Raw genomic sequence first — 288,358 nt, forward strand, 5'->3', positions numbered from 1 at the left:
AGGTGGGGCGGGTGGGCTCTAACTAACCTGCAACCCTGGCATGCCGGGAGGACGCTCTAACCAAGACCGGCATTTATTTCTAATTTAATAAACACATAGCCTTTCTTTTTACCAGGCGCTGTTCTAAGCGCTTTTCACATACTGTATGTATTGACTTTTAAATGGGAAAGCTCAGTAATTGGTCTTTATCTCCCAAAACAAAACAGATATATAACACTACATGATTTTATCATAAGCTCTGCTGCAGCGATGTTCTCCTTCGGTGGAAGAACATGAGACTACAATTACTGAATGGTTTTCGTAAAAACAAGGGCAGCTCTCCTTTGCGATACCAAACGTTGAGTTTCATTTGAAAAACCTGATTCTCTGTAAAAAGCCTTAAAAGCACAGAGGGCCGCTTACGTATGTTTTTGGGGTGCAGACACTCACGTTATCCATTCCTTTAAGGGTGAATCCCACAGCATGACACTTTCTTGGCTGAAGTTGGAGTTCTAAGTAACTTCCCCACTCTAGGAACCAGTTCCGGGTTAAGTTTGTTGCTCAATCAGCGGGTTAATGGCGCAATGGAGTCTGGGAGACAAGTCGTCCGCAGAGACATGCCGACCGGTGCGACGCTGGACTTCAATTCCCACAATGCCCAGCGCGAGCCCGCGACTTCTTCTGGGTCACTGTGAGGTGGCCGCCATTTGTGCGCTGACGGGAGTGGCTCGTAGTTCTGGCCGGGGCTTTCCGTCCCCCAGGTTTTGCTCTAGGGCCGTGTTCCCGCGTCTTTCAGCGTCTCAGAGGCCTGTCTTTCCCGAAGACGGTTTTACTGCCAGGCGGAGGTCGATGCGGAGCGGTCCGGTAAGGTGAGTCAACAGCCAGGGTCTAGTGTGTGTGTTGGGGGGGGCGGGGGAGGGGTAGTGGTGGTGACTTTTTCCGTTTTTTCCTTCTAATGTCGGCGATGCGGATCCTCGCCGGCACTTGGTCAGCCGCTCCCGTTAGCTGTGCGCGGGTTCCCGGCAGAACCTGAACTTGTTTCTGTTGGGACCGAGAAAGCAGTGACGCACTTTGGCCCGCCTCCCGGGGAGGCTGTGGGGCGCAGGTTGTGTGCCGGGCTGCGCTCCGTTACCGCTGCCCCCCTCTCTGCCTGGGACTTGCCCGACCTTTCTGGTGAGGAAACGAGAGGCCGAGCGGTGGCCGAGCTAGGGCTGTGCTGTTCGGCGTGCTTTCATTTGTGTCTTTCTCTGGCCTCGGTCCTATGGGTCCTGTTCCCGGTTCGCCTTTCTGCCTTTTCCTTCGTGTTGGAGGAACCCCAGAGTGGGCAGAACGAAGAACTGCGCAAAGCGAGCTTCCGGATTGTATTATTGAGGCCCCTCGGAATGTCACAGGAAGCAGTTTACCTTCGAGATGGACCGAGGAGCGCTTTGATCTGGGGAGTTGCCAGAAGTTCTTTGCTAAACAAAAATGAAGTTTGTATTTGTCTCATTTTCAGCGCAGCTAAAGTAGTTTTTTCTTTTAAACGATAGCATATCATCAAAATGTATGTTATTTATTCAACTTTACAGAGTTATAAAGTTTTTTAACTTCTCTAAGTTCAGAAATGTGTCATTTAGATTAAAGGAGAGGTATATCTTTTTTTAAAAAATGACATACGCTTACCTTCAATGAGATCCCTCTCAAATTATAACAATACTTAAATAGTAACTGACTATAAAATTACAAATTTATAATTTTTGTATTTTGGGAAAATGTTACCATTTACTATCACAAACTTAAGTGCCTTTTTCTATTTTCTTGTTTCCAAAGAAACTTGTTTAGAATTTTTAAAATATTAGCTATTAATTGTATGATTTGTGTGCTCCTCAGATGCCTTATGGTGAAATTGAAGCTAAATCCTTGGGATATGGGGAAGATCTAACAAGTGAACCATGCCATAAAAAATTGAAGTTAACCAAAGAGTCTTTTGTTTCCCCCCATCATGGTAGTTCTAATTTTCACAGAGTCCAAGAGAAAGTTGGAAATGATTGGATCCCTTTGACCATCCTTGATGTCAGAGGACATAGTTCTCTTCAGGAGGACAATGCCAAAACCACAGATTTGCTGAAACCTATGCATGATGAGATGCCTGCTGATAGACCAACTGTTATTGATTCACAAGTTTTACAGGCAACAAGTCCTCCATTGGTATCCACAGATGATGAGATATATAGCACAAGTAAAGCATTTATAGGACCCATTTACAAACCCACTCAGGAAAAGAAATGTAATGAAAGGAAGAATCAAGCAGACACTATCAATGGTATAGATGGCAAAAGAGGACAAGAAGAGAAACATAAATTTAACTGCAAAAAATCAGAGATTGATAATGAGTTATTCCAGTTTTACAAAGAAATTGAAGAGCTTGAAAATGAAAAAGATGATTTAGAAGGCAGTAGTAAGGAAACTGAACCCTCTGAGGAACAATGTATTTCGTATTATCAAGGCCATAATAATGATCTGATCAAATATGAAGAAGAAAAGAAAAGAGATCTTACTAATGTTCTTCAGTCACATTGTGGTTATCAGCAGAACGTGGGGAATGAGCCAGGCAAATATTCTTGTCATGGACAAGGAATACCTACATTTTGTGACGTGTCCTTTACTTCCTTCAGGCCTGAATGGCAATCAGTGCATTCTTTTATAGTACCCCGAGGTCCTCCTCTTCCCAGTTTTAACTATTTAAATATTCAAAGATTAAATGCTCCACCAAGTCTACCAAATATTTTCCATGGCCCTCAGATTCGAAATGGATGTTATGTAAATAATTGTCACATTAATTGGAATTGCTTGACTTTTGATCAAAACAATGAATATACTGACTATGAGAATATCATTAGTGATCTTCCCTATGGAAATGACTACACTGTACAAGATGGGTATGTGAATAATGGTTTCTGTGAAACCAGTGAAGGATGCTGGAAAGATCCTTCTATGGGCAAGTATAATAGAACAGACAGGTTTATGAACCAGCAGTTTCAAGAGGAAAAATTAAATAAATTACAGAAGTTACTTATTCTTTTAAGAGGCTTGCCTGGTTCTGGGAAAACAACATTATCTCGGTAAGTAAAGGATACCAAGTGAATACTTGGTAATTCATTACTTTGAAATCATAAATGATAGTTGTGATAGTGACAAATGCTTTCATGTTTCTAGTAGAAAATTTTTATTCTTGAAAATGGCATCTGACAGTGTAAATATTTTTAAAAGATGTTTTCTGATAGAGGAAGGGCGAATTGGCATATCTATATTAATAATTTGCAAAGGTCTTTAATAATAAATACACCATTATTATATTTTAATAATAAAAAATCCATGTGTAATTATGACTGGTGAAAGCAAATGCTATTTGAGAACTGTGCTGGCTTTCACTTTTAAGTCAGCTATTTAAGAAGAGTTGGGCTTTGACTCAGCTATTTCACTTTATGACCATGGACAGGTTTTGCTGTCTGTTAATAGAATGAGTAATACTTGAGAAGCAAATGAGATAACCCAAGGAAAGTAATTTTGAGCATGTTTATTTATTTATTATTTTTTTTTATTATTTTTTTTTTAAATTTCTTTATTGATTAAGGTGTCACATATTTGTCCTCATCCCCCCACTCCCATCCCACACCCCTCCCCATGGATGCCCCAACCCCCTGTTGAACTCAACCATTGGTTAGGCTCATATGCATGCACACAAGTCCTTTGGTTGATCTCTCCCCCCTCCCCCCACCCTCCCCTATCCTCCCTCTGAGGCCCGATAGGCCAATCGATGCCTCCTTGTTTCCGGTTCTGTTCTTGTTCATCAGTCTATGTTGTTCATCATTTCCCCTAGATGAGCGGGATCATGTGTCACTAGAGATATACTTATATGAACTGAATGTGAGATGAGCAATAATAGTTATGCTGACAGGCAAATGAATCAGTCTGTAGTGAGTTTCTTTCTGGACCAATAGTTCTTTTGAGACCCAATATCAATGTCCACCAGTTCCTTATGTGTACATGTCGGCACTGACCCCTCTGCTCTGGATGGTGGACAAATGGTGGTAATGCAGGTTCGATTCCCTCTGGTTGGGTCTCGGTCGGACCCAGAGGCACGGCTTCATCTGGACCCAGGGGCACGTGGCCTCACCCGGACACAGGGGGTGCGTTGCCTCACTTGAACCCAGGTGTGCGCGGCTTCCCCCGGACCCGGGACCCAGCCTCACCCGGATCCAGGGGCACATGGCCTCACCTGGACCCGGGATCCAGCTTCACCCGGATCCAGGGGCGCATGGCCTCACCCGGACCCAGAGGCGCGTGGCCTCACCCGAACCCAGGGGCGTGTGGCCTCACCCGGGCCTGGGACCCAGCCTCACCCAGATCCAGGGGCACACGGCGTCACCCGGACCCGGGATCTAGCTTCCCCCGGACCCAGGGGCGCATGGCCTCACCCGGACCCAGGGTCGCGTGGCCCCACCCGGGCCCGGGACCCAGCCTCACCCGGATCCAGGGGCACATGGCCTCACCCGGACCCGGGATCCAGCTTCATCCGGACCCAGGGCGCGTGGCCTTTCCCGGACCCAGGGGCGCGTGGCCCCACCCGGGCCCGGGACCCAGCCTCACCCGGATCCAGGGGCACACGGCCTCACCCGGACCATTTTGAGCATGTTTAAAAAGCACTGTGCTCTGTTCATACCATTGACTGACAGAGGGAACCCTTGTTTTTGGTTTCTTTGAATTTAAAGGAGTTTGACATGAGCAATATATAGGAGGTTTACAATTGTTTGTATGGAAAAATAATACAACAATCCTATATAATAAAAGCCTAATATGCAAAACATCCCCTCAACTGGGAGTTTGACCAGGGGGCAGGGCCAGCCAGCCAACCGCCCACGGCCCCTCCCCCTGGCCGGCCCCTCCCCCTGGCCAGCCCCTCCCCGGCCGGCTGCAGCGGCAGGCAGCCCAGGGAAAGGGGGCCCCAGCTGGCCGTGGAGGGAGGCAGCCAGGGGAAGGGAGGCACCAGCTGGCAGCCGGCAGCCGCTAGGGACCCTACCCGTGCACAGATTCTGTGCACTGGGCCTCTAGTTAATAAATAATAATACAAGAGTAAACTATCACACTCACAGCTGTAAATCTACTTTTGCCCACCCCTCTATGAATTAGTGGAGTTAGAACTGGTGATGTTTTATCTGACAAAAATATTTCAAATTCATGTTTTTGTTTACATTTTTTAAAAAGAATATTGTTGCACACTAATACATTTTTTGCAGTTGTGAAAAATAATACAAAGAAATACAATACAAATTCTTTACAATTCATGTAGGATGATGGAAGCTTTGTGCCAGAGAAGGAGAAAAAGAAAATTTATGTGGTATTTTCGGGGGGAGGATAAAGAATTCCAAGGAACCATTTTGTAAATGTTTTATATTTACTTGCAAGACAAACCTGAGCAATCTAAACAAAAGTTTCTTTAGAAGCAAGAAATTAGAGTAAGATTAAATTTATGACATAGACATTTCAAACTAGATTGTAAGCTGTGATCATTGTGAAATTTTAAGTTTATTTTAGGGGCACACGGCGTCACCCGGACCCGGGATCTAGCTTCCCCCGGACCCAGGGGCGCATGGCCTCACCCGGACACAGGTGGTCCAGAAAGAAACTCACTACAGACTGATTCATTTGCCTGTCAGCATAACTATTATTGCTCATCTCACATTCAGTTCATATAAGTATATCTCACAGCAAAGCTGTGAAATTTTAAGTTTATTTTAGGTCTTTACCTTTTGATTCCTCTTTAGGGAAGATTTTGTAATGATGAAATTTCAGTTCTTTGAAAGGATAGAAATTAGAAGTGAAGTTATCACAAACATGGGCACTTTTCTAGATTCAGAATATAATATCGGAAAAAGGTATTAGTTGGAATTTGGAAATTTGACCAAGGGATCTTCTAGCTAGAGACAGCTGACTAAGTTTTAGAATAAACATAAGAAAGAGAGTAGGTTTGGGACAACATATTGGAGTATGTTGAAATTGAAGATGAATAAAATAGTGGTAATTCAGTATAATTTCAGGGAGATAGTTATAGTGGGAGATGATAAAATTGATTATATGTAGTATGTATATTTTATTAAGGGTTTAGGTACATATGTTATAAGAATGGAAGTTATAGTAGAAATTACCATTTGTGTTGCAGAGTACTTTGATATATAAAAATCTTGAGATGGGTTGTGTTCTTTTCATTTTATAGAATAAGCAGAGGCTAAAGAGAATAAATTCAACTTAAGGGACTTGGGAGAATTTTCTAAAACTGGTAAAAGAACAAACTAGTGATATCAATGATAGTGTTTCTTCCCTACTCCTTTACTTTAGTATCTGATGCATGAATAGCTCTGTGTGTGACTCCTGACTTGGAGTAGCTTGGTTAAAGAATATCTCTTTGGTCAACAATCTATACTAATAAAAGGGTAATAGTCAAATTGGTCAGGACGCCCTTATAGTAACGACCCAACAGCAGGCTGCGTGGGGTGACGAGGCCGGCAGGGGGGTTAGTGAGGGATGACCAAACAACTGAACAGCAGGCTGCGTGGGGCAACCAGGCTGGCAGGGGGTGGGCACAGTGAGGGGCAACCAGGCCAGCAGGGGGGGCAGTTGGAGGTGACCAGGTTGGCAGGAGGGGCAGTTGGGGGCGACCAGGCCGGCGTGGGGGGGGAGCTGTTGGGGGCGATCAGGCCAGCAGGCAGAGACGGTTAGGGGTGATCAGGCTGGTGGGGGGGGGGCAGTTAGGGGTGATCAGGCAGGCAGGCAGGTGAGTAGTTAGGAGCCAGCGGTCCCGGATTGTGAGAGGGATGTCCCAGATTGGAGAGGGTGCAGGCTGGGCTGAGGGGACCACCTCCCCCAATGCACAAATTTCATGCACCGGGCCTTTAGTTTTTTAATAAAGCAGGTTTGTTTGTTTGGAATTGGATATAAAGACACATACTCTCTGGTGAGGAATCTATATATATAAAAGCCTAAGCAACCGAACACCTGAACAACCAGCCAACCATCACTGTGACGCGCACTGACCACCAGGGGGCAGACACTCAACACACACACACACACACACACACACACACTCTCTCTCACACACTGAGTGGCCAGATTATTATGTGTTCAGAGATCATAATAATCTGGACACTCAATGTATATCTGTCTGCATTGAATTGGTACCTGCCCTCCACTGCAAGAGACATAATACTTCTCCATTCATGAACAAGGACTTTCCTTGTTCAAAGGTTCTCTTTAAATGTTCACTTTTCAAAGTTTTGGCTTAGCTCAACCCTCAGTAATTCTTTTCTGGACTCAATATTTGCCATTACCACTCTTTGCATTTAATGTCAGCTGCACAATACCTTTCTATTTGTTGATAATTGACCTAAGCCACTTGGTTAAAAGTGGCTGAGGCTTAGTTGTTTATCCACAACTTTAGTAATACTTTTTTTTTTAATATATTTTATTGATTTTCTTTTACAGAGAGGAAGGGAGAGGGATAGAGAGTTAGAAACATTGATGAGAGAGAAACATCAATCAGCTGCCTCCTGCACACCTCCTACTGGGGATATGCCCGCAACCAAGGTACATGCCCTTGACCGGAATCAAACCTGGGACCTTTCAGTCTGCAGGCCGACGCTGTATCCACTGAGCCAAACCAGTTTCGGCAGGGCTACTAATACATTTTAATGAAATCAGTCTTGGGTTAAATTCTGACAAGTACAGACTTTAAATATTTATGAGTAAGCTAAAGTGCCAGCTCTTCGTCCATTTAGGCAAACAGCATTTTGATGAAAGGTTCATTTGAGGCAATTTCAACAATATTCTAGAGGTATAATTTTATTACTTCTATAGTTGGCAACAGCCAAACAGAATCCTGACTCAGTGGATGGACAAAGGACGGGTTAGGGATCAACCATTGAGTGCCATTCCCAGGGTGTGGACTATAGATTTTTTTTTATTTTTTTTTAAATATATTTTATTGATTTTAGAGAGGAAGGGAGAAGGAGAGAGATAGAAACATCAATAATGAGAGAATCATTGATTGGCTGCCTCCTGCACGCCCCTTACCGGGGATCAAGCCCACAACCCAGGCATGTGCCCTTGACTGGAATCGAACCTGGGACCCCTCAGTCCGCAGGCTGATGCTCTATCCATTGAGCCAAACCAGCCAGGGCGGACTATAGATTTTGCAAGCTTCTTATACTCTGTTCATGCAAGGATGAGGGGTAAATCTAAAATATTTTAGCTAACCCACATTTTTTTTAAAAAAATTATTTTATTGATTTTTAGAGAAGAAGGGAGAGGGATAGAGAGGAACATCAATGATAAGGGAGAATCATTGATTAGCTGTTTCCTGCACACCCCCCTGTTGGGGTTGGAGCCTGCAACCTGGGTATGTACCCTGACCGGGAATTGAACCAGTGACCTCTTGGGTCATGTGTCAACACTCAACCACTGAGCCACACCAGCTGGGTTAATCCACACTTTTTACACTCTACTGATTTCACCAATGAGAGAGTGTATTTTCATAAATAGGCCATTAATTTCATTATTAGCAAAATGTCTGGAGTTGATCAGAGAGAAAAGATAATTGAAGCACTTGGCCGAGAGGAGAGAAGATGCTATACTGCTGGCTTTGAAGATGAAAGAAGGGACTGTGATCCAAGATACGTAAGGTGTTCTTTAGAAGCTGGGAAGGGCAAGGAAACAGATTCTCTTTTAGGGCCTCAGTGAGGAACAACAGCCTGCCACCCCTTTATTTTAGCCAGTGAAAGTGATTTTAGACTTCCAGCCTTCAGAATTGTAAGATAATAATAAATCTGTATTGTTTTAAGCCACTAAGTATGCGGTGTTTTGTTACAGTAGCATGGGAAACTACTATATGGTAGTTTAAAGAGAGATGGGAAGATATTCCCCCCCAACCCCCCTGCTTTTGAGGGAGAGCTTGGTTTAAACTCCAGAGAAAAGATTTATCTTGCCTTATGTAGGTTTCTATTCTTAAGTCAAGGAGTGTGCAGAGAGTGAACTGCCCAAGTAAAGTAGTCTTGGGCTATGGGTATGCAAGGCCACTCAGTACATAAGGAGGTAAAGGGTTCATGAAGTGTCAGTTTTTACTCAGATTTTTCTGGGAAAATCACTTCTAGTTTTAAATGCACGTGGATGTATTTAAGAAAATAATATACAGTTCTTAGAAATTTCATAAATAAACCATGAAAATTAACTATCCTAGTAGGCCATTTGGGGAATAAGGTTCCCAAAACAGGGTTTAAGGAACCCTGTTCCTTAAGTGAAAAAGTATAAGCACATAGTGCATTAGTTATCCATGGTTGTGTAACAGATTATCCTAAAACTGAGTTGTTAAAGCAACAAACATGTATTGTCCCTCAGTTTCTAAAGAACAGGAATCTGGGTGCCTCTGGTTCAAGGTCTCTAACATGCTGTGATCAAGATGTTGGCTAGGGCTGTGTTCTGATCTGAAGGGCTTGTCTTGGGGAGGATCTGCTGGGAAGGTTTCTCAGAAGTTGTTGACAAGACTCGTTTTTTTGTGAGCTTTTGGATTGTGGACCTAAGTTCTTTGCTACTTGGACCGATTCACAACTTGATGGGGGAAACTGAGCCATCCCTGAGCCCAAGACAGAAGCTACTTTTTCCCAGTAATCTAAACTCAGAAGCAAAATTTCATCACCTCTGCCATATTCTTTTTTTTTTTAATTAAATCTTTATTGTTGAAAGTATTACTGTGTCCCCCTTTCTTCCCCTAGTAACACCTTCTATCCCGCTCTCATCCCCACCCCAGGCCTTCAGCACCCTATTGTCTGTGTCCGTGGATTATGCATATATGCATACAAGTTTTTTGGTTGATCTCTTCCTACCCACCCCCACCCCATCTTCCCTCTGAGATTCCACAGTCTGTTCAATGCTTCTATGTATCTGGATCTATTTTGTTCATTAGATTACACATATAAGTGAAATCATATGTCTCTTGGCTATCTTTGGAGAAGTATCTATTTAGGTCCTTTGCCCATTTTTTATTTGGGTTGTCTTCCTTTTGTTAAGTTGTATGAGTTCCTTATATATTTTGGATATTAACCCTTTATCAGCTGTATCATTGCCAAATATGTTCTCCCATACAGTGGTCTCCCTTTTCATTTTGTTGATGGTTTCTTTTTTTTGCTGTGAAGAAGCTTTTTATTTTTATGTAGTTCCATTTGTTTATTTTCTCCTTAATTTCCTTTGCCCTAGGAGATGTATCTGTAAACATATTGCTACGCAAGATGTCTGAGATTTTTCTGCCTGTGGTTTCTTCTAGGATTTTTATGGTTTCGTGCCTTACATTTAAGGCTTATATACATTTTGAGTTTACTCTTATGTATGGTGTAAGTTGGTGGTCTAGTTTCATTTTTTTTTTTTTGCGTGTATCTGTCTAATGTTCCCAACAACATTTTATTGAAGAGACTGTCTCTGCTCCAATGTATGCTCTTGCCTCCTTTGTCAAATATTAATTGAACGTAAATGCTTGGGTCAGTTTCTGCGTTCTCTGTTCTATTCCATTGATCTATATGCCTGTTCTTGTGACAGTACCAGGCTGTTTTGATAACAGTACCTTTGTAGTATAACTTGAAATCTGGTATTGTGATTCCTCCAACTTTGTTCTCTTTCTCAAGATTGCTGCAGTTATTTAGAGTCTTTTTTGGTTCCATATACATTTTTGGAGTATTGGTTCTAGATCTGTGAAATATGCTGTTGGTATTTTATAGGGATTGCATTGAGTCTATAGATTGCCTTGGGTTGTTTGGACATTTTAATTATATTAATTCTCCCAATCCATGAACATGGTATATTCTTCCACTTGTTTATATCTTCCTCTATCTCTTTTCTCAATGTCCTGTAGTTTCTGAATACAAATCTTTTACCTCTTCGGTAAAAGTATATTCCTAAGTATCTTAATTTTTTGTTGAAATGGTAATTGGGGTTGTTTGTTTACCTTCTCTTTCAGAGAATTAATTATTGGTGTATAAAAAAGCCATTGTTTTTGGATATTGATTTGGTATCCATATACTTTGCCAAATTCATTTATTAAATCTAGTAGTTTTTTAGTGGAGTCTTTAGGGATTTCTATGTACAATATCATGTCATCTGTGAATAATGAGAGTTTTACTTCCTCCTTTCCAATTTGGGTGCCTTTTATTTCCTCTTATTTTTTGTTTGCTGTGGCTAGGACTTCCAGTACTATGTTGAATAAGCATGACGAAAGCAGACATCCCTTTTTTGTTCCTGTTCTTCGGGGAAATGGTTTTATTTTTTTTAAAATATATTTTATTGATTTTTTTACAGAGAGGAAGGGAGAGGGATAGAGAGAGAAACATCGATCAGCTGCCTCCTGCACACTCCCCACTGGGGATGTGCCCGCAACCAAGGTACATGCCCTTGACCGGAATCGAACCTGGGACCTTTCAGTCCGCAGGCCGACGCTCTATCCACTGAGCCAAACCGGTCAGGGCTGGTTTTATTTTTTTGCCCATTGAGTATGATGTTCTCTGTAGGTTGTCATATATGGCCTTTATCATATTGAAATATGATCCCTCTATTCCACTTTGCTGAGAGTTTCTAAAAGGAGGTGTTGGAGTTTGTTGAATGCTTTTTCTGCATCTATTGATAAGAGGTCTTTTAATTTGTTTATGTGATGTATCACATTTATTGATTTGCGAATATTGTGCCAGTCTTGTATCCCTGCAACAACTTACACTTATTAATGGTGTATGATCTTCCTCTCTAATAAAAGAGTAATGTGCAAATTGGCCGTACTTCTGCTACACCCACAAGCCACGCCCAGCAGCCAATCAGGAGTGAGTATGCAAATTAACCGTACCAAGATGGCTGCGGCCACGGAGCGATCAGGAGGGTTGGGTTTCCCCGGCAATGGAGGAAGCCAAGCTTCCTGCACACCCTGGCCGGCCCAGGCCTCAGCTCAAGGCTACAAAGTTTCAATTATAGAAGATAAATAAATCCCAGATACCAGGGCCTCTGCTTGGGTCGCTGGGGGGCGTGGCCGGCCTGCAAACCACCACAGGCCCCTACCCAGGCCACCCCACACCCCAAGGGAACCCCCACCCTGATCCGGGACACCCTTCAGGGCAAACCAGCTGGCCCCCACCCATGCACCAGGCCTCTATCCTATCTAATAAAAGAGTAATATGCAAGTTGACCATCACTCCAACACACAAGATGGCTGCCCCATGTGGTCAAAGATGGCTGCCCCCAAGGGGACACAAGATGGCCGCCACAAGATGGCCAGCAGGGTAGGGCAGTTGGGAGGGATCAGGCCAGCAGGGGAGGGCAGTTGTGGGCGATCAGGCCAGCAGGGGAGGGCAGTTGGGGGCGATCAAGCCTGCAGGGGAGGGCAGTTACGGGTGACCAGGCTAGCAGAGGAGGGAAGTTGGGGGCGACCGGGCCTGCAGGGGAGGACATTTGGGGGGGGGGACCCAGGCCTGCAGGGGAGAGCAGTTGTGGGGGGGGACCAGGCCTGCAGGGGAGGGCAGTTAGGGGCAGTCAGGCTGGCAGGGGAACAGTTAGGCATCAATTAGGCTGGCAGGCAGAAGCTGTTAAGGGCAATCAGGAAGGCAGGCAGGTGAGCAGTTGGGAACCAGCAGTCCTGGATTGTGAGAGGGATGTCCGACTGCCCGTTTAGACCCAATCCTACCGGGATCAAGTCTAAATGTGCAGTTGGACATCCCTCGAGGAGTCCCAGATTGGAGAGGGTGCAGGCTGGGCTGAGGGACAACCCTCCCCCCCCCCACCCTGTGCACGAATTTCGTGCACCAGGCCTCTAGTTTTAATATATTGATGGATCTGTTTTGCTAATATTTTGTTGAGGATTTTAGTATCTAGGTTCATCAGGGATATTAGCCTGTAATTCTCTTTCTTTGTAGTGTCTTTATCTAGTTTTGGAATTAGGGTAATGCTGGCCTCATTAAAGCAGCTTGGAAATGTTCCTTTTTCTTGTGGTTTTTAGAATACTTTGAGGAGGATAGGTGTTAGTTGTTTTTTGAAGGGTTGGTAAAACCTCCCTCTGAATCCTTTCAGACTTGGGCTTCTGTTTGCTGGTTTTTGTTTTTTTTTTATTACTACTTCTATTTCATCAGCTGTTATTGAACTATTCTGGTTTTCTGATTCTTCCTGATTCAGTTTTGGGAGATTGTATTTTTCTAGGAATTTTTCCATTTCATCTACATTGTCCAGCTTATCTATACTAATAAAAGGGTCATATGCTAATTAGAGTGAATGTCCTTCCAGACAAAGCTGCAACGGCTGTGAGGTCTGAGGCTCAGGCAGCCGTGGGCATCTGCCGAAGGGCTGAGGCTCAGGCCTGATCCACCAGGTTGCCTCCTGCAGAGGGAAACCATACTGGGGGCCGAGGCAGAGGCAGTTAGGGGGGATCAACCCAACAGGGGGCCAAGTTAGGGTCGATCAGGCCGGGAGGGGGCCAAGCTAGGGGCGATCAGGCTGGCAGGTAGAGGGGTTATGGGCAATCAGGCAGACAGGCAGGCGAGCGGTTAGGAGCCAGCGGTCCCAGATTGTGAGAGGGAAACTCTTTGTATTTCTGTGTTGTCAGTTGTTACTTCACCATTTTGTTTCTGATTTTATTAATTTGGGTCCTCTCTCTTTGTTTCTTGATGAGTCTGTCTAATGGGTCATCAATCTTATTTATCTTTTTAAAGAACCAGCTCTTGGTTTCATTGATTTTTTTTGTGTTGTTCTTTTAGTCTCTATGTCATTTATTTCTGCTCTAATCTTTATTATTTCCTTCCTTCTACTTACTCTGGGCTTTTCTTGTTCTTTTTCTAATTCTTTAAATTGTAGGGTTAAATAGTTTATTATTCGTTTTTCTTGTGTGTGTGTTTTTTGTTGTTGTTGTTGTGTTTTTGAGGTAGGCCTGTAGTGCTACAAACTTCCCTCTCAGGACTCCTTTTGCTGTGTCCCATAGGTTTTGGGTAGTTGCATGTTTATTTTCATTTGTTTCCAGGAAGTTTTTTATTTCTTTCTTGATCTCATTGGTAACCCATTCATTGTTTAATAACATGCCACTTAGCCTCCAGGTGTTTGAATGTTTTTGAGTGTTTTTACTGTAGTTGATTTATTTTTTAATTCCATTTTGATCTGAGAAGATGCTTGATATGATTTCAATTTTTGAACTTGCAGAGACTTGTTTTGTGTCCTAACATGTGGTCTATCTTTGAGAATGACCCATGTGCACTTGAGAAGGATGTATAATCTGCAGCTTTGGAGTGAAATGTTCTATAAATGTCAATTAAGTCCATCTGATCCAGTGTGTCCTTTAGAGGTACTGTTTCTTTGTTAATTTTTGTCTGGAAGATCTATCCAGTGAAGTCAGCAGGATATTAAAGGCCCCTACTACGACTGTATTGCTGTCAGTGTCTCCCTTAAAGTCCTGTAGAGCAGAGGTCGCCAACCTTTCGGATCTCACGGACTATTGTTTGGTGACCGCTGCTGTAGAGGTTTTTTTTTCATGTATTTACTAGAGGCTCAGTGCACGAAATTCATACACTGGGGGCAGGGAGGGCATCTTCAGCCCGGCTTGTACCCTCTCACAGTCCAGGACCCCTTGGGGAATGTAGCCGTGTGCCAAGCTGCAGGCAGCCAGGGAGGAGCCCAAATCGGGGCTGGGCACCGCTCATACTCATCCTGACCCACTGCACCTGCTGCTGTGGAGTCGAGAGAGGCTCCCACCGTGGCAGCTGTGCTCACCAGCCATGAGCTCAAGCTTCTAGCTGAGTGGTGCTCCCCCTTTGGGAGCTCACTGACCACCAGGGGACAGCTCCTGCATTGAGTGTCTGCCCCCTGGTGGTCAGTGACACATCATAGAGACCAGTCATTCTGGTCTTTCCACCATAACGTTCGCTTAGGCTTTTATTATGTAGGCTAGAGGCCTGGTGCACGAATTCGTGCACCAGTGGGTTCCCTCGGCCTAGTCTGCAGGATCAGGCTGAAACCGGCTCTCCCAGCATCCCCCAAGGGGTCCCGGATTGTGAACGGGCAAAGGCTAGGCCGAGGGACCCCACCAGTGCATAATCAGGGCCAGGGAGGGATGCAGGAGGTTGGCCACCCATGGGAGGGCTCCAGGGTGTGTCCAGCCCATCTCGCTCAGTCCTGATCGGCGGACCCCAGCAGCAAGCTAACCTACTGGTCAGAGCGTCTACCCCCTGGTGGTCAATGCACATCATAGCGACCGGTTGACTGTCTGCCCACTGGTGGTCAGTGCACATCATAGCAACTGGTTGACTGGTTGACTGTCTACCCCTGGTGGTCAGTGTACATTATAGCAAGCAATTCAGTGGCCTTAGCATATCATTAGCATATTATGCTTTGATTGGTTGAACAGACAACTGGACGACCGGACACTTAGCATGTTAGGCTTTTATTATATAGGATGTGCTCTTATATTGGGTGCAAATATGTTTACCAGGATTATATTCTCTTCTTGGATCGATCCTTCTAGTATTATATAGTGACCTTTTGTCTCTTGTGATAGCCTTCATTATGAAGTCTATTTTGTCAGTCAGATATGAGTATTGCTAACCCAGGTGTGTGTGTGTGTTTTTTTGTTTTTGGGTTTTTTTTCATTTCCATCTCCATGAAACATTTTTCTCATCTCTTCACTGTCATCCTGTGTGAGTTTTTGTTCTGAGGTGGGTCTCTTGTAGACAACATATTTATTTGGGTCATGTTTTTTTGTCCGGTCAGCTCCCCTATGTCTTTTGATTGGAGTATTTAATCTATTTATGTTTATGGTTATTGTTGATAGGTACTTATTTATTACCATTTTAATTTTTTATGCCTATTCTTATCTCTCTTCTCATTAGAGCAGTCCCTTTAGCATATCTTGCAGTGCTGGTTTGGTGGTGAAAAACTCCTTAGGCCTTTTTTTTTGTCTGGGAAGCTCTTTTTTTTTCTTCACTATTTTGAATGGTAGCCTTGCTGGATATAGTAATCTGGTTTCAGATCCTTGCTTTCCATTACCTTGAGTACTTCATGCCATTCCCTTCTGGCCTTTAGTTTCTGATGAGAAATCAGGTGTCAGCCTTATCGGAGCGCCTTTGTAGGTAACAGTTTGCTTTTCTCTTGCTTTAAGCTTCTCTCTTTGTCTTGAAATTTTGGCATTTTAATTATGATGTGTCTGGGAGTGGGCATGTTTGGGTTTTTCTTGCTTGGGACTTTCTGTACCTCATCAATTTGTGTGGCTTTTTTCCTTTATCAGGTTAAGGAAATTTTCTGCCATTATTTCTTCAAACATGTTTTCTATCCTTTGCTCACTTTTTTCCCCTTCTGGTATTCCTATTTTGCGAATATTGTTTCATGTTATCCCACATTTCCCTTAAGCTGTCCTCTTGTTTTTTAATTGTTTTTTCTTTTTGGTTCTCTGATTTATTTCTTTCTACCGTATCTTCTAATTCACTGATCCAATCCTCATCTTCCCCTAATCTGCTGTGTATTCCTTCCACCATGTTCTTTATTAGTGCTGTACTATTCTTCATGCTGTAGAGCATCTTTGCTATCATCATTCTGAACTCTGTCTGATAAATTTCTTATTTCCATTTCTTTTAGCTTTTCTTTTGGAGAATTCTCTTGTTCTTTTGTTTCAGGTGTTTTTGCTTATTTCCCCATTTGGGCTGTCTGTTTGGGTTCATGTCTGTGTATTAGGTAGATCTGATATTACTTCCAATCTCTAGTGCAGGACAATGTCAGACACTGTTTGAGGCTGTTCCTGAGTACTGTTTGGAGCTATCAGTAATCCATAGCTGTGGCTCCCTCTGCTGTGGCTGGGTGCCTTTAAAAAGGACCACGATGTGTACCATGGTCTGTTTGTCCTAGCCCTGGGCCCAGAAGGAGAACAGGCAAAGACTCAAAGCCTCCAGAGATTCTTCTCTGCCAACAGTCTGATTGTTATCAGCCTTGGTTAGCCTGAGGCTACCAACCACTAGGTGGGGCAAGAAGTCTTCCAAGGGCTGGGGCAACTGCCTTCCTTCCCAGTAAAAACCATGTGGATAGCAGATGTCCCTTGGAGAAATATGTCCTCTGCAGTGTGAGAGCATGACTCAGCACAAGAAACCTGGGTGGCTGCCTTCAGAGCTCCAACCCCAGAGCCCCCAACCCTGGACTCTACTGACACAGCTCCAGTCCACTCTATCCTCTCTCAGCCATAGCCCAGGGTGAGTGGCTGCACACGAAATTTTGTGCGTTGACCCTTTAAGAGGATGTCTGCATTTACAGCTGTCTCTTCTTGGCCGACATCAACCCTGTTGCTTTTCATAGCCAGATGTTATGTGGGCACCTTCCTCAGTTCTGGTGCTCAGGGATGGGGAGCCCAGCTTGGGGTTTAGACCCCAGAGTTCTCAGTGGGAACCCTCCACAGCTGAGATATCCCTCCAGGACTTCAGCTGCTGTCTGTGGGAGCCCAGCAGCCCTTTTGCACCTCCCACTTCCTACCAGTCTCTATGAGGTCTCCACTTTAATCATGCTTGATTATCAGGGTTCTCTCCAGCTAGTCCTCAGTTGATTTTTCAGGTTGGTTCTTCTGTGTTTTAGTTGTATTTCCAGCTTGGTCGTGGGAGAGTGTCAGTGTAGCTTCCACTTACTCTGCCATTTTGGAATCATTTCTGCCATATTCTGTAAGAAACTCTAGTCCCTGACTGCAACCCGTACTGGAGGAGGGGATTATACAAGGGTATGACTATCAGGAGCCAGGGATCATTGTGAGCCAAATGGTTTTGGCGCTTCCACCTCTATTTATGTAACTCTGGTGGCCTGATTTCTGAAATTATTTTCGTTTCTGATTTAATATAAAATTACCAAGGTTGTTGTGAGAATTAGATTAGGTCATAGATATATATAAAATGCTTGGCCCGTAATAGATTCTCAAAACAACAGCTGTTTAGAAAATATACACAGCAGGTGGCCAGCAGGCCTATGTCTGAGTTTTGTGTTTTTTAAAAATTTTATTGGATACTTGATTTTTCCAGAATGTTGACATTCTGAGAATCCATTTTGGTATCTGACTTAACTTGTAAGAATTCTGATGGAATCTGACTATAATGATTTTGAAAATACTCGTATTCTTTAATAATTTGTTTTTGTTAAAGTGGTTGGTATGACATCAGGTATATTTGGATTGATACAGGCATTTTAAAATATATATATTTTTTTGTGATTTCAGAGAGGAAGGGAGAGGGTGAGAGAGATAGAAACATCAATGATGAGGGAGAATCATTGATCGGCTGCCTCCTGCATGTCCCCTACTGATTTAATGTCTTAAAAAACTGAAGTTTGATCATACTGTGGAGGATCACTGGTTGTTTCACAATATTAAGCCTCAAGCTATTTCTGACTCCTACTTGTCGGTTTTACATTTGTGCTTCATGGAAATTAGTTTATCAGCGCTATCCTGGTTTAAATACAGTTTTCCACAGGTGAATTGCTTGCTTATACTTACTTGCCCTTTAGGTTATCTGCTGCACTATATTTAGGCAATTTTAGACACCAAATACACATTCACTAAAGAAAAACATGGACAGTAGTTGACATAATTTTGTGATTGGTTGAAAGACTTTTTAAAAAAAGTTTTTGAAACTGGCTATAACTGTACATTTAAGTGTGAAGTGATACTTGAAATCTGCAAGGTTTTTAAGGTTCAGCTCCTGTGCTGTTATATTCTGTTTGCAATATATTTACAGGTATGTACCTAAAATTCATTTACTAAGTTTTGCTAATGGCTATACACTTTATAAATGGCACTTTATGATTTCTTTTATTAACAGAATTCTGCTTGGGCAGAGTCGTGATGGCATTGTGTTCAGCACTGATGACTATTTTCACCATCAAGATGGGTACAGGTATAATGTTAATCAACTTGATGATGCCCATGACTGGAACCAGAACAGAGGTTTGTTTTAGGCCAAGTCTCCTGGGATAGAATATTTGACTAGGAGTCAGAGGACCTGGATTTTTTTTTTTTTAATATATTTTTATTGATTTCAGAGAGGAAAGGAGAGGGAGAGAGAGATAGAAACATCAATGATGAGAGAGAATCATTGATTGGCTGCTCCCTGCATTCCCCGTACTGGGGATCAAGCCCACAACCCAGGCATGTGCCCTTGACTGGAATTGAACCTAGGACCCTTCAGTCCACAGGCTGATGCTCTTTATCCACTGAGCCAAACCAGCCGGGGCTGGATTTATATTCCTGACTTGACTTCTACCAGCTGAATGACTTTCATAAGCCATTTGAACAGCTTTGAGACCCAATTTTTTTCATTTACTAGAACCAGTGATACTTGCAAGATTGTTGTGAAAATCAGAGACTTTAGATAAAATACTTTGTAAACTGTAAATAGTGTACCAGTATAAACTGGTAAAATAGAGGGTGGGATATTTTGGTAGGCTTTATTTTATATCTCTTGAATAAATTCAGAGAACTGATACTATAGTTATGTATTCCAAAAAGTTATTTCCCTAAGAGTAATGTTAATGTTTTTTAAGGCTTAATATAAATGCTGTGAATATTAAAAGTTTTTTTCATTGATATGACTCCATGAAAAATCTGTTTAATACATTTTTTAGAAACATAGGGGTCAATTTCTTTTCACCATGGAATAGTGGTTCTTAATCTTGGCTGCACATTTTAATTACTTGGGGACCTTTTTAAAAAAAATATATGCCTGATCCAGACCAGGTCACTCAGTTGGTTAGAGTGTCATCTTGTACACCAGAAAGTTGCAGGTTCGATTCCTGATCAGGGCCATGTACCTAGGTTGTGGGTTAGATCCCCTGTGAGGGTGCATACAGTAGGCAACTGATTGGTCTGTCTCTCTCTCTTTCATTTCTCCCTCCTTCCCCGCCTTTCCCTACAAAAAAACAAAACACCTAAGCCTGAGTTAGACCCAGAGATTCTGGTTTAATTTGTCTGGAGTGGATCTAAGCATTGGTTTGTGTGGGTTTTTTTTAAGTTACCCAGACATTCTCATGTTGCAGTCAGATTGAAAACTTGGTCTAGAATTATGTTGCTAAATGTATATAGTGTAAGTTAATTTATTTTCTAATAGATGAAGAATGCATTGATGCTAGCCCTAGCTGGTTTGGCTCAGTGGATAGAGCGTCAGCCTGAGGACCGAAGGGTCCCAGGTTCGATTCCGGTCAAGGACACATACTCTGATTATGGGCTTGATCCCCAGTAGAGGGCATGCAGGATGTTTCTCTCTCTCCTTCTCCCTTCCTCTCTGAAATAAATAAATATATATATATATATATATATATATATATATATATATATATATATATATATATAAAGAATGCATTGATGATTAAACAAATTGATTTTATTAAGAGGAAATATAAACCTAGAGTCAGGAGATTACACTAAACCCCATATACTTATCACTCAGAATTATCAGTTACCATACCAGTTTCCATATTGAATTTATTTTTGTTTTCACTCCTCACCTTTTCTAATTACTAAAGCATTTTGAAACAGTTCTAGACATTATACTTTATGCATTTCAAATTAACCACCTTCTTAATGTTATTTAAATATAGTACCATCATCACACCTAAAAAAAAACCCATACAATTCCTTGACATCATGTAATATCCAGTCTGTAATCGAATTTCCCCTATTGTCTTAACTGTTTACTTACAGTTGTTTTGTGTGAATCAGGATCCAAACAAGGTCCTTATATAGTACATTTGATTTTGTTTTTTTAATTGTTAATGTGTAGCAGTTTCTCCTCTTTTCACCCTTATACCATTAATTTGTTGATGAAATTTGGTTGTTTGTCTTGTAGAATATCCCATATCCTGTAGTTGTCTATTTGCTTCCTTGTGTCGATGTAAGAAATGTCCAAACTTATAAGAATTTTTATGAGTTTATTTGAGCCAAAGTGACTACAATTGCCGGGAAGCAAAATCTCAACAGGTTGAGAAAATGCTCCAGAAAAATAGCATATTTACTACTTATTTTATACATCAGCATCAAAGGGGAAGATGTATGGGGTTACAAGAAATCCACTCTTCATAGATTAGGGAGTTGAGATAAAGCAAAGTGGGGAAATCTCTGAAATTGGATAAACAGTAAAACAGACACCCACACTGCTTTTACATTGGTGGGTATAGGATGGTTAACAATTAACATTTACAGCACATAGAGATGGTATAACAAAGAGGGGTTCTGTGATCTGGTGGGAGATTGTGCCATGAGGGGTCTGGGAAAAGGGATTATTCTGACTTTCCAAAGGCATGTTATTATAGGTGCAAAGAGACAATAGACTGGCTCAATTAAGGTATAGATTGACCTTTGTCAAGGAAGATACCATCCTAGGATATGACTACCTACTATGACTTGCTTTTAGTTAGGAAGTTTTAATTTCAGACCATCCTATATGGTTGCTTTAGGTCTCTTGTGTTTGTAAGGCTGCCATGCAGGCCTCCCCTGACCTTGTCAGGTTTAGTTTGTGGCCCCTTTTTCAGCCACACATAGGGTAACCATTTAACTTGTTTCTCTTTCCCCTATATTGCTTTAAATAGAAGTTAAGTGTACAGGAAGCAATCGATCGATATGTCTCTCTCACATAGGTGTTTCTCTCTGTCTCTCCCTCTCCCTTCTACTCTCTAAAAACCAATGGAAAAATATCCTTGGGTGAGGATTAACAAAACACAAAGAAGAGGATTAATTATGTTCAACTTTTTTTGCAGGGGGTAAGCAAAGTCTGATTATCTCATTTTTAGTGATGCTAAGAATGACCAGTGTTAGGGTTTTGGCAGGTGATGTGGGCTGTGAAAGAATTCACTACTAAAAGAAGAGATAGATGCAGGAAGTTTATTTTTACTTAACCAGAAGGGAAGGGCCAGTGCAGTGCTAACCAATACAAGGGCAAGTAAAAAAACCGGCTGCCTACTCTTTTAAAGAGTAATGGCTGCTGTTGCTAGGTGACAAGGAAGGGAGGGGAATTTGGGGCTGAGACAGTTGGCAGATATCTAGGGAGGTGTCTTTTCAATATTTTTCCCAAGCCTGTAAAACATGCTTAGAGTTAAAGTTATGAAGAGTTCAAAAGAGGCTTGTTTGAAGAGGAGGGGGAAGGGAACTTTCTACTAACGAGAGAATTTTCAGTGCAAATTATCCCTGAGTTGTAAAAATAGCAGGGAAGAGGGGTATGCAAGAATGTAGCCTTGAAAGTAACTTGTCTTGCAGTTTGAACAGAGCGGCTATTTGAATCAGAGGAGCTAACAATCTTGGGGTCTACCAGGTGCTTCTCATAAATTATGGAAGGCTAAAACAAGGAAAAAGAAAAGCTTTTTTTCTGTCTTTACAAGTAGCTTCAAAGGGACAGCTTGTTCCCTCCTTTACCAAGTTCTCTTGTCAACCTTGTATCTAATGGGTTATCCAACAATGAAATGTTTCCTGAATTAGTTCTTTCATTAAGGGTTGTAAAATGGCAATTTTTTCTAGGTCTGTTGTTCCTTTCCTGTTTAGTAGCTAGAATTCTTATGTAATGAGAGCTTCCTCTCAACTAGAAGTAGCATCTAGGGTCACCCTAAAGTACAGTATGTACAGGAAAACAAGATAAATGCTTTTAAATTATTATTGATTTCAGAGAGGAAGGGAAAGGGAGAGATGAGATAGAAGCATCACTGATGAAAGAGAATCATTGATCAACTGCCTTCTGCACGCCTATTGGGGATCAAACCTGCAATCCAGGCATGTACCCTTGACTAGAATTGAACCCGGGACCCTTCAGACCACAGCCTGACACTCTATTCACTGAGCAAAACCAGTTAGGGCAGGATAAATGCTTTTTTTCTCTCTCTTAATTTTCAATTTTCAGAGTAAGAAATTTCAGAGAGGATATTTTTGAGTAAAATGTTTCACTCTGTTGCAGTCCATGGTTTCATAGAAAAGTTTAAATGTCAGAGAAGTTTGATTTTAAGACTATTTCCTACTATTGGTTTTATGACATTGTAGGATATTTCCAAATATATTCGTGGCATAAAAATCTCAAAAAATATTAATATTTTTAATTTCTAAAAAATTGCCATAGGATATTATTGCCCAAATAAAATAATGTTGATATTGCAATTCCCAAAAATGTGTGGTGTTATTGGCCTAAAGTTAGGGGAATAAGAATAGGCGATAAGTAGAATGAATAAAGGCAGTGGGCAAAGCCAGATACCTTTGGTAGACTGGGAAGCTTGTTTGTGTGGGACATTTTTTCTGTTTGCAGAACTAGTCTAAAATTTTCATTATATGGTTCATGCCACGTGAATTATACTGCTGAACAAAACAGTGATTTTTAGGTAAACTACTGGTTTTATTAGTATAATAAACACTGACTTTTAAAAAGTAATTTCTACCTTTTTCAGGTAGAAAATTGAGAACTAGCAACTAGACATTTTGAAATTAAACCATGATTTATTTTATTTAGGGCAGAATTTCTCTTTTCAACAAATATTTATTGCATACTTTAGAGGCTAGGCCATATTCTGAGAATGTCTGTCTGTCTCATCTTTATTAGAAGAAGAATCTAAATTCATTTAGACTGCTTATAAATTGAAAACATCTCCAAGGTATCAATATTCTCTTTCTTAGAATATGGTAGTTAATTCATTGAGGTATTCAAACATTGTTTCTTTAGGAGCTCTATTTTCCTGGGGTGTAGTGCCCTGCAATGTGATATTGGATGATGGTGATTTAGGAAAGAGGATGATCTTCCCATTAATTTGTTGATAGACTCTTCTTCTGGAACATAACCCCTTGGAAGAGTAGGCCTAACTATCAGACATTAGGAGAGTTACTTTAAATTTTTATTTGTTTGTTTTTTATTTTTCATCTAATCCACCTCCCTTGCTTTGCAGAGCCTAGAGAGAGGTGTGACCAACTAGGGCACCAACAGCTAATTTGAAGCACATCCTGGATTTGTCATCACAGATTGTTCTCCCTGCAGAGGACCTTAGAGCCCATGTAGCTCAAAAATTTAATTTCATGGATTGTGGATTGAGGCCCATGGTTTTGGTTTTTGTTTTCTTGTTGTTGGTTTGTTTTTGTTTTTTATGAAAGATTTGGTCACTTTATGATTGGGGATAGAGCAGTGGGGAGGTGGATAGCATCTTGGTGTCCTATTTAATATGACTCAAATTCTAAATTTCTATTGGTATTTAGAGATACCTTCTTCCAAATATGTACTCAACCATAGTCATTACTACTTAACTAACTAACCTTTAGAATTCTGTCTGCCCTGGACCTCTGTATAAATGTTTTCATTATGTAGAACTTACTAAATCCCAGGAAAACTTCTCTATCATTGCATTTTGCCTCAACCTTTTAAATTTTATTATCAGCTCTTTTTTTTTTTTAATGAGCTCTTAATTATATTTGTCTGTTTACACTTAAGAGTTAAATACTTTTGTCTTAACAGTGGTTCACTGTGGCAGTGATTTTCACCTCATGGGAGAAGAGATGGTGTAGGGATAGGGAGACATACTTTTTAAAAGTTCCTTCTATTTCAGCTCCCAGTTTGAGTCATAGTCCTAATAAATATTGCTGGGTAGGATAATCTTGGTTGTAGGTCCTTTTATTACTGTGAAACTTTATTGCCACTCCCTTCTGGCCTGCAAAGTTTCTGTTGAGAAATCAGTTGACAGTCTTATGGGAACTCCCTTGTAGGTAACTAACTTCTCTTGCTGCTTTTAAGAATCTCACTTTGTCTTTTATCTTTTGCATTTTATGTGTCTTGGTGTGGGCATCATTTTTTGTTTGTTTCTTTTGTTGTGTGTGCCTCTTTGGGTTCCTCTTATTTGGAACTCTCTGCGCTTCCTGAACTTGACTCAAAAAAATAATAAACGAACAAGCAGAACAGAAATTGACTCATAGATAGAACATTTTGAATGGTTGCCAGATGGGAAGTGTGTTGGGATGGGTGAAAAGGTGAAGGTAAGAAGTACAAATTGGTTGTTAGAGAATAGTCATGGGGATGTAAAGTACAGCATGAAGGTTATAGTAAATAATATTATAATAACTATATCTGGTGTCAGATGGATACGAGATTTATTGAGATGATCACTTAGAAAGTTCTGTAATGTCTATTTCTAATCACTGGGGTATATACATGAAACTAATATAATATTGTATGTCAACTGTAATTGAAAAATAAAAAAATGATTTAAAAAAATAACCACAAAGTCAGTTGAACTGTTAGTATATATACCAACTATTAGTTGGTATATAAAGTTTTGCTGGTAAGGAATGATAAATCCATAGCATTTTTTTAAAAGCATTATTTGTACCCTGGCTGGGTAGCTCAGTTAAGAGTGTCATCCCGACAGTCCAAAAGCATCATTTGTAATTGTAAAACATTGGAAAATACAGATAAGTATAAAATGGCAAATATTCTTACCACCTATAGAATACTACTTTTGATATATTAGCAACTCTTCTTATATCTTTATATCTTGACCAAAGTAAGATCATACTTGCATATTATCTTGCAACTTGCCATTTTCAGTTAACAAATCTCCATCTTTCCATGTCAATAAATGTTCACCTCTTTCCATATTCAGACAATATTCAGATGTAACTTACTCCTATATTTCCTATAATGAAAGTTAGCTCTAGACTAAACTCTTCACTAGGTATAAGCACAAAGTTTCCCCAAAATGTCCTTTACAATTAATCAAAACCAGTATCTGGTCTGGAGAATACACAGGGCATGTGATTGTGTCTCATAATTCCCTTTTAATCTAGCAGAGTCCTTTTTTCCATGGCACTAACTCAAGAGATTACATAGGTTTGGTTTTCAGTATAGAGATGTAGAAAATTTCTTAGTAATGAAAATTTGAGTTTTATTTCTGTATTTTAACCTAATAGTTCTTTGTTTTTATTTTTGTTTTTTAAATTCATTTTTTATTTCAGCTAAACAAGCTATCAATCAGGGGAGATCTCCAGTTATAATAGACAACACTAATACACAGGCTTGGGAAATGAAACCATATGTGGAAATGGTAAATATGAAATATGAGAGCATTTTTATATTTTATCCTTATTAATTTTTTTATATGCTGGAATTTTAGTTACTTTGATCTTTATTATTAAAACATTGTCCTTGTTTTCTAAAGAGGTATGATTGTTTACTTAATTTAAAAAATATGGGAATGTTGCTTATTAAGGAATATGCTTATCTTGTTAGTTTTGCCTGGACTTGATAGTAATTGGAATTTTACCAGTTAAGTGGTATTAAAATTTTTGTAAACCATATTATTTTAAAAGTGAAATTTTTCTTGGTGGAGCAAATTTAGAAGTATTACCTAAATGAAATTTATATCTGCCTTCTTCTTACTTTATAAGAAGTATTCTCTGGGTTTGTGTTTTCTTCCTTTCCTCTGCATAGGCCATAGGAAAAGGATACAGAGTAGAGTTTCATGAACCTGAAACTTGGTGGAAATTTGATCCTGAAGAATTAGAAAAGTAAGACACTCAAATTTATTTTGAATATTTTTCTTTTTTCTTTCTTTTCTCCTTTACATGATCAATGTCCACTAGCTTTGCTTATCATGTCTTTACTGCTTATGATTAGGAACCACTACTTCTTACTTTCTGTTAAGAGGAACATTGACTTTAATTCAGTGTTTTTGAGACACCTTGCTTGTTAAATTTTATTAATATTTTGTTGTAGTTAAGTATATTTGAGGAAAAATTAGAACTTTTCCCTCTGGTTGTGAGCTAGGCCACTTCTCTGCATATTCCTTCCAACTTCATCGCCTTCCTATTTTAGGTCTCATAACCTTTTTACCTGGTATTTTCATCTTGCTCCCTCTTTTCATCTTTACTACTACAGCTCTATAATCCCATAACCAAGATCCTTGGAATCAATGTGTTTTGGAAATCATATTTGGGGGGTGTTAGAAAGGTAATATAGTGATGTCAAAACACCCCCTAGCAGAGTTTGGGCAGCTTGTCATAATCCAGTATCTTACTATATCTGTGGCAAATCATGACTAAACAGTCTAAATAGTTAAAAAACACTGCATAATCTATTGTCAGTTCAAGAAGATCAGGCTGCCAAATGAATACAGGTCTGGTTATGTTTTGCTGCTATATGAGTCAACAAAAACCTGAGTTTTCAGAGCATTTTATGTTTCAGAATTTGTGTTAAGGAATTGTGGACTTATATATCTTTCAACCCTGCTCTTCTGTTTGTGTTGACCTTTATCCCTTTCTCCTCACAGTGCTGGTTTTCCTGACTATGACTTTTTTTCCTTCACTTTCATACCCCTCCATCCCTTTTGATAAGAACTTTGAGATAAAATTCACATAGTTTACAATTTACCCATTAAAGGTGTATAGTTCAGTGGTTTGCAGTATATTCACAGAGTTGTGCAACCATCACCTCCCCTTTTAAAAAAAAAATATATTGATTTTTTTACAGAGAGGAAGGGAGAGGAAGAGAGAGTTAGAAACATCAATGAGAGAGAAACATCGATCAGCTGCCTCCTGCACACCCCCAACTGGGGATGTACCCGCAACCAAGGTACATGCCCTTGACCAGAATCAAACCTGTGACCCTTCAGTCCAAAGGCCGATGCTCTATCCCCTGAGCCAAACTGGTTAGGGCACACCTCCCTTTTTTTAAATCATTTTTATTTTTCACACCTCAGTTTGCCCTCTTCCAGCTTAAAGTGCTATTCTATGTGGTATCCAACTAATTTAATTATTTCTCCCTTGTCTTTTATTCCTTTGATTACCTTACTTTCCCTTTCTGACTTATATGCCATGTGTTCATATATGAATAAATAAACAGATGGATTTACTAATATATGGTATTATTTATCTGCTCTGAGTATATTGCCCCTCAGGTAAAAGAGAAGTTTAAATAAGAAAGATATTTAGGTTATGATGAACAAATGAGTTGATGAAATACAATTAGAATTTGTTTACATTTAAGGGACTGTTGAAATTTATTAAAGGTCTTAATATAAATTGATTTTACAAACTAAAATCAGTTTGATGTCTGGTATAGTTTACTTTTTTGTATAAAATTGATTGAATCATCAAATTGGTTATCTTGCCAATTTTCAACCTGAGGTCTCTTTTTTAGTCTTCTATCTTCTCTTTTGCTTTCTCTTCTTATCTTTAACACTAGAGTCCTGGTGCACGAAATTCGTGCACGGGGGGTAGGGTGTTGTGTCCCTCAGCCCAGCCTGCACCCTCTCCAATATGGGATCCCTCTCACAATCCAGGACTGCTGGCTCCCAACTGCTCAGCTGCTTCTGCCTGCCAGCCTGATCACCCCTAACTGTTCTCCCCTGCTGGCCTGGTTGCCCCCTACTGCCCTCCCCTGCAGGCCTGGTCCCCCCTCAACTGCCCTCCCCTGCCAGCCTGGTCGCCCCAACTGCCCTCCCCTGCAGGCCTGGTCGCCCCCAACTGCCCTTTCCTGCAGGCCTGGTTCCCCCCCAACTGCCCTCCCCTGCAGGTCTGGTCTTTCCCAACTGCCCTCCCTTGCAGACATTGTTCCTCCCAACTGTACTCCCCTGCAGGCCTTGTGTCCCCCCCCCCCTCAAATGCCCTCCCTTGCAGGCCTGGTCCCCCCCAACTGCCCTCCCCTGCTGGCCTGATCGCCCACAACTGCCCTCCCCTGCTGGCCATCTTGTGGCGGCCTTCTTGTGTCCACATGGGGTGGCCATCTTGTGTGTTCGAGTGATAGTCAATTTGCATATTACCTTTTTATTATATAGGATGAGCACCAATAGTTTTGAAAAGTAAACATTCCTTCTGTGTCCTTTTTCTGGGAAAAATGAATTAGTAAATCTAGAACTATAATATTAAATGTGTAATACATTCCTGTGTGTTTTGCCATGTCCAAGTCAAGTTATGGAAAACTACAAGGATAAAATAAGTTGTAAAAAGTTCTTTGAGGGTCAAGTATAATTTTTAAACTGCTGCTTCTTTTCATAAATAAATTCACAGAAAAAAGTACATAAAATACAAACACAGGACATGTCCTAAAATAAGTTTTAAAAAGTGACAAATATTTGATATGGATTTTTGTAAGTCCTACAAGTTCACTCAATTCTTTAATTCTCAAAACTGACTCTCTTGCCTGGCCGGTGTCCCTCATTGGTTGAGCGTCAATCTATGAGCCAGGAGGTAATGGTTCGATTCCCAGTTGGGGCACATGCCCAGTTTGTGGTCTTGATCCCCAGTGTGGAACGTGCAGGAGGTAGCTGATCAATAGTTCTATATCATTGTTGATATTTCTCTCTCTCTCCCTCTCCCTTCCTCTCTGAAATCAATTAAAAATATATATTAAAAAGAAAACTGACTCATAATCTTTCATTTTTTAAAAGAAGGGAGATTAATTCAGTGGTTCAGTGAATCAGTAGTTAGTTATGTGTGATGAAGATTTAACTATTTAACATTTTGCTCTGATTTATGGTATCTTTAAACCTTTTAAAATTACTGTTAAAGTTTTTGAGAGAGCCATTATAAAATTTTTGGTATAGAATGCAGGTAAATGAGATGTATCTTCTAGTATTTATTTGCTAAAAATAATTTAGAGTTGGTACTCTTACTCTGAAACAACTTACTCTCTAAGCCTATAAATTCTTTAAAAAGAATTAAAATCTTTTTCTTTTTTGTTAGGAGGAATAAACACGGTGTGTCTCGAAAGAAGATTGCTCAGATGTTGGATCGTTATGAATATCAAATGTCCATCTCTATTGTAATGAATTCAGTGGAACCGGTGCACAGAAGTACACAAAGACTTCCTCCCTCAGAGGAGAAACAGAGGTGGGGAGGCTCTCTAGGCTCACACAATCAAGTATGTGTCACATTCAATCAATAAGGTGGCTGTTTTCAGCTAACACATTTGTTGCTTGCCCTTAAAAAACATTAATGAGCCTTTTTTGAAGTTTAAAGTTTTAGATTTTAAAAAAAGACTACATTGCACCACAGAGGATGTTCCCTAAATTTTAAAGTGTAAATAAAAATTATGTAAAATTGTATTTTAAATGTTTTTATAATCTTTTGTTGTGATACCTTCGGTTATAATGAAGACACATGAGTGAGTAGGAACTAGAATGTTTTCTACAATTGAATTTAAACTAATTTTATCTATTTTGTAAATAGTGTTGAACAGTTTTATAGTTCAGACTCCAAACTGACTTTTCATAAAATTTTAGTATTTTTCCTTAAGCACCTTAAATATATAAGAAATACTTCCTTAACTGGTTTGGCTCAGTGGATAGAACATTGGCCTGCAGACTAAAGGGTCCCGGGTTTGATTCTGGTCAGGGGCATGTACCTTGGTTGCAGTCTCGATCCTTGGCTCTGGTCAGGGTGCATGTAGGAGATAACCAATTCATGTGTCTCTCTCACATTGATGTTTTTTCTCTTTGTGTGTCTTTCCCTCTCCTTTCCACTCTCTAAAAATCAGTGGAAAAATATCTTCAGGTGAGGATTAACAACAAAAAAAAATAATAAAATAAAAAGAAATACTTTTTTTTTCCTTATTCATAGTATATTCTTTTGACCTTTTTTAAATTATTGTTTTGTTTTGTTAATCCTCATCCAAAGATATTTTTTCCATTGATTTTTTTTTCTCTATTGACTTTTAGAGAGTGTGGAAGGGATGGAGGGGGAGAGAAAGAGAGAGCAATTTGGAATATAAGGAAGCAGACAGAAAACACCCAATTAGAACAGAAAAAAAATGATAGTATTAGTAGCCTCTGGGACAACTTCGAGTGTATCAACAGTCGCATCATGGAAGTGCCAGAAGAAGACAGAAATTGAAAACCTTTAAAAAAAGAAAATAAGAGAAACTTCCCCAACCTGGTGAAGAAAGTAAATATACAACTCCAGTTAATGCGGAATATCCCAAACAAGATGAACCCAAAGAGGCCTACACTAAGACACGTCATAAATAAAATGCCAAAGGTTAATCCTGGCTGGTGTGACTCGGTTGGTCATTGTCCTGTGCACCAGAAGATTTGTCAAGGGCATATGCCCGGGTTGCAGACTCGATCCTTGGTGGGGGAATGCAGGAGGCAGCCCATATATGTTCCACTCTCACATTGATACTGTTCTCTCCTTCTCCTTTCCTCTCTCTAAAAATCAAGCTATTTTTTTTAAATGCCAAAGGTTAAATCTAAAGAAACTCAAAAAAGGGGACATCTATAATACTTTCAACAATAAAGATAAATTTTAAAAAGTGGGAGAATCTCGAAAGCAGCAAGAGAAAAGCAGTTAATAACCTACTTAGGGAGCTCCCAGAAGACTGTCAGCTGATTTCTTAACAGAAACTTTGCATGCTAGAAGGGATTTACAGGAAGTTTTCAGAGTGATAAAAAGCAGGGCCCTACAATCAAGATTATCCAGAAAAGCTATCATTTAGAATAGAAAAACTGATAAGAGCTTCCCAGACAAGAAAAAGCTACAGGAGTTCATTGCCACCAAACCAGCGTTACAAGAAATGTTAAAGGGTCTTTAAGAAGTAGAAGAAAATGATTTTAAAATATGAATAATAAAGTCATAAAAAATGAAATCTTACTGTTTATGACAACATTGATGGAGCTGGAAGGTATTATGCTAAGTGAACTAAGTCATTCAGAGAAAAATACCATATGATTTCACTTATATGTGAATCTAAAGAACAATATAAATGAACAAACAAAATAGGCTCCTAGGTACAGGGAAAAGATTAAGGATTGGCAGAGGGGAGGAGTGTTGGGATGGGTGAAAAAGGTGAAGGGATTGAGAAGTACACATTGGTAGTTACAAAATAATTTATGGGAATGTAAAGTACACTGTAGGAAATATACTGGAATAACTATGTATGGTGCCACTTGATACTGAAAATATCAAAAGGGAACACTTTGTAAAGTATGTGATTATCTAACAACTATGTTGTATTACTGATACTAACATAATATTGAATGTAAACTGTAATTGAAAAAGTTTTTAAAAAATAAATAAGTTAGAATATATACTGTAGGAACTCATTAAATACTAGCTGAAGGATTTTTATACTCATTCTATTATTAACAATATTGACCCCAAGTGTATTTTCTTCTTAGACCTGTCCTCTGAACTCCAGTCTTTATAATTTAATTGACTACCTGACATTTCCACTTTCAAGCCTGAAAAATCGAACTGTGATCTGTCTTATTCCTGGATCTCCAGGATTTCCTTGCACAGCAATTGGATCTACCATCCATTTATTTATTTTTTTTTAATCTTTACTGTTGAAAGTAATATGTCCCCTTTTTCCCCCCATCGACCCCCTCCAGTGCACCCCCACCCCAGGCCCTCACCACTCCACTGTCTGTGTCCATGGGCTTATGCATATATGTATACAAGGTCTTTGGTTGATTACCTCCCACCTTCCTTTGCCTTCCCTCCAAGATTCCATTCTCTGTTCCATGCTTCCATGTGTCTGGACCCACTCCGCTCATCAGTTTTATTTTGTTAATTAGATTCCATATGAGTGAAATCATGCGATACCTGTCTTTGACTGACTTATTTTAATGAGCATGATGCTCTCCAGGTCCCTCTGTGTTGTCTGAAAGAGTAAAAGATCCTTCCTTTTTATAGCTGCACTAGAGGCCTGGTGCACAAATTCGGCCTGGCTTGCGGGATCGGTCTGAAACCAGCTCTCCAACATTTCCAGAGAGGTCCTGGATTGCGAGAGGGCACAGGCCAGGCCAAGGGAACCCACCAGTGCATGATTGGGGCCGGGGAAGGACCACAGGAGGGCTCCAGGGCATGTCCGTCCTGTCTTGCTCAGTCCTGATCGGCCGGACCCCAGCAGCAAGCTAACCTACTGGTCAGAGCGTCTACCCCCTGGTGGTCAGTGTACATCATAGCGACTGGTCAACTGTCTGCCACCTGGTTGTCAGTGCACGTCATAGGGAGCGGTTGAACAGCCTTAGCTTATCATTAGTATATTAAGCTTTGATTGGTTGAACGGCTGACCAGACACTTAGCATATTAGGCTTTTATTATATAGGACTAGAGTCCCGGTGCACGAAATTCATGCACTCGGTAGGGGGGTCCCCCAGCCTGGCCTGTGCCCTGTCACAGTGCGGGAGCCCCGCGATCAATCACCCCAAAGAGGTAGGACCCACCCACCCATCCGGGGCTCCTCGATGGATTGCCCCAAAGAGATAGGCCAGAGCCGGGAGGAGGCAGGACCCCCAGGCCTCCCCGCGTGGAGGTGGGACCACCAGGCAGGCCTCACCACGTGGAGCCAAGGGACCCCCAGGCAGGCCTCACTGGACCCCCAAGCAAGCCTCGCCTCGAGGAGCCGGGGGACCCCCAGGCAAGCCTTGACTCATGGAGCCGGGGGACTCCCAAACAGGTTTCACCACATGCAGCCAGGGGACCCCCAGGCAGGCCTCGCCGGTCCCCCAGGCAGGCCTCGCCGCGTGGAGCGGGGGGACCCCCAGGCAGGTCTCATCGAACCCCAGGCAGGCCTCGCCATGTGGAGCCGGCGGACCCCCAGGTAGGCCTCACCAAACTGAGCCAGGGGACCCCCCCCAGGCAGGCCTCGCTGGACCTCCAGGCAGGCCTTGCTTCGCGGAGCCGGGGCAACCGGGAAGAGGCGGGACTCCCAGGCAGGCTCTGTGCCACACACGCAGTGTCAAGTCCAGCCCCGCCCACCTGTGTGCATGCTGTGTGCGCAGCCATCTCGTGACGGCGTGAGTGCATCACGGCATGACGACCACTTAGGCTTTTATTAGTAAGGATAGTATTCCATGGTATACATGTCCCACAGCTTTTTTATCCACTCATCTACTGATGGGCAATTGGGCTGTTTGCAGATCTTAGCTATTGTAAATTGAGCTGCTAAGAACACAAGGGTGCATACATTCTTTCTGATTGGTGTTTTGGGTTTCTTAGTATATATTCCTAGAAGTGGGATCACTAGGTCAAATGGCAGTTCCATACTTAATTTTTTGAGGAAGCTCCATACTGTTTTACATAATGGCTGCACCAGTCTGCATTCCCACCAGCAGTGTACTGGGATTCCCTTTTCTCCACACCCTTGACAGCACTTGTCATTTGTTGATTTGTTGATGGTAGCCACTCTGACAGGTGTGAGGTGATACCTCATTGTCGTTTTGCATCTCTCTGATGATCAGTGACTTTGAGCATTTTTGCATATGTCTCTTGGCCTTCTTTGGGAAAGTGTCTATTTAAGTCCTTAGCCCATTTTTTATTTGGGTTGTTGTATGAGTTCCTTATATATTTTGGATATTAACCCTTTATCAGATGTATCATTGCCAAATATGTTCTCCCATACAGTGGGCTCCCTTTTTGTTTTGTTGATGGTTTCCTTTGCTGTGCAGAAGCTTTTATTTTTATGTAGTCCCATTTGTTTATTTTCTCCTTAATTTCCTTTGCCCTAGGAGATGTATCTGTAAACATACTGCTACGCGAGATGTCTGAGATTTTGCTGCCTATGGATTCTTTTAGGATTTTTATGGTTTCACACCTTACATTTAAGTCTTTTATCTGAGTGTATTTTTGTGTGTGGTGTAAGTTGGTGGTCTAGTTTCTTTCTTTCTTTCTTTCTTTCTTTCTTTCTTTCTTTCTTTCTTTCTTTCTTTCTTTCTTTCTTTCTTTTCTTTCTTTCTTTCTCTTTCTTTCTTTCTTTTTTTGCGTGTATCTGTCTAATGTTCCCAACACCATTTATTGAAGAGATTGTCTTGCATCCTTTGTCAAATATTAATTGAGCGTAATGGCTTGGGTCAATTTCTGGATTCTCTGTTCTGTTCCATTGATCTATATGACTGTTCTTATGCCAGTACCAGGCTGTTTTGAGTACAGTGGTTTTATATTATAATTTGGTATCTGGTATTGTGATTCCCTCCAACTTTGTTCTTCTTTCTCAATATTGCTGCAGCTATTCAGGGTCTTTTTTTGTTCCATATGCATTTTTGGAGTATTGGTTCTAGATCTGTGAAATAGCTGTCAAGTTTTGGGTGTTGATTTTGTATCCTGCGACATTACCAAATTCATTTATTAAATCTAGTAGTTTTTTGGTGGACTCTTTAGCGTTTTCTATGTACAATATGTCATCTGCGAATAATGAGAGTTTTACTTCCTCCTTCCCAATTTGGATGCCTTTTATTTCTTCTTCTTGTCTGATCACTGTGGCTAGGACTTCCAGTACTATTTATATATATAAAAGGCTAAGCGACCATCTGACTGGTAGCTGTGATGCGCAGTGACCACCAGGGAGCAGACACTCAATGCAGAAGTTGCCAAGCTGTAGTGACTTGGCAGCCGTTGTTCTTGAGTGACCCATCCTGGAACCAGAGAGGAGGGAGCCCTCTGGGGTGTGTCACCCGAGAACCGCCCTCTTGCAATCTGGGACCCCTCGGGGGATGTCGGAGAGCCAGTTTTGGACTGATCCCTGCAGGCCAGGCCGAGGGACCCCACTCACTCTGCAGACGCCCTTCGAGTCGCGGCACCGCCCCAGGTGCGGCCAGCTGGGGAGGGACTACGGGAGGTTGGCTTCAGGGCGTATCTAGCCCATCTCGCCCAGTCCTACCCCACCATCCACCTTCCAATTAATTTCCTTTCCGTGTGTACGAATCTGTGCACTGGGCCCCTAGTGTTGAATAAGAGTGGTGAAAGTGGACATCCTTGTCTTGTTGCTGTTCTTAGGGGAAATGATTTTAGTTTTTGCCCATTGAGTATGATGTTCACTGTATGTTTGTCATATATGGCCTTTATCATGTTGATATGCTCACTTTATTCCCACTTTGCTGAGAGTTTTTATCAGAAATTGGTATTGGATTTTGTTGAATGCTTTATCTGCATCTATTGATATGATCATGTGATTTCTGTCTTTCAATTTGTTTATGTGCTGTATCCCGTTTATCGATTTGTGAATATTGTACCAGTCTTGCATCCCTGGAATAAATCCCACTTGGTCATGGTGTATGATCTTTTTAATATATTGCTGGATCCGATTTGCTAAAATTTTATTGAGGATATTAGCATCTATGTTCATCAGGGATATTGACCTGTAATTCTCTTTCTAGTGACTTTATCTGGTTTTGGATTTAGGGTAATGCTGGCCTCATAAAAAGAACTTGGAAGTGTTCCGTAATCTTGGGTTTTTGGAGTAGTTTGAGGAATATAGGTATTAGTTCCTTGAATGTTTGGTAAAATTTCCCTGTGAAGCCATCTGGACCCAGGCTTTTGTTTGCTGGGGGTTTTTTTGATTACTGCTTCTATTTAATTAGTTGTTATTGGCCTATTCAGGTTTTCTGATTCTTCCTGATTCAGTTTTGGGAGATTGTATTTTTCTAGGAATTTTTCCATTTCATCCACATTGTCGGCATGTAGTTGTTCATAGTATTTTCTTACAACCCTTTGTATTTCTGTGTTGTCAGTTGTTACCACAGCTTTCATTTCTGATTTTATTTATTTGGGTCCTCTCTCTTTGTTTCTTGATGAGTTTGTTTAACAGTTCATCCTTTTAAAGAATCAACTTTTGGTTTCATTGATTTTGGGGGGCAGGGTTTGTTTGTTTGTTTTGTTTTTTTAGTCTCTATGTCATTTATTTCTGCTCTAATCTTTATTATTTCCTTCCTTCTACTTACTTTGGGCTTTGTTATTGTTCCCTTTCTAGTTATTTAAGTTGTAGGGTTACATAGTGTATTATTAACTTTTCTTGTTTTCTTGTTTTTCTGTAGTGCTATGAACTTCCCTCTCTGGACTGCTTTTTCTGTGTCCCAGATTTTGGGGTGTTATGTGATCATTTTTATTTGTTTCCAAGAAGTTTTCTATTTCTTTCTTGATTTCTTTATTAAGCCCATTCATTGTTTATTTAGTCTCTATGTGTTTGAATGTTTTGGGGTGTTTTTACTGTAGTTGATTTCTCATTTCATTCCACTGTGAAGATGCTTAATATCATTTCAATCTTCTTGAACTTGTAGAGACTTGTTTTGTGTCCTAACATGTGGTCTATCTGTGAATGATCCATGTGCACTTGAGAAGAATGTATATTCTGTTGCTTTGGGTTAAAATGTTCTATAAACGTCAATTAAAACCATCTGATCTAGTATGTTTTTTAGAGTCAATGTTTCTTTGTTAAATTTTTGTCTGGAAGATCTATCCAGTGAAGTCAGCGGATGTTTAAATCCCCTACTATGACTGTGTTGTTGTCATTCTCTCCCTTAAAGTCCTATAGAAGTTTACATATACACACACACACACACACACACACACACACGCACATATATATTTAGGTGCTCCTATATTGGGTGCATATATGTTTACCAGAGTTATATCCTCTTGTTGGGTCAATCCCTTTAGTATTATGTAGTGACCTTTGTTGTCTCTTGTGATGGCCTTCATTTTGAAGTCTGTTTTGTCAAATAAGACTATTGCTACTCCAGCTTTTTTTTCTTTTCCATTTGCATGGAAAAATTTTTCCCAGCCCTTCACTTCCATCCTGTGTGAGTGTTTTGTTGTTCTGAGGTGGGTCTCTTGTAGACAGCATATAGTTGGGTGATGTTTTTGTATCCATTCAGCTACCCTATGTCTTTTGATTGGATCATTTAATCCATTTACATTTAAGGTTATTATTGATAGGTACTTATATATTGCCATTTTAAATCTGTATGCCTAGGTTTCTCTCTCTGTTTCTTCTTCTCATATAACAGTCCCTTTAGTATTTCTTATAATGCTGGCTTGGTGGTGATGAACTCCGTTAGCCTTTTTTTGTCTGGGAATCTCTTTATTTGACGGTCTATTTTGAATGATAGCCTTGCTGGATATAGTAATCTTGGTTTCAGATCTTTGTTGTTCATTATCTTGAGTACTTCATGCCATCCCCTTCTGGCCTGTAGAGTTTCTGATGAGAAATCAGGTGTCAGCCTTATGGGAACTCCTTTGTAAGTAACAATTTGCTTTTCTCTTGCTGCCTTTAAGATTCTCTCTTTGTCTTTAATTTTTGGCATTTTAATTATGATGTGTCTGGGCATGGGTGTGTTTGGGTTCTTCTTGTTTGGGGTTCTCTGTGCCTCCTGAATTGTGTGACTTTTTCCTTTATCAGGTTAGGGAATATTTCTGTCATTATTTTTCAAACACATTCTCTGTCCCTTTCTGCCTCTTCTGGCACACCTGGTATGCTAATATTGGTACGTTTCATGTTGTCCCACAGCTCCCTTAAGCTGTCTTCCTGTTTTTTTAGTTGTCTTTTTCTTTTTGGTTCTCTGATTGAGTGATTTTTTTCAACCCTGTCTTCTAATTCATTGATTCAATCCTCAGCTTCCCCTAATCTGTTGTGTATCCTTTCCAGTGTGTTCTTCATTTGTGCTATGTCATTCTTTATTTCTCTTTTCATAGTTACTACATCTCATGAAGTTGAGCATCTTTACCATCATTATTCTTAACTCTATATCAGATAAATTTCTTAATTTAATTTATCTCTTCTTTTGGAGAATTCTTTTGTTCTTTATTTGGGGGTTGTGTCTTTGTCTCCTCATTTTGGCTGCCTGTTTGGGTTTGTGACTATGTACTAGATAGATCTGCCTTGCCTCTTAATCTCTAGTGCAGGTCAGTGCCAAGCGCTATTACTGATTTACTAGATCAGGCAGAGCCAAAGCCTCTAGAGACTGCATCTGCCTAGAGACTGATAGGATTTTGTCTTGAATTACCCTCAGGCAATCATCCACAGGTATGGTTAGAGGGTTTCAACAGGTGGTACAATTGCTTCTGCCTGGAAGCTAATTGTTATTCTCAGATACTCAGCACAATGTGGCAAGGTGTTTTCCAATAGGATGGTTCAGCTTTCTCCCCCCACCTCCTCCCCCTCCACCCCACCGCCCCCCCTCCCCTGGCAAAACCGCCTAGATAGCAGTTGCCTGCATGAGAAAGATGACCTCCACACCAGAAAGAATGTCTCAGCATAGGAAACCTGGGTGTCTGCATTCTGAGTTCTAACCCTAGAGCCCCCTATCCTAGCTTCTGCATAGCTCCAATCCACTCTGCCCTCCCTCTGCCAAAGCACCAGGTTAGGAAAGTGAGTGGCACCACAGGAAATTTTGTGCGTTGGCCTTTTAAGTGGGTGTCTGCATTTCCAGCCATCTCTCTCTGGTAGACAGCAACCTTGCTGCTTTTCCCAGCCAGATGTTGTGTAGGTACCCTTCTTAGTTCTGGTGCTCTCTGCTGGGGTGCCAGCTTGGGGATTAGACTCCAGAGTTCTCAGTGGCAGCCCCCCACAGCTGAGATATCTCTTCAGAATTTCAGTTGTTGTCTATGGGAGCCCGGCCAGCTTTTTCACCCTTCCGCTCCTCTTACCAGTCTCTATGTGGTTGCCACTTTCTGTCCTCGGTTATCAGGGTTCTCTCTAGCGAGTCTTCCACTGATTATTTAGGAAGTTTTTCTGTGTTTTAGTTGTGATTCCAGTTTGGTCCTGGGATCCTGTCTGTGGAGCATGCACTTACTCTGCCACCATGTTCAGTCTCTCTCATCCATCTATTTCTGCAAGCCAGAATCTTGTGTGTCATCTTCAATGCCTCCTTTCCCCCTTCATATTTAATCCATCAACTGGGGTCTGTTGATTTTGCTACTTAAATATCTTTTGAGTCTATCTCTATTTTTGACTGCCATTTTTCTAGTTTGAATTATCTTTTACTGAGACTGGGGTTCCCACATCAATACTGGCTCTGTTCTAGCCCTTTATCTCCACATTCTAACAAGACTGAGTATAAAGTACACATAGGAAAGTGCTTAAAGAGCGCAACAGATTTTCACAATGTGAACATATCTATGTAACCAGAACCCTGGTCAAGAAATAGAACATTATCAGCACCTTAGAAGCCCTTATTGGCTCCGTCATGCGTAAAACCTTCCACAAGCTTCCCATTGCTGTCAGGATAAAGACCAAAAACCATAACATGATATTTAAGGCCCTGGTTGATGGTAACTTCTATGTTTTGATTCAACCTCATGTTTATTACTGTTCTTACTTTCTGTGTTCCAGCCCTAATGGGCACTTCTCATTCCTTCAGTGTGCTATCTGTTTTCTCTTGCTGGAAAATTTAATGTGCACACATCCCTTCCATACTCATTCTTCAGTTTTGAGCTCTTAAAGGAAGCCTTTTTGGATATACCTGGTTTGATGAGGTCCAAATTACATGTTATATGTGCTCATGTACTTTTCTGTTATTAATTTGTATAAATAAAGGCATAAACCTTGTTTTATTGTGGTTTGCTTTATTGGTCTCTGCAGATACTGTGGTTTTTTGTTTGTTTTTTTACAAATTAAAAGTTTGTAGAAACCCTGCATTGAGCAAATATACCAGTGCCTTTTTCCCAGCAGCATTTGCTGACCTAGTATGTCTGTGTCATATTTTAGTAAATCTTGCAGTATTTCAAACTTTTTCATTATTTTTGTTATGATGATCTGTTATCAGTTATCTCCAGTATTAATATTGTTATTGTTTGGGGCCACCACAAATCACACCCATATAGGAACACAAAACAACTGATAAATATGTGTGTTCTGGCTGCCCCCACCAACCAACCATTCCTCTGTCTCTCTCCTTTCTTTAGGCCTTCAACAGTATTGAAATTAGGCCAATTGATAACCCTGTAATGGCCTGTAAGTCTTCAAGTTAAAGGAAGAGTTGGGTATCTCTAACTTTAAATAAAAGCTATAAATTGTTAAGCTTTGTGAGGAATGCATGTTGAAAGCCAAGGTAGTCTGAAAGGTAGGCCTTTCACACCAAACAGCCAAGTTGTAAATGCAAAGGAAAAGTTATTAAAGGAAATTAAAAAGTGCTACTCCATTGAACACATGAATGATAAAGCAAAAAGGCCTTATTGCTGATTTGGTGAAAGTTTTAGTGGTGTGGATAGACGCTATCCACACCATTCTCTTCAGACAAAACCCTAAGTCTTAAATTCTTCAAAGATTGAGAGAGGTGAGGAAGCTGCACAAGAAAAGCTTGAAGCCATCAGAGATTGATTCATGAGGTTGCAGAAAGACACAGTCTCCATAACAGAAAAGTTCAAGATGAAGCAGCCAGTGCATATGTAGGAGCTGCCGCTAGTTGCCCAGAAATCCTATCTAATAAAAGAGTAATATGCAAATTAACCATCACGCTGCTACACCCACCAGCCAATCAGGAGCGAGTATACAAATTAAACCAACCAAGATGGCTATGGCCATGGAAAGAGCAGGAGGGAGGCTTGGGTTTCCCCGGCGATGGAGGAAGCCAAGCTTTCCACACTCCCTGACCGGCCCAGGCCTCTGCTTAAGGCTACAAAGTCTCAATTATAGAAAATAAATAAACCCCAACAGAAATGGCTGCCCCCACGGAGTGAGCAGAAGGCTTGGCTCCCCTCCAGGCTACAAAGATTCAATTGTGGAAGATAAATAAATCCCAGATACCAGGGCCTCCGCTTCGGTCGCCTGGGGGTGTGGCTGGCCTGAAAGCCACCGCAGGCCCCTCGCCCAGGCCGTCCCAAGCCCCAAGGGAACCCCCACCCTGATCCAGGACACCCTTCAGGGCAAACCAGCTGGCCCCCACCCATGCACCAGGCCTCTATCCTATCTAATAAAAGAGTAATATGCAAGTTGACCATCACTCCAACACACAAGATGGCTGCACCTATGTGGTCAAAGATCCTGCCCCCATGTGGACACAAGATGGCCGCCACAAGATGGCCAGCAGGAGAGGGCAGTTGGGAGGGACCAGGCCTGCAAGGGAGGGCAGTTGGGGGCAATCAAGCCTGCAGGAGAGAGCAGTTAGGGGTGACCAGGCCGGCAGAGGAGGGAAGTTGGGGGCAAACAGGCTGGCAGGGGAGCAGTTAGACATCAATCAGGCTGGCAGGGAAGTGGTTAGGGGGTGATCAGGCTGGCAGGCAGAAGTGGTTAGGGGCAATCAGGAAGGCAGGCAGGCGAGCAGTTGGGAGCCAGCAGTCCTGGATTGTGAGAGGGATCCCAGATTGGAGAGGGTGCAGGCTGGGCTGAGGGACAACACCCCCCCCCCCCCCGTGCACAAATTTTGTGCACCGGGCCTCTAGTAATGAAGATAATTAAGGAAGGTGGTTACACTCAACAACAGATTTTCAATGTAGCTAAAATAATTAATGAAGGTGGTTACAGTTCCAGCAGATTTCCTTATATTGTGAGAAGATGCCATCTAGGACATTGACAGCTAAAGAGGTGAAATCAATGTTTGGCTTCAAAGGTCAAAGTGCAGGCTAACTCTCCTGCCAGGGGCTAATGCAGATGGTGACTTTTAAATGGAATTCAGTGCTTCCATTCTGACCATCTTAGGGCCCCTAAGAATTGTGCAAAATCTTCTCTGCCTGTGCTCTCTATATTTTTTAAAAGCCTGGATAACAACACATTGTTTACAATATGGCTTACTGAATATTTTAAGCAGACTATTGAGATCTCAGGGAAAAAAATAAGACTTCAAAAATATTATATCATTGACAAGGGACCTGATCACTCAAGAGCTTTGATAGAGATGTGCAATGAGACTAATGTTTTCATGCCTGCTAGCATAATATTCATTATGCAGCCCCTGGATCAAGGAATGGTTTTGACTTTAAATTAGTCTTACAATTTAAGGAATATAGGAGGTAAGGTGGAGGTGATGAGAAGTAGTTGAAGCCAGAACTGACAGGATTTGCTAGATAGGTATTAAAAAATGGCTATGAAAGGGGAAGATAGAGTTGCCAAGATGTATTGTGGGAGGTTAATAAGTGTTCAGTTTTAGATATTTTAAGTGTGAGATGCCTTCTAGATATCCAAATGGATATGTCGAATATGTATTGTGTTTAGAGTTCAGGGGAGATGTCTGGGTAGGAAATACAAATTTGGGTATGGGTGGGAAAGCACGCTTTTCACTGTCATTGAAACATAAAATTTTGTATATATGTAGTGGGAGATAGCTTTAGACCTCAGAGCTTCTCAATCTTGCCCATATTATGACACAGAAAACAAAATGTATAGAATTTGCTGGATTAGATGGACTAGGCTACTTGTCCAAGGCTATTGGTTGTTAAACAGAAACAATAGACCCAAAATGGTCACTATGCTAAGCCCCACCGAGACGCAATATTTAACCTGATTGCAGTTTCAGCCCTTCACAGGAGTGGAATTTTAAACCAATGAGTCTGGAATTCCCTGGTCAGTGCTTGATTATCTGTTCCATAAAACCTGCTGTCCCTTTGCTAAAATAATCCATAATACACATTATTAACTTCTTAGTCCCACCCTCTTTAGACCTATAAAAACTTTCCATTTTGTACAATTTATCAAAGTGTCCTTCTAGCTGCTAGATGGGATGCTACCTGATTAATGAAATGTTTCATAAAACCAGTTAGATCTTCAAATGAACTTGGTTGAATATTGTTCTGTTACATGATTCTGAGGCTTAGAAACTCTACCTGCTACAGGCTCCAGTCAATGGTCTTATTATCTGTAACCATTTGAAGCATTGCCAAGCACAGTAGTTGGGAAGCTCTGCTCTAGAGGACAAGTTAGGGTCGAGATCAAGGAGCCTGAATACACAATGTTAATGAACTATGATCTGTCTTGCAGATACTGGGGATCACCAAAGAGTCAGCAAAAATCTGTCATAGTCACATTCATTTTTTATAGGCACTTTTTAAACTGTTTGTGATGAAATAAGTTTAATTTTTTTTTTATTCCATCACAGCCTGATGCCTTAGTAAAGTATAAAAAAGTTAATTCCTAGAAAAAAAATTTTAAATACAAGTAAAATATTTTATCATTAAATTCAACAGATATAAAAATTACTCTGTCAGATTACTATAAAAGTTTTTAAAAACTTACCCTCAATTTCTGTACTTCTGTTGTAGACTAGCAGCAAACTGCATGGATAACACTTTTAGTAGCACTGTTTGGAGTGGGACATATTGACAACAAGGATAGTGATAGAAAATCTTAGGACAACTTACCAGTTAGTTGGAGGGCCACCCAACATTTTGCCATGTTTATTGAATACCTTGAGCAGCCTGAGGCAGCCTGTCCGTCAGTGGTTTGACAGAGGCACAAAGCATGTGTGGGGCTTACTGTACTGATAAGGGCCTGACCACTCTGATAGTGTCTCCTTCTCCTCCAGCATTTTGTTCTTTGGGAGCCACCTCAAGGTGGCTCTGACCTTGGTCAAATGTAAATTATGTTTAACCATCTCTTGGTTGATCAAATTTGATTATTTGTTTATCAATGATGACCAGCAGGTTACAAAGGGCTTGGGGTGAACATCTCTCAGAATAGAGTGACCTTTGTTTTTGCCTGGTTTTCCAGATTGTGTGACAGAGAATCAGCTGGGTCATTTTAGCCAATACATAGGCTATAAGAAACAAAAAATTTTGGAGCACAGGGCTTGTATGAATTTACTAAAATTAAAGACAAGTACAGTGATTAGCGCTCTACACATTAGTGCATAAGGCCACCTTTGTCCTGGCAGAACCAGTATTCCCTTTTTCCTTGTCCTTTTGTTCCCAAACTAAAAGCCGCAGCATTTATCAGGAGAAGATGGGCTTCTCCTGAACTCACGTTATGGTCTTCTCTCTGAATTCTGGAGGACCTGAACTGCACCCATTTGTCATGGGTGCACGGTCACCAAGTATGTTATTTGATCAAGCTCCCCTTTTTCTTGATTAAAAAGGGCCTTATTTGTCTATGATTAGCAGAAGTCCACTTCCATTTATATGGACTTATTACCTCACCCTACTATACTAACATAGGCTGGCCTATCAAATCTTGGGCAATAAGAGTTTAAAGGCTCTATTAGAGCCCATATTCTTAAGGTAGCTGAAAAAATCAAGAGTTCTTATCATAGGAAATATACTCTGAGTGAAGGGTCATTGCAAGATGGCTCTTGAATATGCAGTTGAAATTTGAGGGCATGTCTTTTGGCACAATCAACCGTTTTCTTTACTAGGGCTAAAAGTCAGATATGTCAGGAGGGTGGTGAAAACCCAGAGGCTGCTTGGCTGCATGGGCCTGTTTGCAGAGGTAAGCTGATACGGTGGGCCAGTCGGCCAGCTGGCACATCTCTCTTTCTGGCTGTCTAGGTCAAAATCCCAGGGAAGCTGCAATTCCCACAAAAGACCACATGAAGTCAACTCTGGTACAATCATTGGTGAGTAGTCAACACCTTTGTTCAGGCATCAAACTAGGCATGCTGGTATGCCGGTGACACTACCACTGGCATCTTGTCTCCCACTGTGTGCCAGGCCAGCTCTGCCAGAGAAGACATGAAGAACTGGAGCTGGCAGGCTGATTGCTGTGGTGTCGAGTGCCAGCCCTGTTCCTTACCAAGACTCACTTTTGTTTTTCCAGGGCCAGTGGGAAAGGCAGGAAGAGCACAGACTAGCCCGGAGTGTGGTGGGGGTGTAGTGGGGGGTAGGAGAAAGGAGTCCCTGAAGGGGATGCAATGGCAATGTCTAGGAGGCATGATGTTTGGGGCGTTGATTGCATGGCCACTGACCAGTCAAAACTGAGGCTGGGTTACTATGCTACAGATAAAACCTATAGGCCCTTTTGTTTTGTTTTGTTTTTTTTAATCTTTATTGTTCAGATTATTACATATGTTCCTCTTTTTTCCCCCACAGCTCCCCTCCACCCGGTTCCCATCCCACCCCATGCCCTTACCTCCCCCCCACACACTGTCCTCATCCATAGGTGTATGATTTTTGTCCAGTCTCTTCCCCAAACCCCGCAACCCCTTCCCCCCTGAGGATTGTCAGTCCACTCCCTTTCTATGCCCCTGATTCTATTATATTCACCAGATTATTCTGTTCATCAGATTTTTTATTCACTTGATTTTTAGATTCACTTGTTGATAGGTATGTATTTGTTGTTCATAATTTTTATCTTTACCTTTTTCTTCTTCTTCCTCTTCTTAAAGAATACCTTTCAGCATTTCATATAATACTGGTTTGGCGGTGATGAACTCCTTTAGCTTTTTCTTATCTGTGAAGCTCTTTATCTGACCTTCAATTCTAAATGATAGCTTTGCTGGGTAGAGTAATCTTGGTTGTAGGTTCTTGCTATTCATCACTTTGACTATTTCTTGCAACTCCCGTCTGGCCTGCATAATTTCTGTTGAGAAATCAGCTGACAATCATATGGGTTCTCCCTTGTAGGTAACTAACTGTTTTTTCTCATGCTGCTTTTCATATTCTCTCTTTGTCTTTTGCTCTTGGCATTTTAACTATGATGTGTCTTGGTGTGGTCCTCTTTGGATGCCTTTTGCTTAGGGTTCTCTGTGCTTCCTGAACTTGTAAGTCTATTTCTTTCACCAGGTGGGGGAAGTTTTCTGTCATTATTTCTTCAAATAGGTTTTCAGTATCTTGCTCTCTCTTCTTCTTCTGGCACCCCCATAATTCGGATGTTGGTATTCTTGAAGTTGTCCCAGAGGTTCCTTACACTATCTTCATATTTTTGGATTCTTTTTTCTTTTTGCTTTCTGGTTGGGTGTTTTTTGCTTCTTTGTCTTGATTCTTGCGATCCTCTAGTCTGCTGTTGGATCTCTGTATATTATTTTTTATTTAATTCAGTGTATGCTTAATTTCTAGTTGGTCCTTTTCATATCCTCGAGGTTTCACTAAATTTATGGGCGGTTTCTAGAAAATTCTTGAAAAACCGTGGTTTTGAACTCTATATCCAGTCATTTGCTTTCCTCCATTTCTTTCATTTGTGACCTGTTTCTTTGTCTCCGCATTTTGGTTGATTCCCTGAGATGATAGAGTGGCTTTGTGTGCTAGGTGTCCTATAGGGCCCAGTGGTTCGGCCTCCCCAGTTACCTGATGCGGACACTCTTGGTGCACCCATTTGTGGGCTGTGTGCACAGTTTTGTTGTAGTTAAGCCTTGATTGTTGTTGGTATCACTGGGAGGAATTGACCTCCAGGCCAATTGGCTGTGAGGAGCAGCTGTGTCTACGATGGGAGAACTTCTGTGCTGGAGGCACCCTTATGAGGCAAGACTTGCTTCAGTGGGGCGTTGATGCTCACTGAGTCTGCCCCCTGAGTGTGTCCCTTATGGATCTCAGGAGTTGTAATCTGGATGGTCCCACTCTGACCACTGGGTACACTGGCTCTTGGATCTCCAAGGAGGTGCTAATTTAGCCTCTGTGTGAGGCCACCCAGCAGGAGCTACGGAGAGATCTGCAGATTCCTCTTCTTTGTTTGGGTTTTGGAGGTGCCCTGATGAGGCCCAGCTGTGAAGCAATGCAAGCTGCTGTGGGGCCTTGGGCCTTCTTTTGGATGTTCTGGGTCTCTCTGACTCAGCTGCAGTTTGTTAGGTAAGTTTAAATTTCAAAGGACCAGGCCATTCATATGCAAAAGCCTCTGCACACAGCTTGGATGGGGCGGAGTCTCAGGGCAGAGCAAACAGCAATGGCTTCCTGTCAGCCCTGCCCTAAGAGGCCCTCAGGTCTCAGTGTCCCTTGGTATTTGCTGCAAGCACCTCTGAGAGAAAGCTGCCCTCGAGTTTCGTCCGCTTTCAGACAGTCCAATTTCTCCCCGTATGAGTCTGGGTCCCCAGCGTCTCACCCGGAACTGGAGTTCAGAGCAGTCAGGAGCTTTTGTCTCTCTCCAGCTTGAAAAAGTCAGCCGCGTTCTCAGTTGCCAGCCTTCTCTGCGTGTGCGCCTCCGTACCTCTGCACTTTACTTCCGCAGCTCCTCTGAGTCTCAGTGTGCTTTTCTCTTCCCTTCTATTGTAGAATTTCCAATTATCCAGCTTTCTTGTGGTTCTGGATGATGTCTGTGTTGTCTTTTAGTTGTAGTTTTGAAGTGGTTGTGCGAGGCGGCAAGTTCAGGTGTTTACCTATGCCACCATCTTGGTTTCTCCTATAGGCCCTTTTGGATACCAGTCATTTCATTAGCTGATATGTCAGTATGGGTCCTGGAGAAGGGACTGGGCTGTGAATTAGGAAGGGGTTTGGGGTGCCAAATGGTACAGAAAAATTTAACTGTTTTAACTAACTGAGTGGCTACAAAAGTATACTGACCGATTATTTTAGCCCTTTTACTTTTGAGAGTCATGCATGGCAGTTTTTACATGCATAGGAAACCATGAGGCTTCTCCAGTTTTCTCCTGATTCTTTTCTGGGATAGGTAGAGTCCCAGAAAGACTGTGAGATAAAAGTGTCTGGTAGGTGATAGTGCCTCCCTCACCTTTACTATTGGCAGGAACTGATTGGAGGTTGAATTTACCCTTCTCCCCGTCTTTCCTGGATACAGGAAGTAGAGTGTGGCCTCTGACTTGTACGTGTTGAATTAACAGTACATGTGTCTCTGTGTCTGATGATTTAAAGAACAAGTCATAACTTAAGCAAGTGTACTTGGTTGAGGTTCTGGTTAGACAGGTTAGTGATAAGGCTCAGGTCTAGGTGACCACAGTGAGGGCAAGATGTTTTGCTCAGGGAAGGAAGGAAGGAAGGAAAGGGAGGGAGGGAGGGAGGGAGGGAGGGAGGGAGGGAGGGAGGGAAGGAAGGAAGGAAGGAAGGAAGGAAGGAAGGAAGGAAGGAAGGAAGGAAGGAAGGAAGGAAGGAAGGAAGGAATTGAGCAGGGGAGCTGTGAGTACATTCACAAGCAAATTGGCTGATAGGGGATGAGATGGATTAAAACACATTGCTTTTTTAAATTTCTTTATTGATTAAGGTATTACATATTTGTCCTCATCCCCTCATTACCTTCCCAACCCGCCCCCACTCATGCCCCCACCCCGCTGTTGTCTGTGTCCATTGGTTAGGCTTATGTGCATGCATACAAGTCCTTTGCTTGATCTCTCCCCTTTACCCCCACCCTCCCCTAACTTCCCTCTGAGGTTTGACAGTCTGATCGATGATTCCTGTCTCTGGATCTGTTTTTGTTCATCAGTTTATGTTGTTCATTATTTTCCATAGATGAGTGAGATCATGTGATATTTATATTTCTCTGACTGACTTATTTCACTTAGCATAATGCTCTCCAGTTCCATCCATGTTGTTGCAAATGGTAGAAATTCCTTCTTTTTAAGTGCAGCATAGTATTCCACTGTATAGATGTACCACAGTTTTTTAATCCACTCATCTGCTGATGGGCACTTAGGCTGTTTCCAAATCTTAGCTATGGTGAATTGTGCTGCTATGAACATAGGGGTGCATATATCCTTTCTGATTGATGTTTCTAGCTTCTTGGGATACATTCCTATAAGTGGGATCACTGGGTCAAATGGGAGTTCCATTTTAGTTTTTTGAGGAAACTCCATACTGTTCTCCACAGTGGCTGCACCAGTCTGCATTCCCACCAGCAGTGCACAAGGGTTCCTTTTTCTCCGCATCCTCGCCAACACTTGTCGTTTGTTGATTTGTTGATGATAGCCATTCTAACAGGTGTGAGATGGTACCACATTGTGGTTTTGATTTGCATCTCTCGAATAATTAGTGACTTTGAGCATGTTTTCATGTTTCTTGGCCTTCCTTCTGTCTTCTTTTGAAAAGTTTCTATTTAGGTCCGTTGCCCATTTTTTGATTGGATCATTTATCTTCCTTTTGTTAAGCTGTATGAGTTCCCTGTAAATGTTGCAGATTAAACCCTTATCAGTGATAACATTGGCAAATATGTTCTACCATGTAGTGGGCTTTCTTGTTGTTTTGTTGATGGTTTCTTTTGCTGTGCAAAAGCTTTTTATTTTGATGTAGTCCATTTGTTTATTTTCTCTTTATTTTCCATTGCCTTGGGAACACATTGCTTTTTGAGTACAACAAAAGTAGCAACTAAGTACTAGTATAGTGGAATAGAATACTGCAACAACTGTCAAAAATTAGTCATTGTTCTCATTAGGCCAGTTTTGTGAACTTTTCCAAGTTGCTGTCCCAGTTTATGGCTCAAATATTACATATAAAGAGAATACCTTTTTTTATTACTATGAATGTTAACAAGTTGCTATTGTTGGAGAGTGGGAATTTTTGAGCATGCTTCCAGAGAGGCCGTGGACTATGCCCCAGATAGAATTGTCAGTGCTGACACCAGGCCAGGCCTTGAGATAGGATCTCATGGCCCCTTCCCAGCACGTAGGCCTTCTTTCACAGAACGCTGTCAGCTTTCTGAAGAACAGGATGATCCTGTGAATAACATGGTCGTCATTGGCATGATCCTGACGTTGCTTGGGAAAAACTGTTTTGTCTTGGGTTACTTGTTCTGCAAAAACCGGATGTGGTTAATGTGCTTAAAAGCGGTCCTACACAAAGGGTGGCTGCTGCTCTCTGGTCTCCCTGCGTGGAGAATGGCAGAGCAGTCGCCGGTCGTCCGGCCGCCCGGCTAATAAAGGCTCCCTAAATTTTAATTTGGTCTGGGCTCCAGTGGTCATTCACTCGCATCCGCTCCACAACACTATTTATGATATACTCTGGATTCTGCAAAAAACATACTAAGTGTATACTGGTTTCTGTTTGGCAGAATATTTAATATGTTACCAGGTGTACCGGGTAATAATGCGGATTTTGTAATCAAGACAACATGATAATTTCAAGAGAAACATCAAAAGTGCTTTATTCAAAGTAATGTCCATCACTAGCTACACATTTCCCCCATCGTTCAGGTAATTTGTGGATACCATCCCAATAGAACTTTTCTTGTTTTGAGGCAAACCATTCAGAGACCCAATTTTCCACTTCTTCGTACGTTTTGAAGTGCTGCTCAGAAAGTGCGTGTGCCATCGATCTGAAGGAGCAAGGTCTGGAGAATACAGCGGGTGGGTTAATACTTCCCAGGCTAGACCTTTTAATGTGTCTTTAACTGGTATTTAATTTTTTAAATATATATATATATATATATATATATATATATATATATATATATATATATATATATTATTGATTTTTTTCAGAGAGGAAGAGAGAGGGATAGAGAAATGAGAGAGAAACATCAGTCAGCTGCCTCCTGCACACTCCCTACTGGGTATGTGCCCATAACCAAGGTACATGCCCTTGACCCGAATCAAACCTAGGACCCTTGAGTTCACAGGCCAGCGCTCTATCCACTGAGCCAAACTGGTTAGGGCTTAACTGGTTTTGAAGTGTGTGATGGGGCGTTATCATGAAGCACAATTACTTTGCCGTGTCTTCTGGCCCATTCTGGTCATTTCATGATCAAAGCATGGTTCAAATTGATTATTTGTTGTCGGTAGTGATCAGTATTAATGGTTTCACCTGGTTTTAGAAGCTCATAATACACCACACCTTCCTGGTCCCACCAAACGCAGAGCATTGTCTTCTTTCCGAAGCGATTTGGCCTTGCAGTTGATGTTGATGGTTGACCTGGATCAACCCATGATTTTGTGCTTTTGGGATTCTCTAAATAAATCCACTTTTCATCGCCAGTCACAATTTGATGCAAAAAAGACTTTCTTTTGTGCCGTTGAAGCAACATTTTACTGATGACTTTTCGGTTTTCCATTTGTCTTTTGTTCAGTTGATGTGGCACCCATTTTCCTTCCTTTAAAATCTTTCCCATTGCTTGTAAACGATTGGAAATTGTTTGCTGAGCAACATTTAATCTTTCTGCAAGTTGTTTTTGAGTTTGACACCCAACTTCATCCAATAATGCTTGTAATTGTTGGTCTTCAAACTTTTTCAGTTGACCTGGACGTTCTTTGTCTTTCACATCGAAATCATCACTTTTAAAGCATTTAAACCCGCGTTCACAAGTATCTTGAGATGGAGCATGTTCACCATAAGCTTCCTGAAATATACGATAATTTTCAGCAGCACTTTTCTTCAAAATAAAGTAATGAATTAAAACTTCCCGCAAATGCTCTTTTTTTTTTTTTTGGCACGAAATTTGACACTTTTAAGCATAAAAATATCTATGATGTTAACACCTTCAGAAAATTTGACATATGAAGTTTTGAAGCTTGATGTCAATACAACAAAATAGCATACATATCAAATCGCATATATATCAACATATGTGTAACTCCATCTATTGAAAAAAATCCGCATTATTAACTGGTACACCTGGTTAAAAAAAAAGGAGTGTTAGGGCTAAAAGGGATTTATAGGGCATCTAGCTCAAATCTTACATTTCATAGATGATAAACTGAGGCCCGAAGAGTTTAAATAATTTACCACCTAAATTCAATGGAAGAACCAGGACTAGCATACAGTACTCAGGATTCATCTTCCTAGTATGCATATATGGTGAATAGTATTAGTCTGAATCCCTGGCAGTTGCCAAGAGAAATTCATGGATAGTCATATGAAAGTTGATTTCCTTCTTAATTTATAAACTAAAAGTAGCATAAAGCATGATTGAAAATAGGCTCAGTTTAAGTCACTTATTTGACTATATTTAACTTTTAATAAGAAACTTGGACAAGAGACTTACCCAACTCAGCAATGCTCAGCATCCTGAGTTCTTCAGATAGTCACACAGAATGACAAGTTATGTGATATTTTGTAAACTGTTTTGGTGAACGATGGTGGGGTTATTGGCTGATGCTACAAGCCTAAGGAGGACCAAGGTCATGTACCAGTTTAAAACATGAATGTTATGTACTTACACAACTTAAATTTAGCACAGTTCTACATGTACAACAAAATGATGCACAGAATAGATAGACAAGTAAAAACTGAGTCAAAGAAGTCAAGCTGTAGGCTGCCTAGAAGACAGAAAATGTGTTGTGAACCATCTCTTTAAAAAAAAACAAATAGCCAAACAATAGCCTTGTCTGACCTTTATGACCATAGATTTGGACCCACAAGAGATTCCATTTTTTCCTGTTTCTCCTTTGGAAGATAATACTGAAGGAACAAATAAAGGCACTGGTGAGGTCCAGGAATGCAGCCAGCACATCACAAAAGGAATAGAGTCTGGATCACAACTGCACTACTGGTATATGCGTCAGGGTCCTCTTAAGAGGTGGTTAATGTGCTGTGTGCAGCTTTTACAATTGGCAAGAAAACAACTCAATCAAGTGTGACTGATAGGTACACAATATGGAGATGATCTGTTGTGTTTGCATTGCACTGACTTTGGATACCCAAACCTGGATATAAAATATACATATAAATAATTCAAGCATAACCTAAAATATTTATACAGAAGGAGGTGAAACAAAAGTAACAGTTCTTTTTATTCCCAGTCCCCTTCACACTCCACTTTCCAGACAGGGTTAGCAATTTGGTGTGCATCCTTTAGCCCCTTTTGTGTCTGTGTGGAAAAAAACATGTATACACATGTATACACATGAGATGCATAGGATTTTCAAAAATTTTTATTAATGAGAGTATTACAGATGTCCCTTTTCCCCCTATAGCTCTCCTCCACCTGCCTCTTGCCCCACCTCAGCCCTTCACAGAACTATTGTCTGTCCATGGGCTATGAATATATGCATATAAAGTCTGTGGTTCATATCTTCCCGCCCCCCGCCCTCACCCCCCTGCCCTATTCATCCTTCCCTCTGAGATCTGTCAATCTGTTCCATGCTTCCATGTCTCTGGACCTATTTTGTTAGTTTATTTTCTTTAGATTCCACATATGAGTGAGATCATGTGATACTTGTCTTTCTCTGACTGGCTTATTTCACTTAGCATAATAATCTCCAAGTCCATCCATGCTGTCTCAAAGGATAAGAGATCCTTCTTTTTTATAGCTTTATAGTATTCCACTGTGTAAATATACCACAGCTTTTTTATCTACTCATCTACAGATGTGCACTTGGGCTGTTTCCAGATCTTGGCTATCCTATCTAATAACGAGGGAATATGCTAATTGACCCTCACACCATCGCAAAGAATGCAGCGCCCACACCCAATAAGGAGAGAATATGCTAATTGCTTGCCCACATATGGTGATGCCCGCAGCCAATAAGGAGGAAATATGCTAATTAACTGCCACTCCCTCAAAGATGGCAGCACACACAGCCACAAGATGGCGGCGTCCAGTCCCCTTAGCCCACCTCCGGAGTCCCCCAGTCCCCTCAGCCCCCCAGACACCCAGGGCCGACCTGAGGTGCAGGCAAGCCTCAGATGGTGGCTCCCAGCCACCCAGGCCCACCTGAGGCTCAGGTAACCAGAGCCAGCCAAGGCTTGCACTGCCAGCAGTGGCAGCAGCAGAGGTGTGATGGGGCATCACCTTCCCCTGATCGCTGGGTCACCTCCTGCCCCTGAGGGCTCCTGGACTATGAGAGGGGGCAGGCTGGGCTGAGGGACACCCCTTCCAGTGCATGAATTTTCATGCACCGGGCCTCTAGTTGTAAATAACACTGCTATGAACATAGTGGTGCATACATTCTTTCTGATTGGTGCTTCAAGATTCTTAAGATATATTCCCAGAAGTGGGACTGCTGGGCCAAAAAGCAGTTCCATTTTTAATTTTTTGAGCAAACTCCATACTCTTTTCCTTAGTGGCTGTACCAGTCTGATTTCCCACCAACAGTATACTAGGGTTCCCTAGTCTCCACATCCTCACCAGCACTTGTCATTTATTAGTTTGTTGATAGTAGCCATTCTGGCAAGCGTAAGGTGATGTCTCACTGTAGTTTTAATTTGCATCTCTCATGATTAGTGATGTTAAGCATTTTTTCATGTGCCTCTTGGCCATCTATCTGTCCTCTTTGGAGAAGTGTCTATTCAGGTCCGTTGCCCATTTTTAAATTGGATTGTCTTCATTTTATTGAGGTGTATGAGTTCTTTATATATTTTGGAAATGAACTCCTTATCAAATGTATCATTAGTGAATATGTTTCCCCATACAGTGGGCTGCTAAAATATTTGTGGAAGGAAACCATTAAAATGGCCTTATTAGAAGTTTGTACAAAAAATTAATTGCCTCAGAGACAGAGGATTTGAAAGGTACAGAGCCTGTGACATCTACTTTAGCAAATCAGAAAACTCTTACTTTTGAGATATTAGTCATATTCCAAAGTTTGTAAGGAAATTACTATTAAGTGAACTATTCCTGTATTTGTGTCTGGAGGGAAAGAGCATCCAGCAGAGGATTTGGAACAGTCAACCTTTCTATTAAAGCACATGGATCTCACAGAGATTGGAAGATGGCAGTGAATCTCCCACCTAACTCCTTCCATAATCTAACGAATTAAAACTAAGATGGGGGCTGGCCAGTGTTGCTCAGTGGTTGAGCATTGATCCATGCACCAAGAGATCACCGGTTTGATTCCAGATCAGGATACTTACCTAGGTTACAGGCTTGATTCCCAATAGGGCTGTGCAAGAGGCAGCCAATCAATGTTTTCCTTTCTCTCCCTCTTCCTCTTTCTCTAAAATCAATAAAACCATATTAAAAAAAAAAACTAAGATGGGGAATATTCACCCTGAAGCACCAGCTGAAGACTGGCTGAAGAGGAGACTTTTAAGCAGGGAAGGGCAGAGGCCACCTCCGGTCTGGTAGGAGAGGCAGGGATGTGGGAGGCCCTGACCCAACTCCCAAGAGCAGCGGGACAAGGGTAAGGAGGGTTCTCCCAGAGAGGAGAGAGGCCTGGACCCTAGGCCAGGCTCCCCAGCCCAGTCAGCCAGGAGTGGAACAGCCACCACACAGCAACCAGCAGCAGAGCTTCTATCAGGCAAGGAGCTGAGCCACTTGGAGACGAAGCAACTTTTTGTAAAGGGCTGGCATACAGGATTTTCTTTCCCAGACACTCACCCTGGGTTTGATGGAGGGAGCATGGTGAAGACTGGAGTCCCCTGAGGGAAGACACGGGTGGGAGGAATTGGGAGGAATCGCAGGGAGGGCTGCTGCCAGGATACCTATGATGAGTCATACCTCTGATATCACAGCAGCCATTTTTCCTAAGAGGCACAAGCCCCTCCCAACAGCAGAAGCCTGGGGAAAGGCAGATACCCTGCCCCCTGAGATATAGCTCACCCCATCCTCTGGAATCCAGCATGCCCCACCTTGCATTTTGACCCTTTCCAAGGAAGCAGCAATCTCAAGGACATCAGTCTTGGGGAGGGAGCATTAGTGGCTGGCTTTGGGGTAGGGTCATTCCTCCCACATTCCCAGGAACCTGGCTGGTGCTCCCCTCCCATGGGAGAGCTGAAGGAAACTCTTGGTTTCTGATAGACCCCACTGGTCTACCTAAGGTCCTCCCAGCTGACGCCAGGGGTATAGTCCCGGAACACATCCACCATTGTCCCTGATATTTGAATGTTTTCTGAATCACCTTGGGTCCCAGGCTTGTAAAAATCAGCATAGGCCCAGGCTGGTGTGGCTCAGTTGGTTGAGCACTGTCCCATGCAACAAGAGGTCGCCAGTTCAATTCTCAGGGAGTATGCCCAGGGTTGCAGGCTTATACCTCAGTAGAGGATGTGCAAGAAGCAGCCAATCGATGTTTCCCTCTCATCAATATTTCTATCTCTCACTCTCCCTTCTCTCTCTAAAATCAATAAACTATTCTGTAAAATAAATGTTTTTAAAATGGCATAGGAGCTCAGCTTGGCCCCTCCCATTAGCAGGCAAGTGCAGTGGAGGCAGCTACAAGCTGTGGACTGCTTGAAGCTTTCCAAAGGGTGCCGAGAGCCAAGCGTGGACAGTTACTGACATTGGCTAGCACAAAAGTACCTCCAGGTAGGCTGGAAATCAGAATACAAAACAGTTAGCCTCAGGCAACATAAGAACTAAAATCTGCCAAGAAAACTTTCGCTTGTTTTCTATTTTTTTTCTCATTATATTCTTTATTTTTTATTGCTTTGGTATTGTTATTATTTTGTCCTCTTTTCTCTCTTGTTTCACATCTCTTATTTTCCTCTTTCCTTCTCTTACTCTGTTTTTTCTTTCTTTTGCTTTACTATTCTTTCTCTTCTTTCTACCTTTTCATAATTTTTTCTTTTCTTTTTTACCATTTTTCTTTCTCTATTTTTTATCCTTATTTTTTTTCCTCTTCTCTACCTACTTTCCTGTCAGAGTCTTTTTTTTCTCCTTTTCTCTTCTAGTATTATTTTCATTTTATTATTATTTTTCTGTTTTCATTTATTATTCTTGTTCTCTTTTCTCTTTCCTAATTCTTCTTTTGTGGTTGTTTATGCTGTTGTTGTCAGGTTCTTTTGTATGGTTTTGTTTATTTCCTGTTTTGTTTTGTTTTTTTCCTGTACAACAGCTGGGATTGAGCCTCACAGTCAGCCAGCCTGAGAGGAGATCCCACCCAAGAACAGAACAATCAAGATCCAATTACAACAGGAGAGCCAAAATAAGCTACAAAGAGTCACTCCTAGAGCATCCAGCTCAGAAGTTCAAGGAGACTGCACCACTGGGTTCCATAGGAGATATACTACAAAAGTTTACCCCACAATGACTGGAAGTCATAGTAGGTATATCTAATACATAGAAACAAACACAAAGAGACAACTAAAATGGGCAGACAAATAAAAGAAAAGGAAGAAACTCCAGAAAAAGAGCTAAATGAGATGGAGGCAAACAATTTATCAGACATAGAGTTCAGAGTAATCATTATAAGGATGCTCAAGGAACTTAGTGGGAACTACATCAGCATGAAAAAGGACATATAAACTATGAATAAGAAACAGTCACAAATGAACAATACTGTATCTGACATAAAGAATACACTGGAAGGCCATGGTGGGTGTGGCTAATTGGTTAGAGCATTGGCCTGCGCACTAAAGGGTCATGGGTTTGATTCATAGTCAAGAGCATGTACCTGAGTTGCAGGTTCCTTCCCCGGCCCCAGTCGGGGTACATGCAGGAGGCAATCAATCAGTGTTTCTCACATTGATGTTTCTCTCCCCTACCCACTCCTTCTACTCTGAAAAATCAATGGAAAAAATATCCTCAAGTAAAGATTAAAAAAAAAAAGGAAAAAAAAAGGCATACGGTGGCTGAATGGATAAGAAAAAATGACCCACATATATACTCTACAGGAGACCCACCTCAGAACAAAAGACTCACACAGGATGAGAGTGAAGGGACGGAAAAAATGTTTCCATGCAAATGAAAAAGAAAAAAAGCTGGAATAGCAATACTCATATATGACAAAACAGACTTCAAAACAGGCTATAACAAGAGACATAGAAAGTCACTGTATAATACTAAAGGGATCAATCCAACAAGAGGATATAACCCTGGTATACATACATGCACCCAATAGGGGAGTACCTAAGTATATTTAATAAACTCCTGGAGATCTTAAAGGGAGAGATAGGTAGCAATACAGTCATATAAGGGGACTATAACACATCACTGACATCACTGGATAGGTATTCCAGACAAAAAATCAACAGGGAGGAGAAACCAAGGTGGCGGCAAAGGTAAACAACTAAACTGCCACCTCGCACAACAATTTCCAAACTACAATTAAAAGATAAAACTTCTATCACCCAGAACCACGGGAAATCTGGCTGAGTGGAAATTTTACAACTAGAAGGAAAGAGAAAGGAGCACAAACACTGAAAAGCTGAGGTACGGAGGCACAGGAATCAGGCTGGTGGCAGGCGACTGGGCACGCGGCATTTTTTCAACCCGCAGGGAGACAAGCTCCCGATCACTCTGAAATCCAGTTTCTGGGGACACACGGGGGACCCAGACGCCTACGGAGAGAAGCTGGACTGTCGGCCTTCGGGTCGGAAAGTGAGGGTGACTTTTTTGCAAAGGTGCGCCCAGCAATCATTGTTTACTGCGCTGGAGCGCGGGACACGGGGACTTGGAAACGTGGAAAGACAGAGAAGGCAGACTAGCAGCCATCGCTGTCTGCCACACCCTAGCCAGGTGACGCCGTGAGACCCCGCCCTGCACAATCTACAAACCTGCCCAGGCTCCACACAGCGGCTTTTGCATATAAATGGCCTGCCCTGTGGCAGCTTAACCAAATAAACTGCAGCTCCAGACAGACTGCTCCAAAACCACCAAATCCCAAGAAAAGAGGAGAAAACTGTAGTTCTTGCTGTAGCTCCTGTTGGGTGGCCTCAGACAGTAGCTGACCTGCACCCATTGGAGATCAAGAAACTAGGGTATCTAGTGGTCGGTGTGAGACGACACCAGATTTCACCCACTCTCATAAGGGACACATTCAAGAGGCAGACTCAGTGAACACCAAAGCCCTACTGGAACAAGTCCTGCCCCATAAACGTGTCTCCAGCACCGCAATTCTTCCGTTATAGACACAGCGGATCCTCACAGCCAATTGGCCTGGAGGTCAATTCCTCCCAGTGACACCAACAACAATCAAGACTTAACTACAACAAGGCTGTACACACAGTCCACTAACGGGTGCACCAAGAGTGTCCACCTCAGGTAACTGGGAGGCTGACCCATTGAACCATATAGGACACCTAACACACAAAGCTACCCTACCAACTCAGGGAAGCAACGAAAATGAGGACACAAGGAAACAGGTCACAAACGAAAGAAATGGAGGAGAACAAATGAATGGACATAGAGTTCAAAACCACGGTTATAAGGTTTTTCAAGAATTTCCGAGAAAAGGCCGATAAATTTAATGAGACCCTCAAGGATATGAAAAAGGACCAACTAGAAATTAACTATACACTGACTGAAATAAAAAATATTATACAGAGACCCAACAGCAGACTAGAAGAACACAAGAATCAAGTCAAAGATTTGGAATACAAAGAGGCAAAGGACACTCCTCCGGAGAAGCAAGAAGAGAAGAGAATCCAGAAAGTTGAAGATAGTGTAAGAAGCCTCTGGGACAACTTCAAGCGTACCAACATCAGAATTATGGGGGTGCCAGAAGAAGAAAGAAAGCAAGACACTGAAAACCTATTTGAAGAAATAATGACAGAAAACTTCCCCCACCTGGTGAAAGAAATAGACTTACAAGTCCAGGAAGCGCACAGAACCCCAAACAAAAGGAATCCAAAGAGGACCACACCAAGACACATCATAATTAAAATGCCAAGGGCAAAAGACAAAGAGAGAATCTTACAAGCAGCAAGAGAAAAACAGTTAGTTACTGTAAGGTTTGAGGTGCAGGAAACTGGAGTCGGAGGTCACCAAGGCATATTAAAGGAAGGTTTATTCCCCAGGAGGGAAAGGAGCAGGGACCCAACCGGACTGCCTCCGCAGATGGAGGGGGATAGAGAGAGAGAGGAGAGCAGCACACGTGGGAGTGTGGAGCAGCCTTTTAAGGGAACAGGAAGTGGTTGGGTCCAGGGTGGAACTGGAAGGGGTGGGCCCCAGGGCGGAACTGGAGGGGTGGGCCCCAGGGCACTCAACACGTGTTGATTGGTGGTTCAATGTCTTGGGGATGTCTCGGCGGCAGATGCCAGTAACGTCTTAACTCCGCCTTGCAGATGCTTGCATCTGCTCTGGACTTCCCCTCTGCCTCAACCTAACAGTTACCTACAAGGGAGCACCCATACAATTATCAGCTGATTTCTCAACAGAAACTATGCAGGCCAGACGGGAGTGGCAAGAAATAGTCAAAGTGATGAATAGCAAGAACATTCAACCAAGAGTACTCTACCCAGCAAAGTTATCATTCAAAATTGAAGGGCAGATAAAAAGCTTCACAGATAAGAAAAAGCTAAAGGAGTTCATCACCACCAAACCAGTATTATATGAAATGCTGAAAGGTATTCTTTAAAAAGAGGAAAAAGAAGAAAAAAGTAAAGATAAAAATTATGAACAACAAATACATATCTATCAACAAGTGAATCTAAAAGTCAAGTGAATTAAAAATCTGAGGAACAGAATAAACTGGTGAACATAATAGAATCAGAGGCATCGAATGGGAGTGGATTGATAATTCTCAGGGGGAAAGGGGTGTCTGTGTGGGGGGTATGGGAAGAGACTGGACAAAAATCATACACCTATGGATAAGGACAACGGGGGTGGGGGGGGTGGGGAGGGAACCGGGTGATGGGGAGATATGGGGGGAAAAAGGAGAAACAATTGTAATAATCTGAACAATAAAGATTTATTAAATTTAAAAAAAATCAACAGGGAAACATCAACTTGAAATGACACACTAGATCAGATGGATTTAATTGATATTTACAGAACATTTCATCCCAAAGCTTCAGAATATACATTCTTCTCAAGTGCACATGGGTCATTCTCAAAGATAGCCCACATTTTAGGACACAAATCAAGTCTTTATAATTTCAAGAAGATTGAAATCATGTCAAGTATCTTCTTGGTTCATAAGAGCATAAAACTAGAAATAAACTATACAAAAAAACTCAAAAACATTCAAACACATGTAGGCTAAGTAGTATGTTATTAAAAATTAATGGATTCCCAATGAAATCGAAGAAGAAATAAAAAACTTCCTGGAAACAAATGAAAATGAGCACATAACAATACAAAATCTATGGGACACAGCGAAGTCAGTCTTGAGAGGGAAGTTCATAGAATTACAAGCCTTCCTTAAAAAAAAAACACACAAGAAAAATCTTAAGTAAACAATCTAGTCCTACAACTAAAAGAATATTAGAAAAAGAACAATAAGAAAAGCCCACAGGAAATAGAAGGAAGTAAATAATAAAGATAAGAGCAGAAATAAATAACAGGGATTTGGAAAAATACAAAAGATCAATGAAATCAAGAGCTGGTTTTTTGAAAAGATAAACAAGATTGATTAACCTTTAGCCAGACTCATCAAGAAACAAAGGAGAGGGCCCAAACAAATCTACACTAATAAAAGAGAAACATGCAAATTGACCACAACTCCACGACACCCGTCAGCCAATCAGGAGTGGGTATGCAAATTAACCCAAACAAAGATGTCGGGTTAATTTGCATACACAGGCATGGAGGGGCCAGGTGGGGCGGGATGCCTGCTATGAGGGGGAGGGTGGGGGGTGGTGGGAGCTACAGGAGCGGCACTCCACTGGGAGCAAGGACTTGCACGCTCCCGGGCGGCCAGCAGCGAGGACTCACAGGCTCCCGGGCAGCCAGGAGCGAAGCCAGGGGAAGGAAGGCCTATTCTTGCACGAATCTTTGTGCAACGGGCCTCTAGTAAAATCATAAATGAAAGAATTGAAGTAACAACTGAAACCACAGAATTACAAAGAATTATAAGAAAATAACTTTGAACAACTATATGCCAACAACCTGGGAGAAATGGAAAAGTCCCAGGAAACATGTAATCTTCCCAAATTCAATCAAGATGAATCAGAAAACCTGAACAGGTTAATAAAGATGTATTAAAATGAAGCACTAATTTAAAAACTCCCAGCAAACAAAAGTCCTGGATCAATGAATTTACAGGCAAGTTTTACCAACCATTCAAAGAACTAACACCTATTCTCCTTAAACTATTTCAAAAAATTAAAGAGGACAGAAGACTTCCAAGCTCTTCTTTTTTTTTTTTACTCTTTTTTTTTATTTAACTGTTTTATTTTTTTTAATAAATCATTATTGTTCAGATTATTACAATTGTTTCTCCTTTTTTCCCCCTTATCTCCCCATCACCCGGTTCCCTCCCCCCCATTGTCCTTATCCATAGGTGTATGATTTTTGTCCAGTCTCTTCCCATAACCCCCACACAGACACCCCTTTCCCCCTGGGAATTATCAATCCACTCCCATTCTATGCCTCTGATTCTATTATGTTCACCAGTTTATTCTGTTCCTTAGATTTTGAATTCACTTGATTTTTAGAATCACTTGTTGATAGATATGTATTTGTTGTTCATAATTTTTATCTTTACTTTTTTCTTCTTTTTCCTCTTTTTAAAGAATACCTTTCAGCATTTCATGTAATACTGGTTTGGTGGTGATGAACTCCTTTAGCTTTTTCTTATCTGTGAAGCTCTTTATCTGCCCTTCAATTCTGAATGATAACTTTGCTGGGTAGAGTAGTCTTGGTTGTAGGTTCTTGCTATTCATCACTTTGAATATTTCTTGCCATTCCCGTCTGGCCTGCATAGTTTCTGTTGAGAAATCAGCTGACAGTCGTATGGGTGCTCCCTTGTAGGTAACTAACTGTTTTTCTCTTGCTGCTTGTAAGATTCTCTCTTTGTCTTTTGCCCTTGGCATTTTAATTATGATGTGTCTTGGTGTGGTCCTCTTTGGATTCCTCTTGCCTGGGGTTCTGTGAGCTTCCTGAACCTGCAAGTCCATTTCTTTCATCAGGTGGGGGAAGTTTTCTGTCATTATTTCTTCAAATAGGTTTTCAGTATCTTGCTCTCTCTCTTCTGGCACCCCAAAAATTCGGATATTGGTACGCTTAAAGCCATCCCGGAGGCTCCTTATGCTATCCTCACACTTTTGGATTCTTCTTTCTTTCCGCCTCTCTGGTTGGGTGTTTTTTTCTTCCTCATATTCCAGATCTTTGGTTTGACTCTTCGGGTGCGGTGGTCTACTCTGTATAGTCTTTATTTCAGACAGTGTATGCATAATTTCTGACTGGTCCTTTTCCATTTTTTTGGTATTCTCATTTAGGTCCTTGAAGGTCTCTTCAAGTTTATCAGCGGTTTTTAGAAGATTCTTGAGTAACCTTATAAATATGGTTCTGAACACTGTGTCGTCCATTAGTTGGCTTTCATCTATCTCTCCTACTTGTGACATACTTCGATGTCTCCACATTTTGCTGCCTCCCTGTGTTGATGGAGTGGCTTTGTGTGGTCGGTGACCTATAGGGGCCAGTAGCTCAGCTTCCCCAATCACCCTAGGTGGTCGCCCTTTGTGGGCTGAGTGGGAAGTCTTGGTGTAGTTAAAAGCCCTGATTGCTGTTGGTACACTGGGAGGAATTGGCCTCCGGTCCAATTGGTTGTGAGGGCCTGCTGTGTCTATAACGGAAGAATTGCTGTGCTGGAGACACAGTAGGGCTTTGGTGCTCACTGAGTCTGCCTCTTGAATGTGTCCCTTATGAGAGTGGTTGAAATCTGGTGTCGTCCACACCGACAGAAAAGTCACTCTCACTCTCCGACTGATGGCCGAGAGTCCTGTAGGCGTCTGGGTCCCCCGCGTGTCCCCAGAAACTGGAGTTCAGAGTGTTTGGGATTGTTGGTATCACTGGCGGGAATTGATCTCCAAGCCAGTTGGCTGTGAGGATCAGCAGTGTCTCCGCTGGGAGAGCTTCTGTGCTCAGTTTGGATGGGGCGGAGTCTCAGGGTGGCGCAGACAAGCTTTGGTTTCCTGTCTGCTCCGCCCTAAGAGGGGCGGGTTCTCCGTGCCGAATTAATGGCTGCGCGCCTCTGAGAGAAGGCAGCTTTCGAGCCTCTCCCGCTGCCTAACAGACCAGTTTCTCCCCAGCTGGGGCTGGGTTTCAGGGCAGACCAGAGGTTTTGTTTTACTCCCGAATGAGAAATCCAGTCACTGGGAGGGCTGTGCTCAGCTCGGATAGGGCGGAGTCTCAGAATGGCGCAGACAAACTTGGTTTCCGTCCACGCCGCCCTAAGAGGGTCGGTTTCTCCGTGCCCTAATGGCTGTGCGCCTCTGAGAGAAGGCAGCTTTCGAGCCTCATCCACTGCCAAACAGCCCAGTTTCTCCCAGACCGCAGCTGGATTTCAGTGCAGACCGGAGATTCTGTTTTTCTCCCAAATGAGAAAGCTAGCCACGCAGCGTCTGCTGCCCTCCCTCTCCGCACGCTGCGAGCAAGCCTGCCGCGTATTCCGCTGCCCGCCCTTTCCGCGCTCACGGATCTCCGCACCTCCACAGCTCCTGAGGCTCAGCGTCCCCCTCTCCTCTCCTCTCCAGTTGCAGGTTTTCCACTCTGCCAGCTTTCTGGTGGTTCTGGATGGTGTGCGCTCTGTTTTCCAGTTGCTGTTTCAAAATTGTTGTGGTAGGCAACAGTTAGGTGTTTACCCTATGCCGCCATCTTGGTTCTCCTCCAAGCTCTTCTTATGAGGCCAGTATTATCCCAGTTCCAAAACCAGATAAGGACACTACAAAGAAAGAAAATTACAGGCCAATATTCCTGGTGAACATAGATGCTAAAATCTTCAACAATATATTAGCAAGTCAGACCCAGCAATGCATTAAAAAGATCATACACCACGACCAAGTTGGATTTATTCCAGGATTGCAAGTGTAGTATAATACTCGCAAAATTATTTTCCATCTCTTCACTTTCATCCTGTGTGATTCTTTTAATTTGAGGTGAGTCTCTTGCAAACAGCATATATATGGGTAATGTTTTATTATCCATTCAACTATCCTATGTATTTTTATTGGAGCATTTAAGCCATTTACGTTTAAGGTTATTATTGATAGATACTTATTTGTTCACATTTTTATTTTTATGCCTGTGTTCCTCTCTCTGTGTCTCTATTTCTTCTTACCACAGTCCCTTTAACATTTCTTGCAATGGTTGTTTGGTAATAAACTCTTTTAGCCTTTTTTGGTCTGCAAAGCTCTTTATTTAACCTTCAATTTTGAATGATACCCTTGCAGTTAGAATAGTCCTGTATTCAGTCCCTTGCTTTTCATTACTTTGTATACTTCATGCCACTCCCTTATGGCTTGAGTGTTCCTATTGAGAAATCAGCTTACAATCTAATAGGAGATCCATTGTAGATAAGTTTCTGTCTCTCTCTTGCAGTCTTTGAGATTTTTTCTATGTCTTCAATGTTTGCCAGTTTAATTACGTGTTGTTTAATTACGTGTCTAGGTGTGTGTCTTTTGGAGTTCATCTTCATTGGGACTCTATGTTTCCTGAACTTCAGTTGCTTTTTCCTTGCTTTAGGTAAATTTTCTGTCATCATTTCTTCAAACAGATTCTCCATTCCTTGCACAGCTTCTTCTCCTTATTGTACTCCTATGGTGCATTTCATGTTGTCCCAAAGCCCCCTTAAACTCTCCTTCTGCGTTTTATTTTTTCCCCAATAGCTACTATGAATGGGTGTTTTTTTCTACCTTCTCTCTTTTAAAAAAATATATTTTTATTGATTTTATAGAGGAAGGGAAAGGAAGAGAGAGATAGAAACATCAACGATGAGAGAGAATCATTGATCAGCTGCCTCCTGCACTATCAGGGATCGAGCCCACACCCAGTCTGGGAATCAAACTGTGACCTCCTAGTTTGGGGGTCTCAACCACTAAGCCACAGTGGCCAGGCCGTACCTTCTCTTTTAACTTGTTGATTTGCTCCTCTGCTTCTTCTACTTGACTCCTTCCAGGGTATTTTTTATTTCAGCTATTTCTTCTTCATTTCCCCTCAGTTCATATTCATTGTTTCTATCTTTTTTTGTTGTTGTTATGCTGGTGTAGTTCTCATTAAGTTACATAAAGTTCTCCTTAAGTTACTTGTAGTTCTCATGTATTTGAGCACCCTTAACCATTACTTGGAATTCTTTATCTAACAAATTGTTTGCCTCCATTTCATTTTGTTCCTTTTCTGATGAAGTCTCCTTTTCTGTCATTTAGGGGTTGTTTATTTGTCTCCCCAATTTTGCTGTCCCTTTGTATTTGCTTGTATGCATTAGATCAAACTACTATGGCTCCCAGTCTTCTTGGGGTGGTTTTATGTAGTAGGTGTTTTGTGGGACCCAGTGGTGCAGTCTCTTAGACCTCCTGAGCTGGGTGCTCTAGGAATGCCCCTTATTTGAGTTATTTGAGTTCTCCTGTTGTAATTGGGTCTTGAGTGTTGTCCCATTCATGATTGGAATCCCCTCTCAGGGTGGCTTACTGTGAGGCTCACCCTTGCACACGTCGTGCAAGCTGTTGTGGAGGTGCTGACTGAATAGAACAAAATACAACAAAACAAGAAACAAATGGAACAAAACAAAAACATACACAATACCCCTACAACAACCACAAAGGAAGAGAGAAGAAAGAGAAAAGAGCCAAAACCGGTTTGGCTCAGTGGATAGAGCGTCAGCCTGCGGACTCAAGGGTCCCGGGTTTGATTCCGGTCAAGGGCATGTGCCTTGGTTGCGGGCACATCCCCAGTGGGGGTTGTGCAGGAGGCGGCTGATCGATGTTTCTCTCTCATCGATGTTTCTGACTCTCTATCCGTCTCTCTTCCTCTCTGTAAAAAATCAATAAAATATATTTAAAAATATATATATATTTAAAAAAAAAGAAAGAGAAAAGAGATCAAGAATTATAGAAGCAAAGTCGAATAAGGCTGTCTCCTGGCGTAGACACAGCTGATCCTCACAGCCATTTGGCCTGGAGGTCAACCCCTCCCACTGATACCAACAACAATCAAGACTTAACTACAACAAGGCTGTACACACAGTCCACAAATGGGTGCACCAAGATTGTCCACCTCAGGTAACTGGGGAGGCCGAACCACTGGCCCATATAGAACAACTAGCACACAAAGCTACCCTACCAACTCAGGGAAGCAGCAAAAATGGGGAGACAAAGAAACAGATCAAAAACCAAAGAAATGGAGGAAAACAAACAACTGGAGATAGAGTTCAAAACCATGGTTATAAGGTTTTTTAAGAATTTCCTAGAAAAGACTGATAAATTTAGTGAGACCCTTGAGGATATGAGAGAGATCCTTGAGGATATGGAAAAGGACCAACTAGAAATTAAACATACACTGACTGAAATAAAAGATATTATACAGACACCCAACAGCAAACTAGAGAATTGCAAGAATCAAGTCAAAGATTTGAAATACAAAGAAGCAAAAATCACTCAACTGGAAAAGCTAAAAGAAAAAAGAATCCAAAAATTTGAAGATAGTGTAAGAAGCCTCTGGGACAACTTCAAGCGTACCAACATCAGAATTATGGGATGCCAGAAGAAGAGAGTGAGCAAGATACTGAAAACCTATTTGAAGAAATAATGACTGAAAACTTCCCCCCACCTGGTGAAAGAAATAGACTTACAAGTTCAGGAAGCTCACAGAACCCCAAACAAAAGGAATCCAAAGAGGACCACACCAAGACACATCATAATTAAAATGCCAAGAGCAAAAGACAAAGAGAGAATATTAAAAGCATCAAGAGAAAAGCAGTTAGTTACCTACAAGGGAACACCCATACAATTGTCAGCTGATTTCTCAACAGAAACTATGCAGGCCAGACGGGAGTGGCAAGAAATAGTCAAAGTGATGAATAGCAAGAACCTACAACCAAGAGTACTCTACCCAGCCAAGCTGACATTCAGAATTGAAGGTCAGATAAAGAGCTTCACAGATAAGAAAAAGCTAAAAGAGTTCATCACTGAACCAGTATTATATGAAATGCTGAAAGGTATTCTTTAAGAAGAGGAAGAAGAAGAAAAAGGTAAAGATAAAAACTATGAACAAATACATATCTATCAACAAGTGAATCTGAAAATCAAGTGAATTAAAAATTTGAGGTACAGAATAAACTGGTGAATATAATAGAATCAGGGGCATAGAAAGGGAGTGGACTGACAAACTCTCAGGGGTAAAGGGGTGTGGGGGTGCGGGAAGAGACTAGACAAAAAATCGTTCACCTATGGATGAGGACAGTGGGGGGGAAGGTAAGGGAAGAGGGTGGGATGGGAACCAGGTGGAGGGGAGCTATGGGGGGAAAAAAGAGGAACAACTGTAATTGAACAATAAAGATTTATTAAATTTAAAAAAAAAGAATTATAGAAGCAGATGTGAGAGTGATCTGGTTGCAGCATCTGTCACCTCATTGATCACCAGGGTTGATTCGGCTGATCTGGCTGGCTAGGCGGGTGTTCCCTCCTCCCTCACCAATCCATGAGTACGCAGAACAAAAAAGGCCACATGCTAACCTGACAAGCTCAGGGAAGGCCTTGCATGTCACTCTTTCAAACTTAAAGACCTAAAGTAACCACAAAGGATGATGTGAAATAAAAACTTTAACTAAAAGCAGTTATGGTTGGTAGTCATGTCCTAGGCCGGTATTTCCCCTGACAAGGTCAATTTTTACCTTAACTGAGCCTGTTGTATTTTTGCAACTAAGATAATATACCTATGAAATGTCAGAGTAACTTGTAATTTCCTTTTCCCCTGACCCCTGGGGCACAATCAAATGTGCCTGGGCATCAGGACGGAGACCATAAATTCCTTCATTGTTATTGTTATCATGTTAATTATTGACTATTAACTATTCTGTACCCATCTAAGTAATGAGTCTATCATTTTACTTTTTATCCAATCCCTGAGGTACCCCCCCCCCTGCTTTGCTTTCTCCTGCCTCCCTAATCTATCACCAATGGATTTCATGTAACTCATTTACATCTCTTCTTTTGATGTAAGGTATAAAACAAGGTGAAAAACCACCATTCTCTGGAGCATTATCCCAATCCGTTGAGATTCTGCTTCCTCCCTTCTTCTAGAACCCCCATGATGCAAATGTTGGTAAGCTTGAAATTGTCCCAGAGGCTCCTTATACTATCTTCATATTTTTGGATTCTTTTTTCTTTTTGCTCTTATGACTGGGTGTTTTTTGCTTCCTCATATTCTAAATCACCAATTTGATTCTCTCTACTGTTGATTCTCTATAAATTATTCTTCATTTCAGTTAATATATCCTTCATTTCTGATTGGTTCTTTTCATGTCTTTGATGTTCTCACTAAGATCCTTGAAATTCTCACTAAGGTCTTTGAACGTCTCCTTAACTTTCTTGAGCATCTTTACAACCATTGTTTTGAACTTTGTATTTAGTAGTTTGCTTGCTTCCATTTTATTTAGTTCTTTTTCTGGAGACTCTTCTGTTCTTTCATTGGTGACACATTTCTTTGTATCCACATATTGGATGCTTTCCTGTGTTTGTTTCTATGTATTAGGTAGAACTGCTATGTCTCCTGTAATTGGTAGAGTGGCCTTGTGTAGTAGGTGTCCTGCAGGGCCCAGTGGCCCAGCCTCACCAGTCACCTGAGCTGGACTCTCTAGGTGTGCACCTGTGTAGGCTGTGTGCACTGTGTTTTTGTAGTTGAGCCTTGATTGCTGTTGGCATCCTTGGAAGGAATTGACCCCTCAGGCCAATTGTCTATGAGGACCAGCTGCGACTACAGTGGAAGAGCTACTGTGCAGGAGACACCCCTATGGAGCAGAACTTGCTTCAGTGGGGCTTTGGTGCTCTCTGAGGCCACTCCTTGAGTGTGTGTCACTCATGGATGTGATAGAGTTGTAATCTGGCATGATCCAAAGCTGTTCACTGGGTGCACTGTGTCTGGGGCTACCCGGCACAAGCTATAGAGCAATCTGCAGATGGCTGATACTTGTGCTGGTCTTGGAGGTGCCTAGAAGAGGCCAAGCTGTGGAACTTGGCAAGCTGCTGCTACTATCAGGCTTGGGGCCACTTATCAAGAGGTATGGGGCATGTGGAGTCCAGTTGCTACTTGTTTGAGAGGAGAGTCTGAATCCTGAGCCAGGACAGATCATTCATAAGGGAAAGCTACTTCAGAAAGAATGGATGGAACTGCAAACTGTGTGGACCATATCTTAGGGAATCACCAGGGCAGGGTGAACAGTGTGGGCCAGGTTGATGGATACTCAGATTTGGCATCTGCTAGTCAGCTCTGTGAGAGGGGAGGTCTCAGCAAAGGAACAATGACGTCTGCCAGCACTTTTGTCCCCCAGTTCTTGCCCTGATGCCAGACAATTTAGTTCCTCATGTATGTCTCTGGACCCTTTCAAGCTGTTGTCCCAGTTCTGTAGCTCAGAGGGAGTGAGTCCAAGTAAGTCTGTGCATGGTCCTTTAAGAGGAACTACCTGGGTTTCCAGCTGCCTCCATGTCACTCAGCCACAATCCCTGCTGTTTTTTTTTTTAATTTCTTTATTGATTAAGGTATTACATATGTGTCTTCATCCCTCCATTATCCCTGCTGGTTTTTACAGCCTGAAGTTACTGGGACATCTCTTCCTGGCACTGGAACCCTGGGCTGATGGTTCTGGTGTAGAACTGGACCCCTTTTTCCTCATAAGAGGCCTCCTCAGCAAGGTGTCTCCCCTGATTTTAAACCACCACATGTGGGTGAGGGACCAGCCTGTTCTGCGCCTCCACCCCTCCTACCAGTTTCAATGTGCTTTCTTCTTCTCTAGTTGTAGGACTTCCATTTAGTCTCAGGTGGTTCTGAATGATGGTTGTTCTGTATTTTTGTTGTAATTTTGATGTGGTTGTGGGAAGATGCAAGTACAGCTTTACCTATGCTACCATCTTGGTTCCTCTGTTCTACTTTTAAAATTTCAAATTAATCTTACATAAACTTTAGTTGTAACTATAATAACTACTCATTGCATTTATAAACAGGTTTATATTTGCCTGACAGGCATGGCTCAGTGGTTGAGCATCAACCTATGAACCAGGAGGTCACGGTTCGATTCCCAGTCAGGGCACATGCCCAGATTGCAGGCTTGGTTCCAAGTAGGGAGCATACCATAATAATCTTAAGGTCCATCCATGCTGTCACAAAGGATAAGAGATCCTTCTTTTTTACAGACATGTAGTATTCCACTGCACAAATGTACCTCAGCTTTTTTATCCACTCATCTCTTATGGGCACTTGGGCTGTTTCCAGATATTGGTTTTTGTATATAATGCTGCTATGAACATAGGGTTGCACATAATTGCTGGAAGCCAATTCTAGCATGTCATAACTGCAAGAGTTTCATCAAAAGGTTGCTGGAACTTGGGGACACAACAAGGGATGAGTCACATATGTTATGGCCTGCTGGAATGGTTAAAGGCATTTCCCCAAACCTAAAAAGGATGCATTAAATTGTTTGCTGCCCGAGGAGAGAAACCAAGATGGCGGCATAGGTAAACACCTGAACTGCTGCCTTGCGCAACAACTTCAAAACTACAACTAAGAGACAAAACGGACATCATCCAGAAGTACAGGAAAGCTGGCTGAGTGGAAATTCTAAAACTAGAAGGAAAGAGGAAAGCACACTGAGACTCAGAGGAGCTGCGGAAGTAAAGTGCAGAGGTACAGAGGCGCTTGCGCAGAGAGGGCTAGCAACTGAGAACGCGGCTGACTTTTTCAAGCTGGAGAGAAACAAAAGCTCCCGACTGCTCTGAACTCCAGTTCTGGGCGAGACTCTGGGGACCCAGACTCATATGGGGAGAAACTGGACTGTCTGGCAGCAGGCGAAACTCGAGGGCAGCTTTCTCTCAGAGGTGCTTGCAGCAATTACCAAGGGACACTGAGACCTGAGGGCCTCTTAGGGCAGGGCTGACAGGAAGCCATTGCTGTTTGCTCTGCCCTGAGACTCCACCCCATCCAAGCTGTGTGCAGAGGCTTTTGCATATAATGGTCACGTCCTTTGAAAACTAAACTTACCTAACAAATGGTAACTGAGTCAGAGAGACCCAGAACACCCAAAAGAAGGCCCAAGGCCCACAGCAGCTTGCATTGCTTCACAGCTGGGCCTCATCTGGGCACCTCCAAAACTCAAACAAAGAAGAGGAATCTGCAGATCTCTCCGTAGCTCCTGCTGGGTGGCCCCAGGCAGAGGCTAAATTAGCACCTCCTTGGAGATCCAAGAGCCAGTGTACCCAGTGGTCAGAGTGGGACCATCCAGATTACAACTCCTGAGATCCATAAGGGACACACTCAGGGGGCAGACTCAGTGAGTACCAAAGCCCCACTGAAGCAAGTCTTGCCTCATAAGGGTGCTTCCAGCACAGAAGTTCTCCCATTATAGACACAACTGCTCCTCACAGCCAATTGGCCTGGAGGTCAATTCCTCCCAGTGATACCAACAACAATCAAGGCTTAACTACAACAAAACTGTGCACACAGCCCACAAAGGGGTGCACCAAGAGTGTCCACCTCAGGTAACTGGGGAGGCTGAGCCACTGGGCCCTATAGGACACCTAACACACAAAGCCACTCTATCAACTCAGGGAATCAACCAAAATGCGGAGACAAAGAAACAGGTCACAAATGAAAGAAATGGAGGAAAGCAAATGACTGGATATAGAGTTCAAAACCACGGTTATAAGGTTTTTAAAGAATTTTCTAGAAACTGCCGATAAATTTAGTGAGACCCTCGAGGATATGAAAAAGGACCAACTAGGAATTAAGCATACAATGACTGAAATAAAGAATAATATACAAAGATCCAACAGCAGACTAGAGGATTGCAAGAATCAAGTCAAAGATTTGAAATACAAAGAAGCAAAAAACACACAACCGGAAAAGAAAAAAGAATCCAAAAAATATGAAGATAGTGTAAGGAACCTCTGGGACAACTTCAAGCATACCAACATCTGAATTATGGGGGTGCCAGAAGAAGAGAGAGAGCAAGATACTGAAACCTATTTGAAGAAATAATGACAGAAAACTTCCCCCACCTGGTGAAAGAAATAGACTTACAAGTCCAGGAAGCGCATAGAACCCCAAACAAGAGGAATCCAAAGAGGACCACACCAAGACACATCATAATTAAAATGCCAAGAGCAAAAGACAAAGAGAGAATATTAAAAGCATCAAGAGAAAAGCAGTTAGTTACCTACAAGGGAACACCCATACGACTGTCAGCTGATTTCTCAACAGAAACTATGCAGGCCAGACGGGAGTGGCAAGAAATAGTCAAAGTGATGAATAGCAAGAACCTACAACCAAGAGTACTCTACCCAGCCAAGCTGACATTCAGAATTGAAGGTCAGATAAAGAGCTTCACAGATAAGAAAAAGCTAAAGGAGTTCATCACTGAACCAGTATTATATGAAATGCTGAAAGGTATTCTTTAAGAAGAGGAAGAAGAAGAAAAAGGTAAAGATAAAAATTATGAACAACAAATACATACCTATCAACAAGTGAATCTAAAAATCAAGTGAATAAAAAATCTGATGAACAGAATAGACTGGTGAATATAATAGAATCGGGCATAGAAAGGGAGTGGGCTGACAATTCTTAGGGGGAAAGAGGTGTGGGTATTGGATTTTGTCAAATGCTTTTTCTGCACCTATTGATATGATCCTGTGATTTTTGTCTTTCTATTTATTTATGTGATGTATTGTGTTTATTGATTTGTGAATGTTGTACCAGCCTTGCTTGCATCCCTGGAATAAATTCCACTTGGTCATGGTGTATGATCTTTTTAATATATTGCTGGATACTATTTGCTAATATTTTGTTGAGGATTTTAGCATCTATGTTCATCAAGGATACTGGCTTTTAATTCTCTTTCTTTGTAGTGCCTTTGGTTTTAGAACTAGAATAATGCTGGCCTCATAAAAAGAGCTCGGAAGTGTTTGTTCCTCTTAGATTTTTTTGGAATAGTTTGAGTGTAGGTGTTCTTATTTGAATGTTTGGTAAAACTCCCCTGTGAAGCCATCTGGACCCAGGCTTTTGTTTGCTTGGAGATTTTTTATTACTGCTTCTATTTCATCAGTTGTTATTGGCCTATTCAGGGTTTCTGAATCTTCCTGATTCAATTTTGGGAGATAGTATTTTTCTAGGAATTTTTCCATTTCATCCACATAGTCCAGCTTGTTGGCATGTAATTGTTCATAGTATTTTCTTACAATTCTTTGTATTTCTGTGGTGTCAGTGGTTCCTTCTCCACTTTCATTTCTGATTTTATCTATTTGGGTCCTCTTTCTTTGTTTCTTGATGAGTCTGGCTAACAGTTCATCAAGCTTGTTTATCCTTTCAAAGAACCAGCTCTTGGTTTCATTTATTTTTTTTTTCTGTCTCTATGTCATTTATTTCTGCTCTATTTTTTATTATTTCCTTCCTTCTACATATTCTGGGTGTTTCTTGTTCTCTTTCTAGTTCTTTAAGTTGTAGGGTTAAATAGTTTATTGTTATTTTTTGTTTTGTTTTTTTGAGGTAGGCCTGTAGTGCTATGAAATTCCCTCTCAGGACTGCTTTTGTGGTGTCCCAGAGATTTGGGTTGTTGTGTGGTCATTTTCATTTTTGTCCTGGAAGTGCTTTTTTTTCTTTCTTTCTTTCTTGATCTCATTGGTAACCCATTCATTGTTTAATAACATGCTATTTAGCCTCCATGTGTTTGAATGTTTTGGGGTGTTATTACTGTAGTTGATTTCTAATTTCATTTCACAGTGATCTGAGAAGATGCTTGATGAGTTCAATCTTCTTGAACTTGCAGAAACTTGTTTTGTGTCCTAACATGTGGTCTATTTTTGAGAATGACCCATGTGCAATTGAGAAGAATGTATATTCTGTTGCTTTGGGGTGAAATGCCAATTTAATCCATTTGATCGTGTGTGCTTTAGAGTCACTGTTTCTTTGTTAATTTCTTGTCTGGAAGATCTATCCAGTGAAGTCAATGGGGTGTTATAGTCCCCTACTATGAGTGTATTGTTCTTGACCTCTCCCTTAAAGTTCTCTAGAAGTTTTTTTTATACATTTAGGTGCGCCTATATTGGGTGCATATATGTTTACCAGGGTTATATCTTCTTGTTGGGTCAATCCCTTTAGTATTATGTAGTGACCTTTGTTGTCTCTTGTGATGGCCTTCATTTTGAAGTCTATTTTGTTGGATATGAATATTGCTACCCCAGCTTTTTTTTTTTTCTTTTCCATTTGCATAGAAAAATTTTTCCCATCCCTTCACTCTCATCCTGTGTGTATCTGTTGTTCTGAGGTGGGTCTCTTGTAGACAGCATATAGTTAGGTCATGTTTTTGTATCCATTCAGCTACCCTATGTCTTTTGATTGGGACATTTAATCCATTTACATTTAAGATTATTATTGATAGGTACTTATTTCTTGCAATTTTAATTCTGTATGCTTATGTTTCTCTATTTCTTCTTCTCATTACAGCAGTCTCTTTAGCACTTTTTATAATGCTGGCTTGGTGGTGATGTACTCCTTTAGACTTTTTTTCTTTATTTTGTCCGGGAAACTCTTTATTTGACCAGCTATTTTGAATGATAGCTTTGCTGGATACAATAATTTTGGTTCCAGATCCTTGCTTTCCATTACCTAGAGTACTTCATGCCATTTCCTTCTGGCCTGTAGAGTTTCTGATGAGAAATCTGTTGTCAGCCTTATGGGAGTTCCTTTGTAGGTAATAGTTTGCTTTCCTCTTGCTCCCTTTAAGATTCTTTGTCTTTAATTTTTGGCATTTTAATTATGATGTGTCTGGGTGTGGGCCTGTTTGGGATCTTCTTTTTTTTTATTTTTATTTTTATTTACACCCATTTATTCAGCTAGAAACACCAACTTGAAAAGGTACTGGTATATTTCATTTGTAATAATTTGTTTACAGCAAACAACTATCGTATAATGGAACATGTTGAAGAAAATATTGTCTCATAAGTCTTTTTTGTTCTTTTGAGTCTTAATCACTACAAGTTCAAGGTACTTTGACAGAATCCCAGTGACCTGAAGGGCCTGATGAATGCATTAAATCAAACAGTGTGTATTCAGAAAATACTCTTAGATCCATTCAAATGTCGCTTGGGTTGTGGATTTCACATTTCTCCACTGGCACTAGGACATTTGAAGAACATTTGTTATGAAAGTTTCACACCAACTTTGTTTGCTCCTTTTTCATTAGCCACTGTGCCTCCATTTCCATTTTCTTTCTCTGCTGTTCCGCTGCTCTCTTTTCTCTGTCTATCTTCTGCGGCCTCAGAACCTCTGCAGGCTGCGTCTTCCTCTTCTTCCCAGGCATTGGTATTTTCCTGCCAGGTATCCAAGTCACCTAATTCAGGTGATTGATGAATAAATGGCATATCTTGTGTAGCTGCTAATCTACTCGAGAAACCTGTGCTACCATCTGGGATGCCAAAATTTAATGGTTCTCTCCTCTTCATAATGATTTTCTGAGTTTTCCTTATAGTTTGGTGTCATGTCCTTAAAATAGTCAGGTTCCAGTTGTTCCAAAGCATTTTGTTATGTTGCCACATTCACATTCCCGCCTTCAATCTTTGTACTTGTGGGAGCATCTTCATCCCAGGAAGTCCACTCTTCACCATTTGTCTGTTTGGGAACTGATGAATAACCAACTGTAGTTGGCAAAGTTATTTGGTCTCCACTTAATTTCCGTCCTCTGCCAGATCTGCATATTAATCTCTTTAGGAATGAGAATAATGTCGCTAAGCAGGTACAAATTTTAAATAACCGAAACTGATAGCCATGATGGGAATCAAAACCTGCCCCTCCCCCTCCCGCCCGCCAGGCGGCGGAGACTCCGAGCTGCCTAGGGCCGCCCGCGCGCACACAGCTCCGCTGGTTCAGTCCCAGGCCGCTCATGCAAAGGCGGCGCGCTCTGTCACAGGCGCTGTTGCAGCTGCCACGGCCGCCGCCGCCTCCTCCTCCTCGGGAATCCCTCTGTTTGGGATCTTCTTGCTTGGGACTCTGTGCTTCCTGAACTTGTGCAACTTTTTCCTTTACCAGGTTAGGGCATTTTTCTGCCATTATTTGTTCAAACACATTCTCTATCCCTTTCTCCCTTTCTGCCTCTTCTGGCACACCTGCTATTCAAATATTGTTATGTTTAATGTTGTCCCACAGCTCCCATAAGCTGTCCTCCTTTTTTAAAAATTGTTTTTTCTTTATGGTTCTCTGATTGAGTGATTTTTTTCAACCCTGTCTTCAATTCTCTGATTCGATCCAAATGAGGCATTATTTTAAAATAATGCATACTTAAAACATTTTATTTGAACTTAAATGCATACTTATATGTTCATTCATTAACCAATCTTTATGTATATTTCTGTTTAGTGGAATGTTATCCTTTTTTGTGCATAAGCCACACCAGTGATGCATTGTCAAGAATGTCTAGTTTTATCCTAGCCGGTTTAGTTCAGTGGATAAAGTGTTGGCCTGCGGACAGAAGGGTCCTCGTTTCTATACTGGCCAAGGGCATGTACCTCCGTTGCAGGCTCCTCCCTGCAACGATGTGTTTCTCTCACATTGATATCTCTCTCCATCTTTCCCTCTCTCTAAAAATCAATGGAAAAATATCTCGGGTGAGGATTAAAAAAAATAAATTCAGTCTTTAAAAAAAAAAAAAGAATGTCTAGTTTCTGTTAATGTAAATTGAAGAGAGAACCCAAAGAAATCTTCAAAACAACGAGAGTGCAGAACTGTGGTTTTTATTATTTTAAACCAAACTATAGTTATTCTGACCACCCCTAATTTAATAACAATTGTTTAGTACTATATGGACAGAAAATGGCCTCTCCTTTTCTTTGCTATGGCCTTCCACAATTAATTAGAAGCACCTGGTAATCAAACCTTGAGATTGCTGGCTCCTGTATTCAAACAGCAGGATTGAGATAAGACTATACTCTCAAGATTGCATTTTTGCATCCCCCTCCTCCCAGCTATTTTAACAACTCTGGGATAATTTGCATCAAGGATTCTCTAGTTAGTAGAAAGTCCCAAAAAAAAAAAAAAAAAAAGAAAGTCCCTCCCACCTCCCTTTTAGACACACCTCTTTTGAACGCTTCATAACTTTTGTTCTAAGCTGTTTTACAGGCTTGGGAAAAATATAAGACATCCTTATTACATCTGCTGGACTGTCTCCTGGAAAGCAAACAAACTATAACTTTTCCAGACAGCCCCCACTACTGCCTCCAGGTATCTGCTCAACTTCAACATAATCCCCCTCCATTCCTTGTTACTTAGCAATAGCAACAGCTTGCTCTTTAAAAGTGCAAGCCACTCTTTTTCCCCCCACCCTGTATTGACTAGCAATACACTTGGAAAGTAAAATAAATTTCCTCACTGCATCTTTTCTCTCAGTTATGAATTCTTTCACAGCCCACATCACTGGCCAAACCCTAACATGCAACTCATCTTTATTGAGTAATTTACTTCAATTTAACTTTTTACAGAAACTTTCTTTCCTGTACTCATATTCCACTGGTTGAGGTCATGTTCACATATCATTTACTCAAACTACATAATTATAGTAACAATTGTGCTAGTATAAAGAGACTTGGAAATAAACTCATCTGACTCTTTGTGAATATACAGCCCTAAACAATGGAGCAGAGGATATGGCTGTACTAGAGAACAGCCATCTAGCCAGGGGCATTTTGTATGCATTGTGCTAATGATTTGTAAACCTGCACACTAAAAGTAATATTTTAGTTTGTTAATGTTATACAAATAATCCTAGCTAATAAAAGGGTAATATGCAAATTAACCGTCACTCTGTCACAAAGACGGCAGCACCCATAGCCACAAGATGGCGGCACCCAGTCCTCTCAGCCCCGCCGGAGTCCCCCAGTCGCGGGGGCAGAGGGCGGCCGCTGAGAATGGGCAGTGTGAGCAGCCTGGTGGAATGCTTGCTTCGTCGCCGCGGCAAAGAGGCAAGTGTTCTGCGCCCAGCCAAGGATGGGCCTCTGGCCATGCCGGGCCGTGGATGGGCCTGTGGGCAGTGGAGAGCCTCTGGGCAGCAGGCGCGGAGCGGCCAGGCCCTGCAGAGAGCTACTGGTGCATGAATTCATGCGCAGGGCTACTAGTTGTTATATATTTTCTTAATTCTTTTATATTTCAGAGAAGAAGATTTGAAGAAAACTGGTCACAGGCTCAGCAAAACAGAAGAGAAACAGAAAAAGAAATTAAAAGCAGAAAGGTCATATGCCTCAACCTTTTGCAGCAAGGATTCAGAATCTGGAGAAGGGGCCACGCGCAAATGGATATACTAGACAAGAAATGTAAACTTGGAAGTCAGTGGGGGAACCAGGCGGAGGCCCTTCTCTAGTGGAATGGGTCCCCGAATATCTGGACCCATCGCTTTTTATTTACTAGAATATACATTTGCTCTTTAGCAGAGCAAACAGACATATCAAAGGTAAGGTTTGGTAAACAGTAAAAGATTATCAGGTTAGGAGATTGCCTTCAGCCACCATTGTCTTGACAAATCAATCAGTGCATAGCTTTTAGCCCTTGCTAAAGCCCAAAGTCCATCAGCCTTCTGAAGGACCTCTCTCATTTATTATGCTAACTACTTGTTGGACTTTGCCTCCAGAATATCCCCCTTTTTTGTTTTAATAATAAATTTAGAAAGGTGTATGCCATTCACAGAACTCTGGTCCTTTTAAGATTTTTAAATTCAATGAAAAGGATTGACTTCTTTCGTGTCCTTTTAAAATTGCTGCCAGGCATCTAAGGAACTAGTTTGCAGTAAGCTCCTTTCTGGGTCATCAGTTCTTTGAGTCCCTTCCCAATCACTGTCCCCTGTGACATGACAGCAATGGTATTCGAATTATGAATGGTGGACAAATGGTGGGCAATGACAATGCAGGTCTGACCTTCTTTGGCTTTGTCCAGGGCAACCTGCACTGATGCACAGCTGATGACTGCTAGCATGGCAAAGCGTCTTTACCATCCCCCATCTCTGGACTGTTTCTCCTATGTCTCATCAGCGTGTTGCTTGGGGCCACTGCTATCTGGGGCTGGAGTACTTGGTCAGTTCCTCTCTTGGATCCATTGTTGAAGTTTCTACACGGGCTAAGAGGAGTTTTCTGGAAATACACAAGCATATCCTCAACCAAAGGTAAATAAAGGGATCCTTCCATAAACCAGACTCGGGATCTTTCCATTTAGCCAAACCATTTTCCTTTGGCTTATTCTGACACCAGTATAATTCCATAGGTGTCTTGCCATCAGCATTAGAAGTGAAAAATTTTAAAGTGATTAAGGCTTGATGTAGTTTACTTACAGGAGATTACTCTACTATCCCCCCCTTTTTTTTGTTTTAAATTGGGAACATGCAAGTGGGACATTCCTTGAACTTATTGTATGATAAAAAGCTTTACTATGAGATGAACCATCAGTAAAAAATAGTTAATGCTCCAGGAATAGGTTCCTGCCTAGTACAACTAAGTTTCCCTGAATATTCACTTATTTCAAGTTGCCAATTTAAATCAGTCTGAAATAAGGCTTATTTTCTAACTTTATTTGTCCTTGGGTGTGGACAGTAAATGACAGTAATTGGATTTCTGCTATCAGTCTTTGAGTATATTGACATAAGCTTTGTTTAGGGAGGCAAAATGTAAATTATTTCTTTTTCTTTTTGAGGCCTAATACATTGATTTTTTAATTACAGTATTCTAGACGTTTGAAGGGAATTTCCTTCTGTTTTTTTTTCTCCCAGAGTAATTTCTAGGCCTCATTTAGGGTGTTTCTTATAAAAACTTTTTTCTTTCTTTTAAAAAGAGAAACAAACTTGGTTGCTTTTCAGATGTTGGTCCATACTGCCATGCATACATATTAAGTAAAAGTAACTCTCTTTTTAGTTATGGTGACTTATTAATGATGAGATTTAATGCTTGAATAATAACTTTTAGTTTACTTTGTAAACTAAAAGAGATTTTAAATTTTGTAAATAGAAGAGATTTTAAATTTTCTCCTTTTTATTAAGCTTAAAATTTACTTTTAGCCGAAACCGGTTTGGCTCAGTGGATAGAGCGTCGGCCTGTGGACTCAAGGGTCCCAGGTTCGATTCCAGTCAAGGGCATGTACCTTGGTTGCGGGCACATCCCCAGTAGGTGGAGTGCAAGAGGCAGCTGATCGATGTTTCTCTCTCATCAATGTTTCTAACTCTCTATCCCTCTCTCTACCTCTCTGTAAAAAATCAATAAAATATATTTAAAAAAATTTACTTTTAGACAGCATTCTTTTTGGCTAGTGCTCATTTGCATACATATGCAAATTTTTACTTTGACCTTTACTAGAACCAATTGTTTATAAAAATATTGGATTCTCATATAACTGAATTTATATGAGACCTTGATAATATTGTAAAAAGCGAATTTATTAAGTAACTAAAGTAGGCATCTTTATTGAAAATGTAAAGTAAGCAAACTTAGACATTTGACCTATGAAGTACAAATGCCGTCCCCTCCCCCAGCCTATCTAAAAAGCAGGCTGCTTAAGGCTTCTCATCTTAAAATTCCGTTGCTGAATAATTTGGTTTTGCTTAAAAGTATTCGGCAACTTTGTCTTACCCTCCCTTAGAGGTTGAAACCTTTATAACATTTAAAATATATGTATATAAATAAAATATAGTTATTAATTTTTGTTTGATAAAGCTTCCCATGTGATTTCAAGTATATTATATCAGCCTAATTTGGCTTAAAAATATTTCTTTTAAGAAGAGAGTAAATCCTTGAATCATTCCTGGGCCCTTGAAGTGTCCCAAGGCTATCTCTTGGTTAAAGTCTTGAAATTTAACTTGGAAAGACTATTAAATGTACATAACCCAAATATTATATTATATATACTTTGTAATTATTCTAAAAGATATTAATTAAATTTAAACTGGTTTTTATATTAAAAATTTGGTTCAGACTATAGAATTAATCCTTCTTTTTGTAATTAAACCATATAAAATATTATATCTTAGGTTGAAATTTTACTGCATATAGCACACATAAGGACTAAAATATATTTTGAACTACTAATTTCTCCAAAGAAAATGCAAGAATTATTTTTCTCAAAAATAAATTTCTAAACTTTATGCATTTTATTATCACAACCATATAATTTCTCCTAACTTAATTTGAACTTTAAACTTTTAGAAGCCTTAAATTTTAGGCAGCAAGTTAAATACTTAGCATCTCTTAGATTAGTAATACCTTCACATTTTTAAGGATATATTTCAAATAAAATACAAGATATATTTAATTAATAGATTCAATTTTGCCCTCTAGATTTTTCATATGAGGCAAGCTCAGATTAATATTCAGTATTTTGTTATTTTAAAATACCTATATATTTAATAATTTTTATTATTTAATTCAGCAAACTCCAAAGTTTTAAGTTGCCAAAGACTTTGGAAGTAGGCCTAGTAGCTATTTGAATTTTAAAACCACCACATTCTTCCTTAGAGATACCACCTAAGGTTACTGCTATGGGAAACTCAGCTGGCTCCCTCCTTCAACAAAGAATGAAGCCAGTCTCCCCCTGGGCTACTGGACCCCCACTATCATTATACCTATACTTACCACTGAAAAGCTCCACCACAAATCTTTCATTTTAGTTACATCTATTTATTTGTGTTTTAACAATTTTGAGATTTTAAAGCCAAATATTATTATCCAAAGCATTTTCTTCGGTAAATTCTGTAACAGAGATAACTTACTGACTTTCAATGGCCTTAATGTTAACCTTGGAATGAGGTCCATTATTATTTAAGAACAACCCTTTATTATGGAAACACTAATCTTATTGCCCAAATCCAGCCTGTATATTTTCCTTGTGTCATTTTCACTATCTTTTAGAGAAAAAACAGTCTTGGGTTTATTCTATAGCATCTGTAAAGAAAATGAGCTCAGTTTAAGAAGCCATCCAAAATCGGATGGGGTGTGCATTTTCTTAATCTAGCCTTTTTCTCTTCACGAGTACAGAAATCCCAGATGTATCCCTAAATTCTGCCAAATTTTAAATGACGGACTGGGAAATAGAAACATGGCGAAATGAGACTTTTTTTTTTAATATATTTTATTGATTTTTCACAGAGAGGAAGGGAGAGGGACAGAGAGCCAGAAACATCGATGAGAGAGAAACATCGACCAGCCGCCTCCTGCACCTCCCCCACTGGGGACGCGCCCGCAACCAATGCACGTGCCCTTAACCGGAATCAAACCTGGGACCCCCCAGTCCGCAGATCGACGCTCCATCCACTGAGCCAAACCGGTCTCGGCTGAAATGAGACTTTTAATAGCACTCTCAAGAGTGGCGTTCATGGATACCGGCCCATAGGCACCCCAATTACCCGGCTACACTGCCAGGGCCCTTCAGAGCCCTTCAGTGTGCCTCACTGGCAAAAGTACCGAGGGTGCTCCTGTAAAACACCGCTGGGAGTAAGAACCTATCCACCACAGGTGCAACAGAAAAAGCTGGGTCTACTCACCCCCCGACTGCAGATCTCAGGGCACCACAGCAACGCCTTTCAAAGACCAGATCCCCTGAGCCCCAACATCCCAACAGAAGGTACCTGGGGGCCACTGTGAGTCCCTGCTAGGCAGGTATGATTACAATTAAGGGTGCAAGACAGCAAAAATTGAGACACTCCCACCCACAGCTGCTGACATCTAGACGCCGCAGTTGTGCCTCTCAAGCTCGCAGGCCTACATCAAGAGAACCCAAATAGCTCAAGTAGGAGCTACACTAGATTAACAAACCCAGGAAAACTGAGATTAATCCAGTAGCACCATCCCCAAAAGAACCTGGGCAGCAAAGCAACTGGATCTACAGTTAAAACATTACAGGAAAACATGGGGAGACAAAAAGGAAATCCCCAAAGGAAAGAAAAAGAAGAATCACCAGAAAGGGAGTTAAATGAACTTGAGGCTAGCAGCCTAACAGAGAAAGAATTCAGAGTATTCGTTATAAGGATGTTTAAGCGGATGGATGACAAATACAACTCAATGAGAACTATAAGGAGCTGAATGAAAATGTCACCAACATGAAAAGAAACCAAGAGGAGATGAAGAATGACATAGCTGCAATAAAGAACACAATGGAAAGCCTAAAGAGTAGAGTAGAAGAGGCTGAGGACCGCATCAGTGAATCAGAAGACAAGGTAGGAAAAAACACACAAACACAGCAGCAATTGGAAAGAAGACTTAAAAAGCAAGAGGAGAGCCTAAGGGAGCTATGTGACTACACAAAACGAAACAACATTCGAATAATAGGGATAAAAGAAGGAGAGGAAGAGAAACAAGGAATAGAAAACCTGTTTGAAGAAATAATGACAGAAAACTTTCCTGATATTGGCAAGAAAAAAACTATCCAAGTCCAAGAAGTACACAGAGTCCCAAACAAATTTAACCCCAAAAGACCGACACCAAGACACATCATAATTAAATTGACGAACACCAACGACAAAGCAAGAATCTTAAAGGCTGCAAGAGAGAGACAGAAAGTATCAAGAGTGGCGTTCATTTTACAGGATCACCAAAAGACCTAGTAATTAATGGGCTGGGGCTTTATTTTCTTTTTGTTATCTCTACCTCCCTTTGTCTCCTAGAACAGGTACCCTCAGCCACATGTCTCCCCACCCCCACATCCTGTTTGCTCTGGGGAAATTCAGTAAATGGCCTGGCCACCTAGGTTTCTTTTCTTATTAAATTAAATTAAAGGCATGCTTAATAGACTAACAATAAATAACAAAGACAGATAAAACAATAATCAATAGAACATATAGAGAAGACTTAATAAATCAAAGTTCTTTTCCTGGATCTTTCTCTCCATAGCAGTGACTAGTTTTTAAAGTTATTTTAGCTGAAATCTGCCTGTCCCAAGTCATTTTATGGTAATTTTCAGACAAAGCATCAAAGAGTCCTTTTGTGAGAGGACTGGCAGCTCCACCCTCTCCACACCAGAGGTGGAGGATCTGGCGGGGCCTTTTTAGTTATTACAGACTTTTGATCCCCAATACGAATTAGACATAATGCAATTTGAACAAGAACCCACGTGGTTAAAGATGACAAGGGTGCTCATTTTTCTGGAGCCTGATTTAAGAGAGTACCTTTTGACATTTTAATTTCTTTATTCTTGAGCATACAAGCTAAAACTTTACAATGATATTTTTGCCTTTTAATCGAATTCTTCCCCATTATAGCCTTGCTTGAAACAAAAGATGTTCCCACCCACTTCAGATCACAACTTCCAAAGCTTGGTGCAAGTTTTGCGCACAGTGAATCTCCCCACCTTTTCGGTGATCCTCACCTCTCCAGGTGAATTTCTTTTTTTCGCTCCAGCGAATCTTCTTCTTCAGTCCCTGTTTCGAGGTGCCAGAAATGCTGCAACCTTTTGCAGCAAGGATTCAGAATCTGGAGAAGGCCGAAACCGGTTTGGTTCAGTGGATAGAGCGTCGGTCTGCGGACTGAAGGGTCCCAGGTTTGATTCCGGTCAAGGGCATGTGCATTGGTTGCGGGCACATCCCTGGTGGGGGGTGTGCAGGAGGCAGCTGGTCGATGTTTCTCTGTCATCGATGTTTCTGGCTCTCTGTCCCTCTCCTTTCCTCTCTGTAAAAAATCAATAAAATATATTTTAAAAAAACAAACAGAATCTGGAGAAGGGGCCATGTGCAAATGGATATACTAGACAAGAAATATAAATTTGGAAGGCAGTGGGGGAAACCAGGTGGAGTCCCTTCTATAGTGGAATGGCTCCCCGAATGTCCAGACCCATCGATTTTTATTTACTAGAATATACATTTGCTCTTTAGCAAAGCAAACAGTCATTTTAATGGTAAGGTTTGGTAAACAATAAAGGATTATCAGGTTAGGAGATTGCCTTCAGCCACCATTGTCTTGACAAATCAATCAGTGCATAGCTTTTAGCCCTTGCTAAAGCCCAAAGTCCATCAGCCTTCTGATGGACCTCTCACATTTATTATGCTAACTACTTGCAGGTCTTTGCCTCCAGCAGCCATAGTAAATTCATTTGAAACCCTAGGTTATCTTATGCCAGTAAATCAGGTCCGATCACAGAGTGAAGGGGAAGACTTGGAAGTGACGAAAAGAGAATCAGGATGTACTTTCACTGGTGGTCTGGGAAACAAACTGGGAGATTCAGGGAATGGCAATAAAGATGAAAGATGGGAAAGCATAAATGCCTATGACAGTTTCCCAAATAGTATGTCTGTAATTGAGTTGGCCAATACACCAAAGAATTACCTCTCTAAGGGTGATGACTTGTTTCTAAGTTTGTCATTGAGGCCAAAGAAGAACTCTGCTCCTTGTCTGACAGTTACTCAGACCTTTCCTGTGTAGCTAGTGATGGCTACTCTAGCACAAAGGTAGAAAAGCAAATTGGAAATGTGCATTCCATGGTATGAGACATCCAGGACCAATCTGATGAAACTCCAGGCTCATCTATGCAAAAGAGATGGTAGGTAAAATTCTTCTGAAAGACACAATTCTGTGCTGTCAGTATGGATCCAGAACTTCAGATAAAGTTTTAGGAAAGGAACAAGAAGTAAATACAACTAAAAACAATTGGGCTTTTTTTCCCCCTCAAATAATTTATCTGTTGAAGAATTACAGCTGAGCTCTGATGGATAACCCTATTCTGGTAGCCGGCCTGAGGGACCTCATAAGTTTACCTGTGAACAGAGACCAAAGAAAGATAGATGGCAAAAGCTGGCAGGGGCCAGTTGGTTCAACTGATCTCCATTCCTGAAGCAGCATGGGGACCAGAAAGCAGTCCAGAAACATTAACAGAGGAGAAGCTATTGATAGAAAATGAAGGCTTGTCACCTCCAGCTGAGAACACAGATTCAATCATAGAAACAGAAACAAGTATCTCTGGAGGCTGCTTGCTTAAACTGGGCATATCCCAAAGAGTGTCTTACAGTAGAGGAGGCCAAAAAAGGACTTTCAATTTGGTACCAAACTTTAATTTACTGAGACAAAGTCATATCAATGTAAAAGAAAGGGATAAATGCGACTTAACATTTAGCCATGGGCTAAAATTTATTTTGGAAGAAGAAATAGAATTTCAGAAATAAATAATGAAGAGAAGAATGAATAATACCATATGACCTCTGATCATCATCTATCCTGGTTTTACTCTGAAATTATCAAAGATCCACCTCTAAATGTTGGTGGAAAATTTGACTCTCATTACCCGCCATTTAACAGACTAAAGCACTATGTATATTTTTACAAAAACCCTGCTCCTTCTCCTATGCTACAATCTACATCCAGCTTTTGGAAGATATCTTTTACAAGGAAGATACCATTTTTAACTTTCAAATCTAGACAAGAGTAGATAATAAGCTAAATGACACAGGCTTTACTTCTCCAGAAATGTTAAACGGCCCATCTGATACTTTGTAATCTTTTAGGAACACTTCTGATCTTCACTTTTTAAATAAAAGGTTTGGTGGAAAAACTGAACCCATGGGAAGAACCTAAGCTATTACAGTTCTTACAAACTGAGGAAAACCAAGATTCAACAAACACTGACCTTGATTCACTTGAGCTGCCTTTCAACTAGTAAGGCTTTGTGGATCCCTTGGAGTTCTAGCAGGAAAATTGCGCTTATTTGCTACAGATAAAAAGTCCAGTTTAACATATACGAATAATTTTTCAGGTGTTCTACTTTGAGTTAGTGATCTCATTTGGTTAATTGATCTTGTGATGCTTTTCAGGAGTGGAAGTGGAAGACCACAGCAAATGGTGTTTGACCTTCAGAACTGTGTCCCCTGTCCCACCTCTGTGACCAGTAGTCTTGAATGTCTCTGAGCATGTAGAATACTTGGACCCTCAATTTAAATAGAAACTAGGACGTGTGAAGGAAAAGGTGGGAAAACAGTGATTATGTAACAAATAAAGGCAGATTGCTTTTTGTTGTTTTTTAACTCTTTCTACTTTCTACATGTCCCTTGTTTGGTACATGCCCTTTTCTTTCTTAGTCATAATATGGCATGTAGTCATGAGAATAGTAAAGAAGAGCATGGTAAAGATCAAATGATGAAAAAATATCATCTGCAATAGTTAAATTTAATATTTAAAGACTATCTGAGAAGGGCATTGAAAAGTTGATTAAAAAGCGTTCTGACTGATGATTTGAAAGGTTCCTTCAGGCTCTCAAGATTGTTTTTTGGAAATAAAAAATCCACCTGTAAATAAAAGAAGTTAAAATATGATTTTTTAATATTCTAAGTAAAACTAGAGGTAAATTTATCCTAAATAATAAGCATATTTAAGACATATGCTAAATGTCTTAAGAAATGGAGCACATGGTGGGGGGAGGGAATAGGGCAGTGGAGGTGGAAAAGGGTATAGAAGGAATAAATGATGATGGAAAAAATGAAATAAACTTTTTAAAAAAGAAGAAGAAATGGAGCACATATGCCAACATTGCCTTAGCTGTAAGTCAATTGCAGGTGTTAGTGATTTTATGCAATTGCACGTGTCTCCTTCCTTGAGAATAAAAGTTGTAAGAGGTGAGAGGTCAAAATTCCAAGCCCTGCAGTTCTTCTGTGTCTTCCAGATATTCTTTCTCTTCTGCTCCCACCAGGGTGCATGGGCCATGTGTCTGCATCAACTTGTCTTCCAGAGTTTATTACTTTGCCCCTAAACTTCTGCTGTTCTGGACAAAGGTGGTCTTCACAGCTCAGACCCATGATGGACTAAGTCTCAGGGCCAGGTGTTCCCCATTATCAGCCTGCCCTTGAGTTCTAGCACCACATTTATAGTTTTTGTAAACTTTGTGGATAATCACATCTTAACTGTTGGCTGCAATTGTCTGTCCTCCAAGATGTACCAAAGAACCACACCAGTTGAAAAAAATAAAATGCATTTGTTGCTTTGGGGAATTTTAAAAGATAACATTTTAGGTAAGGGATCCTAGTCCAAGGCTCATACTAGAAATTGTGTGCAACAATTTTTGTGTAATTTTGTGCCATTTTTCTGGGAGAAAGTCCACAGATTCTATCAGCTTCTCAGCAGGGTCCATGACCCCCCAAAAAATTAAAAATCACTGCCTTAGATCAGTACCAGAAAGCATACAGATGCTAAAGTTTCTCCTTTCTTGAATGTACAATACCATTATAATTAACATAATGATCAAGCATCCATTAATTAAGCTTTGGAAAGCTTTTTTGAAGAAATAGACCTCATTCATCAAATAGGTTACCTTCTAAATGAGGAGACAAGACTAATACAAAACAAAATTATTGCACATAGAAAATATAAATGACAGGCTTATGAATATTGTATGAGTGAGGTTAGCAGTGCTAAAGGGATGTGGAAGAGAATATGGAGTTATGGTTTTGTCTGGGATGGCTTATTTGTACAAGTGAATTATAAGCAGTGTTTATACAAATGTGGCTTAAAAGAAAAATGAAAGAAATTTCACATTTAGAAATGGCATGTTCTTTAAAAAGGAGAGGAGAAAACTAAGTGCAGACTGTAAAATGATATGTGTGGCTAGGTTGGGCAATCTAAGCACTGGTCTCTCTATGACCAGTGGCCTTGTGAATAAGGCAGGGAACTCAAACAAATCAAGTATTAGGAGTTCTGTAGACACAATAGGATTATATAGTAGAGCCATATACCAGTATAAACCCGAGGAAACCAAATTACCAATGTGTAGTTAGAGATATGTGAGTATAGGAAAAATATTTTGTGTGCTTTGGTGTGGACTTGTTTATGAGTATCTTAATTGTTTGTGAGGATTTTCCCCTAGACACTCTCATGTGGAAGGAGCAATTTGCAAGACAACTTGCTATAGTTACAATGGTTTATACATGTCACAGGAAAGGACAACTACTGAAAATTTATGCCCTGTGACAGTACCGGTTTTTATATAGTTAGTTATACTAGTAGCCCGGTGCACGAAATTCATACACATTAAATGGGAATTAATTAGAGGAAATATTTTAATATTGCTATTTGCCCTTTCTCTATAATAGAAGTGTCAGAGATGAAAGAAAATTAGTAAAATGTATATGAAAATCTTCCTCCTGTCAGGATCTGGGGCGCACTGCGGGACGCAGAGTCAAGTCCCCACCCACCCATGTGCGCCTCAAAATCACGTGAGACTCTGACCCGGCTGGCCCCATCCCCACTGGGTGAGATCCAGACCTGGCCATTCTCACCTCTGTCTAGCCCTGCCAGGAGGGGGGCACAGCCTCAGGTCCCCTGGCCCAGTGCCAGGGCAGGAGGCACAGTCTGAGTTCCTCTGGGCTGGCACCGGGGCAGGGGGCGCAGCCTCAGGTCCCTGGCGCACCTTCAGGTCCCCTGGCCCCGGGCAAAGGGTGTGGCCTGAGGTCCCCTGGCCCAGCACCGGGGTGGGGGGTGCACCTTGAAGTCCTGTCAAGCCCCGCGAGGCTGGGGGTGCAGCCTGAGGTCCCCCGTCAAGCCCCGCTGGGCGGGGGGCACAGCCTCAGGTCCCTGCTGGTCGCTCATTAAGGGAACCCCGCCTCCTTTGTGGGTGCAGCCATCTTGTGTTATGGGAACCCCGCCTCCGCTGTGGGCACAACCATCTTGTGACAGTGTGAGGGTTAATTTGCATATTACCTCTTTATTATATAGGATATTTATAGTTCTATTTAATGAGAACATGAACTATGATACACATTGTTTTACATATAGATTCACATAAACATTTTCATTGAGTCTGGATAGTATTTAGTAATAGAGGATAGAGGTCTGAGACAAACTAATTTCTGCTTTACCTAAAATATCTTCAAAACTAGGCTTTTACCATTATGGTGGTCCAGATATCATGTTTGTAAACTTTCACATTTAAGGTAAAAATCTGTATGACTGTAGAGATAAAATTTGTTCCCCCCCCCTTTTTTTTCTTTCACATAATCTTCGTTGCCTGATGACTGTGTGGTTCCCCTTGACTGGAAGACACTGACAATGAACAATTTGCAATGGAAGACGTAGTAAAGGTATAATTTTATGGCTTTTAAAGAATAACTTCTCTAACTGGTTTCTTCAAAAATTTGCAGAAAACCTGTTTATCAAATGTAACATGAAGGGCCACATCTCTTATATTAAACTAGAGGCCCAGTGCATGAAATTCGTGCACAGGGGGGGTGTCCCTCAGCCCAGCCTGCACCCTCTCCAATCTGGGACTCCTCGAGGGATGTCCGACTGTCCCCTACCGGGATCGGGCCTAAATGGGCAGTCGGACATCCCTCTAACAATCCAGGACTGCTGGATCCCAGCTGCTCACCTGCCTGCCTTCCTGATTGCCCCTAACTGCTTCTGCCTGCCAGCCTGATCACTCCCTAACCACTCCCCTGCCAGCCTGATTGATGCCTAACTGCTCCCCTACCAGCCTGTTTGCCCCTAACTTCCCTCCCCTGCAGGCCTGGTCCCCCACAACTGCTCTCCCCTGCAGGCCTGGGTCCCCCGCAACTGCCTTTCCCTGCAGACCCAGTCGCCCCCAACTTCCCTCCTCTGCTGGCCTGGTCACCCCTAATTGCCCTCCCCTGCAGGCTTGATCGCCTCCAACTGCCCTCCCTTGCAGGCCTGGTCCCTCCCAAATGCCCTCCCCTGCTGGCCTGATCACCCACAGCTGTCCTCCCTTGCAGGCCTGGTCCCTCCCAACTGCCCTCCCCTGCTGGCCATTTTGTGGTGGCCATCTTGTGTCCACATAGGGGCAGGATCTTTGACCACATAGGTGCAGCCATCTTGTGTGTTGGAGTGATAGTCAATTTGCATATTACTCTTTGATTAGATAGGATTAGATAGGATAGAGGCCTGGTTCATGGGTGGGGGCCAGCTGGTTTGCCCTGAAGGGTGTCCCAGATCAGGGTCTGGGTTCCCTTGGGGCATGGGGCGGCCTGGGCGAGGGGCCTGTGGTGGTTTGCAGGCCGGCCATGCCCCCCGGTGATGCAAGTGGAGGCCCTGGTATCTGGGATTTATTTGTCTTTTATAATTGAAACTTTGTCGCCTTGAGTGGAGGCCAAGGCAGGCCAGCGCTGCGGGAGCTTGGCTTCCTCCATCGCCAGGGGCAACTCAAGCCTCCTGCTCTCTCCAGCTCCGTGGCTGCCACCATTTTTGTTGGGATTTATTTATCTTCTATAATTGAAACTTTGAAGCCTTGAATGGAGGCCTGGGCCCGCCAGGGTGTGCGGAAAGCTTGGTTTCCTCCATTGCTGGGGAAACCCAAGCCTCCTGCTCCCTCCATGGCCACAGCCATCTTGGTTGGGGTTAATTTGCATACTTGCTCCTGATTGGCTGGTGGGCGTGGCTTATCGGTGTAGCAGAGTGATGGTTAATTTGCATATTACTCTTTTATTAGATAGGATTAGACAAAGAATATATGTGCATGGGTGGGTAATAGATGCATGGTTAGTTAGTTAGTTAGTTAGCATCTATCTCTCAGTTAGTCCCAAAGAGAAAGTTGCATTTAATTCCCTAACTTTGTGTGGTGTAGGTTAGCATAAGAGCCCACTGAGTGACCAAGGTGGCCATTTAGGAGAAACTTTTTCTCCTGTCCAGCCTGCAGTCTTATCCTGATATGACAGAGGTACAACCACAAATTAGATTCCTGTTTACTTGATTTGTGCCGGGGCTGACCAGCAGACTCTGAGTGATGGATGAATGGATTAGTCTGACACAAAGTTTGCTGTGAAAGAGAGGGCAAAGGGACTGCCTGGCTAAAGGAAGTAGATAGCCTCGATCGTCTGCCTCATTAGGCTTTTATTGTAACAGCAATTTGAGATAAAGTTTAGCCTTTAGATACAATTAGTGCCGAAACCGGTTTGGCTCAGTGGATAGAGCATCGGCCTGCGGACTAAAAGGTCCCAGGTTCGATTCCGGTCAAGGGCATGTACCTTGGTTGCGGGCACATTCCCAGTAGGGGGTGTGCAAGAGGCAGCTAATCGATGTTTCTCTCTCATCAATGTTTCTAACTCTCTATCCCTCTCTCTTCCTCTCTGTAAAAAATCGATAAAATAATTAGATACAATTAGTAGGGTAAGTAATCTTAGAAGGACACATGTGTCTTCAGTGTCCTTTAAGCAAGGGCACCCAAAGATTAAGCATAAGGATTCCAATAAATACCTGGGGGTCTGCATGTGCACAGAGTTATTTGGAAAGGTCCAGGAATAATTAGGGGTGCCGCCTTCAGCATCCCCTAAGTCAGAATTCCGATAAACAGGGTGGGCAGCCTTCTGCACACTTCCCTTTTCTCAGAATGTCCTCCTTACAAACTTTCCAACCAAGTCTCGTGTGCTCCCCAGTAAATTTGGAAGTGCCTCATTATTGGTGCTCTGTTGGTCCATAGTGAGAGACATGACTATTCTGACAGGCTGTTAATTTTCCAAGTGGCTGGAGGAGGACAGGCTGGAAAAGCCAGTCCTCTATATAACGGAATAGGGAGAGGGTGGCTGGGGTAATGATGGTGATTTAAATGTGCTCAGAGGCAATGCTAGGGATATATTTTGAGATAAATAGTAAAATTAAGATTTAGTGAAATATTATAGAATTATATAGTTCAGGATAGTATTTTTAAACTGTTCATATATAAATACTGCTGTGGAAAAAGTAGATTGTTTTAAATATATATTTTTATTAATTTCAAAGAGGAAAGGAGAGGGAGAGAGAGATAGAAACATCAGTAGAGATTGAGAATTATTGATTGGCTGCCTTCTGCACACCTCACACTAGGGATCAAGCCTACAACCCACATGTGCCCTGCTGGGGAATAGAACCCGTGACCTCCTGGTTCATAGGTCGGCATTCAACCACTGAGCCACGCCAACTGGGCAGATTGTTTTATATGCCCAGTTAGTATAACCAAATATATTTTTTCTCAACTTCTTATTTGTCCTCACTCCCCATGGCAATCTATTGCTACCTAAACACACACACACACACACACACACACACACACACACACACACACATCCCAATACTTTAAATGTTTAAATTGACACTTGTGGTTATGTTTCTTTTGTCATCCTGGAAGTATCTCTATATGAGTTAAACGATGGTGCAAACTTCACCCCAATGCCAAATATTAATCATTTTACATGTTTTTAAATTATAATTTCTAGAAAAGACAAGAAGATTGGTTAAGAAATGAGAATTCCTTGAACTTTAAGTACTGTACAATTTATTCCAGAGATCTCTATATGATCAGAAGGAAGTGGGTTTTGCCATTATTTGGTTGTAATAGTTCATTGAACCACAATTAGAGAATAAATACAAAACATGTAGTGCCCTGGCCAGCTTGGCTCGGTGGATAGAGTGTCAGCCTGCGGACTGAAGGGTCAAAGGTTTGATTCTGGCCAAAGGGCACATACCTGGGTTGCGGGCTTGATCCCCAGTGAGGGGTATGCAGGAGGCAGCCGGTCAATGATTCTCTCTCATCATAATGTTTCTATCTCTCTCCTTCTCCCTTCCTCTCTGAAATCAATAAAGAAACATATTTTTAAAAAGATGTAGTATTTAACCATAGCAACTCTAATATGATGTGTTTATTTCCTTTAAGTGTAAATCTTCTTATGGAATACAACGAAGCTTAGAGTGTTGCTACCAAGTTTATTTTCCAACTTCATTGGTTAGAACATATATGAGGAGTTCACCACTGCTCTGACTGACATGCGATGAGGGCTAACAATTAAGGAAGTGGATTATATTTAAGTGTTAAAGGAATTGCTAGGAAAAGAGGTAAAACATGTAGACAAACTCATGTTATATTTTAAATTTGACATCAAGCTGACATGAAAATAAACACACTGCACATTTTGTCAATGTGTAAATCATGAAAGAAACAGCTGCTATGTATGTGTCTGCATTTAACAAGAATTGAATGCATTTACCATATGTTTTCTCTCTTCATTTTAACTCATTTCTAAGAGTAGTCTGTTTCCCTTTCAGAATGAGAAATACAAATATACCCAGTAAAAATATTTTGTTTGTTTTAAACCTGTTCTGCCTAAAGAAAAAGGAGACAGAGTAAAGATTTGAGGAAAGTGTTTAGAGATTTGAAGAACCACTAGAAAATGGGGAATAAATATCATATGGGAAGAGATAAGAGGCTTTGAGGAACTAGATCTAGTGGTGAAAACACTCCTGCCCTCATGAGGTTTACGTTAGGACCCAAGTTAGGCAGGGAGAGTTTTCCCTCTCCCCACCGGAGGTGGCCCAGTATAGCAACAAGCATTTGGCTGTGGCCATTCAGGAGACTGGAGACTGTCCTATAAGCCAAATTTGGATGTTTTGTGTCAAGGACACTCTCTGGACCATACTTGTGATTTTTATGTTCATTTTCCACATTCCTGCTAAACTGTTCTCTGTAAACCTGGTCTCTTCACAGAGCAGTCATCCCATATTATTAATATTGTCATGTTGGGGAAATTTATGAGTGTTGTGCTATGTACAGGTTTTTTTACAATTACTAGTATAATGAGAACAGACCTCCCTGTTTAGTGTTTGGCATAATGTACTCATCAGTGGGCTTCAAGGGGCAAATAGAAAGTTAGAAAGGGAAACAGCAGGAGAAAGTAGTTGGCTCTGGGAGCCACATTCTTGTATATTTCAAAATCCTCACTCCTTTTAAAGAGGCTGGGTTCCAATCTTGAAGCTATTAAATTACCCTCTCACAGCCTCGATTTCTTCACCTGTAAAAAAAATAGGTTTATTAAAAAAAATAGGTTTATAATGCCAACCTGTCATAGGGATGAAATGAAATAACTTGTGCAAAGTACTTAGCACAGTGCCTGAGAAATAATAGGTTCTTAGGTTTAATTCCCTTCCCCTAAATATCTCCTTGGGTTTAAGCATTGTTGTTGTTTTTTAATCCTCACCCAAGAATATTTTTTCCATTGGTTTTTAGAGACAGTAAAAGAGAAGGAGGAGGTGGGGTGAACAGATATACTATATATATATTAGAGGCCCAGTGCACGAAATTCGTACACAGGGGTGTGTGTGTGTTCCTCAGCCCAGCCTGCACCCTCTCTAATCTGGGACCCCTCGAGGGATGTCCGATTGCCCGTTTAGACTGGATCCCGGTGGGATCAGGCCTAAATGGGCAGTCGGACATCCCTCTCACAATCCAGGACTACTGGCACCCAACCACTAACCTGCCTGCCTGCCTGATTGCCCCTAACCGCTTCTGTCTGCCAGCCTAATCACCCCCTAACCACTCCCCTGCCAGCCTGATCGATGCCTAACTGTTCCCTGCCAGTCTGATTGCCCCTAACTGCCCTCCCCTGACAGCCTGGTCACCCCTAACTGCCCGCCCCTGCCAGTCTGGTCACCCCCACCTGCCCTCCCCTGCTGGCCAGGTAACCCCTAACTGCCCTCCCTTGCCAGCCTGGTCATCCCCAACTTCCCTCCCCTGCAGGCCTAGTCGCCCCTAACTGTCCTCCCCTACAGGCCTGGTCACCCCCATCTGCCCTCTCCTGCAGGCCTGTCACCCCCAACTGCCCTTCCCTGCTGGCCAGGTCACCCCTAACTTCCCTCCCCTACAGGCCTGGTACCCCCCAACTGCCCACCCCTGCAAGCCAGGTCAACCCTAACTGCCCTCCCCTGTCGGCCTGGTCGCCCCTAACTGCTCTCCCTTGCAGGCCTGGTCCCCCCCCCCCAACTGCCCTCTCCTGCAGGCCTGGTTCCCCCCAACTGCCCTCCCCTATTGGCCTGGTCTCCCCCAACTGCCCTCCTCTGCCAGCGTAGTAGCCCCTAACTGTCCTCTCCTGCAGGCCTGGTCGCCCCCAACTGCCCTCCCCTGACAGCCTTGTCCCCCCCAACTGCCCTCCCCTGCCGGCCTGGTCCCCCTCAACTGCCCTCGCCTGCCAGCCTGGTCACTCCTAACTGTCCTCCCCTGCAGGCCTGGTCGCCCCTAACTGTCCTCCCCTGCAGGCCTGGTCACCCCTAACTGCCCTCCCCTGCTGGCCTGGTTGCCCCTAACTGCCCTCCCCTGCAGGACTGGTCCCCCCAAACTTCCCTCCCCTGCAGGCCTGGTCGCCCCCACCTGGCCTCCCCTGCTGGCCCGGTAACCCCTAATTGCCCTCCCTTACCAGCCTGGTCACCCCCAACTTCCCTCCCCTGAAGGCCTGGTTGCCCCTAACTGTCCTCCCCTGCAGGCCTGGTCGCCCCCAACTGCCCTCCCCTGATAGCCTGGTCCCCCCCAACTTCCCTCCCCTGCAGGCCTGGTCGCCCCTAACTGTCCTCCCCTACAGGCCTGGTCACCCCCATCTGCCCTCCCCTGCAGGCCTGGTCCCCCCACACTGCACTCTCCTGCAGGCCTGGTTCCCCCCAACTGCCCTCCCCTGCAGGCCTGGTTCCCCCCAACTACCCTCCCCTATTGGCCTGGTCTCCCCCAACTGCCCTGCACTGCCAGCGTGGTAGCCCCTAACTGTCCTCTCCTGCAGGCCTGGTCGCCCCCAACTGCCCTCCCCTGACAGCCTGGTCCCCCTCAACTGCCCTCACCTGCCAGCCTGGTCACCCCTAACTGTCCTCCCCTGCAGGCCTGGTACCCCCCAACTGCCCTCCCCTGCAGGCCAGGTCACCCCTAACTGCCCTCCCCTGCTGGCCTGGTCGCCCCTAACTGCTCTCCCCTGCAGACCTGGTCCCCCCCCACTGCCCTCCCCTGCTGGCCTGGTTGCCCCCAACTGCCCTCTCCTGCAGGACTGGTCCCCCCAAACTTCCCTCCCCTGCAGGCCTGGTTCCCCCCCCCCCAACTGCCCTCTCCTGCCAGCCAGGTCACCCCTAACTGCCTCCCCCTGCCAGCCTGGTCGCCCCTAACTGCCCTCCCCTGCAACTCTGGTTGCCCCCAACTGCCCTCCCCTGCAGACCTTGTCCCCCCCCGCCACCGAAATTCCCTGCCCTTCTGGCCTGATCGCCCACAACTGCCCTCCCCTGCTGTCCATTTTGTGGCGGCCATCTTGTGTCCACATGGGGGCAGCCATCTTTGACGACATTGGGGCGGCCATCTTGTGTGTTGGAGTGATGGTCAATTTGCATATTACTCTTTTATTATATAGGGGAGAGAGAGAGAGAGAATGAGAGAGAAACATCGATGTGAGAGAGACACATCAACTAGTTGCCTCGTCTGGGGAATAGAACCTGCAACCAAGATACATGCCCTTGACCAGAATCAAACCTGCAACCTTTTGGTCCTCTGGCCCGAGGCTCCAACCACTGAGCAAACCAGTCAGGGCAAGCATTGTTTTTAAATGCCCCTGGCAAAATAGAAGTTGTTTTATCATGGAGAGCAAGTTTAATGACTCAATAAGCTTGTTAATACATTTACATGAATTAGTGTATTGATTATTGACTTTATCATATAAATATCTGATCCACAGGTTTGATTTAGAGACAGGAAGTTGGGCAACATCAGGGAGACAGGCTCTTGAATGAGGCAGGACCAAGCAGGATGTGGGGATTGTGGGGACACTGTGAAGCCCTAGATACCAGCAGAGTGGTGTAAATAAGGAAACCGTCTGGAAAACTGACAAAAAAACCATCACCATTTTGTCTGGGCTTGTGTTTGTTTGCTGTTGAAGATCCTAATCAAGAAAGAGTGCTCAGTGTGTGAGAAATTGCTCACCCGTACAATTTCACATGATGGACTGGGAAACAGAATCATGGTGAAAATGAGACTTTCAATAACACTGGAGAGTGGGCATCCATTGTACAGGATCACGAGTAGGGCAAGAAACACAGCCTATTTATTTAGACCCTCCTCCAGTTCCTCATTGGCTGAGTACTATTTGATCACCTATTTCCTAATAGGTCGCCAAGGCCTTGCTGTCTCCCATTTGGTTATTTTAAAAAATGGGCTGGGGGAGAACACAAGATGGCAGTGTAGGTAAACACCTAAACTGTGGCCGTGCACAACAATTTCAAAACTACAACTAAAAGACAAAACGTCTATCACCCAGAGCCACGGGAGGGCTGGCTCAGTGGAAGTTCTACAACTAGACGGAAAGAGAAAAGAGCATTCAGTGCACAGATGCTGAAAAGCTGAGGTACGGGGGCTCGCGCAATATGGGCTGGCGGCGGATCCTGGCTGGCGGCGGGCGTTGATTTCTTCAACCCGAAGGGGAGACGCGCGGGACCCAAACTCCTATGGGGAGAAGCTGGACTGTCTGTCATCGGGTCAGAAAGTGAGGGTGGCTTGCTTGCAGAGCTGCGCAGAGGAATAATTGTTTGCTGCGCTGGGACGCGAGATGCGGGGACGCTGTCAGAGGCGCGGGATGGCTGTCAGCCAGCCATTGCTGTTTGCCACGCCCTAGCCTAGTGACACCCTGAGACCCCGCCCCGCACAACCTACAAACTCACCCAAGCTCCAAGCAGCGGCTTTTGCATATGAATGGCCTTCACTATTGCCACTTAACCTAGCAAACTTGCAAACCGATTCAGACAGCTCCATAATCTACAAATCCCAAGCAGGGAGGAGAGGACTGTAGTTTTCACTGTAGCTCCTGCAGGGTGACCTCAGACAGTAGCTGACCTGCACCCCATTGGAGATCTAGAAGCCAGTGTACCTAGTGGTCAGTGTGAGACACAGATTTCAACTCCTCACATCCATAAGTGACACATTCAAGAGGCAGACTCAGTGAGCACCAAAGCCCCACTGAAACAAGTCCTGCACCATAAGCGTGTCTCCAGCGCAGCAGTTCTTCCATTATAAACACAGCGGGTCCCCACAGCCAGTTGGCCTGGAGGACAATTCCTTCCAGTGTACCAACAGCAATCAAGGCTTAACTACACCAAGACTTTGCACTCAGCTCACAAAGGGGTGTACCAAGACTGTCCACCTCAGGTGATTGGGGAGACTGAGCTACTGGCCCCTATAGGTCACCTACCACACAAAGCCGCTCCATCAACACAGGGAAGCAGCCAAAATGCGGAGACACAGAAACATGTCACGAATGAAAGAAATGGAGGAAAGCAAACTACGGGACAACATAGAGTTCAAAACCACATTTATAAGGTTACTCAAGAATCTTCTAAAAACTGCTGAGAAACTTGATGAGACCTTCAAGGACCTTAATGAGAATGCAAAAAAAAAATAAATAAATGGAAAAGGACCAGTCATAAATTAAGCATACACTGTCTGAAATAAAGAATATACAGAAACTCAACTGTAGATCAACATACCCCAAGAATCAAACCAAAGATCTGAAATATGAGGAAACAAAAAACACCCAACCAAAAAAACAAAAAGAAAAAAGGATCCAAAAATATGAAGATAATGTAAGAAGCCTCAGGGACAACTTTAAGCGTACCAACATCCGAATTTTTGGGGTGCCAGAAGAAGAGAGAGAGCAAAATATTGAAAACCTATTAGAAGAAATAATGACAGAAAACTTTCCCCACCTGATGAAAGAAATAGACTTACAAGTTCAGGAAGCTCACAGAACCCCAAACAAAAGGAATCCAAAGAGGACCACACCAAGACACATCATAACTAAAATGCCAAGGGCAAAAGACAAAGAGAGAATCTTGAAAGCAGCAAGAGAAAAATAGTTAGTTACCTACAAGGGAGTACCCATACGACTGTCAGCTGATTTCTCAACAGAAACTATGCAGGCCAGAAGGGAGTGGCAAGAAATATTCAAAGTGATGAACAGCAAGAACCTACAACCAAGATTACTCTACCCAGCAAAGCTATCATTCAGAATTGAAGGTCAGATAAAGAGCTTCACAGATAAGAAAAAGCTAAAGGAGTTCATCACCACCAAACCAGGATTACATGAAATGCTGAAGGTTATTCTTTAAGAAGAGGAAGAAGAAGAAAAAGGTAAAGATAAAAATTATGAGCAACAAAAAGACATTAAATACATACCTACCAACAAGTGAATCTAAAAATCAAGTGAATAAAAAGTCTGAAGAACAGAATGGATGGTGAATATAATGGAATCAGGGACATAGAAAGGGAGTAGACTGACAATTCTCAGGGGGAAGGGGGTCTGAGGGGTGTGGGAAGAGATTGGACAAAAGTCTTACACCTATGGATGAGGACAGTGGCGGGCGGGTAAGGGCATGGGGTGGGGTGGGGAATCAGGTGGAGGGGAGCTATGGGGGGGGGGGAAAGAGGAACATCTGTAATAATCTGAACAATAAAGATTTATTTTAAAAAATAAAAATAAAAATAAAAAATGGGCTGGGCCTTCTCTAGTTGCCTCCACCCCCTTTGTCTAGGGCCGTGGTTGGCAAACTGCGGCTCCCGAGCCACATGCGGCTCTTTGGCCCCTTGAGTGTGGCTCTTCCACAAAATACCACGGCCTGGGCGAGTCTATTTTGAAGAAATGGCGTTAGAAGAAGTTTAAAAAAATTGGCTCTCAAAAGAAATTTCAATCGTTGTACTGTTGATATTTGGCTCTGTTGACTAATGAGTTTGCCGACCACTGGGGGGAATCTTCTTAGGACGATTAGAATCTCCTTGTGTACAGCTCTCATCCTCTCTCCCCACCCCCACATCCTGTTTGCTCTGGGGAATTTCAGCAGCAGCCTCCTGGCCACATGCTGTTTCTTTTCTATGAAGATAAATCAGAGGCATGTTTCTTACAAGTTCCAACCCAGAGGATTATTTCCAGCAATTAGTTATCTTAATAATAAAATACTGAACAAAAGAGGTAACATTTTATTACCTAATTTTGAAGATGTTTGCATACTCTTATTTTTTTTATAGAAGAAAATAAGGCACAGAAAACTTGAGTATCACATTTTAAAAATTTTATTATGATAGAATGCTAGGCCCTATATCCAAGTATGGGTCCATGATTCCATTTCTAGATTTCTGAAATCCAAAAAGCTCTGAAAACCAAAAGTTGATTTTATTTTGTTTCCTTTCATAAATGTTTGTCATTAAAACTAAATTGTTAGCAAAACTTGATTCAACAGACAGGTTAATTTTACTCATTTATCCCACTTTGTATGACTATGAATAGATTTCACTGCAGAAATATTAATGTTTAATTACTGGGAGTGGCCCCAACCCCCACTGAGTTTAAGGTTATACAAACAAATAAACACACTTTATGAATTCTGAAACACATCTGACCTCAAGGATTTTGGTTAGGGATCGTGGGACTTGCACTATACAACAGACTCCTTTTTAAAATTACGTTTTAGTTTAGTTTGTACATAAAAAACTTCAAATATGAGAATTCTGATACAGGATTTTTGGACTGGAACACGCAGTGTTCCCTTGGGCAGGATGGTTCCCCGGATTCTTTGCCCATCGGAGTTGAAGAATGAATCCACGGATAAAAGATGGTATAGCAAAGGTGGACATTTATTGAAGAACAAGTACAGACCCACATGTGGGGAGGGGGGAAGAGTCCCGCCAACTACCTGTTTCCACTGTTTATAAAGGCTGCAAGTCCCTGTGTCCTGATATCCCTTCTGATTGGTCAGTATTCCCTTTTTAATTGGTTACTATAGTAACTCCTGAGCTCATAGGTCAAACATCACACAGTACGTGTGGTACTCCTCCCTCATTGTTCTCCCATGCCCTCTGGGCTTTCTTCTTCCTTCTTTATTTTCTAAATATAGACCTTTTTGCTACTCCCAGTTTCCTTGTCTTATGGAAATGTAACTGCTGCCTCTCCCTTGTATTATGGAAATGTAACTGTTGCTGCTCCCTTGTCTTATGGAAATGTAATTTCTCCCAGTCTTCCTTGTCTTATGGAAATGTACCCTTTTGCAACTCTATAGCCCTGTATTTTTTCTTCATGGACCCCCAATTCTAAAAATTCTCTAAACCTGCCTATTTCACTCCTAAAAATTCCTATTTCAATTCCTATCTGATAAATATAAGGCTGTTTTCAGACAGGGAGCCTCACCCATCTTATCCCACTCTATCCCACTCCTCCCCACCCTGTCTCATCTTCTCCAGGGAGTACACCTCTAGGCTTCCCTGAAGGGCAGCTGCCTGATTCTGTGCATGTTTGTTTCTTTTCTTTAACCTTTGGGTCTTTGAGGGTTTTTTTGTTGTTGTTGTTTTTGTTTTTGTTTGTGGTGGTTTAAAAAAAATTCTTTGGCCGAAACCGGTTTGGCTCGGTGGATAGAGCGTCGGTCTGCAGACTGAAAGGTCCCAGGTTCGATTCCGGTCAAGGGCATGTACATTGGTTGCGGGCACATCCCCAGTAGGGGGTGTGCAGGAGGCAGCTGGTCGATGTTTCTCTCTCATCATCGATGTTTCTAGCTCTCTATCCCTCTCCCTTCCTCTCTGTAAAGAATCAATAATATATATATATATATATATATATATATATATATATATATATATATATATATATATATAATTCTTTGTTGTTGAAAGTACTACATATGTCTCCCTTTCCCCCGCCCCCATTAACCGTCTCTAGCCCTCCTCCACCCCCACCCCAGGCCTTCATCACCCAATTGTCTGTGTCCATGGGATATGCATATATGCATACAGTTCTTTGGTTGATCTCATCCCAAACACACCCTCCTCCCCGATATTCCGCAGTCTGTTCTAGATTTCTGGATCTATTTTGTTCATTAGATTCCACATATGAGTGAGTTCATGTGATACTTGTCTTTCTCTGACTGGCTTACTTTGCTTAGCATCATACTCTCTAGGTCCCTTCATGCTGTCTCAAAGAGTAAGAGATCTTTCTTTTTTACTGTTGCATAGCATTCCATGGTGTAAATGTACCACAGCTTTTTTATCTGCTCATCCGCTGATGGGCACTTGGGCTGTTTCCAGATCTTAGCTATTGTAAATTGTGCTGCTATGAGCATAGTGGGGCAAACATTCTTTATGATTGGTTTTCAGGTTTCTTAGGATGTATTCCTAGAAGTGGGATTGAAACCGGACAACCAATGGGTCCGGGTTGCCTGTCACTACTTGAGCCAATTAGGCAAAGACAGGTTTGAATCATACATGAGCGTACAATCATACAATAATGGTGACAGTATGGGAGAACAGCAGGTCATCCACAAAAATCTGCTCTGCAGCCTCCCCCTCCTCCCATAAGCCAGCTGCTTATATAGGGTAGGACGAGGATTACATGGGGAAGAAGAGATTACAGGCTTGGGGAAGCAAGCTAATCAGACTGGGGTGGGACTCCATTGTTTGGGCAACAAGGTTGTTAATCTTTCCATGATAATAGGCAGGTCTTGAATGAGAATGAACCACATTCCAAGATTGACTGCCAGGTCCCAGGGGCTTACAACTCTCAGCCAGGTTAGAATGTCCTTTCTTTAACCAGCATAAGGTAATCGTGGTTTACAGGGCATGATTAATATTTCCCATAACCATAGCTAGTCCCCAATATTCTATTTCTGCCCCTAACAGTATGGCACATGTTATAGGGTAAGCTTTTTGTACAGGCTTCAAATTTAGCTCTCTTTGAATATTCACTGGTTCAAGAAAAGTAATTTGGAACGCCTTCAAAGGTTCATTTCACTACAAAAAGGAATAGACTTTCTGGGGTCTGAAGGGATTGATACTTAAAGACATTCCAGTCAGCACGGGGTCTTGTTGAGCATTTTACAGACAGAATTGTTTCAAATCTGCAGTAGCCTGGGAAACCTTCACGAGTTGAGTCCCACCTCCAGCTGGAGCTGTTGAAGCACTTTCTTCAAAGTGGTGATGCTGGAGGAACCAGACATGGTGCTTTCGAGAGCCGGGCAGATTTGTTGGTAGTGGGTCAGCCTGTCATGGGTCCGATGGGCCAGACAGTGGGGCAGCAAAGCAAGGGCCAAAATTTAGTGTGTATTTTAATCTCAATTTGCACTAGCCACATTTCAAGTGGGTCCTGTCCTAGACAGTGAAAGTCTAGAATGAAAAAGGTAGTATTTGATTGAGGCGGGGCAAAAGCACTCTGGTAAGAAGTATGATAGGATACATATATTATGAGTGTCACTGTTTTTATGATTCATGTAACAGGGTGGAGCATAAGTTTACAGTTGTTTGTTTAGAAAATACAGTTGTCAATGTAAGAAACATTCAAACCTGTAGAGAATTTTTGTGAATTTACTTGAGCCAAACTGTCCACAATTTCAGAAAGCAAAAGCTCAACAGATTGAGAAAATGTTCCAGAGAATGGAAGTTTTGCATCTTATTTTATACACTAGAGGCCTGGTGCATGAAAATTCATGCACTGGAGGGGGGGTCCCTCAGCCCAGCCTGCCCCCTCTCACAGTCCGGGAGCCCTCAGGGGCAGGAGGCGACCCAGCGATCAGGGGAAGGCAATGCCCCATCACACCTCTGCTGCTGCCACTTCCGGCAGCGCAAGCCTCGGCCGGCCCTGGTTACCTGAGCCTCAGGTGGCCCTGGGCGGCTGGGCAGCTGACATCTGAGGCTTGCCTGCACCTCGGGCCGGCCTTGGGCGGCTGGGGGGCTGAGGGGACTGGGGGACTCCGGAGGCAGGCGCGCGGAGTGGCCGGACCTGCCTGGGGGCGGGCCCAGCCTTGCAGCGTGCCTGCTGCCCAGCAGGGCTGAGAGGACTGGGTGTCACCATCTTGTGGCTGTGGGTGCTGCCATATTTGAGGGCAGGGCATTCAATTAGCATATTCCCTCCTTATTGGCTGTGGGCGCCATCAGCTTTGAGGGCGGGGCAGTCAGTTAGCATATTCCCTCCTTATTGGCTGTGGGCACCATCATCTTTGAGGGCAGGGCAGTCAGTTAGCATATTCCCTCCTTATTGGCTGTGGGCGCCGCCATCTTTGCGACAGCATGAGGGGCAATTAGCATATTTCCTCTTTATTAGATAGGATTATTAGAGGCCTGGTACACGAAATTCATGCATGGGAAGGGGGATGTCCCTCAGCCCAGCCTGTACCCTCTCCAATCTGGGACCCCTCAGGGGATGTCCAACTGCCAGTTTAGGCCCGATCCCAGCAGTCGGACACCCTCTCACAATCCGAGACTGCTGGCTCCTAACTGCTCGCCTGCCTGATCACCTCTAACCACCTCTGCCTGCTGGCCTGATGGCTGCTTAACTGCTCCCCTGCCAACCTGATCACCCCAACTGCCCTCTCCTGCCGGCCTGATTGCCCCCTACCTGCTTGCTCCCCCGCACCAGCCTGATCTTGCCCCTAACTACTTGCTCCCCCTTGCCGGCCTGATCACCTATAACTGCTTGCTCCCCTGATGGCCTGATCACCCCTAACCGCCTCTGCCTCAGCCTCCGCCACTGTGGCTTTGTCTGGAAGGAAGTTGGATGTCCAGAAGATGTCCGGTCGACCGGTCTAATTGCATATTACCCTTTTATTAGTATAGATGTTGTGGCAGAATGCACAGGAGAAGGATCAGCCAGCACTCTGAGGGAGGAAAGTTTAACCTTTATTTCGCAGATCTGCTAGTCCAGGGGAATTTGGAATCCAAAGCCTGAACTGAACTTGTGGGGAGGCTCTGACATATATCTCCTCCTGTGGTGGGCCCCTGAGGGTCCCCAAATCAGCTGTGGTGGGGCCCTGGGGTTATGCTCTGCAGCTCTGCCCAATGGGGAAGTAAGACTACAGTTTTAACCAGATACTGAACTAGGTTGCAACCCCTCCCCCCCCCCCCATTTTCCTTTTCAAATACAATCAAAAGAGAAGCCTGACCAGTGTTGCTCAATGGCTGAGCATCGACCTATGAACCAGGAGGTCATGGTTCACTGCCTCTCTCTTCCCACTCTGATACCTCTCCACGGTGCCATGGTTCGATTCCAGGTCAGGGCACATACTGTGGTGCATGCAGGAGACAGCTGATCAACGATTCTCTTTCATCATCAACGTTTCTATATCTCTCCCTCCCTGAAATAAAAAAAAAAAATAGATTTTTTTTTTTAAAGAGGACGTAACTGGGTTGGTGATAGATTAGGGAAGTGGGAGAAAGAAAAGTAGGGAGGGGGACCTCTGGGACTAGATAAAAAGTAAAATGATAGACACATACATCTTTTACATAGGTGAGTGCGGGATAGTTAACCGTCAACCATTAACACGGTGACTATAACAGGATTTGTGGTCTCTGCTCTGGTGTACTGGCTGTGCCCTGAGAGATCTTAAAAAGGGGAGTTCCTCTGATATTCCAAAGGTATGTTATGTTAGATTAAAAAAGACAATAAACAGCTTTAATTAAGATTGACTTTTACGAGGGAAGATTCTACCCTAGGATATGACTACCTGTTATAAACTGCTTTTAGTTAAAAAGTTTTAATTTCAGACCATTCTATGTGATACTTTAGGTGTCTGAGTTTTTTGTTTTTTTCTTTATTGATTAAGGTATTACATATGTGTCCTTACCCCCCCCCCCCCCCCAGGTGTCTGAGTGTTTAAGGCCGCCATGCCGGCCTCCCCTGAGCTTGTCAGGTCTAGTGTGTGGCCACACAATCTATAATAATAAAAGCCCAAGCGACCATCGCAACCGAACGGACGACCAAACAGGCTGCGTGGGGCAACTAGGCCGGCAGGGGGGTTAGTGAGGGACAACCAAACGACCAAGCAGCAGGCTGCATGGGGCGACCAGGTCCGCAGGGAGGGCAGTTGAGGGCAACCAGGCTGGCGGGGGGGGGGGGGGGGGGGCGGGGGGCAGTGAGGGGCAACCAGGCTGGTGGGGGGCAGTTGGGGGCAACCAGGCCAGCAGAGGGGGCAGTAAGGGGCGACCAGGCTGGCGGGGGGCGGGGGGCAGTAAGGGGTGATCTGGCAGGCAGGTGAGCAGTTAGGAGCCAGTAGTCCTGGGTTGTGAGAGGGATGTCCGACTGCCGGGATCGGGCCTAAACTGGCAGTCAGACATCCCCTGAGGGGTCCTGGATTGGAGAGGGTGCAGGCTGGGCTGAAGGCCCCCTCATGCACGAATTTCATGCACTGGGCCTCTAGTAATTAATAATAACACAAGAATAAAGCCTGTGTCTCAGCATTCACAACTGTAAGCATGCTTTTGCACCACGCTGTATATTCTGTTCCTTATGGCTTCCCCTATATTTAGAGGAGCTTTTGAAATTCCGCAGTGCTAAGAAGAATCACAAAGTATCCTTCCTCCAATGCTGGGAAGGGATTTTCAAGTGAGAGCACCCCTCCTCCCAGGGAAACCCGAAAGGGAAGGGGAAATTCTCAACACAGTGCTCTCTCCCTCCTTGCAGATTCCTTCCAAAGCTCACTGTGAATCTCTGGGGTTTGTTCCAGAAGGAAATTGCTTTTCTTCATAATTCCTCGTGAAAAGTTTCATACCTTAGCTGCCAGAGATAGAATGTATTTATGATAATTATTACAGCCAACGCCGGATGGTACTAATATTTAATATCATCTTTCAGTCTGTCCATCTTGAAATTTGGTTCAAAGATAGAATCACTGTCATTTGTTTTTTTTTTTAAATATATATTTTTATTGATTTCAGAGAGGAAGAGAGAGGGAGAGAGATCGAAACATCAATGATGAGAGATAATCATTGTTCAGCTGCCTCCTGCATGCCCCCTACTGGGGATTGAGCCCACAACCTGGGCATGTGCCCTTGACCAGAATAGAACCCGGGACCCTTCAGTCCACAGGCCGATGCTCTATCCACGGAGCCAAACCGGCTAGGGCCACTGTCATTTTTTAGTGTGCAATACTGGAGAGTACTAAGGTGTTAACGTAAAAAGCAAATAAACAAAAAAACAACATTCAAATCTGTAAAGAATTTTTGTGAGTTTATTTGAGCCAAACTGTCAACAATTGCCAGAGAGCAGAATCTCAAAGTATTGTGATAACGTTCAGGAGAATAGCAGTTTTACACCTTGTTTTATACATTACAATCAAAGGAGGAGACTTAAGTGGGTTACATGAAATCCATTGATGATAGATTAGGGAGGCAGGAGAAAGTAAATCGGGGAAACATCTGGGATTGGATAAAAAGTAAAATGATAAGACACATACTTCTTTTACTTAGGTGGGAACAGGATAGTTAGCAGTCAGCAATAACATAGCAATAACAGTGAAGGAATTCGTGGTTTCTGCCCTGGTGCCCTAGCATATTTGGTTGTGCCCTGAGGGGTCGGGGTAAAAAGGAAGTTACAAGTTACCCCGACATTTCACAGGTATGTTATCTTAGATGCAAAAAGATAATAGGCTCAGTCAAGATCAAAGTTCATCTTTGTCAAGGAAGATACTGGCCTGGGACATGACTACCCACTATAAACTGCTTTTTAATTAGAGTTTTAATTTCACACCATCCTTTGTGGTGTTAACGTAAAAACATTCAAACCTGTAAAGAATTTTTGTGAGTTTATTTGAGCTAAATTGTCGACAATTGCCGGAAGCAGAATCTCAACGGATTGGGATAATGCTCTGGAAAATGGCAGTTTTTCACCTTGTTTTATAATCACAATCAAAGAAGGAGACGTGTGTTACAGAAATCCATTGGTGGTAGATTAGGATTGTGGGAGAAAGCAAAAGGTGGGTGGGGGTGGAGGGATGGGGTAATCTCTGGGATTGGATAAAAAGTAAAATGATAGACACACACTTCTTTTACTGAGGTGGGTGCAGGATAGTTAGCAGTCAACAATTAACATGATAATAACAATGAAGGAATCAGTGGTGTCTGTCCTGGAGCCTAGGGCAACTGGTTGTGCCCTGAGGGTCCAGAAAAAAGGGAAGTTGCATATTACTCTGACATTTTGAGGATATGTTATGGTAGCTACAAAGGGATAACAGGCTCAGTTAAGGTAAAGACTGACCTTGTCCGGGAAGATATCGGCCTAGGAGGTGACTAACCACCGTACTACTTTTAGTTAGTTTTAATTTCAGACCATCCTTTGTGGTTACTTTAGGTCTTAGAGTTTGCTAGGCCACCACGTAGGCCTTCCCTGAGTTAGTCAAGTTTGCATGTGGCCTTTTAATCCACAGTGGTGACCAACCAACTGGCTCTCAGCAGTTCCTTGAACTAGAATTTAATTCTTGGTACTTCTCTATGAATAGTTTCAGTTAGAGCGCTCCTTCCCTGGGGGCGGGGAGCTGTCTGAAATGGGTCCCAGAGAGGCCACACCTGTTCAGGGGCAGCAATGCATGTACCTGCCGGTAGCCCTTCCTTCTCGGGAGGCCTAGGTTATGCTGCTGTGCACAGATCAGCCTGGGTTTTAAGGTGTCCTCTTTATAAGGACATCTTATTAAAGTTATGTAGAGACAATACAGCTTTCTAAGAATACTGTTGGCGAGGTGATAAAGGGTAAAAAATACAGGTCTGGGAGGGTGGTGTTAGCCTTTGGGATGCCGTTGGTGTTCACAATTGGGGGGACAATGCCTTTTACTATTCAAAGCGCTGTCCACGTTCAACAACAAATGATTTCACTTTCAAAGTCCAGGCCGTCGTGGGTGGGGGGGGGGGGGGGGGGGGCCTGGCTTCCCGGCGGCCCAGCGGGGCCCGGCGTCCCGGGCGGCGCTCTCCCCGCGCGGGGCAGAGGCGGCTCCGGGCCGGAGGGCGGGCGGCTCCCAGGTGCGGACGCCCCCTCCCCGGCGGCGGCGGGAGGAGGGGCCGGGCCGGCGCCGCCCCTCGTCTATCACATGGCCGCAGCGCCACAAAAACAACCGCCGGGCCGGGGCCGGGGCTTCCGCACGGGGGACCCGGGGTCCCAGCCGCAGCCCCCGCCCCATGGAGGACAGTTTCCTCGAGTCCTTCGGGCGGCTGAGCCTCCAGCACTCGCAGCCCCGGGCGCCGGCCCCGCCGCCCCCGCGCGGGACAGCCCCGCGCCGCCACAGCTTTCGGAAACACCTCTACCTCCTGCGCGGCCTCCCGGGCTCGGGGAAGACCACGCTGGCCAGGTAACGCCACCTGCCGGCCCGCGGGCACCGGCTGGGCGCCGCGCCCCGGCCCTGCCGCCGCCGGAGGCCGAGACCCGCGCCGCCCTGGCCCCGGGCGGGGGGCCCGCCGGTCCGTGGTCGGCAAACCTGGAGCCACTGCCGGCCCCGCTACCGCGTCCTCGGGCGCCTTCGGCCGGCGGGCGGCGGGCGGGGGGCGGGGGTAGGGCCCGGGCCCGGGGGCGGCCGCGGGGGCGCCCAGGTGCGCGGGGGGCGGCGGCGCCGCGCTGGGCGCCCGGAGGAGCTCCCCCGCCGACTGCGCAGGAGGCCCAGCCGGGTCGGCGCGGACCCCGCGGGCTGGTCGCCTGCCGCCAGCTTGCTGGCCCCCGGCCGGCCGCAGCCCCCACCCCGGCCTGCACCCCAGGTTCCTGCCTGGTCGCGGGCTCTCCCTGCCGCGCTGACACCGGTGCCCGCCGCTCCCTCGGCCCCGCGATCCCACGAGCAGCCCTCCGGACCCGGCACCCCCCGCCGGCGGACGCTCCTCTCTGGGCGCCAGGCCTCCTGTCACCGCTGCGGCGGCGCTGGGTTCGCACTGGGCTGTTTACCGTGTGGGAGCCTTTGGAAGGCAGGGCCACGTCCTGCTCTGCAGGCGCAGAGTCCGTGTTCAGAGGAAGAAGTGGCCCCTGTCCTCAGCTTTCCGTGTCCTTAGAGAGGAGGCCGGAGGAGCGGGCCCACACTCAGCATTCAGGAGAGGAGGAGGTCAGGGCAGGGTGACAGCCCTGGAGATGCGTTGCCAGTTGTAGTTAGGATTCCCAGCTCCTTTGTGAGCAGAAGCCTTCAGCAGAACAATATTGCTACATTTTCACAGATTAATGGGATGGGTGACTTCCAAAGGCTGTTAGTACCCTTAACTAAGAAACCCATTTCAATAGGTTTCTGTTTGGATGGCGAGATGGAGGGTGCAGAGTGGGGTTATTTTGTGATCCATTCTAAGGGGGGCGGGGGCGGGGGCGGCAGGGGGATGGACCTCAGTTAACAAGGAAGTAACTTCTGGATTCAAATCCTGTTTAGTTTCACTTTGGCTTTGCTGATTTGTGGGCTACCACACACTGAGTTTTAAAGAAGGAAGTAATGTCTTTGTCCATATCCTACCTAATAATCCTACCTAATAAAATAGTAATATGCAAATTGAGCGCACCTTCGCTATGCCCAAACCATGCTCACCAGCCAATCAGGGTGAGTATGCAAATTACTCAACAAAGATGGCGGTTAATTTGCATACGCTGAGGGAGGGAGGAGTGAAGACTGAAGACAACTTAGAAGGAAGAGGGAGGAAAAGCGGAAAGCAAAGTGGCTGCCAGAGGGAAAGCCCGGGCGGGGCGGGGCGGGGCGGGGCGGGGTGGGCGGCAGTGGCGAGCGGGTGCAGGCGCGGTGGCTGCAACAGCTGCTTGCAGGATTTTCCTGCAAATGGGCTACTAGTTGTGTTTATAATTGCTCAGAAGGGAAGTCATGATGTGTGGAGGTATATAGATTTGACCCTCAGAAACTGAGTTTTGGGCTTCACCTTCCTCATCTGTAAAGTGAGTGACTTGGCCTCAGTGGCCTTTAAGGTCCCTTCTGGCTCTAACATTCTACACTTTGGGGATTTAAATTCCTGGGTGAAGTCTGGCTAAGCAGAAGACACTGGATGAGACACCAGCTTATTAAAGAACATTTCTCTAGGGACGGCTGGTGGGAGCGCTGGTCTGGGAGTCTGCCTTTACATCCAGTTCATTAGGAAATAGCTGGTGACTTTGGGCAATCCCTAACCTCTCTGGGACTTACTTTCCTTACATGTGAATACGAAGAGAGGATTAGGTTAGATCCGTGGTCGGCAAACTGCGGCTTGAGAGCCACATGCAGCTCTTTGGCCCCTTGAGTGTGGCTCTTCCACAAAATACCACGGCCTGGGCGAGTCTATTTTTGAAGAAGTGGCGTTAGAAGAAGTTTAAGTTTAAAAAATTTGGCTCTCAAAAGAAATTTCAATCGTTGTACTGTTGCTATTTGGCTCTGTTGACTAAGGAGTTTGCCGACCACTGGGTTAGATGATTTATTGAAGATCTTTCTGACCAGTTCTAGTTGCCAGAATTCGTTTGTTAATAATTGCTAGGTGAAGAGCTCTGACTTTGGAGTCCATTTATGGCTTCAAATCTAAGCCTTGCCATTCACTATCTGTGATCTTTACTCAACTGCTCTGTACCCCGGTTTCCTTTCCTGTTAAGGGAGGGTATCTGCTCTGCCTACTTCAGAGGGCTCCTGTGAACATTAAATGTGTGTGAGAACTTGTTAAACTTTAAAGTGAAGATGGAAGCGGCTCTGCGAGTCCTCCTGTTCCTCTGGGTGTTGGTGGTTCTGGGGGCGGAGGTGGTTTGGCACAGCCCTGGGTTGGGTTGTGCATTTATACAGAAATCTGGTAAGTAAACAAGGAAGTAGGTGACAGCTCAGTACTGGGGAGGCGTGCAATGAGATGAAATGGTGTGCTGGATGTCACAGGCTGCCGCCCTTAGGGGGTTGCCTTGCCTCCTTTTTTTTTTTTGAGGCGGGGAGCAGTGGGGGAGAGAAGGAGAATACCAAATTGTTAAAAAAATACACGTATAGAGAATGGTAAAACTGAGGCTATCTTATGTATAGTTGGATTCTGGAATTTCATTATTTCTTTATTCTATGTATTTTCTATAATAAACATGTATTTCTTGAATCAGAAGAATAAAAAGACAGGTCCATCTTTTTCTGCTTAACTTTTAATTTTCATTTGATTAAAGAAACAATAAAAATGTTTTTGAAATTAGGATACGTCTTGTCTTCCAAATCAATGTTGGATTTCTGTGCTTTTCACCTATTTGTTTTGAAGGGAATGTGGAAACCATCTATTTAAATTATTTGGCGACATTTAAAAAAAGTTGGAGTTTTATGTGGTTTAAAATTTTTTTCATTACATCGGAGTGCTAACAAATTAGGATGTCCTCTAAGTTTGTTCTATCATCTCTCTTTCATTTAAAAAGCGTTTCAGCCCAGCTGGTGTGGCTTAATGGTTGAGCATTGACCCATGAACCCAGAGGTTGCTGGTTCGATTCCTGGTCAGGGCACATGCCCGGGTTGCGGGCTTGATCCCCAGTTGGGGGACTACACCAGGCAGCCAATCAGTGATGTTTCTATCTATCCTTTTCCTTCCTCTCTATAAAATCAATAAAAACATATTTAAAAGGAAACATTTCAGAAATAGGTTCTTATCATTGACCTGTAAGTCCTACTTCCAGGAATTCATCTGAAGGCAACAACTGGACAAGCACAGGAAGACAGGAATGTACCTTACAGAGTTTTTTATATAATAGGAAAAATGTGAGCCAGTGCAGTCATACAAAAATTAATGGCAGCATGGCTTGTAAATCATGCTGTCATTAATGGGAGCATAGATGTGTATATTAAAAAAGCCTATAACAAAGCTATCTATATATTTTTCATATATATGTTTGTATATATATATATATATATATATATATATATATATATATATATTATAAATACATACACACACAAATCCCATATTTGGTTCAAAGAAAGGGGTGCACATATCCTCATAGACTAATGTGTGAAAGAGACATCTGTCGCTCGATAGTTGTTGACTTTAGAGAGGGGGATTATGAACTTTCGCACTTGACTTATTTTCTCATGTTTCTACAACAAATTGTTAACTTTTTAAATATGAAAATAACTTTTTACAGTTGAAAATAGTTTTGTTCAATAACTATGCAGGTTATGGACAAAGCATTTATTAAACAATAAAATAAATGTCATTTGCTATACAAAAAGGCTTTCCTAGTTTCATTATCAGTTGGACATAAACTAGGAGACTTTAAATCCATAAGCAGATTGATTTTGAATATTGTTATTTTATCTTAATTATTTATTAAATATTATTTTATTATTGATTTTATTGATTAGCATATGAACTAGCCTTGGTCTCTTGATTCTTCAACACCTCAGGCTCTTTTTCTTTCTTTCTTGTTAATGTTCTACTCTACTGTTGAATTCCTGTAAATTTTTCTTTATTTCAGTTAGTGTATGCTTAATTTCTGACTGGTCCTTTTTTATGTCTTTGAAATTCTCACTAAGATACCGTATTTTCCGGCGTATAAGATGACTGGGCGTATAAGATTTTCCTGGGTTAAAAAGTCGTTTTATACGCCGGAAAATACAGTAGTCCAATATATCTAATCCATTATATCTAATCCCATCAATATAGTCCAATATACTGTATTTTCCAGCGTCTGAAACGACTTTTTAACCCAGGAAAATCTTATACACCCAATTGTCTTATATGCCGGAAAGTACGGTACCTGTAAATCTCACTAAGTCCCTTAAAGCTCTCATTAAGATCCTTTAGCAACCTTATAACCATCGTTTTGAACTATGTATCTAGTAGTTTGTTTGCTTCCATTTCTTTCATTTGTGACATGTTTCTTTGTCTCTGCATTTTGGCTGCTTCCCTGTGTTTGTTTCTATGTACTAGTCTTAGGTAGAGCTGCTATTCTCTTGGAATTGGTATAGTGGCCTTCTATAGTAGGTGTCCTGTAGGGTCCAGTGGCTCAGCCTCTTCAGTTACCTGAGGTGGACCCTCTAGGTGTACCCCTGTGTGGGCTGTGTGTACAGTCTTCTTATAGTTGAGACTTGATTGTTATTGGCATCACTGGAAGGAATTGACCTCCAGGTCAATTGGTCTACAGCGACTACCGTGGAAGAGCTGCTGTGCAGGAGACACCCCTATGGAGCAGGACTTACTTCAGTGGGGCTTTGGTGTTCACTGAGTCTGCCTCTTGGGAGTGTTGCTTGTGGATGTGTAGACTTGTAATCTGGTATGGTCTGAAGCTGTCCACCAGGTGGACTGGCTCTGTGGCTTCCTGGGAGGTGCAAAGTCAGCCACTGCCTGGGACCAGCCAGCAGGAGCTACAGAGAGATCTGCAGATGGCTGCTACTTGTATTAGGCTTTGAAGTGCCCAGGCAAGGCCCAGCTGTGAAGCAAGGCAGGCGGGTGCTAGTGCTGGGTCTTGGATCTTTTATTAATAGGTTTGGGGCATCCTGAAGCCAGCTATTGCTTGTTTTGAAAAGTCTGAAGCCTGAGCCAGGACAGGCCATTCATATGCAAAAACCACTGCAGACAGCTTGGGTGGGGCTGCAAACTGGATGGGGCGGGGTCTCAGGGAATCACCTGGGCAGAGCAAACAGTGTGGGCCAGGCTGGTGGAAACACAGAAATGGCTGCCAGTTAGTCCTGGAGTGGGGGAGGTCCCAGCACAGGAATAATGACCCCTATGCGCACACTTGTCTGGGAGAAAGCTGCCCCAGAGTTCCAGCCCTGATGCCAGACAATCCAGTTCCTCCCTGTATGTCCCTGGGTCCCCCAAAGCCGCCGTCCCAGCGCTGGAGCCCAGAGGGATCAAATCCGAGTAAATCAATGCACCAGCCCTTTAAGAGGAACTGCTGGGTCTCCAGCAGCCTCCATCACTCAGCCACAATCCCTGCTGGTCTTTACAGCCCAAAATTATGTGAACGCCTCTTCCCAGCTCTGGAGCTCTGGGCTAAGGGTCTGGTGTGGGACTGGAGCCCCTTGCTTCTCATAGGGAGCTTCCACAGTGGAAATATCCCCCTAGATTAAAAAAATGCCAAAGTGGCTGTAGGACCAGCCTGCCCCATGCCTCCACCCCTCCATGTAGGAGAATGTTCTTATTCTTAGGAGACACTAACAAAGAATTTAGGAACCAAGTGTCATGATGTCTGCAACTTACTTTCAAATGGTTCATCAAAAGTACCTGTGAGCCCTGGCTGGTTTTCACAGTGGTTAGAGCATTGGCCTACAGACTGAAGGGTCTCAGGTTTGATTCTGGTCAAGGGCACGTACCTGGGTTATAGGTTTGATCCCCGGTCAGGGCAGACAATCGATGTGTCTCTCTCACATAGATGTGTCTCTCCTTCTGTCTCTCCCCCTCCCTTCCACTCTCTCTAAAAGAAAAAAAAAAATCAATGGAAAAAGTATCCGCAGGTGAGGATTAACAACAACAAAAATACATGAGAAGCCCTGGCTGGTGTGGCTCAGTGGATAGAGCATTGGCCTGCAGACCAAAGGCTCCCAGGCTCGAGTCCAGGCAAGGCCACATACTCAGGTTGGGGGCTCGATCCCCGGGGGGAGAGAGGAGAGCGCAGGAGGAGGCAGCCGATCAGTGATCGTCATCATTGACTAGAGGCCCAGTGCACTAAATTCGTGCATGGGTAGGGTCCCTAGCAGCTGCTGGCTGCTGGCCAGGGCACCTCCCTTTCCCTGGCTGCCTGCTACTGCCACTGCAGCTGGGGGGTGGGGAAGCTCCCTTCCTCTGGCCGCCTGTTGCTCCTTCTGGCCGGGGTAGGGGGGGTCCTCCCTTCTCCAGGCTGCCTGCCACCGCTGGCCCCGCCCCCTGGTCGAACTCCTGGTTGAATCCCATTTGAGGGGACAATTTGCATATTAGGCTTTTATTATATAGGATGTTTCTATCTTTCTCTCCCTCTCCCTTCCTCTCTGAAACCAATAAAAATATATTTAAAAAAATATATGGGAGAATTAGAATAAATAATCCACAAATTTGTATGGAACTACAGAAGACCCTGAATAGCCACAGCAATCTTGAGAAAGAAAAACAAAGTTGGAGGAATCATGCTACCTGATATCAAACTACACTACAAGGCTAAAGTAATCAGAACAGCATGGTACTGGCATAAAAACCAACTGTAGATCAATGGAATAGAATAGAGAGCCCAAAAATAAACCCATGCCTATATGATCAACTAATATTTGACAAAGGAGTCGAGAACATACAATGGGGGAAAAGATAGTCCATTCAATAAATGGTGTTGGGAAAACTGGACAGATACAGGCAAAAAATTGAAACTAGATCACCAACTTCCACCATACAAAGAATAAACTCAAACTGGATTAAAGACTTAAATGTTAGATTTGATACCATAAATATCAAATCCAGATATATTTTCTGATATATCTCCTTGGGCATGGGAAACAAAAGAAAAAATAAACAAATGGGATTATGTCAGAATAAAAAGTCTTCGCACAGTAGAGAAAACCATCAACAAAATGAAAAGACAGCCTGATGAATGGGTGAACATATTCACCAATGATATATCTGATAAGGGGTTAATATCCAAAATTTATGAAGAACTTATACAACTCAACACCAAAAACCCCCCCAAATAATTCAATTAAAAGTGGATAAAGGATCCAAATAGGTAGTTTTTCAAAGAGGACACACAGATGGCCAATAGACATATGAAAAGATCCTCAATGCCACTAATCATGAAAGAAATGATAATTGTGAAATCACGGTTTGTACCTGAGTTTCTCCCATAGTAGCGATTTTAAGTAAATTTGGTGGGGAACTGGGGAGGTGAAGGTTCTATGGAAATAATTTCCTTTCCTTTTTCTCCCTTTTATTGTATTTTTATTTTCTCAATTTCCCCTCATGCATGAGGCTCCTGACCTACCACAACAAAAAGCTAGACCAGGGCACTGTCCTTACCACTTCTGAAGTGGATGGAATAGTGTTACTTCCACTCAAGTCTGAGAATCTCAAGATTGTCTATTTAATAAGGTCTTTATTTAATTAGGAGAGCTTCTATTGTCCTGCACATTCAAGATGCTATGGTGGCTATCAATGCTAATGGATAATTCAGTTAAAGATAGGACACGTTTTTGAAGGAATAAACATTCAGGAAGATCTCTGCACCCCCAATCCCATTAGCGCTGTAAAGGAGCTGCTTGTTAGGTGGACTGTAGGCTACAGTCAGACATGTCTTAGGAAATGGGGAGACGTGGTCTTGAGCAATTTTACTTTCACTCTAAGGTAAAGCTTTGCAATCTAGGAGGAGAGTAGTTTCTCTGTTGTGATTTTTTTTTTTCTAGAAGGGAATAGAATTCAAATAAGATGTGGATTATGTCTTAAAGCTTTTTTTTTAAAGGAAACACCAGAATATTTACCTCTAATAGATTTCATAAGCCATAAAGAAAGAGGAAAACAAGAGTCAATATGACTGCATAGGAAAAGAAGTATTCAAATCTGAAAATGATGAAAAACCAAAACAAACTCTGTGAGTGGCAGATTTAGGAAAACAAATGAAACCAAATTTAGAAGGGATTAAATCTGGGACCAAATAGATAAATAAAAACCTTGGAACTTATATCCACAGTTGCTTAATTATCACACAAAAGTAAGGAAAATAAGTTATACACTATTATTTAACCTCTGAATGTAGCTCTCATTAATAGGCTAGATAATATTGATAAAATACAAAATACACACACCTGAACATGCGTTCACTGCTGTCCTTAGATTGTTTCTGTGGCGTCTTTATAACAGTTGCATGCATTAGAGGTTCAAGTTAGGACTTATGATTTGGGGTTTTTATTTTGAATATCTTTAAAGCAAAATAAAAAAAATTATATGGAAAAGTGTGAATTTCTTTCATCAAACCCTCTTTGTGCCTCTCCTTGATGTCACTTTCAGTATCTGGTAGGTTTGAAATGGCTGCCTCTTTTGCTGCCTTTCCCTCTCTCTGTGCCCTGTCCTTTAGTGGGGTCGGCAGTGACTTGCTTTGGAGGGTAGCATGTGGTGGATGCTTGGCAGCTTCCCCTTTTCCCCTCTTGGAATGAAGGAGGAGGCCTGGGTGAAGCTGGGCGAGGATGAGAGGCCATGTGGATGACAGGCAGCGAGCAGCCAGCACCCCACATTGTGTGAGGTCTGCGCTGCAGGAGTGGTCCCAGGCAAGACCAGCAAAACTGCCCAGCGAAGCCCGACCCAAACGCTGACCCACAGAACAAGTTCATCCCCTTTCCTCACACAGACTTCCCAGGATCTGGGGATGACCATTATGTTCTACTTAGATCATCTGTTTTCAGCTTCAACACCCCAACACTCCTTTGCGATTTTTGCTCATCTGACAGTTTCCATGGTTTTCAGGCCTCACATTGACGTGGATACTCCTCTCTTGACATACTCCAGCTTGCTGACTCCCTCTTTAAATTGTGTAGTACTCAGAATTGAAAAGTGTTTCAAATACGATTTCCACTTTTTAAAAATGTTATTATTTTAAAAAAGATTTGCACTTTTAACCACAGTATCTTTGTTCTCATTTTTCTCTGTCTCTTGCTCATAACACGCCCTCTATCAGGAGCTTCCTCTTCTTAGTTCCTTCCCCGAGAGGCAGCAGTGTCCTTGACAGTGCGTTCTTGTCAGAACTGGCTCCCGACCCTACGTGCTTGTGGGATTCAGGTGTCCAGCTCATTGCACTGCGTCAGGCCAGTAGGCAGGGTCTGGCTCCTTGGCTGGGCTGTGAACTCATTAAAAGCAATTACTTTATTTTACTTTCGTACCTTAACACTTTACATAGTACATGGCATATACCAAGTGCTCAATAAATGTTTAATGAGTTGGATAATTATCTAATACTAGAAGCCCAGTGCACGAAATTCGTGCACGGCGGGGGGTTGTCCCTCAGCCCAGCCTGTACCCTCTCCAATCTGGGACTCCTGGAGGGATGTCGGACATCCCTCTCACAATCCAGGACTGCTGGCTCCCAACTGCTTGCCTGCCTGCCTTCCTGATTGCCCCTAACCACTTCTGCCTGCCAGCCTGATCACCCCCTAACCACTCCGCTGCCAGCCTGGTTGATGCTTAAATGCTCCCCTGCCAGCCTGTTTGCCCCCAGCTTCTCTCCTCTGCTGGCCTGGTCACCCCTAACTGCCCTCTCCTGCAGGGTTGATCACCTCCAACTGCCCTCCCTTGCAGTCTTGGTCCCTCTCAACTGCCCTCCCTTGCAGGCCGGGTGCCTCCCAACTGCCCTCTCCTGCTGGCCATCTTGTGGTGGCCATCTTGTGTCCACATGGGGGCAGGATGTTTGACCACATGGGGGCAGCTATATTGTGTGTTGCAGTGATGATCAATCTGCATATTACTCTTTTATTAGATAGGATAGAGGCCTGGTGCACGGGTGGGGGCCAGCTGGTTTGCCCTGAAGGGTGTCCTGGATCAGGGTGGGGTTCCCTTGGGGCATGGGGCGGCCTGAGCGAGGGGCCTGTGGTGGTTTGCAGGCCGGCCACGCCCCCTGGCAACCCAAGCGGAGGCCCTGGTATCTGGAATTTATTTTCCTTCTACAATTGAAACTTTGTAGCCTGGAGCGGAGCCAAGCCTGGGGCTCCCTCCGGGGTGGCAGCCATTTCTGTGGCAGTTAATTCACCTTCTACAATTGAAACTTTGTAGCCTTAAGCGGGTGAGCCCTGCCAGGGTGTGCGGAAAGCTTTGCTTCCCCTGTTGCCGCCGGCAACCCTGGCCTGCTCTCACAAGCTCCATTCTGCCGCCATTTGTTTGAATTTGTTTACCTTCTATAATTGAAACTTTGTAGCTTGAGTGGAGGCTTAGGCCTGCAACGGCTATGGAAAGCTTGGCTTGCTCTGTTACCTGGGAAACCTTGCTCTCTGTGGCTGTAGCCATCTTGGATGGGGGTTAATTTGCATACTCGCCCTGATTGGCTGGTGGGCGTGGCTCGGCTGGTGGGCGTGGCTTATGTAGCTGAGTGATGGTTAATTTGCATATTACCATTTTATTAGGATTCTTTGGGAGAAGTCACTGCCTTTCCCACTCTCTGTGCCCTATCCTTTAGTGGGGTCGGCAGTGACTTGCTTTGGAGGGTAGCATGTGGTGGATGCTTGGCAGCTTCCACTTTTGCCCTCTTGGAATGAAGGAAGAGGCCTGGCTGAAGCTGGGTGAGGATGAGAGACCATGTGGATGACAGGCAGTGAGCAGCCAGCACCCCACATTGTATGAGGTCTGCGCTGCAGGAGACCACGGGCGGGCAGCGTTATTATCTTATAATATGTTATCTTCTGGTCCATCTTTCCCCACAAGGCTATTAAGAGAGACAAGTCAGATTCCTGTTTCTTTTTTTTTTTAATAGATTTTTAAAAAAAATATTATTTTATTGATTTCAGAGAGGAAGGGAGAGGGAGAGACAGATCGAAACATCAATGATGAGAGAGAATCATTGATCAGCTGCCTCCTGCACACCCCCTACTGGGGATCGAGCCCACAAACTGGGCATGTGCCCTTGACCGGAATCAAACCCAGGACCCTTCAGTCCACAGGCCAACGCTCAAACCAGCTAGGGCTAAATTCCTGTTTCAATGGAATTTTGAGATCATGTCCATTGAATCTCCCTGTTTACCCCATCAAGAAAGAAAATATAGCCCTAACCGGTTTGGCTCGGTGGATAGAGCATTGGCCTGTGGACTGAAAGGTCCCAGGTTCGATTCCGGTCAAGGGCATGTACCTTGGTTGCGGGCACATCCCCATTAGGGGATGTGCAAGAGGTAGCTGATCGATGTTGCTCTCTCATCGATGTTTCTAACTATCCCTCTCCCTTCCTCTCTGTAAAAAAGCAATAAAATATATTTTTTTTAAAAAGAAAGAATATATTTCGTTTGAAATTACTTTTGCAGCTATCACTGCTGCCTTTTTAAAAAACACTATCAAGCCCTCCAAAAAAATTTTTTTTATTGAGGTATTATATGTGTACATATCTTACCATTACCCCCCCCACCCCAAAATTTTTGATAGAGATGTTTATTTAATATGTCTGGAATGTGTTTATTCATTTTATTTTGGTCTTCCATCTCTCTTGTATTCACTTGAGTAATTGAAAGATTGTGCACACCCCAATGTGTTTTACTACTACTGCATGTGAACAGTGTGGGTTGGTAACTTGACCTCATTTGTTATTATGCTATATAATAAAGAGCTAATATGCAAATGGTTATCACGCTCTCACGCCGTCACGCTGTAACGGCTCAGACACTCAACACTGGGGAGAGAGGAATGGGGACGAGCCAGGCGCAAATGAGCTTGCGAGAGAGGAATGGGAACCAGCCAGGCACAGATGAGCTTGAGAGAGAGGGATGGGGATTAGCCAGGTTGCGGCCCGGGAGAGGGACAAGCTGCCCGCCCCGAGGTCCCAGGTGCCTGCAGCTGCGGTCCAGGTGAAGCCGTCTGCCCATAGTCCCCTGCAGCTGCGGCCGGCCCGGGCGAAGCTGGCCCGGGTCCTGGGTGCCTGTGGCCGGCCAGAGGGAGGGAACCCCGGATCCCATGTGCCTGCGACTGGCTGGAGGAGGGAATCCTGGGTCCTAGGTGCGGGGAAAGGCAGAGGTGGTTAGGGGCAATCAGGCCAGCAGGGGAGCAGTTAGGGCCAATCAGGCAGGCAGGCAGAGGTGGTTAGGGGTGATCAGGCAGGCAGGCAGAGGGGTTGGGGTGATCAGGCAGGCAGGCAGGTGAGCGGTTAGGAGCCAGCAGTCCCAGATTGCGAGAGGCAGTTGGACATCCCCCAAGGGGTCCAGGATTGGAGAGGGTGCAGGGTGGACTGAGGGACCCCCCTCCCCATGCACGAATTTTATGCACCAGGCCTCTAGTCTACACTAATAAAAGAAAGATGCAAATTGACCGTACCTTCACGACACCCACCAGCCAATCAGGAGTGAGTATGCAAATTAACCCAACAAAGATGGCAAGTTAATTTGCATACACAGGTGCGAGCAGCCGGGGGCGGGGCGGGACGTCGCCATGGTGACGAGGCAGGCATTCCGCACCGCCCCAGCTGCTCCAGGCCTCTGGTGGGCAGCATGGGAAGGCAGAAAGGCGGCTCCGGGCTGGAGCGCAGGCAGTGCTGGCAGCCAGGGAAAGGAAGGCCCATTCTTGTACTAACATTCATGCATCGGGCCTCTAGTCGATACTAATAAAAGAGTAATATGCTAATTAGACCGGGAGACCTTCTGGACAAAGCCATGGTGGTGGGGCTGAGGCAGAGGCTGTTAGGGGCAATCAGGCCAGGAGGGGAGGGCAGTTGGGGCTGATCAGGCTGACGTGGGGGGCAGTTGGGGGCGAGCAGGCCGGCAGGGGGTCCAGTTGGGGGTGAGCAGGCCGGCGGGGGGGGCAGTTGGTGGTGAGCAGGCCGGCAGAGGGGGGCAGTTGGGGGCGATCAGGCCAGCAGGGGGTGCAGTTGGGGCGATCAGGCCAGCGGGGGGGGGCAGTTGGGGGCAAGCAGGCCGGCATGGGGGGCAGTTGGTGGCGAGAAGGCCGGTGGGGGGAGCAGTTGGGGGCGAGCAGTTCAGCAGGCAGAGGTGGTTATGGGTGATCAGGCAGGCAGGTAGGCGAGCGGTTAGGAGCCAGCAGTCCCGGATTGTGAGAGGGGTTTCTCACTGCTGGGATCAGGCCTAAACTGGCAGTTGGACATCCCCTGAGGGGTCCCAGATTGGAGAGATTGCAGGCCAGGCTGAGGGACACCCCCCCCCCCCCCGGTGCACGAATTTTGTGTACCGGGCCATTAGTCTATAATAATAAAAGCATAATATGCAAATTGACCAAATGGCTGAACAGCAGAACGACCATCTGGACGACCTTCTGGATGAAGCCAGGGCTACGGCTGCGAAGGAGGGATCGAGGCAGCTGCAGTGGCTGCGAAGGCCTACTCTTGCATGAATTTTGTGCATCAGGCCTCTAGTTATTAATAAAATATCAGTACTTTGTAGTTGTAAAGTGCCTTACCATTTGCAAAGTGTTTTCCCTTACCTCATTTTAGCCTTGCTAGCAGCTCCGTTTATTTTAATTTTATTTATTTTAAAAAATATATATTTTATTGATTTTTTTTACAGAGAGGAAGGGAGAGGGATAGAGAGTTAGAAACGTTGATGAGAGAGAAACATCGATCAGCTGCCTCTTGCACACCCCTTACTGGGGATGTGCCTACAACCAAGGTACGTGCCCTTGACCAGAATAGAACCTGGGACCCTTCAGTCTGCAGGCCGATTCTCTATCCACTGAGCCAAACCGGTTAGGGCAGCTCTGTTTATTTTTATTAGTTTTATTGATTTCACAGAGGAAGAGAGAAGGAGAGAGATACAAACATCAGCGATGAGAGAGAATCATTGATTGGCTGCCTCCTGCACACCCCACACTGGGGATCAAGCCTGCAACCTGGGCATGTGCCCTGACTGGGAATCCAACCGTGACCTCATGTTTCATAGGTCGCCGCTCAACCACTGAGCCATGCCGGCTGGGTTAGCAGCTCTGTTTAATTTGTATTTTTCAGTTAAGAAAACAGAAGCTTAGAGAGATAGGTCACATGACCAGAAGGGGCAGAGGCAACACCTGAACCCAAGTCTTTCCCAGTGATGTAGGTGTTCACTCCCACCTGCGGCCCCAGTGCCTCACATTCATTCTGTTCTTTCCTGACCAGAGAAGGGTTTTTTTTTGATGAGATGAACAAACAAGAAGAAGAGTTCATAACTCGACACTCAACCACTGAGCCACACCAGCCAGGCGGAATTTGTCTTGAAGTTAGAATTAGGCTGGTGAGTGCTGTAGGGATAAAGGAAAGAAACACACTCACTGTTGTCGGGTGGCCCTAGGTGCTTTCCCATGTTATTAGATTACCCGAGGCCCGATGCACAAAATTCGTGCGGGGGAGGAGGGTCCTTCAGCCTGGCCTGCGCCCTCTCGCGATCTGGGACCCCTCGGGGGATGTCTGCCTGACAGCTTAGGCCCGCTCCCCCTGGCAGTCAACATCCCTCTCGCAGTCCAGGACCCCTCCCTCCTTACTGCCCGCCTAACTCACTGCTCCTTACCACTTGGCTCGCTGCTCCTTAACGCTGCTGTGGAGGTGGAAGAGGCTCCCGCCACTGCTGCTGAGCTCGCCAGCCATGAGCCCGGCTTCTGGCTGAGCGGCACTCCCCTGTGGGAGTGCACTGACAACTAGGGGGTAGCTCTTGTGTTGAGCGTCTGCCCCTTGGTGGTCAGTGTGCGTCATAGCGACTGGTAGTTCTGCCGTAATGGTCGCTTAGGCTTTTATTATATAGATTGTCACCACTGAGCAAGATAGGTATCATTACCCTCGATTTTTACAGGTGAGGAAGCTCAGGGATTTACCCACTTACTACCTAGTATAATGTCCGTCTGAATAAGTATTTTAAGTGAAAACATCTTGTTATTTTGTGCATAACTTAATGTGCTGCTTTTTTTTTTTCTTTAAAGGGGGGACTCATGGTAGTTTTTATTTATTTTTTTCTCATATTTTCATATTTAGAGTTAGTGACAGAGATTTAGGAAGATGTGGGGAATGTTGGGCCTACCTCTTTCCTTCTCCTATTGTGTTTTCATTTGGTTTGGGTCACTATTAAAATGTAAATATGGCCCAGCCAGCATGGCTCAGTGGTTGAGTGTCATCCTATGAACCAGAAGGTCACAGTTGGATTCCCAGTCAGGTACATGCCCAGATTGTGGGCTTGATCCCGTGTGGGGTGGGCAGGAGGTAGCTAATCAATGATTCTCTTTCATCATTGATGTTTCTATCTATCTCCCCCTTTCCCTTTCTCTCTGAAATCAATCCTATCTAATAAAGAGGGAATATGCTAATTGACCCTTATGCCATCGCAAAGATGGCAGTGCCCACAGCCAATAAGGAGGGAGTATGCTAACTGACTGCCCTGCCCTCAAATATGGCGGCACCCACAGCCAAGAAGGAGGGAATATGCTAATTGACTGCCACGCCCCCGAAGATGATGGCACCCACAGCCACAAGATGGCGGCGCTCAGTCCCCTCAGCCCCCCAGCCGCCCAGGGCCGGCCTGAGGCTCAGGCAAGCCTTGGATGGCAGCTGCCCAACCGCCCAGGGCCGCCCGAGGCTCAGGTAACCAGGGCCGGCCTAGGCTTGCGTGCCGACAGTGGCAGCAGCAGCGGTGTGATGGGCACGTCGCCTTCCCCTGATCGCCAGGTCGCCTCCCGCCCCTGAGGGCTCCCGGACTGTGAGAGGGGGCAGGCCGGGCTGAGGGACCCCCCTCTCCAGTGCATGAATTTTCTAGTAACAATATGTTTTCAAAAATGTAAAAATGCTACCTAGTAGGGATAGTACACACCCATCACTTTTATCTACATTTCATACTTGAGCAAGAATTAGTTTCTGAGATGGGTCCTTAGAGAGAACAGAGTTCCAGGAGATGGGACCCAGGACAGGTGAGAGTTTAAGGGAGAAGAAAAGGGCACTGGTACATCCCAGAAGAACAGCAGAAGGACCTGGGGCCCATAAGGAAAGAGTGTCATCCCACTGTCAGCTTCCAGTTTTCTCTCGTCAGTCCTGGTTGCTGCAGGAGTCAGTGGCAGTGACAGCACTTCTTAGTGTCAAGAGTTAGGCAACTCACACAGTTGCCTCTTAGCCCACTGCTGCTTCTTTGATAGGAGCAGGGCCTTCTAAAGATAATAAGCATCTCTGTTTTTTAATTAAATTTCAACAACTCAAAACCTGGTGGTCTCACAATTACAAATTGCTAAATGTTAGAAACAGAAGATGATTTTCTATTACAACAATGCACGGTCATCAAACAATCTCTTCTTTCTCACTTTCCAGACAATTGCAACACGACTTTCCCAGGGCCCTGATTTTCAGCACGGATGACTTTTTCTTCAGGGAAGATGGTACCTATGAGTTCAATCCAGACTTCCTAGAGGAGGCTCATGAATGGAACCAGAAAAGAGGTGACAAATTCTTTTTCAGACTCCTGAGAAATCCTGTTGTGCACTTAGATTGTAGCTGCTGCAGAATGATACATTTAATTGCCGTTCTCCCCTCCCCCCGAACAGAATGCCAAACCTTCCTAGATTCCAGGAAAATGATTGATAATGGGTCCTGAAATAGGCGGCATTAACTTTGTGTGATGAGGACATGCTGTAATAAAATGACAAGCTATGGGTATGCTCACCCTCTCTGTCTGACTGTTGCATGTTGTTCACTGTTGTATAACATTGTGTTGCAGCAAGAAAAGCAATGAGGAATGGCATATCCCCCATTATTATTGATAATACCAACCTCCACGCCTGGGAAATGAAGCCCTATGCAGTCATGGTAGGAAGAAGTATCATTCTGAATTTTCAGTTATGGACATTTTGTGAGAAAGTTGAAACTTTTGTTCTTTCCTCATTTTCTGATCTTCCACGATCTCACATGCATTAACAGTGTCTCACAGAGCAGGTAAAGCAGTTATTTTTGTGTTCCTCTGCTGTTCAATGGCTCAAATTGGCTGACATGCTATTATCACCTGAAGGGTACAAGTTGTAAATAGTCCTGGATCGGAATTTTTGATAGCTTTTCTGTCTTGTTTGTTTTCCTAAGGGAAGGTCCACGTGGAGGACCCATGGAAACTTGCAGAGAAATTGGACGAACAGAGTTATAGATTTTATTAGAGGACAGTCTGCTTTTCACTAGCCGGAGAGTTCAGTACTAGATATTGTTGCTGCAAGGGAGTTTCAGGGCAATAGAGTTTTTAGTTTAAAAACAGATTTAAGATTAATACTGTAATCCTATTAAGACACTAGCATGCAAATATAACCATTCAGCTAATTGTCAGAATAGGAAAAAACAGTAAGATGAATACAGTGTGCACATTTTTTCTTTAATTTTAAAGGGTCTGACCTGTTTTCAGACATGTTTCATCTGTTATACTAGTGAATTTTCATTCCCTATTGGGTGTAGGAAGGAGAAAAGATCCAGACACAATCAGGGGGCAGGAAGAAGACAGCTGAATGTTCTGCTTTTGTCACACGAATAGCTCCCAAACTGGGCTCATGGCAGTCTATTTTTAGGCCTCTTGCACATTTTGGGCAAAATAACTTATATACAGGTGTGCTTTTCTCTAACTATATTCTCATCAACTTCATGTAGGCCCCAAGGGTGGGACTTCGGTGAAAGCAGGAGGGAATGAACATTACCATTGTAGTCACTTCAGTTCATGGATCAAGAGTCCACTTGGGAGAGAAATGAACAGGGATATGTAGAGTGAAGTTAATTAAGGCACAACTCAAAACCACGAGTTAGGGGGACCTGAAAGTCACTTAAGGGAAGTCATGTTACTTTTTTTAAAAAATATATATTTTTATTGATTTCAGAGAGGAAGGAAGAGGAAGAGGAGATAGAAACATCAAGGATGAGAGAGAACCATTGATTGGCTGCCTCCTGAAAGCCCCCCCACTGGGGATCAAGCCCACAACCCGGGCATGTGCCCTTGACTGGAATCGAACCTGGGACCTTTTAGTTTGCTGGCTGACGCTCTATCTACTGAGCCAAACCGGCTAGGGCTCATGTTACTTTTTATTTTTTGGATATATACAATCTTTTTCAGCCACCCATAGCTATTAATAAGACCCAGAAATTAGATATTTTCCATATATGATGCTTGACTCCTTTCCTAATTAGAAGTGTTCATCTCAAGAATGAAGAGGAAATCTTTTTACTTAGCTCTTTTCATTGAACTTTTATTATTGAGAGTTCAGTTTGAGATAAAAACATAGTAGTGAATTTATGAATTCAAAGGATATTTGGGTGTTTATATGTAAACTGTAAGTTTTCCCTTTTTTTGGTAAACTAAAGTTTTCTAACAAGGAAATTGCACAGTGTACTGAGCCACACTGAGCTACTTTTGGAAGGAAGAGTATGTAAAGGATGGGGAAATCACTTTTATTTGATAAGCTCTGCTTCTATGGCACCACCATTTTCTAACCAAGTCATGAGGAGTAGGAAAAGGCATTTGACAGACATAAATCTATGATAATCCTATAAGGGACTCTGAGAAGCCATTGAGGTCATTGCTCATGGACAGGAAGTTTAAGCTAGTTCAGCTATTTTTAAAAATGTCTAAAATAAATAACCTTTACAATTTTCCTATGTAGTAGATAAAATGGACCAAAATTTATCACTGGGAATTAATCTGAGAGTGGCTAAGTATGGCCATGAACCAACTATATTTATTAAGATAAACTAAGGCACTGGCTTACTGGTAAAACAAAAGAAATTTTATAAAAGATATGCAGTGAATGTTTAATGCCAGTATGAACATTCCCATGCATACATACCGTGTGTTCAATGTTTTATGTACTTTTGAAAAATTAGGCACTTGAAAATAACTATGAAGTTATATTCCGAGAACCCGAGACTCGCTGGAAATTCAACGTTCAAGAGTTAGCCAGGTACTTCTGTGTTTTCCTAGCTCCTCATTATATGTCCTGCTGTTTTCAGGTATTTCAGACCGAACAAAAGAATCTTTTCAGGCTGGAAATGGACATGGTAGTTTTCAGGCCAGAAATGGTAATTCTTAGAAACTGATAACTTGGGAGTTATTAATGTGAAGACTTTAGTTTTGGGTCAGTTTTCTAATATAACGCTAAATGCTAAAATCTTGGCTTGAACTCGGTCCTTCAAAAGAATACATTTAACATTTGGCTAAAATGCTTCTTCATTAATGCACATTTAAAAGCACTTCCTTCTGCATGGGATTATACATGTCAGTGGTGTTTTTGCATTTAGGCTAAATTAATATCTTTAGATGCTGCAAAGTCTGTGGTTCATTTGTGGTCCAGATGCTGCTTCTAATTTATAAGCAATAAATGTCCAAATAACACTAACTTGTTGATTGAATGCATGGGTTGTGATATTATCTGTGTTATTTGATGTCAGTGATTTCAGTTACCAGTGAAAACAGAATTTCCTTTTTAGGAATAAGGCTAGTTCATCTTATGGTTAAAAGGAGATACAGGGTTTCCAAAGTGGGTTTGTGAACCACAACCACCTGAGCTGGATGTTAAAAATCCTAGTTTGTGGCTCCCTTCCCATAGTTGGAATCTCTGGGAATTACATTGTGACTTATATCCCCAGTTGATTCTCACGCCCACTAGGATTTAAGATTGTTTTAATAATCATCTAGAAGTGTCGAGGATGGACCCACGTAAATTGATATATTCATGCTTAACAGGCAAATATACCATAAAAAGATCTCCTGGTGTTCTTTTGTGTCTTGAAGCACAGAATCGAGATTTCCAGAAACAAAGCATTTCTGCTGCATTAGCTCTCTACAAGCCTCAGGGTGGTTTAGGGGTGTGCAGGGCAGCATGGAAAACAGGAGTGGAACCTGAAAGAGTTAAACCCTGAGGATAGAGTGCATACGTATGTAATTCTACAGGACTTGTAAATTACAAGTAATTCATTTTGATATATGGCCTTTACTAAATGTTTGCATGTTTTTCCATGTAGAAGAAACATTCATGGAGTCCCAAGAGAAAAAATACACCGAATGAAAGAACGGTATGAGCACGGTGTTACCTTTCATAGTGTGCTTCGCGCAGAAAAACCAAGCAGAGCGAACAGAAGCCAGGACAGGAGCGGAGCATCGCCTTCCAGTGGGGCAGGATACTGGAACACCTGCACAGAGTTTCCACACCGGAGGGCCCCTGCGGGCTTGACACAGGAGAGCTCCTTTAACAGGAGGGGGGGCTGTCACCATGGATATTAGAGGCTGATCTTACAGGCAGAGTTTTCCTAAATCAGTTTTTACTTCGATTTTTGGTATTTATTCTTTGTTCCGTTTTAGTCAGAGCTCTAATTCCAGTGTAAATAGTCGAACCTGAACGTTTTTGAGCAGAAGTCATCATACTCATCTTCATCAGGTACTTGTTAGTGATGCTCTGTGCATGGCCTGATGCTGGAGTTCTGCAGGCTTGGTTAGACCAAGTCACTCCCTCCAGGGAAACAATTAATTTGAAGATGAAACCTGAGAAACATACCCAAGAATGTAATCAATTAGTCACATAAGTAGTGTTTACAGTAAATATAAGCTTCAATACCACTTTCTCTGAAGTAATCTATTTTTTCAGGAATTCATCTCCATCAGGAAAGTTGAAAAGATGAGAGGCAGGAAAAATTTTAGTACCATTGCTACTTTTTAAATCTGTGTATCCAAAAATGTGAAATATATGGCTGTAATGATGATATTGATTTTCCTTTAAAATGAATATACTAAAAAGTATACATCTAAAGGAATACTGTCCTTCAAAGTAGACACTTTGGGAAATTATTCCTTTATTCTAATGACGTGTCATTGTTAAAAATGCCAAATCCTTCTTAATAGCTATACCAGCTACTGAGGAAAATCAGTGTCATTATTTGAAGTCACTATTTATAGTTTTGTGTTTTAACTACCACTCTATTGAACAGTATTAAACCTGAATAGCTTTTGGCTGTTGTGCTAATAGTATAAATAAAACAAGCCTCCTTTATAAAACATCAATTTTTAAGATGAATCACTAAGCAACTTTTAAAATTTTGCTTATACGTGTAATTAGTGGGCAGCACCAATGTTTGGGAGTACAAGGAATTAAGCATCCCAGGATATAGGTCACAGAGGGATAAGATGAGCAATGTTGGTGTTTTATATGACATCAAGACAATGAAGTTCTACCACAACTCTGGAGTATCCCTCAAACCAATACTGCATTTGTGAATCCAAATTAAATCTGAATAGAGGAAATCAGATTTTGTGTGAGACCCAAAATAGATAAGAACATGTAGGATGTGTGCTTTATTTCTTGTTGACTAACAGCTTCTTGCTAATGTTCTGTGAAGTATTATTTTAAATGTCTTATATAATGGTGCTTTTATGGTTATTAAAAATTATAGTATATGGTATTGCTTTATATGGATTTGTCATTGAATCTAAGCCTTTTTTGTTCAACAATATAAAAAATTTAATTACCTAAATCCCACAGAATTTTACCGTATTAAGACACAATTTTTCACTCTGGCCAGTTTTGCTCAGTAGTTAGAGCGTCAACCGAAGAGTCTTGGGTTTGATTCCTGATCAAGAGCATGTACCTCGGTTGCAGGTTTAATCCTCAACCCCAGTTGGGGCATGTGCAGGAGGCAACCAATCAACGTCTCTCACATCATTGCCTCTCTCTCTCCCCCTCTCTCTTCCCCCCCCTTCCTGCTCTGCCTCCCTTTTTCTCTCTCTAAAAATCAATGGAGGAAAAAAATCCTCAGGTGAGGGTTAAAAGAAAAGAAAAGAAAAACCAATTTGTCTATATCATAAACTTATTTACCAATCTTCTTTAATAAATAGGATATAAAAGACAAAATTAACCTTATTTTTTACTTGCTTACATAAATTATTTTACCTATGCACTTTAGAAAGACTATTTTACTTTGACATTCCATTATCTGACTCTATTGAAATCTCAACATCTTGATGACGACCAGCAATGCATTTGTAATTGTTCATTAACATTTAAAAAATTGGCATCTCCTTTGAGTAACCCAAGTTTGACTGATGGAACTAAAATTTAGTGAATTTGAATAGATCTAAGATATTTTATAGTTTTACAAGTTCTATGTGTCCAAGCAAACATGTTCCACAATAATCCTCTAATAACCATGATAATTCACATAATACTGCTTTCCAGGCCAAGGTAATCCAGAGTGTCCAGTCAACGTGATTATTGCTGAATTCACTCAATCAGGAGGGCTTGACTCATTTAGGTTAGTAGAAGGAAGGAGTGAGTGTCAGAGAACCCAAACTGGAATTACCTTCCTTTGATTACAAAGAATCCAAAAGGGTCAGAATTCAAGCCCTGCCAATTTGGCCCTCTGTTTAGGACTTTTGGGCTGCTAGATCTAAGTGACCACTACGGAGAAGTGGCCCCAGGTTATAGATCCAGAGCTTTTACAGAGTTCAGAAGAATAGTTTCCTGGTCTATTTGCCTCTTTTACCTCCCCCCTCTCCCAAATCCCCCATATAATGCCTAAAACATTTGGTAAGGAAACATAAAAATAATTACTTAAATGCCATCAACTTTACATATCCCAGCTAGAAGTGATCTATTTCTCTGATTTATATACTTTTTCAAACCCTCAACGTTGACATGTATTATTTCGTGTGTTAATGTTTACATCATTCATTGAACAGGAGTAGGACTTTATGTGCACAAGAGGCTCTCACTAAGTGTTGAATAGGTAACACAAATTGCTTTTACTATTTATCCCTTATGCAGTGTACACTGTTGACTTTGTCATCATCAAGTTGTCACTTTTGAGGGGATAATATCCACATATTCTCAAGCTTCTTATTTTTTCTCGTATAGCTTAGCTACATTATTTACAATTTATGAAAAGGAGGATGCGCATTAAATCGCTCTCTGACAAGTAGTCTACGTGGTAATGAATAACGGAGGCGGTAACAGCAGTTAAATTTTTCGAGGCTAAAAAAAAAGGTTAAATTATTATAATTCTGTCTGTTCCTGAGACTTAAGTTTTATTCCCTGTTCTAGAATGGATCACCAGGAAAATGATTACACCAAATTATTTTATGAACAAAACTTAAATCACATTAATAAGATGGGCAGAGCACAAGTTAAAAAGACTAGTGGAATGGACTACTTGTCATGTTAATAATTTTTAGAGGAGAGAAAAGCATGGATCATAGTTATAGAAAGAAACTGCTTCATAAAAGAATTTATCTTTGGCTTTCAAATATGTTTATATAGATTTGAAAACATTACCCACTATGCTGTACACCTGGAACTAATAAAGAATAATGCTGAGCCCTAACCGGTTTGGCTCAGCGGATAGAGCATCGGCCTGCGGACTGAAGGGTACCAGGTTCAATTCCGGTCAAGGGCATGTACCTTGGTTGCGGGCACATCCCCAGTAGGGGGTGTGCAGGAGGCAGCTGATCAATGTTTCTAACTTTCTATCCCTCTCCCTTCCTCTCTGTAAAAAATCAATAAAATATATTAAGAAAATACTGAATGTAAACTGTAATTAAAAAAAATATATGTGTGTATGTATATACATATATATGCATATACATACACATATCTATATATATATAAGCCTAAGTGACCGTCACAAGCGAAACAACCAGACGACTGAACAGGCTGCGTGGGGCGACCAGGCCAGAAGGGGGGTTAGTGAGGAGCGACCAAATGATGAACAGCAGGCTGCATGGGGCAACCAGGCCATCAGGGGGGGAAGTTAGTAGGCTGGCAGGTGAGCAGTGAGGAGCCAGTGGTCCCGGATTATGAGAGGGTGCAGCCTGGGCTGAGGGAGGACCCCTTGCCCCGTGCATGTATTTCATGCACTGGGCCTCTAGTTTATATATGTTAGATATACATTTTAAGACATCGAAAGACCCTAGTAGAGAGCTGCTCCATACTATACTAGTAAGTTTGTAGTTAGAACTGCTTTTTCTCCTTTCTATTCAACACAAGAAAGTAAAAAATGAGAATATCATCTTGAATTGAACTGTGACCTTCTGCGCAGAGGGTGTGCTGAGAGAAAACAAGGGGTAAAGGGAGCATTAGCACTTCCTGGAAGGCAGGTAGAATCAGGGTTGATTTAAAAGACAAAATTAACACTATGACATGTACTTCTGAATTAAAGTATTTGAATTTTTAATTGAAGTAATTTAATTTCAGAGATTACATTGGGATCATATAAAGGAATTAATTATACTAAGGATTCTATTTTTCTTGTAGTTACACACTTAAGAATAAACAATTTGATCAAAAGCAAGCACCAGTCATATCTTAGTCCGATTTTTGATCAGGACAGAACTATAGTACAACTAACACGTGCATTAAGGAAAAGTGGTTCATAGTGGGTTACCTCTAAAAACACACATACACAGAAAGAAACTAAAGTAGGAACTAAAAGGTATTATGTGAGTCAAAATAACTCTACTGAGAAACTAGTTTTATTTAATTAAGGACACAATCTAAACAAAAAGGGTATGTATAGTTCATTTGTAAAATACTTGTAGTGAGTAAATCCCATCATAAAGATTTTTTCCTTGATTAGTTAATAAATATATAAACAGTTTTAAGGTCTATAACTGAAATAAAAGTATACCGATATAGAAGCAGGCAAAGAGCATTCCTGTGACACATGAGTCCTGAGGTAGATTTGGAACCATTTCTCTTCTCATTTTGCAGATACGGGTGTGTGCTTTGAAACCGCATGTGTGTTACAAACTGGAAAGGTTAAGCGTCAGTAACTAATTTTTGTCGTTTTCGGTTCTGTTGCCTTTGCAGTCTCTTAGATGTATCTTGTATTGTACTTGTGTCCTGAATAGAGTCTCCTGTTTCTCCAGTACTGACGTGGGAATTCTCCTGCTTTGTGACCATAGGGGTAGAATGGTGCCTTTTCTGTTCGAGATCGTATCTTGAACAGGTGGGAGCAGTCTTAGTGGACTCACCCATGGATACAAGTTGTTTTTTTCCTGCCGAACAAGACAAAAGGGCCTGGGTATTGATCAATGCAAGTTCTTCGTCAGCTATTGAATCGCTTTCCAAAACAGAAATGTCATTAAAGTTTTTAAGTGGAGTTAACTGAGGAGAACTCAATTCCTTTTTCTTTATAGGTGTTTCATATTTGGTGCCACAACTTCGTGGTGGCTGAAATGCCTTCTGTGCAGCTGGAGAAACAAATGTACAAATGGGACTAACAGGTGGAGGTAAAGGCAGTCTGCTCAAGAAGTCCAAGGCTCGTCTCCTTTTGCAGTTTTTTTGGTCATCAACCTCTTTCTCCCCTTTACAAGACTTTGAAGTCATTTGGGCTGATACCGGTGTGGGAACAGACTTCCCTTTTGGCTTACAAAGTGATAAAGAACTTGGATAGTTCATCTCACTACTGGGAGAAGACATCTAATAAAAAACAAATGAAAAAGAGGCATATATAATTATGTGCTCATATATAAAGCAAAATCAAATTAGCTCTTCATTAAAAATATTTAAACACAAATAACACATACTTTCTCACTCTTGTAATGTCTAATAAGGCAGATGATTTCATGAGTCATTCTTACTCCCTCAGAAGGAAATAATTTCACAGAAGAGAATATAAAAAACGACATGAAAAGATGAAGACTAAAGATAATGAAAGACAAAAAGGCAGCAGGGGACATAACTTCTGCTTTAATCTTTTTAGTATTAACGGGTTAAACAAAGACAAGCATTTCAAAACCATTTTACGAACACAGACTGCCTGGGTTCTCATACCTACTTTTTCTGGCTTTGTGATTCAGGCAAGTGCTTAACCTCTCTATGTCATAGTTCCCTCATCTGTAAAATGGTGACCATAATAATTTGTATCTCAGAGGATTGTTGTGAAGGTAATGAGTTAATATAAATACACTTACCAAGTGTTAGCTACTTAAGAATTAGTCATTTACTGTGATTTAAAGAGTTAAATAAAACTGAGCTTAAAAACAACCCTAATTATATAGAACTAGAGGCCCAGTGCACGAAATTTGTGCACTCGTAGGGTCCCTAGAGGCTGCCGGCTGGGTACTTCCTCCCTTCCCCCAGTCGCCTGCTGCTGCCTGCTGCCAGCCAAGGCCTCCCTCCCTTCCCCCAGCTGGCCTTGCCCCCTGGTCAAACTCCTGGATGAACTCCCAGTGGAGGGGACAATTTGCATACTACGCTTTTACTATATAGGATAGTCCTCCTGGCACAAAGGTACTGGCAAAAGAAGTCTTTTCTACCACATGTACCTGAAATACTAAAATAAAGAAACTGTAAAATTTTTCCCCAAAGTGTGTTACATTGTCTTCAATAAATAAAATATAATTTGCCCTGGCTGTTTTGGCTCGGTGGATAGAGCGTATGCCTGCGGACTGAAGGGTCTCGGGTTCAATTCCAGTCAAGGGCACATGCCTGGGTTGCGGGCTCCATCCCCAGTGGGGGACGTGCAGGAGGCAGCTGATCAATTATTCTCTCTCATCATTGATGCTTCTATCTCTCTCTCTCCCTCTCCCTTCCTCTCTGAAATAAATAAAAATATATTTAAAAAAATATAATTTCCAGAGAAGCTATACCTATAAAAGTCACATAACAATTAATCACACTTTCTAATTAAATTCAATTCAATTTTTCCATGTTTACTAGATGTATACCTGAATATCTTTATATATTTACAAAATTCCTTAAATTTACATTAACTTACCAGAAACGTATTTCCTCTACCAAGGACTGTCTGAACAGTGTGTGGCTCTGAAGTATAGTCTTTGGTTGGGGTGGAACACTTGGGATCATTTGCATTAAGCATATGCATAAGCTTGTTTTCTGCATCGTTGCAAAATCTATCAATATTCTAAGAAAATAAATTGAAAAAGCTGTTTTATAAAATGCAAACCCACCTATTCATGTTTTTAGAAACTGTTACCTTTTAAAGCCAGAACTAAAATATTCAGACAGAAAGAATGAGACATCCCAAATTTGATAGCAACTGTCAAACTATGCTAATGAAAAAATGCAGATCCAACATCAGTGCTTCAGCAGAGCTCAATTGTTGGAGGAAGAGGGAGAGTGTCTATATGCATCAGGGAAAGAGAGATAAGAACCATTCCCAGCCATCTAGTTTAATTAGCAAGGTATACTATGATTCAGGAATTGGAAGACTGGGACTCAAGTTCTACCTCTATTTACTACTAATAGCTGTAAATCATCCAACATCTACAGAGCAGTCCTCAGGTTAACAGTAAAATGAGAGAATGGCTTCACGTCTGTTCCAAGGATTAACTGAAATAACGTGTTGTTTCAGAAGTCACAAATGGTGAAGTATCAGCAAGTTCATATGGTTTAACCTAATTCATTAAAGTATTTTGTAAAACTTTCAAATAAAAGTAAATAAAAGGTGTCTCTGAACTGCCCTTGGATGGTCTCAGAGAAAGCTGGGATGTAAATAGTAGGTTCTCTGTATGAGAGCCAAGTAATGAAGTAATTTTCCTCCTCAACTCTACCCTCCACCCCCCAATTTAGAAACCAGATATATCAGATGTTATCTTCACTGTATATATTAACCGTTTGCACTCGGATGTCGAGTGTGACTCGACACGGTTAGCATTAGAATGAAGGAATCGAGAAAAAAGCAAGCGAGTGCAAAGGGTTAAGTTTTTAGGTAAATATTACACAAACTTACTATACACAGCTAGCTACTCTATTGCTTTTAAAATGTGATTTATATAAATTTTGAATAACACACATTTCAAACATTAAACTATAGAACTAAGAAGAGGCTTATCTTTTGTATATTATTTAATAGGAATTTATAAAATCCAAAATTTTATTGGGAGGCAGCACTGCATAGTAGTTAATAGTTGTGTTCTGTATTCAGGTGGCTTAAGTATGAATCCTGGTTCTACCAACTTGGCTATGTGACTTAACCTCTGTTTCTCATAAGAAAAATGGAAAAAAGTTCCCTACCTCATCACGTTAGGCTTAGAACAAGGCCTGAGAAACAGTGAGCACTCCAATAAACTAGCTAATATTATTATGTGATGTATAAATAGATCTCAGCAAAAATGCATATGATCCAAGGAAAATAATTTTAGTATTCTCCTACTTGGGCTTATTTCATCATAAAAGACAGATACAAATTGTATAAAATACTAGGTATGGAATTTAAAATGTAAATTTGAAACCTACATATTATTGACTAATTATACTACCAGCTACATATTATTCTCACCAATTTCCAGTTTGCCTACACATGGTCTGTAGTTTGAACATCCTTCTTACCATCTCCTCAGTTCCTCAGGTTCTGAGCAATTAACGTATGCTAAAAACCTCACCTGATATATCTCAACATCCAATTTTTATAAAGGCTGCTACTCCTTTGATATTTGACTTTCAAACTATTTGGAAAATGCCAAAAAGTGTGGTAATGTTCAAAACGAATTTACCTCAATAGTATTTTTCATTTTGTGAAATGTCTCTTGAAAATGGCTCTCCTTTGGATTGGCAGAAAACATGGAAAAATCTCCAGCAAATAAAGTAGGAATTCCTAATTTGGATTCTGGTCGCCATTGGAGATTGCTCGCAGCAATTAACATGTGAGGTTTAATTAGGTCTTCATTAAGATCTATCCAAAACTTGACTGCCAGTAAGTTATGGCATTCATCAGACAAATAGACCAAAGGAGCAAGACCTAGAATGAGAACAAACAAAAAAACCCCATTTCATTATACATGTGTGAGATTAAAAAATGCAAGGAACCACTAATATGGCCATTTATTTTGGTATGCTAATGGTAAAAACAACTAAATACATTTAGAGAAAGCTCAGGATTTCCAAAATGACCTATTTATAGTGTTAAAATTTCAATGCCAGAGTGACAACACATTCTGTTCCTGTAGGAAGCAGGCATACTTGTACACAGCTGATGGGAATACCAATTTCTGCAACCCTCTGGAGAAAAACTGGTTAATACCTAGCAAAGCGACATATGCACACCTTTCCCCCGGCAATACCACTTTTAGTTCTCTACTTCCAATGATAGTAAAATACACATGAAAAAGGTTGATGAAAACGCATGTATGAGGTTACTCATTGAAGCACTGTTTGTAACTGTAAAGTACTAATAGCAACCTATCTTAGCTCATGCCCAGAGAATGGCTGGGTAAACCATGGCACATCCTTAAAATGGAGTACTATGCAGCTGACAACAGGATGGGGAAGATCTCTATCAGTGATTTCCAAACATACTGTCAGGTGAAAAAGAAAAGCACAAAAGAAAGACTAGACTATAAAGAAAGGCTAGAGATATCTCCTAAGAGAAAGAATAAAATATAAGCAAATATACAGGTATCTGACCATTTGTACAAAACGCACAGGAAGATAAACCAGAAACTACAGGGACTGGGTACAGGTGGGGGGAAGGACCAACACCAGGTCAGCAAAGATGAGGGGGCGAGACACTTCCCTGAGTTTGTCTTTCTGTGAAGTCTGACTCTGAGGAGGACAATGATATCCCACATATATCCCCAGACAGACAGAACGAACCAGTTACAAGGAAATCCAAGTCGGAACATACACATATTTCTTAGCTCTTTATGCTTGAAAGGGCCTACAAGCAATGATGCCACTGTAGTAAGGAGCACATCTAGCAATCAGATCTTGGTTCTAAATACCATTTTCTCCAAAAAAAAAAAGAAAAAAAAAAGGATCCAAAGTTCTCTTGGAGAGCTGCAACATGTCCTCGAATAAGGTCATTTTGTTCAACATTGTTTGTTATAACGTTGATGAGATGCTATAGGAACTTAACTCTTGTTTGTATCAACAGGCTTGTGGTAAAACTGGTTTTGCTATGTTTTTTGCTTAAATTTGCCGAACCTACTGACATTAAATGAGGACTCACTTTAGTTGATTCCAAAACTGGGGCAGGGAACTTATAAGGGGAGCCTGGAACATCTTATGATGCCAAAAAAAAGGAAGAAAGTGCTCAAAAAATACAGGATTTAACCTGAAAAAAACTCCTAATGGCCAAACTGAAACAATAGGAGTAATAAATAAAGGTACTGAATTTTAACCCATAAGAATAAAATAACTGTTCATAAGTCCATACTGATAGAAATGAAAGAGATAAATGACGGGGGAGGGGGCAGCTCTTCCTCACAGTAGAATTCCAATGAATGTAGAAGGAAAAAAACCACCACCATTAGGTAAATACCACAGTAATAACTGCTGCAAACAAAACCAACTGATGGATGCTAAATGAATGGGTGAAAGTTTGTGGTAAAGTAGGATGTGAATCTCCTCCAAGATATTTATTAATTACTAGAGGCTCATGCATGAAATTCGTGTCATAGTAGGCCTTCCTTCCCCTAGCACCCAGGACCTGGGCTTCCCTCTGGCACCCGGGACCCGGGCTTCCCTCGCAGGCCCGGCTTCGTCCAGAAGGTTGTTTGGAAGGATGTCCGGTCTAATGAGCATATTACGCTTTTATTATTATAGACAAAGGGAAAGCCAGTTATTTACAAGTAAGAAACCCAGCAGACACCATCTGAACCAAGTGACTAAGGTTGTTGCTATTACCAGCAAAAAAAAATACCAATATCACTGACCCCTTGATACGATATGGAGAAGAAAAAAATATGATTTCCATGGTAACTCTGCCCAAAATGTGTAACTTCAACCATGAGAAGACATCAGACAAATCCAAATTGAGGGAAATGCTAAAAAATAATTGATCAGTCCATTCAAAAGTGTCAAGATCATGAGGAAGTGTTAAAGACTAGAGAAAACTAAAGAGAAATAATGATTAAATAAAAGTGGGATCTGGAATAGAAAATGGAAAGTAGAGTAAAACACTTCAAATAAATCTAAAGTTTAGGCAATAATATTGTACCAATGTTTACTTCCTGATTCTAATAATTGTGCTATGTTTATGCAAGATGTTAACATTACGGGAAGCTGGCTGAGGGATTTTTGGAAACTATTATTTTTGCAACTTTTCTGAAGGTCTAAAATTAGTTCAAAATAAAAAGTTAAAAAATTTTCAGTGTTGCCCAGCGGTGTGGCTAGTGGTTGAGCATCAACTGATGAACCAGGAGGTCACAGTTCATTCCTGGGTGGGAGCACATGCCAGGGTTTCGGGCTTGATCCCCAGCAGGGCGTGTGCAAGAGGCAGCTGGTAGATGATGTTTTTATTTTTATCATCCTTCCTCTCTGAAATAAATAAAAAAATATACTTAAAATTTTTTTTCAGTGCCCAAAACGTAAAGGGACAACTAGATAAGCCAGGATGGGATTGAGGCTAGGAAAGTCTAGGTACTAAACATTCAGTCTTACTCCTATTTACAGTGTCTTGTTCCTGCTGCTTTGAGAATTACGTTTCCCTTATAAATAACAGGAATGAAAAAAACTGCCATTCTCAGATAATGATTCATTTATCCTGTTGCAAATGACAGTTATCCTTTTCACTTTTCAAATTTATCAGATTGGTTTAATATATTTTAATCTTAAATATTGTTTTTAGAGAAATTATAAGTTTCCCAAGCGTGTTCAACTTTCTAATTTTAGAATTTGCCTCTAATTACGTTCAAAACCTGATTACAGTACTGCCCTTCTCCCAAATGTCCTTCTTTAAAATATCATGTTTCCCCCAATTACAAAAGTAATACATGCTTATTAAAAAATATTTAGAAATGTAAAATATAAAAATAAACTTACTTAGTGTAGTTTGCTCATTTAATTTTTTTCTCCACAAGCAGAGGTTTCATATCTAGATCACCCTGTCCCTCTTACCTCTGTGTCATTCTTAAAGTCCAGGGTCAATTACTTAAAACTCCACCCTGTGCATACACCCAAAAATTCTTTTCCCTCTTGCTTTGTAGTATTCACCTGCCATAACCTACAAGTTTGGTTAAATCTCACTTTCTACCTACTTCATGCCTACACCGTAACAGCCAACATGGTTGAAAAATACCACACCAACCGTGATGAACAGTTCCATTTCATATTCATGAACATGGACTCCTGTGGGCTCTGGCAGCCCAAGTGTCCACCCAGTATGTCCCCTCTTCCATTTTCTTGAAGGAGGACTTCACACCGTTTCCTCCATTCTGACGGCCAGTGGTGGCTTTGTTCCCTCCTTCAGGGAGGACAGAGGCGATCGGAGGAGAGCTGCCACAAGTTCCCACGTACACATCAGCTCTTCCACTTCATCTGTCAGCACTTTCCTTCACCCCTTTCCTCCAACTATGGAGAGGTGTCTACCACCAGCTGAGGCCTGTCTCCCCTTAGTGCCCCTAGGTACCATCCCGACGTGGCAACTAAAGGACTGTGCTCCACAACTGGCCCCTCTTTATGGGGCCTCTCATACACAGTATCTCATCAGTATGCTCTCTGCTTTCATCTGCAAACATAAATACTCGCTTGTTCCTAATTGTCCTTCCGGCTATTGCAATATATGTCTTCTTCGCTTTAAGCATGGTGTCCCTGAAATGCCCACATTCACTTTTGCTATTGCTCTCCTGTCTTCTTGCCCCACTTCATTCAGTCTTTTCCACCACTCACCAAAAGACTCCTTCGTGTTAAAGCCAATAATCAATGCTCAGCCCTAACCTCACTATCTATGCTACCAAATGCCAGCAGACAGATTCACTCATGCTCACCTGTCAGAAATCCTCCTTCTCTCTGGGCTTCCACATAGCTTACTCTGAGGACCCCTCACATTCCTCTTGTCTCTCTTACTGGCCCCTTTCCATGTCCTCTGCTTCAAGGCATCAGAGTGCCATCTCCTCTCACAACTCGGCCAGTTTCACAGCATTAAATGCCACCTAGACGTTGACTTCCCAATTTATACCTTCAGCCAAGATCATTGCCCTGAACAGACTCCTGTATCCAACTGTCAAGTAGAACTCTCTACCGAGATTAAGCACCTAAAACTTAACTGTCCAAACTGAGCTCTGCCCTTCCCTCAGACCTGTTTTTCCTTGCAGTTTTCCCCTCTCAGTGAAAGGCAACTCCATTTTTCCAGGTGCTTAGACCAAAAATCTTGGCACTGACTCCCCTCTTCAACCCCATAGTGTCCCTCTACTTTCAAAATACAACCAGGCCCAGCCGGTGTGGTTCAGTGGTTAAATGCCATCCCATGCACCAAAAGGTCACTTGTTTGATTCCTGATCAGGGCACGTGCCTGGGTTGTGGGCTCGATCCCAGGTAGTGATGGGGGGATCGTGCAGGAGGCGGCAGATCGATGTTTCTATCTCTCGCCCTTCTCCCTCTCCCTTATTCCCTAAAATTCAATAAAAACATATTAAAAAAATATATAACCAGAATCTACTTCTGACCACTCCCATTGCTTTTGTCTAGCCCAAACTGTTAACATCATCTCTTGCCTAATTCTTCAATAGCTTCCAGCTGTTTCCCCTGTTTGCACCCTCATGTACCCTAGAGTCTATTCTCAATACAGCCGGCCAAGCAATCCCCTGACAACCTAGTCACGTGGTGTCACTCCTCCCTTCACTTCCAGAAACAGAGCTGAGTTCCATACAAGGACCACCACGTAGTCTGGTCCTTCAATGCCTCGATCCCAGTTGTGAGTACTCATTCCCTGGCCTCTGCCAATGCTTCAAGGCACCAGACTTTATCATGACCATTTCTTATGCTTGGACTGTTTCTACCCCAGATTCCACATGCCTCCCTCCCTCTGTTTCTTCAAGTCTCACTCAAATGTTAACTTTGCAGTGAATTCTTTCCTCACCTCCCTCTCTAAAGCCACATTTCTCTTTCCTGCCCCCTGATACTACCCCAGTAAGAGCTTAGCACTTACTAAGAAAAGTAGAAATGCTACTTATTTATTTTACTAGAGGCCCGGTGCATGAAATTCGTGCACTGGAGGGGGGTCCCTCAGCCCAGCCTGCCCCCTCTCACAGACTGGGAGCCCGCAGGGGATGTCCTACTGGTGGCTTAGGCCCGCTCCTGTGGGGAGCGGGCCTAAGCCACAGTCTGGCCTCCCTTTGTGGTAGACAACTGGGCTGATCAAGGGAAGGCACCAACCCATCACTCCGCTGCTGCAACCACTGCCAGCCACCGCAGCCGCCAAGGTGTTTTCATCAACATTGACTCCAGACGCTTTACCATGAAAAAATGACAACTTTCTTTAGGCATTTTCAAGATGTGTCTTTCATAGGATATGATATTTCTTTCTCTTTTCTTTTTTTTTTAATCCTCACCTGAGGATATGTTTCCATTGATTTTTAGAGTGTGGAAGAGAGAAGGAAAGACAGAGAGAAACATCAATGTGAGAGGGACACTTTGATTGGTTGCCTCCTGCATGAGCCCTGACCTGGGCCCTGGCTAGGAAGAAGCCTGCAACCTTGATCAGAATCGAACCCAGACCCTGCAGTCAGCAGGCCAAGGCATTATCCACTGAGCCAAACCAGCTAGGGCAGGATATGACATTTCTTAGCCCTCCAGCAGCGGACCTTCGTTTTTTCCTCCATGAGTGTGGTGGAAAAACCCTAGATCACCTTTTTGGATTCTTATTACCCAAGTTACCAAGAACATTACCAGTGGTGTACAGGGAGCTTAGCCAATGAGCGGTCAGAAAAGGTGTTTCCTCTGCAGCTCATGTGCAGAGGAGGGACTGCTGGCAAGCCGAGGCTGGCGCACCCCTCCCCCCACGACCGCCCCCATCTCCCGGCCTGCTCAAGCCTCTACCGTGGCTTGGGCAGGGCCCCTCAGGCTTGGGCAGGGACCCCCAGCTCTGCTCAAGCCTCTACTGCGGCTTGGGCAGAGCCCCCCGGCTCCGATCAAGCCTCTGCTGCAGCTTGGGCAGAGCCCCCTGGCTCCGATCAAGCCTCTGCCACGGCTGGGGCAGGGCCTCCCCCAGCTCTGCTCAGGCCCTGCTCAAGCCTCTGCCGCTTTGCCCCCGGCTGATCTGTGCCAAGGCCCGTAGGCTAGGAGTGGCCTGGGGCATTCTGGGACCCCGGCAGCTCAGGGTCTACCCGTGGGCCTACAGGCTTGGAGCGGCCTGGGTTCTGAGGATGTTCCCAGGACCCAGGCCACTGGGTGCCTGCATATGCAAATCAACCTGCCATCTTTGTCGGGTTAATCTGCATACTCACTCCTGATAGGCTGGTGGGCGTAGCGGAGGCACGGTCAATTTGCATATTTCTCTTTTATTAGTGTAGACTTGTGATCTCCCTCCCCAACCCCCTGTAACATAAATTCCACAAAGGCAGGGATTTTTGCCTGTTTTGTTCATTGCTATTCACCCAATATTTACAACAAACATGTGAAATGTGTGGCAAGTCACCAAGTCTGATCAAGATGAAATAAAATGCTATGAAAACAATGTAGCATATTAACATACTATAGGCAAAGAAAACCCACAAAGCACCAAAACACAATTAACCGAACAAAACCAATTTTAAAAAAGGAAAAAAGAACCCTAGCCAGTTTGGCTCAGTGGATAGAGCACTGGCCTGTGGACTGAAGGGTCCCGGGCTTGATTCCCGGTCAGGACACATGCCTAGGTTGTGGGCTCGATCCCCAATGTGGTGTGTGCAGGAGGCAGCCAATCAATGATTCTCTCTCATCATTGATGCTTCTATCTCCCTCTCTCTTTCCTTTCCTCTCTGAAATCCATAAAGATATATTAAAAAAGAAGAAGAAGAAAAAAAGAACGGAGAACATAGCAAAGAGTGTGGCCGATAAGAAAATAAAACTGAAATAAAAGAAGACAGTTTCTAAATTCTTCAAAACTGATTCATGCTATTGAACTTAATAAGAACATATATTCAATAAAATAAAAACTTGAATATGGGATGATAAGTAGCCTTATAAGATGATAAGGAGAGTGCAGGACCAAATAAATAAATTAAGGACACCAATATATATATGGTCATTATGGGTCAGTACATGCATCAAAAACAGCAAGAAATAAAACACATTGCAGAAAATAAAATTACAAACATCAAGTCTGGATATAATGGTGAACGTAGATAAAAAAGACACACAAAAAATCGAAGCAATCAAAGAACAGATAAAAATAAGAACAAGAAGAAAAAAATACAACATAAGGCTAACCGATTTCCTCGAAGTAGAAATCCTAATCAATGGAACAGCAGATATGTTCAAACAAATTACAGAATTCCCATGAAATAAAGAAAGCACTGAGTTTGTAGATCAAAGAGCACCCTGTGTCCCAGTAGAACTGTATATAGAATGCTTTCACTAAGACACAGTCAAACTTTTGGAGTACAACACAAAACATTCTTCAGATATCCAACATAAAAAGAAAATCACCTAAATGGGGGGGTGGGGGGGGGGGGCGCGAAGAAGAGAGAATTATGCCAGTCCCAAACTGTTCAATGCCTAAAGAGTAATTTCTACAAAGCTCTTGGGGAAGGAAAGAAAGAATGATCCCCTAATATTATGCCTAGCCAAGATATAGTTTCAGAAGTAAGGCATAAGTACACTTAGCAAAATACGAAGAACTCATGGAATATAGAGGCCTTCTCGAAAAGGAGATGGACAATAAACCTTAGTCAAAGAGCAGAGGAAGGGAGAATCCATGACAGGGCAGTTGAAAAACAAGGAATCCACCAAATAACTGAGACCATACCCAGTACCAGGCACTGCTTTAGGAGTTGAGGATACAGCAGTAACAAAGTCTCTGCCCTTATAGAGCTAATATTCTGGAGGAGGGAGACAAAAAAGCATAAATATATGTTGTTGAGTGCTATGGACAATTTAAAACTAGGTTGGGGAGTGAAGAGAGTACTGCTTTTTTACAAATGGTGGTCAGAGAAAGGCCTCTTAGGAGGCTGCATTTGACCAGACATTGGAGGAGACAAAGGAGCCAGCCAAGTGGCTGTTGGGGGTAAGCTTCTGGGAAAAGCAACAATGAGTGTGAAGGCTCTGTGATGAAAGTGAGCTCCGTGGGCTCCAGAACAGCAAGGAAGACGTCAACAAAGCTGAAGTGGAATGGGGACAGACTGCTAGGGGAGGAGACTGGGGCACTTGGCACATTATCATTAATAAACAGAAGACTCTGTGCATCAACTCAGAGCTTAGCTGGTCCCTGACACTTCAAGACCAATGCTGAATGACCTCATTTATACGTGGAATCTCAAAAGCAAAAAACAGAAACAGAAACAAAAACTCATAGGAAAAGAGATCAGACTTCCTGTGCAGGAAGGAAATCTGCCCTCTGTCCTTCCAGGCCTCTTTGCTCTGCATTCTTGAAAAGATAGTCTGAGACAATGCTACCACACATATAAAAATACCATGAGAATTGCCCTCCAACATGAGAACTGATGGGACAAACAGAAAACAGCCAGCAAGATGGTAAATTTTAACCTAACCTTACCAATAATCACATTAAAGATGACCAGATTAAACAAAGATAGAGACTGTCAGACCAGCTAAGAAAGCAAGACCCAACCATACCATTTATCAGAAACACACTTTAAATATAAAGACATCAATAGGTTAAAAATAAAGGAATGGGAAAAGATATATACCATGCAAACCAACACTAACAGTAAAAAAGTTGGAATAGCTCTATTAAAAAAAGTAATTTTTAGAACAATGGATATCATTAGGGATAATAAGAGATACTGCAAAGGAAAAAACACACATCCAAAACCAAAGCTGGAGACAGAGGCTTGAAAGCTCAGTTAACCGCACAGGGAAATTATAATTTACTAGGGGCCCAGTGCATGAATTCGTGCTCCTTGAAAGAAACTGTGGGGTGAGAGGCTGCGGTAGGCACAGGAGCAGGTCTCGGCCCATCCTCCGTGCCCCTACCCGGCCCTCCTGCCACAGCCCCCGGTCCCGTGTCTGCCGGCAGCCCCGCTCCTGCCGCTGCCGCTCCCATGCGTTCACGGCACCGGCCCTGCTCATACCCACTGATGGCGTGGAGCGATTGGGGCCAGCGCCAGTAACGGGTGCAAGCAGCGGCTCTGGTGCCGGCTGCGGGTGCGAGCGCCGGGCAGGACTGCAGCACGCAGGAGCAAAGAATTTTTAGTAACCACCAGAGGCTTGCCCCGATGACAGCGAACAGTGCCCCACCTTGGTCTGGCACCCCTGCTCACCTGCTCCACCATCCCACCACGACCAGCGCCCGCCATGTTCCGCACTCGCCCCCTGGGTCAGAGCACATCATAGCGACCAGTTGTTCGGTTGTTCCACTGTTCGGTCTATTTGCATATCAGCCTTTTATTATATAGGATTTGTCTAATAGTAATCACTAAAATGCTGCAGAAAATTTTCTAGCAATTTCTTTAAAATTAAGTAGCTCAGAATGGGATGTAAGTTCTTTCCTTGTAATACTGTAGAATTGCTTTTCATTAAGAATTGAGGTTAAGCCCTAGCTGGTTTGGCTCAATGGATAGAGTGTCAGCCTGCCAACTGAGGGCTCCGGTTTGATTCTGATCAAGGGCACATGCTCAGGATGCAGGCTCCATCCCTAGTAGGGGGCATGCAGGAGGCAGTCAATCAATGATTCTCTCTCACCATTGATGTTTCTCTCTCTCCCTCTCCCTTCCTCTCTGAAATCAATAAAAAAAAAAGAACTGAGGTTAAAACAGGCCTAACTCTCAAGTCACTAGTTATCAAATTTGCTGATTTGTAGCTCCAATTAATCCTAAGACAAATTTTAAAAGGTAATTTTTTTCAAAAGCATCAATAAAAAGCTACAACTGAAAACACTGTACATTACCTATTTTTTTCACAACAGAAACTACCAATCCTATTAAGTCCACCTCAGAACAATGTGGCTGGAAGTCTGGATTTAGTAATTGGCTGAAGGGAAGGGGATCCCTCGGCTGATAAACTTTGAACAGGATTTCATCTGAAGCCTACAAGAAAAAAAAGAAATCAGCATGTGTAGATTCTATAAACTCATATGCATTTATCAAAATTGAAAAATTACAATGAGAAGTACTTACTGGTATTTCCTGAAATTGAGTGTTTTTGGTTGCTGTTAACTGTATATTAGCTCTTCCAGATTTAGCTTTAGATTTTGATGTTGCAAGATGATAGATTCTGTATCTCTTTCCCTCTGTTAGCAGGGAATATAAATCTGATGATGGACGCCAGATACTTAATATAACTATTCAGATAAAGAGGAAAAAGACACAATGGAAAAACTGATAATCATTAAATTCTTGCTTAAAAATGAATACTGAAGGGGAATAAAATCAGAGTCAAGCATGAGAAGGACACAATGCACTGTTACTGGTCTGACAAAGAAGGCCACCACGTGAGGAAGAATGCAGGAGGCCGCTAAAGCAGAGTGGCCTCTGGTGACAGGCAGCACAAGAAACGGAATGCATTCTGCTAAGAACTGTGGTGAGCTTGGAAGAGGAACCTGAACATGAGATAATGCAGCCAGCTGACACCTGGATTTCAGCCTCATGAGACACTGAGCAGAGAACCCAGCCAGTTCCTTCTAGACTTCTGATCTACAGAACTGTGAGATAAGAAATGAATTTTACACAGGACAGAAAAAGCCAGTGATCCAAGCAGGTGGATTGGAAGGCCTAAAAGCCCTTCCCTGACACTGATTCCCCAAAAGGATTTGGTCTTTTCCCAATGGACCAGCCAGAACATTTTATTTAGAATGGGATGCTAAAGCAACTGTCACACTAAGTTTGGTAACTTGACTCCAGGAAATCTCCTTTTTTGTTCCCAAGCTCAGCCTGAAAGAGGGACCCAGGCCAATTCAGCATCTGTGGAGACCAGGGGGGCCGGGGTCCTCTGGGAGTGAAGGTGAGACCTGCAGTGCCCGCTTTGTCCTGCCCGACTCTGCTCTAACCCAGAGGCCGCCTTAGGACTGGACCCAGTGGATGCAGGCTCCTTCTCTTCTGCTTGGTAGAAAAATTTGGTCACGAGTTATGAAGGACCATAAAGCTAGTGAAAACATTCACCTCTGCTTGCTAAGGAGCATCTCTTTGATTTTGATATTTTGGAACTTAGCGTTACAAAAGGACTGAAAACCACAACTGTTTTTTGGGGGCCACTTTGGAGGGTGTGAAAACAGAGATGTGAGGCTGGAGGAAATAGCCAAAAAGACAGAGAGACAGGAACGAGCAGAGAATGACAAAGAAAAAGGGAGAAAGTAGGGGATGGAAGGGAGAGGAGCTGGGTTTCAGTCTATGGGCCTGGGGACCACAGCTTCTCACTCTGACTGCTCCCACCCTTTACTGATCTGCCCCCAGAATCCAGTTCCACTAGGAATTATAAAGCTGCTGGCCAGGCACTTGTTTCCTCCTGGTTTGCAGGGAGGGATAAGGTGGGTCATGTTGGTTTCCATGTGAGTGGAAGCCAAGGCTGGAGTCCCATTGGTTCCCGTAGAGATCACTGTCAAGTAGCGAAACACAGAAAAGCCTTGGGGCATATGTAACTTTGTTAAAATTTTATACTAAATTCAAAATAAAATTTTCTGCCTTAAAAAAAAAAAAGGATACTGATAACAACTAATATCTAAGGATTCCATTATCATTTTGTGGGCACCGATAGACAATTTTTGCTCCACTATGCACTAACTTTACACTTTATCTAGCACTTGAAATCACTTTATTAACATAATACTTTAACTTAAAACTAATAAAACAAGTAATTTACATACTGACCAGAATCTTTTTCTTTTTTCTCATAGCTTATGATACGCAGCTTCCACACAGTTGTAACATCCCTTGATAACATTTGCTCCCCTTTCTCAGCAGATTCCACAGCCTTCCGGAATTCCAACTGGATCTGTGCTTGCTTCTTATCATTCAACATCTGTCTGTGATTATTCAAGGCTCTTAACTGCTCATCACTAATATAACCCTGTGATTATTTAATATATGAAGGCAGATAAGGTTGGAATAAAAAGCAAACAAAACATCTCATCTATTGTAAATGAATCCCTTTAAATGGGGGTAAAATACAACAGTTGAGTTCACTTTAAGAGTGTGACAATATAAAAATTGGGATTAATATACTCATCACATAACAAATATGTTCTGGTGTCTTAAACTGTTTACTAACCTTTGTTACAAATTTCCCCTCTTTATAAATGTACTCTAATAATCATATCTATCAATATGGGTGACATTATAAATGGCTAACATGTAAAGGCTCACTCTACTTGAGAAATGGATCTATGTGTGATAAGCGTATTAATTTATTTAATCTGTATAATAACCCTATGAGGTAGATACTGTTCTTGTTTCCATGTTGTAGATGAGGAAACTGAGGTGCAGAGAATAAATAACTGCAGAGGCACACAGGCAGGGTTAGCTCAAGAACCTTCATTCTTAGCCCCCATAGTATAATTTCACGAACTCCCTGGAACAGTAGTACAACTTAAACAGACATGTCCCAGCCCTGGCCAGCTCAGGTGGTTACAGTATGGTCACAAGGTGCCAAGGTTGCAGGATCAATCTCTGGTCTGGGCACATACAAGAATAAACCAACAAATGCATAAATAGGTGGAACAACAAATCAATGTCTCTCTCTCTCTCAAAGTCAGTTAAAAAACAAAGCAAAACAAAACAGACACGTGCTCCAAGCACTTCTCGCTGCCTCCACACTTTTCTTCAATCACTTCACCGAACTGCTGTACTTCTTGGGAATCTCACCCAGTGTAACAAGAATGAATAGAAGAACAAAAAATAAAATCAAATAAAACAGGAAATGGAATTCAACACACAACGCACTAGACTACCACTGCCTTATAAATGTTAATCTGATCTACATGGGGAAGGGACACTTGAACTCTCTGTACCCTGCAAAGGGCTAAAAATGAAGACAATGTTTAAAACATGAATTAAAAATAAATCTGTGATTTCCAAAGTCCCACAACATTAGCATTGTCACAGAAAACAAATCCTTTTGACAGGGTATTTTGTAAATTGATGCCTATTTTTCCCTCTAAGAATTATAGTGATCAGTTGATCTGAGTGAAACCTCAGAATTATAAAATCAGAACCTTATAGATAAGCTCCTCTCAGGCATCCCTCTGATAGAAGGTAGAAAGGAAGCCTAAGAGATACAATACTTGTCCAGTTACAAAGATGAGGACTAGGTCCAGAACTTAGTCTTCCAACTCATATTCTGCTCATTACTTCCTCCTTATAAATAAATTCTATAAAATGATACCAGCCTAATAAATATTTCATTAAAATTTGTGGATGAAATTAAAACTATCTTCATGATAACTCAGAGAAAGCACAAGCTTCAACATATATAATAATATAAGTGATAGACACAAAAAATGTTTCAGGAAAGCAAAATAAAGCCTTAATTTATAGACTTGCAGCAAGTACACTCACAGGTTTTCAAACTGAACTCACTTTTTACCGGGAGAATTTGAGTACCCTTTGGGAATTCTACTCAGAATAGCACTGCTTACTCTCCTAGTGGAGTATTGTTTATTTTGTAGTCCCGTTGTTTAAGAAACTTAAAGCTACATACAAGATTTATTGTCATCAAATAAATGAGATTAATCAATAAACAAAAATAGTTTTCCTAAAATTTCTCACCTCCTTCCTATCTAGCAAACTAATCCTTGCATTAATTAGATACCTGGTGTCTAAAAATTTAGGAGGTATCTTATCTTAATATATGAAATGATGTTCTAACAGCAACTAACATTTATAAGAAACTTTAATAACAATACACTTTTACATATATTACCTAGTTTAATCCTAAAACAAATTATTTTACGACCATTTTATAGCTATTTTATGCCTAATTTGCTTGGCTAATAAATGGCAGAGCCATGATTCTAAAGCCTATGATATTTCTAACACAGTTCAGTACTTCTGCACTTGTCCATTTAAGTACCCTTGAAATAGCAAATTATAAAACAGACTCTGGGAAGGATCTGAGAAGAGCTGAGAACATGAAAACTAAGATACCTGTTTCATCTTAAAAGTAAACAAGTTTTGCCTGCATTTTAAGCCACATTTATCCTATAAAATAAAAGGCTAATATGCAAATTGACCAAACAGTGGAACAACCGGTCGCTATGATGCGCACTGACCATCAGGGGGCAGATGCTCAACACAGGAGCTGCCCTGTGGCGGTCAGCGAACTCCTACAGGGGGAGCGCCACTCAGCCAGAAGCTGGGTTCACAGCTGGTGAGTGCAGCTGCGGTGGTGGGAACCTCTCCTGCCTCTGCTGCAGGTGGGCAGTAAGGAGCCCCAGACTGCGAGAGGGATGTCTGGGGGACTGGGCCTAAGCCAGCAGGTGGACATCCCTCAAGGGGTCCCAGACTGCGGATCCCCCATAGTGCACGAATGTTGTGCACTGGGCCTCTAATTTAATATATAATATTATTTAACACTCCTATCTTCTATTTGATACAGAATCGAAAATATACCACTGTGGTTTGGCTCCTCACTGCAAACCCCGAATATGCACATGTCCCCTTTGAGAAACAGCATTTCAACACCCTGCTTCCCATGATGGCCAGAGTGCCCACACCTTTCACCTTAAAGCTTACTATTATGCCCTCTTCCTCTCTCACCTCAAGGTAACTGGGGTCTGGCACAGTCTTTACTGCTTCATAGAGCTCCGCACCATCCTGCAGAGCACAGACTTGTTGTCTGGTTAGTGCACGTGATGGTGTACATTGTTTTGTTACATTTTCTAGAAAAAAAAGTATCACTAATTAGCTAAACCACAAACTTAACAGTGCTGAAAACAAGACAACCAAGCAAAAAACACATAAAGAAGAGAGATTAAAAAATAAGAAACCATTTATCTGCTAAAAGTTTTCTAGGAAAATGTGAAGCTACTGTATTCATGGTGTAAAAAATTATCAAAGAGTTTACTTGATTAGAGTAATTTGTAAATTATAAATAATTTCATGATTTACTTAATCATGAAAACAGCATGAGCTAGTAATATGTTAAGCACATCAAATTTTGAGTCTACTTTTTTTTGAGATTTATATATAATATGACATTAAATAATATAGAAAATCATGAAGAAAAGCAGAACATAAAGTTACAGCAATAAAAAAGATAGTAAAAAAGTAAATTTCATGTCTTGTAAGCAAAAAACACTCTGATTTTTACAATTAAAATTGATGCCACAGGGAAAATAAGTTCTAGCTCCAAGTATAATAATGTAAAGCCCAACAACTACAATAACAAGAAATGCAAAAGTTATATCCTACCTAATAAAGAGTTAATATGCAAATTGACCATCACTCCAACACATAAGATGGCCACCCCCATGTGGCCAAAGATGCCCGCCCCCATGTGGACACAAGATGGCCACCACAAGATGGCCGGCAGGGGAGGGCTGTTGTTAGGGACCAGGCCTGCAAGGGAGAGCAGTTGGGGGGTACCAGGCCTGAAAAGGAGGGCAGTTGAAGGGAACCAGGCCTGCAGGGGAGAGCAGTTGGGGGCGACTAGGCCAGCAGGGAAGGGCAGCTGTGGGGGGGGACCAGGCCTGCAGGGGAGGGAAGTTGGGGGCAAACAGGCCTGTAGGGGAGGACAGTTAGGGGTGACAAGGCTGGCAGCGGAGGGCAGTTGATGGTGACCAGGCCAGCAGGGAAGGGCAGTTAAGGGCAATCAGGCCGGCAGGGGAGGGCAGTTAGGGGTTACCAGGCTGGCAAGGGAGGGAAGTTAGGTGTGACCGGGCCAGCAGGGGAGGGCAGTTGGGGGCGACCAGGCCTGCAGGGGAGGATAGTTAGGGGTGACCAGGCTGGCAGGGGAGGGCAGTTGGGGGCGACCAGGCTGGCAAGGGAGGACAATTAAGGGCGACCAGGCCTGCAGGGGAGCAGTTAGGCACTGATCAGGCTGGCAGGGGAGGGGTTAGGGGGTGATCAGGCTGGCAGGCAGAAGCAGTTAGGGGCAATCAGGCAGGCAGGCAGGCGAGCAGTTGGGAGTGGGGGGGAGGGGAAAAGGAGTTGCAGGAGGTTGGCTGTGGGAGCACACTGACCACCAGCAGGCAGCGATCCCACTGGGATTGGGCCTAAACGAGCAGTCAGACATCCCTCAAGGGGTCCCAGATTGGTGAGGGTGCAGGCTGGGCTGAGGGACAACCCCTTCCCCCTGTGCATGAATTTCGTGCACCGGGCCTCGAGTAGTAAACATAAGGACACTGGAAAAAGAGAATGACAATGGCTTAGGGGAAAATAATTTTTTGAGTGTTTTTCTTTTTTTATATTGAATGTATTTGACATGTAACACTGTGGTAATTTAAGGTATACAACATGTTACTTGGACACACACACTGCAATATGATAGCCTTTGTACGAATATTTATCACACTAGATAACTGTTGTAAAATATCGTTCTTTATATTCACTATTAGAGGCCTGATGCACAAAATTCGTGCAAGAGTAGGCCTTCCTTCCCCAGCTTCCCTCTGGCACCTGGACCCGGGCTTCCCTCACAGCCCCGGCTTTGACCAGAAGGTCGTCCGAAAGGACATCCGGTCTAATTACCATATTACGCTTTTATCAGTTTAGATACTGTGCACTAGATCTCTGGCTTATTTACTCCTTATTGCAAGTTTGTACCTTAAACACCATCAGTATTATTGCCCCACCCATCTCCTGGTAACAACCATTATGCTCTCTTTTTTTTACGAGTTTGCCTTTTTTATACTTCACACATAAGTGATATCATACAGGATTTATCTAGAGAAAAATAATTTGATAGTTCTTTCCCTTGCTGCTATTTTTTCCTCTAATGCCAAAAAAGGGACTATAAATGCTTTAGTACTGAAGCTTAAGAGGGAGTTTAAGACTTCTGAATAGTGCTATGGATATGTCATGCATTATTGTCTAATAACAATTACAAGTATCTAAAAGCTCGGTGTGTTGAATAAAAATGTAATAATTTGGGGTCAGTTCAATGCTTATCTATACATCTATGTAACAATATTTTTTTAAAACAGAAAAAAACTGATTCAGAATTAAAAAGAAACTATTACTTAAAATAAAGACAATTCACCTAATTATAAAATTTAAATTAGAAGCCTCCAAAAATTCTAAAAACACTTTTCATATAAATAAACTTGTAATATACAACTCACTTTACCTTCATGCTCTTCAAATTCTGCTTGAATTTTAGTGAATAAGGCTTCTAGTTTCCTTTGTTGAGCCGCTGCATATTTTGCTGCTTCCTTTTCCTCTTCTCTTTCATTGCGAAATATGTATAATCCAGACGACGTCTTCTCCATCCACTGTAATAATACATAAAACAGAAATACACAGTAAGGAGGAATCATTCAAATTAACTGTCTCAAAAGAGTAATATAGAGTAAGTTTCAAGAATATGTCATACCTGCATAGGGTATGTTCTTTGAATAACTACATCAACACAGCCAACATTTCCTCCATCACTGAAAAGTGATGACAAGGGGAGAGGGAAAGGTCTAGGGTCTGGAGAGAATCCAAGCTTGGCATACCAGCAAGCAGGCCGGGTACTGTTTGCAGAAATCTGGACAAATTAAGGAATATATAGATTTATAAGTTAAGTAAATAATATCCCATTCTATTTCAGGTTTCATAATATTTTCATTTTTTTAGGATTGCTTTAAAAATATCCTATATAATAAAAGCCTAATATGTATGCTAAGTGTCCAACTGTTCGTTCGACCGTTTGACCAGTTGCTATGAGGTGCACTGACCACCAGGGTACAGATGCTCCGACGGGTAGGTTAGCTTGCTGCTAGGGTCCAGCTGATCGGGACTGGGCGAGACAGGCTGGACATACCCTGGAGCCCTCCCACAGTCCCTCCCTGGCCCTGATCAGCTCCGATCGGGACTGGGTGAGACAGGCTGGACACGCCCTGGAGCCCTCCTGCGGTCCCTCCCTGGCTGGCCAAACCACCTGTGGTCCCTCCCTAGCTGGCCAGCCCCAACTGGCCCCGACTGAGACTGGACAAGATGGGCCGAACACGTCTGGAGCCCTCCTTCGGTCCCTCCCCGGCCAATTGGCTCCTATCGGGACTGGGAGAGATGGGCCAGACACACCCTGGAGCCCTCCTGTGGTCCCTCCCCAGCTGGCTGGCTGGCCCCGATTGGCCCCAATGGGGACTGGGAGAGACGGGTTGGACATGCTCTGGAGCCAATCTCCCATGGTCCCTCTCCAGCCTCTAAAATATTTCTTCGAATTAAATTTATTTCAATGTGCACGAATCCGTGCACCAGGCCTCTAGTACTTTTTAAAGTGTCATGAAAGTAAATAAGAAAGTGAATAAATGAAAAATTGTATGAAAGTAAAAATACTTTCAAAATATAGTATCTTAAAAAATTGTTCAGAAAACAGACTCATAGAAACAGAGAACAAATTGATGGTCACCAGAGGGGAGGGAAGTTGGATGAAAAAAAGGAAGGGATTAAGAGGTACAAATTGGTAGTGACTAAATAGTTACGGTGGTATAAAATACAGCATAGGGAATACAGTCAATAATAACCTAATAACTGTGTATGGTGCCAGGTGGGTACTGGAAATATTGGGGGGAACACTTGGTGAAGTTTATGATTGTCTGACCACTGTTCTGTACACCTAACAACAACATAACATTGAATGTCAACTATAATTGTAAAGTTAAAAAAAATATTTTTAAAGAGAGGGATTTAGTCATGGAAAGAGGGAAACCTATTGCACAATGTCCAGAGAATGCATAGCAGAGTTAAGGGAGGCTTTTTTTTTTCTTTTTAGGTTGAGGAAGACCTGTGGGTGTTGATAGCTGAGGAGGATGGGCACTGCCAACTGATGAGTGGGCTGGTGATGAAAATGCTCAAAAACTGATTGTGGTGATGGTTGCACAACTCTGTGATTAGAGTTAAATCACAGAATTGTCACTTTCAGTGGGTAAATTGCATGGTGTGTGAATTATACTTCAATAAAACTGTTTTGTGTTTTTTTTCCCCCAAAATTGTTCATACTGCCATGGAGTCTTAATGTTATGTAAATATGACTACAGGCATATCTTGTTTCATTGCACTATGATTTATTACACTTCACAGATACTGTGTATTTTACAAACTGAGGATTGGTGGCAATCCTGCATCGAGCAAGTGTGTCAGGGCCAAGAGGGTACCAGTTCTATTCCTGGTCAGGGTACATGCCCGGGATGTGGACTCGATCCCCAGGAGTGGGCATGCAGAAGGAAGCGGATTGATATTTCTCATTGATGTTTCAATCTTTCTCTCCCTCTCTCTTCCTCGCTCTCTAAAATCAACAAAAACATATTTTAAAAGAAGAACTAATTCAAGAAAATTTCTCAGAACTCAATGAAGGACATATGTTTATAGACTGATTGCCACTGTGTACCCAGGACAATAATTACAAAGTATGGCTGATACCAAAGTACATTATTATGAAATTTCAGAATACTGGAGACAAATGATGTTGAAAATGTCTTAGAAACAGATCCCATAGTGAAGGACTGGGAATAAGAATAGCACTGAACATAGTAGAAGCTTTACTAGAAGCAAGAAGGTAATAGAGAAAATGTCTTCAAAATTCTGAAGAAATTATTTCAACTGCAAATTCTATATTTGGCCAACCTTACAATATGATCAAAAGAGCTGCATTCTCCCTTTATCAAAAAGGCTCTGGAACTAAAGAATAAACATAGGAAGATATAAAATCCAGAAAACAGGGCTACTGACACAGAAAGAGGTGAAAATACTGTCTAGGATGATACCTGTGCAGCATATCCTACATAATAAAAGGGTAATATGTAAATTACCATCACTCCGCTACGCCCACGATTGGGCCAGCGGGAGGCGCAGGGGGCGGGACTCGGGGTGGCCGGAGTGGCTGATTGGGCCGTCAGGACGCTGAGCTCGTGTCTGCGCCATGGCTGTGCTGCGGAACAGAAGGGGCCTCTGGGGCAGCGAGCCCACGTCCTGCTGCGGACCATCAAAAGCGGGGAGCGAAAGTGGGGGAGCTGGCTGTCTGTCCGCTCCAGCACCAGGCCTTTCGAAAGCCTCTGCCGTGCCGGAGGCTTTCAAAAGGCCTGGTGCACCAGTGGACAGACAGCCAGCTCCCCCGCGATCGAAAGCAGGGAGCTGTGTGTCCGCTCCAGCACCAGCGGACCCCCTGCCATCAAAAGCGGGGAGCAGGCTGCTAGCAGTGTCTGTGGAGCGTGCTAGGCTTTGTGGGGCAGTGGATATGGCCTGGATGGCAGGTTAGGCCTAGGGGACCCTACACGTGCATGATTTAATCATGCACTGGGCCTCTAGTATAGAAAATAACCACTTAAGGATAAAGAAGGAATATGGAGAAGTTCAAGAATCATCAAGAAAAATAAATGGAACCAATAAAGGTATTGTAACACATTGAGATGAGTTTTACATAGCTCCTGTGTGGGAATGAATTGGTAGTTAAGGACACAGAAAATTAGAAAAACAAAAACAAAACGAAAAAGCAAGATAGTCAGTAACTCCAGGGAAAGCAGTAAGTTGTAAAGAAAGTAAGTGTAACCTGGCCTGCGTGGTTCAGTGGTTGAGCATTGACCTATGAACTAGGAGGTCACAGTTTGAATCCCAGTCAAAGCACATGCCCGGGTTGTGAGCTCGATCCCCTGTGAGGGCATGCAGGAGGCAGTCAATCAATGATTCTCTCTCATCATTGATGTTTCTCTCTCTCTCCCCCACCCGCTCTCTTCCTTTCTGAAATCAATAAAAATATATTTTAAAAAAGAAATGAAATGTAATCATAGTATATTTCTGAGTTGCAAAAAATATTTTTCATAGTCATTATAATGTAAACATTGAATAAAGATTTCACCCTCCTTTCACAGCAAGAAGCTAATAAAGGTCTAAACTGAAGGAGAGAAGAAAACACAGCATATAAGCAAAGGAACAGCCAAAGGGATTTGCAGTGGTTGCCTCTGTGGGGCATGAATAGGGGGTCAGGCAGGGTTGTATCAGTGAATGTTTTTTGGGGTCATGAGCCTTATAAAGTCACGTGCCACTTAATGACGGGGATACGTTATGAGAAGTATGTCTGAGGAATCTGCCATTTTATACTGAGATTATCAGTATATTTTCAAGAAACAGAATAGCCTTAACAGGTATAAGTATATTTAACATTCCAAATGTAAAAACCTTTTCAGAATTTAACTGAATCAGTGACTGATTTTTATTAAGAAAGTGCATTAATTTAGCTTACCTTTAGCATAAGAGATTCTGGAGCTTCAAGAGGCGCACAGGCATCAGGAGAGCCCACCAGTTCTGCTCCGTGAGTGATGATCTTCTGACCGACAGCCAGTCTACCTTTCTGTACAAGAGCTGAGAGGGGAGGGTCCAGCTGGGCCTTCACAGCATACCATCCATCAGTCAGTTCCACAATAGCTGCTTTGCTGGTATCCACACCACTAGTTTTACTGTTAGAAGTTTCAGTTAGACTTGTGCTTGGTGAAAGGATTTCAGAAACACAGAGAACAAGTGTTTTTGCAGCTGTGTCATCCCTTTCCATTATCTTTTTTATAGCCGATCTTCGACTTCTATCAATTTCCATATCATATCTAAAAATAAAATGCATTATTTTAGGAATTGTGAGTACAATTTCAATGTAAAAACAGTCAGTGAATAATCTATATATATATAAAAGCCTAAGCAACCAAACGACCAGTTGACTGGTCGCCATGATGTGCACTGACCACCAGGGGGCACACGCTCAACGTAGGAGCTGCCCCCTGGTGGTCAGTGCGCTCCCACAGCGGGAGTGCCACTCAGTGATGGGCGCCAGACGCTGGGCTCACGGATGCCGAGCGCAGCTGCGGCAGCGTGAGCCTCTCCCACCTCCCCGGTAGCGCTACTGAGCGGCAGGCACAGTGGGGCTGGGATGAGCAGGAGCCACCTGCTGCTTCGTGCACTACTACATCTCCCGAGGGGTCCTGGATTGCGAGAGGGTGCAGGCCAGCCTGAGAGACCCCACAGGTCCATGCACCGGGCCTCTAGTTGAAAATAAAACTTTAGTAACTTTATTGAAGAAATACTGAGACAAAAGAGAATTTAAAATTCGGTAGCTAGCAATATATTACTTTTTATGCCATTAAAATATGAATTAAATATTAAAACCTCCCAAATGCAAAGATGCTTTATTAATTAGCAATCCCCGAAAAGTGGATCAAATTGGTAATTCATATTCTAAGAAGTTATGGAGGGGGTGTGTGATTTCTCTTAAGTGGGGCCTGGGGGATGACAAGAGAACTAATTACTCCATACAACTGACCATATTTTATGGGATAGCAACTGTCACTGTCAGCTGGCTTGTGTTCCTCTACCACATGAGTAGGGAATGTCCAGCCCGCAGGCCATATAAGGCCCTTGAAATCATTTGGTCTGGCCCTGCCAAGGCATTAGGGGTGAGTTAATTCAATGTTTGACCAAAATATAGCAGGCTAATTTTTAAGTTGATAATTTTGTATGGCCTGCAAGTGATGTTATATCAAAATGGCCCTTGGCAGAAAAAGGGTTCCCCAACCCTGCACTATGACATGAATCACAGACTGCACAGAAGTCTGAACTGTACCCAAGATATGATTACATAATGTAATGCTTTAAACTTGCCTGTATTTTAGTTGAAGAAGCACCCTTTCTGGATTTAGGCATCTATTAGCAAATTCCTTAGGAAAGGCAAATTCCATAGCTGCCAGTTTCCATATAATCCATCTATAGTGATTATAGACCCAACCTCTAGAAATAAGCTTTGGATCCACACCCGGGGTGTCACACAGAGCCCTGAACAAAGGAAGGTAGAATAAAATAGCAAAAAACAAACAAACAAACAAAAAAACTCCACATAAGATAATATTAAATTCAGTAACCATGACTATTCTTGGCAAAAATCTATACTTTATAAGATCATTTAACAAATTTTTATGAGTTAATGTATAATCAATAGCAATATAATTTTAGAAAACGATTTGATATGTATCAAAATATACTTATAAAAAGTCACTAAACATATTAGTCAATACAATTATTTCAACTGGAAAATGAAATCCTTAATTTAAAATAATTATATTTGAGATTACTTTTCTTATTAAAGAGACTGTTTTTAGAAATCACTTAAGAACTTCCTTCTCTAGTCCTGGTGCTCCTCTCTGCTCAAATCTCAAACTCTTCTTCTTTACCCATTCTCACTTAGTACTAAGGAAGCAGAAATAATCAAGAGAGAACTTCCATAAGCTTCCACCCTTCCATATACCAACCCACCAACATCTGTACCCTTCACTTTGCCTTCTCCTACCTTTTGTACACAAGCTTCCAACCTTTCTTGCCTAGTCAAGGATACTGACCTAAAAAATGCCTTCTCTCTCTCCTGCATCATCAATTTTATTCCAGTGGCATAAAAAACAGTTGTTCTACCTTAAAACAAATAAATAAACACAATGAAACTAACACCCCCTACTTCCTTCTCTAGCTACTGCCCTTTACTTCTCTTTTTGGCAATGACTGAAAGAACGACTACAGTCTCTCTCTCCAATTCCTCTTCTTCCACTGCCCTATTATTGCATCCTGATCAGGCTTTTGCCCTACCAAATTACTGAATTATTTTATTAAGATCAGTGATGACCTCCATGTTGCTAAACCCAGCCATCAATCTCAGTTCCCATCTTACTTTACCTATTAACAGCACCGACATAGCTGGTCATTCTCTATTTCCTGAAGCACCATCATCACTTGGCTTGCAACACACCACACTCTTTAGCATTTATTTCTAACTTGAGATTGCTCTTTCCCAGTCTCTTATTCATGGCTTTAAATTCCATCTATATCCTAACAATTCTCAAATTCATTTCTTTGGCCTACACTTTACCTATGAACTCCAAATGCCTATTCAACATCTCCACCTACATGTCTACTGATATCCTGAACTTCAAATGCCCCAAATTGAACTCTCAATTTCCATTCCATCCTTGGTCTTCTCAATTTTCTGTACACGGTAATTATCCTTCCAACTGCTGCCAAAATTTTGGGAGCCACCCTCACTCTCTTCATCCATCCTTGAATATATTTTGAAGATACTATCTTCAAAATATACCCAGAATCCAACTGCTTTTCACCAACTCAACTGTACCTCCTTGGTCCAATCAACTATTTTTCACCTGGATTACTAGCTTCCTAAGTGGTTTCTCTGCTTTTACCCTTGCCCCTCCCTACAGTCTGATTCCAACAAGTAGCCAGAGTGTTCTTTCAAAAATAAGCCAGATCATGTCACCTTCTGCTTTAAACATTCTAATATGAAACACTAGAGGCCTGGTGCACAAAATTCGTGCATGGATAGGGTCCCTAGGCCTGGCCGGCGATCAGAGCCGATCTGTGGGGCGACTGGCGGGGCGATCGGGTGGGGGGCCCATGCTGGCACCTGCCTTGGCCAGCCTGGGGCCTGCGGGCTGGAGGCAGCTCGGGCGTTGAGCATCTGCCCCCTGGTGGTCAGTGCACATCAAAGTGACCAGTCGTTCCACAGGTCATTCTGCCGCTTGGTCAATTTACATATTAGACTTTTATGATATAAGATTATAAGTGAAAATGATTATTCAGAGTAAAAGCCAACATTCTTACAACTGTCTATAAGGTCCTACCTCTCTACCTGCTCCTGCTACCCAGTCTACTCCAGCTACCTAAACTTCTTCCCGTTCCTCAAATAACCATGCTCCCCTATTAGAGCCTGGGATGTAGTCCCCACTTCCTCGACCTCCTTTAGGTCACTGATTAAATGTCACAGATGCAGTGAAGCCTCCCTGACACTTGATTTAAAAAACTGCACCTTCCCCATCCCTCCCTAAGCCACCTTTCCAGCTTTGCTATCATAGTATTTATCACCGTCTAATATACTATACAATTTACTTAATTAAAAAAAATTATTTCCCCACTCCAGAACAAGCCACTGCAATGTAAGACTTTTAGGGCAAAGATTTTCTTTTTACTAACAGTCAGAATAGTATCTGGCACATAGTAGGTTCTCAATAAATATTTGTTGAATGATCCAAAAAAACTACTTGAGCTTCAACACTCAAACATTCTGAACATGTCCACCTGATTACAGGGTCATCCTTTTTTTTAAATCCTCACCCGAGGATATGTTTTTATTGATGTTAGAGAGAGAGAGAGGAAGGGATAGAGAGAGGGAGGGAGAGAGACAGAGAGAGAGAAAGATCGATGTGAGAGAGAAACATCAATTGGTTCATCGGTTGCCTCTCATACATGTCCTGCCAGGGGACTGAACCCACAACCCAGGTATGTGCCCTGACCAGGAATCAACCTTTTGGTGTGTGGAAAGATGCTTCAACCAACTGAGGAACCCGCTAGGGTGAGAGGATCATCACTCTTAACCTCTACATAATAGAGTCTATTTTATACAACAAAATAATACAACTATTTACCATACTTTTCCAACTAGAATTGATTATTTGTTATGGGAGACAAGTAAAGTTGTAATTAACATTTGTTTTAAAATAACATAACGTAGAACTCCACACTAGGATGTCAGAGGAATGGCAGTGTAAGCACACCTTGTCCTCTACCCCTGAAATTTCAATGAGTTAACCAACTATAATTCAACAAAGAAATCCCTGCTCAACACAGATGCACGCCTGAGAGACCCATGCATTGAAACATCTAAAGGTGTGCAACCAGGAATAAACAGGGAGACAAGAAGGGAGGACAGCGCAGATGGCCCACAGACGCAGCCCTGCAGACAGGAGCAGGCTCTTCCTTCGGCTGGGAGGAACAGAACGTTGCAGGGCAAGAGGCAAGGGAGCTAACGGTGTCTGAATCAGACAGGACTGACAGAGCATGGAACTCTCCACTGTCAGGCTGGCAGTGGTGTTTCAGACAAAGAAACAGAACCACAGAGCCCTGCTGCCACTTGGACTCCCAAAACTCACCTCCATTGCCCTTGGAGTCAGGTATAGAAGTATATTATCTACAAAACAAGATTAGCTATAAACAGTGTTACAGTAGAACCACCGTTTCCCTCTGTGACTGATCCGCAGGTGGAGTGCTTGGGAGGGGACTCCATGGGACATCAGGGGTCGCCATCATGGAAGCCTTGGAGGTTAAATCTGGGAGATCACAGAGGTAAAAAAATCTTGTGAATCTGTGTCATCTACTAGAAAATAGTAGAAAGACCTCTTCAGAGAAAGCTACGTGCCTAGAAAAAGGAGAATAGCAAATAGCATGAATAACCACGGTAACAAGGATGATCAGAAAGAAAATGAAAAATCCCCAGAAAATAAGCTGGAACATATGGAAAAATGTGATGTAAATGACAGAGATTTCAAGATTGCAGTTCTTAAAATATTCAACAGGCAATTCAATGCACTCAGAAAACAAGTCAACAAACAAAATGAATACATTACCAAAGAGACTGAAACATTAAAAAAACAAAAACAAAACACCAATCAGCAATCCTGTACATGAAGCATGCAATTAAGGAAATTAAGAGTAAACTACTGAGGATAGAAACAGAGCTAACCAGATGGAGGAAAGAATTAGTGATATCGAAAATAGGAATCAAGAAATGACACAGAGGCTAAGAGAGAGACATGAGCATAAATAAATATGAAAGAGCACTATGATAATTATCTGACTCCACCGGAAAAAGCAATGAATCCAAAGAGGTCCTCTTCAAGGCACTTGGTAATAAAACTGTCAAAAATCAATGACAAAGAAAACATTCTCAAAGCAACCAGGGAAAAGAAGGAAGTGACCTACAAAGGAAAACCCATCAGAATTTCATCTGACTTCTCAGCAGAAACTCTACAGCCAGAGGAGAGTGGAACCAAATATTCAAACATCTGAAAGAGAGAAATTACCAGCCATGAATAATATATTCAGAAAAATTATCCTTTAAATATGAAGGAGAAATAAAGACGTTCCTAGACATATAGAAGCTGAGGGATTTTATCACCAGAAAAACATCCACTGCAAGAAATTCTCAAGGGAGTTCTTCTACCTGAAACAAAGAACATAAGGTCACAACACTAAGAGTAAGAGCACCAAAAAAAAACTTACAGCATAAACAGGTATAATCTGTGACAACAAAAACATAAAAGGGGAGAAATCTGAACTAGCAAAGGAAAATGAAGATCAGATGCACTCAAAAGAAAAAACACACAAAACTATGGTATACGTGCAACTTCATTTTTTATAAACCTAATGGTAACCATACATAAAAATCCCCAAATCAGGACACATAGCTTAAAAAGAGAGAAAACAAAGGAAAGAAGTATGGAATACCACCAAAGAAAAATGACAGAAACACAAAGGAAAAGAACCAATGGAAGCATAAAGCTACCAGAAAACAAAAGATTAAATGTCTATAGGAAATCCTCAAACATAAATAATTATCCTAAATGTAAAAGGTCTGAATTCACCAATAAAGAGTGCAGAGTGGATAAAAAACAAAACCCAACCATATGCTGCCTAGAAGACACACATCTAAGCTGCCAAGACAAAGGTAGATTCAAAGTAAAACAGTGGAAAATGATTCTCCAAGCAAATAACACCATTAGAAAAGCAGGTATAGCCATACTTATATCTGACAAAATAGAGTTAAAGATAATAAGAGACAAATATGGACACTTTATAATGAAAAAGGGAACACTACCTCAAGAAAACATAACACTTCTTAATATATCTGCACCCAACCAAGGAGCACTGAAATATATAAAACAACTACTCACAGAACTAAAGGAAGAAACAGACCAAAATACAATCATAGCTGGGGACCTTAATACTCCATCGACAGCTCTATACAGATCAACCAAACAGAAAATCAATAAAGAAATATCAGCCTTATACATTCTAGTGCACATGAAACATTCTCAAGGATAGACCATATGTTGGGTCACAAAACTAGCATCAACAAATTCAAGAAGATTGAAATTATACCAAGCATATTCTCTGACCACAATTCCTTGAAATTAGAATTCAACTGCAAAAGGTAAGTAAATAAACCCACAAATACATGGAGATTAAACAACATACTACTAAAAAATGAGTGGATCAAAGAAGAAGTAAAAGATGAAATAAAAATATATAGAGAGACAAATGAGAATGACAATGCAACCTACCAAAACTTCTGGAATGTAGTAAAAGCAATATTAAGAGGGAAGTTTATATCATTCCAGGCCTATCTTAAGAAACAAGAGAAATCCCAAGGAAACAACCTAACATCACATCTTAAATAACTAGAAAAAGAAGAACAAAAGCAACCCAATGTCAGCAGAAAGAAAGTAAATAATAAAAATTAGAGCAAAACTGAATGAAATAGATAACAAAAAGATTATACAAAAAATTAATAAAACAGCCGAAACCTGTTTGGCTCAGTGGATAGAGCGTCGGCCTGCGGACTGGAAGGTCCCAGGTTCGATTCCGGTCAAGGGCATATACCTTGGTTGCGGGCACATCCCCAGTGGGGGGTGTGCAGGAGGCAGCTGGTCGATGTTTCTCTCTCATCGACGTTTCTGGCTCTCTGTCCCTCTCCTTCCTCCCTGTAAAAATCAATAAAATATATTAAAAAAAATTAATAAAACAAAGAGCTGGTTCTTTGAAAAGATTAATAAAATGGACAAAACCCTGGCTAGACTCACTAAGGAGAAAAGAGAAAAGACCCATATAAATAAAATCAGAAATGAGAGAGAAGTCACCACAGACATCACAGATATACAAAGGATCATACTAGAATATTATGAAAGACTGTCACCAAATTCAATAACCTAGAAGAAATGGATAAGTTCCAATTCTTAGACAAAATCATGAAGAATTGGAAAATCTAAATAAACTGATCAGTAGTGAGGAAACTGAAATTTCCCAACAAATAAAAGTCCAGACCAGATGACTTCCCCAGTGAATTCTACCAACATTCAAATAAGATTTAAAACCTAACCTTCTCAAACTCTCCCAAAAAATTGAAGAGCCAATACTTCCTATCACATTCTATGAGGTCAATAAAAACCTGATACCAAAACCTGGCAAAGAATTCACAAAAAAAGAAAACTATAGACCAACATCTCTGATGAATACAGATGCAAAAATCCTAGCAAATTAAATACAACAGTACATCAAAAAAAAACAATACATCATGATCAAGTGGGGTTCATTCCAGGGACACAAGGAATGGTTCAACAAATCAATCAATGTAATACATCACATTAACAAAAGGATAAACATCATATGATCTTATCAATAGATGCAGAAGAAGCGTTTGATAAGCTGTAACATCCATTTATGATTAAAACACTCAATAAAATAGGAATAGAAGGAAAGTACCTCAACATAATAAAGGTCATATATGATACTCAGCTAATACCATACTCAATGGTGAAAAATGGAAAGCTTTTCCTCAGGAACAAGACAAGGAGGTCCACTCTCACCACTCCTATTCAACAGTGCTGGAAGTCCTAGCCAGAACAATAAGGTAAGAGAAAGAAATAAAAAGCACCCAAATAGGGAAGGAAAAAGTCAAACTATCACTTGTTGTGAACAACATGATTCTGTATATAGAAAACCCTAAAGACTCCACCAAAAAGCTATTAGAAACAATAAACAAATACAATCAAGTTGCAGGATACAAAATCAATATGCAAAAACCCATTACCTTCCTGTATACTAACAAAATATCAGAAAAAGAAATGAAAACACACACACACACACACACACACACACACACACACACACCAAAACAATCTCTTTTGCAATTGCAACCAAAAGAATAAAATACCTAGGAAAATTACAAAGCATTATTAGAAGAGTTTGAAAAAGACACAACAAAACGAAAAAATATTCTGTGCTCGTGGATTAGAAGAATCAACATAGTTAAAATGGCCATATTACCCAAAGTAATACACAGATTTAATGCAATCCCCATCAAAATCCCAACGTCATTTTTAAAAGAAATAGAATGAGGAATCATCAGATTTGTATGGAACCACAAAAGAACCCAACTAGCCAAAGCAATCCTGAGAAAAAAGAACAAAGCTGGAAAATAAATGGTGCTGGAAAAACTGGAAAGTCATGCAAAACAATGAAACTGGATTAGTTTGTCCCCATGTACAAAAATTAACTCAAAATGGATCAAAGACCTAAATATAAGACCCCAAACTGTAAGTTACATAGAAGAAAATATAGGTACCAAACTTAAGGACCTTGGTCGGAGAGAACATTTTATAAACTTCACCCCAAAGGTGAGGGAAATAAAGGTAAAAAGAAATGAACGAGTCTATATCAAACTAAAAAGCTTCTGCATAGCAAAAGAAACTGACAACAAAACAAAGAGGTAGCCAACCAGATGGGAGATGGTATTTCAAACAGTGGCTCTGACAAAGGTTTAATTTCCAAAATGCATAAAGAACTCAGAAAAATCAACATCAAACAAACAACCCAATCAAAAACTGGGCAGAGAACCTGAAAATACACCTCTTCCAAGAAGACATACGAACAGCCAATAGACATATGAAAAGATGTTCAACCTAACTGGCCATTAGGGAAATGCAAATCAAAACTACAATGAGATACCACCTCACACCTGTTAGAGTGGCTATTAACAACAAGACAGCAATAACAAGTGTTGGAGAGGTTGTGGAAAAAAGGGAACCCTCATTCACTGCTGGTGGGAACGTAGACTGATACAACTACTATGGAAAGCAGTTTGGTGATTCCTCAAAAAATTAAGAATAGAGCTACCAATCCTTCTGGGTATATATCCAAAAAACTCCAAATCATGTACAAAGATATATATATACCCCTATGATCACTGCAGCATTATTCACGGTGGCCAAGACATGGAAACAACCAAACTGTCCTGTGATAGAGGACTGGATAAAGAGGATGTGGTACATTTACACAATGGAATACTACTCAGCCCTAAGAAAGGATGTAATAGTGCCATTTGCAACAACATGGATGGACCTTGAGAACATTATACGAATGTGATATGTGGGACATAAACCTGAAACTTGTGAACACGAACAGCAGTGTGGTGGCTGCCAGAGGGAAGAGAGTACGGGGAAAAGGGAGTCCTCATATATGGTGACAGAAGATTTGACTCTGGGTGGTGGCCACATGGTGCAATATACAGATCTTGTAACATAGAAACCCACACCTGAAACCTATATGTTTATGGTGACCAATGTCACACCAATCAATTTAATTAATAAATAAAATAACACAACAGTAACAAAATAACAAAATATTCCAATTACCTAACAAAATACATAACAAAAATTTAAGAAAAATGTTTTATTACTTCCCCCAAAGCACAAATTTTAGAAAGATTTATAGAGATATTAAAGAACAAGGGGCTCTGGCCAGTGTGGCTCAATCGGTTGGAGCATTGTTCTGTGAACCAAAAGCTGTGAGTTTGATTCTTAGTCAGGGCACATACCTTGGTTGCGGGTTCAATCCTTCATCCAGACACGTATAAAAGGCAACAAATCAATCTTCTTTCTCACATCGATGGTTCTCTCTCTTTCTCTCTCTCTCTCCCCCTCCACCTCTCTCTAAAATCAATAAACATATCCTCGACTGAGGATTAAAATTTTTTTTAAATAATAAAGGCACTACAGAAAGGTTTTTCATCTCTTTCCATTGGCTTAAGCCTTAAGGTAACACATCTCTGATAGCAAAATGTTTAAATTATGTTTATATAAACATTAGAATCATAAGAAGTTATATAGTTTCTAAATTGTTGTGTTAGGGCAGTAATGTTTACTAATTTTTGGCATTACTGATATTTAAGTACTTATGTTTAATTTTTAGCAATCTATTTCATATTTATTGAAATACACAGTGAAAGAAAGAGAGTATGACACAAGTGTACTTGTGTGGAGGTCTATAATAAGGCCAATTCAAATTTAACTTTTCTTATCAGTCTTTATTTTGTAAATGTATAAGGAAAATGTCCCAATTTAAGAAAACCAATTCATTAAATGCTAAGACAAACCATAATTCACTTTTTAAAAGATTTCAGCAAAATGTCAATTGAACCATAATGCGTTTAAAATGATTTGATGTAACTCTAGCTGGTTTGGCTCAGTGGACAGAGCATCAGCCTGCAGACCAAAGGGTCCCGGGTTCGATTCTGGTCAAGGGCATGTACCTCGGTTGCATACTCCTCCCCAGCCTCGGCACTGGTCAGGGTATGTGCAGGAGGCAACCAATCGATGTGTTTCTCTCACATTGATATTTCTCTGTCTTTCCCTCTCTCTTCTACTCTCTCTAAAAATCAATGGAAAAATATCCTCAGGTGAGGATTAAAAAATAATAATAAAAAATGATTTGATGTAAAAATTTGATTCCTAGCCAACTTTTTAAGTTCAAGAGAGATAAGAGAAAAAAGAGCTTGTGAGGAAGAATGATTACAGAATATATAAAAGTTAACACCTCTTTTTGCACAGAGTACCTATAAAATTCTTCTTTTCCAGCCTTCCCATCATTGGAGGGTACAAGCCATCCACCGTCAGCCAGCTGTGTTCCTTTTCCAGCCCATGAGCCTTCCTTACCAAAATAATCCTGAGTGTGAAACTGAAAAGACTCTGCATTTTTGCTGTTAATTGTTAGGCAATGTTTAGAGACGCCATACATATACAGCTGCCCAAAAGAAATAGAAAAATTTGATAATGAATGAAAAACAAAATCAAACAAAAAAGCATGTTTCACAGAATAGAAACAATTGTAACAAACTGAAACTGAATTTACTCAAAATTTTCATTTAAATATTAAAATATTCACTATAAAAACATTTATCTTATTTACTAGAAGCTAAAATGCTGATGTACTAGAAATGACCCCCGACCCCCCAATTCGAGAGTCTGTTGCTCCTTTTTCATTCCCCTGTGTATATGCCTCCTGCTATATCTGCCACTGGAAGTCATTGTGGGGGTAAAAAAGTAACAAGGTTTTACAAAATCTCTTAAGTTAAAAAATTTAGAAGGGAGAGAATAGTAAAAAGTGTATTTCAGGGAGTCTGATCTCAGGAGGTCAGATTTCTACATAGGCCTGGCCTATTTCAAGGTGCTCACTTTCACCCCAGAGGCCTGATCCCAGAGTATCTTTTCCTTCATTCAGACTTCACTCTGGAGTCAGACTCCTTGCTTTGGAATTATGGCTCTTCTACTTGCTTAGTTAAGTGACTTTGGGGGCAGTTACTTAACCTTCTCTGTGCTTCAGTTCTTTCATCCATAAAATGAACAAAATAATGGTGCCTTTCTTTTAGGTGCTTGTGAAGGTTAAATAAGATATAACCAGCAGGCACAGAGCTTAGAAGAGTGCCTAGCACATAGAAAATGCTCAATAAATGTTACCTATGAATATTACCAATATCCTTTTCACTTTTCCAGTGCCTAAAATGCTACCTAGATAGTAATCCTATCTAATAAAGAGGGAATATGCTAATTGACCCTCACGCCGTCACAAAGATGGTGGCACCCACAGCCAATAAGGAGGGAATATGCTAATTGACTGCCATGCCCTCAAAGATGGCGGTGCCCACAGCCACAAGATGGCGGCGCCTAGTCCCCTCAGCCCCACTGGGGCGCCTGCCTCCGGAGTCCCCCAGTTCCCTCAGCCCCCAGCTGCCCAGGGCTGGCCCGAGGTGCAGGCAAGTCTCAGATAGTGGCTGCCCAAGGCTCAGGTAACCAGGGCGGGCAGAGGTTTGCACTGCCGGCAGTGGCAGCAGCAGAGGTGTGATGGGGCGTCGCCTTCCCCTGATTGCCGGGTTGCCTCCCCCCCTGAGGGCTCCCGGACTGTGAGAGGGGGCAGGCCGGGCTGAGCGACCCCGCTTCCAGTGCATGAACTTTCATGTACCGGGCCTCTAGTCTATGATAATATAAGCGTAATATGCTAATCAGACCAGATATCCTTCTGGATGAAGCCGGGGCTATGAGGGAAGCCCGGGTTTTAGTGCCTGTCGGTGGCCGGAGGGAAGCCAGTGCCAGCAGCTGGGGAAAGGAAGGCACTCTTGCATGAATTTCATGCATTGGGCCTCTAGTAGCTTAATAAGAATCCTCTTTTAAAACTCTGAATAACTCTTAGTGAGTTCAGGACTATGATTTATTCACAATTTAAATTCAATGAGACTACTTTCCTCTAAACACCTAGCCAAGAGCACTTATAGTAATAAAATACATTTTGAAAGGGGAAGAGAAATACTACTAGTAATTCTGAAGTATAGATCACTCTGTAGGATTAAGGCAGTAGAGGAGGAGAAGGCTGCCCCTGTAGGTGGATTAGGAACATGATGATTTCATTCATCCATTCATTGCTGCCTCAATTGGTTCTTTGTTTAAAAAGGACAATTTGGAGATACCAGTTAATAAAATAAAATTACAAGTTGCTATAAAAGCTATTAGCATTGTCAACAAAAGCATACCTGTTTATGGGAACATGCAGAGGGAACTTGGCCTTCTACTGCTACTTTCAGAGAGATTCTAGGCACAGTGGATGTTTTTGCAAGATACAGACTTCCTGGTTGTGGAAAAATTTGTTGGCTATGTTTCTTTTTAATACGCATATCCTGTATATCTCTGGCATTCTGAAGATTTGCATTGAAATCTATTAAGAAATAAGTAGCAAAAAATAATACTTGAGTATTAAATTTAAAAAGCACAACCCTTGCTTTATAAAATTATACATTATCAATTAGCTCTCATTTTAAATCTTCAGGCATGAAAAAAGTTTCAACTTCTAAAGAACAGAAATATGTCTATTATTTTCATTTCAGATTTAGAAGAAAATAAGTAGTAGCCTAGGAAAAAATATATTCCAGTAATAGCAATCCTAGGTGTGTGTCTAATTACATTTTTTTAGAACAAGAAAGTCCACAAATAGTTACCTTTGAAAGACAGTATTAGAGTAATTTAAACCTAATCTCTGGACTTGGAAAAATCTAAGGCATTAAAGGTTTTGAAATTATTAATCATTACAAAGGGGGGAAATCCTCAAAGCATTATTTAATATAAGAAATATCTAACTGAAAGGCAAAATTATGTCAACACAAATTTTCACAAAATACCGAAAGGTTTTTCTTCACACTTTGTAGAGATTATAGTTGCTACTTGATTGGAGTTATCTTTGTTGGGCTGATGAATTTTACTGCCATTAATATTATTTTTACTACCACCAGAGCCATGTTCATCTATGTTTTCTTGTTTTTGTTTGTTTTCTTCCAAATCATTATTGCTGCCAAGACACTGATTATCTCTGTGAAAATGTGATTTAGTTTTAAAAGGTGGGACAAAAACTTTCATTGGTTTGCCTGTAGTAATTGAGTATCTCCTTTTTTTATTTTGTGTGGCAGGAACCTTATAAAATGGCTGTCCCGAAATTGATAAATCGCTTGAAGATTTTTCCAAAGTCGGCTGTTCATAAAAATGAGATTTGGACAGAAATTCTTGACCAGGTTCAGTAAAACTTGGAGTCTGTATTTTTTGCCTTTCCTTAGTTGTGCTACAATGGGAAGAAAACATTTGTTTGATTAGTTACCAATAAATATATATACACACACACATAAAAATTATGGAATATGCATTTTTGGCGAGACCCTTATTGCTACATGGTGATACTATTCTGCTGTTTTACATTTCATCATGGTTACCACCCAAAACAATACCACCGTCAAGTCCATTACAACTTCTCATACAAGGACACCATTCTTTGACTTTACGTACTTCCCATAATAGGAAGAGTCTGTCAAACACAGACCCTTGTGCCTCTCCAGGTTTATCTCCTCACTCACCTCTTTAACCAGAGAAAGAGCTATCTGTCTTCTCGTGGCTAACACCTTCACCTGTACTCCTAACCCCAACTAATAACTCTGTCTTTTCAAGAGTCCCAATCTTTCAGTTATTATTCCATCTACTTTTTTTCTTTCTCTATCACCTGTTGATATCTTTTTTTTAGTGCTCCTTTCATTTAGCCAGAAAACCTTGCCCACTTTCCCCAAGACATTTTTTCCTCAACCTTGTCTCCCCTTCAATTTCATACTCACTGTTACTTACCCCTCGTGGCCAAACCTTCCTAAATAGATAACCCTCGATTTCTATTAATTGAATTCTCATTTTTCCCATTACTCTATAAAAATTGTTCTTGATAAAGTTATTCATAACCTCCCAAATGCCAAAAAATATATTGCTTCATATGTACACTCATTCTACTAGACTTTTGGCAGCTGTGACAGTTGACTTTTTCCCTCTTAAAATTCTTACCATTAATATCTACCCCATTGTTGTCCCTTTATTTGTTTGTTTCTCTCTCTCCCTTTTTTTTTCCCCCCTGTGTTTTTCTTCTTTCAGACTCTTAAAAATATTCCTGTCTCCAAAACTGGATTTCTTTCCTAGACCCTTCCTGGGCAAGGTAAGTTATATCGATTGCTTAAATTAACATCTACCTAAAATACAAATATTAACCTGTAACTCATGCCCGACTTTCTCCTAGATGCTATTCCCACACTTTGAACTGTATAGGACACAAGGCCCAAACTAAATTTATCATCTTCCCTAGCATATACATTCTTCCTAATATTTGATATCTTGTTGAAAACACCATACTTCCTTTTACCCAACCCTAAACCCCTGGAACTAATTTAGCTACCCATTCATCTATCCATCAAATATTTAATGGGGTCCTAATATGTGCCAGGCACTGTCTGGCTGGAGGACAGAGTGACGAACAAAACAAAATTATAGAGTTTACATTCTAGTGGAGGGAAAGAGACAATATGTCACATGGTAGTAAATGCTATGGAGATAAACTTTCTGGTAATTAGCATCTGAAAAAGTCTATGCTCACACTTATTTGATATTTTATTTATTTATTCCCCTCTCCCCCAGATACAACAGATAGGAGGGAAGACAACATTGCTCATCACTGTTAGTCTGCTGAACGTTATCTTCATTGTACTGAGGACCCTTTTAATCAAGGAAACTCGTCCTTCAGTACTGATAAACTTTTTCTTTGAAATTACTCTCTTAATTTTTCCTATTCTTTCTTTTTCAAACTCCAAATTTTCAGACTTTTCTGATTATCTTTTCAGTCCCCTTTTCATCTCTTTCTCTTTTTGTCTACGTGCTGGTAGTGTTCATAACTTTGATCTTCTATTACTTCTACTGAGTTAACTTATTTGTGCTATCATATTTTTAATTTCTAAGAGCTCTTTTGTACACATTTTAAGGATACAATATGTTCTCTTTCCTAATAATATTAGTTTTTTAAAGTTTTCTTCTCCTTGCACAATCTATATCCTCTAAGTTCCTTCCTTTCTCTTTTTTTTTCTTTTGCTTTGTTTATTTTTGTACTTTGGACACTATCTTTCATAGAGGCTTTCTTCCAATGACAGGTGCTCCTTGAGTAGCTATTCTTATTTCAGAGTGAGGCACTGAAAAGTCAACAGGAAGCTGTGTGGTATGGGTTTGCCCATTGTTGACTTCACTGTCTGGTGATCTGGCTATGCTGTTTCACATGAGTACCCACAACTGTCAGTATTTTGGGTTTTTCTACTGAGCTGGTCATATTCCCCAGAAAAAAATCTTCCAGTCTTCTAACTGGAGGCCTGGCTGCCAGCAATGGAAGCCAAGTATGGGAAGGAGGCTATCTCTCTCATCATTGATGTTTCTCTCTCTCTCTCTCTCTCTCTCTCTCTCTCTCTCTCTCTCTCTCTCTCTCTCTCTCCCTCTCCCTTGCTCTCTGAAATCAATAAAAATATATATTTTTTAAAATCTTAGTAATTTTAGAAGGATTTTAAGGAGATAAAATATTTTCCATATATTCCTTTCTTTTTTTTATAATGAATGTTGAGTAATTTCCTTAACTCCATTCAACCTCAGTACCTTATCCATAAAATGGGAATAAAATTTGTTTGACTACTTTATAAAGTTATGACTAAAAAATGAGCTCGTATATGGATAGCACTATAAAGTATGACCCAAGTACACAATGATTTAACCCTTATGCAGGCTTCAAAAGGGAAGGATTAACTTCTATATGCATGTTAGTGCCATTAATTTAAAAAATATTTATGAAAAAAAATACCCATACTTTCCCTACACTGTATTAGAACTTAAAAAAATTTAAACATGTCTTACCATAAGGGTCCACAAGTAACTGGCTCTAAAGAAATGTGATGCATAAACAATCTTCTATCTTTTATTGTGCCTAGAAAAATATTATTTTACATTATGTTTCAATGAAAATGCATTTTATATTAGTTATTAATGAAAGTCTCATAGGATATTTTATTTACTATGTCTATTTATTACACATTCTTTTAAATATTTACACATAAAATTTGATATAATTATAGATTTTAACTTTTTCAATGCATATAATGTATGCTCAGTAAATAACTACCAAAAGAAATGTTTGATTCACACTGATGACTGTATTCCAAATAACTCACAGTAGAAACATATAAAATAAATCAGTATAAATTCAGTCAGCCAATGTTAATTGTAACTCAAAGGTATTAGCCAATGAAAATATCTAATTTAAGATTTAGTCTTGTAAAGGTTTAGAAGCTAAACTTTAGGTATTATTCTCAGTATGTAACTTGTACTTCTTATATCTCTAAGTAGTCCTTTGGAAAGGGAGCAGTTGAGAAAACTAGAATTTGTAGATAGAGCCACTTGATCACAACTATTACATAATCATGAAAAGAATGAGGAAGATCTCTACATACTCATTAGGAATGATGTTCTAGAGTAAACAACACTGACAAACAAAGAAGGTATTAAACAGTGTATAATATACTGATACCTTGCCCTAGCCGGTTTGGCTCAGTTGACAGAGTGTCAGTGTGTGGACTGAAGAGTCCCTGGTTCGAATTCCGGTCAAGGGTACATGCCCGGGTTATTGGCTCAATCCCCAGTATGGGGCATGCAGGAGGCAGCCAATCAATGATTCTCATCATTGATGTTTCTATCTCTCTCTCCCTCTCCCTTCCTTTCTGAAATCAATAAAATATATTAAAAAAATATATATATATATATATACTGATACCTTGTAAGAAAGAATAATGAGTGTATGTGTGTGTGTTGTGGGTATGTATGGTAAATTTGAAACTATTATGTAAGACAGTGAATCTCAAAGGGTGATTACTAGGGGAGGGATACCCACAACTCTATTAGGGAATCCAAGCTGTCAAAGCTATCTTGGTAATAATAATAATAATAATAATAATAATAATAATAATGTCATATATGTTTTTTTGTTTAAAGTATTACATATGTGTCCTTTTCCCCCGATTGACCCCCCGCCACTCCCACCCCCGTCTTTCACTGTGTTGACATTTTGAGTAATTATGACATCTGCATTGCTCATGTGTCCTGTTGCAGACTTTAGTGTAATGACTGTCTCAAAGAAATGTATTTATGTAAACTTTTCACACACTTCCGTTGTTACTTAAAAGAATAACCAAAACAATTAGTTATCCAGACTTGGATATTCAGGAGATATTTTCTGAAATGAATAAAATGAACTTGTCACTACAAGGAAAACAAGTGACAGTATTTGTTTCCAGTGGTAAAATGTAAGCTTTTAAACAAAATTAGAATTTTAGAAGGCTTTTATCTGGCTCTGTTAGCCTGACAGCTTCCAAATACTTAAAAAACTTTTCACATTATATCAGTGATGACAAAAAGCAATTGTTTAATATTGTGTAAATATATGTGCCAATATTTGGAAGAACCGCATAACTGAGTGAACTAATATTTTCAAAAATGACCAATGCACAATGTACAAAAATTTAAAATTTTCAGTTTTAATTTCTAATATGATAAATACAAATAAACGTAATCCACATGCACAGACCTTCTTTGGGATCCTTAATAATTTTTAAGAGTATAAAAAGGTCTCCAGACCAAAAAGTTTGAGAACCACCAGTGAAGGATAAATAACTATGGTAGTTATTATGAACCAAGAATTATAACATGAAAAAACAATGACACCAGCAGCGAGAATAGTTAGAACCCCAATCTTGTTTTTTAAAAACAATTAACCACTGAAAGGATCATTGGAAAACAGTGATTCTAGGAGTAGGGCAGGGAATTACAAGGACACCCTAGGAAATCTTTTTATGGTAATAAAAAGCACGAAAGTGCTCAAAGGTTAATCAAGGCATGTTAAAAAAATTAAAAAAAAACCTTGTGAAATACTGTAAAAAGGTTTCCACTTTTAAATTTAGGATGATTTAAATAAAAAAGAATGTTTTCTTTTTGTGAAAATGTACATTATGTATATTTTACTTTTAGACTTTACACATGCATTATAAATAAAAATCAATTTTATTCAACAGAGGAAAAAATTCATTTTCTACCACTAGCAAAATTATACTACTACTCCCTACTCTGAAAAGATGATAATTAAAAGGAAAGAATTAAGCTTTTACCCAGCCTTTTTAGGAAGAACTATAGTTTCTCCCCAGTTGTTAAGGAAAAGCTCTTCCTTGCTGAAGAATCCCAGCTACTGAATGTATAAGGAATAACATAAATTGAAAAACACTATTTACTAACCTCTAATTAAATAATTGATTCAAGTAAATATCAATTGATGTTAAAATTGTTAGTGAAAGACTGGTAAACTGGATATTTTCACAGCCCACAAGACTGTCCCACAGATTACCTGCTAATTGCAAATGGGAAAACAGACCATTTTAATGAAGTGATCTGGTGGTTAGCACCTTAACCAAGTGATCAAATCATCTGACACAGTGTGCCCCTAATCCAAACATGTACACAGAATTTCTATGAGGCATTCTTGCCAAAAATGCATAACCCAATTCTAATTAAGTCTTTGATCCAAATAGGGAATAGAACAAAAAGTTAAATGATACTACAAGCAAACAAACAAATCCAGAATGTAGGACAGTCTACAAAACAACTGGCTTGGTAATTTAAAAGTGCTACTGTATAAAAAATAAAGTAACTATAAAAAAGCTAAGAAGACCACTGTAGATTAGATTATATCAGATATTAGGCAACTTTCTTTGGTGATGATGGCTCTGTGGTTATACAATTATGAAATGTCAGATCTAAAACTAACACTCAAATGTTTTTTTGTGTGTGTTTTTTAAAAAATATTTTTATTGATTTCAGAGAGGAAGGGAGAGGGAGAAATAGAAACATCAACAATGAGAGAGAATCATTGATCAGCTGCCTCCTGCATGCCCCATAATGGGATCGAGTCCACAACCCAGGCATGTGTCCCAACTGGGAACCGTGACTTCCTGGTTCATAGGTTGACACTCAACCACTGAGCCACTGCAGCTGGACAACGCTCAAATGTTTTAACACAAACATATCCCAATAGATCTATTACTATATATGTCCACATATTATATATAATTAGATAAAACAAACATAGCAAAAATACTAATACTGTTGAATATAGGTGCTGGCTAAATAGGTATACCCTCAAATTTTTTGCATGTAAAAATGTTCATAATAAAAAATTAGAAGGAAAAGAATCATTCACTAGCAAATTGTGAATGATTATCATGCTGAGAAAAAAAATCATTAAAAAAATAAAAAATAAGATATGATGGTCAAATAAATACTGAGTATATACTGGCTTAAGATAATCCCCCAAAAGGTTATAATAACATTTTATGTAATAGTATCACTGTTACAATTACATGCATTTTTTTTCCATTCACTTCTTGTAGGACAATGTCAAAAACAATGGTTTTAGAAGGACAAGATTTTCCTATATGCATACTACCTAACACCATTCTTTTAATACCTAGAAAGAAGTCACATCTTACACAGGTTCTAAAGACAATTTATAATGTAACTAGAGGCCCGTTGCATGAAATTCATGCATGGAGGGGGGGGGGGGTCCCTCAGCCCAGCCTGCACCCTCTCCAATTGGGGACCCCTTGGAGGATGTCTGACGGCCGGTTTAGGCCTGATCCCACAATTGGGCCTAAACCGGCAGTCGGTCATCCCTCTTGCAATCTGGGACCGCAATCTGGGACTGCAATCTGGGACTGCTGGCTCCTAACTGCTCACCTGCCTGCCTGCCCGATCGTCCCTAACTGCCTCTGCCTGCCTGCCTGCCTGATCGTCCCCAACTGCCCTCCCCTGCCAGCCTGATCTCGCCCCCAATGGCCTTCCCCTGGAGGCCTGATCTTGCCCCCAACTGCCCTGCTCAGCTGGCCAATTTGGTTCTGATTGGTCGGTTTCTATGCCAGTCAGCATCAAAAGCTCCGCCTCCTACGCAGCCATTGGTTCTTCACAACACCCACATTTGGTTCTGATTGGTTGGTTCCTATGCCAATCAACGTCAAAAGCTCCGCCTCCTAGGCAGCCATTGGTTCTTCACAGCACCCACATTTGGTTCTGATTGGTCGGTTCCTATGCCAGTCAGCGTCTCTGTGCCTACCAATGGGGCCTGATCAGAAAGGCGGGGCTGATCAGCAGCCCCAGTGGAGGCCTGGAGAGAAATGGAGGCACAGCTGCTGGCCAGACTGGGAGAGAAAGAGAGAGGCAAGTGCTGATCAAAATCTGCCTCAGAGGCAACGGATCAGTCCCTGCTTCTCTCTTCAGGCCTCTCTCTGGCCCTGATTCACAACCCCCTCAGCAGTCAGTGCTGGGGCACCACGTGGCAACCCAGAGCTGACTGCAGGACTGACTTCCAGGTTGGTTGAGCCTCAGTCGTTACTGGTCATTATGACCCAGGGCAGTGATGGGCAACCTTTTGAGCTAGGTGTTTCAAACTTCGCCAAAAAACGGAGCATAACCCGGGTAGTGTATCCCTTTGAGGAAAAAACAGTATTTCCCGATATTTATAGTTTAAATAACATAAATGTTTCATCCTCGGCATGCGGCCGCCTCAGCGGCCGCATGTCATCAGAAATGGCACTGACACGCGTGTCAGAGGTTTGCCATCACTGACCTAGGGTTTTTATATATTAGGATAATTCAGTATGATAAAAACTATCCTAGAAATTATTTCTATTTCTCATAAAGAATAGTAATCACAGTTTTTGTTTTCAACTCTGTTCAGAATTCTTGTAGACTAAAGTTTGAGAACCATTAAGTAAGGAGAAAGAAAAGAACAACAGAAGTAATATAGTTTTATGGACATTTAAAACACTCTGTTTTAATGCTAACTTTCACATCTCTATCATGATTTAGAATATTCCAAAGTGTTCCTGCCTCTTGTGGGATTTATCCCATGTGTTTCAGAACCAAGCCTCCAGACAGTAATATATTTCTCCCTCATGATCTCAGTTCTTCCTTTCTAAACCAGGGACCAAGTATATAGTGAGCAATAGTTACATGTTTTATTTATTTTCAAGCATTTCATGGTAAGAACTTTGAATTTCCATCTAAATGAGATAGGAAGCCACAAATAGTTTTAAGCGGTCAAGTGACAGAGTTTGACCTCTGTGTTACAAGAGTGATTCTGGCTGTTGTGATGCAAATAGGCTAGAGGAAGGGAAATGGCAAAAACAAAGAGAAGGGTTAGAAGCTATGACAGTGGCTTGGTTAAAGGTTGCAGGAGTAGAGAAGTGAAGAAATGATCAGATTCTTATTATATTTTGAAGGTAGAACCTATAGGACTTGTTAATGGGCTGGGTATGAAGTATGAGGAAACAAGGGTAAAAGATGACATGAGGCTTTTATGTGATCAGCTGGAAGAATGGCAGTAAGAAAGGAAGAGCAGGTCTGGGGCAGGGGTGGAATCAGGGGTTTATTAGCAATGATCATATTCACTGAGATGCATATTAGCAATGCCAGCAGAAAAGTGATAAATCAACAAATGAATCACTAAGTCTGTAGTCCAGGACAGGCTAAAGACTGCAGATATAATTTGCATAGTCACTGAAGTTTAGAGTAAATTCTTACTAAATTTGTATAGCTTTTTTAAATTTAAAAAGTCATTATTTTATAATAATTGCACATTTCCCAATTACGAAGAACCTCTGCATTATACCAGGTATTATGAAGGAAAAGCTCACATAAGTAAGGCAAGATATAAGTTTAACAAACAAACTGTAAGGTCTTGTCCAATTATCTATATAATCAAAAGAGCTGAAAAAATAACTATAAGAATATTATGGATAGTACCTATAGAGAGGGAAAATATGGATAAAAAGCAAATTTTACCATCTGGAGTGCTTTTTGAAGCCTTTAAGGATTTTTCTTGATTTTCTATTATCCCGTCAAATTCATTTAACAAGTTCCTTTTGACTGGGGGTTCTCCTAAAAAAAATTTCCATACAGGTTTTCAAAAGCAAATAATAAAAAAGCCTATAGTCCATTTTTTTTTAAAGCCTATAGTCCATTTTTAAAAACTAAAGTACTGACTCTTACAATATATTCAGCAAAAAATACATAATTATAATTTAAATAGCAACCATTCTATTTTGAAAGAGAATATTCATTTTTCAATATCAATTTCATTTCTATTATTTTTTGACCATTTAAAATACCACTATTTAATTGGGTCTAGGGATAAACAGACATTACCCAATACCACAGATAAACTACTTTTTAATAAACTAGAACTGAATGTAATTCTAGGTTCACTGGCAATAAAGACAAACAAAATCTCTTCAAATAAATGTTTTTTCCCTACATTAAACTCAAGAGGAATTTATTACATAGGTCATTGTATTAGAGTCAGTGAATAGGAGAAAAGATTTTTTAAATTACCAAAATTATGTTAAAATATTAGAAGTAATACCTCTTATTAAAAATTCTAACAAGCATAAACAATGAACGCAAAACTCTGGGGGGTGAGGGCATGTATGGGTGTGGGGGGGGGGAATGGTAAGATATGTACACATATAATACCTCAATAAAAAAAAAAATTCTACAAGGCTGAAAGTAAAATTAAACCATGATCCTAGATATGCATTTCCATGCCATATGGATAATATGTGGTAACAGATGTTTTTGTTTTTCAGTCCGCAGACCGACGCTCTATGCACTGAGCCAAACCGGTTTCGGCTTGATGCTTTGGTTTTTGATGCTTTATTAAAGGGAATGAGTTTGTAGTATTTAATAAGTAACAATGTCCATTCAGGGCTTTGCCAAATGTTAGATTATAATGTGATTTAATTGTTTAACCGGGACCTGTGTTAGTCAAATAACCAGAAGCTGATTAAGCTGTATATATTTGCATATCCTATATAATAAAGAGGTAATATGCAAATTGACCATCACACCCTCACAAGATGGCTGCCTACAACAAGGCTAGCAGGGGGGTTAGTGAGGGACGACCAAACGACTGAACAAGCAGGCTATGTGGGGCAACCAGGCCGTCATGGGGGTTAGTGAGGGACGACCAAACGACTGAACAAGCAGGCTGCATGGGGCAACCAGGCCGGCGGGGGGGCCGTGAGGGGTGACCAGGCTGGTGGGGGGGCAGTTGGGGGCAACCAGGCTGGAAGGGGAGGCAGTTGGGGGCAACCAGGTTGGCAAGGGGGGCAGTAAGAGGTGACCAGGCCAGCGGTGGGGGAAGTTAGGGGTGATCAGGCCAGCAGGGGGGGCAGTTGGGGGCAATTAGGCTGGCGGTGGGGCAATGAGGGGCAACTAGGCCAGTGGGGGGGCAGTTGGGGGCGACCAGGCCGACAGGGAGGGGGAAGTTGGAGGCGACTTGGCTGGCAGGAGGGCAATTAGGGGTGACCATGCAGGAGGCAGGTGAGCGATTAGGAGCCAGCAGTCCAAGATTGTGAGAGGGATGTCCGACTGTTGGTTTAGGCCTGATCGTCAGACATCCCTCAAGGGGTCCCGGATTGGAGAGGGTGCAGGCTGGGCTGAGGGGACCCCCACCCCGTGCACGAATTTTGTGCACCGGGCCTCTAGTAAATATATAACAGAGGTGAGGGAAATTAAACAGTGATGCTGTTGAGAATATTTATTAAAAGTTGTTTTTTTCTCCTGAGCTGAAGGCCAACCCATTTCAGTATACACATGAACAAAATGGGTTCCAATAAATAAAGTCGTTATTTTCCAAAAAAGAATTATGAGTATCTTTAATCATCTCTGCACTTCAGCATTCTGCACTAGACAAGAGTAATAGTTCAAGGTAAGTATTATAAACGTAACACTCTGCCCATAACATAAACTTGGTATAGAAAGAGGCCTGGATAACACTTGATTAAGCAAATCTGTATCCACCAAGATAACACAGGGTCAAAAGGCACCAAGGGGAAGAATGAACTGACTGGCTTCAGTGTCATTCTCTGTATGAAGATACTGGACAAAAAGACTTGTGATAACTATTCTGAGTCTATAGGTTTTTTTTAAAGGAGCTAGTTTTTGAAGATCAACTAAGACCAGAAAACTGATTTTAGAACACTTCCTAGATTTAAAAAATAAAAAAAAGCAAGCTAACACCTATAACTAGAAACCAGTCTCCCCGCCCCCGCCCCCACCCCCAACTGTGCAACACGTTTCAATGCTTGCAGTCTGGCGGGCTGATGCCAGGCAATGGTTCGAGGCCAGTTTGCTCTGGCATAGGACACTATAAGAGACTCAGGGGGACAGGCCTGCAAACCAATCTTTTAAGTTAATAATAGCCAGAATCTGAACCTCTGCTATCTATATTTATAAAAACAGTTAATAAGTTGTATTATACAGGCTGTTATAACATGAAGATAAGAGTTTCAGCCCTAGCTTGTTTGGCTCAGTGGATAGAGCATCAGCCTGCAAACTGAAGGGACCTGGTTCAATTCCAATAAAAGACATATGCTCGAGTTGCAGGGTCAATCCTCAGTAGGGGGCATGCAGAAGGCAGTGAATCAATAATTCTTTCTCATCATTGATGTTTCTATCTCTCTCTCCCTCTTCCTTCCTCTCTGAAATCAATAAAAACATTTTTAAAAAGCTTCAACTTTCCTAGAGAAATTAAAACTTTTAACAGTAATTTCTCAATTATAACTATATTAATAATGTCTAAAAATATACTAAGAACTTCAAAACACAATTTATTAGTATACAAACTCAAAGATATCAAGAGTGAAGTCACATCTCCCCAAACTACACTTAAAAGTATGGAAAAACATGTTTAGTGTATAATACCCCTAATTGCTATAAGCTAGGACACCAGGATTAATAAAGACTTAATTTTAAAAGTGATTGGCAAACCAAAAGGGAAAAACATACTTACCACTCAAGAAAAGTGCATCTCCTCTTCTTTTCCCAATTCCTGAATTTAACAAAGCCATTTCCTTATTTTGACAGGTGAGAAGAATGTGTTCAGGATGATTTAGCAGTTCAGAATCTGTCAGATCACCATCTTCCATAAAAGCTTTGGCAATCTCCACTGCTTCTGTTTCAAAATAGTTTTCTGGATCTTTGGAATAAGTAGAACAAATTTCTGTATTTGTTGTCATGGGAAGATTAGGATAAGTTTCAGGTTTCACAATTTCCATTTTTGTATTTTTAGGTAAAGCTTGTTCTTGTCCCAATATATGACTGCTCCCGACAAGTGATACTTTGTTCCCTAATACCAATGGTTGTTCATCCTGCTTAAACTGAGAGAGACATGGAGAAGTTTCAAGAGAGTGAGTATTTTCTGAAAAATCACTTCTAATGTTACAGTTATTTGATAATTTAAATTCTTTATTGCAGGCCTTTCCCATTTTGCCGCTTGCAGAGTGTTCTGGAGTTCTCTTATCAATACAGGAGAGAGGAAGTACTTTTGACACATCTTGTCCAGATGTAGGTGAACTCTGAAGACCATATTCAGTTCTGAGTGAATCAAAGTCCTCCAACATCCCCTTAACTTTGTTTAAGGAACTCTCTGAAACTGGAACCTGTTTTCCACTTGCTGTACTAAATCCAGAGAAAGCGGGTGATGGCAAATTCGGGGGGACATGTATCATAGTATTTTCTTCTCTTGTGAGCCTATCTGAATGTTCTTTATTAGGTTCAAATGATACTTTGGAAAAGAGCTGCTCGGCACTCTCTTCTAGCTTAGAAAAGATGCATCTGGTTTTCTGTAAGGCAGCATCTGACACTTGTACACATTTCCCACTTGCTGTGCTAAAAATCCCACAAGCATTAGAGACTGTATTAATTTTACAAGTAGCAGAAGCTTTCAAATTACTCTGGCAAGGTAACATTTCAGAAACTGTCTCTGATCTAGACATACTTTGGCCATGTTGTAGAATTTGTTCACTCTGAATGCCAGTACAAACCTTATATGAATGCATGCTATGCTCTTCACTATCCAGAGAGTTAGGAAAAATAAAATCCTCCGAATCATCCACCACCTCACGATAACTTGTCAAAGTTTTCATATGGCCAGTGCCTGATTTATTCTCTGTGTTTATCCTAATGACCTTGGTGCAGTTGTCTGCAAATCTCTCTCTCTCTTTCATTCCATGTGAAACAAACACCATTTGACCACTTGCTGTACTGAATGCAGGCTGTATCTCAAAATTATTTGAATCAGATACGGCCACTTCCAGGGCTGTGTTTTTATTTTTGTATGGTGAAGAGTTAGTCAAAAATTTCTGAACACAAGTATCTTCATTTACAGTTTGTCGGTATGTGTTTGCTTCTCTTATGGTGGCTATTACTTCAGAAAAACTCGTGTTTTGTTTTTCTTTGACATTCTTCACTATTGACTCAATACCAAAATTATCCATTTTATTTTTAGAGAGTGATTTTAATTTATCATATATCTCATTGGAATGACAAAAATCAGAGTGATTTGAATTGCGATTAGACATGCTACTGTTACATAAATAAGTTGAATCTTGTTTTTCAGAGAGATGATTTTTGTCATTTTCAATTACGATACTGTTTGCGTGATTTCCACATGAAGGATTTTCTACACAATCCTCAGGATTGTCTTTTAAACATGGAACTTTGGCAGCATTTATTTTTTCTGGTTGATCATCCAATTCTTCTTCAAGTAGTGAAGCCTGATTCACAGAAAATTTTCTACCATGTCCTGTGTAAAATGCTACAGCAGAATTTTTAATGGCTGAAGAAGTGAACTGACTTCTGTAACAAGTTGTAGGACTTTTTGCTGTTTCTTTTTCTACGTTTCCAATTTTTAGATCAATACAATTTGACATTGTGAAATTTCCAGTTTGCCTGTATAAATTATCACTTAAGAGCCTGGGTAGCATAGCAAACTCATTAGAAACAAATTTTTTCTCCTTTAGAGAATTATGCATTTCTTCATATATTGGAGCAGTTATTTCACCAGTCTCACATTCTAATGGAAACCCTACTTTACATTCTTCTCTGTCCTTTGGCACCTTTATTCTTTGATGACTATAATTAGTGGTTTCACTATCTTGCTTTTTTTCATCAAAAATATTTCTCACTTTTTCCAGATATTCCTTCGCAATTTTTACCTTTTTACCACTAGCTGTATGAAAACCCAACATAGTAGGTTCTTTGGCCTTTTCGATTTCACATTCTGTTTGGAGAGTCAGCAATTGATTTTCAATACCAACCAAGTCACTTTCTTTCAAGGTTTTGTCTTTAACCATATCTGTGTCCTCATAACTTGAAATATCTATTTTGTTGACATTTATTCCAGAAAGTAATTCAGAATTCAAGGCATCTGAAAAGTTATTCAATTCTTCTTCTGCACATTTTTGATTAAAGAAATTCATAGCTTTATTTAATGAATCTTTGGAGACTGTGACATTTTTCCCACTTGCAGTCTTAAAGGATACATCGAAAATGTCAAAGTCTTTTATGTTTTGCCCCATCTTACTAGCAGTTAACTGTTGTTTATTTGATGTATGAACATGACATATTTCTTCAGCTTTTACAACTTCCAAACAAGTTAAATCTGATACACCTTCTTTGACTTGAGTGTTTCCTCCATTCATAAACTGGCCAGATGATTTTAGATGTATGTTGTGCTGATCAATAACACATTGCAAGCCATTTTCATCTTTATAAACACAAACTGTATCATTTTTATTTAAATCATTGCTATCAGATTCTCCAAAGTTATAAATATTTCTACGTGCACCAATAGATTTATCTTCACTTTCTGTGTTTTTCTTCTGGTCTTCAGTATTTTCTTCAACAAAGATGCCAGCAGCCATCTCAATATTATTTTGTTGTACTAGTTGGTATTTATTGTTTTTTTCATTAAAATTTTTATCATTGTTACAATTTTCCATCTGAAACATTGAAACAACAGTATCATTACATTTACTTGAAGAGAAATTTGTTGGATCTACTTCTGCAGAAGTTCCCTCACTAATATTCTCAATGTCACTGAACAGCCTCACCACTCTTTGCAGTGCTTCACTAGAAACATTCAGTTTTGCGCCACGAGCAGAGTAAAAGCCTCTAAACTGCACTTCATTTTTATCTGTTAAATACCCAGGAGCATTTTTGTTAGAGCTTGTTTTCAATGAGCAAACAGACTTTTGCTTATCTTCAAACTTCCTGCTGCTATCCATGAGAGGAGGATCAACGCCTTCCCATTCCTCACAAGTGGTATGCAAGGCAGGCATCTGGTTTTCAGGTATTTCAAGTGGATTATTCTGCACTATGTGGCTTGGTTTTCTAAACTGTGTAAATTCAAACTGACTTCCTGATTCTTCCAATATAGTAGAAAGTTCTGTAATTTCTGCCTTTTGGCTAGGTGTTAAGTTATGTTTTGAATTAAAATCTTGCTTCAAAGACAAAGTTGGAGGAGTTGTGTGACTATTTTCACTATCAGACACAAGTGCACTACTCTGCTCACACCCAGATGCAGTATCAGTTGACTGGCCATCAAGTGAGTGAGGTTTGCTTAGTTTCTTTTGATTTTCTAACAATGAGGTACTTATAATTTCTACAGAGGCTAAGGTAGTAGTAAAATGTTCTTCAATATCTTTGAAGAACACTTTGCTTTTCTTAATGTTATATTCAGAGAGTTTTATGTCTTTATTAGAAGCTGTTCTGAAGCCCTGTCCAAAATTGTGATTTGAAATAGGATCTGAAAGTTCTGCCCATGTGTCCATGTAATCATTATTTTGGTTTGATTTCTTATCTATATCAAAGGTCATGTCTGACTTTGAATCTTCACCTAGAATCATTCGCTGCATTACATTTTTTCTGTTCTCTGTAAGATCATGGGCTACATTTGATGAATCAAAATCTTTTGTAACTGACACTTTGGCTACTTGTTTGTCATCAGTGCCTGCATCTACTACCATGATAGAGCGCTTGACAATAGGTTCTCTGACACAACTGACTTCTGCCTCTTTAAGTTCCTCATTATTTTCTAACAAAGGAATATTCCATTCATCAGTTATTTCAAAAACAAAATCCTTATTATCTTGGAAAAGTTCTTCAGAGTTTGAATTCACAGTTATTTTTGAAATTGAAGTAGTCTTTTCTTGAACTTTTTGGGTTACTGTGAGATTTGTAGTTTGGTTTAATTGTACCTTCAGAGAAGGTGATGCTACTATTATGCATTTTTCAGGTGACAACAGCTCAGCTTTTTTAGAATTTTCATTTAAAACACACATTTCTTGATTATCCATGGGAATATTTTTGGTTAAATTAAAACCAGCTTCACAATTCTTAAATTTTACTTTCTCTGATGTTTTATATGATTCTTTTCCTCTAGAAATCACAACTGGGTTTGATGGAGGATCCTTGGAGCCAGAAGTTAAAATGCTGGTGTTATCAAGGTCATATAAAATGCTTTCCTGGGATTGAAAGTGACTACCACTACGTTCCATTTCTGAATGTGGCATTGCAGGGTGAAATGCTACAGGTAAGACCTTTTCTTTTATGTCTAAAATTTGGTATTCTGGATCTTCTTCACAATATTTTTCCTGTAAGCATGACAGATAATCAGTTTCTGTGGTTATAAATGACTGCAGATTTTCTTTATTAATTTTTGCTTCTTTATAATCAAGATCCTGAGATATTATTTTATTAGAAGAACTACTTTCATTATTAGAACATTTTCTCAGAATTCTCCCAAAAGAGCTGGTAAAAGACAAAGTTGGTTCTTCAGAATCATCCTGTAAGCAGTTTTTTTCCACAGAAGAATGCAATAAACCTGTGCATAATGAGACAAAGTGACAAAATGAAATTAAAGTGCCATCAATCACATTCATTAAATATTTTTTACAAAGTTAAAAAGGTAGTACCTAAAACAAGAATTACATAGAAAGCAATAAATGAATGTCAGTTAAAAACAGAATCTAACCTAATAATAGACAAACATGCAAACTGACCGCACCTCCGCTACGCCCACAGCCAATCAGAGCGAACAAGATGGCAGTTAATTTACATATGCGGGCGCTGATCGGCCTGGGTCCCATAAATATCCTCCGGACCCAGGCCGCTCAGAGCCTGTAGGCCTGTAGGCCCGTGCTTAGGTCCTGAGCGGCAGGGGCCCAGAACGCCCCCTGGCTACTGGGAGCCTTGGCAGGATGCGGGAATGTTCCCACCCCCAAACACTTGCAGAGGTCTGGGGTCTGGGAAACATCCTCCAGACCCAAGCCGCTCAAAGCCTGTAGGCCCGCGCTTAGGTCCTGAGCGGCAGGGGCCCAGAATGCCCCCTGGCCACTTGGAGCCTAAGGGTGCAGGCGCCAAGGGGCTGGGTCCCGCAAACATCCTCAGGACCCAGGCCAGTCTGAGCCTGTAGGCCCCTTGGTTAGGTCCTGAGTGGCAGGGGTCCCAGAACGCCCCCTGGCCACTTTGAGCCTATAGGTGCAGGCGCCAAGGGGCTGGGGGCGGGGCGGGAACATCCCGTGTCATCATAGTGCCCCCAGCTGCTTGGTAATGCTCCAGCACCAAGAGGCAGTTTGGGTCCACGCCCCCAGCCTGGCGCACACGATGGGGGGCTGGCTGCTGGCCTCTGGGGTGTGTGGAGACCCCCGGCGGCCACCGCTGCGTGCGGCCCAGGGGTCCCTGCATGCCCCCAGCCTGGTGCCCATGGTCAGGGCTCATACAGGAGGCAACCAATCAAAGTGTCCCTCTCACATTGATGTTTCTCTCTGTCTCTCCCTCTCTCTTCCACACTCTCTAAAAATCAATGGGAACATACCCTCAGGTGAGGATTAAAAAAAAAATGCATATCCTATGAAAGACACATCTTGAAAATGCCTAAAGAAAGTTGTCATTTTTTCTTGGTGAAGGGACTGGAGTCCGTGTTGATGAAAACACCTTGGTGGCTGTGGTGACTGGCAGGGGCTGCAGCAGCGGGGTGATGGGGCTGCTGCCTTCCCCTGATCAGCCCGGTTGCCTCCCACAAAGGAGCGTGGGGAGCAGGCCTAAGCCGTCAGTAGGACATCCCCTGAGGGCACCCAGTATGTGAGAGGGGGCAGGTTGGGCTGAGGGACCCCCAACCCCAGTGCACGAATTTCGTGCACCGGGCCCCTAGTTATAAATATTCTCTATTTGAAGTTAATACATATTCCAACTAAAGATAAATAGGAGCTACTATTTTTTGTAATATATATAAACTTAATCAAAATTAGCACATAGTTCCAAAAAGCAGGTAGCTTCACAAGTAAAATTCAAAGTAATTTTATTGAAAAATAAAATTGTAGAAATACTCATTAATATTGGTGTAATAGAAGATGGAAAAGCAAGCACCAGGATTAATTCAGTCTTTCATATTGAAAAACATACAAAAAGTAAAATTTTAAAAATAACTTTAAAAATTGATTTCAGAGAGTAAGGGAGAGGAAGAGGTAGAAACATAAATGATGAGAGAGAATCATAGATCAACTGCTTTCTGCATGACCCCCACTGGGGATTGAGCCTGTGAATACCACTACATTCCATTTCTGAATGTGGCATTGAAGGGTGAAACCTGGGCATGTGCCCTGACTAGGAATAGAACCTTGACCTCCTGGTTCATAGGTTGATGCTCAACCACTGAGCCACATTGGCTGGACCAAAAAGTCAATTTTTAAAACCAAGTTCTGCATATGAAGGGTCTGAAAGATGACACAGTCTCAATTATACAAGCAAATGAGTTAAACTGCTTGGTTCAGTTCATTTTATTTTTTTAAATGTATTTTTATTGATTCAGAGAGGAAGGGAGAGGGAGAGGAAGAGAAATCTAAATGATTAGAGAGAATCATTGATTGGCTGCCTCCTGCAAGTCCTCCACTGGGGATCAAGCCCACAACCCAGGCATGTGTCCTGACTAGGAATTGAACTGTGACCTCCTGATTCTTAGGCAAATGCTCAACCACTGAGCCACACCAGCCAGCAGCTGTTCAGTTAATTTTAAAGGCTCTCTGAATTTCCTATTAACAAGTCAAAATTATTAATCTCATTTTCATTCATTACAGATCACTACTACATATTAGCTGTTTTATTGGTTTTAACTCTTCATATATGAAGCATTAAAGGCTTTTTAAATAAAAATTAACCCAAATATGCCCTAGCCAGTTTGGCTCAGTGGATGGAGCGTTGGCCTGCGGATTGAAGGGTCCCGGGTTCAATTCTGGTCAAGGGCATGTACCTCGGTTGTGGGCACATCCCCAGTAGGGGGTGTGCAGGAGGCAGCTGATCGATGTTTCTCTCTCATTGATGTTTCTAACTCTTTATCCCTCTCCCTTCCTCTCTGTTAAAAAAATCAATAAAATATATATTTTAAAAAATTAACCCAAATATCAAGCAGTTCCTCTGTACTCCAGTTCTACCCAACCTATCACTTGCTGAGATATTCCAACCCAGTAAAATCTTCTCATATGGAACTAAAATTGGCTTTTAAACCAAGTTTAGCTAATGATTAAATGAATTGTTGTTGAAATAAAAAACGAGTTTTACTGTACACACTCTGGGTGCACAGAGAGATGGCAATAAATCTCAGCAATCCCTGAATATTTGAGAAAATTATGTAGCAATAAAAATAAAAATCACTACTTTATTTAACTTAGCATTTTTCCTATTTTTTTCAGTTGCTTTAGTGAAAATACAAATAGCACATTTTTACAGAATTGCCCAATTTGCATATAATAAACACTGGAAATTAAAGCAGGAGTTATGCAGCTGATCACTTGATGCTTATAAATCACATGCTCTGTCTCAAGAGTGATGATTATACACATACCATGCAAACAGATCCAACAAGTTTGATGAAATGGTTTTGAACATTCGTATCAAAGGCCTAAGCAATGTTTAAGATAGAAAATTATAACTGATAAAAACTTCAATGAAAAAAATAATATATATTGACATTGTCTGATATTGAATACAATTGACCTGTGAACAAAACTGGTTTGAACTGAGCAGGTCCACTTATATGTGGATTTTTTTTTCAATAAACATACCATTGGTCTTCCATATCTCTGGGTTTTGCATCCACAGATAATAAACTATGGATGGAAAACAATATTTTCCATCTGTGATTGGGAATCCACAGATGCAGGGGGCTGAGTGTATGCCTAGTTCTATACCATGCTAATAATAAAAGGCTAATATGTAAATGGTCATCACACCGTGACAACCAATCAACAGGGACCTGAGGCTGCGTGGTGCTAAGCTGGGGTGGGGGACCTGAGGCTGCGTCGTGCTAGGCTAGGGTGGGGTGGGGAACCTGAGGCTGCGGCCCCACCCAGCAGGGTTTGACGGGGGTGGGACCGGCCGGATCTCAGTCTGGTGCGATTTCGAGGCACGCATGGGTGGGTGGGGACTTGACTCTGGGTCCCATGGCAAGCCTCAGACTCTGACAGAAGGGAGATTTTCATATACATTTTACTAAATTTCTTTAATCTCTGACACTTCTATTATAGAGAAAGGGCAAATAGCAATAGTAAAATATTTCCTCTAATTAATTCCCTTTTAATGTGCACAAATTTCATGCACTGGACCACTAGTTTCATATAAGGGACTGACTTGAGAATCTGAAGATTTTGGAATCCTGGAACCAAGCCCTGCGCCCCCGTGCCACCCCTTCCCTTCCCTCCCCACCCCATAATCCTCCCACTCTCCCTGCAGATATCAAGGATGACTGAGTTTTGGGGAAGTAAAAAGTTATACTCGAATTTCCAACTGCATGGGGATTGGCACCTCTAACTTCTGTGTTGTTCAGGGTCAACTGTACAAGATATAGAGATTTAAAAAAACTACAGAAGGAAAACAGGCAGTATGCTTTTTAAAAAGATGAAAGAGCCTTGGCCAGTGTGGCTCAGTTGGTTGGAGCATTGTCCCTTACACTGAAAGGTTGTGGTTTTGATTCCTGGTCAGGGCACATACCCAGGTTGTGGGTTCAATCTCTGGTCAGGTGCATATAGGAGACAACCAATTGATGTTTCTCTCTCACATCAATGTTTCTCTTTCCTCTCTCTCTAAAATCAATAATACTATATCCTTGGATTAGGATTAAAAAAAGATTAAAGAGATTCACATATTCTAATAGAACTTGTCACCATCCATATAACTGTATTATTCACACAAACACACAAAAGGGTACCTGAATCAGCATTTATAACTGTAGATGGTACTTCAAAAGTATTTTCTTCAAATTGGGCAGAACAGTTAGTTAGTCCTGATTCTTGATCTTTCTGCATTTTTAGTCCTTGATAAGATGTTTCATCATTTATAGTATAAATAAACTTTTTAGTTTTCTTTCTCAAAGTGGATATTAAGCCTGTATTCTTCAAAGCCTCAGAAGTATGTTTGATAGGGACTGGACAGCTTCCATTATTAAATGAACTTGTACATAAAGAACTCTCTTTCTGGGAGAAAACAGTACTTATTTCCAATCTACTTTCAGAGGCTTCAGGATCTTTTTTAAAGTTTGGATCAGTCATGTTATTTGAGAAAACTGCACTCGGTGTCTCTTCAGGTGATTCTCTTATCCTGACTCGAGACTTTTTGATACCCTGAAGAGGAGAAGCTACTGTGTGTTTTACCACAAGAGTGGAATCTTCATGCAATTCAAGACACTGTCCTTTATCTCTCTTATTCACGATTGTTTCCTCCTTTAATAGCTTCTCTGTCTTTGGTACACTTGAAATATGTGGCAAAGAATTTTCTAAAGTAATAAAGTTGGTACATTCTTTCTCTGTGCCTATGAGGTTTTTTTCAGAATTATTTTGGTCACAAGAAGAATTATGCAGTATTTTCCCTATTTGGGTTCCATTTATACCTGAGAGAGTTAGCTGAGACCATTCAAAGACTGGAGACTGTACACCCTCCTCAGAGATTCTGTCACGTCCATTCCCCAAGTGCTTCTGACTCCTTAATTTTGAATCTAATGGAACACTATCATTTGGTTCCATTTTGGATATAAACGACTGTTCATTATCTTTTATTTGTTTTTTAGTTTCTTCACATTCATCGGTTTTTGTTTCATTGAAAATATTTTTCCTAGTCTTGCCAGTTTTTATTTTTTGTAGATTTCTTTTTTTATATTTAGAAACACATAATGAAAAACTATCTTCTTCAGAAATATCTCCAACCTTTTCATGTACTTCATCTTCTGGGACATTTGGCACTGACTTTCCAAAATGGTCTTTGCAGCTATTTACTTTTCCCAATGGATTCCCCAATCCTGTTAAAATTTAAAACAGAAGCATATTAATAGCATTTTATAATACAACCATATAATTTATTTGATTGTCACAACCTTTTTCATAGAAATAGTATGTACTGTGTAACACATAATTGGACCTTTAAGTGGTTTTCCTGAGTACTCGCTATTTTGGGGGGAGCACCCACCCTTCTCCTGTTCTTCTGATAAAGATTAATTCCGATGTACTCAGACTTTAATTCATACTCCAATCACCAATAACCTTTTTTTTTTTTTACCAGCATTACACAACTAAAATCCACCCAATCTTACTATATATACACAGTTTAATATTCTAAGATTTATCAAACCAGATGGTCCAAATTAATTTTGTGGCCCTACAACAACCGAGAGCAGAATCTGATTTTAAACACACACACACACTCACATAGATATCCAATTCTACACATTTATACAGACATATACACATAGTAAGAAAAATGCAAAATTGCAATGACATGATTAAGTAATTTTTGGTATATCTCTAACCACAGTTACTCTCTAACTAGAAAACAAGGCCTTCACATTTTGTTAATTATAAGTATTAATCTTCATCTTTCTGAGTTTTGAGTAATGGGTTTTGTTTTGTTTTTGTGTCAAAACAGTATCTTGAATAGTCGTCTTAACATGATGCTTTAACAATTTCATGTAAATCAAGGTAGTTTCTCCCTTAATACCTTCAATGGTCAAGAAAGGAGAAGTAATGTGTTTTTTCTTTAAGAGGAACAATACTTCAATGATGTCAATTAAAAACAGTCATTCAAATAAACATAAAAACTTACCATGACTTTTAGCTTCTCTCTGACTTTTTATTTCATTGTTTGGCCCGGAAGGGATAAACCTATCATTTTTCTTCAAACTTTCATCGTGGTCAGAAAAATAGCTTTTCAAAATCTACAAAAGTTATATATATATAACTTTTAAATATTTAAATATTTTTATTGATTTCAGAGAGGAAGGGAAAAGAAGAGAGAGAAACATCAATGATGGGAGAGAATCACTGATTGGCCGCCTCCTACATACCCTCCTCCCCACATTGGGGATTGAGCCCACAACCCAGGCTTGTGCCCTGACCGGGAATTGAACTATGGCCTTATGGTTCATAGGTCAATGCTCAACCACTGAGCCGCCACACCGGCCAGGCGAAAGTTACATTTTAAAATTACTAATACATAAACTCTTATTATCCATAAATATTCAGCTTCTTCTTAAACAGAGAGACAGCAGTTTTTCATAAAAAGTCAAAGAAAATCACATATAGAAATAGGTTTAGAGACTTTCTCAAAGGTTTAGATAAATCATAAATTAAGGAATAAAAAATGCAAGATAAATAACTTTTCAAGGCATCCTAAAATAAGCAATTGCAACAGCATAATCAATTTGTCATATTTACGTACATCAGTAGTATCATTAGGAAATACAGCTGAAGATGCTTCTTCATCTCTGACTGTAAAAGAAAAAATTCAATTGACCTATATCATATTGTACATCATACACTAAAGTTCATACAAAAACTTACATATTTTTGGACAGACATCAAAAGACACATACATTATTGAATTAAATGACACATTTGAAACAGAATTAACTGATCTAAATATAGTATTTAGAAAGGTCAAGCAACATAGTGAATAAGCTATACTCACTTTCTTAGTACCATTCACAAGGTGGTAGGGAATTATGGTTTGGTGATACTGACTTTAAGGTAATACTGTCTGCAAAGACTTTGACAATCAGATGAAACTGTGGGGTCATGACTTGAAAGCTAATGAGTGTAGACTTTAGCATTTATTTAGACAATACAGCTTAAAGGCATGTTACATGTTAAACACTTTTTAATTTTCAACATGATTTTACCTGTATTACTGTATCTGAGCAACAACAGAGCAAAGTTAAATTTCCAGCTAAAGATGAATCAAAATGGAATGCATTTTTGCTAGAATAAAAAAATTTCCTGGTTTGCATATTAATTAATCTGACTCCAATAGAATACCATCTAATGTACTTCTGACTTATAAATCTTCACTAAATAAAACTAGTTTGAACTTACACATTTATCAGACAGAATTATCTAATCTAATTACTATTTAATTATTTTTTCATATTTTCTTTTTAACAGAAAGCATTAGAGATGATATATCAACGTCATCTACCTTCTTATAAAAATATTTGATAGAATTACCTATGAGTACAGTAGCACTAAGGGTTGGTGGTGTGGCTAAAGAACTTGACCAAGACATATCAGAGTCAACCTCAGCTCCTAGACTTTCGGAAATATGTTTCCGTGTCTGACCCTGGAAATAAAGGAAATAGTTTATTTCATAGAAAGACACTGATGAATATTTTTTTAGAATATTTTTCATTCACATTTTTTTACCATTTATCATTTATTGAATGCCTCTGTGAGATCATAGGTACACATCTGTAAATCTCAGGGCAAAAGTATATCACTGTTGTCACTATATAACAAAAATAAACTAGGCAGAATATTTACCTTCATAAGCTTTGGTGTATGAAATAAACTTCCACATAGCACTGGGGGTAAAACAAGGAAAAAATTACTGTTTCATTCTTATTAAAATTTAGAATATTTAAAAAATAAAAAGCCTTGGTTTTAATCATACCTGACTTTTCTCTTTGTGGTGTCACATGTATACACCGTAGAACACCAGGACTAGAACAAAACAAAGCAAATTCCTCAGATTATTTAAGAGAGAACAGAAATGGCAAAAAAAAAAAAAAAAAAAGTACTAATCTCATAGAAAAAATAAGGAGTCTCAGTCATATCAATTATTAAAAGTATACCACTTTGTAATATTTTTATATTACTTTTTAAAAAGTATTATTTCATGAAGAATTAAATAAACACTAAATTGTTTCAAATGCCCATTCAAAGTAATATGTAAAGTTCTCATAAATTTCAGCCGCCAGGAATTTTGAGTTAAAAATTATTTTGAGTTAAAAATGAAGATGAATTGATAGTAGCATCATATTCTCTCCAGTGATTCAAAGTATGCAAATAATTTAAACTGATATTTCAAAGGCATTGTTTTTATCATCAGTATTTTTGTTACTTAAAAACTTCACAGAATATATAGAAAAATCAGTGAATTCAACATGATATGAAAACAAAGTAAATGTTCCTAATGTTGAAATTATTATAGTAAAGCACTCAACCTAAAAGGAGGTTATTTAAAAATAGAAGATCCTCTATCAGGCTCTTAGCCAAAATATGTGTGAAAATTAGATGCATTTCTATAAAACAAATATCATATGTAGGTAAATGCTTCATTTAAGATTTTAATATAATAGCTTGATCATACCTTTCACTAAGGCAAGAATTTAGAGGTGGGATGATAACATCATTTGCTTGATCCATTTTAGCCTTCATTGTGCAACAACTTTTATATTTACTATTGGTAATAGGCTTTCCTGAAAGAGTACAATAATTCAGTGAGGATATATATGCTCTATATTGTGAATTTTCATTCTCTGGATGTATTTAAAAACAGTCTCATCTATGCCGGAAAGGAGAACATATGGGGAATTCAGTCTGAATTGGCATCTCAGTTTGCCGATTCCTCCCCCAAAGGGATGTCTGCCCCCATTTCAACAACCTTATTAAAAGTATATAATACACATAAGGCATTTTGAATAATGCAATCAAGATACACAACTTTAACCTCAAGGAGTTCAGAATATAGTGGAAAATTTTTTGAAATGTGCACCAATAGAAGACAAAGTGGAATGTGCTATGTCCTATTATTAAGTTACAGACAGTACTAAGTTATCATGGAGAATAAGGGTAAAGGAAAAGACTTTTACTGAAAATCAGCACGGTACTAAATCTGACCATACGACTTTTCTGCTGAAAACCTTTCAAGACCTTGTTCTCAATAACAAGTTCAAACTCCATAACAAAAGTCCCTGGTGACAAGGCCTTCACGATCTAATGATTTAATTTCCATGACGACATTTTTCATACTCTTTTCAGCTGCACCCAACCACCTGCATATCTTGCAAGAATGGTTTCTCTCAGCCTGGGCCTTTGTACAGACTGTTTCTTTCTCTCTTTATTTCTCTTGACATGAGAACATCCTCTTTCAGGCTCCCATTTTGAAACTACATCTCCAGAAAACTTTAGTCATCCCTAAGGTGAGACTAAGTGAGTGCCCTCCTATGTGTTCCCTGCAGAGTTTATCATATACACCGTTCCCATTTCCCGTTAGACTATGAGTTTCCTGAGGGAGAGATCTTGTCTTACTTATCACAGCATCCTTAGCAACCACAACACAACAATTGCCTGATATGTTGTAGTCACTACACCAATACTAGCTGAATGAATTAGCAAGGATTAGAAAAGTGGGTTGTAGATAGCAACACATAATGCTTTCATTCTACATTCTCACACAATACTGCTCAGACAGGGTTTCCAAAGCTGTGTATGACTCTATCAAATCCAATCTACAGTCTTTTAACATTCCTTTTTGTATCACAAATTGGGCACTTGAAGCACTTATTATTACTCTTAAAAGTTGCTTATAAAAATAGTTACTTTAACTGATCCTACCATCTCTAACTTAGAGAAGCTTTGGGGAAAATAAGCCATATCAGTGTTAATAAACTAAGCAAAGACAAAACTAAAAACTATTTGTAGTAGTATACACAAAACATTGCATTATATTCTCATTCCTCAAGTAACAGGGAGTACACATAATCACTAATAAGCCAAATGTGTAAGTTAAAAACCCCACTTCAACAAAATATCCCACCTCCTTCTCTTAAGAAAGTTTTAAAGATGTTAAAAAGTAGCTAAACCTGTATTTTGAAATTTCACCTTCCTATTCACTTTAAAAAGGTCCTAATCAGAAAAGAAAAAAAAAAGGACTTAAAAAATAAACCAAAGGAGATACTACCACATACCTATTAGAATGAAAATAGAAAATAGAGAAAACCAAATGCTGGTGAGGATGTGGAGCAAGAGGAACTCTCATTCATTGCTGGTGGAAATGCAAAATGGAAGAGTTTGCAGTATCTTACAAAACTAAATATAATTCTTTTTTAAAAATATATTTTTATTGATTTCAGAAAGGAAGGGAGAGGGGGAGAGAGACAGAAACATCAATGAGAGAGAATCATTGATTGGCTGCCTCCTGCATGCCCCCTACTGGGAATCGAGCCCGCAACCCAGGCATGTGCCCTTGACTGGAACTGAACCTGGTACCCTTCAGTCCGTAGGCCGACGCTCTATCCACTGAACCAACCAGCTAGGGCCAAAACTAAATATAATTCTAATAAAGGATCCAGCCAAATGTGCTCTTTGGTAAATACTCAAATGAGTTTAAAACGTAGGTCCACGCAAGAAATACTACACATGAATGTTTATAGCCACTTTATTCATAATTGCCAAAACTTGGAAGTGACTAAGATATCCTTCAATTGGTGAATGAATAAGCCAACTGGTACATACATACAATAGAGCATCATTCAGTGATAAAAAGAAATGACCTGTCAGGCCATAGACATAGATAAATCTTATATTGCTAAGTGAAAGAAGCCAATCTGAAAAGGCTACATACTGTATGATTCCAACTACATACGTATATGACATTCTGGAAAAGGCAAAACCACAGACAGTAAAAAGATCAGTGGTGCCGAAACCGGTTTGGCTCAGTGGCTAGAGCGTCGGCCTGCGGACTGAAAGGTCCCAGGTTTGATTCTGGTTAAGGGCATGTATCTTGGTTGCGGGCACATCCCCAGTAGGGGGTGTGCAAGAGGCAGCTGATCGATGTTTCTCTCTCATCGATGTTTCTAGCTCTCTATCCCTCTCCCTTCCTCTCTCTGTAAAAAAATCAATAAAATATATATTTAAAAAAAAAAAAGATCAGTGGTTACCAAGGGTTCAGGGGGCTTGTGGGAGGGTGGTGGTGGTGAATTGGAGCGCAGGGTATTTTTAGGGCAGTGAAACTACTGTGTATGTTACTGTAATGGTGTATACATGACATTATACACTTGTCTAAATCCAAAGACCTGTACAAAGAAACCCTAATATAAACAAAGAACTTTAGTTATTAAATTATCAATACTGGTCAGCAATAAAAATGCAACTATAAAGCATAAAAGTAAAAAAATGAACCAGGCAAAAACAAGTACATACCAAAATAAAAACTTCCCAAAAAACTTGAGACTCTCATAAATAAACTGAGTAATGGTAAGATAAACTTGTATTTTATGCAAAAGAAAGGGCTGCTGAGCACAGTTCCTCATGGAACTTCAGGGATAATTCTTTTAAAAAAATAATACACTACATGTTAGAACAAAGTAGGTTAAAAACAGCTTAAGTCTTACATTTCAATACTGAATTTAAAGTGAATTGAAAAGCGAAATGTTTTGAGACTAGTCAACTGAATTATTTATTCACTATCACTTTAAAAATCTTAGCTCCCTGCAGTGAGTCAAGTGGCCCTATGAATTCATCCCTATCCTTCCCTGGTTAAGGATAGACCAATTCCAGCAGATTACATTTAGAGAATAAACCACTGGCTTTATGGGAACCTTTCAAGTTTTAGTAGATTCAGTATCAACTGGTTCAGGCTTTTCCTGACCACATGAAGACCTATGGCTGCTCCTTTCATTATGGCCACAACACAGTACTGTCTACAAGCTCCTACTGTAACTTGTGCCACACCAGTATATTAACCTTTTGCATGCGGATGTCGAGTGTGACTCAACACGGTTAGCATCGGTAGCAGCAACAATAATTTGAAATATAAAAAAATCCAAATAAATAAGTTTGTATGAAAAGAAACTCGTTTTTTATTCTACTGCCGCACTTTGTAAAATCTGGGGTATTTAAAAAATTAAATCCCGAGTAGAATAAAGGAATCGAGAAAAAAGCAAGCGAGTGCAAAGGGTTAATTTAGATATTTTTTCCCCATACAAGACTGAAAAAGGACCTTGTAATCACATTAAGGGGTCTGGATTTTATCATGAGGGCAAAAGGGAGGTAATCCACCCTAACTGGTTATGCTCAGTGGTTAGATCGTCAGCCCGAGACTGAAGGGTCATGTGTTCAATTCTGGTGAAGGGCATATACCTGGGTTGCAGGTTCAATTGCCAGCCCTGGTAGGAGCATGTGTGAAAGGCAACCAATAGATGTGTCTCTCTCACATAGATGTTTCTGTCTCCCCCCTCCCTTCCACTCTCTCTCTAAAAAAATAAATTCTATATAATAAAGAGGTAATATGCAAATTACCTCTCAAGATGGCTGCCTACGACCAGGCCAGCAGGGGGGTTAATGAGGGACGACCAAACAACTGAACAAGCAGGCTGCATGGGGTGACCAGGCCAGCCGGGGGGGGGGGGGGGGGGGGGGAGGGAGGAGGGCATGAGGGGTGACCAGGCTGGCAGGGGGGGCATTTAGGAGCAAGCAGGCCGGCACACAGAGGCAGTGAGGGGCTATCAGGCCAGTTGGGGAAGGGGGGGTAGTTAGGGGTGACCAGGGAGGCAGGCAGGCGAGTGATTAGGAGCCAGCGGTCCAGGATTGTGAGAGGGATGTCCCGGAATGGAGAGGGTGCAGGCTGGGCTGAGGGGGGACACCTGCCCCCAGTGCATGAATTTCGTGTACCAGGCCTCTAGTAAGTAAATAAAAATCAGTGGGAAACTATCCTCAAGTGAGAATTAACAACAACAAAAAAGGTGAGGTAATTCAAGGTTTGAAGCAGGAAGTAGTGTGATCAAATTTGCATGTGATTCTGTTTTATAACCTATCAAATGAATTCACTTTCTTTAGCCTGGAATTGGATGCCTGCCTCTAATCTGCTCTTTTCAGCCTTAGGCTGTTATTGGTCCCTGTCAGATTCAACACCCCAAAGATCTGAATTACTTGCTATTCTCTAAACAAACTGCATATTCTTCATGTTTTCCCCTCTGCCTAGAACACTATCACTCTGTTCCATTTTCAAGTTCCTGAATCTTACCTACCCTTCAAGGTTTAATTCAAGTAAATCATTTCCTAATTCACCCAATACTATTTATGCTCTTTCTTCTCAACTCTCACTGTACTTTTTGTACTTTTCTTTTGCCATGTATCACTTTCAACCTTAGACTATAATTTATTTGTGTACTGTTAATTCCCCTTACTACCAAATAATACTCTAAAGAGAGGGAGAGGATGTTACTTAAATAACAAGTATTCCAATATTTGATTGATTGGAAATATTCGGCACATAGTCCAGGGAAACTACTATCGAATCAAGAGATTTATAGCATATTGATAAAAATAATCTGTCCTCTGTGACAGCCCGCAGGAATATAGCTTAATTAAGTCCCAGGGTTGTTGTTTTTGTATAGATAAGATATAACTTAGTAAATCTCAATAGGAAGGGTAAATTCATCAAAGGAGGGAGGAAAAACTATTTATTGAGTAAAAAAAAATTATTTAATCCAAACTTATCAGATATTATTTTCATCATCTCCATTTTTTAGGTGGGGAAAGTGCAGCCGGAGAGGTTGATTTGACCAATACGACACAGCTAATGACAGCAGAGATTTTTAATACAGGTTTGTCTGATTTCCTACTTCATATTTTTCTCTAGTCTACAGCTTATTACTTACCTAAATCTAATCTGCCCGTATCTAATTCTTTTAAAGGAGATTGATACAGTGGCAGAGTTAGACCTTGCTCTTTGAATATTACTGGAGTAGAAGCCAACTGATGATAAGGTTTCCTTTGTGGTGTTTTAAATAGGTTTGGTTCATAACTGCTGGGTTTATATTCAGATTCTTCTGCAGTTTCAGAATTATATGGGGGAGCTTCTGAAGAAAGTTCTTCAAACCAATTAATGCTTATTGGTCCTAAATCTGTAAGAAAAATAAAAATCTCATCTTGGTTTTAATCAGAGACACGGAAAAATTCATGAGCCAGTCAAGATCATAACATAGAAAAGGATGCTTGATATTTGGACTGTGGATGGCTTGAAATTTGGGCTGTGGATGACTTTTGTTAAAGCATATTAATTAAACAGGATCACTTGTTCTCTTATGAATCTGTAGCATGGTATAACAAGTTTACAAAAGTTACAAGGAGAACGCTCCTAACTCTATCAGCTTTTCTAAAGTTTTCTTTATTTTATATTCACAATTCAGAAACAAAAACCATTGTAAGGATGCATTCCACAGACACAATTCAAATTGTTTATAGAGACGACATAAGTAGATGTGAAAAATCTATAGGTATAGGGAACATGTAGACTCACAAATAAAAGGGAATAAAAAGATTATCTGTTAAAGAGAAATGGCAAAACTTCTACTCTGATCTATCCACCCTTAAAGTAGCTGTTCTAAATGTGTGGTCTGTGGACCACATGGGGGAAAGTTCCCCAAGACATTTTCAAGAGGTCCATAAGGTCAAAACTATTTTCATTATAATACTAAGGCATTGTTTGTCTTTTTCACAATGCTGACATTGCACCACTGGTGAGTGAAACTGATGTCACTGTATTCTTCATCACCATGCACTTGTTAAAACAAGACACCCAAAACCAAAGAGCCAGTTTAATTTAAAATGTCCTTAATGAAGTAGTAAAAATTAGTTTTATTAAAGCCCAATATTAATATTACAAAACACGTCGTTTTAATATTTCCTGTGACAAAATGAAAAGTATGCATAAAGCATTTCTGCATATTTAACTACAATAGTTCTTTATAAAAGCACTCATGTGATGAGTATGAGGTAAATGAGCACCTTTTCCACAGAAAACCATTTTTACTAGGAAGAATGACTGACAATCTAACTCATTCTGAGTTGGATGATTTGGGAGACATTTTTTTCAAAAAACGAATGAAGTGAGCCTGTCACTGAGGGAAAACAAGAGCCAATGAAACAACGTGAGCTTTCAAATGAGAATTAGAATTTTGTTAAACTTTACCAGGCTCTGTCAGCTTGACATCCTCCCAACCTTAAAAGACTTTTCTGATGACATCAGTGAACTAACAAGTATGATTATTTTTAATATTGTTTAATGAAATGTGTTAGTGTTTGGAATATTTGTAATTCAGAACACAGACACTTTCCAAATAATCAATGCATGATGTTGCAATATGGATAAAAGATTCAAAGTTCAGGAAAGAATAATAGAATTTAATGTAACAAGAATATGAACAGGGCAGGTGCAGGGTGGAGGGGGTCAATGGGAAAAAAATGGGGGATATCTGTAATACTTTCAACAATAAAGATACTTTTTAAAAAATAATACGAACATCTCATTACACGGGTATAGATTCTACATTGCAACTTTTAAGAAATTACCACTTAAGTTTTGGTGTAGTATGGAAGAAAAATACCCACAATTAAATGAAGACTACTAAAATACTAGTACTACTCCTTTTTTCTCCGAGTACATTACTGTGTGAGGCTGGGTTTTCTTCACAGACCTCTACCAAAGCAATTATTGCAACAGACTGGATATAGAAACAGGTATGAGGTCCCAGCCATCATCTATTAAGACAGATATTAAAGAGAAGGGCAAAAATGTAAAACAAAGCCACTATCTTTTAAAAAAATATAGGTGTTTTTTAAAAAATATTTTTTATTGATTTTTTTTTACAGAGAGGGATAGAGAGTTAGAAACATCGATGAGAGAGAAACATTGATCAGCTGCCTCCTGCACGCCCCCCACTGGGGATGTGCCCGCAACCAGGGTACATGCCCTTGACCGGAATCGAACCTGGGACCCTTTAGTTTGCAGGCCGACGTTCTATCCACTGAGCCAAACTGGTTAGGGCAAAATATAAGTATTTTTCATAAAAATGTTATTCATGTTAATATGCATTGATTTTATTTTTGTTAAGTGAATTACTAAATATTTTTAAAGTTCTTATTTTTAACTTCTAATATGGCAACTTACATAAAGAAGAGCTCTTTGAGACCCTCCATCATTTTTAAGAGAGTAAGGAGTACTGAGAATAAAAACCATGACTTCTGCTACAAAGTAAAATTGCCAATGATTCTCGTTTGCTGGAGGTTCTGTGCTTTAAAAACAATTCGTCCTACTGCCAATCAAGGGGCCAGTCTCCTCTCTCATCGCCAGGATTAAACGGTGAGAAATTAGTTTCTCACTACTTGGTAACTGTAAATGTTTATTCTCTTAACTGGACTTAGGACTCCATAAAGAAGTTTATAGTGTAAACAAAAACGTGAAGCATTGGATTCTTTCCAGCAAGCATGCGTATTTACATATTTTTCTGAAAACATTGCTCACTGCAATTGATCAATTTATATAAAATCTATCAGTACCTGCTTGGCTGCATCGCGTCTCAAACATTTCAAAAAAAGTTGGCCTCTCTTTGCACCCAATAGGCATTTTTCTCTATGATATTACTCCGACACTTGGAAAACGAGTCTGTAAAAGAGAAGAGAACACACTTCACGGGGTGCGGTCCTTAAGGGACGTGAGGTTACAGCTGCCTCAGGTGACACTGATGGTCGATCTCGGTCCATCCTCTGGGACTACAGTGGACTCGCTGCAATGGTGGGAGCATTGCGTGTCTGTGCTGCCCGACACAGTGCCCGCCGGCCACGACAAGCATTGGAAATGTGGCAAGTGCAACTCAAAAACAGCATTTTTGACACTGATTTTAATTACGTTAACTAGTCACGTGTTGCGAGGGCTCCCATTAGAGGTAAATGCCATTTCAAATCAGGACGTCTCCATCGCAGGAGCACCGCGGGGCTGAGCCGGAGCGGACACAGTGTCGGAAGCGGCCGGGAAAGGCTGCGGGGTGCAAGGAGGTTTCAGACTGGACGCCGCTGCCGCCCCGAGCCCGCCCCGGGCGGGTGGCGCGGCCGAGTCCCAGGCGCGGAGCCGAGCCTCCGGCCGAGAGAGCCGGTCCCTCGTCCCCACCCGGGGGGGCTGGCAGCGGCAGTCGGCGGCCGCCCGCGTCCCCCGCAGCACTCACCGCCTCCACAGACGCCGCTCCCCGGGCTCCGCAGGCTCTTCTGGCGGCGACCCTCCTCCCCGAGCACCCGCAGCCGCTTCCCGCCGGCTTTCAACTGCGGGCGCCAAAGCCGCGCTCCCAGTGACGTCACCACGCCTCCCGCAGCGCGCGCCGCCCGGAAGTCCGGCAGGCCCCGCCCCCGGCTCGGTTTGCGAGCCGCAGGGCCTGATGGGACATCTAGAGCTGTGTAAGGCGGCGGCGGCTTCTCTGGGAGCCTTCGAGGGCCGCCCTGTGAGCACTCCGCGACCCGATCTCCTCGGCTTAGCTCGTCTCGCGTGGAGGGAGGTCTGACCGGCACTGCTCCAGCCCAGCGGTCGCCGGCCTTGGGAACGCGGTGTGGCCCTCGGAGGACGGATGGCCGTTGGGTGCCCTGCTCCCCGGGGAGGGCCGGGCTGACGGGAAGCCGAGGGCTTCAGCTCTAGATGGCGGGTTCCAGGACTCTGAGCCCGCCTCTGCCTGAGAAACGGGGAGTCCGCCGAACCCCTCCCGTGCTGTGAGCCGCTCCCCTCTGCAGGCCGCCCTGCAGCAAGGCGACCAGACGGCCCGCTTTTTAACCATTTGTCCCGCGTCCCCCGGCGTTTTAAAAAGTCCCGATTTTTGGAAAGAATGCACGACAAGCTAGGGAACGGCGGGAGAACAGGAAGGGAATAGACGGTTTTCGGCGGCCATGTGGCTATTTAGCCAGGATATGAGTTTTATATTATTTTTGTTAATTTTATAATGTTAAACTTTAATAATAACAAATAATTGTTGAGAACTGATGATCGAGAACTGCTTATCAAAGTTCGCATTGTTGATCAGTTGTTAGAATTCGACCACCATTGTTTGGACTTAATGAACATGGCATTTTTGGGGATTGGCAACGATGAAAACATTTTGTAACTGTCTCTCAGATGATACACATCGTACTGCGTGCTAGTAAGCTAGTTCAACAAGTGATGTCATTACAAATCAGCTATTCAGATAATTTAGGCAAGTAATTTATTTATTTCATAAATACATACATTTTCTTGAATTAAGCAGACAGTACTCGTATTATTTATATTTTATCGTGGTGGCAAAAAGTCTAGCGCCGGCCTTGAAAGTGACACTTACACCTTACGTTGCGGCAAATTCATGACCTTTTAAACAACGACAGCAATCTACTAAAAAAAATTCACTCAAATGAGAAATATGCCAAAGAATAAAATAATACTATACATAATTTATTATTTATTATATTTGTAAATTGTACTTATGTTGAAATTTAAAAAATATATATTACAATACTATTTTTGCGTTCTATGAAAATTTTTGTTGCTCCATATAGACCAAATTTTTAATCAAGAACCCCCCCCCCCCCCCCATCAATGGTGTCCCGCTTTACCAATGTTAAAATCTGGTCACCTTACCCTAGAGCCCTTTACATTCTTAGGGTACTGACCACCTGTGTGAGCCTGTCCTCCCCTTCAAACTTCCCGGGAAGGCAGGACCCTGTCCTCAAGCGCAGGGTCTGACATGCCCACAAGGCTTAATTCGGGTTTGTTTATGGCCCGGTAAGCCTTCCACTGGGTTCTGGAGGTGGGAGCTGCCCTTGAGCAGTAAGCAGCAGAAGCAGCCTTGGATTAGAGAAAGGGTGGGCTCCCAGTGCCCGTCAGCGGATGAGCGGGTAAAAAGCTGTGGGACATCTACACCATGGAATACTGTGCAGCAGTAAAAATAGAAGGATGTCTTACCCTTTGAGACAGCATGGAGGGACCTGGAGAGTGTTATGCTAAGTGAAATAAGCCAGTCAGAGAAAGACAAGTATCACATGAACTCACTCGTATGTGGAATCTAATGAACAAAATAAACGAATGAACAGAGTGTATTTAGAGACGTGGAAGCATGGAACAGAGTGTGGAATCCCAGAGGCAAGGTGGGGGAGAGTGGGTGGTTGACAAGAAATTAACCAAAGAACTTGTATGCATATATGTATAACCCATGGACACAGACAATAGTGTGAAGAAGGCCTGGGGTGGGGGCAGGTGTGGGCTAGAAGGGATCAAGGGGGCGGGGAGGGACATCTGAAATACTTTCAACAAGAAAGATTAAAAATTAAAAAGGGTGGGCTCTACTTGCTTCTGTAGGTGTCATTTCAGTTTGATCATAACCCTCAGCTGTAGCAGGAAGCTGACCAATACAGAGAAATACCAAAGCTTATGATCACCTAGGTCTGAACAGTAAAGAACACTTATCTAACAATAGTTGCCCTTATTGAACATGTGAGTCTGCTTTGTGCTTCACACGCAATAGCACATTTTAATCTTACAATAATCCTATAAATTGGTTAGTACACGTACTTGTTAGGTCTGATCAAATAATTGAATCAATACCCCCTCCCCTGGGAACTGACCTTTAGGCCACTTCACAATGGACATTCCACTTGCTTAGACCACATTCCACTTGCTAAAACCATTATCTCTCCCCTCCAGAGTTTCCCGGAATCCAGGCCTGCACAGAGAATTCTCAGCCCAGAAAAAGTCTGTCTGGAGTCCTTTAAAAACCTCTGACTGCCCGTTTTTGGGTGCTGGTGCCACTTTGGGGCTTAGCCCATATGGGTTTCTAGATGACCTAATCTATAATAATAAAAGGGTAATATGCTAATTAGACCAGATGTCCTGGACAAAGGCGGGCCGGAGGGAAGCCCAGGTCCCAGGTGCCAGTGCCGGCAGCCGGGGGAAGGAAGGCCTACTCTTGCATGAATTTCATGCATCGGGCTTCTAGTAAATTCATAATTCTTCGCCCCTTTTGGCCTCGTGTGTTCCTCCTTCAACGAACCTAACAGTACTGTCATAAGGGGAAACAATCACTTAAGTAACTTGCCTGGTAACAAGGCCCAGGTTTTAATTCAAGTGGGTTTGATGTTAGATACTATCCTGCTATTAAATCTGCGTTTACCCTCTAAGTCAGAACAATTTGCTTACTCTCACATGCATTTGGCGGATGCGGGGGTGGGGGGGCGGGGCATGTCATACAACCCTCTGAAATCTATTTTCTCTCACCATATACACCCCTCCCCCTCCATAACTTTATGGTCCCTGTGCCCTGCCATAATAATGTATTTTCTTCCTTACACTCTTCTAGTATAAGGCTGTTCAAATAATTTACTGTACTCCTTGTATTTGTTTTACCATATACTTTAAAACAGGATCTCTAAAATGGTACATTACTATCGGAATAAATAAATGAATGGCTAACTATAGCATGAGTGTGAATAAGTCAGCAATGAAAAACAGCTTTGAAAAGAGATTCAGGAGCAGTGAATTGAGAAGATAGAGAAGAGCAATTTGAATCAGGTGGTAATTAGGCCTCTTTAGGTAGGTAGCTCTCCTCCCACCACTCCCTTCAATCAGGGTAATAAACACACAGCTCCCACCAGAATCTGAAATAAGGGGAAAAGACAGGGATGAACCTGAACCAAGTTGAACATGAGATAAAAGGGGCGGATGAAGGTGGAAGACAGAACAAGGACAGATGTAAACTAAATCAGGATATTGCGCTAAGCCTGGACAGCAGATGGAGCACTTTGTCCAAGTCCCCAGGGCCTGTACCACGGAACACACTGCCTTTGGGCCAGCCGGCACTCTCTGACCACCAACAGCCTGACTGGAGGCAAAACACTGGTGCCCCCACTTTCCTGGCCAGGCCGGGGCTGGTGGTGCCCACGAATGCCTGGGCCTACTGCACTGACCCTTACAAGAGGGCACAGCTTAAGGCCATTCTCTCCCAGATGAACCCCAGCCTGGGCCTGCGGCTGTGCAAGGCCAATACCAAGGAGGTGGGCGTGCAGGTGAGCCCACGTGTGGACAGGTCTGTGCAGTGCTCGCTGGGCCCGCTCACCCTGTGCAGCTGCTCTCCTTGGGGCTACAGGGACCCCAAGGCACCCCTACAAGCCTGGGACCTCTATTCACCAGTAATGGACCTCCGGGGCTTGATCCGGCTGCGGAAGGATGGGAAGGATGGGAAGGATGGGAAGGACAAGGAGAGGAAGGAGCTTTCGGGTCCTACAGAGGAAAGCCAGCAGCAGCAGAAGTCACCACCAAGGCCAGGGTTGCAAAAGGACAAGCAGGAGGAACGGTGGCAGCAGGACAAGTTGGGGGAGGAAGAGGCCTCTAGTCCTGGGGAAAGGCAGAGCAAGCAGGCCCAGGGCGATGCCCGCCCTCTCAGGAAACCCAACTTCCAGGTGAACTTAGTCTCCCCCCTCCTCAGTCCTCTGCTGGCCCCTTCCTCTCTTTCCTCTTTTCCATTTCTGGGTCAACAAGAACAAAATCTCCCCGGCTTCCTCCTTTTATTTGATGAAGGAGAGGAAGTTCTGAAAACCTATATTTTACCTGGCCTCCATGTTTTGTAACTTTTTGAAGTAGGGTGTCAGCTTTAAGCATGTGCTAACCAAAAGTCTGGCGATTGTTATTAATTGGAAATGCGAGACAAAGAAGGATTTCAAGTCAGTGAAATATGTGATCAGAATTTTGTTTTAGGGAGACTGTGCTGGTGGCTTTGTGGAAAAGAATTGAAAAAGTGTGAGAAGCCCTAGCCAGTTTTGCTCAGTGGATAGAGCATGGGCCTACGGACTGAAGGGTTCTATTCCAGTCAAAGGCATGTACTTCAGTTAAAGGCTCAATACCCCGCCCTGGTCAGGGTGCGCTCAGGAGGCAACCAATCGATGTGTCTTTCTCACATTGATGTTTCTTTGTCTCTCCCTCTCCCTTCCACTCTCTCTAAAAGTTAATGGAAAAGTATCTTCATGTGAGGGTTAACAACAACAACAACAAAAAAGTGAGAGAGACTGCAGGGAGAAGAATCCCAGAGTAATCCTTCAGAGATGAGACACTGAATTAATGTAGTGACCTTGAGAACAGCTGTGAATGAGGTTAAACAGGCTTTTTGCATTTCCTATACAAAGCCACAAGCTTTTCTAGGAATAAAAGATTCTTCCTCTTTATTTGCCATTTTTGGATCCAAAATATGGCATTTTTTTGTGTGTAAAGATTGTAAGACCAGAGGGGAGAGTGCTTATGTGAGGTGCATTTCTGGAACTAGTAAGGTAAAAGTGAGTGGGCAAAGATGTTAAGTGGAGGAAGAACATGTTTCCTAATGGAGCATGACTTAATGCTGTCTCATTCATCATGGCATCCTCTATGCCAGGCACATTTTTCGTTTAGGGTTAAGTCAAAAGTCAGTCCTTTTATTTTGAATATTTGACTGAATTGATAAATAATATTTACGTATCAATATCACATTCTTGGTTGTATTCAAGCAGCCTAAAGAGTGTGCTAAGTCCCAATAGGTATTTTATGAGGAAAATTGGCTCCACTATAACCATTAAAAAATAATTTTAAAAAACAACTCTCCTAATGTTGATTTTGTTGCAGAAGCTGTTTATTTTATAAACTAGAGGCCCAGTGCACAAAATTCGTGCACGGGGGTGGGGGGGTTGTGTGTCCCTCAGCCCAGTGTGCACCCTCTCCAATCTGGGACCCCTCAAGGGATGTCCGACTGCCCGTTTAGGCCCGATCCCAGATCAGGCCTAAACGAGCAGTCGGACATCCCTCTCACAATCCAGAACTGCTGGCTCCCAACCACTTGCCTGCTTGCCAGCCTAATCACCCCCTGACCACTCCCCTGCCAGCCTGATCGACGCCTAACTGCTCCCCTGCTGGACTGATCACCCACAACTGCCAGCCATCTTGTGGCAGTCATCTTATGTCCACATGGGGGCAGCAATCTTGTGTGTTGGGGTGACGGTCAATTTGCATATTACCTCTTTATTATATAGGATATTGTGTTTCAGATAAAATTAAGTGGATTTGAACATAGAGAAAATTGTTATACTTTATGTTTTGAAATTTGTATTAAGGTGTAAAATATGGACAGATAAAAAAATAGCCTGCTGTATTTGGTAAAACATTTAATTAACTCAGCGCTAATGCTTTGGCAGGGCCAGACCAAATGCTTTTGCATGCCTTATACAGCCCGAGGGACAGACATTCCCCATCCCTGTACTGGATCAAATGTCCTCAAAGGCACAAAAATCCTTCTCCATTGATATGCCTGCGTTGGGACCACTTTTCATCCTCTGTAGCCCAGGGCTTTGTTCTGAAATTCCATCACAGGTCTAGCACAACACAAACTGCTTCCTTCCTCATTTTCCCTCGCTTCTCCCTCTCAATGGTCTCCATCATTTCCACAGGAACAATTTTAGAGTGAGTAATACAATAGAAAGAAGGGTGAGCATAGAAGAGAAGAGGGTTCTTTGGAGTGAAGAAATGTTCAATTTTTTGTTCTGGGTATTGCTTACCTGGGTGTGTTCTAATTCATCAAGCTGTACACAGGTGTTGAGTCCTTTTATGTATGTATTTAAAACTTTTTTGCTTATGTGTGTGTGTGTGTGTGTGTGTGTGTGTGTAAAAATATCCTATCTAATAATAGAGTAATATGCAAATTAGGCATCACTCCACGACAAAAATGTTGGCCCCCATACCCACAAGATGGCGGCACCCAGTCCCCTCAGCCCCGCTGCTGGAGTGTCTGGCCTGTCCCACCAGCAAACAGAGCACTGAGAGCAGGGCATGGTTGCTTCCTTAGTGCTGCTGCAGCGGGAAGCCGCCAGGCCCCGCGCACACGGAGCCGGCGGAGGAGCAGGGCATGGCGTCTTCCCGATGGTCCCGAGGCGATCAGGAAGACTCCAGTGCCAGCGGAGCAGGGCATGGCGGCTTCCTGATCTCGGCAGCCGGGAAGCCACCAGGCCCTGCAAAGCCGGGCATAGCGGCTTCCTTAGTGGGGCAGTGGCAGGGAAGTCCCCAGACATGGCAGACAGAGCCCAGACAGCAGGGCTTGGGGGCTTCCTTAGTGGGCAGTGGCGGTGGGAACACCCCCAGGCCCCGCAGACAGAGCCTGGACAACAGGGCATGGGGGCTTCCTTAGTGTGTCCGTGTCTGGGAAGCCCCCAGGCCCGGCAGACAGAGCACACTGCAGGGCATTGGGGCTTCCTTCACATGGCACATGGCGGCAGCAGGCAGAGAGCGACAGCAGGGCATGGGGGCTTCATCTCCATGGCTACAGGGAAACCTCCAGGCCCCGCAGAGAGCAGAGAACCATGGGGAGTGGGCCTAAGCCATCAGTAGGATATCCTCTGAGAGCGCCTGGATTGTAGAGGGTGCAGGTTGGGCTGAGGGATCCCCGTGCACGAATTTCGTGCATCGGGCCTCTAGTATATATATATTTCTAATTGGGGTAAAATACACACAATATAAAATTTACTATCTTCATCATTTTAAGGGTACAATTAAGTTGCTCTAAGTATATTTACATGGTTGTGCAACCATCACCAGCATCCATCTCCAGAAATTTCATCTTGCAAAACTAAAACTCTTCCTAGTTACTGGTAACAGTTCTCCATCCTGCCAACCACTGTCTACTATCTGTCCCTGTGGGTATGACTGCTCTGGTGTCTCATAAGTGGAATCATACAGTATTTGTCCTTTCACTGAGTATAATATTGGGTTCATCCACATGGGACAGGATTTCCTTCCTTTTTAGAGCTGAATAATAGTCCATTGTGTGTATAAAATTGTTTTGTTTTAAAATAAAGGTACACAGGTGCACCGAAGTGTGAACTCCTGAAAGATGCAGCAAGAGGATGGTCACCTTCAAGCCAAGGAGAGAGGCCTCAGAGGAAACCAATTGCGCCAATATCTAATCTTGGACTTCCAGCTTCCAGAACTGACAAAGCCACCCAGTCTGATGCCAGAATTCCAGAAGAGTCTGGTTCTCATCAAGAACCCCACAAGAGCCGAAACCGGTTTGGCTCAGTGGATAGAGCGTGGGTCTTCGGACTGAAGGGTCCCAGGTTCGATTCCGGTCAAGGGCATGTACCTTGGTTGCGGGCACATCCCCGGTGGGGGGTGTGTGGGAGGCAGCTGGTCGATGTTTCTCTCTCATCGATGTTTCTAGCTCTCTATCCCTTTTCCCTTCCTCTCTGTTAAAAATCAATAAAATGTATTAAAAAAAAAAAAAGAACCCCACAAGAGTAGAAGACATCATCTGTGGTCTCATCAAGGGAGGAGCTGTCAAACTTCAGATAATAACAGACTTTGATATGACATTGAGTAGATTTTCCTACAAAGGAAAAAGATGTCCAACATGTCATAATGTCATTGACGCCTTAGCTGGTTTGGCTCAGTGGACAGAGCATCGACTTTTGGACTGAAGTGTCCTGGGCTCGATTCCAGTCAAGGGCACAAGCCTGGGTTGCGGACTCAATCCCTATTAGGGGGCATGCAAGAGGCAGCTGATCAATGATTCTTTCTCATCATTGATGTTTCTATCTCTCTCTCTCCCTCTCCCTTCCTCTCTGAAATCAATAAAAATATATTTAAAAAAAATAATGTCATTGACAACTGTAAGCTGGTTTCAGATGAATGCCGAAAAAAGTTACTGGAACTAAAGGAAAAATTTTATGCTATTGAAACTGATCCTCTTCTTCTTCTTCTTTGTTTAAATTTCCTTATTGATTAAGGTATCACATATTTGTCCTCATCCCCCCATTCCCATCCTAAACCCCTCCCCACGCATGCCCCCACCCCCCTGTTGTCCTTGACCACTGGTTAGGCTCATATGGATGCACACAAGTCCTTTGGTTGATCTCTTCCCTTTATCCCCACCCTTCCCTCTGAGGTCTGACAGTCTGATTCATGCCTCCTTGTCTCTGGGTCTGTTCTTGTTCATCAGTCTATGTTGTTCATCATTTCCCCTAGATAAGTGAGATCATGTGCTACTAGAAATACACTTATAAGAACTGAAAATGAGACAAGCAATAATGGTTATGCTGAAAGGAAATGAATCAGTTTGTAGTGAGTTTCTTTCTGGGCCAACAGTTCTTTTGAGACCCAATTTCAATGTCAAACAGTTCCTTATGTGTACATGTCAGCAATGATATTTCAGCTCTGGATGGTGGACAAATGGTGGTAATGCAGAAACTGATCCTCTTCTTACAGTAGAACAGAAGTACCCTTATATGGTAGAATGGTACACTAAATCACATAGCCTGCTTGTTGAACAGGCTATACCAAGAGCTAAAGTTAAAGAAATTGTGGCAGAATCTCAAGGAAAGATATGAGAATTTCTTTGATAAGCTCCAACAACACAGTATCCCCGTGTTCATATTCTCGGCTGGCATTGGAGATGTACTGGAGGAGATTATCTGTCAAGCTGGTGTTAATTATTTAAATGTCAAAGTAGTGTCCAACTTCATGGATTTTGATGACAATGGAGTGCTCAAAGGATTTAAAGGAGATCTAATTCATGTATTTAACAAACATGATGGAGCCTTGAAGAACACAGAGTATTTCAATCAACTGAAAGCCAATAGCAACATAATTCTGCTGGGAGACTCCCAAGGAGACATAAGAATGGCAGATGGAATAGCTAATGTTGAACACATTCTGAAAACTGGATATCTAAATGATAAAGTGGATGAGTTTTAGACAAGTACATGGACTCTTATTATATTGTTCTAGTCAAAGAGGAATCCTTGGAGGTAGCCAACTCTATCTTACAGAAGATCCTGTATAAATGAGCATTCTTAAAGGAGATGCCTGTCCTTTAGGTGCAATGGATGCAAGAACCGCTTGTGTGTTCATCGTGTGAAAAACTTTTATTTATAACACTAGTGGCCCGGTGCATGAAATTCGTGCACAGGGGGCGGGGGAAAGTGTCCCTCAGCCCGGCCTGCACCCTCTCCAATCTGGGACATCCCTCTCACAATCCAGGACCGCTGGCTCCTAACCACTCACCTGCCTGCCTGCCTGCCTGATTGCCCCTAACCACTCTGCCTGCCAGCCTGATCACCCCCAACTGCTCCCCTTCCGGCCTGATCACCCCTAACTGCCACCCCAGCTGGCCTGATTGCCCCCAACTACACCCCACCCCCGCTGGCCTGCTCGCCCCCAACTGCCCCCCCTGCTGGCCTGCTCACCCCCAACTGCCACCCCTGCTGGCCTGCTCGCCCCCAACTGCCACCCTGCCAGCCTGATTGCCCACAACTGCCCCCCTCCTGCCAGCCTGATTGCCCACAACTGCTCCTCCTGCCAGCCTGCTTGCCCCCAACTGCCCCCCCGCCAGCCTGATTGCCCCCAACTGCCACCCCCTGCTGGCCTGCTCGCCCCCAACTGCCACCCTGCCAGCCTGATTGCCTACAACTGCCCCCCCTACCAGCCTGATTGCCCCCAACTGCTCCTCCTGCCAGCCTGCTTGCCCCCAACTGCCCCCCCCAGCCTGATTGCCCCCAACTGCCACCCCCTGCCGGTCTGCTCGCCCCAACTGCCCCCCCCGCCGGCCTGCTCACTCCAAACTGCCCCCCTGCTGGCCTGCTTGCCCCCAACTGCCCCCCTTGCCAGCCTGCTCGCCCCCAACTGCCACCCCTGCTGGCCTGCTCGCCCCCAACTGCCACCCTGCCAGCCTGATTGCCCACAACTGCCCCCCCCTGCCAGCCTGATCGCCTCCAACTTCCCTCCCCTGCTGGCCTGATTGTCCCTAACCACCTCTGCCTCAGCCCTGCCACCATGGCTTTGTCCAGAGGTCTCCTGGTCTAATTAGCATATTACTCTTTTATTAGTATAGATATGCTTGCTCAGACATGTTGAATCCATCAACCTGAAGCTCCTTATTTTCCGCCTCTCTCAACACACTCCTCACCAAATTTTTTAACATTAAAAAAAAAAATCGTAAAGTCACAATTTGAAAAAACTGCCTACATTTCCAGAGTGGATTTTGTAGTTTACTGTTATGAAGTTTTTTACATGCGAGTGATTTTAAGTATTGACATTTTTGTAATTTGAGTGAATTATGCTGATGATATCTCTTAAAATTGTGTTCATTATGGTTTTTTTTTGGGGGGGGGGAATTGAAACTTACAAGAACATACTAGCACATGGTATTGGAAAAACTTGGTATCCACATGTCACTAATCATTATAAAATGTTCTATATTGATGCACTGATAATAAACATGAAATGAAAAAATAATAAAAAATAAAATAAAATAGAGGTACACAGTAAAAATGTGTAGGCACGAGGACATTTGTCCAGCCTGTGGATTATTTTATTAATACTACTCTGGGTCCGGCACTCTGCAGAGCAGTTTCCGTCCCTTCTCATTAGTCCTCACAACTGTTTTCACTTTTCAGATGAGAAAATTCATTTGTAAAATCAAAGAGGTTAAGATAACTTTTGAAGTCACATGGCTGGAAAGGAGAGGTGCAGAATCCAGACCCTGTCTGTGTCCCTGTGGTCTGGGCCTGGACGCACATGAGGCTGTCTACCTTACAGAGATGTGATGGGTTCCCACTGACAGCACACCTTCTCATTCTAGAGACTGTGTGAATCACAGAGCATTCTTTATCCGACTCTGAGTGGCAGACAACTTGTCGACCACCCATTTGGGGTGCATCTCGGCCCTGGCTATGCCAGCCTACAGTCCTCCCATCCTTGGAGGCCTGGCATGGCCAGGGATTTGGGGCTGTGTATAGGTTACAGGTCCATAAGACCCCCTCCTCCCATCCCTCCATCACCCATGAGCCAGGGTCACTGACCTCCTAAGAGCTATCATAATGCCCAGCTCAGGTGCCACCGATGCCAGGCCTGGCTGGGACCTCCCTGTCCATAGAACCTAGGCTCTTTCTAAAACGTCCATGAGAACAGATTTTGCACTTAGGGTCTGAAATGTGGGAACTTTTCAACTTGTGTTGGGGGGATTGATTTTGAATGTGCTGTTACCTTAAAGCCCTCAAAGAACTGAGGCCAGTCTTCTTTTGTTACACTGTATCCTTGGAAATCACCCCAAAGTGCACTTATAAAAGCAGGAATTGTATATGTGGGAAGTGCAGTTCTGATCAGAACTTGGAATGAGACACATGGTAGGCATTGCCAAATGTCATGAAAGCTAAGATGCAACATGCAATCTTTGTAATTACATACAGAAAAATCTTCCCCAAGAGCGATAAACTCCAGCTCCCTAAATGCAACAGAGCTGAGCAGGATCGGGGATGAAGAAAAACTTGAGGGACAGATGAGGCAAACATGTCCAAAATTACTTTTTCATGACATGTGAGAAGCGGTAGCACTGCTGGAAGAACCTGGAAAACATGATTGTAAGTCAGTGAGTACCTGTGAAAAGACAGAACAGCCACTGCAGTCCCGTCTCAAGTTTCTTGTGTAGGCACACAATGTTTGCTCATTATATCTGAAACTAGAGGCCCAGTGCATGAAATTCGTGCACGGAGGGGGGTTGTCCCTCAGCCCAGCCTGTACCCTCTCCAATCTGGGACCCCTTGAGGGACATCCCTCTCACAATCCAGGACTGCTGGCTCCCAACTGCTTGCCTGCCTGCCTTCCTGATTGCCCCTAACTGCTTCTGCCTGCCAGCCTGATCACCCCCTAACCACTCTGCTGCCAGCCTGTTTGCCCTCAACTTCCCTCCTCTGCCGGCCTGGTCACTCCTAACTGCCCTCTCCTGCAGGGTTGATCACCTCCAACTGCCCTCCCTTGCAGGCCTGGTCCTTCTCAACTGCCCTTCCTTGCAGGCCGGGTGCCTCCCAACTGCCCTCTCCTGCTGGCCATCTTGTGGTGGCCATCTTGTGTCCACATGGGGGCAGGATCTTTGACCACATGGGGGCAGCTATATTGTGTGTTGCAGTGATGATCAATCTGCATAGTACTCTTTTATTAGATAGGATAGAGGCCTGGTACAGGGGTGGGGGCCAGCTGGTTTGCCCTGAAGGGTGTCCCGGATCAGGTGGGGGTTTCCTTGGGGAGTGGGGCGGCCTGAGCGAGGGGCCTGTGGTGATTTGCAGGACGGCCACGCCCCCTGGCAACCCAAGCGGAGGCCCTGGTATCTGGAATTTATTTTCCTTCTACAATTGAAACTTTGTAGCCTGGAGCGGAGCCAAGACTGGGGCTCCCTCTGAGGCCGGCAGCCATTTCTGTTGGGGTTATAATTGAAACTTTGTTGCCTTAAGCAGGTGGGCCCCGCCAGGGTGTGTGGATAGCTTTGCTTCCCCTGTTGCCGGCGGCAACCCTGGCCTGCTCTCTCAAGCTCCATTCTGCCGCCATTTGTTTGAATTTGTTTACCTTCTATAATTGAAACTTTGTAGCTTGAGTGGAGGCTTAGGCCTGGCAAGGGCAGGCGGAAAGCTTGGCTTCCTCTGTTACCTCGGAAACCTTGCTCTCTGTGGCTGTAGCCATCTTGGTTTGGGTTAATTTGCATGCTTGCTCTGATTGGGTGGTGGGCGTGGCTTGTGGGCGTGGCTTGTGGGGGTGTCAGAGGTATGGTCAATTTGCATATTTGTCTGTTATTAGGTAGGATAATAAAAATTGTTATTCTGAAAATCCACTTAGTGATTCTATCAACAAAAATAATTAACCAGCCAAAGAGCTAGTGATTTAAATTTAAGGACACTTTTTATTACTTATCTTATAAAATGGTTATTTTTTAAATATTTCTTTATTGATTTCAGAGAGGAAAGAAGAGGTAGAGAGAGACAAAAACATCAACGATGAGAGAGGATCATTGATTGGCTGCCTCCTGCACACCGCCCACTGGGGATTGAGCCCACAACCCGGACATGTGCCCCCGGCCCGAATCGAACCTGGGACCCTTCAGTCCGCAGGCGACGCTCCATCCACTGAGCCAAATTGGCTAGGGCTAAAATGGTTATTTTCAGTAACAATTTAGTCTAGGAAAGATACTGTTATAACACAAACATAACATTTTAGTAAGAGTTTTGTAAATATTATGATCTAAGTTAACATTTATATACCAAACATCTTCAAATATAGTACCAGAAAGAGGTCACTACTTTCAGTACGTTTTCAATTCCTAACTGACCATAAAAAGTTTTGTTAGGACATTCTATAATGCAAAGGGGAAAAAACCTCTGGCAATAAGAAATATTCGCATGAGTAAACCTAAGCTTTTGTGGTATAATATAAAATTAGTCAGAGAAGTACATTTTCTAACTTTAATGTTTACAACTTATATTTTAAAGTTACTTAGACAATCCCTGAGGATGGGGTGAGGCAAAGACAGGAATGTATTGTAAATGTATTTGCAAAAACATTTACCCTTTGAAATCTTTCCATACTCGCATAAATTAATGTTACAAATATCTGAAGAAAAAGTTTAAAAGAAAAAATTTTAGAAGAAGGATTTTATTCAGTATTACTAAAGAATCAAAGGAAATGTTAATAGGAGAGAGAAAAGCCTAAACTGAAAAGGTATCTAATCTTGTTAGGTTAATTTCTTAAAAGGATGTCTGAATTGTATTCATAGTTCTTATTCTAGGTGTTCTTAGGTGAAAAATCTATGATCATTTACTTAAAGATTAAAGAAAGCCAGGGAATATCAGAATAGTCTGGCTTTCTCTTTTCCTTTTCCTTTTAAACTTAAGGTGTCTTTTTCCTGTCAATTTCATGGGGAGAAAAATAATATATCAGTAAAATAAAGGTGTTTTTTTAAAAAAAGAGAGTGAGCCCTAGCCGGTTTGGCTCAGTGGATATAGCATTGACCTGTGGACTCAAGGGTCCCAGGTTTGATTCCCATCAAGGGCACATGCCCAGGTTGTGGGCTGGATCCCCAGTGGGGAGAGTGCAGGAGGCAGCCAATCAACGATTCTCTCTCATCATTGATGCTTCTATCTCTCTCTCCCTTTTTCTTCCTCCCTGAAATTAATAAAAATATGTTTAAAAAAATAAAAAAGCGAGTGAGTCTATAAATATTATTTAGAATTTAAAAAATGGATTTGGGTACTGTGAATGTGGTGATGTTAAGTATTACACAGTGTGCAATGCCAGCTGGATGCATGGGCTTCTATACACAGAGATGGAAGAAAATAAATGTCTTGTGTACTGCAGATTAAAAATAACGTGTGTGAAGTTAATAGGTAAGGCATGAGAGTTCAAAAATAAGCTTAGGGATTTAAAGAAAATCTATTAAATTGAGAGGGGAATCATTTCAGTGAAATTTCCAAATAACTAACAGGTTAGAAAAAATAATATCTGGAATCTGGCCCAAAGGGAGAGGCAATTTCTGTTTCTATTGACATTGGACGTTTACAATGATGGGTTGAACAGAGAGCGATCTTTCTCACTTCTCAGTGGGAGGGAGAAGGAGCCCCACTTCAGGGTCACGGATCCCTCAAAGATGAGCTTTATAAAGATGAGCTTTCATTTTTCACAAGAATTGAAATTAGAACATTCACCTGCAGAAATCCCATACGCACTATTGGAGAATTTAATTTCTGTATAAATGACAGGTTTGTCAAGGAGGTGAATCTAATTTTACATCCTACCCAGGCTCTAAGTGGGCCAAGTAGATTGTGGTCAACTGCACAATACTGGCCTCTTCATGACATCTATCTATCTATCTTATCTATCTATCTATCTATAAATAAAAGCCAAGTGACCAGAACGACAGAATGACCAAAATGACTGGAACAACCAGTCACTATGATATGCACACTGTGGTGGTCAACTGTCCTGATCAGGGCCCTGATCGGCCTCCAACTTCCCGTGGCCCCTCCCCCTGGCTCGCCCGGCCCCCCAATCACCCCCCCCCCCGCCCTGATCAAGGGCAGGCCTGGCCGGCCAACCTCCCGCAACCCCTACCCCTCACTGGCCCAGCCCTGATTGGACAGGTGGCTGGACCTCACCCATGCATGAATTCATGCACCAGGCCTCTAGTATAGGAATAAAAATCCAATTTTATTCTTTAAATTTATTTTATTTTATTTTTATTTATTTTTTTAATTTCTTTATTGATGAAGGTATCACATATTTGTCCTCGTCCCCCCATTCCCATCCCACACCCCTCCCCACACATGCCCCCACCCCCCTGTTGTCCTTAACCGCTGGTTAGGCTCATATGCCTGCACGCAAGTCCTTTGGTTGATCTCCCCCTTTACCCCCACCCTTCCCTACCCTCCCCCTGAGGCCCGACAGTCTGATCCATGCCTCCTTGTTTCTGGGTCTGTTCTTGTTCATCAGTCTATGTTGTTCATTATTTCCCCTAGATGAGTGAGATCATGTGCTATTAGAAATACACTTATAAGAACCGAAAATGAGACAAGCAATAATGGTTATGGTGACAGGCAAATGAATCAGTGTGTAGTGAGTTTCTTTCTGGGCCAACAGTTCTTTTGAGACCCAATTTCAATGACCAACAGTTCCTTATGTGTACATGTCAGCACTGACATTTCAGTTCTGGATGGTGGACAAATGGTGGTAATGCAGGTCCGACTCTGTCCGGTTTGGTCCTGGGCAATCTGCAGTGATGCACAGCTGTTAACTGCTAGTATGGGAAGGCCACATCAGCGTCTTCCGTCTCTGGACTGCTTCTCTTCTGTCTTCATGGCTGGAGTAGTCCTGTCGATTCCTCTCTTGCTGGAATCCACATGGTCTCGGAGTTGTTTTCTGAAAATATACAAACATATTCTTGACCAAAGGTTAATAAAGGAATATTTTCTATAAATTTGACTGGGGATCCTTTTTCAATTTTTGCCCAAATGATTTTCCTCTGGCTTGTTTTGTCACCTTGTGTGTTTTTCATGGGTGTCTTGCTTTTAGCCTTACAATTAATTTTCTAAAGTATTAATTTTCTAGATGTAATTTACTTACAGGATATTTTTCCTTACATGATATTCCTCTACTATCCCCTCCTTTTTTGATTTAAATGTTAGGAGGCTTTTGAAAATTTTATAATGTATTCTTGGTGGCTTTTAAATTTTAATTTTTTGCACTATAATATAACTGTTTTAGGTTCATTATATGGTGCACACTTTTATCATGAGATGAAGTACCAATAAAAATTTTAGTTGACTCTTTAGGAACACCTTTTTGTCTGGTACAATTAATTTTTCTAGAATATTCACTTTAAATTTAAATTTGTCTGAAAACTTGACTACTATTTTACTGTCAAATTTATTACTCTAACAATAATCTTGTTTTACCCTGTAAATATTGGTGGAAGGGATTATTTGCCTTCTTGAGTAGGTCCTGAGCATTCCTGGTGGTAGGCTGGATTTAGATATCGTAACCCCCCTTCCCCACACCATGGGTACAGGGCAACTCAAACAATTCTTGTTGGAGTGAGAGGGCAGCTGCTGTCGGCCAAGTCTCTGTCGGTCACCTGGGTCCTGATCTGAGCTGGGCATGGGAAGCACAAAGCAGCCATGGGGGCAGGAGACCTCCCTCAGAAGGGGCTAGGATTCAGGCCCCTGCAATGTTGGGGGGGTGAGGGTCTGTGCCCCACCTCTGTTGATCCCCAAATTCTCTCCTGATGGCCCCTCTGCGACTGTGCCTGTCTTAGGTTGTTCCTCCCTTGAGGAATCTTACCCGTCTCTGGCTAACCAGCCATCCTCCGGGGCCAAGCAGGGTGATGTGTGGTTCAGTTTTGTCTCCTTGGTAGCCTATGCCCCCATGGCCTCCACGCCCAGCATCTGCCTTGGGATCCCCTCGTCTGCTGGCGGGGCCCCAGCACTGATCACATATCTTTTGGAACCCGGGTTTCTTCTCCAGGGAGGGCTCAGTTCACCCCACTGGGTGAGAGACAGATCCATGGCACCAGTCATCACGAGACTTCAACCTCGACATGAACAGATAGCTCATGCAACAGCTGTGAGCAATTGAATTGTGAGAAGAGGGTCTCTCTTGGCCTAAAGGGTAAGAGGGACCCATATAGAATGCTCAGATGCCCTCCCAGGAGGCCCTCTACACAATGAAAAGGGTTAAATCCTTACATGTCCTTTTTAAATTGCTGCCAGACATTCAAAGAATTAGTTTGTATGTTTGCTTGGGATAATTGTATATTATGCTGTAGTAATTCTAAAGTATCAAGAGATGTGTTAAGTTTGTCTCCAAGCACCAAACATATGACTTTTTTTATTTTATTTATTTTTTATCCCCAAGGGTGCGAGGAACTATTATAAGTACAGGGGGTGTTCCAAATCTGGGAATAATTTTTAATGACAGTGTAGGATAATATCATGTAAGGATATTCTTTGTTCTAGTCCATGGGAATTCCCTTTCAGACTGGCTGTCCATTTCTTTTTATATAGACAAGGTCTTAGTTACATTTTCTGCACCTCCACCGGGGGCACGTAGTGATAGTAGTGACACCCTTTCTTTGGTGTCCACACAAGCCAGAAACCTCTCTTTAATTGTACACACAAAGGGGCATTGTTTTGATTTCGTATCATACAAAAGGGAAGCTGGGTGGGGACCCCTATGTATTTATACTTTCTTGCCCCACCCATGGACCTCCTAGATGTCCAGCGTGTTTGGTATTATTGGTACCTACATTAGTCAGAGGATCAGCCCACGTAAGGGGTCTTACCCATGAAGGGTCAGGAGCATAAGATCAAAATACTTACCCTCTTGTCCCCGGTAAAATTACCGTACATCTGATGATTGCTAGCGTGGCTAGAGAGGCGTTCTCAGGCATTTTTGGGTTTCTGGTTACCTCACAATTTCTTCCCTGCGGTTTGACGTTCTGATTGATGTTTCTCTGTTTCTGGATCTATTTTTCCCCCCATCAGTTTATGTTGTTCATTATATTCCACAAATGAGTGAGATCATGTGATATTTATCTTTCTCTGCCTGGCTTATTTCACTAAGCATAATGTTCTCCATCTCCATCCATATTGTTGCAAATGGTAAGAGCTCCTTCTTTTTTACCGCAGCGTAGTATTCCATTGTGTAGATGTACCACAGTTTTTTAATCCACTCATCTGCTGATGGGCACTTAGGCTGTTTCCAAATCTTAGCTATGGTGAATTGTGCTGCTATGAACATAGGGGTGCATATATCTTTTCTGATTGATGTTTCCAGTTTCTTGGGATATATTCCTAGAAGTGGGATCACTGGGTCAAATGGGAGTTCCATTTTTAATTGTTTGAAGAAACTCCATACTGTTTTCCATAGTGGCTGCACCAGTCTGCATTCCCACCAGCAGTGCAAGAGGGTTCCTTTTTCTTATATTTTTTAAAAATTTTTATTATAATTCTTTATTGTTGAAAGTATTACATATGTCTCTTTTTCCCCCATTGACCCCCTCCAGTTTACCCCCACCCCTCACTCCAGGACCTCACCACCCCATTGTCTATGTCCATGGGCCACGAATATATGCATAAAAAGTCCTTGGTTGATCTCTTCCCACCCACCCTCCCCTGCCTTCCCTCTGAGGTTTAACATGCTTCTATGACTCTGGGTCTATTTTTGATCATCAATTTATTTAGTTCATTAGATTCCACATATGAGTGATATTATCTGATACTTACCTTTCTCTGACTGGCTTATTTCACTCAGCATAATACTCTCCAGGTCCATCCATGCTGACAGGGTACCTGAGACACAGGCCAAGATCAAGGAAGGACCTGCTTGGCTCTGCCAGCTCGCCTGGCTCAGCTGAGGCCCTCGGCATTGCTTCGCTCCCCGGGTCCAGCACGGGCCTGGCCCGCAGGGTCTCTCGTAGGTCTGAGGGGCCTGAACTTTGTTGGCCATTCTAAAAGCTGAAAATGAGCTCAGAGCTCCCTTCACGAGTGGTGATTTATGGCAGGAATGGGGCAGAACTGGAGTGCCTGGTTGCTTTAAAATCCCCATGGAGCGGTTTCCACAGGCTGCTTTCTCAGGGCTGAGATCTGTTCAGATTAGAGTCTGCCTGCCCTGGAGAGTTTACTGTCCAGGTGGTAGTTTTGTAGACTATGGTATGTTTGTTTTTTAATTGAAAAATATTACTAGAGATGGTCTTCAGATATTTTTTATTGTCTATGAGAAGCATAGGTGTAGTTTCTGTTTATACTAGTATATATTTTAAAAATTTTAATGGATTTTTAGAGAGGAAGGGAGAGGGAGAGAGATAGAAACATCAGTGATGAGAAAGAGAATTATTGATTGGCTATCTCCTGCACGCCCCACACTGGGGATCGAGCCCACAGCCCGGGCATAACCCCTGACTGGGAATTGAACCACGACCTCCTGGTTCATAAGTTGATGCTCAACCACTGAGCCATGCCGGCAGGCCTGTTTATAATTTTGATCACAAAAGAACTAAAAGTTCATAATACTTCTAGTCCCTTTATTGTATTTCTGGGATAATAAATGGAAATATTATAGAATATTACCATTATCTTTCACTTTTCTTTAATATATAGATTTAAAATGATTTGCATTAAAAAGTAAATACAGAAGTATATAAAGTCAAAAGTGGGAGTCCCATTTCTCAGTCCTGCTCGGAAGTATCAGCATGAAACCTCAGTGTATTTCCTTCCAGTCTTTTCTATGCCATTGAAATAGTTTCTCCTGGGGGGTCTTCAGGAACACAAAGCTAAATCATGAAAGATGGCAGGCTTTTGCTAGGAAAAGACCGGAGACTAGTGGTGAGTTTGGCCTCTTCCGTTACTTTGAGAAGCTGAGTAACCCATCCAGAGCTATATGCCACTTGGTCATGTGACTAGGTGACCAGTTTCTCAGACTTAAGGGCCAGAGTGGAACCCAGAATGATGGGGAGCTGCTCACTGCTGCCACCTGCTGTCTGCAAGGGTCACTGCAGGTGCTGCCTGCTCCCAGGTCCCTGGGGCTCCCTCAGGATGGCAGGGCCCAGCCAGCACCAGCCTCCTGCACCTGCACTGGCACACCCTCCCCCCGAAAATAAACCTCACCGCTCCATTGCTCTGGAGTTTGTATTTCCAAATGTAGCTATCTAGCCATTGTTGCTTTGTTAGGGTAACCATGAAAATGGAAAATAAAAACACATAAACATACTAGCACACTATTTCCTCTCATAAGTTAATGAGCAATATTAGCAAACTGCTATAATCTCATGGTTACAGTGAATGGCCTGTCACCAGGTTCCAAGGTAGGTTTTTTCTCGGGTTTCTATAAGCACTTCTGTCACCTGGATTTTGGAATCTCACCATCTAGGCCTGTAAATGCCACAGTCCGATGATTTCTTGGTCATCACTCATCTGTGTGTGGGGGGAGATGACTTATTTTTAAAAGCATTTTAAATCATCATCTCATATAGCACAGCAACTCTTTAAAGAGTCAGTGTTCTTTGGCTTTACTTCTCCTCTCTTACATTGTTAGAGGGAAAATAACCTAATATATTCAATTCAAAAATTTCAGGCTCCTTATTAACTGTGATATCTACTTTTCCAAACAAAAAATATAGGTTTAGGGAAATTTTGAATCACAATAACTCAAGAAAGTGTGAATTTTCCCTGCTTTTTCCAAGAGAGAGAGATCTCAATATGAACAGATATTTGCACACCCATGTTCATAGCAGCATTATTCACATTGATTAAAGGTGGAAACAACCCAAGTGTCCATCATTAGATGAAGGGATAAACAAAATGTGGTCTATATATAAGTGGCATGTTATTCAGCCTTAAAAAGGAAGGGAGCCCTGGTCAGATGGCTCAGTTGGTTAAAGTGTTATCCCAGTTCCCCAGGGTTGCAGGTTCAATCCCCATTCAGGGCACATAAGAGACGCAGCCAATGAACGCATAAATGAGTGGAACAGCAAGTCTATATTTTCCTTTCTCCTCCTCCTCCTCCTTCTCTTCCTTCTCCTTCTTCTTGTTCTTCTCTCTAAAACCAATCAATCATTTTTTTTTAAAGGGAATTCAGACACACTCTACAACTTGCTTGAACCTTGAGGACATTGTACTAAGAATAATAAGCCAGTCACAAAACAACCAATTCCACTTATATGAGGTACCCAGAGGAGTCAGATTCATAGAAACAGAAATTAGATGGTGGGTGTCAGGGCTGAGAAAGGGGGGTGGGGATTAGTGTTGAGTGAGGACAAAGTTTCAGTTTGAGAAGATGAAAAAGGCCTGGAGACAGATGGTAGTAATGGTGGCGGAACAATGTGAATGTAAATAATGCCCCAGAACCATACAACAAAAAACAGTAAAATTTATGTTATGCATATCTTACTACAATAAAAAGTTTGATAATGATATTGTGTAAAGACTAGGAAAATTAAAGAAAACAATTATTTCGCCCAGCCAGCATGGTTGAGCATCAACCTATGAAACAGGAGGTCATGGTTCGATTCCCAGTAGGGGGTGTGCAGGAGGCAGCCAATCAATGATTCTCTCTCATCATTGATGTTTCTCCCTTTCCCTCTCCCTTCCTTTCTGAAATAAAAAAAAAAAAAAATTTTTTTAAAAGAAAATTATTTCTTTACACTTGTCATGATTTGTATTTTCTAGGTAGACAACTAAGATACTTATCACATCGTTTAATTTTTAGTTGTCAAGATTGCCTGCTTCTTATTTGGCTTCAAGAAATATAATGTTGAGGATAATTTCAGAGGAAAACATATGTATATACACACATATGCCAAGCTGTTTAGAGCTGAAATCTCAATTGAAAGTGCCATGTCTGTGTTCTAGTAAGATCGCTAGCAAAAGAAAAAAGAAAAAAAAAAAAAGAAAAAAAAAAAAAAGAAAGAAAGAAAGGCAGGCCACCTTGCTACTCTCTGAGCCAGGTGCCTCTCCAACAGGTATGGGGGCACTACTACTCTCTAACTTTCTTCTCCCTTTTATCAACCACTATAATGTGCTTACCGAGAGCGCCCCCTTGTGGTTATTTCTGGAACTGCTTCCACACTGGATCGGAATAAATCTCTGTGCTTTGTAAACATAATGCAAGTCCAAGAAATATTTGTTGAATACCTGTGTCTTTCCTACATGTGGCAGCCCAGAGTAAATGCAGTCATCTTCTCTGAGGTCATGCGAGAGAAGAATTTAATGGTTCTTTTCTTTTTCTTTTTTTATTGATTTCAGAAAAAAGGGAGAGGGAGAGAGAATAGTTGAAGGGTTGCCTCTTGCATGCAGCCCTGAGGATTGAGCTTGCAACCTGGGCATGCGCCCTGACCAGGGAATCGAACTGTGACTTCCTGGTTCATATGTCTATGCCCATGCTGGCTGGGCTTTGTGTACATTTTTTTAAATACTGTCCTATCATTTTTTTTTATTTTCTTGTGATGATTTAACCACAAAGTTCAGAAATGACAAACTTCATTTTATTCACTTATTCATAGGCATAAAATAATCTTTGCATACTGTATTTGCATACCATTTTGGTTTCTCCATTTCTTGGGTTAGCCTTTTCTACCCATATTTTAACACTTATTTTACTTTTAATTTCTACTTTCATACATTTCTACCTTATTTGTTCCTTTGGCAAAACTGTTTATTTCCACAGGGGCCAGTGGGAGGCAGAGGCAGCATAAGTGGGCAGTAGGGGGATATCCCTACCACATTTTAGTCAGAGAAAGGAGCCCTGATCACCAACCTTGAGAGCCGCTCTGACCTCCTCCTCAGTTCCCTGAGTCGACATGAACCCTGAGCAGGACAAACTTAACACCTGTTTGACTGATGTGTCCCGGCTTACCTGCCCACCAAGGGACCTTCCCCATCAGGGCAGCTTGACCTCCATGGCCATCTTGACCATTCACCACTGCTGTTCAGGCTGTTTAAACTGCTGACTATGGGGAAAAGACTCCAGGCCCCAAAGCAATTGATCATTGATGGGCTGCCTCCTGCACGCCCCACATTGGGGTTTGAACCCTGGAAATATGATAGGAAAATATCTCTCACATGGAGTCTTCTTTTGCCTTCTTCTCACATCTATCCTTTCTTAGCAGCTCACGGTTATCACCAGTTCATCAGTCCGTGGGCCAAAGCATGGATGGCCAGTGGCTCACTGGCAACGTGTGGGAGATCTTGGGTCCACCCAAGTTTTCCTCCTTCTCCACAATCACCACTGCCCCCTCCTGGTCTTCGGTTTCTAGGCCCCTGAGAGTGAGATCCAGGTGCTCGCCCTTGGTAAACCGTCTGAGCAAACAGGTGCTGAGTCGGCCTCATCAGAAGCATCAGAGTGAGAGGCTCCATGGGACTGGAACATATAGACCCTGAGACAGGACGCTAGCATCTGAGGGGCCTTCTGGGCTCAATTACTGGGTGTTTGGGAGTTAAAACTCTCACCAAGCAATCTCTGTAAAAGAGAGGGGTCATTTGTCCACCTGAAATGAAGCTATGAAGGTGCAGAGGATGAGGTATTGCAACACTGAAAAGGCTACAGGAGTAACCTTCTCCAGTCCACTTCTTTCTTTAGAAAGGCCAGAAAATGTTAAGCAACCCAAACATACAGGGACAAAAATTTAAAACATTTGTAGGAAGGTCTCAGGTGGTGGAAAAGTTTCCAGCAAAAAAAGTTTGAACAAAAGCTGGACCAAGACCCTGTTTCTGCCCATTCAAAAGTGGGCACCAAGCAGGCCCCTAATCGACTTACACTAAACAACTTGATTACCCTCTTTGGACCCTTTTCTCTCATTTGTAAGAGGAAGTAATAGGAAAAGGGAAATACCATATTTTCCGGCGTATAAGACGACTTTTTAACCCAGGAAAATCTTCTATACCCCTAGTCGTCTTATAGGCCGGAAAATACGGTATTCACAGTTCCTGAGGTTTTGTGGAGAACTGTTCTTATTATATAAATACTATCTTTTTACATGTATGTGGAAGATCTCCAACTGTTGGGCATTCACACAATTTCTAAGTAAATGTAGAAAAATATCTACACTGACTATATAAATTTTTAAATTAATTTATTAATTAAGTTATCTACACTAATAAAAGAGAAACATGCAAACTGACCATACCTTCGTGATGCCCACCAGCCAATCAGGAGTAAGTATGCAAATTAACCCAACAAAGATGGTTGGTTAATTTGCATATGCAGGCACCAAGTGGCTGGGGGCAGGGCGGGATGCAGGTGTTTTGCACCGCCCCAGCAGCTCCGGGTCTCTGGGCAGCATGGGAAGGTGGGAAGGCGGAAAGGCGGCTCCGGACCAGAGCGAAGGTGGTGCCAGAAGCCAGGGGAAGGAAGGCCCATTCTTGCACGAATCTTCGTACATCAGGCCTCTAGTTTCTTAATAAATCTTTATTGTTCAGATTATTACAGTTGTTCCTCTTTTTCCCCCCCATAGCTCCCCTCTACCCGGTTCCCACCCCACCCTCTGCCCTTACCCTCCCTCCACTGTCCTCATCCATAGGTGTACGATTTTTGTCCAGTCTCTTCCCAACCCCCCCACGCCCCTTTCCCCCCAAGAATTGTCAGTCCACTCCCTTTCTATGCCCTTGAATCTATTATATTCACCAGTTTATTCTGTTCATCAGATTTTTTATTCACTTGATTTTTATTTTTAAAATTTTTTTTATTGTTTAAAGTATTACATGTAGTAGTAAATATATCTTCTTTTTTCCCCATTGACCTTCCCTCAGCCTCCCCTACCCCCTGTCGTGTGCCCTCATCCCACCCCCCAGTGTCTTGTGTCCATTGGTTGTGCTTATATGCATGCATACAAGTCCTTTGGTTGATCTCTTTCCCTCCATCCCCAACACTCCCCAGCCTTCCTGCTGTAATTTGACAGTCTGGCCCCCACCCATGCACCAGGCCTCTATCCTATCTAATAAAAGAGTAATATGCAGATTTACCATCACTCCAACACACAAGATGGCTGCCCCCATGTGGTCAAAGATCCTGCCCCCATGTGGACACAAGATGGCCAGCAGGGGAGGGAAGTTGGGAGGGACCAGGCCTGCAAGGAAGGGCAGTTGCGGGTGATCAGGCCAGCAGGGGAGGGCAGTTGGGAGGGACCAGGCCTGCAAGGGAGGGCAGTTGGGGGTGATCAAGCCTGCAGGGAAAGGCAGTTAGGGGTGACCAGGCCGGCAGAGGAGAGAAGTTGGGAGTGACCGGACCTGCAGGGAAGGGCAGTTGCCGGGGACCCAGGCCTGCAGGGGAGGGCAGTTAGGGGCAAACAGGCTGGCAGGGGAGCAGTTAGGCATCAATCAGGCTGGCAGGGGAGTGGTTAGGGGGTGATCAGGCTGGCAGGCAGAAGCAGTTAGGGTAAGGTGACCAGATTTTAACATTGGTAAAGCGGGACACCATTGACCGGGCGGGGTGGGGGGGGTGGGGGGGGGAGTTCTTGATTAAAAATTTGGTCTATATGGAGCAACAAAAATTTTCATAGAATGCAAAAATAGTATTGTAATATATTTTTTTAAATTTCAACATAAGTACAATTTACAAATATAATAAATAAAAAATTATGTATAGTATTATTTTATTCTTTGGCATATTTCTCATTTGAGTGAATTTTTTTTAGTAGATTGCTGTCCTTGTTTAAAAGGTCATGAATTTGCCGTAAGGTAAGTCGTAAGTTTCACTTTCAAGGCCGGCGCTAGACTTTTTGCTGCCACTATAAAATATAAATAATACGAGTACTGTCTGCCAAATTCAAGAAAATTTATGTATTTATGAAATAAATAAATAAATTACTTACCTAAATTATCTGAATAGCTGATTTGTAATGACATCACTTGTTTAACCAGCTTACTAGCACGCAGTACGATGTGTATCGTCTGAGAGACAGTTACAAAATGTTTTCCTCGTTGCCAATCCCAAAAAATGCCATTGTTCATTAAGTCCAAACAATGGTGGTCGAATTCTAACAACTGATCAAGAATGCGAACTTTGATAAGCAGTTCTCGATAATCAGTTCTCAACAATTATTTGTTATTATTAAAGTTTAACATTATAAAATTAACAAAAATAATATAAAACTCATATCCTGGCTAAATAGCCACATGGCCGCCGAAAACCGTATATTCCCTTCCCGTTCTCCCACTGTTCCCTAGCTTGTCGTGCATTCTTTCCAAAAATCGGGACTTTTTTAAAACGCCGGGGGACGGGGACAAATGGTTAAAAATCGGGACTGTCCCGCCAAAAGCGGGACGTCTGGTCACCTTAAGTTAGGGGCAATGAGGAAGGCAGGCAGGCGAGCAGTTGGGAGCCAGCAGTCCTGGATTGTGAGAGGGATGTCCGACTGCCCGTTTAGGCCCGATCCTGGTTGACCGGCAAGTTTCAGTCGAAGGGCTAGCTAGCGCAGCATCCAGTGCAGCGCAGTGGCTTCAGGCTGCCCAGTGCGTTCCCCACCTGCCGGCCGCCCCGCCACGCCCTGCCCCACCCCGCCCACGAGCGCAGCGGTGCGGAACTGGAGGCGTGGCTCCGGGCCCAGGGCCAGCCAACCCCGCACGGACCTGAAAGGACCTGTCATCCAGCACCAGGGGCACCGGCAGTGGCTGGTGGGCCACCGGGCCGGCCTCCAGCACTGGATCTGGAGTGGCGCGGGCGTTCCGGATGCCTCCATCTTCAATGGTGCTTTTCTTTAAGCACCCGAGTTTAAGGTGCATTAACAACCAGCTTGATTTTTTCCCCCTTTTAGTTTAAAATTACTAGTCTAGGCAGTACTGTCCATTACCTACTTGCTATACTAACCGGCAGTGCATAGTGTTCAGTGACTCTGTGAGTTGTACGTATCTTTTATCAGTACTTTTGTAAATTAATTCAACTACTGGTTATCGAACATCTGCTCAGACAAGGCCACACACTAGGTATTGGGGCAGAGGAGAGTCTCACCTTCTCGCCACAAAGAAGTCATTGTGCTGAAGTCTGTGCCAATCTCTGCCCTCTGGAAGAGTTTACAATCTGTTTGTTCTGAATTATAAAGTATTAATTCACAGATACTCACTGGAAACACAGTCTACCTCATAGGAAGACAATGGTAGTAAATAAAAGTCATAGTAACTCAAATAGCTTCTGTCATAATTGTCAATGTTCTGTACACGTTTCTTCAGGCACATGGTGGGGCACTTGAGCTATCAGGAGCCAGACTCTGTGTTGTTGTAAAAGCCTCCACCTCTGTGATCCTCTGCTGAATTTCATAACAACACAGGTCAGTGTCTTGATTTCAGGGCACTTTTGCCTTACAAAACTGTCCTGCCTCAGTTAAGTCACAAGTTTACAGCCAGTGTCACATAGTCAAATTCTACACCAGACCAGCGTTTCCCCAGGGCACTGACGAACCCATTGCCGTCACATCACCCGAGCCTGGCCCACTGACAGTAACAATGTTTGTATTTACTACATGGCATTATCGCTAGTATTTTAATATTTCTTCAGGGTTTCTTAGGAGAGAGACAGCATCTTGGCAATCAACCATACATGGATGAATGTCTTGAATAAACTCATATTTAAAAATATGTAATTTTATTGATTTCAGAGAAGAAGGGAGAGGGAGAGAGAGAGAGAAACATCAATGGTGAGAGAGAATCATTGATCGGCTGCCTCCTGCACGCCCCCTACTGGGGATCGAGCCCACAACCCGGACATTTGCCCTGACCGGGAATGGAACCCTGACCTCCTGGTTCATAGATCAAGGCTCAGCCACTGAGTAACACTCACCTGACTAGAGACATTTAATGTATAATGGTGTTTAATGGGGGCGGTTTCAGTTTTGCAAGATGAAAAGATGGATGGAGGTGATTGGTAGCACAACAACATGAATGTACATGATACCTTTGAACCACACACTTATAAATAGTAAATTTTATGTTATGTGTAGTTTACCACAAGTTTTAAAAAGAAATGGGACATGTGCATAGGTCCAGGAAGAGACCATTTGGCCTGTGTGAAGGACTTCACTAGGGAAGCAATAAAAGGCGAGTTTGGCAGTGTGGACTGGGACCAGATGCCCAAGGCCTTGAATGACAGAACAGACTGTCAGTCCCAGGTTGGACTGTAGGTGGCAAGCACAGTTAGGCGCTTTTCCCTGGCAGGAGCAGGTGAGGAGAGTTAACCGGCACCAGGATTGTGTGTGAGGTCTGTCCGAAGGCCAGGGAGGCCAGAGGTTCAGGTGTGGCCAGGAGGTCTGGGTGGGAAGGGGTGAAGCTGGGAGGAGTGCAGGCAGGGAGGCTGGGAGGCGCGAGGGGGTGAGGAGGTCTAAGTGAGTGGCAACAGTGAAGTCGAGTGGACCAAGCGCTCCTGGCCTTTTGGGGACGTTGGCATTTGAGGACGGTGCCCATGGGGCAGTGCTGTGGGGAGAGGTTGAATGGCCCAGAGAAGGCCCTTGCCTTCCCAGGGGGCCTTGTGTATGTAATCTCAGGGATGGAGCAGGGCTCAGGCTTTTTCCCAGGTGCTGATAGGAGCTGCAAACCTCACAGGTGGAATGTCTCCAGCGGAGAGATGCAGATGGTGACAGTGTCAGCCCTGTCAGGGTGAGCCAGAGAAGGGGACACCCACTGACCGGACAGTGTCCCCACACTTGGCCGGGACTGGTCCTTACTGTCCAGCCTCCAGAGTGGGTTGTGTAGGTGGCTCTGGGGCCCTCGGAGATGATGGCCGCTAAAGGGCTGAGAAACCAGGAGGGTCGCCTCCCCACTCCCATGCCCCCAGTCCCTGGCAGCCACCCTGACACCTTCTGTCTCTGCGAACTTGACTCTTCCAGGTGCTGCATATTCGAGCTAGGGAATAAAAGGAGTTCCCGGAGAAACCAAGATGGCGGCATAGGTGAACACCTAAACTGCTGCCTTGCACAACAATTTCAAAACTACAGCTAAAAGACAGAACGGACATCATCCAGAACCAGAGGAAAGCTGGCTGAGTGGAAATTCTACAACTAGAAGGAAAGAGAGGAGCACACAGAGACTCAGAGGAGCTGCAAAAGGCTGAGGTACGGAGACATGCCTGCGGAGAGGACAGAAGGCGGCTGAGTGCCTGGCTGGCTTTCTCTAGCAGGAGAGAGACAGAAGCTCCTGACTGCACTGAACCCCAGTTCTGACTGCACTGAACCCCAGTTTCGGGTGAGATCCTGGGGACCCAGACTCATACGAGGGGAGTCTGGACTGTCGGGAAAAGAGAGGAGCGCACGAAAGGCAGAGGTCTGGAGGTGCGTGCACGAGTGCATGCAGAGAGGACTGCAGCAATTACTGAGGGACACTGAGACCCAGGGGCCTCATAGGGCAGGGCTGACAGGAAGCCAAGGCTGTCTGCTCAGCCCTGAGACTCCACCCCATCCAAGCTGAGCACAGAGGCTTTTGCAATTTTGCAAGTCTTGTCTCATGAGGCTGTCTCCAGCACAGAAGTTCTCCTGGCGTAGACACAGCTGATCCTCACAGCCAATTGGCCTGGAGGTCAATTCCTCCCAGTGATACCAACAACAATCAAGACTTAACTACAACAAGGCTGTACACACAGTCCACAAAGGGGTGCACCAAGAGTGTCCACCTCAGGTAACTGGGGAGGCTAAGCCACAGGGCCATATAGGACACCTAGCACACAAAGCTACTCTACCAACTCAGGGAAGCAGTGAAAATGCGGAGACAAAGAAACAGATCACAAATAAAAGAAATGGAGGAAAACAAACAATTGGATATAGAGTTCAAAACCACGGTTATAAGGTTTTTCAAGAATTTCCTAGAAAAGGTCGATAAATTTAGCGAGACCCTTGAGGATATGAAAAAGGACCAACTAGAAATTAAACATACACTGACTGAAATAAAAAATATTATACAGAGACCTAACAGCAGACTAGAGGAACATAAGAATCAAGTCAAAGGTTTGAAATACAAAGAAGCAAAAAACACTCAACTGGAAAAGAAAAAAGAAAAAAGAATCCAAAAATTTGAAGATAGTGTAAGGAGCCTCTGGGACAACTTCAAACGTACCAACATCCGAATTATGGGGGTGCCAGAAGAAGAGAGAGAGCAAGATACTGAAAACCTATTTGAAGAAATAATGACTGAAAACTTCCCCCACCTGGTGAAAGAAATAGACTTATAAGTCCAGAAAGCACAGAGAACCCTGAACAAAAGGAATCCAAAGAGGACCACACCAAGACACATCATAATTAAAATGCCAAGAGCAAAAGACAGAGAGAATATTAAAAGCAGCAAGAGAAAAACAGTTAATTACCTACAAGGGAGCACCCATACGATTGTCAGCTGATTTCTCAACAGAAACTATGCAGGCCAGAAGGGAGTGGCAAGAAATATTCAAAGTGATTAATTGTAAGAATCTACAACCAAGATTATTCTACTCAGCAAAGTTATCATTCAGAATTGAAGGTCAGATAAAGAGCTTCACAGATAAGAAAAAGCTAAAGGAGTTCATCAACACCAAACCAGTATTATATGAAATGCTGAAAGGTACTCTTTAAGAAGAGGAAGAAGAAAAAGGTAAAGATAAAAATTATGAACAACAAATACATATGTATCAACAAGTGAATCTAAAAATTATGTGAATAAAAAATCTGATGAACAGTATTAACTGGTGAATATAATAGAACCAGGGGCATAGAAAGGGAGTGGACTGACAATTCTCAGGGGGAAAGGAATGTGGGGGGTGCGGGAAGAGACTGGACAAAAATCGTACACCTATGGATGAGGACAGTGGGGGAGGTAAGGGCAGAGGGTGGGGAGGGAACCGGGTGGAGGGGAGCTATGGGGGGGAAAAAAGAGGAACAATTCTAATTATCTGAACAATAAAGATTTATTAAATTAAAAAAAAATAAAAGTATATAGCCATGAAAAAAAAAAAGAAAAGAAAAAAGAAAAAGGAGTTCCCTGAAACTCTCTGGCCTTGATTCTGTCTCTTAGAAGCTCAGCTTCTCTCGATGACTTAGAAAATGGACCTATTTGTTGCTTTGAGGGTTGAAAGAAAGCAGCCTGTGTCTCCGTGTCTCTGGTCAGGAACTCCCTGAACAGGGCAAGTTCTGAGCAGAGGAGCCTCTGGGCTGTGTCGGAGGGAGCGAGCTGTGCTGTGACGTTCGCTGTGTGCCATGACCCATGAGGGCAGGCAGAGGTCATAAGACACTTACTCTCTGTGACGTCGGGGAGATCATCCAACTACATCGGAGGGACAGGAAGAATCAGAGTCTTCCAGAAATGATGGGACATGAGGTGGGTGAGGAAATGAGGAAACCCAAGAGCGTCCTTCATGGCCATAGTGGGTGACAGAAGAGGGTGGCTGTAGACTTCAGCTAGAGAGCACGGTTCTGGGCAAGGTGTGGGAAGTAAGAGGGTCTTTGAGGGAGACTTGGGGGTCTGAAGGGAGGAACCATGAGGAGGCCTGGCTGGCACCGAGTGCCAGAAGGTCCTCACATGGCACACAGGGAGGGCCACTCTCGGCTTCGGCTGTCAACCTGCCCAGCAGCCGCACTGCTCCTCCTCTGCCTAGTGAGGGTCCATTCTTCCCGCCAGCCGCTCCAGGCTTCGGAGGAATGTCTTCACCCCAGCCCCCCCAGGCAGAGTGAACCGCTCCTTCCTTTGTTCTGTGGATACAGACCCTACAGACACTTGGCGCTGAGTGGAAGCGAGGCCAGGCTCTGGGCTTTCACAAATGCCACTTAACCACAGGTCTCTGGTAGGCTCCATGGGGCACCCCCTGAGCTCCCTCCCAAGTTCAGAACAAAATGAGAAGTAGGACACAGGACAGACAGATGGGAATGAAATGTCAGCTTTATAGAGGCAGGATAAAGTGGGTTTGATACCTCTTTCCAAAACTGATCGATTGGCTGCCTGCTCGTTGACTGCTGGCCTCTTCCGCAGAGGCACAGCCTGCCCAGCCAGCAGACCCACAGCCCAGAGCAGGCCAGAACCACATGGGAGGGACCCGAGGGCGCTGAGCCTCATGGGCCCACTCCATCTCCCAGACTCATGGATGCGTGAGGTCTGTCCTCTCATGGAAAGGGGTGAATGAAGGAGAGAAGAGGAGAGGAGCAACAGGGAGGGTGGGAAGGAAGGAGGAGGAGCACCTTGAACTCCCACTTAGCTGGGAGCACTCTCGTGAGAATACGAGTGCAGGGCTGAGGCCCAGGTGGAGTGTCTTCTGCTGCATTATAGTTGCTGTCTCACTTTTTATCTGAATGTAGCTTTTCCCAGCAGCACCGTTGTCTTCGTCACCTTGGTCTTGGGCATTTCATGGGGAATTGGCACCTGATAATGCTCAGTAGGGGTTTGAGCAGCAGAACAGAAAAGGGAAACCTTTTTCCAGAACTTAGGGTTGGAGACGCCTGCATCTCACATTCTCTGACTCCTTAGCCGGGGGCCCTGGGGTGCCCTGCTGCCTCCTGAGGCCACAGCCAAAACGTGGGTGACAAGAGGTTCCGGTTCCCCAGGGAGTCTCATGGCCTCTGGCCAGGCCTGTTTCTGACTGAGCTCCACGTGGCCTGGACCCTGGTTGTCTTGTCCAGCCTGCAGGTCAGGGCCTAGTGGCCGGTCTCCGTCAGCAGGGACTGGAGCGTCTTATGCCTGCCATCTGCTCAGGGCCCGGCACCGTCACCTTAGCTTCCCCAATCACACCTACGCCGAGTTCAAGGCACCAACACGTCATTTCTTCTTCACTGAGGACTCGTCTGCTTCTTCAATGGTGGTTGAGGACGAGGCCCCACGCCCTTTTACAAGCCTGTCCTACCCCGAATTGGCTGTGATTTGGACTGACTCAGGCCAAGGAAAAATGCCCGCTGAGTCACCACCACTTCCTACAACACCCAGGATCTCCATTAATTAAGGCCTCCAGTCCACGTGGTGAATCACCAGCCTGAGATCAGAAATTAGGGCACAGCCCAGGCTCCAGGGGGATTTAAGGAGCACAGCTTAGCCCCTTCTTTTTAGAGCTCAGAACACAGGACCCGTCCCCTGTCTTCTCTGTTCCCGTGGCTGCCTCCTCCAGGCAGCAGGAGGTGAGCGCCTGTGCCATGGTAGTCATCTTCCTTCTGTGTGTGTTGGCATAAGGATTTCGTGTTCAAACACATGTAGTTTTGACTGACCCTGCACCGGGGAGGTTTTTGGAAAATACTTCCCTCTCAAACGAGCTCTAGTTAAAGTCACTGGAGTCTTTCCAAAACAGAGAATGTACTTACATTGTGAGTCAGTTGTTGAAATACTAGGGAAGCTTAAAATAATTAACCAGTTACATGAAAGCTCTCTTGGGTATATATTCAAACTGAATTATGCATTTCAAGGTCACAATAGGGTCCAGGTCTTTCGAACTCTGATGTGGCCACTCGTTAGTTGTGTCACTTTGGACAAGCCCTTTGGGTCTTTGAAGCCTAGTTTGCCATCTGTGATGTTGGAGAAGATCACTCCCATTTAAATAGCCTCATAAAGATGACAGGATGTGCTGGAGAAAGGACAATGGAATCTACCGAGGTCGCCTCTGTGCCAACTACTCCGCCAAGTGCTGTCTCATACTGATATCTTTTTAAATTAGCCTGAATACTTACAAAGTTATGCAATGTTGGTTTTTATTATAAGTTGTGGGGGAGGTCACTTAATTGCTCGGAACTTCATTTCTTTATCTGTGAACCTGAAATAATTCCAGCAAACTCAAAGCGTTGTGTAAGACTTACCTGAATCCTCAGAGGTAAAGGTGCTGGGTAGAAGCTTACAAAGAGTAGATTAGTATTGATGTTGGTAATATATTTTGAAGCTGTTGCTTGAGAATAACCTCCCCAGTCTTCCTAAAGGACTGTACCAGTCTGGGCAGTGGCATCCTTAATGACATAGTTAATGACAGAAGATCTAAGTATCCTTTTATCCAACCCAGACCCTAAATACACCCTCTGCTTAGATCGCACTATCCATTTTAAAAGGGCTCCGAGACCGAACCAGTGCTATCCTGGGCCCTGGGCTTGTCATCCCACATCTGGAGGTGGAGCTCTCCTGTGAAAATAGGTCTGAATGGTTTTTCATGGTTTTTCCTTTTGTTTTTAAGACAAAACCTGCTTTGGCATCTCTTATCTTGAGAGTCCTAATCCTTGTGAAAGTAGCCACTGTTTTACAATTCATTCCTCAGGGAGTAGCTTGTGCCACCTGAAGTCAACTCAGGAAATTCTGGATTTTCTCAGCAAACCTGAGAGCTGGCAGCAGGGGAGGTATCCTATCCAGCTGAGGAAGAGGACTTGAAGGAGGCGGGGAGGGAGAGGGACCAGCAGGGAAGAGGGGAGCCACGGCACTCCAGAAAGGGCGTCCGGGGAGAGTGGCTCCTGTGGGAGACTTCCTCCTCGTCTTGGCTACTAGAACAAACAACCAGCCTCCTCCTGACCCTGGGGTCCCACTCAGCTGAAAAGTGCTTCGTATACAAGCCGACTGCCAGCTGCCACCACGTCCTGTCCTCAAATGGGTCTTCACCCTGGCCCCAGAGTCCCTGTCCACTGCTGGGCTGTCACCTGGGTAATCCGAGATTGCACTAAGTGGGTGTAGGGTAGTGTACAGGGAGTATCATGGTTTGGGACTACACAGAGAAGTGTGTGTCCTTTTTTTCTTTTTCCTACTTGATATGGGCTACAGAGAGCACTCTAAATATTTTTGAAATTAGGAAAGTTCTCTTCAAACGTGCCACCAGATTGAGGCAGTGATTTTCTGCTATTCTTCCCTCAATGACTTGACCAGTCTTGAACATGACTCTTTTTCATGGGGCGGGAAAAGACAGCTGTGTGCTCAGACTTGCCTGATTAGTTTAATGTTTATGGTCAATACTAGAGGCCTGATGCACGAAATTCATGCAAGGGCTCGGCTGCTGCAGCTTGCCTCGGCCCTCGCAGCCTGGGCTTCGTCCAGAAGGTTGTCTACAAGGACGTCCGGAAGGTCGTTCACTGTCCGGTCTAATTAGCATATTATGCTTTTATTAGTATAGATGTACTAGAGGCCCGGTGCATGAAATTTGTGCATGGGGGAGGGTGATTGTCCCCTTGGCCCAGCCTGCACCTTCTCCAATCCAGGACCCCTTGGGGGATGTCCGACTGCCGGTTTAGGCCCGATCTTTGGAGATCGGGCCTAAACCAGCAGTCGGACATCTCTCTCACAATCCGGGACCACTGGCTCGCTCCTAACTGCTCACCTGCCTGCCTGCCTGATCACCCCTAACTGCCCCCACTGCTGGCCTGGTCACCCCCAACTGCCCCCCTGCCGGCCTGGTCACCCCTAACTGCCCACCCTGCCAGCCTGGTTGCCCCTTTCTGCACCCCTCCTGCCTGTCTGGTCGCCCCTCACTGCCCCCTCTGCCAGCCTGGTCATCCCTCATTGCCCCCCCCCCCCCCTGCCAGCCTGGTTGCCCCACACAGCCCGCTGCTCAGTCGTTTGGTCGGCCCTCACTAACCCCCCTGATGGCCTGGTCGCCCACGCAGCCTGTTCGGTCATCTGTTTGGTTGTTTCGGTTGCGATGGTCACTTAGGCTTTTATGTATATAGATAAGTTTAGGAATTTATTTTGGTGCATTATAGCTCTAATAAAATAGGATGAAGACATTAACAGTGTTTGATGTGTGCTTGAGTCCAGAATACTTTTTAACATGTTTGTGATCAGTCAGTGTCTTTCAATGTTGAGAAAAGAAATCTATCTTTTTTTCCCCACTGTAAAATTATGGTAAACTATACATAACATAAAATGTATCATATTAATTAAATTCAAGTGTACATTCTTAAGTACATTCACATTATTGTGCAATCATCCCCACCATCCATTTCCAGAACTTTTTATCTTCCCAAGCTGAAACTGTAGCCATTAAACACTAATTCTCCATCTTCCCCACCCCAGTCCCTGGCACCCACTGTCAACTTTCTGTCTCCATAAATTGGACTGCTCAGGTGCCATATATATGTGAAACCATACAATATTTGTCCTTTTGTGACCAGCTTATTCCACTGAGGCTCATGTATGTTGTAGCATGTGACGGAAATTCCTTCCTTTTTAAGGCTGAATATTATGCTGTTGTATGTATAGACCACATTTTGTTTATCCCATCATCCACCAATGGACAACTTAGGTTGTTTACAGGTTTAGCCTGTAAACAACCTAAGTTGTGACTAATAATATTGTGAACTTGGGTTTGCAAATATTTGTTCACGTTGAGATCTCTCTCTTTTGGAAAAAGCAGAGAAAATTCATGCTGTCTTGAGTTACTGTGATTCAAAATTTCCCTAAACCTATATTTTTTGTTTGGAAAAGTAGATATCACAGTTAATAAGGAGCCTGAAATTTTTGAATTGAATATATTAGGTTATTTTCCCTCTAACAATGAAAGAGAAGTAAAGCCAAAGAACACTGACTCTTTAAAGAGTTGCTGTGCTATATGAGATGATGATTTAAAATGCTTTTAAAAATAAGTCATCTCCCCCCCACACACAGATGAGTGATGACCAAGAAATCATCGGACTGTGGCATTTACAGGTCTAGATGGTGAGATTCCAAAATCCAGGTAACAGAAGTGCTTATAGAAACCCGAGAAAAAACCTACCTTGGAACCTGGTGACAAGCCACTCACCGTAACCATGAGATTATAGCAGTTTGCTAATATTGCTCATTAACTTATGAGAGGAAATAGTGTGCTAGTATGTTTGTGTCTTTATTTTCCATTTTCATGGTTACCCTAACAAAGCAACAATGGCTAGATAGCTACATTTGGAAATACAAACTCCAGAGCAATGGAGCGGTGAGGTTTACTTTGTGGGGAGGGTGTGCCAGTGCAGGTGCAGGAGGGTCCTAAAGAGGCTGGTGCTGGCTGGGCCCTGCCATCCTGAGGGAGCCCCAGGGGCCTGGGAGCAGGCAGCACCTGCAGTGACCCTTGGTGACAGCAGGTGGCAGCAACGAGCAGCTCCCCATCACAGAGGGTTCCAGTATGGACTCCTAGTCTATATTGAAAACTTGTGAACCAGATGCAATGAAGTGTAAAAGTGCATTTATCTTCAGCATTTCAACTCATACCATGTTGGTAAATGCATGGGTGTTAAGCTCAAAGGCAATCCTTGGTGTCATTCTATTGTCAACATTTTTATTGGCTTCAGTGACTGTAGAGAAAGCAGGCTATTTCAACTGACTGATGACATAAAGTTGGAAGGAATTGCTAATGGACTGAATATGGGGCACAGATAGATCTGGGTGGGCCAGATGGATGAGCCCAAATCAGCAATGAAATTCAACAGGAAATGTAAAGCCCTTAATAGGCTGGAAAATGTCATGTAACATGCAGGACAAAGGGAAAATCTGATTTAATAGGAAGAGAAGGGGAGGAGAGAACTCTGAAAATTGGAGACCATGTAACTGTTCACTAACAAGGGGATGGTTACATAGCTTATGGCTCAGTAATTCTATGGAATACTGTACATTTTCCAAAAAGAGCAAATTAGAGCTATACATATCGACCAGGAAATATCTCCAAGGCATGTTATTAAATGAGAAGCTACCACAGAAAAGAATTATGTAAGAATGCAAACCAAAATGGTTCTGTGTGAGTGTGCATATAAGTAGCTGTGATGGCATAGAAAAGACTGGAAGGATAGACACTGGGATGTTCATGCTGATACTTTAGAATAGGGGCAAGAAATGGGGCTTCCAGTTTTGACTTTATATGCTTCTGTATTTACTTTTCAGCGAAAAAATATTTATATGTCAATTCTATCATTACATAATCACATTGGTGGCCTTTTAATTGAAAATGAGGAAAGATGATGAGGCTATTAAAGGGCTAACTCAAGCTCAGACTACATTAGTATTAATGCTGTGTCAGAACTTGATCTTTTCCCAGCTATTTAAGAGACATACTCGGGTCCATCAGAAAGCAGAATAGGTGCTAGACATTTCAACACAGCTATCATGAGTCCATCGGCACTGCCTGCCCCTCTTTAGCCTCATTCCTCTTGCTGTCCCCTTGACTCTGGTGTCTGGCCCTTCTCGCTCTCACTGGACAACTTTCCCTAAGACACTATTTATCCTGCTTCCTCGTTTCCGTCAGGTCTTTTGGCAGAACGGCCCTACCCTAGCACCCAATAGTAAATAGCAATTGCCATCACCCCTGGCAAATCCTAGTTCCCTTCTGCTGGTTTGTTTTACTCCATTGCACATCTGCAGCACATATAACCTAAGGGTGTGCGTGTATAGTCTACCTCCTTCAACATGAAGACTAAGGTTTTGCTTTGTCACACTCCTGGTGCCTACTAGTTGCTGGCATTTAGTTGTACTCATTGGATATTGATTGAGTAAATGAGTAATTAGAGCTGTGTAGGAATGGAGGGGCAGGCATCTCACATTAGGGAAGATTACCTTAACCCCATCAGCCCTGGGAAGACGGGGAGTCCCTATGGTGCCAGTTACAAGCTGCAGGAAAGAAATGCACTAGGGAAATTCTAGAAGTCCAGTTGACATTCTTCGTGTGATAACAACATTTGCGATTGATCTTTGAGCATGATGGTCTCTGCCTGAGCTCACCTCCCTGGTCCATGCCATAGGAGTAGTCCTATCTGGAGGACTGAGAGAAAAAGGTTTTGGTACCATGTATGGAAGTTATTTAGAGACCCTAACTAGGTGAACCAACGCTTTCTGTAGTATTCTGTTGATTTTTCTGTAATTTCAGTGTCATAGCTGTCACCACCTGAGCTTTTTAGCTGTTACATGGGCAATCAATTATTCCTCTCCCATCTATGTGGCTAGTGTCTTCTCTCCTGTATTGCACTTATTTCAGGCTTGATGTAAGTGTGCATTTTTTTCAAGCTCCCAGTGTATCAAGTTTTGCTTGAGTCATTCCTATCTGAAATGCCATCCAACATCTTTCCAACTTGAGATCTATCTAATGGAAAACAGATGGCAATTTTTTACTCAACAATTTTCTATGTAGAGGGTTCTTGCACAAATTATCTTACCTGATTGCCATTAACCTTAGGAATCTGAAGTCTGGAGAAATGAGGGAGTTGCTCTACCCACGGTAGGCCCTCTCGCGCAGTACCTGCTGGTCTGCAGTGGACCATTAGGTCAGTGATAGCAATGACTGGCAACTCAGGCCCAGGCCACCCTGGAGAATGCATTTATCCTCTGAGTTGTCCCTGATCCACTCATAACAATTGTGACAGTTGCACATGTATAGAAGAGTTGTTTGAGATCACAATTCCCATTATTAATATACCTTGTACAAGACAGAATTAGCAGTGGAGCCGTACCCATGTCCTAAACTTGCGATGCTCAGCCATGCTGGAGGACTCCGGCGGGCTGGCCTTTATGAGGTCCCAGGCTCAACACAGCTAACCTGACAGAGTCCTTTGGTGGAATCTTAAAAAACAAACAACATAGCTTTTCCTTTTTAAATTAATGATTTGAAATATATATTTAGGATTACTATTTTCAGAGTTCAAGCTCTATTTTTTAGGTCTGTGGCCAGATCTATTTTTAAGTCCTTAAAAGTAGTCAGAAGTCCTCTGTAATTATCTGGCCCAGTCTTTAAGACCTTGAGAGTAATAGTCTTCATGGCTTGTAAGAGTGAACATAGCTATTTAAAATCCATATGTTGTTTTAACAGGCTGTGTGCAGAGCTCCTTGGAAGGTAGGGGCTACTCCTTACTGCTCTTCTATCACCTGGATGAAAGTTGGCTGGTTTTAAACAGCCTAGGTGCCCATCAGCAGATGAGTGGGTTAAAAAACTGTGGTACATCTACACAATGGAATACTATGCTGCAGTAAAAAAGGAGGAGCACTTACCATTTGCAACAACATGGATGGAGATGGAGAACATTATGCTTAGTGAAATAAGCCAGGCAGAGAAAGATAAATATCACATGATCTCACTAATTTGTGGAATATAGTGAACAACATAAACTCATAGAAAAAAAATAGATCCAGAGATAGAGAAACATCAATCAAAACGTCAAACCTCAGGGAAGAAATTATGAGGTAACCAGAAACCCAAGAATGCCTGAGAATGCCTTTCTAGCCATGTTAGCAATCATCAGATGTACGGTAAGATTACCTGGGAAAAATGGGGAAGTATTTTGGACTTATGCTCCTGACCCTTCATGGGTAAGACCCCTTACGTGGGCTGATCCCCTGACTAATGTAGTCACCAATAATACCAAACACCTTGGTCAACCAGGAGAACCATGGGTGGGGCAAGAAAGTATAAATACATAGGGGTCTCCACCCAGCTTCCCTTTTGTATGACACAAAATCAAAACACTGCCCCTTTGTGTGTAAAATTAAAGAGAGGTTTCTGGCTTGTGTGGACACTAAAGAAAGGGTGTCACTACTATCACTACTTGCCTCCTGGAGAGGTGCAGAAAATGTAACTAAGACCTTGTCAACACAAAAAGAAATGGACAGCCAGTTTGAAAGGGAATTGCCATGGCCTAGAGCAAAGAATATCCTTACATGATATTATTCTACAATGTCATTAAAATTCTTCCCAGATTTGGATTATCCCCATTACCTATAATAGTACCTCACACCCTTGGGGATCAATAAAAAAAATAAAATCATCTTTATGGTGCTTGGAGACAAAGGTATCACATCTCTTGATATTTTAGAATTACAACAGCATAATACATAATTATCCCAAGCAAACTTACAAACGAATTCTTTGAATGTCTGGCAGCAATTTAAAAAGTACATGTAAGGATTTAATCGCTTCCATTGTGTAGAGGGCCCCCTGGGAAGGCACCTGAGCATTCTATATTGGTCCCTCTTGCCATTTTGGCCAAGAGGGACCCTCTTCTCACAATCCAATTGCCCACAGCTGTTGCCTGAGTTTTCTGTTCATGTTGAGGTTGAAGCCTCATGATGACTGGTACCATGGATCTGCCTCTCGCCCAGTGGGGCAAGCTGGGCTTTTCCTGGAGAAGAAATCCGGGTTCCCCAAGATATGTGATCAGTGCTGGGGCCCCGCCAGCAGGAGAGGGGATCCCAAGGCAGGTGCTGGGCGTGGAGGCCATGGGGACATAGGGTACCAAGGAGACAGAACAGAACCTCACATCACCCTGCTTGGCCCCGGAGGATGGCTGGTTAGCCAGAGACAGGTAAGATTCCTCAGGGAAGGAACAACCTAAGACAGGCACAGTCGCAGAGGGGCCATCAGGAGAGAACTTGGGGGTCAACAGAGGTGGGGCACAGACCCTCACCCCCCTAACTTAGCAGGGGCCTGAACCCTCACCCCTTCTAAAGGAAGTCTCCTGCCCCAATGGCTGCTTAACGTCCCATGCCCAGCTCAAATCGGGACCCGGGTAACAGACAGAGACTAGGCCGACAGCAGCTGCCCTCTCACTGCAACAAGAATTGTTTGAGTTGTCTTGAACCCATGGTGAGGGGAAGTGGATTTTTGATATCTAAATCCAGCCTACCACCAGGAATGCTTAGGGCCTACTCAAGAAGGCAAATAATCCTTTCCAATAATATTTACAGGGTAAAATAATATTGTTGTTAGAGTAATAAATTTCACAGTGAAATAGTAGTCAAGTTTTCAGGCTAATTTAAATTGGCTAATTGAAGCAAGCGAATATTCTAGAAAAATTAATAGTACTGGACAAAAAACAGTTCCTAAAGTGTTAACTAAAATTTTTATTGATAGTTCATCTCATGATAAAATTGCATAACAGGTAATGAACCTAAAGCAGTCATATTATAGTGCAAAAAATAAAATTTAAAAGCTATCAAGACTACATTAAAATTTTTTCAAAAGCCTCCTAATATTTAAATCAAAAAAGGGGGGATAGTAGTAGAATATCATGTAAAAAAAATATCCTGTAAGTAAATTACATCTAGAAAATTTGTACTTTAGAAAAATAATTGTAATGCTAAAAGCAAGATACCCATGAAAAACACACATGGTGTCAAAAGAAGCCAGAGGAAAATCATTTGGGCAAAAAATGAAAAAGGATCCCAAGTTAAATTTATAGGAAATATTCCTTTATTAACTTTTGATCAAGAATATGTTTGTGTATTTTCAGAAAACAACTCCGAGACCATGTGGATTCCAGCAACAGAGAGGAATCGACAGGACTACTCCAGCCATGAAGACAGAAAAGAAGCAGTCCAGAGACGGAAGACGCTGACGTCGCCTTGCCATACTAGCAGTCAGCAGCTGTGCGTCACTGCAGGTTGCCCAGGACCAAACCAGAGAGGGTCAGACCTGCATTACCACCATTTGTCTACCATCCAGAACTGAAATATCATTGCTGACATGTGCACATAAGGAACTGTTTGACATTGAAATTGGGTCTCAAAAGAACTGTTGGCCCAGAAAGAAACTCGCTACAGACTGATTCGTTTGCCTGTCAGCATAACCATTATTGCTTGTCTCATTTTTGGTTCTTATAAGTGTATTTCTAGTAGCACATGATCTCACTCATCTAGGGGAAATGATGAACAACATGGACTGATGAACAAGAACAGACCCAGAAACAAGGAGGAATGGATCAGACTGTCGGGCCTCAGAGGGAGGGTAGGGGAGAGATCAACCAAAGGACTTGTGTGCATGCATATGAGCCTAACCAGTGGTTAAGGACAACAGGGGGGTGGGGGCATGCATGGGGAGGGGTGTGGGATGGGAATGGGGGGATGAGGACAAATATGTGATACCTTAATCAATAAAGAAATTTAAAAAAAAAAAGAAAGTTGGCTGGTTTTGGTCCTTTTAAATTCATTTAAAAAGTATTTCCACTCAGTAATTACGAGTAGAATACTTATAATTATTGCTGTATAGAATGCCTTGAAGGCCTTAGACTAAGGACAGGGCTAGCACTGCTGTCTTGGGGAGAGTGCCTGCGGGACACCCACAAAGGGACAGCTGAAGCGTTGGTTTTATTTCCCATGGAAGTGGGCACCAAGGAGTAAAAAGGAGTTTCTAAGACTGGCTTTGATTACATACAAACACACAGAAAGACAGTCCTGCAGAAAAGACATCTGATAGAATTTTTCTCATGCCTCAGCCAACCTTTAGCATGAGTATCATTTTAAAGTGTTAGTTCCCAGGATTCTAGGAGCCACATTGGTCATGTGAACCCAGCCTGACATCCTCCAAGCTGCAAACCCAATCTGCACACCATACTGTGAACGTGTTTGTAAAAAAACCTGTTGTGGTCAGCAGGGGGTTGGGCACAAACCATCTTCTTTCTCCCTTCCCTGCCACGCTGTCTAGTGACAGAGCTTTGCTGTCACTGGGCAGAAGATCTGAGGGTGGTGAACAGACAACCTGGAAACTTACCTTCTTGGTGTCATTACGCTTAAAATATGAAACTCCTTATACAAAACTGACTATTAAAATGTGCTATTATATTAAAAACTGTAGTAAACTTTAAATAACTATTACTGTATATAAATCTATATTTTAAGATTTTAAATATTTGAGACATTACAAAATTATTTAGTTACAAGCATGTACTTAAAGCTATTGTTTATTATTACAAAAATATTTTTATAATGCTATTCTTGGCAAAAGAAAAAATGTTTACCCTCATTGAAGAATGTTGAGTACAATTTTTTGGAAACCAGGTCAAGCATCATGATAATAATACTAAGTTCAATGTGTCCTAGAGAACTGCTAAATATTTCTAAACCATAGTGTCTATTTTTTAAAATGTCTATTAATTCTATTTTCACTTTTAAAAAATTGGAAGCTGAAGAGGAAAGCAAACAAACTTTTAAAATAGATGAAACTCATATTTTAATCACCAGAATTTAGAGTCTAGTCTTTCCATCTGTTCTTTAAAAATAGAACCTCCCATCCCCACCCCCACCCCCCGCCCCCATTTTGTTTTGTACTGTGGCAACAAAATAGTCCTAAACAACTGCTTTAAATCAGTGTTCCCACCCTTTACCAGTCATGGAAAAGGCAAATGTTGAAAAGATAGAGAGGGTGTCTTGAGCCAGCCTGTAGTTGGTGGCAGTTGATGATACATTGTCTATATCTCTCCTCCAAAATTACACCTAAAGTTGTGAAATGAGGCCATTGGCTGTCAAGCCATCACTAAGAACTGCTAGTTTATTTCATGTGAGAGAGGTCGTAATGCTTTTGTGGACTACTTACCACAGTTAATACAGTGGCCCTGCAAATTATTCATAACTGAGAGGCCACATTTTAAATGCAATGATAGTATCTAATTACACACCATTTACATATCATTATCGGAGCCTTTGAAATAGGAGGAATGTATAATGGTTTTCAGAATGTCTTGTAGACCAAAAGAATATATTTTCAAGTGTTCACTTAAAAAAAAGTATGACAGTTTGAAGCATTAGGTAACCTTGTCCATCGTTAGAGACCAGAACTTCCAAAGTGAATAAAAGAACCAAGGTTCTCTAGTTTACCTTTAATTAATGGGAAAATGGCCAAAAGAACCATAAGAGGAGCAACCCACTCTCCTCAGCATCCTCTTTAGGACCTGCTGTTTCTCTCCTTTCCTCAAAGAAATAGAAACAAATGCCAACATTCTTTCTTCAAAATATGAAATTACCTTGCACGAATAACCCCTACCAGCACAGGGTGTCACTGGAACTAATTTGAGTAAAAATCAATATAGGCATAGGATCAAGTCTTTGTTTTTTAAGTTTAGGAGAGAAGGGTGCCATCAGAGGCACTTGGAATTTTACGTGAGAGCTACAGAAGTTTCAATCGGATACATTTCAGATAAAAATCTTGACCTTGGACAATGCTGGTGACTCGGCCTTGACAACTAAGCACTGATCGCCTCATTCTTTTCCTGTGTCTATTTTTTACCTAACAGTTGGGTAATGTTTTAAACTGGTTTTTTTGACTTTCCAGAACAATATCTGATTAGCAAATAACACAATTCAGTGACATTCAGCAGTATGCAAATGCCAGACACCGCAATCATGAACACGGTGAAGACGGTCTTTTCTGTAGGCCTGGAAACAAAGCAGTCCACGGTATTGGGACAAGGCCAGGCGTTACATTTCACCAAACGCTGCATGGAGAACCCGTCATACATGATGTAGAAGACGTACATGAAGACAGCTTCAAAGATGACCCGGAAGAAGATGCTGCTGGTGTAGGTCCACCACAGTGACCCTTCAATTCGGACCTTCTGGTTTTTGATCTCTTCGATGTCTTTATATTCACTCTTTATCTCTCCCTTAATGAACTTCCTTTTCTTCTCATGCCTGTGGTAGGCCACATGCATGGCCACCAGGAGAGCCGGTGTGGACACGAAGATCAGCTGCAGGGCCCAGAGCCGGATGTGCGAGATGGGGAAGTAGTGATCATAGCACACGTTTTTGCACCCCGGCTGCAGAGTGTTGCAGACAAAGTCAGCCTGCTCATCTCCCCACACCTCCTTTGCAGCTACAACCAGGATCATAATGCGGAAAATGAAGAGGACGGTGAGCCAGATTTTCCCAATACTGGTGGAGTGTTTATTGACACCCCCCAGAATAGTCTGCAGAGTGCTCCAATCCATCTTCTGGGGGCAGTTCGCTCTGGAAAAGACAAGAGAACACAACAGAGGAATGACTCACCAGGACAGAATCTGGAAGAATTCTCTGGGTAAGTGAGCACCCTTAAGTCTCTTCCTGAGCAAACGGCAACTCTTACCGAACCTCACCCCAAAGGTGAAAACCACACCAACTTAATTTGCCACAGGATTAAAAGGATGGTTCCCAAACCACCTTGAACCTGTGTTTATGTATTTTCCAATAAAGAGCAGCGTATGCTTATTCACCTGAGTAATTCACCCAATCTTTAGCACATAAAAAAAATGTGCTCCTAACTTAGAGGCATAATTAGTGCTGATTGATCCCTCAGCAGACACTCCCCGGGCACTCAAAGGGCAGATTTCAACTGTTCAAGTTGCACTTGCTTGTTAGCCTCGCCGCACCCCTGGGACTAGCTCCACCAACCTCGCTGTAAAGGTCGGCAGGCCACGTCTCCCTACAGAGCCATTTCCTTAAACGATTTCAATGAATTGTCATGGACTTGGGATGTAGCAGTGAAATATATGTTACCGATGGTGAAGTTGACATTTGAGGCACCATATGTTAGAATTTCACAAAGGGCCTCACTTCCTTTTTCTATATGAAAAAGAACAGGTTGGAAACTTTCTGTCCATGGAGAAAAGCCACTACATGCATAGATGTTTGTGAATGTTTTGAGCATGGACTGGTGGTCCTCACCATCATGCGAAACTGATGGCTACCCGTGTTTCTAGAGAGGCACATTATGAAAAAAAAAAAGACAATAAATGAAACAAAATGACAGTGATTTCCTAGTGATGCCCTACAGGGCGACGTCACTGTATTGAATACTGCAGTTCAGAAACCTCGGTGGGGTATGTACATCTTAATGAAAAAGGACTTGAACCTGTGGGTCAATCTGCCATGAGCCAGTGGCCTTCTCTTCATCCCAAGGTATGAGCTGTCTTCATTTATTCATAGTTACACCCCATCTGTCTCAATCAGCCGCTCTTCTAACAAGACTCCACTTCCCCACACTCCTGACGAGCAGCCTCTTTCCACCCCTTCTATGCGGGCAGTGACCCTCTCTCTTTTCTTACTTAAAAGCATAATGCTCTCCTCGTTTTGAGCAAGTTGGTTCCTGTCTCCCCATGGGATTTCCTAAGCAGGCTCATCACTTAGCCTCATCTCAGGTGGGTCACCAAGGTACGGCTGAAGCCACTCAATGCCACCTTGGTCAGATCAGGCAGTCGAGACATAGAGACCAATCATGGACACAAAACTTGAAATGCACCTCAAAAACATTTAGCCTCACTCAGCTTAAAAAAGACAAATATCACTGGAAAAAAACAGTGGTTTAGTCGGGGTTCAGCCCTGACCCTTTAAATACAGACTGTCTGGCGGTCCTCTTAGGGGTGAACAGTTTAGTCCTGTCCAACAGCAAAACCAAAATTCATAGTCTAAACAAACTATTTTATGGAATTAGACAGTCCAGTTCTTCACCGGCACTCACTAAGTAGGAACAGGACACTTACAGAAATAAGCTGTCCATCTGGCTGAAAATGGGGAGTATGGGGGCTTATGCCTTTGTCCTCTTCCAAAGTACCAAACACAGACCCCACACGCTTCTATAAACCAGTCCAACCACCATCAGCTGAGAAAACTACAGTGAGTCCTTATCATTGTTGTAGCTGCAACTACCTGTTTGTAGATCCTTTCAGGAAAAGGAGCAAATAAGATTGTAACCCACAAGTGGGATAGGGGTAACGGGTCAAGGTGGGCTAACCCAGGATGAGACCACTGGGGAGCTGCTGTCCTGCCTTCCGGCCCTGGCCCCACCACCCTGCCATTGCTGGGAGCTCTGGCAGAGAAGGTTTCCGTTCTTTAGGGAAGGAACGATGCTGAGAAAAGGTAAAAGCAGTTCTTTACCCTCATCTCTTCCCGTCCCTCCTTTTCCCCCCGGACAGACCTGACCAGCTGCCTCCACGGAGCGGCCCACCTCTCTCACAGGTGTCTCACTGTGACTTCGCACCTGCGTTTTGATTCAAAGAGCAAGCAGGGAAATGTGTGTCGCCACACATCTGAGACAGATTCCCAACTAAATGGTCGTCCAGCTGTCAGAGACGGGGGACATTGCTGAGGCGTATGTCCCTCCTCCGGGAGCAGAGGGTTCATGTCACTGCCTGAAGGAACATTGTTCTCAGCCCCGAGCGAGCGACCTTCCAGCTAGAAAATGCCACCTGGAAATGAAGGCTCTCCGATTGTTCAGGAAAGAGGAACAAGGAAACCCGTCTCTCGGGTTCAGGCTGCGGTGCCCGCTCCCAGGGCTGGGCCCGGAGTCCTGGCTCCTCTCCGCAGGCTGCGACGGGAGCGCCCGGTTTGCAAAGGTCACCTCCTCCAGGCAGGACTCCTCCGACAAATGGGAGCCGGCCTTCCTTCCAAGCGGAGACGTCGGTACTTAAACTCCTGATGGCTGAGTGAGATCGGACCTCCCCAGGAACCTCACCGATGGCGTGAGATCTGACCTCCCCAGGAACCTCACCAGCTACGACCACCAACAGCGCTTTGGAGACGAGGCCCGGCCCCCTCCGCCCGGCACACGTCCCCTCCCCGCCAGGGCCCGATTCCAAAGTCGGAACTCGGAGGAGGACGTTCCCTCCCAACGAATTCCCTCCGGACACCTGCCTGCCGCCCCGATCCGTGTCGGGACTGCCGGGGCCAAAGACCGCGCAGGGGCCTCAGGGCGAGCGGGGTCCACCCCGGGGGCCCGATCCGATGCCCACCGCCCCCGCCGGCCCGGGTCCCTCCCCCGCCGGCCCCACAGTCCCCGGACGTCCCAGGTCCTCGGTCCGCGCCGGGTCCCCCCCCCCCCCCCCCCCCCGCCGGGTCCCACAGCTCCCGCCGTCCGTCCGAGACGCCGCGTCCCCGCCGGCCTCCCTGCGGGGCTCGGGCGCTCGCGCGGGGCTGGCTCACCGGCAGCGGAGGGAGCGCTCGAGGGGTCTGGCCGCGGCGGGGCGCTCCCGAGGGTCCTGGGCAGGCCCGGCGGTCCCGTGCGCTCCCGAGGGTCCTGGGCAGGCCCGGCGGTCCCGTGCGCTCCCGAGGGTCCTGGGCAGGCCCGGCGCTCCCGTGCGCTCCCGAGGGTCCTGCCTGGCCGCCTCCTCGCTCGCCGCGCTCAGGGCGCCGCCGCCGGGCTGGGAGTCGAGGCGCAGAGCGGGGCACCCGGGTCTGCCGCACCTGCGGCGCCAGCGGCGCCTTTTAACCCGGCGGGTCCGCCCCGCCCGAGCTGGGAGAGAGCCCCGGAGGGGCGGCTCCTCCGCCCGGCCCCCGAGCTCGGGCGGGGCGGACCCGTGTCGGGTCCGGGAGCTCCCTCGGATCCCTGAATCCCCCCTAGCCTCCGAGGCCCGGAGACCCCAGGCCCCCAGTGTCCCCAGCTCCCCAGGCCCGCAGGCCCCAGCCCCCGTCGGAGGCGGGGTGAGAACCTCAGGAGGATGCACAACTCCGGGGTCTGGCTCCCCGCGTTTAGGGGGTGGGGTCAAAGCACAGTTCTTGCTGTTGTTATTTCTACTGTGTCTCTCAGTAATACATTTGAAGCTGGGCTTTAAGTTAAAAAATATTATTATTAGAGCAACAGGCATTTCCAACCATGTGAAGATTTATTTAGTTTTTAAATCCTCACCTGAGGATATTTTTCCATTGGTTTTAGAGAGAGGGGAAGAGAGAGGGAAAGACAGACAGAAACAGGGATGTGAGAGAAACGCATTGATTGCACGCCCTGACCAGGCCCTGGCCGGGGAGGAGCCTGCGACCGAGGTCTGTGTCCTTGACCGGAACCCAACCCGGGACCCTTGGGTCAGCACACCCGCACACGGTCCAATGAGCCAAGCCGGCTAGGGCTCACCAGCCATGTGAAGATTTGAGTGCAGGCCACAGAGGGCCCTGGTCCCTGCAGAGGTGCCCCGGGCAGGTTCCTTCTTAGGAGTCTGGGACAGAGGGTGAGGAGGTGGCCAGGTCTCCACTTCTTTCTCCCCAGACCTCGCAGATGAGCTTATCAACCGCCTCCGTGATTTCTCCATTTCATTTGGTCACTTTCAACAATATGCCCAGGTGGAAGTCGGAGGCCGGCAAGTGGGGTCAAGCCCGGCTTTGCCAGGGGCGCTGGAGAAGCGAGGCCTTCCTGCTGCTTCCTCCTCCCGCAGGTGAGAAATCGCAAGGAGGTGACTCAATTTGGGGTGGGGGGAGCCCAGATTACCCCGAAAGGAAAGAAAGAACGAGTGAAGCCTACGACCCCCCTGACCCCGCACAGGCCCCACTAAAGGGGCCCAGTGCCTGAGCTCCTGGAGAAGACGGCCGCCGGCTGGGTTCTCCTCCTCAAGGCTGACGGGAAAGAGCAAGGCATCAGGGCTCACGTCCGGTTGGGATTTTGAGGTCTTGAGACGCAGGTGACAGAGAGCGGATAGTCACAAAGCCAGCGGGTGGAGACCTGAAGCTGCAAGAGCAGATCATGTTGGGGACATGGCGCCTGGCCTCAGTGGAACCCTGTCCTTGCGCCGAGCACCAGAGTGGAGGCACAACCCACTTGCCTTTACTTGGGTCCAGTTCTGTGTTAGGCAAAAGATGATGATGATTCATCCTGACTGGGCAGATCTGGTCTCAGAAATGAATTTCCATCATTGTCACCATGAGCTTGAGGGTTTTGACTTTTCTTTGTAAAACTGGAACCATTGCCATGGGCCAACTTGAGCCGGTCTTGTACTGGTGCACAGGCGCCTTGTCCTGAGGTCACCACCCCACCTCCCAGCTTTAAGTCTTAGTCTTAAGGGTGTATCGTTCATGAAGGGACAAAGCCCCACAGCTGCTCAGTCCTGCTTGGCCCATCCAAGAGATAGGCTGATTCGACTGGTTAGGAATGACAAGGCCAAGCTGGGTGGAGTTCAGACACCCTGGTCAGGGCACACCTTGGGATGCAGTGAGACATGGCTACATGGACTGGGGGGAGGAGGGGGGTGGAGAGGGGCTACCTATGGGGCCCTCCCTTTAGCTTCCAAGACAGGACTGTTCAGGAGTCTGAGTCCTGGTGGGTTGGAGTGAAGGGAGGGTCCAGAACCACTGTAGGAGCCCAGCTGATGAAGATGGTTTGCAAATTGAAAGTTGACTCACTTTCCCATTGAATCTCACCTTAGGTCTTAATGTCTTTACCATGATTGCAGGGTGCCGTTCAACTGCCCTTTCCTTGTTTCCTCTGACTTACTCTGCCGATTTGCATAATTAGTATGTGTTATTGGCTAATTGTATATTTAGCCATTCTGTATTTTAGGATATACGGCTCTACAATTCAGCACTTGCTTTTATTTTGCTGTGTGTGTTTCTGGTGTTCTGTGCTGGTGTTTTCTTCCTAACTAGATTTGGATTCTTGTAGGGCAGAAAATCTTGTGTGTGTGTGTGTGTGTGTGTGTGTGTGTGTCCTCAAGAGGAGAGGAGAAAGAGGTAAATAGAAAAGGGGTCTCAAGCTTGGAAATTTGAAGCTATCTGCAAATAAGCTTAGACATATACACAATTACACAAATTACAGAACAAATTAATATTTTTATAAATCTTGTAATTATTTTTGTGAGGAGCACTGTTTTGGTTAAAGGCAGTATTTATTAAATATAAACATTGAGAATTAGCCTTAATTTTGTCACTTTGTTTTCACACATCTTCATCTTTTAACTTACAGCTCCTAGAGGAAGCACTGCCCAGCTCTGCTGTGTTCTTTCCAGCGGTTCCAGCACCACAACACTGGGGTACCCAGGGCTGCCTGCTGCCTGATTGGCATACCTTTGTCTCATTAACTTGTAGGCACTGAACAACTTAGAGTTTTTGTCTTGGCTTTATGGTGAAAAACAAAACAAAGCAAAAAACCCAATTCTGGTGTCTCCTGGGGAGTAGTGAATGAAACTGACAGAGGATTGTTAATCCCCAGGGGAGACCAAAAACTTACCAAATGAATATTGATGGTTAACTAATGAGGATCTGTTACAGCCACACCTGGTCACTTCAGAGTGTCAGAGGTACGTCTGACTACTATTTTCACGTACATTCATAGTAGCAAGCAGGTAAATCCCAGGTGTTTATAAGTGAGCTGAGCTTTCATGCGGATATTTAAAGTGATGCAGTTGTCAAGTTATAAGCTATTTGGTATTTTAATTTGATAGTTGTGTTATAAATAAACCCAAAAGAAAGAAGTTGCTATGGTGCAAGAAGTTAGTGGGAGACAAATACAATTTCTTAACATATTTTAATGAATGATTGCTTTTTAGCTGCGTAATAAGGCAACCCCTTGCACTCCCCCAGGAAGGGTGCTTTATATGTACATTAAAAATGTCTTAGTTACATGCCTGACTCACAAATCATATGCAGGTGAGAGCATAAAATGTCTCGAGGCAAGAAGAGACTCGTGAGAGAATGGAGGGCCTGTTCAAACACTTGGCAGTTTTAGAGCAAGTTAGGTCCTTTGAATCTCTCTTAGCTGTTAGTTATTAACACCATTAGCAATTGGTCTACACTCACCTTCTTGATTTTGCTGTTGTACTATTAATCAAATAAATATAATTGATCAAAAAAATTAGCCTTCTCCAAAAGAGCAGTGGGAGAGAAGGTAGAATGAGCCCCTGGCATCTCTGAGTAATTACTAACAGCTTACACATGACGAATAAAGCAGGAGTGGCCCATGTGTAACTCTTGTTCATTTTTGTGATTATTTTGACAGAAAAACAGCATTTCACTATGGTTTCTCTCTGCATCATTGACCCACATCCTCACTTATGGATTCTGAAATTGTTAATGTCAAGCCACTTAGGGAAAAACACACACACAAGTGTTATAGTCACAGAATTAAAAAAACAACAACATGGTCACAGACAACAGGGGTGTGGGGGCATGCGTGGGGAGGGGTTTGGGATGGGAATGGGGGGATGAGGACAAATATGTAATACATTAATCAATAAAAAATTTAAAAAAATAAAAAATAGAAAAACAACAACAACCCTTATACTTCAACAATTTAATTGTCCTCTTCACTTTTAAATTAAAGGTATCTCATAAAAACCCACCTTTTGAATCACGACTAAAACTGTTACAAGGCTTTCCATTTTTCTCATTCTAATTTTATATTCACACATAAAATATTTTTGGGAAATTCGAGTTGCTGGACATGTTTCAGTTGCAAGCCAAGGGTAAAATAAGTCTATTTCCTTGACTTTACTGTATATGCTCTTTTACGACCATTTAAGCAGATTATGAAGAAATTACAAAGTTTCTTCCGAATGTGTTTGTATCAAAAGCACATCTCAGCCAGAAATGAATACAAAGCTGTAACTCCATAGGCAAACTGGTAGGGAAAATTCACTTCCATTGAATATAAAAATTAAATTCTCTAAGCTATGGTGGCTTGTCAAAATGGAAACTCTGTATCCTTCACAAATTACAAAAAGAGATTTCTACAGTTTAGCTTGTGTTACAACAATATTGTGCTATATATCATCTTGAAGAACTTTCTAAATAAGCTGGAGAATAGTAAACATCTATATTTTGAGCTGCTTTAGTACAAAAAAAAATTACAGATGTAAGTTTAACACGAGTCTATAAAGCAATGATTCCCAGGTTATAGTATTTGATAGATGACAGCAGCTTTTCATGACGTGATCGTCTAGAATGTTCTGAATTTAAATTTTTCATTCTCTGGAAACCACCAATTACAAGGTCAGTTTTGCTCCTGAGGCTCCAGTAATATGGATGTTCTCTGACTTGGATATGAGGTCTTAGAATTCAGAACTGAGCTTGTGTGTTTGCTATTCATCCAAACTTCTCCTTAAACTGTTTCAGAGCTGTTTTTGCTTTGAGGGAAGAAATACATATTGGTGTGGAGAATTCTCTGATCTAATCTTATCCCTAAATAAATCTCTTTGCCAGGAAAAACAAAAACCCACAAAACAAACAAAAAACTCACTTGCAATATCCTGAGGGTGCAGTAGATGGCACTGGTCAGACTTGCTTTGTAAAATGCACATCCTTGGAAGATAGTGGGATAAAAATGGAAAATATTTTCTTCTAGTGTTGCTTGTCTTGACCTCATTAGTAGGCTGGGACATAAATTTCTATCCCCCCCACTCAAAATTAAATGAAATATAATAAAATAGAAAATGTCATAAAGCATCGTTCTTAGTAAGGGTTAAGTAATGGTTTTTGAAATGTTTGTTTTGTGTGTGTGTGTTTTCATACTCATTTGTGTGCTGAATCTAATGTAAAGTGTACTTCTTTCTGTAGATCTCCATCACAAAAGGTCAGAAAGCCACTGTTCTATTCCATTCCCAGGGCATATCACAGTGGCCCCAGGTGAAATGGTGCTGTTACTGAGAGGTCAGACATGGAGGCTCTAAGAGCAGCCTTTTGCTCTGCTGTGCCTTTTTTGAGCTCACAGCACAGTGATCCCAGAAACTGCAAGCTGGTGGAATTTATTGATGGTTAGGCTGCTTAATAATCTTAATTCATCCATTAGACTTCCATTCTCCAGTGCTCCTCTGGGATCTGAGGACGTTGGATTCATGGGGTGCATGAGAAGCAATAGCACCATTTTATTAGGTCTTTTAGCACCTTAATGAGATTATTTGTCTAATATATATATACTAGAGGCCCGGTGCATGAAATTCATGCACAGGGGTGTGTCCCTCGGCCCAGCCTGCACCCTCTCCAATCTGGGATCCCTCTCACAATCCAGGACTGCTGGCTCCCAACTGCTCGCCTGCCTGCCTGCCTGATTGCCCCTAACCACTTCTGCCTGCCAGCCTGATCACCCACTAACCACTACCCTGACAGCCTGATTGATGCCTAACTGCTCCCCTGCCAGCCTGTTTGCCCATAACTGCCCTCCCCTGCAGGCCTGGTCCCCCCCAACTGCTCTCCCCTGCAGGCCTGGGTCCCCTCCAACTTCCCTCCTCTGCCGGCCTGGTTTCCCCCAACTGCCCTCCCCTGCAGGCTTGATTGCTCCCAACTGCCCTCCCTTGAAGGCCTGGTCCCTCCCAACTGCCCTCCCCTGCTGGCCATCTTGTGGTGGCCATCTTGTGTCCACATGGGGGCAGGATCTTTGACCACATAGGGGCAGCCATCTTGTATGTTGGCGTGATGGTCAATTTGCATATTACTCTTTTATTAGATTAGATAGGATAGAGGCCTGGTGCACGGGTGGGGGCCAGCTGGTTTGCCCTGAAGGGTGTCCCAGATCAGGGTGGGAGTTCCCTTGGGGTGTGGGGTGGCCTGGGCGAGGGGCCTGTGGTGGTTTGCAGGCCGGCCACGACCCCTGGTGACCCAAGCGGAGGCCCTGGGATCTGGGATTTATTTATCTTCTATAATTGAAACTTTGTAGCCTTGAGCAGAGCCAAGCCTCCTGCTTGCTCCATGGCCGCAGCCATTTTTGTTGGGATTTATTTATCTTCTATAATTGAAACTTTGTAGCCTTGAGCAGAAGCCAAGGCAGGCCAGGACTGTGGAAACTTGGCTTCCTCCATTGCCAGGGAAACCCAAGCCTCCTGCTTGCTCCGTGGCTGGCCGCCATCTTGGTTGGGTTAATTTGCATACTCGCTCCTGATTGGCTGGTGGGCGTGGCTTGTGGGTGTAGCAGAGTGATGGTTAATTTGCATGTTTCTATTTTATTAGTGTAGACTAGAGGTCCGCTGCACAAAGATTCATGCAAGAATGGGCCTTCTTCCCCTGGCTGCCGGCACTGCCTAGCTCTGGCCGGAGCCGCCTTTCCGCCTTCCTACACTGCACAGAGGCCTGGAGCGGCTGGGGTGGTGTGGAACGTCTGTGTCATTGCCATGGTGATGACGCAAGCGTCCCGCCCTGCTCCCTGCTGCTCGGCGCCTGCATATTCAAATTAACCCGCCATCTTTGTTGGGTTAATTTGCATACTCACTCCTGATTGGCTGGTGGGCGTCGCGAAGGCACAGTCCATTAGCATGTTACTCTTTTATTAGGTAGATTGGTTTGATGTCTAGTATGATCTGTGCTCAAAAGTCATGGATTAGCCATTTTAATGGACCAAATGGAGACTTTAATTTTTTTTTATTTTTATTTAAAGAACCAGATAGAGACTTTTAAAGTCAAAAGTATATAGATTGGATGATTGTGCTTTGGGAAAGAGGAGGCAGTAAATACAATGCCTTTTATTTTTTCTTTATTGCCTTTGAAATAAATAAGTGATGGTTTTGGACTACTCTTTTTTTGTGATATGGGGACTCCTGTACATATTGTGCAATGTTGGTGGAGATGGTATTTGTCAATCTGGAGGATCATGGTATGATCACCTCAATCACCATCTGGTGGGAAACATTCATTTTTTCTTACAGGCTACATGACATTGCATACTAGATTATTAGGTCGGTAGGCCTTGGAAAGGCACAGTCCTTACTTACAATTTACCAAAGAGAAAAAAAATTGACTGTTGTAGAAGTATCATGTTTGAATGACTAATTTAGATTGTGTAACTGACACACAAAAACTCAAAAAGCATAAGTGAAGTCATCTCTAGGTATAAGCCAATGCAAAGTTAATTGTTTACCCACAACTACTTGATATCTTGAAATATGCCAAACCTTTTGTTTATTTCATGAAGAAGACGTCAATTCAAATACCTATAAATGAAACAACAAATAACCTGTGAATAAAAGAAAAAAATCATAAGAGGCATTTAAAATAAATGGAAATAAAAACAAACATCAGAATTTGTAGGATGCACCTGAAGCAGTGTGGAAAAGAAAATTTTTGCTTTAAGTGTATATAATAGAAAGAGAAGAAAGGTTTAAAGTGGATTATCTACATTTCTACCTTAAGAAGCTTGAAAAAAATAATAAATGAAGCTCAATATATGTTTTTTGAGCAAGGAAATAATACAATGAACTAGAAGACAAATAGTAGAGAAAATCAAATGAGCTAGAAGACAAATAATAGAAAAAATCAAATGAGGTCAAAGCTTAGTTCTTTGAAAATATTAATTAAATGTATATATTCCTTATCTTTGTGAGTTTGAGCAGCTATAACAAAATGTCATAGTCTGAGTGGTTTAAACAACAGACATTTATTTTCCTCATAGTTATGGAGACTAGAAGTTTAAGATCAGGGTCCAGGATAATGGTGAGGACTCTTTTCTTGGCTTGCAGATGGCTACCTTCTTGCTGTGGCCTGAGAGAGATGAAAAGCTCTCTGGTATTTCTTCTTTTAAGGGTACTAATCCCATCATGAGGGTCCCACCCCCATGATCTCATCTCAACCTAATTACCTCCCAGAGGCCCTATTTCCAAATATCATCACCTTGGGGATTAGGGTTTCAATATATGAATTGGTAGGGGAGGAAGGACAACACAATTCAGTCCATAAAATTTCTAGCAAGACTAATCAAGGAAAAAGAGAGAAAAACAAATCATAATTGTCAGGAATAAAAGAAGGGAAATCAAGATGAGGGAGAGAAGTATGTGGGGGAAGTTTCCTGAACCCTGGGTTAGAAATCAATACTAACTTCTTTCTCCAGATGTTTTGTAAAATCTTCCAGCAAATAGAATAATGATACCTTTGAGTTTACTTAGGAAAGACTTTTTAAAGATATATCTTTTTAATATATATCTTGAATTTAAAGAGACTTAGAACTGAGTTAAAAGATTTGTCCAGGTGCCTTTGATATCTGGCAACACATCAGTAAGGCCTATTCTAGAAGTTTCCCTTTCCCACTTCCAATATAATAATTCTCAACAAAATATCATAGTACTTCCAACTTTCATAGATGTTTATACTTTCAACTTTTAAAGATAGGACTTTTGAGCATCATTTTTATCCCATGGTTATGTTACTAACAATAATATGCCACTGCTTTTATTCATGGCAAACCACACTGGTCACTTTTACTCTTGCCTTTGTTTACCTTCCTCCCACCTTCCTTCCACCAAGTCTAGGCCTTGGGTTTAGTGTCTGAGGGCAGAAAATGAGGCAAATGCTGTCAAGAAGACCCAAGACTTGGTGTCCACATCCTTCCATTTCTCTATCACGCTGAGGCAGTGTAACAGGGCAGAGGGTCAGTGACACCTGAATTTGAGGCTTTGCTCTTTTCCTCGGAGTCTGTTCTCTCTTCTGTAAGATGAGGGTCAGTACTTCCGCCATGTATAATGTCTAGTCTGGCACCAGGCTTGCAGGAGCTTGAGAAGTTAGGACCTCCAATTTAAAGAGATTCACTTTGCATGAAGGAAAAAGTAAGAATTGGATGAAGACATAACTAGAGCCAGAAATCTACCTAACTCCATCCTCAGAGGAAAGATGGGATCTAGACAACTCCCTTCATTGAAATAATTGCACCCTGGCCTGGGTTCGCATTGTATCTGTGCCCAAGGCTCTCTGTCAGTCCAGGAGGTACAGCCATTCTGATACAGAGCAAATGGGGACACTGGGTCCTCACCTTGTGATGGGCTTGGCTTCTGACCTTTTGTCTGTATCAGAGAAGATAAGGGAGAACAGTTTGAAAGAAAGGAGAAAGAAGATAGCCACAGGAAAACAAAGCAAAGGAGCTGGCAGAAAAAGAAGTGAGGTCTGTGGCACCAAAGGAAGCAGAAATGGATAAACGAAGTAGGATAAAGACAGAAAGCAGATCCTGAAAAGAATTTATCAGAAGTCTTTAATGTGGTTTTATTTGTGAGGAGAGTGATGAGTGACTTCAGGGTGTTAGAGAGAACCGCTTATCTGAAGCCTGGAGACCAGGCTGACTGACCACGGAGGTCACCCTTTGTGGACAGCAGAGGCAAGGGCTGGACAGAACAGGGCCACCACAGGGAGGGAGGGGTGTGATTGACTAAGCCCAGCCCTTTCCCCATGTAGGACAAGTTGCTGAAAGGACAAACTCATGTTTTGAGTCCATAGGGCCGAAGAGAGGTGAATCAACATATAGTGTTAATATAACCATTTTTATTATCCTATGACTGAACGTGACAGACTTTTACAGATGCATTTCCAGAGTGGACATATTTCAGAGATACAGCTATTTTCAAGGAGCCTGCTTGAAATGCCAGGTATCTGTTTCTGAAGACCAGTGTGAGGCTAACTGGAGGGAATGTCTGAATGCAGGTCCTCCATTACCCTTCCAGGTGACTGAATTAGACCCTTTGGAGTGGGCCTTGGGACGAGCATTCTATGATTTCACCAAATGATTCCTGGGCATGCTGAAATTTGACAAGTTTGCCTGCTCCACGGGAACCTGAAACAAAGCTGGCTGTATAAAAACCAACTCAGAATTCTGTTAAAAATACAGATTCTTGGGCTGTGGGACCAGAGAGTCTGATTTAGTAGGTTTGGGAAACCATGGTCTGTAGTTTATATTAATTTGGCCCTTATGATTTTATAACCATGCGATTAGCACTATGTTGACAGATGTGTTTCAGGGGAGACTTAAGATATTGACCCTATTAATGTTAACTTCAGTTGGAGGGGTGTCCATCTTTTGCTAGGATTATACCTGTGGTGGATGGGGAAGAGGCATAATATGACAATTTCAAGTTCCAAGTATCTGGTAAGTAGGCTAGAGCATCTCTTTGGTCTTAGTGCTAAATCCAGAGTTTGGCATCCCCTTTTATGATCAGAATATAGATCATTCACAGGTCTTTGTTAGGGCTGAAGGTCAAGCGGAAACACTCAATTCTCCCTCCAGTACGCCTCCCATTCTCTGAACATCGATAACCAGTCAAAAGAGACTGTCTCAAGTTGTAATAATATGTTTTGAATAGGATACTAATCTCTTATTTAATAAGAGATTAGTGAGGATAACAATATACAAAGAAATAATTACTTATAGCTTAGTGCTAACTATAATTAATACCACATTAATCATGAATCTATAAATATAAAAGTTATTTTAGCAGAAAAGATAGAAATAAATTATTTTAGTACCTGTCTAATAAATCATACCCAGAAACAACTTAGGTGAAAAAGTACCTTCATGTTTCTGAGGTTGATTAGTGATGGAATCTCTGAGGTCTATAGTTTTATCTTTAAAAAGATTCTTGGCCATAGTTTTACAATCAATTTAATTCCTCATCTTGGTGAGTTTTTCCCACTGCACTATGACGTCTGAATAGTTTCAAGACATTCTGTCACTTCAACTTTCCCCCTCTTAGAATGACCTCAAAAGGCCTTGGCTGGCAATGCTCAGTTCTTCCATCAGCATTCGCCTAAGTACTCCAGTGGGTGAGAGAAACCATGGCAACAGCAGTGCTGGCAATTAGGGAAGTTGCTCACAGGCTTCAGAAAGCTACCATCAGGTCCCCCTCAAGATGGCAAGCTAATGAGCCTTCTTCCTGTCCCAATGGCTATGCCACAAAGTGGGAGGAAAAGGATTAATATTCAGGATTCAAATTAATTCAACATACGTTTATTGATGCTCACCATGTGAAGGGATATGTTTTGGGAGTAAAGGGGACTGGCTCTCCTCTGTCCAGGAGCCCCAATCCTAGTGGAGAAGTGAGATCATTCAAGCACAAATGCCCACAGAGTGACCCTAGTCGGAGGTGAGAAGGAAGAGGTTCTGCCTGGGGTGAAGCAGGGGGAGTTTTGGGAATGAAGACTTTGAACTAGTCTAGTAGTAGAAGAACAGGCTGGAGGAGGGGCAGGCAGAGGGGACATTCCAGGCAGGAGAGAGCCTAGAGGTGGGGATAAGTGAGCAGCCCTCTGGAAACTGAGAAATTTGAGCATACATGCTAATGTTAGAGGACTTGATGTCATACTATCTATCAGTTTATAAAAATAAAAAGGATGGAAGAACATATTAAGTAACACCAGAAATATGCAATCAGCAAAGTCTAGGCTGTGAGAAACTGGGAGACAAATGACCCAGATTCTGAGAGGAAAAAAAAAAAGTTGTAAAAAAATAAAAAGAAGTGGAAGGAAACCAATAGATTAAAGAGATTTAAGAGACCAATACATGGATTTCACTGATTTCTATTCAAACTACTATTTAAAAAGAAAGGAAAATTTTGCTCTGGGAAGCTGCTTAAAGTACTTTTCCCTATACTTCCGGCTAAGTAGAACTAAAATCCTGGAAATTATATAAAAACAAACATAAGAAGTCTGAAAGTTGGGAACAAGGAGGCAGACAAGGTAGGGACCTCAGGTGGGGGACTGGTTGCCTGTTGTTTTTGTCTCGTAAATACCAAACTGAAGAAGGCAGTAACCCAAAACACCAAAGGGTACAGACAAAAACAAAAAAACTCAAACAACACAAGAAAAGCCTGCTGTCTCCAGTCAAAGAACCAGAAAAAGGGAAGCCTAGCAACTCAGAAAAGTTTTAGATAATAACTGCTCTACACCAGTTAAACATCATAGAAAAATATGTCTCCACTCAACAATAGCAAAGAGGGAACCTAGACTACCTGTGCACCCTGAGGAGGGGGGGCATCTACTAAGAAGGGCTCCTGGTGGCTGACTGGACTCAGATTTATAAAGCAGAGGCCTCACAGCCTTTTCTTCGCAGGGGTCTCTCATGCTAAACTGCACTTTAGGGAGAAGCCTGCACTGAGCTTCTTGCCTCTCTGCTGAACTGCCTGTCTGCACTGTGTTTCTGCCATCTGCGCCAGCCCTTATAAAAGAGTTCCTAGAATCCTGTTTCAACCAATAGGACTGCGGCTTCCCAATCCAACAAGAGCATTGCAGCTCTGACCAATCAGAGCAGCTCTATTCTGACCAATCAGGGCAGTGTCTTTTGGATCCTTCAAACTATGAATATTTGCCATCCTCATTTGCATGAGGACAGACCAATCAGGAACCTTGGGTGGGGACTTATTTTTTTTTTTAATTCTTTATTGTTTAAAGTATTACATATGTCTCCTTTTTTCTCCATTGACCTTTCCCCAGCCACCCCCACACCCCAGCACGTGCCCTCACCCCCTAGTGTCTGTGCCCATTGGTTATGCTCATATGCATGCATACAAGTCCTTTGGTTGATTTCTTACCCCCTTTCTCCCTCCCCTGCCTTCCCCTCTGAAGTTTGACAGTCTGTTTGATGCTTCTCTGTCTCTGAATCTATTTTTGTTCATCAATTTATGTTGTTCATTATATTCCACAAATGAGTGAGATCATGTGATATTTATCCTTCTCTTACTGGCTTATTTCACTTAGCATAATGCTCTCCATGTTCATCCATGCTGTTGTGAATGGTAAGAGTTCTTTCTTTTTTACAGCAGCGTAGTATTCCATTGTATAGACGTACCACAATTTTTTAAATCCACTCATCTGCTGATGGACCCAACTTAGGCTGTTTCCAAATCTTGGCTATTGTAAATTGTGCAGCTATGAGCATAGGGGTACATATGTCCTTTCTGATTGGTGTTTCTGATTTCTTGGGCTATATTTCTAGATGTAGGATTACTGGGTCAAATAGAAGTTCCATTTTTAATTATTTGAGGAAACTCCATACTGTTTGCCATAGTGGCTGCACCAGTCTGCATTCCCACCAGCAGTGCACGAGAGTTCCTTAGTGGGGACTTCTGTCCATATAAGCCAGCTCCCCTCTGGCTTGGGGAGAGCACTTTCCCTTTCTACCAGAGCAGAGTGAAGCAGACTGGGTCAGACTGGAGCAGAGTGGAGCAGAGCAGAGTGAAGCAGACTGGGTCAGACTGGTGCAGAGTGGAGCAGAGCAGAGTGAAGCAGACTGTGTCAGACTGGTGCAGAGTGGAGCAGAGCAGAGTGAAGCAGACTGGGTCAGACTGGAGCAGAGTGGAGCAGAGCAGAGTGAAGCAGACCACCCTGCAGTGGAGCAGACCAGCACAATGCAAAGTATGGAGCAGAGCAGTTCATCAAGTAGTAGAGTCGCGTCATGTAGCCTGAGAGGGGCCTGGCCCCAGAGCTGTCCTGAAGCTGTGCTGTATCACAATTGAGCTGTTTTACACTGAACAAAGTTTTCTTCTCCCCTGCACCCCAAATTGGGGATTCTTGTTGGCGTTAAATTGGCACCAGTGACCATTGGTGACATGCCTTAGTGAGGTTATCATGAGGTGATGGCAGAGAAGGTAAAGATAAAGCTGGGGCTTTCACCCCACTGGATGGTAACAAGGCCTCCATACCCTGTGGTGTCAGTGGAGATCAATTATATACAGAAAAGGTACTTAGGAAGGAAGGAAGGAAGAAAGGAAGGAAGGAAGGAAGGAAGGAAGGAAGGAAGGAAGGAAGGAAGGAAGAAAGGAAGGAAGGAAGGAAGAGAATGGTAAGCAAAAATATGGGTAAATACAGGCGTTTCTTATTTTCTTGAGTTTTCTAAATTATGTATGACAGTTGAAACAAAAATAGCACTGGTGTGGTTCTAAATGTACATAGAAGAAATATTTAAGACAATTCTAAATAGAAGAGAATAAAGAAATGTAAAGAGAGGTAAAATTTCTATATTTTACCCAAATTGGTAAGATGAGAATATTAGCAGATAATAAGTTGTGTATATATAATGTAATATCTAGATAAAACACTAGAAAAGTTAACACTAGATAAATACAAAAATTCTAGATGCATAAAGAAGGTATTCTAAAAAACATTTAAGCAAACCTTATGAAGGCAGGAAAAAGAAAACAGAAACAAACAAAAAAAAACAGACATAAACAGGAAACAAAAAATAAAATGGCAGACTCAAGCCTTAAGGGATGTAAAGGGTCCAAATACACCAACCAAAAAAACTGATTGACAGAATGGATTATAAAACATGACCCACATATACTGTCTACAAGAAATTAACTTCAAATATAATGACATAAGTTATAAGCAAAAGGGTGGAAAATGCATGCAAACATTAATAAAAGGAAAGCAGTAATCGCTATATTGATATCAGATAAAGTAGACTTTGGAGCAAAGAAAACCACCAGACAGAAGGGCATCATATCATTATGATAAAAAGAAGACATAGTAATCCAAAATGTGTATGCACTAAAGAACAGAACTGAGAAATAAGTGATGCAAAGATAGAACTGAAAGGAGAAATAGACATATTCACAATTGTAGTTGGATACTTTAACACCTCTCACTCAACAATGGACCGAACAACTAGACAGAAAATCAGCAATAAAATAGACAAAGTCAGCAACCATCAACCAATGGGATCTAACTGACATTTTTGACAACAACAGAATATATATTCTTTTCAAGTACCCATGGAACTTATACCAAAATAGACCATATTCTGAGCTATTAAAAAATGTACGTAGGATTTGTTTTAATCAGGTAGAGTAAGAGAGGCAAATGTGGACATGATTGTCATGAAGGAAGACGTTTTTATTCATAGTTTTCTAGAAGGAGGTACAGCATACCAGACTGGGTCACACAGGGAAGCACCTGGGTTAGTCAGAAGGCAGAAGGAGTGAGAGGAAAATGTGGGCAAAACTCTATATTGTGTCTGGGAAAGGCAAGGCAAGACAGGGTAAAGAGGCTTCCATTGGCTAGCTTGAAACATTTTAGCAAGTAGTCTGGTACCCGGCCTTGGGATGATTAGGGCAGGTGAATAGTGGCCCAGGATGTGAGAGCCCCATGAGAGCCTGATAAAGGAGTGGTTGGGATGTGGGTTTTGGATTGGTTGTTGTTCACATGAAAGGAGTACTCATGGATCAGTCATTTGCTATCTCCAGGGTTGGTAAGGCCACCGAAGTCAACACAGCAGAATAAAAAGACATGCTTAATACATGGGCCATAAGAACACTTAAACACATTTACAACAGTTGAAATAATAAAGAGTGTGTTCTCTGATCACAATAGAATCAAAGTAGGGGTCAATGGAGGAAAAAGGAGACATATGTAATACTTTCAATAATAAAGATTTAATTTTTTTAAAAAAGAAATAAATAACAGAAAAATAACAAGAAGATCTCCAAATACTTGGAAACTAAAACACACTTCTAAATAAACCATAGGATTGAATGAAAGTAAGAAAAGGAACATATCAAAATTCGTGGGACACAGCTACAGGCATGCTGATATAGGAATGTATAGCACTGAATGCATACATTAGAAAAGAGGAAAAGACTTTAATCAATAATCTAAGTTCCCACTTCAAGAATCTAGAAAAAGAAGTGAAAAATAAACATAAAGAAAACAGAAGGAAGAACATAATAAGGTAAGAACAGAAATCAATTAAGTTGAAAACAGAAAAAGAAGAGAGGAAATTGATGAAACAAGAGCTGGTTCTCTGAAGTGATTAATAAAATTGATGAACTTCTAGGAAGACTGACAAAGGCAAAAAAAAAAAAAAAAAAAAAGAGAGAGAGAGAGAAGACTACAGACCCTGAAGACATCCAAAGGATAATAAGGAATTATTACAAACTTATACTAATTTGCAATTTAGATGAAATGGATCACTTCCTCAAGAAATACAACCTACCATAACTCACCCAATATGAAATAGATAATTTCAATAGTCCTATAAGTATTAAGGGCATTGAATTTGTAAAAAAGAAATCTCAAAGAACATTTAGGCTCAAATAGTTTCACTGGGGGATTCTATCAAATGTTTAAAGAAAGATTACCATCTATTTCACATGTTCTGTTCTAGAAAATACAAAACAAACAAACAACACACTCATAGATACAAACGACAGAATGGTGATTACTAGAGTGGAAGGGAGTGTGTGTGGGGCGTGAATGAATAGGGTAAAGAGGGTAAAATATATGGTGACAGGAGGAGACTGTACTTTGAGTGGTGAGCTCACAATAAAGTATTGAGATGTTTTATCATAAAGTGTACATCTGAAATTTATATAATGTTATTGACCAGTGTTCTCCCCTAAATTTAATTTTAAAAAGATAAGAAAATAGAGGAGGTAAGAGCACTTCACAATTCATTTTGTGATTCTAGTATTATCCTGATACCCAAACCAAAGATAATACAAAAAAGGAAATCTACAGACCAATATCCCCATGAATGTAGATGTAAAAATTCTTTAATAAAATATTAAGAAATGGAATTCAGTAATATATAAAAAGGAGTATATGTTGTGACCAAGTTTATTCCAGGAATGCAAGCTGGTTTCATATTTGAAAACCAATCAGTGTAATCCACCATATTAAGGGGCTAATGAAAAAAGTCACATGATCATATCAATTAACGCTAAACTTTTTTTCTCCATAAAATTCAACACCCCATGCATGATAAAACTCTCAGAAAAACAGGAAGAGAGGAGAACTTTCTTAACTTGATAAAGAGCATCCACAAAAAAAACCTATGGTTAGCATTACACTTAATGGTGAAAGATTGAGTCTTTTCCACTTAAATAGGAACTAATATCAGGAATTTAGTGTTTACTATTTCTATTTAACACAGTTTAGTGCTAGAAGTTCTATCTAGTGCAATATGGCAAGAACAGGTCATAAAGGAAGAGCTACAACTATCCCTATTTGCAGATGATATGATTGTTATGCAGAAAATCCCAAGGAATCTACAAAAATCTAGAATCATAAGTGAGTTCAGCAAGATCACAGGACATAAGCAAATAAGCAAACAAAATAACACTTATGTCCATATATGAGCAATGCATATGTGGGCAGTATATTTTATAGAATTAAAATACAATACTACTTATAACCACTCAGAGAAAAGGAAATACTTAGAAGTAAATCTAACAAAACTTTTATGACTTATACACTAAAAACTACACAATGCTGATAAAAGAAATCAAAGAAGGTATAAATAAATAGGCATTCTGTGTAAAGATGTCAGTTCTCCCCAAATTGATATACAGATTTAATGCCACTCTTATCTAAAACCCATCAATATTTTTATAAATATAGATAAGATTATTCTAAATTTATATGGAAAGGCAAAGGAATTGGAATAGCTTAAACAATTTATAAAAATAATAAAGTGGGAGAAATCACTTTCACAGATTTCAAGACTTATATAGTACATTAATGAAGGCTATTCAGTGTTGGTGGAAGGATAGACACACAGATCAATGGACTGGAACAGAGAACCCTAAAACGGCCTCATACAAATGTGCCCAGTTGATTTCTGGCAAAGGTGCAAAAGCAATTCACTGGAGGAAAAAGTATTTTTATCAAATGATGCTGAACATCTACAAGCCAAATAAATGAATAAACCTCAAAAGTCTCAGGCCTTTTACAAAAATCAACACAAAATAGACCACAGATTTAAGTGTAAAACTATACTGCTTTTAGGGAAAAATGTAACAGAAAATCTTCAAGACCTAGGGCTAGGCAAAGAATTCTTAGACTTGATACCAAAACTTTAATTCATAAAAAAATTTGATAAATTGGACTTCATTAAAATGAAAAACGGTTGCTCTGCAAATGACCCTGTTAAGAAGATGACAAAAACAAAGCTACAGTGTGTGTGTGTGTGTGTGTGTGTGTGTGTGTGTGTATGGGGCGGGGATTTACAAACCAAATATCTCTGTCTAGGGACTAGTATCTAGAATACTAGTATATAAAGAATTCTCAAAACTCAACAGTAGAAAAACAATCCAATTAGAAAACAGGCAAAAGACATGAAGAGGATATAGAGATGGCAAATAAACATATGAAAAGATGTTCAACCTCTTTAGCCATTAGGGAGATACAAATTAAACACATCTAGCAAAATGGCTAAAATAAAAAATAGTGACAACACCCAGTGCTGGAAAGGATGAGGAAAAACCGGGTCCCTCAGACATGCTGGTGGGACAAGCTATTCTGGAAAACAGCTTGGCAGTTTCTTAAAAAGTAAAATGTGCCCAGCATTTGAATTCCTGAATATTTATCACAGAGAAATGAAGACTTGTGTTCACAGAGAAACCTGTACATAAATGTTCATGTTTTTGTGTAAGCTCTGAACTAGAAACAGCCTCATGTCTTTGAATGGGTGGATGGTTAAACAAACAGTGGTACACCCATATCATGAATATTACTCAGTAATAAAAAGAAATAAACTATTGGTATATGGAGGGGGGAAAATCCAAACCATGAAATGATAGAAGTGATAGTAGACCAGTGGTTGCCAGGAGTTGAGGAGGTATGTGGTGGGTAGGGATGGGTTAGGAGGGAATGGTTAGGAGGGAAAGTGCAACATGAGGGGTTCTTATGGTGATGGAATGTTCTGTATCTTGACTGTATCAATATCAATATCCTGGTTGAAATCTTGTACTATAGTTTTACAAGATGTTACTATTGGGGAAAACTGTGCAAAGAGCACCTGGGACCTCTGTATTGTTTCTTATACTGACACTAGAGGCCCGGTGCATGGAATTCGTGCACTGGGGGGAGGAGGTCCCTCAGCCAAGCCTGTACCCTCTCCAATCTGGGACCCCTCGGGGGATGTCCGACCCCTCGGGGGATGTCCACAGGGATCGGGCCTAAACCAGCAGTTGGACATCCCTCTTACAATCCGGAACTGCTGGCTCCTAACTGCTCGCCTGCCTGCCTGATTGCCCCTAAACGTTTCTGCCTGCCAGCCTGATCGCCCCCTAACCACTCCCCTGCCGGCCTGATTAACACTAACTGCTCCCCTGCCAGCCCGATCGCCCCCAACTGCCCTCCCCTGCAGGCCTGAGCTCACCCCCAAAGGCCCTCCACCGGCCAATTTGGTTCTGATTGGTCAGTTTCTATGCCAGTCAGCATCAAAAGCTCCACCTCCTACGCAGCCATTGGCTCCTCAAAGTTGACCCAGATTTGGTTCTGATTGGTTAGTTTTTATGCCAGTCAGCATCTCTAGGCCTATCAATGGGGCCTGATCAGAAAGGCAGGGCTGATCAGCAGCCCTGGTGGAGGCCTGGAGAGAAATGGAGGCACGGCTACTGACCAGGCGTGGAAAGAAAGAGAGAAGCAAGTGCTGATCAACAGTTGCCACAGAGGCTACGGATCAGACCCTGCTTCTCTCTTCAGGCCTCTCTCTGGGCCTGATTCGCAGCCCCCTTGGCAGTCAGTGCTGGGTCACCATGCCTGCAGCCATAGCAGTCAGTGCTGGGTCACCACAGCAACCCAGCTCTGACTGCAGGACTGACTTCCAGTTGGTTGAGCCTCCCAAACACTGTGGATGTGACGGACCCAGGGTTTTTATATATTAGGATATGAATCTATAACTATATCATAATAACAAGTTTAATTTTTTTAAAGAGGAGCATTTACAGGACAATAGGAGAATTATAAACACTGACTGGATTTTTTTAGTGGGATAGTGGCATTGTGTTTTTGTTTTAAAAGATAGTCTAGACTTGTAGAGAACCCATACTGAAATATTTGCAGATGAAATGTCTGGAATTTGCATTATATAATCCAGACTTGGGGATGGGCAGGTGAGGTGGGAAAGGTGTGTAGGCATAAAAAGATGCTTGTTGGAGCTGGATAATAGGTGCATGGTACACATTACACGTGCAGTCAAGCATAGAGCTGTGGGAGTCAGTGTGATACAGTAGTTAAGCCACTGACTTTGAGACAGTTGGACCTGGTTTGAACCTTGGCTCTGCTACTTATTAGGTATGGACCTTGGGCAAGTTACCTAACCTCTCTGACCCTCAGTGTTCACATTCATAAAGTGGGGATGTTATCTCATCAGGAAGAGTATTGGGTGAGGAAAGAAAAAGTCTTCACGCAAGGGACTGGGAGAGGGAGAGAAGGCAGTGCAGGAGCCCAAGTTGAAGGTGGAGATCCAAGGTTAAGCTGGGCAGTGTCTTGGAATCTAGAAAAGGATCTCAAAGAGTTTTAAAATTATAACAACTGAACCCTGGCCAAATGGCTCAGTTAGTTGGAGCGTTGTCCGGTATAACAAAAGGTTGTGGGTTTGGTTTCTGATCTGGCACATACCTGGGTTCCCAGAGGCAATCTCTCTCTCTCTTTCTTCTTTCTCATTTCCCCCCTCCTCTCTCAAAATCAACAAACATATCCTCAGGTGAGGATTAAAAAACAATTGTGACAACTGAAAAGATGCCATTAGGGTTGTGCTCAGAGCATCATTACGCTGAGAATGGCTTGTTTTCAGTGGGGACAGTGGTGAGAAGCAGGTGGGTAGAGAGTGCTGGCAGCGAGTGTGCCACACTCTCAGACCTTGAAGGGATGGTGCAGTGGGAGCTCCAGCGGGAAGGTGTGTTTAGGCAAGTTAAAGAGCAGAGAGAAGGGACCAGTGGGACAGTCATGAGGGGTCCAGGAGTCCCAAGAGCAAGGTGGAAAGGAAGTCCCTTTTCCATTCAGATTGGGCCTGCTACCAAAGCTGTTCTATCTGCCTTGATACTTCCCCCCTTCCTGTTCATGGGCTTCATTTTATACCCATTCAAACAGCTATTTAAAAACAACAACATTATAGGACAATCGGGAATTCCCAGTGCTGACTAGATTTTTTAGTGTTATAGAAACTGGGGCTGTGTCATGCCCTCATGTATATTCATTACCCATTAGGTGTCCCTATGCATTGTGTATGCTAACTATGTCAGTTGCACGTGTGTATTATTACTCCAGAGTGACCAGTCTGTGACTGACTCACCGACACCCACACAAAAGGCATCCGTGTTCAACTGGGAAATCCTCAGGAGGAAGGTTTCCCCATCGATGGCAGTAAAGCTGTGGATCTTCTTCTCAGTCATCATGGACTGAAGGACTCAGGTAATGAGTCTGTGGAGCAAGCTTTGTTAGATTGCTGCTGAACAGCTGAAAACTTCCCCGACCTCCTCTCTATCAAGGTTGCACTGATCCAGAGGACATCCTCCATGTGCTAAAGCTGCAAACTCCTCTCCAAGTGGAGCACTGAGTGGGCTGCTGAACTTGGTCTCTGCTCATTTGCTGTGAGGAAACAAGAGTCCCCAGTGAACTTCAGGGCACCTCCACCCACAGAACCAGCAGCTACCCCAGCAAGAGTGCCCCAATCCATTCATCATACCACTGGGATGACATCATGGTGCCCCGAACAGAAACCCAGAATGCATAGGAAGGCTTAAGCAGTGGAGCTCAACTTTATTGAGGGGAGCTAGTCACAACTACTGCAAATGGACTAGTTTTAAAAAGCTTCCGACCTCCATACAGCTCTGTCTACATTCACAAAGCCATAAAAATATATTGTACAATGAACACTTTCCAGAGCATCATGCTAGTTTATAAACTTGTCGATAGACAATGCAAAATATGATTTACAACAAGATACAGTAAGTTCAAAATTTAAATACTTAAAGTATAATTCTAAAACTAACATCGTATGTTTTTCCAGGTAAAGAAGACTAGTCATTATAAAAATATATAAATTCAAAGTCAGTACTAAAACACTTAATCCTATAAAAATATCTTTTACTAATAAAATTATCCATTTCTAGATTAACATTATCAACAAAAGTGACAGTCTTAAAGTTTGAGGAAATACCCACTATGTCAGATGGTCCACTTAAAACAGACACGTGAAAGAAGCTTCAAGGCATGGTTGTCAACCTGTCTTAGTTTTTAGAGATGGACCACATATGTGATCATGTTGCATATTAATGGCACAGTTCTTCTCTAAAACATTAACTCAGGGACCTATGTATTATAAGAGCCATTTATAAACAGTCTCTAGCCTAGAGAGAGGGTCCTTAGGAGAAGACACCAGTTTTCTTAGGAGCTGGCTACATAGCACTTAGAAATGTCTAACTTGGAAAACCAGTGGTTGCATTTTGACCACTATCTGAAATCAGCTCATTCATTTCATTTTGCTTACTCTCCTTTAGGGCATGACTGGGGTGGTTTCTTTGCGTCTGGACTCTTTTTGATCTCCTGAAACACACTTTCAGCAGCAGGTAGCACAGCTCAGCCACATTGAGTAGCATGCAAATCACCGAGGCAGAGATCATAAAAATCGTGAACACGGTTTTCTCCGTAGGTCTAGAGATGAAGCAGTCAACAAGGTTGGGGCAAGGATCAATCCCACACTTCAGCACCCAGGGCAGGTGGTACCCATTGTATAGGAAGTAAAACACATACATAAAGGAAGCTTCGAAGATGATTCGGAAAAATATGCTGCTGGTGTACGTCCACCACAGGGCTCCCTCGATCCGAACCTTCTGCTTTTTAATGTCTTCCAAGTCTTTGAATTCATTTCTCTTCTCTCCTCGTCTGAATTTGCGGGCGGCCTCCTGCCGGTAGTAGGCAACGTGCATCGCCACAAGTAGGGCAGGGGTGGAGACGAAGATGAGCTGCAGGGCCCAGAGCCGGATGTGGGACACTGGGAAAAAGTGATCATAGCACACATTTTTGCATCCTGGTTGCAGAGTGTTGCAGACAAAGTCTTCCTGTTCATCACCCCACACTTCCTGAGCAGCCACCACGAGGATCATGACACGAAAGATGAAGATGACAGTGATCCACACCTTCCCGATGCTGGTGGAGTGTTTGTTCACACCCCCGATGAAAGTGTGCAGGGTACCCCAATCCATTGTATTGGTTTATTCCTAAACAGACAAAGGGAAATTAACAGAAAGTTCCTTTGAAGGTATACAATAGTAGTTATATTACAGACTGAAGCAATTTTTGCTTAAAGTATGTTGTGATAGTTATAACTTCAACTCCTAAACTGCTGGTAGGAGGTGTTCTGGGGAGGAATGCCCAGCCTAAAGACATTCAAAGGTTTTTATTTTTATTTTTTTAATTTTTTACCAGAGATAACTTTTGAGGGGATTTAATATCATCTTCATTCAACTGACTTCAGATTATATAATAGGTCCCTGTTTAACATGAATACAGGAACTCAGGTAATTCAAATTCCTTCCCCAGTTCCCATGAAATCACTGTGTTTCTAATTGCCCAGAGAGCACCGAGGGTCCATAGAAGGTTTTAGCGATTAAATGGTTTATCCAAGAACAAATATTATTCATTGGAATGAAATAATCTGGTTTACCCTACAGACAAAGAAGAGAAAGTAAGAAAATAAACACTGATTTACTTACACAATATATTTATATTCATTTCTATCCTGAATATCATTATGCCATCATCGTGGGCTCTTAGAAAACCTAATGCCGTACCTATGGAAATACCCTCTTTTAAAAGAGAACCATAACTTTCATAAAAGGTGCTCACTTGTTCCTCCTTCTACTAACCAGGCTGAGGATGGCCTTCCCTTCCCAGCAGGGACCACCACACCAACAGCTGTGGTGAAGGACTCAGGCCACTGCAACAACGAGCCTCACTCCTTCGCTCCCCGATTTAATGTCCCGGGGGAAAAGGACTTCTCGCAGAAACTTTTGATATAATTCAAGCAGATGTCTTCCACGTTACCACACAAGACTAAAAAGTTGGTCAGCAACCTCCTTGAAAAGAAAGTGATGAATAATGAACACTTCGAGAGTCTTCTGAAAGTGAAAGGCTCTCTCCTCAGAAAAACCCACCCATACAACTTTTCACACCCTTTAGGGGAGGAGGGAGTCATCAAAGTCCTTCTGTCAATCCATCTGAGACTTTCTTGAACTGCAGTCAGGATTCTTCCCTGGCTAACTCCCCCACCTGCCATGAGTTTGCTGACAGTCACCATGATGATGACAGTGGCACAGACATAGTGTGTGTTAGTGTCAAAATGATGTTTACAGACACCTCTCATGTCATTAGCAAGTTAACTGTCTTTCCATAGTTCATTTAATAACCACACCCTGACATTTTATTTAAGGAATATTTTATCCCTCAGAAGGAATATCCTTATAAGCAGGATATTCATGCCATATAACAAGGCTTCCTAGAAGAAACTCAAGGTTAGGCTAGAAGAGGAGATTAACATGCCCACTCTATGGGAGCCCACACCTGAAGTGTTGTGTTTGTTCATATCACATTAAGAAAGACACTGGCAGGGGGGCTCCCAAGATGGCGGTGTGCATGGTGGTGGTAGCCGAGGAGTGTCCCCATGGAGAATGATCTGAAGTTCTACATGATACACACATCCCTGGATGTGGTGGATGAGAAGATCTCTGCAATGGGGAAGGCCCTGGTGGACCAAAGGGAGCTGTACTTGGGCCTGCTGTACCCCACAGAGGACTACAAGGTATATGGCTACATGACCAAGTCCAAGGTGAAGTTTGTTATGGTGGTGGATGCTTCCAACATAGCGTTTTTTGACAATGAGATTCGCAGTATGTTCCAGAAGTTGCTTGTTGATTGAAGAGAAGTGTTTTGTACATAAAAGAGAAAAAGAAAAGAAAGACACTGGCAGGCTGATGACCTGCTGGAGTGTGGCCAGGTGGCAGAGCCTGGAAAAACTCTCTTAGGAGGGGACCTGAGGGAGCTGGAGCAGTTTAGCTGGAAGTCAGCTCTCAGTCACAAGGCAACAGGAGGATCTAGGACTAAAATTGAATCCAAGAGAGAATGAACAGAAAGCCAGGATTTTTTTCTTTTTCAATTACAGTTGACATTCAATATTATTTCATATTAGTTTCAGGTGGATAGCATAGTGGTTAAACATTTATATAAGTTAAAAAGTGATCCTCTCAGTAAGTCTAGTACCCATCTGGCATTATACATTACTTATTACAGTATTATTGACTATATTCCTTATGCTGTACATTACATCCTTATGACATTTATTTTATAACTGGACGTTTATTACCTCTAAATCCCCTTCACCTATTTCAGTTGCCCCCTCAACCACTCCCCGCTCTGGCAACCATCAGTCTGATCTCTGTATCTATGAATCTATTTCCGTCTTGTTTGTTCATTTATTTTGTTCTTTAGATTCCATATATAAATGAAATCATATGAATTTGTCTTTCTCTGTCTGACTTCACTTAACATAAATATCCTCTAGGTCCATCCATGTTGCTGCAAATGGTAAGATTTCATTTTTTTATGGCTGAGAAAAAATGAAATATCCTATCTAATAAAAGAGTAATATGAAAATTGACTGTCACTCCAACACACAAGATGGCCGCCCCCATGTGGTCAAAGATGGCTGCCCCCATGTGGACACAAGATGGCCCCACAAGACGGCTGGCAGTTGTGGGTGATCAGGCCAGCAGGGGAGGGCAGTTGGGGGCAACCAGGCCTATAGGAGAGGGCAGTTAGGGGCGACCAGGCTGGCAGTGGAGGGCAGTTAGGGGCAACTAGGCCGGCAGGAGAGGGAACAACCAGGCCTGCAGGGGAGGGCAGTTGTGGGAGACCAGGCCTTCAGGGGAGGGCAATTAGGGGCGACCAGGCCGGCAGGGGAGGGCAGTTAGGGGCAATCGGGCGGGTAGGGAAGCAGTTAGGCATCGATCAGGCTGGCAGGGGAGTGGTTAGGGGGTGATCAAGCTGGCAGGCAGAAGCGGTTAGGGGCAATCAGGCAGGCAGGCAGGTGAGTGGTTGGGAGCCAGCAGTCCTAGATTGTGAGAGGGATGTCTGACTGCCCGTTTAGGCCCAATCCCAGTGGGCAGTTGGACATCCCTCGAGGGGTCTCAGATTGTAGAGGGTGCAGGCTGGGCTGAGGGACACCCGTGCACAAATTTTGTGCACCAGGCCTCTAATATATATATATATATATATATATATATATATATATATATATATATATCCAAAAATAAAAAAAGTATTTATCTGAAGAAATCCAATTTGAAAATATATATGCCCTCCTATGTTCATTGCAGCATTATTTACAATAGCCAAGAGACAGGATTTTTTTTTTTTTTAAAAGAAAAATGAAATAGGTTCAACTCTTTAGACACAAACTCTTTGAAGCTGTGGCTTCTTGTCCTTAAAACATTCAATCAGAGGCTGTGTAAGCATGGCCGGGATAATGCAGAGGGCTCACTCAGAAGGGGTGATCTCAGGTTCTACAATTAAACCCTGCCTTCACATACCACTTATCTCATGGCCTAAGAGATGGTCAATGCCCACATTAAATTAACTTTTGATTTAAAAGACTAATTTTAGACAATATGAATTGTACAATTAATTTTTAGTCTCCAATGAAAGTCATTATAATACATTTTCCTAGTTCTTGCTGTTCTATTCTGGAAGTCTTTCAGGGTGTGATGGGTGGTGGGGAAGTGAAGAAACATATAACTTGACGTTTCAATATATTTTACAGCAGATGTTCCCCTAAGAGGTCAGTCCTGTTTGTTTATAAAATGAAATGTTCTCTAATTAACTAGGAAACATTTCCCCCTGAGGTTTGGTTAGCTAAGTACCCAATCAGCAAATCTTTGATTTACCAAAGAGTAGTTCACATTTTCTCAAGACCTCCAAAGTGCACAGAATTTAAACTCCCCTGCAGTTATAAAAAAGAACAGGCTATTTGTGTCTGAGTTCTCTATTATCTGCCTGAACAATGGCACACCTTGTGTCACCTATTACCTGCCCTACTAGGAAGCAAACCAATCAAGCTGAATGAATGAATTTGGAAAGGCTAAGGCCAGGGGCTGAGGTCAGGAGGTCACAATTTCCTCACAAGAATATGGTCCTACTTTCTAGAAGCAGGATCCTAGATTTCCACTCCTTGGGGCATCTCTTTCTTAAAACACAGGAGCAATAGTGACAGCAATAGCTTTATTTCTTTTTTACTTCTCTGGTCCCCAAATCACATGCTCTCAAAGAAGCAAAGCTGAACAGAAAATAATCTATTATACAACTCTTTTTGAGTTTGAATCAGCAATTTACCTGCACTTTTAAAGGAAGGAAAAAAAATGAAATGAGATGTCTAGAGCCCTAAAAAAAGTGAGTGATTAAACCCCAGGATGTGTGTCTAACCTCCTGGTCACGCAAGACAATTAATTGGGCTAAAACAAGTCACCTAATTGGCAGTACCTTCCTTCAGGATCAACCCAGGCCCTATTGCCTATCACATGATGTAAACGCCTGGAAAGGAAGAGCTGCCCTCCGTGCTCCCAGGAAGAGCACTTGGTGAACATGCGCCAGCGTTTCCTACGGGGAAAGTTTCCCTTTCCGTTCTTTTGTTTAGTCCCTGTTGTTGCTGAGGGGCTTCCCAAGAAGCCAGGGCATCTGTCCTGCACACCATACTCCCCGTGAACGCTAAGAGCAGGAGGAGCGCTCCTTTCACAAGTATTAGGGGAGAGACTCAGGAGTATGGCCCGCCCCAAACTTCCTGACACAAAGCTGCAGTCACGGGTAAGGCCTGGCGACCCCCGTGACACTCTGCCCACCCCCCGAGGGGCCGAGAGAGGGCAGAAGATTCGGCAGATTTGAAAGGAGGCCCTGGTTGCACTTGCCCCTGCTGATCTGACCCCTCCGTGGGTGAGGCACATCCTGGCTGGGGGAGGAGAGGCACATTACGGGCCCTCAGCCTCTCCCCGGTAAACACAGAGCCTGGGGTGAGCTGTCATAAACAGTGTGGTTAGAGGACATTGGAAGGCCAGTACTTTTTGAGAACTACTTTCCAAACTATCTACTCATTGGGACCCTTTGCCATTGGTATTGTGGACGAAAGGAGCCACATGCTAACCTGACAAGCTCAGGGGAGGCCTGCGTGGCAGTCTTGCAAACTCAGAGACCTAGAATAACCACAAAGGATGGTCTGAAAATTAAATATTTAACTACAAACAGGTTATGGTGGGCAGTCATTCCTAGGCTGCTATCTTCCCTGACAAAGATCAACTTGGATCTTCTTTACTGAGCCCATTTGCCTTTTTGCCTCTAAGATAACATATCTGTGAGATGTCTGGGTAACTTGTAACTTCCTTCTTTTGCTGGAGCCCCTGGGGCACAACCAAATGTGGTAGGCGCCAGGACAGATGCCTCAAATTCCTTCATTATCCTGTTAATTGTTCCTGTACCCACCTAAGTATGTGTCCATCATTTTACTTTTTGTCCAATCCCAGGGGTTTCCCACCGTTTGACTTTATCCAATGAATTTCATGTAGCCCACCTATGTCCCTCCTTTGATGGCAATGCATAAATACAGATGTAACCCACCATTCTTCGGAGCATAATCTCAATTCATTGAGGTTCTGCTTCCCGGCATATGTCGACAGTTTGGCTCAAATAAACTCACTAAAATTCTTTACAGGTTTCAATGGTTTTTTTCGTTAACATTACCAATGAACAAAATACCTCTTTCCTTTTAGGCTTCAGGCAGGCTGGCGGAGGCCACTGGGAGCAGCTTTTTCAGTAAAAAGTAAAATATTAACCCTCTCTCTGTAACCCTGAGAGGTTTAACTGGCCCCTTTCTGGCTCTCTTTTAAGGAAAGAATGGAGATATGCTTAGCTTCTATGGTCTTCAATGTATGGGAATGTGTCCCACTCAGACATACAAAGGTGAATTGTATTCAGGTTTGTGGTAGATCTAACCACCCACAGTGCATTCTCAGTACTAACGCTCCAGTTCCAAATATTTACCTCTGAAAACAAGTAAACCATTGGCCTTACTTCCGATGGTACACATGGTATTATGAGACAGACTGTTCTTCCCTTTTACAATTCAAAGAATTTAAACCTATTAGCATTCTGCTTCAGTAATGGAATTTCTTGTTTCAAAATCTCTTACTTAAGAATTTAATCGTAACTAGTTTGCTTAATAATGGCATTTTAGTTTCACTACTGACAGAACCAAAGCTAAAGCCCTGAACATCAGTGTTCACCTCAGCCCACACCATGAGGTGCAAAGGGTCTTTTTGGATAGTTCTATCCTC

The 288,358-nt window shown here is 42.3% G+C and overlaps 6 protein-coding genes and 2 pseudogenes across 25 annotated transcripts; 4 read left to right on the top strand and 4 right to left on the bottom strand.

Moving 5' to 3' along the window:
- Positions 1–500: 500 nt before the first annotated feature.
- N4BP2L2 (NEDD4 binding protein 2 like 2) lies at positions 501–79,516 on the top strand. Of its 7 annotated transcripts, none has more exons than XM_079773979.1 (7): positions 501–848; positions 1,849–3,080; positions 18,852–18,976; positions 25,991–26,079; positions 26,466–26,542; positions 29,717–29,863; positions 79,351–79,516. In XM_079773979.1, the coding sequence occupies exons 2-7, from the start codon at positions 1,849–1,851 to the stop codon at positions 79,499–79,501; spliced, it is 1,821 nt and encodes a 606-aa protein (XP_079630105.1). In that variant the 5' UTR covers positions 501–848; the 3' UTR covers positions 79,502–79,516. The 7 variants fall into 7 exon arrangements, 5 of the variants coding, with proteins under 5 accessions (XP_079630105.1, XP_079630106.1, XP_079630107.1 ...); XM_079773980.1 differs by lacking the exon at positions 79,351–79,516 and adding an exon at positions 45,161–45,518 and having other exon boundaries at positions 506–848; XM_079773981.1 differs by lacking the exon at positions 79,351–79,516 and adding an exon at positions 57,190–57,261 and having other exon boundaries at positions 510–848.
- LOC307102003 (receptor-binding cancer antigen expressed on SiSo cells-like) lies at positions 76,352–78,871 on the bottom strand (annotated as a pseudogene). Its single transcript has 2 exons — positions 78,858–78,871; positions 76,352–77,069 (listed from the first exon to the last, which is right to left on the bottom strand). The product of its transcript is annotated as a receptor-binding cancer antigen expressed on SiSo cells-like (transcript).
- A 7,424-nt stretch (positions 79,517–86,940) lies between the features above and the next one.
- On the top strand, positions 86,941–87,809 carry LOC307101140 (annotated as a pseudogene). Its single transcript has one exon. The product of its transcript is annotated as an uncharacterized misc_RNA (transcript).
- A 22,828-nt stretch (positions 87,810–110,637) lies between these two features.
- Positions 110,638–132,593, top strand: N4BP2L1 (NEDD4 binding protein 2 like 1). Of its 6 annotated transcripts, none has more exons than XM_079775671.1 (5): positions 110,638–110,989; positions 127,483–127,610; positions 127,889–127,977; positions 130,018–130,212; positions 131,155–131,359. In XM_079775671.1, exons 1-5 carry the CDS (start codon positions 110,820–110,822, stop codon positions 131,209–131,211), a joined length of 639 nt encoding a protein of 212 aa, XP_079631797.1. In that variant the 5' UTR covers positions 110,638–110,819; the 3' UTR covers positions 131,212–131,359. The 6 variants fall into 6 exon arrangements, with proteins under 6 accessions (XP_079631797.1, XP_079631799.1, XP_079631798.1 ...); XM_079775673.1 differs by having other exon boundaries at positions 130,144–130,212; XM_079775672.1 differs by having other exon boundaries at positions 130,018–130,268; positions 131,155–131,288.
- On the bottom strand, positions 131,541–209,768 carry BRCA2 (BRCA2 DNA repair associated). 7 transcript variants are annotated; one of them, XR_013813720.1, is made up of 28 exons: positions 209,597–209,761; positions 208,935–209,040; positions 206,255–206,500; positions 200,962–201,070; positions 200,263–200,312; positions 200,133–200,173; positions 199,821–199,932; positions 199,036–199,085; positions 198,421–198,532; positions 196,538–197,620; positions 187,286–192,160; positions 184,276–184,371; positions 178,252–178,321; positions 175,185–175,618; positions 174,543–174,724; positions 172,575–172,762; positions 162,734–162,904; positions 161,331–161,685; positions 157,485–157,640; positions 157,239–157,383; positions 154,709–154,830; positions 151,823–152,021; positions 150,137–150,300; positions 149,908–150,046; positions 139,637–139,881; positions 137,899–138,045; positions 135,805–136,598; positions 131,541–131,671 (listed from the first exon to the last, which is right to left on the bottom strand). XR_013813720.1 is itself a non-coding variant. In XM_079775653.1 (27 exons), the coding sequence occupies exons 2-27, from the start codon at positions 208,999–209,001 to the stop codon at positions 135,936–135,938; spliced, it is 10,170 nt and encodes a 3,389-aa protein (XP_079631779.1). In that variant the 5' UTR covers positions 209,002–209,040; positions 209,597–209,762; the 3' UTR covers positions 132,732–135,935. The 7 variants fall into 7 exon arrangements, 4 of the variants coding, with proteins under 4 accessions (XP_079631779.1, XP_079631780.1, XP_079631778.1 ...); XM_079775653.1 differs by lacking the exon at positions 131,541–131,671 and having other exon boundaries at positions 132,732–136,598; positions 150,137–150,249; positions 209,597–209,762; XM_079775654.1 differs by lacking the exon at positions 131,541–131,671 and having other exon boundaries at positions 132,732–136,598; positions 197,216–197,620.
- A 1,733-nt stretch (positions 209,769–211,501) lies between these two features.
- On the top strand, positions 211,502–219,233 carry LOC307101141 (uncharacterized protein; the record flags this gene model as incomplete). Its single annotated transcript, XM_079773816.1, is given in 9 exon segments — positions 211,502–211,532; positions 213,049–213,839; positions 214,606–214,626; positions 214,629–214,706; positions 217,674–217,808; positions 218,045–218,150; positions 218,653–218,755; positions 218,757–219,133; positions 219,136–219,233. Coding segments are annotated over 9 exon segments (1,740 nt in total).
- Positions 219,234–255,106: 35,873 nt separating this feature from the next.
- On the bottom strand, positions 255,107–255,787 carry GJB2 (gap junction protein beta 2; the record flags this gene model as incomplete). Its single annotated transcript, XM_079775295.1, has 1 exon — positions 255,107–255,787. One exon carries the CDS (start codon positions 255,785–255,787, stop codon positions 255,107–255,109), a length of 681 nt encoding a protein of 226 aa, XP_079631421.1.
- A 25,617-nt stretch (positions 255,788–281,404) lies between these two features.
- Positions 281,405–282,190, bottom strand: GJB6 (gap junction protein beta 6; the record flags this gene model as incomplete). The annotated part of the gene is made up of 1 exon (XM_079775465.1): positions 281,405–282,190. One exon carries the CDS (start codon positions 282,188–282,190, stop codon positions 281,405–281,407), a length of 786 nt encoding a protein of 261 aa, XP_079631591.1.
- Positions 282,191–288,358: the final 6,168 nt, after the last annotated feature.

Source organism: Cnephaeus nilssonii (genome assembly GCF_951640355.1).
Source record: "Cnephaeus nilssonii genome assembly, chromosome: 6".
Classification (NCBI taxonomy): domain Eukaryota; kingdom Metazoa; phylum Chordata; class Mammalia; order Chiroptera; family Vespertilionidae; genus Cnephaeus; species Cnephaeus nilssonii.

Coding starts and splice junctions, on each gene's coding strand:
- N4BP2L2 (XM_079773979.1), top strand. CDS start 1,849: ATGCCTTATGGTGAAATTGAAGCTAAATCCTTGGGATATGGGGAAGAT. Junction 3,081..18,851: donor GGGAAAACAACATTATCTCG/GTAAGTAAAGGA, acceptor TTTTATTAACAG/AATTCTGCTTGGGCAGAGTC. Junction 26,543..29,716: donor GATCCTGAAGAATTAGAAAA/GTAAGACACTCA, acceptor CTTTTTTGTTAG/GAGGAATAAACACGGTGTGT.
- N4BP2L1 (XM_079775670.1), top strand. CDS start 110,820: ATGGAGGACAGTTTCCTCGAGTCCTTCGGGCGGCTGAGCCTCCAGCAC. Junction 110,990..127,482: donor GGGAAGACCACGCTGGCCAG/GTAACGCCACCT, acceptor CTCACTTTCCAG/ACAATTGCAACACGACTTTC. Junction 127,978..130,017: donor TGAAGCCCTATGCAGTCATG/GTAGGAAGAAGT, acceptor TTGAAAAATTAG/GCACTTGAAAATAACTATGA.
- BRCA2 (XM_079775652.1), bottom strand. CDS start 209,001: ATGCCTATTGGGTGCAAAGAGAGGCCAACTTTTTTTGAAATGTTTGAG. Junction 198,533..199,035: donor TTCCTAATGATACTACTGAT/GTACGTAAATAT, acceptor TAACTTTTGTAG/ATTTTGAAAAGCTATTTTTC. Junction 172,763..174,542: donor CTGCATGTTCCCATAAACAG/GTATGCTTTTGT, acceptor TCTTTTGGGCAG/CTGTATATGTATGGCGTCTC.